Source organism: Lissotriton helveticus, chromosome 1_1 (assembly GCF_964261635.1).
Source record: "Lissotriton helveticus chromosome 1_1, aLisHel1.1, whole genome shotgun sequence".
Classification (NCBI taxonomy): domain Eukaryota; kingdom Metazoa; phylum Chordata; class Amphibia; order Caudata; family Salamandridae; genus Lissotriton; species Lissotriton helveticus.
The window spans coordinates 290,628,983-290,917,340 of NC_136057.1; the positions used below are offsets into that span (position 1 = coordinate 290,628,983).

A 288,358-nucleotide genomic window follows, 5' to 3' on the forward strand; every position below is an offset into this window, starting at 1 on the left:
AACTCACGCAACCTACCGGCTGCGGACAGTATGTAATTTCATCTGCGTCCCAAGTTCCAGAAATCTGCATGCACATCGCTTTCTTCCCAAGCTCCATGTTACAAAGTTACCTAAAGAGCTGCCCTTTAAACAAGCATTGGCATAGCCAATAGGTCTCGCCTTTGGGACCTTATAAGTGTTTAACCATTCAACAGTTAATGTCGTTGCACCAAGGGTATTGTGCTGCATAACTAAGTACTTATACAGTCCCAAAAGCGAGACCTATTGGCTATGCCAATGCTTGTTCCCTTTTTTCCAGCTACTCTCCGTTGGTCCTCTTGACACTTACTACTAAGTAACAACTCGCTAGGAAAGCCCTCTGCACGACTCTTATCCGGAGGGCTTTCCTAGTGAATTGCACTCCGCGAGTCCGAGGGTTTAGGGCTGGGGGCAGGGAAGGCGGACGGTTTTAACGGTTTAGGACCATGGTTTAGGGCTGGGGACTAGGAACTCCCATTGAACTCTATGGGAGCCTGTATACTGAACGCATATAGAGGATCCTATAGCAACAAGGTTCTTGAAATGAAGTGATGTCATTGAAGATGGAGTAGGTGGGAGAGAAGTGTCATGGCGAGGTGCAAAGAGAGATGAAAGAGATGCGGGATTGGTAAGGGCAGAGGGGGCTGGAGAGTGTGCAAGACAATAAGGAATTAATGAAGGGAGAATAATGGGAGCAGGGGAAGGTAATGTAAAAAAGGAAAAATATGGCAGGATATGAAAGACGGGCAGGATAAAGAAATGTCGGGTAAGCAGCGTACACCAGAATTGGAGGTCCGCGGCTTGCAAACAAATGCCAGGGCACAACCGGGCACCTCTGGAATAGCACTGGAGAGGCCCTGGCATCGCTCACCCTGTAAAATTAATGTGCATGGGGGATGCCCCGGGAATCTGACGCAGTAACGAGTGGTGTGTGGTCTATGCCACTGGGATTCACTGCACCACAAAAGGGCACCATCTGCCGAAGGAGGTGCACGTTATTATAAAATAGTTATGCCAGCACTGTGAACACGCATTGGGACTCCTTTGTAGCGCTACCCACTCTCTTGGAAATATGCACTGTTAGGATCTTCAACATGAAGCCGTTTCCGTGTCCACAGCTGGTGCTCGAGATGCAGGCCGAGTGAGGCTTAAAACATCAAACAGCTCAGACTCAGTGAAGTGTCTTTGCAGAGATTGGAGTGGAGCACATTCCCAGGGGCGAGCAGTTATAAACACTAATGATAACGAATGGCAGGACATCAAAGGCCAGTGAGGATTTAAAGCAGTGATGGGGTGGGGGGTCATTTGTGGATAGAGCAAGCATAGACAGGAGGGAGGAGGTGGCGAATAAGCATTTAAACACACACACATGCTAGCTTGCCCTTTCCCCACGTAAATAAATATTTCAATATAAAGGAGAAGCACAATATCTTTTTAGGCTGAAAACATCAAACAGCTCAGACTCTGAACGTGTCTGCACAGAGACTCGGAACAGAACCCGGGTTTGGTAAGTTCGAAACACTGATGACAATAAATTGCAAGTAATCAAAGGTCAAAGGGGGTTTAAAGCAGTGATGGGGAGGGAATTATTTATGGATGGAGCAGGCGTTGTCGGGACGGAAAAGGTGGGGTAAAAGCTTTTAACTGTGCACATTTGCTAGCTTGCCCTTTTCTGACGCAAATAAATATTCAAATATAAAGGAGAAGCATAATGTTCTTAGCTGCCACAAAAACATAAGGGAAAACAAGCTGCCATTCAAATGCCAAAGCACGAAAAACAAAACAAGATGCCAACATCCTAAAAGATTCGGCTATAGTCACTGTTGCCGGAGGTTGGCTAACACAACTAAAACAAACACGCACGGTCTTATGTAGGAGCCCGACTTGCAGGCATTTGTGTTGGGCTGAAAACATCAAACAGCTCAGACTCTGAACGTGTCTGCACAGAGACTCGGAACAGAACCCGGGTTTGGTAAGTTCGAAACACTGATGACAATAAATTGCAAGTAATCAAAGGTCAAAGGGGGTTTAAAGCAGTGATGGGGAGGGAATTATTTATGGATGGAGCAGGCGTTGTCGGGACGGAAAAGGTGGGGTAAAAGCTTTTAACTGTGCACATTTGCTAGCTTGCCCTTTTCTGACGCAAATAAATATTCAAATATAAAGGAGAAGCATAATGTTCTTAGCTGCCACAAAAACATAAGGGAAAACAAGCTGCCGTTCAAATGCCAAAGCACGAGAAACAAAACAAGATGCCAACATCCTAAAAGATTCGGCTATAGTCACTGTTGCCGGAGGTTGGCTAACACAACTAAAACAAACACGCACGGTCTTATGTAGGAGCCCGACTTGCAGGCATTTGTGTTGGGCTGGGGGGGACGTTAAACAAAGCCTGAGGATTGCCGAGGGAGTTGCCGGAGGTTGGCTAACACAACTAAAACAAACACGCACGGTCTTATGTAGGAGCCCGACTTGCAGGCATTTGTGTTGGGTTGGGGGGGGAAGTTAAACAAAGCCTGAGGATTAGCGAGGGACGGCGAAAAGCTATACCAAAACAAGCATAAGCCGGAGGAAGGGGGTGGGGGGATACTTTGAAACACGCGCACACACACGCTACCTTGCCCTTTTCGGATGCCGGCCGTGAAAGTGAAAGTACGGCCGTGAATAATTAGGGGAGGAGCAGCCAGGAGAGAGCAGGAGCGGAGGCGCCAAGCTGGGGAACAGATGGCTGGCGATTTGCTGCTGTGCACGCGCATTTTAGGTCAATGCGCTTGCGCATTGACCTAAAAGCGCACGGGCACAGCAGCAAATCGCCAGTGTAGGTAAAGTCTGGTTAAAGCCCTATAGTCTCGCTTCCGCTCAATGCGCATGCGCATTGACAGGTCGCGAGACCTAAAAAGCATTCACGTGATCCCTTTGCGTCTGTCTGTAACCCACAAACAGCAGCAATGCCTAGAAGCAAACACCTACTTTGCGTCGCAAAATAAATGTAATTACAGGGAAGTAATGACGATTTCGGAGTCAGGCAAAGAAATTAGATTCTCAACTTTAAAATCAACAATCTCTATTTCCAATTGTTCAGCAGTCTTGCGATGATCATCAGCATGTAAACAGCTCGTCAGGCTGGGTCCAGCCAGGGAGCACAAGCACTGCAATTGAAGGTGGATGGAGGGGCGTGGCTTGGACGGTGATGCGGACGGGTGTCTGAGTCCGAGACCACCTCCGTCCTGAGATAAATAACGGCGAGCCACACACGGAAAAAGGCCACAAGCGAACAACAAAGTACCGATCCAGGTGTCTAAACACCCCGGGAAGATAGCGACACAACGGGGGCAAACTGAAAACCACCGCAGGGGTGGAGAAACCTGGAAAAGAGAGATGCGGCGGAGATGCGAAGCGGAGGCAGGATGGCGGCTCCCCGAGAGCGGAGCTAAAGAATCGATCAGCACGGCAGGCTCCTAGGTGTGGACTGAGCAACCGGAGGGTGAGGGCACATCTTACAACCCCCTCCTCCACCTATCAAGCCACTTTGGGGGAGCCAGATCGCCACGCAAGCGCGAACGGAAAGGCAAAGGCAAAACTCACTCGAAAGTGAAACCGCAGCACACGGAGGGCGCCATATTGGTCCTTAATCACGCCTGTAACGCCGAGAGGAAGCTGAGAGGTAAACGTCAATAAGGCAGGGTGGAAACAGCAAGGCGCAACACTCCACCACTGACAACGCTATACGCGAGAGATAGCGCAAGCACCCGTGCCCGCTTAGCAAAAGGGGGAGAGCACAGAGGAAGTCCGGCCTAAGCTAAATGGAACTGGAAGCGTGAATCGGGAGGCGGCCATCTTGCCTCGAAATCTCGTGTGAAGCGTTTGCAAAGAAACGGCCACAACAAGGGCGCAGCCTTAACAACAAAACCGAAGGCACCGGGAGGAAACGGGAGACGCCACAAAGGGAGTAAATGCGTATGTAACTGGAGAAGCTCCGGCCAGGAACACAGACGCCCAAAGAGGAGGAAAGCCAAGACTAGGGCAGAAACAACTAGTCAATCGCCAGGTTACCCCCCCTACGGCCCAAAGGTATTGAGGGGGGCTAAGGCCGGCCAAAATCTAACAACTTTCTCAGCTTGCGAGAAGTAGTACACTCCCATGGGACAGCACCGCTAGCCCTGACCCTCTGGCGCCCCAGTCTCATAGAACAGCGCACGTAGAGCACCAACCAGAGCTGCACGGTGTGAGGGTGAGCCTGCATTAGTGACCTAACGAGCCAAAACCCTTCCCCACACAAAAGAAGACGGGAGCAGCCAAAACAAGCTAGGCAGGCTGCCCCAACGGACAGGAGGACCATAGGCACTAAGGCACCTGTGAAGACATAGGAAGCCAGAACTTACATGGTGCGACATGAATAAGAGAAGACACCGAAGGAAGAACCGGTCTGGAATTTAGTCAGCGGCAAAGCCAGAGGCACAGCATCGGACGGGGAACTGGCGGGGGCTAAGACAAGAACAAAGACCATTTGTGAACCCTGTAGATACCGCCTAGACAAGCAAAATCCAGCCACACTAAGCGCCGCAATGAGAGGAGAAACTACGAAGCTACACAAAGAGGGAAGATTGCATTCTTATCTAGCGAGACGAGGCTTCAACGAAATGGCGGGTCAGGACGGGAAAACAACCAATGACAACAAAAAATACAGGAATGACCCCCCCGATTCACCCTCAAAGCTCAAGGCCGAGCTCAAGAACAAAATAACACTGGAGACACTCCTAAAAAAGATCAACGAAGGTAACGACCTGGCAAAAGCAACAAAGCAAACTATTGACAACATGCAGCTGGAGCTGGCAGCCATAAGAGCGGATCAAAGCAAGACAAATATTAGGCTGGAGGCAGCTGAGAAGAGAATCAGCGACATAGAGGACAACAACTCCCGAACCCACAAACACCTGGTAGCCGTATCCGATGCCTCAGCCAGCATTGAGAAACAACTAGCGGAGCAAGAGGACCGCCTCAGAAGGGGCAACATACGACTCCTGGGAATTCCTGAGGGGGAGGAAGACAAAGCTGGCTCCTGCGCCACTCTACTAGAAGAACTAATCCCACAACTAACAGGCATTAAGTTCGACAGGTAGTTTGAAGTCGACAAGGCATACAGAGTGCCGGCGGCCAGGCCACAACACGGCAGAGGTCCTCGCCCTATCATCCTCAAACCCCTAAGACCAAATCAGACCGAGGCAATCTTCGCAGTGGCAAGGAAGAATCAAAACCTAATGTGAAACGGGAACAGGATAATTATCACGCAGGATTACTCCAGGCATAGAGTGGAGATCAGAAAAGGCTTCCTTGCCCTAAGAGACAGACTGCGCAGTGAGAATATTACATTCACATTCACGGGCCCTGCGAAACTGAAGATAACAGACAAATGGCGCTCAATGATTTTTGAGGACCAAAACGAGCTAAAGAAACACCTACAAGGGCCACCTCCAGAAGACATGGAAGCCCAAACTACAGCGACAGGGAAAAGGAGAGCTACCGCAGATAGCAGTGAGGTGAATTGCCCGAAAGAATCACAACATGCTACCAACTTATGCGGTAGACACACGTCTTCTGACCCCGTGACACCACCTGGCTGCTCAGTCAACCACCACCGGACAGCAATCACTGCCACATAGGCTACCTCATTGTTCACTCGTAACTGAGACTAGAGCAAAATAGACCAACAGATTCTACAACCAACAGACCTACCTTAGCCTTCGGACAGTACGCGCAGAACAATCCTACACATAAAATACGGAAGGCCACGACCTTACCGTTGGACGTCACGCATTACCTCAACGACTACCTCAGCGATCGAAAATGCACTGAGCCCACTGAGTATGGAAGGGCAGAGCCGATTGAGCCACCACGAACTATAACCAACAGGCCTACCTCAGCCTTCGGGCATGAATAGACTATACGTGCACATAAAGTGCGGAGGGCCACTACACAGAACTATATCCTTTTAAGATACTGTGACCAATATTAATCTCGGGGGGAGGAGGGAGGGATCCTCGCTGTCACACGCCCAGTGGACAAAATGCAGGGGGGAGGGGGGAGGGAGGTTGGGGAGGGCGGGGGACTCACCAGGTACAGTTCTTTTTCTTTCCTCTTTTTCTTACTTTTCTACTCCCTACCTCATTCTTGTGGTCACCCCACCACACCCTGGGCAGAGGGACACTAGCACCAGGACAGGGGGATAGCCAAGGCCCTTACGCCAAATACCAGCCACTGAAAGGACCAAGGGAGAACCAAACAGATATGAACCGCAAAGTCGTAGACCCAAAGAACAGCGGCGAATCCAAAGATAAGGGATGACTCAAACAGCACACACACAGATACTCTCCGACATCAAAGTCGTCTCCCTTAATGTAAAAGGGCTAAACCACCCTGTGAAAAGGAGGAAGTTGATTGACTATTTAGCGCATCTCAAAAGCGATGTATGCATCCTCCACGAAACAAAACTCTCTGCCGAGGATGCACTAAGACTAAAGGCGAACTGGATAGGCGAGCTAGCATGCTCGCCAGCAGTCCGTAAAAAGAGGGGAGTCATCACCCTCATCAATAAGAAAGCGAGACTTACGATACATGAGGCCCAGGCAGAAGAGGAGGGGAGGTTCCTGATCACCAGCCTCAGAAAGGGGGAGGAGACGATCCACATAGCCAATATCTACGGGCCTAATACAGAGGATAAAGAGTTCTGGAAGGGTGTGGAAACCAAACTAGGAAACCTCCCCCAGGACCACCTCCTGGTAGTGGTGGGTGACCTCAACCTGGTATTAGACCAAGCCCTTGACAGACACCCAATTAGAGCAAAGACCGCCACACAGACACCAAGCACCCTTAAGAATCTATGCACCAAGCTCCAACCGTGCGACCCATGGAGACTGCAACACCCAGACGCCAGGGACTACACATTCTACTCACATCCCCACAATTCATATAGCAGGATAAATTACATCCTCATGTCAGCCTTCCACACACACCTGATTGACCAGACAGAAATAGCACCGATAACAATATCGGACCATGCACACATCAGCTTCTCACTTAGTGGTAGACACAACGACAGACCAAGTAGAAGATGGAGATTTAACAGCGACATCCTCAAAACTCCAGCCAATGTCAAGGAGATCGAGGAGACCATTACGGATTAGCTTGAGTTCAATGACAATACAGACACAGACAAAAGTATACTGTGGGATGCCCTGAAGGCTACATTAAGAGGGAAAATCTTGAACATCAAGGCCAGAATGAATAGAGCAAGGAATGAAAAAGTAACAGAGCTAGAAAACCAAATTAAGGAACTGGAAAGAGGACACCGCACCAACCTAAACGATGCCAACACACTCACTGAACTAACAAAGAGGAAATATGAGCTAAACAAAATCTTGAGTGAAAGAGCAGGGACATGGATTAGTAAATTCAAAGCAATCAACCTCTGTACAGCGAACAAGGCAGGGAAAGCACTAGCATCCTACCTAAAGAGCAAGCAGAGCCAACACTCCATTGCAGCTATAACAGACAAAAAAAACAAATCACAAACAGCAAACATAGAGATCCTCGAGGTATCTAGAGACTTCTACGAGGGACTCTACAAAACAGACAAGAACCTTAAACTAGATGGGAGTGAAAGCCTCCTCGAAAACCTAAAGCTTCCGGGTCTGTCAGAAGACCAGAAGTCATTACTTGAAGGGGACATATCGGGACCAGAAATCGAGAAAGCGGTTGCTTCCCTGAAGGACAACAAAGCCCCTGGACCAGATGGGTACACTGCAACCTTCTACAAACAATTCCTCCATCTCCTAAAGCCCACGATGGTCGAGGTCTTTGCACACTGTAGCCAAAGGGGAACCATGACACATTCCATGTCCGAAGCCAATATTATAGTAATTCCCAAGGAGGGCAAGGACCCACAGCACCCACAAAACTACCGCCCAATATCCCTAATAAACGTAGATTGTAAAATCTACGCTAAAGTCCTAGCTACAAGACTAAACACGCAGCTTCCTAACCTGATCCACAACTTGCAGGTCGGGTTCCTTAAGAACAGGATGGCTAATGACAACACGCGCCTGCTTTGCCACCTGATCAACCACAATACTAAGAAGAAGGCCCCGGCAGTTATGCTCGCGTTGGACGCCGAGAAGGCGTTTGACAGAGTTTCATGGCCGTTCCTTGATCGCTGTTTGGAAAAGTTCGGTCTGGGGGAAACTTCAGGGGGATGGTTATGGCACTTTACAAAGAGCCGCAAGCCCGTGTGGTAGTCAATGGTGGCACATCTGAACCACTGTCATTAGGTAGAGGAACCAGACAGGGCTGCCCACTGTCCCCGGCCCTCTTTTTACTGGCCCTCGAACCGCTGCTAACCATGATTAGAGACAACCCAGATATAAAAGGCATCCAGATACAAGAAACCACAATTAAACTGGCAGCATACGCGGACGACATTTTGATCACAACCGAAGACCCTGGCCCGTCGATAACAGCCCTAATGAACACCATCGAAGAATACGCACTAGTCGCAGGATACAAACTGAACAAGGATAAGTCTGAATGTAAACCCATGAACATCCATACACCCAAAACAGTCCTAGGGAACTCAGGTCTGGCGTGGCAGACGAATTTCCTGAAATATCTTGGCCTGTACTTTGCCACAGTTCTCAAAGCCACGCTGGACCACAACGAAAGTACCCTACTGAAGAAGATTAAAGGAAAATTAGACACATGGTCACCTAGGTTCATCAGCTGGTGGGGAAGGATAGAATCAATAAAAATGATGATAACACCCATGGTCAATTACATGCTAAGTATGCTCCCGCTCACGCCAGCAGACGACTCCCATAAACAATTAGATAAGATGATTAACAAATTCATATGGAGAGATAAAAAGGCCAGGATAAGCCTACAGAAGCTTAGACTTAACAAGAATCTAGGGGGCCTCAACATAACTAATTTCAAAACCTTCCACACTGCGTGTTTGCCTAAACAAGGGATCCACTGGGTCACCCCGGTACAAGAATACACGCCAGTGTGGCTAACACTAGAGAGAGCCTCCCTAGAAGGCCTTGACCCCATAGCGATCCTGACAGCAAACAGGTACCCAGAAGCCAACAACACCACCCTCAAGAACACAAGGGTAGCATTCCTTAAAGTACACAAGAAAATGGGCATAGCATCAAACATACAAAATGGGAGTCTATCTGGCATAACACTGGGATTAAATACAGAAACAGGATGCTAGACATGAACGCCTGGTATAGCAAGGGGATATTCACCCCCCAGCAGCTTGAGAAACAGGGCTCTCTACTCACCTTCAACACACTCAAGCAACTGTACGATCTCCCTGACATGGAATCTATGCATTCCTAAAAATTAAATCAGCAATAACCAAGGCAAATCTTAGCTCAAACCCCCCATCCATCCTCGAATACATGGCGAACCTAAACAAGACGGGGCATCAGACAGCCCACCTTTTCAAACTACTCAGCCCACTTACATGGAGACTGAACAACAAAGCCCTCGAACCCTGGGAAATAGAGCTGGGCAGAAAATTTAGCGATAGGGAAAAAACATCCTTATGGAACTCAGCAGCCAAAAATAAAGTAACACCACAATTGGCACAAAACAAATAGTGGCTACTACACAAAGCTTTCTGGACTCCGGCTCGCTTAGCCGCAGCCGGGATCCGGGATCTGGGAGAATGACACATGCTGGAACTGCCACAAAGAGAAGGGGGACCTCGAACACCTGATCCTCAAATGCTCCAAAGTCAGGGCTTTCTGGTCCAAAGTAAGATAATTTGTAAGTAGCACAGTAGGCCACCCCATTCAGGATAACTTCATAGGGTTGATCACAACATTCATGGCCCCAGAACCCCAATCAATGGAGGATAGAGACCTGATTGATCTCCTGCTCACCGCGGCAGTGAAAACAATCCTCACAAACTGGAAGGACACCGGGAAGGCCACCTTTAAAGGTTGGCTTAACTGGGTCACCTTCCTCAGGGGGGCAAACAACATAACTGCAAACTACTCACCGTACCACTCAGCAAGAGGAGACATGTGGAGCCCCCTTGACAAACACCTGATCTCCTTCAAACCCCCGTAGGCACCCTACCTAGTCACAACACAAAGACTGGGATGCCTGAAGGAAAAATATAAAGCTGCCAGCTCAGTGATCCCCCCACCCCCCAAGCTCCCCCCCCCCACACACACCCTCCTTCTTTCTTTCTATCTTTCTTCCTTTCCTACCTGGGGGTAGTACTGTAATTCGCCATAGCTCGCATGCCAGCTCACCTAGAAGGGGCACAAATCACAGCCCAGAACCATGCTCCTAAGATACGACCATTGTAACCACAACGGCGCTGTTTGCACAGCTGTACTACCCTCGCAGTATATACACTGTACTGTAAATATAATAATCTGTCAATAAAAATTGTTTGAAATTAAAAAAAAGAAAGTCGATGGAGCGCAGTGCCAGGCAGAGTGGGAGTGTTTGTGTGACTTGTGCAAGCTATTAACTCCCACTGCAATCTCCTTTTACTGCTAATCAGGCTGCACAATCTCTGGCATGAATAGCCTTAGTGTTATTGTAATATTTGCACAACAAAGAAACCCAATAAAACGGATTTGGCTGTGCTCAGAAGAAGCGAAAGACCGCTTTTGTTTCTGTTGCTGCAAAGAGGGTGAGGGAAAAGGATATGGCCTTACGGCCAAAGCTGCCGACTTCAGAGCTGGGGGACCAGGTTCGAGCCTCTGCATCGGCTCAACATAGGTGATCCTGAGCAACTCACTAAGGGCCCGATGTAGGTAAAACGCATTTACCGATTTTAAAATACCGATCCGTACCGAATCGGTATTTCAAAATCAGAAAATGATATGTAGGAAATAATCATCGGAAAAATACCGAATCGGTAGCATTCGGTATCGAGAGTCGATACGTACCGATTCGCCAACTACCGATTCGGTATAGGCCGGGTCGGACAAGTCCGAATCGGAAAAAAAAAAATGCGGAACCAACCGAATCGGTAAACGCCGAATCGGAATTATAAATATGCCCCATGGGCCGAAAGGCCAATAGGAAGGCATTATACATTCCGAATCGGTATTTACCGAACACATTCGGAAAATACCGATTCGGAAAATACCGATTCGGAGAATGCCGTTTTGCCGAGCAGGTTGAGTGACACTGAAGACATCAGCCAATGAGCTGTAAGCACCCTCCCCCACAGGGTGTGGCAACCCAGGCAGGTGCAACTCATCAGAACTTTCTGGAAAGCTGCCTGAGCTGAGCAAACACAGAGAGAGCAGCATTGTGAGCAGGATCCCTGTGAGACATGGACACCAGCACAGAGAGCCAGAAGGCAGCACGTAAGCGCAATCCAAAATTCAGCACCATGGAGCTGCAAACTTTGGTGGAGGAGGTGGTGAGGGTGCACACCCAGCTATATGGCAGGCAGTCCCTCACTGTTCCGGAGAGCACCAAGAGGAGGCTGTGGATCGACATCGGGGAGAAAGTGAATGCAGTTGGTGTCACCCACAGGAGCCTAGACGACCTCAAGAAGAGGTTTTATGACATCCGTGGCGTGACCAAGCGCAAACTGGCCAACCTGCACAAGCAGGCTGGACTCACTGGAGGAGGAACAAACCGTGCGCCACCCTTCACTCAGCTGGAGGAACTAGTGGCGACCACCATCGAGAGGGCCAGTGTCGTGGGAATTGGGGACCTGGATAGCTCATCCCGAGCTACAGCTACAGGTAAGAAGCATGCGCAACTTGACACACCATACCAGACACCTCCCCTACAGACCCAATGCACAGCCAAACCCCAGGCCAGTACTGCTAGCAACAGACATGAGCAATGCATCTTGCTAAATGTACTCTGCAAAAGTTACCAAAAATGCCACAGCAGAAGCATGAGAAAAATAACTGTAATACAGCATCAACGTGTTTGTAATGAGATGTGCAATGCTTTAATAGTTGTGACTGGAACACATTAGCACCCACTTGACAAATACTTCTTTGTACCTAGGGGCACCATCAGGCGGGGGAGCAGCATCAGCTCCAGCACCAGCTCCAGCACCAACAGCCAGTGCGGCGGTGGCAAGCACCAGTGCAGCAGCACAGGAGGAGGAGGACAACAGCTGTGCCCTGGCACATGAGGAGGACACTGGACATTCCCTCACAACTCCACACTCCCCCCGACTGTCTCAGTCTCAGTCGCCCTCATTGGTATTCTCCCCGGAGAACACACCACCACAGAGCCACCCTGCACCTGCCACTTCCCCGGCCCGGAGGAGAATAGTAGCTCCATTAGTCATCATGGAGGGGGCAGCGGGTCAGGCTCCTGCACAAGACCCCGTGACACCAGCGTCACCAGAGCACACACAGCAGGGCAGCAGAATTCCACGTAGGCCACGTGCTACCAGCAGCCCAATACCAGCACCGGGAGGCAGCGTCTTCGCAGGGCTGGAGACCAGCATGGTCACGATACAGAGGATGCAGGCGAAATCCATCCTGGCCTGCCATCGCCAGTTGCGCCTGCACAACCTGCAGATGGGTGAGATGACACAGGGCTTCAAGACCTTCGTTGACAGCAACAAGGAAATAGCGACATCAATTGGCCGAATGACCACTGCCATCACCCAGCTCTGCAACAGGTTGGATGACCATGAGCTGAGTCGTCGCAGGGATGCACGAGTCACGAACAGGTCACTCAACCGCCTTGCGGCTGCGACTGCCCAGCTTTGCCAACGTGGGGCAAACATGGAGGCCAGCCTCACACAGAACATGTCCGAGGTCACTAGGGGCATGGGCCGTATTACAACCGCCATGGAGACACTACTCATCTCCAACACCGTAGTGAATCCCGTCCTGGGCGAGGCTGGGGACAGCAGCAGCCGCAGCAGCCCGGCCAGCGCTGCGTCAGAGCCGCGCCGGAGCAGCAGGCGCTCAGCTGAGGCTGCAGGGCATTCAGAAGGGGGTGAGGCGCATCCCAGTGGGCCTGCTAAGCGCAGCAAAAAATAGGACTGCCACTGCGGGTGAGGCAACCCGGACATTGGACATTCCTACCCCTTGTTGTTTAACTTTTCTTTTGTTGCACATCAGTGCAGTAACGTTGATGCAACATTATTAAATTTAATTTCTGAAAACATACATTGACCTGTTTGTGCATCTGTACTCACTCAGAAATAGTTGTCTGTTATCTCCTGACACCTGTATCTGCCGTCAGATGGTGCAGAGACTCCAGCAGGTAGTGGTAGTGGCACAGCATTGTCATCGTCAGGGTCCTCGTAGTCGGATAACTCTACCTCAGTGCCTTTCCTGACTGCAAGGTTGTGCAACATTGCACAGACAGCAATAATCTTGCAGCAGGTGATGGGGGTATATTGCCTTGCACCTCCGCTCTTGTGCAGACATCTGAACCTGCTCTTCCAGATGCCAAAGGTCCTTTCCACTACGTTCCTCGTGCTTTTGTGGGCACGGTTGTACCTCCTTTGGCTGGGTGTTGAGGGGTTGAGGTAAGGTGTGAGAATGAACGAGCGTAGGGCATATGCACTGTCGCCTAGAAGGAGAAGGGGTAACATTACTCACATGCATACATGTATTTCACACTGCAATTTTGGTTATGGGGGTCTGACACTGTGTCTTACCTAGGAGGTATCCTTCGCCAAATTCCCCTGCCATCAGCCGTGCATAAATTCCGCTACTCTGGAAGATATAGGAGTCATGGGTACTCCCCGGAAACTTTGCAACCAGGTCAGTGATCACACACTTGGCATTGCATATCACTTGCACATTTATGGTGTGCCGTGACTTCCGATTGCGGTATACGTATTCGGTGTCAGCAGGGGGGCAAATCGGTATGTGTGTGCCATCTATGCAGCCAATGATGTGGGGGAATCTTGCCATCTGATAGAATTCAGCTTTTGTCTGTGCCAGTTCTGCATGGGTGGAAGGGAAGGAAATGTAGTGGTCCATCCTCTGGATCATGGCATCAAGGAACTTGTGGAAGAACCTTGACAGGCTGCTCTGGGTCACCCCTCCTGCCACAGCAACTACACTTTGATAGCTGCCAGACGCCAGCAGGTGTAGGCAGCATAGCACCTGCACCTGCACAGGGATTGCGTGTGCCCTTGGGGTGGGGTGCTGCAACAGGGGTTGGAGGTCCCTGATGAGGTCTCTGATGGTGTCTGCCTCCAGCCTGTACCTCTGTAGGATCTCTGGATCTGTCAGCATGCACAGGGTCACCCTCTGCCTGTACACCTGCTCCTCTCTCTGCCATTCCCTCTCTCCTTCCTGCTGTAGCCGTAGCCGTCTTGCTATGACATAGAAAGCTGCCATGTTGCAAGTAGAACTGCATTTTGGGTCATTTTTTATAGGTTGCACCTGGTTACCACCTGATTCCAATCCATGGTAATTTCCGACTCTGAAATACCGAATTTGGAGCAAAATCGGTATTTCAGTGCTTACCTACATCTCAATCTTAGGGTTTTCGCATGGAATCGGATTTTCACCGAATCGGAATATTTACCAAATCGGCGATTTTACCGATTCGGAAAGTCACCGAGTCGGTCGGATTCCGATTCGGAAAAAAGTAGGAATCGGAAAAATCTCCGATTAGGTAATCTACCGAATCGGAGAATTTTTCCGATTCCTACTTTTTTCCGATTCGGAATCCGACCGACTCGGTGACTTTCCGAATCGGTAAAATCGCCCATTTCGCAGGATTTCGGCCTCCTACATCCCGTTGTCTCTATTCCGATCGGTAACGGCCGAAAATACCGATTTTCGGCCGTTACCGACCGACCTACATCGGGCCCTAAATCTCCCCGTGCCAACCAAAAAATGAATGTGTCCTTGTGTAACATAACTGGTGCTCATGTAAAGCGCTCCAGTACCTTTGGATCAAGTTCACGCTATACATAACTAGCAAAAACAAAAAAACAACCCCTGGCCTGTAATAGCCAGATGGTAGGAGGGAAGAGAGGCCATCACACACTCTGCACTGTGTGATGCCCAACTAAAATGTTCTCAGAGTGAAATTGCGGAAAGAGAACTAAACACAAAGGAGAGACTTTTACAGAAATACACCAATAAGAAGCCAGCATTTCTGAATGCCACAGATAGTAACCAATGGCAATCGGTGGGTTTGCCAAACCCCACAGAAGAAATATAACAGGTCAATCGAAGCTCAACCTAACAAAGGCCAAGAAAAAAGTGGCCTTTCCCATAAAGGAAATATTTTATGTATACAATCTAATATGCATTCTATTTTTTGTGCTGTAATTTTGTTTATTAGGATTTTGCAGAGTATAGTACATTCTAAAAAACAGTTCCAAATATCATGTATTTATAATGGATAAATAGATAAATGAATTAGTTCATTAAAACATACATAGTACTATGTCTTTTAAATATTGAAGAATAACAGACAAATTAATATTGATATAAATTAAGGGAAGAGGCAAAGGAGAGATATGTGCGAAATACATAAGCCAAAGTTTAATAAAAGTCTGAAATACTATATTAGATAAACTTTAAATATTGGATACACATCTACTCATGTAAATATGAGTGAGAAATTGATGACAATAATAGATGATCGTAAAAGCATATAAAATCCCCAATCACATTCTTGTCAGTATAATCAAATAGATAATGGATTATATGATTACCTTAAGGGTATTGAAATATTCATTGTGGGTTGATCAGTGTGATTTAGTATAATAGGACCATTCTCTACCTCTAAGAAAGGAGCCCAAAGCTTCATAAATAAATCCGTCTGATCTTGAATATTGTAAATGACTCTCACATGTGAGGCTGTGTGTGTCACAGACCAGGACTTTTGAGATGGTGGAGTTGGTGATTTCAATTGCAGAAATATACATATTTGGGCTGTGGCTAACGCTGTGGCAATAAGATGGCATTGTGGCTTTGAAAGACTCGGAGAATCTCGTAAATCCTGTAAGAGAATGGAAGCAGGTGTGAGTCGACGATGTAAAGGTATTGTACTATGTAAAACTTGACCTATGTAAGACCAATAGGATTGAACTATAGGCCAATTACATATAATGTGAGTTATGTCACATCCACGAGCTGCACATCTCCGGCAATTGGTATGTGGAAGTAGCCCTGCACTATGCAGTTTTACTGGTGACCAATGGCAATTGTGAAGAATTTTAAATAATCAGAATTTCAGTCTAGAATCAAAAGCGCTCCTATCTAAATTGTCCAATATCTCCATCCCTTCATCATCTTCTAAATAGACTGATAAAGAGGTTTGCCCTCTGAAACGAAGATCATGCGACAGAGGCTTTGAAAATAAGTGTGATGATAGTGCCTTGTATAAACCAGATGTAACTCCCTTGTATTTCCCCCAGGTATGCAGATATGATACAACTGGTGATGTTTGCAGTAACTAGGGGCGTGGCCCTAAAATCTTATTGAGGCAATTACTACGTTGCATGTAGTTATCAGCTTACAGATTCGGAAGATCAAATCTCCTGTTAATTGCGCAAAAGATTTAAGATCACCATCATGAAGAAGCTGATCTAAAGTAAGGATGCCTGCAGATTTCCATTGGGGCCAGGATAATGTTTTCCCTTTAATGTGTATTCCTGTGTTATTCCACACTGGGACTTTCTCACGTATATGTGGATTAAAACCCACAAGAAGATGTGCCCGTTGCCAAGTTTTGTGCATTGCAGACAACTGCGGACAAGTAGAGTCAAGGCCACTTGTTCCTGTCCCATACAAAGCTGAGACCCATTTATGCAGAAAACAGGTGCCTTTCTATATGTAGCCATTGTGGTCTATCAGAAGTTTCTATTAGCATATATGTCACTTGAGATAGTTGTTATACAAAAGTAAAATGCTGTATCGAAGGAAGATTCAGACCTCCATTAGAGGGATGTGCTTCAGTTTTGTTACAGCTAGACGAGGTCTTGCTGATCTCCATACAAAACTTAATCTTAGAATCTATGAGGCATAATGTGGACAAAGGAGTCTGAAGAGGAAGCATTCCAAGGGTATAAATGAAACGTGGAAGGGTAACCATTCTCACAGCTTGCACCCTTCCCCACATGGATAATCCCAGTACTTTCCATTTTTCAAAGTTGTGTTGCATCTGGGTGAGTATAAGACTTAAATTATCTGCAACCATCCCCTCTGTTACTTTGTTCACTAGAATACCCAAGTATTTAAGACGTGAAGGTTGACAGTGGAAGGGATATCCCAGTATAGCTGATTTTGTGGTTCCATCTGATATGGGAATTGCTTCACTTTGTCCCAATTAATTTTGTTCCCAGAAAAGGAGGAGAAATTATCTATGATTTGGAGCAGTGATGGCAGAGTGTGGGGTAAATCGGCAATAGTGAGCAGAATGTCATCAGCATAGCGATAAAGTTTAGATTCTCTCACCGGAAGATGAATGCTCACAACGTTAGCCGACTGACGGATTGTGGCTGCTAAGGGTTCAATGGCCAAGAGAAATAAAATAGGAGAAAGGGGACAACCCTGACGAGTTTCTCTGCGGATTGGAAATGGATTTGAGACAAAACCTCCACAATTAACTTGTGCAGTGGGATTTTCATACAGCAGTCACACCTTAGCTATAAACTGGTACCCTAAGCTGAATTGCTTCAAAACTTTAAAAAGATATTCCCACTCAACGCGATCAAACACCTTTTCCGCGGCGAGTGACATAGCCAGAACATCATCCCAGAGGGACCTGGCAGACCAAAGTGTATGTACATAATGATTTCTAGATGAGCGTCTGGGTACAAACCCCACCTGTGTATGATGAATTAGGGAGGGTAGGACTTTACGAAGTCGTGAGGCTAGAATACTAGCCAGAATTTCGATATCACAATTGAGGAGCGAGACGGGATGGTAACTACCACAAAGCAATGGATCCTTTCCGGGATTAGGTAAAACTGCTATTACTGTTTTATTATAAAGGTATCCTAAAGAGGCTTCGCGATCTGCTACCTGATAAGCGGCGTGTAGGGTATCAACTATCCCCTCAGCTGACTAGTGATAAAAGTCAGCTGGAAAGCCGTCATCTCCCGGGGCTTTCTGATAAGTGAGTTTGGCTATTGCCTGGGAAATCTTTTCTTTACTGATCTCTCCCTCAAGGAGTACTCTGCCCTCCTCTGAGAGGTGAGGCAGTTCCACTCCTGCAAGAAAATAAACTATCTTGTCTCGGTCCATCTGGGTTCCTGGGGTATACATAAATTTGTTGTAAGAAGCAAATTCATTAACAATATCTTGAAGACCAGTCAGCATGATTTCTCCAGTTGATCTTATGGCTGCTATGGACATAGCCACCTCTCTCTGGCGCAATTGTGCCAATCAAAAGCCGTCCTGCCTTTTCTCCTTGCTCATAATGTCTTCCCTTCATTTTTTGTAAGGCATATTCTGCTTTGGATGTAAACAGACTATTTTATGCCATACGGGCTTGCTCCAAGGACTTGCGATGTTGCAAGGTAGGCTTTCAAGAGTATAACCGGGAAAATGACGCAATGTCCTATTCCAGCTCTTTTTGCTACACAGCATTTTGCCTATTGGCTTGAACTGCATCTCTCATAAGCTGGTCCCAGGTTGTAGCTTTGGCTGAGGCCCAGAAAGTCCTAACCAAGTGCACAGACACTTGATTGGTGGAAAGGTAGATCCGGAAGTGATTTCTTAACCAGGATTTACCCTTAGGAGTTTTGTGATGTTGAGTATTCATGCGCCATGGTTTACTTCCCGGTTTGGCAGATCCTGTTTGCAAATATAAAAGAACCGTTGAATGATCAGAGATTGACGCATCCAGGATATAGGATTCTTTTTTTTTTGGTCCTCATGTATCCATTATGCTTTAAGTTCAAAGAAGAAAGGGCATAGAGCAAACCAAGGTAAGATAACTTACTACCCGGTCACTCAACAAGGGAGGAAGGACATAGTTTTATCTCCGGGTCATACCAGTAATTATCCTCTTGGGTGGTGAATAGCACCTAGACTTCTATAGGTGCTATAGCTGGGGTGACCCCACCACCAGAGCAACCTATAAGGTATAGTTTTAATCATCAGACGAAAAAGCCCAAGTATTCAAAGTGAACCCTCAGAAAAAAAGAAAATAAAAAGTAGAAAAAATCATGAAAGATGGGGTAAATAGGTAACGAGGTATCATAAATAGATGAAACACCCAACCAAGTAACAGTGAAACAGTGAACCGGCAAAAAACTGAGAATAACACTTATTATAGTGCAGTTAAAATCTGTGTCTTAACCCAGTCATCTCATATTTCCCAGTATTTCGTGTTCTTGGTCTGCTTACTTGCACGGTCAAGTCTGGAAATCCTCTGAATGGAATAAATCCATTCTTCCTCCGTAAGGGGGAAAGGGAGGATCCATTTTCTATATATTTCCCTCCATGCAGGAAGGATCAGAACAAAAAAAAAGAGCTTGATGGTTTTTAGTTAAACTTCGATTATCTATCCTCCCCGGAAACACTCCAAAGGTTACAGAGGATGTAGTCAGCTCACTCCTTTGCCCAAAAATGCCAGAGATCGTCTTACCCACTTTCTGCCAAAAGGGTTGGATGATTGGGCACGACCAGATCATTTAGACCTCATTGGCGTTAATCTTTCCGCATTTAAAACCAGAAAAGAACCCACGAGTCTGTGAGTCTTACAGGCCTATCTCCTTGTTAAATAGCGATCATTAACGTTATACCCAGATTCTAAGTAAACGCTTGGACAAGGTGATGGGTCCGCTGATACACCATGACCAGAAGGGTTTTATGAAAAGAAGGCAGCTTTCTCAATTAACTCATGAATTAATAGGGGCAATTGATATGGCACAGACTTATGAGATTCCTCTAGCAATAATGACCTTTGACGCTGGTTAGGCGTTTGATAGGGTTAGCTGGCCATTTTTATATAAAATGATTCCGCGATTTAACTTGGGAGGAACCTTCCTAGATGCAGTCAAGGCCATGTATAGAAGTCCATCTGCCAGGGTCCTGGTCAATGGAAATCTCACTAGGTCACTGAAAATAGGTAAGGGAACAAGACAGGGCTGCCCACTTTCCCCTCTCCTTTTCAATATAAATATAGAACCATTAGCTTGAAAATTAAGATCTTGTCAGAGTATTTGCCCTTTTAGGTGTAACAGTTGGGAAAATAAATCGGGCTATATGCAGATGATCTCATGATCTTGACAGGCGACCTAGAGCATTCACTCGCAGTCACTCCGTGCGATCTGGGAGCACTTGGAGAATTTCGGAAGGGCGTCCAGATATTTTATCAATCAGCAAAAAAAGGACTTGATGAAATGGAATACTCATTATAGGGCAAAAGCTCAAAACAAGAAATTAGATATTTAGGAGTACAAATAGTTCATAACCTTGATAAGTTAGCACAAATCAATTTTGAAAACGTCACCACTATAGTAAAAAAACAGCGAAAGGCATGAGGGTCTCTCCCACTTTCCCATCTGGGTGAGTCAAACCTTTTAAAATGTCTGTCCTCCCCAAATACACTTTCTTATTTAACACTATTCCGTTAGATTTCCAAAAGAGTTGGTTTAACAAAATCCAGGGGATGTTTTCTACTTTTATATGGGGAAATAAAAAACCAAGAATACCCCTTCAGAAACTTAGGATATGGGATTCTTGAACTAATTGAACCATACTTTGGGACATTAGAAAGTAATCCAGACGAGAAAGAGTTCCATGAGTAGGGGATGAGAATGTGTATTCAGTGTCAGCCGGATGAGAGAGAAGCCAATGGTCTATCAGACCATCATCCTCAATTATGTCACTTATCAGTGCTTTATCCGCTGCATTATTCTTGTCAAATGGTCCTGTTCTGTCCAGGACTGCATCCCTCACCAAGTTCCAGTCCGCGCCCATAAGATATTGTGAGGCACCTATTTCTGTTAATAAGCGGTTCAGTTGAAGAATACATGATTTTTTGCGTCTGTCGGTGCATAAACTGATCCCACACGTAGATAAATATCACTGATTCATACCTTGGCAAATACATTTCACCCATCTGTATCTCCCCATGTTTTCAATACCAGAACTGGAAGAGATTTACAGATAAGGATCGCTACACCACATTTACGGGTAGGGCCGTGTCTTACCTACCCAGTCTCTACGCAGCTTTTTGGATTCCAGTGCATCAAGATGTGTATCTTGAAGCAAAGCCACATCTACCCTTTTTGATTGTAAGTAAGAGAGTACTTTTTTCCTTTTAATATAATGTGTAAGTCTGTGAACATTCCATGTTATTGCACGTAGGGGGTGAATGTTATTCATGTCTATAGGGACACCAGAGACTTTTTTATCCAAAATTATCTAAAGATGTTCTAGGGGCTTTTAGCGAAATGGGGGGAACTCGTAATGTTTTGGAAGGAAGTTGAAGAGTATAGGACGATGAGTGTGATAATGAGGTGTAATGTGCGCAGTATCCAATTTAGATGTTACCTTCTTATTAGGCAATGACGTAAATAGTGAGAGGGGAGAATGGACAAAAGAGCCCAGTTAATATGACATGAAGGATAGTAAGGCTTGTTAGGAGAGATATCCCAAAAGGAAAGGATATCAGTGATAAGAGAAATAGATAGGAAAGAAAACACTACTGTAATACTGCAACACGCTGAGTTCTTCTACTTTTGACTGCAAGTCTGGGCTCACTAGAGCACCACCACGGTAAGGAACGCTGCCAGGAGGGCATACCAATAGCCAGGAGGGAATTTAAGGTCTGGAGACCCGTTGTTGTGCATTATTAATTGTTGGGAAGGGAGAGGTGTAATGTAATAGAGTATATAAGTATATACTAAAACATTTGTGACTTCTAAAATTAAACAGAATTATCTGCATGGCATACTTAAAATTGAATACGTCATTATCTTCAACAAGCCTTTAAAGAGTTCATTTTCCAGTGAAACTCAGGCCAGTCATACTGAAAGCGTTGGACGTTTCACAAATATCAATGCCACAGCCCTGGTCGCGCTGGGGGAAATGCCACATCCATTCATGGCCTGTCCTGCAGCGGAGATCTATCTTCAGGTGGCAAGGTTCCTTTGTGGCCGGACCACACCCCCTAATCTGCATTCTTGCAGTGGAACATCCAAAAATGTTACAAAATATCACATTGCCGGTAATATGCCTGGAAACCTGCAACTGACACTACTTTCCAAACCTACTACTGCCAATGTTTGTCAATTCCAGGAAGTAGTATATCTGCACCCGTTCACAGAAGACCATCAGGGGGTTGAAGGTTTACTACTATCTTTAAAAATCAGGCACCATGGACCATTTTTACAAGCCCATATCGCCACAGCAACGCCACTTTTTGCGACATTCCCAAGGCAATAGGAGCTTCGCCTTCTTTAGAAGGCAGAGTTAGGCAACTGTATGTGGCTTAATGCTGCCTTGTAAATAAGGGCCCCTTTCATGCTAGGCTTAGTGTGAAAAGGATGGGCAGTGGGTGTTGCTCTGGCTTTACACTGCAACACCCATTGAATTTGACACTGCCCCCTATTTACAGGGAGGGGTAAATAGGAGGCAGCGCCAAAATTAAGACCAGGGAACACCTGGGGCCAGATGTAGGAGCCTAAATACCGTTCGGTAACGGCCGATTTCGGCTGTTACCGACCGGTATTTAAGAATTGGCATGTAGGGGGCCAATTTTACCGATTCGGTAAATTTACCGAATCGGTAAAATACCGAATCGGTATTTTTACCGATTCGGTAACTTGCAGATGTAAGTGGGACTCTTCAGTGTCCCAAAGGCCTTACAGATTCGGTATTTTACCACCCAATCCAATTGGGTGGTAAAATACCGAATCCAGGTGTGCATGCACACCTATGCCATGTGACAGACAGACATGCCCTTAGGGCATGTCTGTGTGCCACATGGCACACATGCCTGTATTCGGGGTGCTAGAGGGTGTCAAAGTGACACCCCCTACACCCTTGCTGAAATCGGTATTTACCGAATCAGTAAATACCGATTTGGTATTGCCCATTGATTCCTATGGGCTTCAAGGCCCATAGGAATCAATGGGCAATACCGAATCGGTATTTACCGATTCGGTAAATACCGATTTTTACAGATTCGGTAATTCAATTACCGATTCTACCTAAATCTCCCTCCTTCATATTTACCGATTCATAAATACCGAATCGGTAAAATTCGGTATTTATGAATCGGTAAATACGATTTTCCTACATCTGGCCCCTGGTCTTAAGTTGGAGAAACAAGGAGAAATGCTTTATTTCTCCTTGTTTTTGCTTTTTCCATGTGTACTGCCTTGTGCAACACACATGGAAAAAAAACCTTTCATTGTTTATGTACAGGAAGGTCCCCCTACCTACACACAGTGTTAGAAGTGGGCGGGGACGGAAGGGCACGGCGTGCCCCTACTTCTTAAAATTATGTTAGTCCGTTCCCCTACTTCTTACTTTTGAAAGAGCGTACCGGGGACTGTAACATTGCCATAATTTAAAAGTACACCTTTTTTTTTCCGCATGAGTGGTGACACTCTGCACTCTGCAGTGCGCCCGACCTCATCCCCTTCCCCGCTGTGTTTAATGGGCCTGCAAAGTGAGACTGAAAGGGCCATCAGTGTAGCATGGTGCGAAAACGGCTGCTCTGATGGCCCTGTGAGCCCGTGATTCACACCTAACAACGCTGCCAGCCCCCACTGTCACCTGTGACAATGATTCTTTGGTGTCAAGCAGACTGACGGACGCCACCTGGGGGGCTTCTTGACTTGCTATATATCTGCTCGCCAGCCAGACACTGAAAAGCTGACCCAGCCCCACCAGCCTCTCCTGTAAATTAGTCTCCGTGCCTGCTCAGGGAAACCCGACCCCTCCTTCACAGCTCTGCCCTTTCGCTGAACCGGGGCCTGCACGAGGAGCCTGGACTGTGTCTGAAGCCGTGAACTCCTTAAACATCAAGTAAGTGGGGGGAATAAAACGCCTGGTGCATAATTCTCCTTATCCCTCTTCTTTGCTGCTTCTCTCTTCTTTCTCTCTGCCTTTCCTCGTATTTTATCTCTAAACCATTCTCTTTTCTTCACTCCATCACCTGCTTCTTACTAGCTTGTATTTTTCTGCCATCCTCCGTGCCTGTTCCTTCCTTTTTCTTTCCCACTTCTTTTCACGTAAACATTTGGTGTCCCAATACTTGTTTCTGTCCACCTTTCCTTTCCCCTATGGTTTTCCATTAATGTTTTCATTATGATAATGATAATTTATCTCACTTCATTCTCTGCTTTTCCCAGCAAGTCTCTTTCTCGTTTCACTTCTCTGCTTAGCTTGCTCTCTGTGTCACTAGCAGGCTCATCGACTCATATCGCCCTATATGTTCACCACTTCACATTCGGTAGAGATTACAGGAGTTAAGAATTAGTGAAAACTTACTCAAGTGCACCACTTCAGAGACCACCACAATTAAAGCATATTCAATTTAAAGGTTTTACTGTTAATAGATGACACTTTTCTTTTGGGAGGGGGAGACAATTTAGTTTTGCAGACTGATACATTTGAGTGATTCTCAGTATTAATGCATACTGCAAAGTGTACTGTACACGGCTACAAATAAAACAGTATACAGTGTCAGTGTGAAATATGCTAGGCTCTTCGTATAGGATATTATTGCTGACTCGCTTCAGTGTGTGCAAGATGCAAGTAAATGCTGCAATGAAGTCTCACACTCTATATGTCCGAGCAACAATATTCGACGTTCGGGCAGGCTTAGGACATCAGCCCCCCCCAACCCCCCACACCTTGAGCAGTGCATTCTCCCTTCCCACTTTGTACGGTAGGCCAGTAGCTCTTGAAGGTCTATCTGTGCGCAATGCAGCAGTAATATTTCAATTGCCTATCTGAGCTCCCTGGAAGGTAAGGGCTTTTTCTCTGGTTTCCACCTTCACTCACCCTCACACACACCTCTGTCACAGAATCTTGTCGTCTTTCAACTCCTCTCACACGGTGGCACTCCTCCTATGCCCTTCTCTAAACCTACCCCTAAGACCAAAAGGTTTGATGGGAGGCCTTTCCTGCTCCCCGAGGACAGGCTTGGAGATGGGAAGTAGGAGACACCCATGTATATAAATAACTGCATGCGAAGTGAATATTAGCAAGCTGGGATAAGGGAAGGCTTGTGTAGTTGCTGATCTATATTATGTACTTCATGGCTTCTCGTTCATTTTCTTCTCTTGTTACCATGTCCCAGTCCAAGCACCAGCAACTGCAGTTCTATATGGAGAGGGCGGAGTATAGAAATAACATCCATCTCAAGGCCGGCTTTTATTTACTCCTTGCACCGGCTCACACTGTCATAACCATTGGCATTGGTAAAACCTCAGGCATTGGCCGACCCTGCTCTCATTGTTTGCTGCATAAGAAGCAATCACATCACTCTAATTCTGTTATTATCCCTATCTACAGGCTCCTGTAGCACTATACGTTCTTTTATTTAGTAACGTCACTTCCATCCCGTATGAGACCTAGAGAGCTCACTCCAACTCTCCCGATGCATGCACATTCATATTTCTCATTCTTATTTTACTTCAATACAGGGATCTTGACTCCATAATAGTGCCGCTAACAGCCATAACCAAAAACATCACTTAGTCATGATTTAATTAGCACTATCTCCAAGTAATGTCCAGCTTAGCTCTAGCCACAAATTATCAATAAGTGGATGCTTTACTTGCATAACTGCTGATTGTAGTTATATGGAGGGCTGCTTACTTTTGAAAATAAAACAAAGCAGGAGGCAAAGTCAAGCCCCATACTGTCATCAGGCCTCCCATTTCCGGTGCTTAATTTGACAAGGTGGTTGCAGGTGGTGGCCACCAGCACTCGTTTTTGGGGACTAAAACAGTACAAGAGAGAAAGGAAGAATATGTGTAAAGAAAGAGGACTGGAAAATAGAGACAAGAGCAGAAAGCAGGGATGAAAAAGAACCTGCAAAAGTAAAATAAAGGCACAGGGAGTGTTTGGTGGTAGCGGACACAACTGTCACCCCTGCATTCGGCAGCACTGTTAACGAGCTTTTGAGAAAAACTTTGAGCCCCGGCACATATTATTTGACAAATTAAGCACTGATTTCAGCTGCCTGCGGCCTTTGCTTTCAACAGAAGTCAATGGGGGAAATTCATTCTTCCGGTTATTTTAAACAAATCTCCCTCTTTACTCTTCTAAAATGTTGGCATTTTGCTCCCCCGAAGGGCATCTATCCCGATCTGCCACTGCTCTCTGTGCTGCTGGTAGGGGCTGATGCCCCTCAAGCCTTTTTTATGCCCGCTCGCCCTATGTGCCCCCTGGGCAGTTTGCAGTCTGCTCTGCCTGCCCGTGTGATCTGCGGCAAGTCTCCAGAAGTGTAGAGATGGCGGGCCGGGTATACCAGAAGAAGCAAGGTGGGCGAGGGGAGGGCTGGATGCAGGAGTAATGCTTGATAGGAGTAAGTAAAGGTGGCGAGGGAGGGATGGGTCCGTGTTTACTAGAAGCAGGGTAATGAATGATATGCCAGGAAGTGAGGGTGGTGAGGGAGGGATGGATCTGGGTATACTAGAAGCAGGGTAATGAGAAATACCAGGTAGTGAGGGGGAGCTAGGGGAGACCAGGATGTGGGTATGCTAGAAGCAGGGTAATGAGTGTTGCCAGGAAGTGAGGGGGAGCGAGGGGAGGCCAGGATGTGGGTATGCTAGAAACAGGGTAATGAGCATTGCCAGGAAGTGAGGGTGGCGAGGGCGGGCTGGGTCCGGGTATGCTAGAGGCGGGGTAATGATATGCTAGGAATTGAGGGAGAGCAAGGGGAGTGCTGGGTGTAGGTATGCTTGCAATGTGGTACATGCACAATGCAAAACTCCAAGTCATGTTTTAAAAGCCACGGATAAATAACGTGCATTCTTGCCCTTTCCCTGTGATACAGGGCAGTGCAGCAAAGTAACATGCTGTGCTGCCCTGCACCACCATTCCCATAAATATGCCTCTTAGCTCACAAACTTCATGGTATCTCTGCTTCATACACAATCACTTTTAGCATGTGCTACCTGCATTGGACCCACTGCAATTATGCAGCAAAGGAGGACAACATAATGTTGGAGGTATGACTAAATTATGAAGCAAAAAAAGACTGCAGGGTTATATAGTGCATTTTCTGATACTTTATTAATTTGACATTTTTACACATACTAACAGTCTCTGGAAAGCTTTCACCTCATTAATCCCAGTGTAACATGCCAATGCAGCGGTGAGAAAGGTGACCAGTCAACCTTTGCACACGGCCTTCCACTCCACAGCAACACAATTCACGTTGTTTAGTAACTTTTGATCCGTTGGAGCTACAAACAATTTTTTTGATAAAACCATCAGATTATGCGGCAGATGTATCGTGTGGAAAAATACGGCAGAGCTATAATTATGTGGAAAACATCTGCAAACTAGGATATTTTACCATTCATGTTTGAACATCTAATGCTGGACTTGTGCATAGGACTACAACTCTGCTTTGCTTGAGTGTCACAGAATGACCTAGTCAACAGTGCTCCCAGCACAGAAAACACTGACAATGAGGTAAAAGTGTTAATTAAATGTAACTAGTAGGCACACACTGCCTAGGCTAACTAAAATGATTTATGCCAGAACTTATCAACTTATTATGTTCCATGTCTGGTTTCCCAGCTGCTATAAGATGTGTACTGCAGTATGACATCTAGGGGGTTTACTTGGCCATTCAAGTAGTCCCTGCTTTATTAGAGGGTGCAGAGCTCAATAGTTAGAATAGTGGTCTTTAAACCAGGATTTACTGGTGTCTTGCAGTTTTTTTTTGTGCCTGAACTTAGTTATGGAACAATTTAAAATTGAGCAGTTCCCATTCTGTAGATACCAGTGCAAAATGATCAGTATTTTCTAGTAAATTCATGTTAACTCTTATTGACCATTCCCTTCTTTATTTGAAAGATTTCTCAGATCGTGCTGTTACAGACACTCACCAGAATTGTTTCTGTTCTCAAACCAGAAAGACGGGTCATCATCAAACTACGGCACTGCAAGGCCAGAGAGGGATCAGGTTTACTGCTAGATCGAAGGCAAATCAGTGTCACTGCATAGGCCGCAAAGCACAGTTGTCACAGAATCTCGGAAGAAGGGGTGCTTCCTAAATCTCTTCCGCCTGCCACATAAATTGCTGCTTACCCAGAAGCTTCGCAGTATTCGACTATCTTCAATTCAACATCAAGTTTTAAAGAGGTAAAGACCCTCAGCCAGGTTCTGAGACAATCCAATGTACTCCCTCACATTTATTGGGACCTGCTCATTGATACAATCAAAGTAGCATTTAATTCCCCCATTATTCCATTGCATAAATGCATGTAAAAATATTTTTCAAGTAAATGCCTTAAGTGTGGGCTGACACATTTTAATTTACACCTTGGTTTTCATTGTCAAACGGCTAATATTCAATATAGTTCTTACAGTGGAATTAAGAAATGAAAAGGACTATTTCTTAAATTTGTCTTGTGGGAAATCCCAATTCGTACCGACAGCCAGCATTTAAAATAAATCATGAGTTTTGGTACAGTGCTTCTTTTAAAATGTATGCATTTACACAATTATTTATGCAGATGCTTCAGTGGCTGCAGAAGAAAAATGCTCCAGCCACATCTCGCGAAACACAGAAGTTCCCAGGCTCCAGATCGGAAGAACCAATGGCAAATGCAAATCAGGGTTTTGAAAGGCAAACAAGTGAAAGTGTCAGGATGCCCGAGAAGAGGAGAAGAGTCGATTCTGAAAACGAAGTATTGATAGATGGCTGTGGCACTAACGACAGTCACATACTCCTCCAACGAAATGTGGTGGAGAGTATGGATCAAATTGATCACCCAGCCTGCTGGTCTACTGAACAACTTGAAATGAAACGTACAGAGTATCCATGGCTCTTATTTTCCAAAGGCAAGCTTGGATGTAAAGTGTGCAAGAAGGTAAATCTTAAAACAGAAACAAGTCAAGGTGTGCATTTTCCCATGGAATGGGTAGATTGCTTGGTCATTCCATATGGCCCTTCTAAAGACAAGCAGCAAATTTCTCTGCGGAAAAAAATATTTCGTCATAAGAATAGCTCCTGTCATCTTAAGGCATTAGCTATTTTAGAGCAGAGGGCCCGTGAAAGTATTCCACAGTACAATTTGAAAATGCAAATGAAAGTACAGGAAGAGACATGCCGTGTATTCAGAACTGCATACAAAATAGGCAAACATGAACGCCCTTTTTCTGATATGCCGTTGGATATTGATGTTCAAAAGATGAATGGTGCAGACTTGGGCAGAGTCTTGCATTCAGATCACAGCTGTGCTGACATAATAGACCATATTGCTGCTACAATGAGGTCAAGGCTGATTGATTGTATCTTGCAGAATGAATCAAAAATAAGCCTCATGATAGATGAATCTACCACAGTTAGTAAATTGACCACACTAATTATCTGTGTAAGAGCATGTATTGATAAACACGATGAGCCACTGACCTTTTTCTTAGACCTTGTTGAGCTGCCAAGCACAGCAGCAGATATAATCTTAGATACCTTACTTGCATGATTACAGAGACATGGTTTTACTGATGAGTATTTAAAAATGCATTTGGTTCAGCTTGTAACAGATGGGGCTTCCAACATGATAGGTAGGAAATCCGGTGTGGCAACTCTTCTGAAACTGAAATATCCACAGTTGAGTGTATGGCACTGTGCTAACCACAAGCTGGAGCTTGCCGTGGGTGATGTTTGTAAAGAAGTCACAGGCATTAATCAGCTCAAAGTTTTTTTTGATAAACTTTATACCACCTACCATGCCTCTCCGAAAAATCAGAGAGAGCTTGGGGAATGTGCTCTGGAGGTAGAAGTAAGACTTCTGGCAATTGGAAAGGTGCTAGATGTACGTTGGGTGTCCTCAAGTGAAAGATCTGTGAGAGCTGTTTGGAATAACTACAGAGCACTTAGTAAACATTTCATGGAATCTTCCAAAGACTCAACGAGGAGAGACATTGAGCAGAGGAAATATGCTGGTTTAAACCGTTTATTAACCTCCATGGTGTTTGTTGAAAATATGGGCATATTATATGATGCTCTCACAGAATTGGGTGACCTATCCAGAAGGCTGCAGCGGCGTGATATGACCATATATGAGGCCGATCACTCAATACAGATGCAGATTTTGGTGTTTGAATCAATGGCTGATGCACCTGGGCCCTTTGCTACAACTGCATTAAATGCTGCTGAACGGATGCAGTTTGATGGTGTAGGACTGCAACAGAACAAAGGCTGTGTTAGCATCAATAGGGCACAGTTCTTTCGGAGCTTAGCAAATAACCTGCGAAAAAGGATGACAATGTCTAATGCATCAAATGTTTCGAGATGCACAACAACAAACAATGACCAAATCGAATACAAAGAGTTAGTACACAGAATGAAACTCCTACAACCAGTTTATTGGCAAGATCCAGTAGACATCTTATACGGTGAGGGAGAATTACAAAACCTATGTAGCAGGTTGCATGTATTTGATACCAGGCAGTACATCCTTGGTTTCAGAGAGTACAAACAAAATAAAAATTGCATCCCTGAAAGCCTGAAACCATTAGTGCACATTATAAACACCTTTTGTACCTCAACTGCTGAATGTGAACGGGGCTTTAGTGTAATGAATGATGTGCTCACACCACTGCGGAACAGAATATCAATAAATCGTCTGTCTTCTATAATGTTCATAAACATCGTGGGGCCTCCTGTCATAGAATTTAAACCTGAATTTTATGTTCAGAAATGGTTAGAAAAAGGGAGAAGTGCCAATGAAAGAAACTGCATGGCTCGGAGACAAATGGCTTATGATTCCACTTATAAGCGTATTTGGAATATTCTGTGATTGGAAACATGTCCCACATTGTAAATGAATTAAATATAAACAACTTATATATTAAACCTCAAATAAACATGTGTATCGATTGTTTGAATTAAATAACGTTATAAGCTGTAACTGGTCAGTGAAATGTCAAATGCACAAAAAATTGGTATGTTTTGCTATTTTTAGCCACACCTCCGACTCCGCCCACTAATCCAATCCTCTGCTTATTCCCGCCCCCTGAGTCTCCGCCCACAGTTCCCCTACTTTTTTGTCCCCACTTCGACCACTGCCTACACATAAACAATCTTTAAATTATAAGACATTTTGTGACTTCCATGTGTGCAGCACACATAGAAGTGCATTTTTTATGTACAGGAAGGAGTAACTTCCTATACATAAACAATCTTTCCCTGCACGCAGACACCCTTGCACTATGGTGCCTGCGTTGGTGCTACACTGCTATGTGTATCGCCAGCGCAGGGGGAAACGTAAGGCAGCACCATATTTTCATAAACAGAGGTGCAACTAGAGTCAATTTTTTGGGGGGAGTGTTTGCAGAACTGGTTGAAAAATCGTGCCGTGTTCTGGCTTGCTCGGTCCAGCGGCCTGGCCAATCAAAAGCCTCGAAGTCTCAGGGCTTCTAAGTACTCAGAGCTTTCAGGCGTGTCCCCTCGCGCGCTAGTACAAGAGCTTGCAGAGCTCGCGCTTCCTGAATCTCACGCGCACCCATTGACCGAAGTTCGTCTCCAGAAGAGCTGTCTCGCGACCGCCAGCAGTCATGGCCACCTGCGTGAAGCTGAACACCGGGGCTCTCATGCCGGCGCTGGGGCTGGGCACGTGGCAGGTGAAAGGGCGAGATTTTGATCGATACCTTATATCTATTGATCTAAACCTCGATCTGGTCGACTGAACCTTTGTTGCCTGTCTTGGAGGAAAACAGTACACCCATCTGCAAGTTAGTTCACCCAATAAAGGACTCTACTCCCAAAGATCACAGACAACTTCTAGCTTTCAAAAGTTTATTGTAAGGAAATGATAAGCTGCAAATACAGACATCTCAGAATGAGATTCACGAGATACACAGGTCCAATTACATACATGTGCTCTCGAAAAGCCCTCAGACGAGCAACAGAAATCACTAACACAAGTTCTAAGAATAATAAAGCTATCAGCATAGACGCATATCTCTCCTTCATTTAGGTTGGAGGAAAACACACAGGTTAGGCGTCCCTACCCTGTTCTAGATGGTATCCCTACTTAACCAAATCCCAACCTAACAAAGGTGTCAGCAGTGAATGACCCCCAAGGGAAGTCACCCACTCTAAGTCTCTTGGTGAAAACCTATAGTTCTCCAGTCATGACCCCTCTCTGCCTACCCATCCGCTCTCTAAAGGGTCCTCAGGTATCTGCTCTAACTCCACCCAGGGGTGCTGTCCCTAATACAAAACAGTCAACAACATTTGAGACGCCCCTTGCGAAACGCCTCTCACGTGGTGTAGCTTCAGGCTTTTTCCATGATGCTTTGTATTGGGCCTCAGACGTTAGAGTTGACCTTGCTTCTCAGGCTCTTCTCCGGCCCGCTGATACCCCTTAAACATTCCAAAACCCTCCTCCATGTCTGGGCCGTCTACTGAACAGACCTCTATTCATTCATTTATAATTGGATCCCCCCTTTCCTGTTGCAGACAGATATCTGCCGCCAAGAACCCAACTCTCATAGACTTCTAAAAAGGCTTGCAACATTTCTCAGCCCAGACATGTACGTGTAAATCAACGTTAAAACATTTCAGGCCTACAATATTTCTCATTATGATTATGGCATTCAACTTCTTCATTTAATTAAAGCATGTTAATACTCTTATTCTATTATTCAACAAACATATTATAATTCATGGCCCATTTAATGCGATGACCAAACGTTAATACAATCTGTGTCGTGAAAAGAACCACCTTCCCTTTTAGCTCCAGCTCTGGCCCTGAGGCCTACCACATTCTGCGTTTAACCACAGACCATCTTATTTTTTTAACAGCTACACGACATAGATTCAAAAATAATCACATCTAATAAAATCATATAATGTCACACATTTCTGTATTAGTTCCACTTCTACTTAAATCTCTATATTAGCTATACTTTTAGAATATAATTGCAGATACTATTAGCACTCATGGCATTTCTCCTCATGATTTGTGCTTACTACAGGTAAGTGTGGTGCACTCATACATTTAAGTCAGTTTGCGCTCTCTCAGTTCCCCCCTTTGATGACCTCTCGGGGTCATCACTAACATTTAAACTGACGTTATTGCTGGCATTCTCTGCGCTTCCAGAGCCCTCAGACTCCTGTACTGATTATCTTGTATGGCTGCCAATCTCTGCAGCTGTTCTCTTTGGGCCCTTTCTGACCTTCTTGCTCTGTACCATTTGAATACCCTCACCAATCCCCACAATATGATCCCACAGATCAATATTATGATGATAGGCTTTAGAATATACCAAACAAAGCTTTTGCCTAAGGTGGAAAACCACCCACCAACTGCACTCATTCCGTGGCCCACCTTTTCCCAGACATTTTCTCTACTCAAGTCTTCTATCTCCTTGTGAATATTAGTTATGTTCTTAATAACTTTCTCAAGGGGCTTCGAATTGTCTGGAATGTAAGTGCAACATTCCTGGACCTTCAAAGCCTTACAGACTCCGCCCTCTTTTGCTAATAGGACATCTAATGCAAGACGGTTCTGAAGAACCATAGCCCTTATCGATTGCATCTCTCCTTCTACCAGCATTAAGGACTGAGCAGTGCTGGCAGACAACCTGTCGACAACTGTTGCCAGTCGTCTAATTTTAACATCATTAAGGATTATTCCCAAAAGAGGGAACATAGCTCCAAAGACATCTCCAACCATTTCGGCATCACCTACATCTCTCCTTCCCCTCGATGATGTCTGACCCTCAATGATCACTAAGTCTTGTGCATGATATATTTTGGGGAAGACAATTGCCAAGTAACATGATCCATACCAGTTGTCAGGTAGTCTCACATAAGCATTTCTTCCACATACAAAATACACATTTGGAATCACTTGCATTCCCTTCAGGAAATCCTTAGTATAGTACTCTAAATTAAAAGCATGTTCACAGTCAACTTCTCCAACGTATACATTTTCATAATACGTTTTGGCTCTGTGAAGACATAACTTTCCTCTCTGCGCTTTATCTAAAGCTATTGGACCACTACTACCCTTTCTCTGGTGTGACTTCTCTTCCTCGGTCCAATCTGTTTTCCCTTGTCCTGATTTTTTCAAAATCTTTTGTCTCCTGTATCGATCATCCACCTGCCCTATGAACTTCTTCTCGACTTCTGACACCTTGCATGTCAGATTATTTCTACGGGCATGTGAAGTATCTAAGGTAATCCAAGGAATGAAGAACTTGGCCAATCTGTCTTCACTCTTCCAGTAATCCCATTTGTTCATCTGCTTATAATTTGGGACTTCTGGCAACACTGAATCATAATTGGAGAAATAGTATTCAAAACTATCTCTCTCATAAAATATACTAAGCAATAAGCTACATGTAATGCCATATGTCAGCGGGAGGTGATGATATCGAATTCCTTCATCTACAGACGCCGGCAACTGCATGCAGACGTAGCAATCCTTAACCTCCATGGCATCCACGTATTCATATAAAAGTTTAGCATAAGCATTTGACCTAAAGTCTCCTTGGGACTCGTCTACGTGTAACCTGCGGGCTTCTGCAGCCAATAACGCTTTCTCTTGAGTGTTTTCCCTTTTCTCACCTGCAACAGTAGGTGTAAGCGTTTCTACAAATTTCACATCAGTTACCTTTGCCTCTTCCTCATGTCCCTTTACATAAGAAATTGTTACCACTAAAGCTATTAATATTATCACTCCTACTATTAGTGTACCTATTATACATTTAGCTCTGCGGTTCGGGGTGCCGGCCTCCATTTCGTCAGACAATATAGCTCTCTCTTTATCCTTGCAAAAAGTTCTTTTCCTCTCGTTCCTTTACAGTCTCTTTTCAATCCTTTTGTCTTTAGAGTCCACACAGCTGGAGGCTGACAACCTTCTTCGCAAAAGTCCTTTAACAGTTCAAAAAAAAAAAGACAACCCTAGCCCTTCTCCATCAACTCAAGGGAAGTTCCCTAAAATTCTCTGCTTCCTGGGCGCTAGGTAATCTTCTTTTTCTGCTTGCTTTATTTACAAAGTCCTTTAACAGTCTACTATCAGATTTGTGGTTGCAGCTTCAATAGCATAGTTCAGTATTTCCAAACGAAGATTGTGCTCTTCATGTGCTGTTATCGTTGTACCAAAGTCGGGGAACTGCAATTCTGTAAGAAACATGTGTTTTAACTTGCTGAGGCGGGGAGGTCTGGGGAGCATGAATGTTAGTGACCCTTCTTGTTCGACACCGGGTACCAACAGTCGTATTTCCACGGTGATAATGGGCTCAGAACTGGACACCACCACCGCTCGGATCCTCCCTGTCTCCGGTTTCACAGACATTTGTCGCCAGATATGTCCACTCAGGTGTGGAGTATCTTCTGTTAGGCACACGCACTCTTCTTGACCTTCTTTGGTCTGGTGCTTCAGCGCCCTGAGCACCTTCTTCGGGGTCCGAGTCTTCTGATATCGGAGGAAGGGTTGCTTCTGGAGTTGACCTCAGGCTAGAGCTCCTTCTTTGCGGCCAATTTGCTTCTCCACGTGCCCTTCTACTCCTTCTTCTTCTTGTCTGTTCCCGCTCTCTCTCAGACCTGTCAGGGTCTGACTCGTACTCCCAGCTACTTTCTCCTTCTGTAGCGTCTTCAGTTTCACTGTTGTACTGACCGTCCTCAGCTTGGTCAGACTCGTTCCCTGCTTCCGCTGGCACCTCTACAGCTTGGCTAGCCCCCTCTATGGCTTCTCGGTCCTCAACTGGACGTCTATCCGAGAGAGGAGCTGTTTCCAGAGGTGCTGGAACCCTTCGCGTATGTGACGCGTGGATCCAATTGGGCAGGCCTCCCACCTTTACAGCTGTGTTCGTGATCAGGATGACCTGGAAGGGCCCACGCCAACGAATATCCAAGCAGCTTCTTCTCACATGTTTCTTCACCAGGACCCAGTCCCCAGGGTACAGGTCATGGCACGGGCCCTGGCACGCTGGAACCTCGGCAGCCTGCACCTGAAGGGACACAGAACGCATGGCGTCAGACAGCCCCTTACAATAGTCCAGGATCATATCATCTGTGATATTTAACAGTGCAGTAGCTGGAATAGATGGCAGCCTCATTGCTCTCCCCATTAACACCTCATGTGGTGACAACCCTGTTCTTCTGTCTGGGGTACTACGAAGGCTCATGAGGACCAATGGCAGGGCATCAGGCCAACTCAGGGTCGTTGAGGAACAAACTTTGGCTATTCTGGCCTTGATAGTGCCATTGATCTGCTCCACAATTCCTGAGGCTTCTGGTCGGTAACTGCAATGCAGCTTTTGGTCAATATTTAGTGCTACACAGATCATCTTCACAAGCTCGCTGTTAAAATGTGTTCCCCTATCTGATTCCAAAAAGGCCGGCACCCCGAAGCGAGGAATGAGTTCTCTAAGCAGTAACTTGGCCACTGTGAGGGTGTCGCACCTACGTGTAGGGTATGCCTCAACCCATCTGGAGAACACACAAACAACCACCAGGACATAGCGGAGGCGGTTGCACCTTGGCATTTCAATGAAATCTATCTGCATTCGATTGAATGGACCTCCAGACCTTCCTATGTGACTTAGTGCAACTGGTGTTCTTTTTCCTACGTTCAGCTGCTGACAGGTCACACAACGCTGGCACACTGCTTCTGCTGCTATTCTAAACTTAGGATTGTACCAAGTCTGTCTAAACACTCTCAGCATAGCATCTCTCCCTAAGTGTACGGGACCATGTATGAGTCTAGCCATTGGACTCACCATCTCATTGGGCAACACTGCTCTGCCGTCTGCTGAGACCCAAAAATGGGTCTCACCCATTACACATCCTGCCTTTTCCCATGTTTCTTTTTCAGAATCAGGAGCATTTTCTTGCATGGTTGACAGTTCATCCCAAGTATCAACAGTTTCCAGTATCATGGCTAATTCAGTTCTTACATTTATTCCACCCACATCCACCTCTGTGAAAGAGTACCCTTGTTCCGCGCAATACCGCGCAACTTCATCAGCATATCTATTGCCTTTCGAAACAAAGTCCTCATTTCTGGTATGTGCGGTGCACTTTACAACTGCGATACTTACTGGGCATTGCAATGCTTCTAACAACAGGCGCACAAACTCTCCATTGCGAATGGGAGAGCCTGAAGAGGTCATGAACCCTCTTTGAGACCATAACTGCCCGTAATCATGAACTACCCCATACCCATACTGGCTGTCGGTGTATATGGTAACTCGAATTTGATTGCCTGCTAAGCAAGCACGTGTCAGGGCAATAATCTCGGCTACCTGAGCGGAGTGTACTCCTTCCAGGCACCCAGCTTCCACAACTCCTTCAATTGTACAAACAGCATAAGCTGCTCTCAACTGCCCAACTTCGTCTCTTACACATGAGCCATCGACAAAGAAAACTTCGTCTGGGTCAGTCAGTGGCTCATCTACGATGTCGGGTCTGGGTTTGGTGCATAGTTCAGTCACATCGAGGCAGTCATGGTCTGTACATTCATCATCATCATCGATATCATTTGGAAGTGGCATTAAGGTGGCAGGGTTCAAAACAGAGCATCTCTTGAGGGTCACATTCTCTGCAGCAAGAATAACTTGCTCATAGCGCGTGAGCCTGCTGTTGGTCAGATGCTGTGTTTTGGTCCTGGTCATCAACAGTTCAACAGAATGGGGCACGCACACCTCTAACGGGTGCCCCATGACGATATTTTCACATCTTTCAATGCTGACACCCGTTGCAGCAACAGATTTGAGACATCCGGGCAACGCTGCGGCTACTGGGTCTAAAGTAGCCGAAAAATAAGCAACTGGTCTACGGGCATTCCCATGGATTTGGACCAACACAGACAACGCGCAACCTTCTCTCTCACAACAGTAAAGAAAAAATTGTTTATTGTAATCAGGCATTCCCAGTGCCGGAGCACGACACAGGTCCTCTCGCAACTGTAGGAATGCCATCAAACAGTCTTTGTCCCATGGTACCGGATCACTCACCTCCTTGTGCGTCAGTTTTTGCAAGGGCTTTGCTTTCAGTGAAAAGTTCGCGATCCACTGTCGGCAATAACCCACCATCCCTAGAAACATCCTGACCTCTCTCTGTGTCTTAGGCGCATTCATTTTCATGATCGCCTCTATCCTGTCTGGTGACACTTTTCGTTTGCCTTTCTCTATTCTGTGTCCCAAGTACTGCACTTCTGTCAGGCAGTACTGCAATTTTCCCGGGGACACCTTGTGCCCATTGGCAGCTAGGTGATTTAACAAAGCAATGGAGTCCTCCCTGCAAGCTTCTTCTGTTTCTGACGCCACGAGGAGGTCGTCTATGTACTGGACCAGAACTGACTTCTGGGGCAGCACTAGACTTTCAAGATTTTTCTTCAACAGCTGGTTAAAGATCGATGGACTCTCTGTATACCCCTGAGGGATACGACACCATGTTAGGACGCGATTTTCCAGCTTAAATGCGAAAAGAAAATGGCTTTCCTCGTCCAGAGGGATCGAAAAGAAAGCCTGACAAAGATCGATCACAGTAAACCACTCAGCTTGGAATGGAATTTGAAACAGTATCACTGATGGATTCGGTACCACTGGACAACACGAAACGACTATGTTATTAATCTTTCGAAGGTCCTGTACTATCCGAAATTTCCCATTTGGTTTCTGCAGACCCATAATCGGGGAGTTGCATGGACTACCCACGATTTCTTTCAGTATTCCCTGTTTAATCATGGACTCGATCACGGGTTTTATGCCTGCAATCGTTTCTGGAGTCAATTTATATTGGGGTGTTCTTGGGAACTCAGCATGCGGTTTCACTACAATTTTCACTGGGTCCACCCCTTTGACCAATCCAATCTCTTCCCCAGTGAAATCCCATACTTCTGATGCCACTGTCTCTCTCAAGTCCCAGGGGAGCTCATCTACTGTCAAAGTAGGGTACAGTTCCACGCATATTCTTGAGTTTGCAACTTTGAAATCTGCGTCATCATCATTGGTCAATACCTCCACTCCCTGAGGTGTACAATATATAGTACAATTCAATTTACACAACAGGTCTCTTCCTAGCAGACACACAGGGCTTGAATCGCAAACCACAAACTGGTGCTCATCGCTGTACTTCCCTATTTTCACCTGTACCGGTTCTGTCAATTGGCTGGTTATTCTCCTGTTTGCGACCCCTACCACCTGTATGGTCTCTCCAGACATGGGCAGGTCTGGAACTGCAGCTGATCTGATCGTGGACCTAGTGGCTCCTGTGTCCACCAGAAATGTCGTAGGGCACCCTGCTACTTCGGCTTCGACATAGGGTCCCCTCTGATCCACCTCTAAGGCTGCCCCAAGGGTGCAGTCTTCTCTTTCCACTCTCTGTCCGGTTAATGGGTCCACATAATAGCACTCTTCCCCTTCCACAAACAGGGGCATTTGTCTATAGGTCTTACCCATACTCCCTACTCGAGGAGGTTGCGGGAACTGGGCTCGGGGAGGAGCCCCCCCCCCTTTGAGCACCTTTCCTTGGTATGGCGTTACCCCTCTTGTAGGTGCGCTCTGAACCTCTTCCTCCTCTATCTCTTGCTCTCCTATCTCTACATTGTAGGGGCACTCGCGTTTCCAATGCCCCAGCTCGTTACACTGGTGGCACCTAGTCGTTTTCTTCAAGGTAGCTATGTCTATCCTGGGTCTAAAGGTGGAACTCTCCTCATTGCCCTTGTTCTGACTGTACTGCTTCTTTCCTCCTGTACCTGTTCCCTGCTGCTGTTGCTGTTGTCCCCCTTTCCCTGCTGCCTGCATCTGTACCACCATCAACTTTTCTTTTAGTTTCTTAGCCTTAGAGTCTATCTCATCACAGCAGTACCTGGCATATCTCAGTATTTCATCTAGAGGTTTAGTTTGCCAACAAATCGAGTGTTGCTGAATCATTAAACTAATATCCGGTCTCAGTCCCAGGACGAACTTGGACACAAATTGCCCTATGTCTTTTGGATCCATTACATCCAAGCCGCTATACTGTTTAAACGCCTTCAGCAATCTCTCGTAATATTCATGAACTGTCTCTTTGGGTTCCTGTCTTGTTCGGTCTATTCTGACCCAATCTATGTCTTGCATTGGCACTTTCTCTTTCAGCCAAGTCATCACTCTCTCGAATTTTGCCATCACAATCTCGGACGGCCCATTAGTCTTGGCATCTCTCTCTGGCTCCGTTGTGGGCCACTCAGCGCTAACCTTGCATGCTGTCCACAGATCTCCTGGTACTACAATGTCAAACAGCGTGTTCAGATCTATCCAAAGGACCTTTGAGATTTTTACAAACCTCTCGACTTGCTTGTACCACTCCACAGGGTTCTCTCGTAACTTGGGGAAAGAGGTGGTAAAAGCAGCTAAATCTCCCCTACTCCAAGGGACATGTACATAGTTCCCATTTGCAACTTCACGCAAAGGGTAAGCTTCTATTCCCTGCTGTCCTGGTGTCATACCAATCATGCTTCTCCTGCCGGTCCCTTTCTTGGACCACCTCTCTTCCCACTTATCTAGTGCTCTCCATGTCCTTATTCCAGTAATCAGTTCCCTTATGTGCGTTTTCAGCCCAATCGTTCTCCTCTCATCTAGGTCTCGATCTGTATAATGTAGCCTGTGGTTACCCTGTAATGCTTTGGTTCTTGACAAGTCCACCATATATTTGCCTGCTAGTTCGACTAACTTCTCATGGACTGCTCTCGCTTTTCGAGTAATGTCCTTTGCCATATACAGTATTTCATCCTGTTCATACATTTCCATTCTTTCTAAAGGCAGGGTACCATCTACCATGTCATCCAGGTCTGACCTTAAGCTGGAGACATCAAGTCTCTTGGCTTTTATCTCAGCTCGCAATATGTCTTTCGAAGGGGGCTCACTGGTCTCCCTACCATCCCAACTTCGAGCTCTGCGTTTGGGTTCGGGAGAGTTAATGGGTGCCCTCCCTTGCTCCCATCTCTCCAGGTCCCATGCTCGGCCATCCGATCTTGGAAGGTGATGGAACACGGGCCTGTTACCCCCACTCTCTTCTTCTTCTCTCCTCTCTCCACACACCTCTCTGTTATTTTCCCTCTGCTCGCTACTCTCCCTTTGCCTCGTATCGCTCAGTATCCGATACGATCCTTCCTGGTTCCCCATATTCCCTGGGCTGCGCTCATTTCTGTCATCACAGGGACTATGGTGCGACCTCTCACAACTCCCATTCTGTTCTCTGGCGCCGGGTACACAGTGTGGACACTTAAAGCTGTTTCTGTACTCTTGCGCTCTCCTCTCCCCTTCACTGAGTATTGGGCGCGCCACCCCTCCACTCCCGGGGCCCCCGTTTTCCAGGTCTGTTCTACCTCCACTCCGGGCCCAATGGGTGACTCCCCTACTCCCTCTACAGTCCCACTCCGGGCTACTCTCCCCAGCCCCGCAGTGAGTCCGTGCTCTGCTGTCCTGACTTTCTCTTTCAGCTTCCGCAGCATTGATGCTCTTTTGAGCCTTCACTGCCTCATCCCACTGCTTCATGTACTCATTTAGCTCTTGAAAGGATTTTCGTCCAGATCCCCTCAGATCCATTGGCCATCTAGGGCCCCCGGGATCTCCTCCTGGGTCCCCTGCTGTGTGCATCGGGGTGCTCCACTCTCTGGGTATCGGCATCTGACTTGGGGAATTAGTGGTATCGTTCCTCCTTGCCTCCTCTGCTCTTTCTCTGTCTTTCCGTTTCCGTTCTTCCCCTCTTGCTCTTTCTTGGTCATATATCGATATTATAGGACCTATGGTAACAGGTACCTGTAGTGCATCTGGTAATGGGTAGGATGTGGCGCTTTCCGTTTCCGGCGCTCTTTGTACCACAAACCTCCCGACTACCTGTTGCACCTGACTAGGCTGGGACAGCTCTTTCTTTGGCTCAGGATCCCACTCTGAACTGGGAAGCGGTCTGTGCTCTCCTGCATTGCCCCCCTTTTCTCCTTCTTTATTCTCGACCTCCCCCCCTGCTCTATTATACGGGGGTGGCCTGTCTGTCAATAATCTGTTTATCAGGCTGTCCTCTGTTTCGCTCTCTTCATCTTCTTCTAGGGGACTTTTATTTACTGGCGCCTCTAACACTGGGTACAGTTTATTTACTTCCATGTTATGCACTCTCCATCTTTTAGCATCCGCATCCCACCTGGCATCCTGCACTGCCCTTACCGATCGTTTCACCCTTTCTTGTCGTCTGTTCATATTCTTTTCATGCGCTGCCCTAATCCATGCATCAAGAGCTTCAAACTGGGTTGGTCTAGGCAAGGGTCTCTTTGAGGTCATGACTGATTTCAATCGATGTAACACCTCTAATCTGAACGTCCCGTACTTCGGGAACGTCAGTTCCTCATTTCCTTCAGTAATCTTACTCCACTCTGATATCCAAAGGATCGTATGCAACCCAACATTCACTGCCATATAACGAGCTGGCGTACCCTCCGGCGGGGCTTCTTCCCCTTCATACGATCCCCGCTTCTCTTTTTTAAACACCGCTTTCAGCCATTTAAAACACTTCATAATTATGCGCACAAAATCCAGCCTCGCTACTCTGTTTACTTCCTGATGACAATCCACCAATCCTGTCGCGGCTTTGCTAGCTTGGCCTATCGCAGCGCGGTCTTTCTCCAGTCGGCCAATCACGTCGCGACACTACCTGACGTCACTTTTCTCCGCTTCGCAGCAGCACCCCTCCTTTCTCAACTCGTCTCCCGGTTATGCATGCGTCCCATTCATACACCGAAAAATGACTACTTCCGACCAAGCGGTCACTTCTCTCGACTGTACGTCCACAGTCTATCTGTAATTGTCAACACAACTGACGAGATGTCTATCGTCCCTCTGATAGGTTGCTTACACACACAGTAACTTCCGACCAGCGTCCGTTACTCACGCACTCACTCTTACGTTCCCCCTATCTCGGTCTTTCGGGTGATCAATGGTACCTCATGACCCCCTTCACACTAGTTGACAATTACTCTGGGTGTCCGATACACCCGAACCACTTAAGCTCTCCTTGAACTTAAGATTTCCACCGGTTGCGCGCGCTCACAACCTGTTCCACAGTCACTCTACAGACATTCAACTCCGCCAAACATTACAACATAGGTACAATACAAAAACACCGCAATCTAACACGCATAACCCTTTATACTCACTCTCGACCGATACTGCTGCTTTTTCTGTCTCACGTCATCCGGATCTTCTTCAGCGGGCTGTTTTTCCAATCATCGAATTCTAGGGGCCTTGGGGTAAGCTAACCTGGCCTAGGTTACCGTCCTCAAGAAGGCAACCATCCTCTATAGCTACCAACTGAAAGGGCGAGATTTTGATCGATACCTTATATCTATTGATCTAAACCTCGATCTGGTCGACTGAACCTTTGTTGCCTGTCTTGGAGGAAAACAGTACACCCATCTGCAAGTTAGTTCACCCAATAAAGGACTCTACTCCCAAAGATCACAGACAACTTCTAGCTTTCAAAAGTTTATTGTAAGGAAATGATAAGCTGCAAATACAGACATCTCAGAATGAGATTCACGAGATACACAGGTCCAATTACATACATGTGCTCTCGAAAAGCCCTCAGACGAGCAACAGAAATCACTAACACAAGTTCTAAGAATAATAAAGCTATCAGCATAGACGCATATCTCTCCTTCATTTAGGTTGGAGGAAAACACACAGGTTAGGCGTCCCTACCCTGTTCTAGATGGTATCCCTACTTAACCAAATCCCAACCTAACAAAGGTGTCAGCAGTGAATGACCCCCAAGGGAAGTCACCCACTCTAAGTCTCTTGGTGAAAACCTATAGTTCTCCAGTCATGACCCCTCTCTGCCTACCCATCCGCTCTCTAAAGGGTCCTCAGGTATCTGCTCTAACTCCACCCAGGGGTGCTGTCCCTAATACAAAACAGTCAACAACATTTGAGACGCCCCTTGCGAAACGCCTCTCACGTGGTGTAGCTTCAGGCTTTTTCCATGATGCTTTGTATTGGGCCTCAGACGTTAGAGTTGACCTTGCTTCTCAGGCTCTTCTCCGGCCCGCTGATACCCCTTAAACATTCCAAAACCCTCCTCCATGTCTGGGCCGTCTACTGAACAGACCTCTATTCATTCATTTATAATTGGATCCCCCCTTTCCTGTTGCAGACAGATATCTGCCGCCAAGAACCCAACTCTCATAGACTTCTAAAAAGGCTTGCAACATTTCTCAGCCCAGACATGTACGTGTAAATCAACGTTAAAACATTTCAGGCCTACAATATTTCTCATTATGATTATGGCATTCAACTTCTTCATTTAATTAAAGCATGTTAATACTCTTATTCTATTATTCAACAAACATATTATAATTCATGGCCCATTTAATGCGATGACCAAACGTTAATACAATCTGTGTCGTGAAAAGAACCACCTTCCCTTTTAGCTCCAGCTCTGGCCCTGAGGCCTACCACATTCTGCGTTTAACCACAGACCATCTTATTTTTTTAACAGCTACACGACATAGATTCAAAAATAATCACATCTAATAAAATCATATAATGTCACACATTTCTGTATTAGTTCCACTTCTACTTAAATCTCTATATTAGCTATACTTTTAGAATATAATTGCAGATACTATTAGCACTCATGGCATTTCTCCTCATGATTTGTGCTTACTACAGGTAAGTGTGGTGCACTCATACATTTAAGTCAGTTTGCGCTCTCTCACAGGTAAGGTGGAGTGCGAACATGTTCTTTAGCAGTGATTAGGCAGATCATCGCACAATGCTGCGAAAGGGGCTTCCAGCGCATTTGTGACCTCTACACAGCTGGGCCCCACTTATATATTCCGCCCAGGCCTGGAAAAAGCTTCTGACTGCCCCGGAGTGAGACTCGGTTAGTGAGTACCGAAGGTGCAAATGCTTTGGTGACCCGGTGCAGATGTTTTCAATGTGAAAAACTGCTCTGGATAGAAAAGTAGGACCTGGCATTTATCTTTAATATTTTAGATCACCAAATAATGACTTACTTATATAAATGGCACAGAAGCTGACCTTCTACAGCAAGGCATGCGGGTGAACTGCTATATGTTACCCTTGCTAGTGTGAGTCCTTCCTTCCCAGTGTGAGGGTGTCTATTCTCTGTATTTGGTGACAGAGTTTATTTACGTAAAAAACTACAACAGCTACACAGCAGCACTGCATTTGTGTTCGGTATAAAGGGCAGAGAAAGTCCCCGTTGCTTCTCTGATTGCAGTTGTGATGCCCATGACACGTTAACAGACTCGCTCATTTGTATTGTTTTGCCTTTGTTGGTAGCAGGTCTGTGCAGTTTGCAGTACACTCCTACGGTGCACTGCACTGGGCTGACTTCACCCAAACCCCTCCCCCCACCACCAGCACGTCACAGACAAGTATTTCCTCACCACATCATATTTTCCAGTCTCTAAATGTAGCATAGGTAGACGATTGATGCTTCATCCATCGCTGTGCAGCTCCGTGAACTATGGTGCATGCAGCAGGTGCAGTGGCACCGGGGTCCAGAGCCTTGAGGAGCCCATTGACTCCTGATAACTGCTGTATGTTTCTACGCCAAAAGCACCAGAGTCCGTGGCATTCTTGCACCCTACTGACGTGTACAGCACCCGGCCCCAAATCCTGGAGGAAAAGCACACTGAATAGAGCACCCTCAGTGACAAGGACTCTGTCTCCTTGTAGCTTCTGTCGTCACCACTTTTGGCCATCGGTTTGTTGATGTGACCTTCACCCCACGCGATGCTTCGGGCTTTTTTAAAATGTGTAATTCTGCCCAATCTTTCAAACATCTTCCAGGGCCAGCTGGACATAGTTCGATTCCACAACTGGGGACAAACTTGCAGTTAAAAGTCGAGCAGGCTTGGAGTGAATTTGCTGTTTAATCCGGCCCTGTTGGGTTTTGGGCCCAGGCCCTGGGGTGGGACCAGCAATTGCTACAAACACAGCTGACCTCAGACACAGTCACATGTGAGGCGTGGATGTTACATTGTGGGTGGTGTGGTCTCGCATGATGCTACAACTCAGTCAAGTCTGGTGGTGCCCAGGAGTCAATAAAATTAGTACATTTTAGTTGGGTAACAACAGACATCTTATCCAGGCCCAAGCGGTAACTGTACTCTTTACAGGTATGTTATGTTAACAGAGTTCTACGTCCTGTAGTTTTAGTGTCATGCATGTGCATCGAGAATTCCATTGCATAACCCCCATTAGTGCTTCCAAGCAGGACCGGCTTTCGGGTGGTGCGATCGGTGCAGCCGCACCTGGCTGTAAGCTCGTGGGTGAGGGAGAGTGGGCTGTGTTTAGAAATAACTTATGGGCTAAAAAGCACCTGCTGCAGAGTTCTTTGTGTGTCCAGCGGTTTTTAGGCAACAACAAACAATGTCAAGATAACTGGTGATTGTTTGTGCTGGATCTTTGTCTAGTGGCAGTTTTGATTCATTATAAAGTAATGCAGAGGATTAATGTGTCTGCTTCAAAGAACGTGCACCCTGCTCTTTGAATCAGCACTTGCTGGTTGACTGAAGAGGTGCCCCAGCCAAGCAGAACCGACCGCTCCCAATAAGGGCCGGTAATTACACACACTGTACAACCCACGCTCACCCTCGGGTAGCTTGGCACTAAGCAGTCAGGCTTATTACTGAGGCAATGTGTAAAGCAAATGCACAGAACTCCACCACGGTAAATACACGGCACGTCACAAATATTGTTTATAACCAACAAACGCATATAAATCTAGGCAACATGAATATCATCCATTTCTCGGCACGCTTGGTAATACTATTAGCAGGACTGGGCCCAATTATGTTGATAAATAGTCGATAAAGTGCACACATGAGAAATGTCTTATTCTAAACCCCCCCAGCACCCTTATGTGGTGCAACATGTTGTCAGCCCCAGGCCCACCCCCACAATCCTAATCATGCAATATGACATAGTTATATGGTGCACTCTGGCCTACAACGTCAGTAATATGTGCATACACAGAATCATATAACTTTTTAGCAGGACCGCGACTGGGGCCACATGCGTAAAACTAATGTTAAATGCAAAGTACTTTTGGCAGGATATCAACGTATAAACCAACACCATCGACTAGTGTCGCGAATCACAAGTTATACAGTCTGTTACTCTCACACGCACACACACTCACTCTGCACCTCTACATGGTGAAACATGTACCAGCCCAGTCTATACAGGGCACTCTTCTACACATACGCACACAACACCCTAATGCAGTGTCACTGACGCCCAGTAGGCACATGAATCACATGCTGCACAGCCTGTGGCCCTAAGTCTCCCGCCACCCTTCAATTCACCCCCACTGTCTCAGGCACCACGGATAGAAGATCACTACCCACTTTCTCCAGATACTAGGCTGCACGCAGCCAAGGTCAAACTTAGTCTGGGTCCCCATAAAGAAGGTGGGAATAGGTAGTAAGAATAAACAAGAGGCAGACGTAAACAAGGGGGACCTGGCACCACTCAGGAAGCTCACAAGCAGGTTGCAAAACAGAAGCAGGCTGAGGGCAGCAATTGGTTACAAACATTGGTCTGTCAGGGCCTTCCAGCATCAGCCCAGTTCTGAGAAGCACAGGGGGGGGGGGGGCACTCAGTCTCTTGACATGCTCCCAAACTTTCTAGGAAGTGGTCCTCAGATTAGTCACTCACTCTCCCTTCTACCTGGCACCAAGAAATTCAGCAGGCAATGTGGGCATTTCAAGGGCACCGCTCTCCAGATGTCACCTGTAGATGGTGTAGGTCCCTCGTAGGAGATCTTTGATGTCCTTGAGATCTCTGAGAGAACAGAAGACCAGGCAACTGGTCCTTTGGGGAGCCCACTTCAGGGCCACCCGTCAGCAGGTAGTCGGGCCAAGCCAGCAACTGTTCAGCAAGCCCACGTGGTCCTTTCCCTTGGCAGTAATTCTTTTTGTGCACAACAGATTTCCCCTGACAGTGTGCACCATGCAGGCCAGGTTCTCCGGTCTTGTGAACCCACAAGCGGATTGCACCCCTTGTGGGAGGGTGGCACCATCAGTTATTACTGCAGTGGGCCTTTGTAATTGGGGGAGGGTTCCAAGGGTATCTCTTTGAACCACAGATGTACCCCCCTATGGCCACAGAATACAGATCTATGTCTTTATGAGGGCCATGACCCGACTCCAGAAGCAGTGTGTCTCAACCCCTTCCACCCATCTATTCCACTAGGCCCCCAAATGGCAGAGGTTGGCCATCCAAACTGCATAGAAATTCTATAATTCTATAGGTGCCAATTCTAAGCGAGATTGCCAAGTCCCGATTTTACCAGTGGAAAGGGGTTGGCATTGCAAATCAATCGATCGGAAAAATCAAGAGGCGAGTCACTGCAATCCACAATTGCAGCGGGAAGTACTTTCTACTACTTCCCCATCTTAACCTATGGAAAGAGCAACCTCGTAGGTAGGGAAAGACGCAAGGGTATTCCTGTCTACCTGGGCAGGGCACACCTATTTGTACCTGCCCGGACCTTCATCCTCAGAATGGCCAGGGGTTGCTCAAGGCCAGCTTGAGTATGTGTGCAATGGCGTCATCACAGACCTGCAGTGGCAGGTTAGACACATTTATAAGCATGATCTGTGCAAGTGCGCACACCTGCCTGAAACGGTTACTAGAAACATGGTTAAACAACACCATAACTGCAGGACTGCCCATGTTTAGCACCATCCTTGGTGCCTGTGTGTGGTCCAGCCTGCAAGGGAAGGTCGGACGCTGGCAGAACCTATCGTTGGGGCCAGAGCGCACACTGGCCTGCAGTAGCAGCCCGGTGATAGGGGTCTAGATTCATCATTGGTGGGAGTGCGCCGGCCGGCTTGCAATAGTAGGCCGAACACATACTCAGCACACCCTTAGTGCCAGCGCGCAACCGCATGCAATGGGAAGCGGATAATCTGCTTCCCTCCTTCATGTAAGTACCACTTCCTACCATGGATAAGAAAGGTGTGCACACTTCCACACTGCCTTAAGAGTGGGAAAGTGCCCCATACCTTTCGGCCACAACAGGGACCTCAGCCACCACGGAAGGTGTCCCATTGGAGGGAGCAGTCCTCCGAGGTAGGGAGAACTCCCCCGGGGACTTCTTCCCTACTCAAAGAGCAGACATGCTTATGTCACTGCCTCACCTACCCCGAACTCTTCCTTTGGAACATACCCCAGGGCCTCTCTGGTGGTAGGAGAGGCCGCCCCCAGTGTTTGGCTCACAATTATGAGAAGCCAATCGGAGCAGGTTACATGATTGGCAGGCGAGTCCAGTGGGAGCACAGTGAGGGCCACGCCCCACTACTAGCCAGTGCCCTACCCGCCCTGGGTATGTGGTGCACCTTTTTACAGGAACAACAACTAACCCAATCGAATAGACACCCCCCTCTTAACCTGGATAAGAGGGGGGCTCTTACGTTCCTACTGCAATAGAGTAGAAATGTGAACCAGAGGGACACAAACAGAAAGTAGGCAGAGACTAGGAGGGCAAAAAGCAAAATGTGTTGGGAAACTCTCCCTAAGAAGGCTATGTCCAACACCTATCAATCACAGAACTGTATATTTTGATGTAGCTCAGTGGTATACTGCTTTTGTTGCAGAGATCTTTTTGTTACTTGCAGTTCATAAGCTAAAATCCTAATATAGCACAGTGGCGTATGAACTGTCATCAAAGAGCTGCATGCAAACTGCATGGTATAGGCAAGGCCACTGAAATGATGTGATTGTGTGGCTACGTCGGTTTTTGCATACTACTGGATCTGTCATATTAGCTACATAATCCATTGTCTGCTGCATAATCGTTGCAGGTTGCAAAGGTTAACTGGTCATCTTTCTGTTGGTAATTGCTATGTTTTGGTGCTAAACTGGTACTAAAGAGATGCAGCCTATGCCCAGACAGTGTTAACAAGTGTAACAAGCATTGTCAAAGCCAATAGGTCTCAGCAATACCAGAGCTATTGGTCTTGTTAATGTGAATGTCTTTTAGCCATGTTGTCTTGCAGCACATTTGCTGTTCAGCATGAGTAAAAGTAAGAAAAAAAGCGCTATGATGTGGTCATCCCAGGCCACGTCATAGCACGTTTTGGTATAAGGAAGTCCTCAAACATGAGCATCAATATGTTACACATCTGTAGTCAGCCTTTCGTGCAGAAGGAATAAACATCCTAATAATAAGCAGTAAGGAAATCAAGACAAAAAAGTATGACAACAATATGAAAACCCTTAATGTTGTGAGTGATACATATATACATCATGGTAGGACCTTCAATTTCGGTACACAATGATGGCAATTTATTGCCTTTTTGAAACCAGACCTTTATAATGAGAGTGTGGATGCTCCGCACGTTACTTCCAGAAGTAAGCGTTCACCTCCCACTGTCACACTCACCCTCATCTGAGAGTGGAAGCCACGAGGCAACACAGTCCTTCACTTGTGGAAGTCAGAGCACAGGTTTCCTGAGTGTGCACCAAATGCCAGGGCAGGCCTTGTGCAGTAAAAGCAGCAAGAGATGAAAGTGCCCTATGAAGTGTGGCAGTCTAACTTGGATACTGGCAAACAGCCTAGGGGGCACCTTGTGCTAGTGCTACTGGAAGAGAGAATGGCATTATTAGTCCTGGCATTATGAGCGTTACTTCTGGATACAAACAATTAGCCCCTAAAGCGTAATCAAATATAATGCGTACATCATTTCAATTTGTGGTAGTATCTAAACAAAACTAAGCCACGCAGGGTGAGTTAATGAAACTTGAAGTCTGAGATATTAAATACACTTATTACCAGGAAAAGCATAACATTTGAGATGATCATTAGCATTAATAACAAGCCACAACAGGACATTCATTTGAAAAAATCCTCTCACTTTGAAGTCTGAGAAAGAAAAGTAAACAGGTGCCCTCGGACCTCAGCGTCTGACATTTGACCTCGGTCTCTGAATGCACAGCAAATGTGACGAGATAAGAACAAGATTTACAGGCCTGTTTGCAGAAACACCTCGGAGCGAGTGAAAACATGAGTGCTCATATGAAGAGCTCCTAAAGAAAAAACTAATTCCTAAAACAGTTTCTATAATGGGACCAGTTGATGGATAGGAGTAATTGGTCCATACTCGTGGGGAGGGCTAAACATAAGAGGAGGCATGATGTATACATGCCATGGACAAATGCGAAGAAAGAATATGAGAGCAACAATGGTGCCAGCAAATGGGAAGCCTATGGGCGGGCTGAAGTCCACATTTTGAATACAAAAGTCTCTTTGAGACAGCATATGCATTGTTTAGCCAAGACCTAAACGTGCCAAAATAATGAAGTAATACTATCAAAAAATGTGCCACATTACGCTGCACAATTTGCCTTATCTTGCAGTATAATTGTCTAGTGTGGCCGTCTCCTGCAGCATTATGCCAGTGGACCTGACTATAGGTTAGAATATTATGTTTTTACCCCACGTATTTCATTATCCTAATGTTACTAAAGGTTTGTTTGGGTTGAAATGATTCCTTGTCTCTGTATAATGCGTGTGAGATGTAAAGTGTTCTTACACCGATATGAGTAGCGCTAGCACTATAAAACAAATTAAATGCATGAGAGAGACGGGCTATGGAGAGATGAGGGGCACTTCTGAGGGTGGGTAATTGTGATTATCTACTAGGTTGAAGTGCCTAAATAAAGTATAGGAACTGTGATCCTGAGTCCAGTGGGGGCAGGGGCAGTGCCTGTGGGGCGGCATCAGAGATGTGGCTAAAAATAACAAAAGATTCTGAAACTATTTTGTCTGCCTTTCACCGTTAGAATGTGTATATAAAATAAAACACAGGCCTTAAATGTAAAGTAAATGCAAGTTAATGTAATATTTGCCTAGTAAAAGCTCAGTTGGTTAATACGATCACAGCAGATATTCTGTTTAACCAGTCAGTTACAGAATTGAATCCTGCTTGCTGTAGTGGGGAATAGTGATTTGTATTTATTGTGCTACAAGGTCACAGCCTTGGAGTGAAAACACTATGAATATCCATCCTTCTTATTTAAAATTGAAGTACACACAGTATAAAGGCACAGCCCAAAACTCAACTGGTAACACCCTTACATTACCACTCAAAAAGAATACATGTTTGTCCGTATGAATCTTCAAATGACTCCAACATTTAAAGTAATATAATGTACAGAGGCAGCCTTTAGATGCACTGATTAATCAGTGACAACCAAAGGGGATGATGGACGGAGTGTTGAACATTGCAAGCACTCACCCCCAGTCAACTGATCTGGGTTTAATCCATCATCATTCTTTAGCTCACTCCGTCATCCCAGTTCAGACATGTCCATATGCAAATCAGTCTGACCCTGTGCCTCATGGGAACAGTCCAGCCCGAACTGCCAAGCCATGTTTTCCTTGGACCGGAAACAAGCATCCTGGGACCGGTTTCTGGCTAATCAGCCATCATCAGCCAGGCTAGCTTGAATCCAGTGGCAAAGTGAGCAAGGGACCCACGTCTGAGCATACCCTGCCAACTGGGGAGAAAGTTTGCATTGTCAGCATTCCGTCCATCATTTGTTTGCTGTAACACTTTTTGCCCTAAGTGGGACCGGTATGCCCAGACATGGGTCCCTTGCTCACTGTGCCACTGGATTCAAGCTAGCCTGGCTGAAGAAGGGTGACATACCCTAAAACCGGTCCCAGTATGCTTGTTTCTGGTCCAGGGAGAACCTGGCCCGGCAGTTCGGTCAGGACTGTTCCCATGGGGCACAGGGTCAAGACTGATTTGCATATGGCTGGGTCCAAACTGGGGTAGCGTCGTGGGCAAAAGAGCGATGGATTTAACCCAGATCTTGTGACTGGGGAGAATGTTTGCATTGTCAGCATTCCGTCCATCATTTGTTTGCTGTAACACTGATTAATCAGTTGCACAGATTTATGTCTTTCAGTTAGCAGGCACCCTGGAGAGAAGCCTTGTTGTTCTTTAGCTGACTGCCTCTCGCTTGTTTTCACACTACAGGAGATCCCCTCTCTGCCCTTTCAAAAAGAGGCACCTCAATGCAGAGACTGGCGAGCCACTTGCTGCGCTCTAGCTTAGCGCAAGGTCATCTTGGATGAAGCCTAAAACATGGCAAGCTTTCATGTGGCTTCTGCTTGCCACCCTAGCTCTACCCTTGTGAACAAAGTTAAAAACAAAGCATTAACATTTGTGGTAAAAAGAGAGACAATTAGATACCCATTTAGTGGCTAGAAAGTGAAACCGGAAAACCTGGCATTAATATCGGCTTCCCCAATTAACCTGACTGTGATTTTAGGAAAATATTTTATTTCACCAATCCGCCTTTCTCTTAATTACCTCTCAATGGCAATGAACCTATAATGTGACTTAATGTCAAAACTACCTCATGTAAAAGAAAAGCACTTTTTTATTTTTTAAGACACTTTATCATATTTTTATGATTGTTATATGATTTAGATGGCAAGCATTTCCAGGGCTCGGCTTGTCCAAGAGCTCTTAGGGCTAAGCCAGAACCTTGACTCGGCTCTTCCTGTTAATTTGTTGCATCTCCCACCTCTATCTCAAGGTCAGCATTAATGGGTCAGGAATGACGGCTAACTCACTGAAGCCCAGGTATGCTTCTTGAAATATAGACCTGGCTCTGTAAAGGCAATGTGGAAAAGTTAGCAGGTCGCTCAATACTTTGAGTTAGGTGGGAGATATCACAGCAGCCCCTCCTGATTGAGATGATCCTGCCCAAGGTCCTGATCCCAGCCATGGTAACAGTGATTACATAAATACCACACTCAGAGGAATACACTGAAAGACATTCCTCAACACTGCCTGGGACACGAGGACATCTCTCCGTGCAGGCAGCAGTAGAAAGTACAATTTGACCAATACTCCACACATGCACACATGCCCCTCCTTTCCGACGAAATGGTTTCCTAATGTACAAACACCCAGCTTGACTCCCAATGTTGCAAACCAGTGGAAAATGAAAAACTCACAAGCAGAACACCACACTACTGCCTGCTAAATGCCAGAAAAGCCACCAAGCACCTCCATTGTATACACACCCTCATTACAACTTAATCATCCCTCTAACCATCACAACATCACTTCCTACGTCCTTAACTACCCCCTCTGAACACAGGGGCACAGACAGCTACCACCATGCACACACACAAGGGCAGGCAATATGAAAGAGGTGGTGGTACAGCCTTATAAAAACACCCACTGCCTGCATCCACCACCACACAGTGAATTATCAGCATACACTACATCTCCTACTCTCACCCACACGGTCCTGAGCTCCTTGTAGGTTCTGTGTCCTTTACCCAATAGGCCTTCTGCACTGGAAGTCTCTAAGACACATTATTGAATCCCTAGCATCTAAGACTTTGAAAAAACATTGAACTGTCATCTCGTGCAAATAGGACACAGCCGATTATTCACCCACTCGTACGGATGTATGTCATTACGACGCGGTGTTTACACCGCGCAACCATTACAATGCAGTTATCACAACGCAAGTCGTCACAACGACTTGCGTTGGAGGGCGCTGGATTGTGGATTATTTTAATTTTCTATTCCAACTCCAGCCCACCTAACAGTAGGGAAGGTGTTGGAATAGAAAATTAAACTATTCCTTGAGCAAGAGCGCCATCCAGCGCAAGTCGTAGACATGACTTGCGTTGTGATGGCTGCGTCGTAAAGGCCCCGCGGTGTAAACACCGCGTTGTAAAGGATGTTTCCCCACTCGTACTATGCCTCAAAATATATACTTTCTGTCTTCTTCATGTCTTGTGAGATAATGTGATATTCATAGACTTTTTTCTTTCCTGTCCAGTGATACTTATGCAACTGCTTCTGTCAGAAGCAGACTCAGCCTAAAAATGTAAAATAAAAAAATTGTGCTTCTGAACACGCTTCGATACCTCCCCAATCTCTACGCGTTTTTGGAAATTAGGTATCAATTTTATCAGGAGACCAAGGGGAATGGTGGGTGGTAGGAAATTTGTGCCCAAGCGGTGATGGCAGACAGCAATGTGAGGAAAATATGATTATTTTTAGGAAAGTTTGAGGTTTGCAGGGGATTCTGGGTAAGAAAACGTTGGAGGATCCACACAAGCCACACCTCCCGGACTCCCCCTGGTGTCTAGTTTTCAGAATTATCTGGGTTTGGTAGGTTTACCTAGATGGCCGTTGAGCTTGGAAGCAAAAACGCAGATGATCCCATTGCAAAACCAGGTCTTTTTGTGATCGATAATTTTGATGCCGTCACAATACGTTTTGGGCCCTTCCCTGTCGCGTGTACTTAGCCCACCCACACAAGTGAGGTTGCATGTTTATCGAGAGACCTGGGAAATGCCAGGTGGTAGGAAATTTGTGCTAACCCCGGTGATCCTACATTACCACACAGAAATGTGAGGAAAGTGTGATTTTATATTTTTAGCTAAATTTGAGGTTTTCAGGGGAATCTGGGTATGAAACAGTGGGTGATCCATACAAGCTACACTTATCTGGACTGCCAGGTGTCTAGTTTTCAGAAATATATGGGTTATGTAGGTTTCCCTAGATGGTACCCGAGCCTTGTACCAAAAACGTAGGTGTTTTCCTTGCCAAACCAGGTCATTTTGTGAACGATAATTTTAATGCCTACACAATATGGTTTGGGCCCTTCTCTGTCACTGACACTTGGTCCATCCACACAAGTGAGGTAGCATGTTTATTGTGAGACCTGAGGAAACACTCGGTGATAGGAAATTTGTGCCGTCCTGGTACCCTTCATCTTTGATCTGTTTTAGCTAAATGTGAGATTTGCTGTGGACTCTGGGTAAGAAAAAGTTGGGGGATCCATACAAGCAACACCTCCCATAACTCCCCCAGGTGTCTAGTTTTTAGAAATGTCTGGATTCGGTAGGTTTCCTTAGATGGCAGCCAAGCTTGGGACCAAAAACTCAAGTGACTCCCTTGCAAAACCAGATTATTTTGTGATCAATCATTTTGATGCCACTACAATAATCTTTGGTCCCTTCCCTTTTGCGGGCACTTAGCCCACCCACACAAGTGAGGTAGCATTTTTATCGGGAGACCAAGGGGAACGCTGGGTGCTAAAAAAGTTGTGCCAGCTCGGTGATCTCACAACTTTCCCACACAGAAATGTAATGAAAATGTGATTTCTTTAGCTAAGTTTGAGGTTTGCATGGGGATTCTGGGTATTGAAACGTTGGGGGATCCATCCAGGCTACACCTCCCTGGACTCCCCCAGGTGTCTAGTTTTGTGATTGATAATTTTAATATTTCCACAATACATTTTGCGCTCTTCCCTGTCATGCATACTTGGCCCACCCACACGTGAAGTAGCATTTCTGTCAGGAGACATGGAGTAACGCTGAGTGGTAGATAATTTGAGCCGGTCCAGTGATCCCACAACTTTCCCACAAAGAAATGTGAGGAAACAATTTGTTTTTACTAAGGAATCAAATTTACAAGGGCTTCTGGGCAAGTAAACCTTGTGGGACACACACAAAACTCACCACATACTATTCCCTCAGTGACCAGTTTCCAAAAAAGATGTGAGGCAAAAGGTGTTCACTACTGAGAGAGTATGCAATGATGTTAAAAAGCAAAAAAACACCAAAACATTATTGCACTAACATCTATCCACTTGTTAATCACAGGCATACTGGTTGGATTTGGCACAAGGATTAGTAAATCGTTCTTAAAAAGAAACGTTATTCAACAATGACTTTAGGAAATAAAATCTGCAAAAGTCGTTGTTAATCTTAGTTCTTAGAACCACTGACTTACAGCTTATGAGTTGTAAAGCCTTGTCAAGACCCAAACCGCTTTACAGTAAGCATGAGCGGATTTTGCGTATTGGCAATCCGCGGATCTGCGGATTTGCGTATTTGCGGATTGCGACAATACGCAAAATCCGCGGATCCTAGCGTATTTTTTTTTGCGTGTTCGCACGGGTTTCTGCAAGTTCGCGAAGGTTTTATTGTACAAAACGCTCGCGAACGTGCAGAAACCCGTGCGAACACAATGTGCCTACTCATGGCCAAACGGACGGGGCTTCCATGCGAGTGCACGCACATGCCTCTTGTGTGTATAAAACGTCAGAGGCCGATCAGAGCAGCAGATGAAGATACAGAGACTCCTGGTCACAGGAACAGCACAGGGATTGTGCTGCACATGCCTCTTGTGTGTATAAAAGGTCAGAGGCCGATCAGAGCAGCAGATGAAGATACAGAGACTCCAGGTCACAGGAACAGCACAGGGATTGTGCTCGTGAAAGTCAAGGATGCAAAGGCCTCTATCCAGCATCACAGCTGACTTTCGACGGTAGATGTGGTAAAGAAGGCACATTGCCCAGCCTCGACAACGCTCTCGATTGTTTCTGGGCTGATGAATGAGTCACTGCATTTGAGCTTCAACTATTTCCAGCGACCATGTGTGTGTTTACAATGGCGCCAGCAAGCTGCCAGCGCCCTTGTAAAATAGTTACAAAGTTAGCTTGCACAGGAAGCACTTAGATAAAATAAAGCAGCACCTGCTTCGTTTTATCTAGTGGTTCCTGTGCAAGCTAACTTTGTAACTATTTTACAACGGCGCTGGCAGCTTGCTGGCGCTATTACATGAGTGGGTGGGGGTTCAACTTTTGAACCCGTTACATCCGCGGATTTTTTCGGATTTTGTGGAAAATACGTAAAATACACGAATTGCGTATTCACCAAAAATCCGAAAAATCCGCGGACGTAATGGATTTGCCGCCCATGCTTACTTTACAGTCCATTAACATGCCTTTCATGCGCCAGACACAGAAAACCATTAACCCTGTCAGCTACGGAGCCAACATAATACAACACTTACTTTTACAAACATTGGCATTTAAGAGTCTATCACTCTCATACACCAACAGGACTAACACACCAATTACACCACCAAGCACCCAGACAACTGACCAACACACTTTAAGCAAGTCAATATGCATACCATCCACCAACACACCACCAGTCCACGCCCACCGCCAGTCAAATGTCAGTCTACACACACCGCCAGCCAAGCACCAGTCCATGTACACTGCCAGTCTACACACACCGCCAACCAACCATCATTTTAGACACACCGCCATCCAAATGCCAGTCCACATGCACCGCCAGCCAAACGCCAATCCATGCACACTGCCAGCCAAATGCCAGTCCTCATGCACTACTAGCCAAGCGCCTATCAGTTACACACTGTTAGCTAAGCTCCACTCCACACACACCACTAGCTAAATGTCAGTATACACAGACCATCTGCTCAACTCCAGTTCACACACTCAGAAACTTTCCTTGGTGTCTAGGAGTTTTCTGTCTCTCTTGGGAGCAAATGAGCAGAAAAAATATACCCAGTCTGCCCTGGGGGGCAGAAAATGGCCAAAATGCTAACCCAATAAACGGGAATGACCCTTGCCCCAGGGGCCACTCCCCGACATATAAATATAAAACTCCCTGCTGTCTAGGGGTAAGAATATGGCGGATCTGCCCCAAGGGGTAAAGAAACGGCCAAAGTATGTGGCCAAATAAAAGGGGAGCAGCCCTCCTCTTATTGTGCAAACACTTATCCGTGGTGTCTAGTAGGTTTCTGCTCCCCCGCAAAGGGGCAGAAATGGCCAGAACAATTTTCCAAAAAGAGGGTGAGAAACACTTGCCTAAGTAGTTCCTTCCCCACCTGTCAATATATTTACCCCTAGTGTCAAGTGGGTTTCTGCTCCCCCCCTTGGAAGCAATTGGCCTAAAATATGGCCGATTTTCGACAAAGGGGGACAGAAACAGCCAGAATAATTTCCCCTAAAAAAAGGGTAGTGATCCTTGCCTAAGGGGCTGCTCCCCAACAAGTCAATTTACTTTTCCTTGGTGTTTAGTTTGTTTCGGGCCCCCTTGAGAGACGATTGGCATAACGTATGGCCGATCTGCCTCCAAGGGGGGCAGAAATGACCAACATTAACCCAAAAATAAAGGGGAGGCCACTCTCCAAAGCCAAAGAAAAAACTTGGTTGCCTGGTGGGTGCATTCCTGCTGCGTGATCGTGGTCCCACTTGCGATTGCGCAGCAGGAATGCTCTGCAAAGAGACACCCGGGGAAAAGAAAAACTGAATCCTTCCCCAAGTGCCACTCTGCCCTCCCTGGACACTCCCCCGGGGAAGCAAAGCACTTAGGGTCCGATGTACAAAGCTTTTTCAGGTCACAAACAACCCGATTCCCAGAATCGGGCCATTTGGGACTTCATAAAAGAATTTTTATATGTACAAAACCCACTTTACATTCGGAAAGCTCTGACAGAATAGCAAGTTGGGTTTGCGAGTCGCTATTAAGAAGTGGCATGCCAGGGGCACCCCTTCCTAATAGTGAGTCGCACTGGTATGTATGAACGTTTGCAACCAGGAATGCGGTCGCAAAACATTAGCAGCTACCACCAACTTCAAGTTGGTGGTAACCCATTTGCAAACATGAAGGGATCCCCAAGGGACCTCTTCCCTTTGTGAATATGGATGGCAACATTATTTAAGAGGAGTCTGTGGTCCCACGGACTCCTCTTAAAAAATAAAACTTTTCCTTTTTCTTCTTTTAAATGCAGCCCGTTTTCCATTTAGGAAAACTTGCTGCATTAAAAAAAGCTTTTATTTAAAAAACAGTCACAGACATGGTGGTCTACTAACCCCAGCAGGCCACAATCCTTGTGAGTGCTAGCTATTCCCAATGGGTCACAAATTGCGACCTAACTCATGAATATTCATGAGGTAGGTAATTCACAACCCACTGGGAATCGGAGATAGTGTTCAGCACACTTTTGTGCATGCCACTTTGTGATTTCCTGATTGTAAATCGCAAGGATTCGCAATTAGGGAGGTTCAAAACAGTTCTTAGTACATCTGGCCCTTAGTTCTCTGACACGCAGGAAGCAAACAGCTTCCAACTCATCCTGGCATGTGTTGACGGTGTTGGCGTGCGTCTACATCATCAAATCTCTGGGGGGAGGTCGCTGGCAGCCTGGTGGGGACCTGTGGATGGGCGGCCCACTGGGGGAGCGCCAGTGCTTCTTCCAAGGGTGGGCGCTAGGACAGAACGGTTCTGTCCTCAGCAGCACACATGCACCGTGGTTGAGGACGGAAATGTTCCATCCATGGCACCCAAGGGGATATACAGTACATCGATTGTTTGTATCAACATTGTTTTACTAAAACTATGGGGCATATTACCGACAAGTAGCGATATTTATCGCTAAATAGGCTTAGCGACGATTTTTTTTATCGCTGAGCATCGCCGGAATTTATCGCTGAGATAACGTGCTATTAGCAACGTTAATCTCCAAAGCGATACATTTTCCGGCGATAGCGGCGAAATGCGTGACTATCGCTGAGAATACAGCGATATTCACGCATTAGCGACGAAATGCTCTTAGCCATGTTATCCACCTCCCATTGGATAACTTGGCTAAGAACTGGTCTGGGCAGGTGTTAGTATTTGGAGATATTCGCTCTTAGCGTGAATATTTCCATCGCTACGCCTGCCTTGCTAATAGGCGATAGCGATGTTAGCGACTGTTTTCAGTCGCTAACAGTTTGGGTACGCCCACTTTGCATGTCATTAGCGATAAATATCGCTAACATGCAAAGCGTGTCCCAAACCGCTCGCTATCGCCTAAAAGCTGTCGCTAACTGCTGTTAGCGACAGCTTGCTAATAGCAAGGGATTTTATTCTGTTATTATTTACCAGCGTAAAAGGACTCTGTTGTAAGAAATCAGAATACCTAAAACTGTTGTTAATCAGTAGCTGTAATGAGTTAATAAATTCAGACAATTAGTCACATAGGATCTAGTAAATACAATGTTACCACACTAACACAGTAAATAATACGAAGAAACCAGGGTTTTATGTTGTCTGAAGATTATTATTTTTTCAAGACAAAAACTTTTTAAATACAAAATCAAACTTTTACTAGGTAGGGTACATAAAATAGTTGTAATTAGATATCCAAGGTACACGTTATTTCCACCTTTGATATATCTAAAGAGAAAGTCCAGACTGCTAAACACAAAATAACACTATGATTTCAACTAAAAACAGAAGAAAATCAAGAAATGATACGATGGATCACATGCAGACTTGGACTGAATAGTCGACGTTTCGGTCTTGTAAGGATTTGATCATAAGACCATCATCAGGACAAGAAATTTCTACATACAGTAGATGACCCTTTTTACGTGAATAGAGATAATTCCTTTCCTTGCAAGCCGGAACCTTTTCTATGTTGTGGTCCGACGAGCTCAAGAGCGAGATTGCTGCCGTTCTTTTCACCTGTTGGAAAAACTGAACGGGTATTCCCTCATCAATCAACAATTATAAAGCAACTTATTGAAAATCAGAAATACCTACAGTGTATAACACGAGTATTTTGGATACAAAAGAATTAATTTCTGTGTCTCACACCGCCAAAACATTTGGAATTGCGGTCAGCTGTGTTTTTATAGAGAAAGGAATTATCTCTATTCACGTAAAAAGGGTCATCTACTGTATGTAGAAATTTCTTGTCCTGATGATGGTCTTATGATCAAATCCTTACAAGACCGAAACGTCGACTATTCAGTCCAAGTCTGCATGTGATCCATCGTATCATTTCTTGATTTTCTTCTGTTTTTAGTTGAAATCATAGTGTTATTTTGTGTTTAGCAGTCTGGACTTTCTCTTTAGATATATCAAAGGTGGAAATAACGTGTACCTTGGATATCTAATTACAACTATTTTATGTACCCTACCTAGTAAAAGTTTGATTTTGTATTTAAAAAGTTTTTGTCTTGAAAAAATAATAATCTTCAGACAACATAAAACCCTGGTTTCTTCGTATTATTTACTGTGTTAGTGTGGTAACATTGTATTTACTAGATCCTATGTGACTAATTGTCTGAATTTATTAACTCATTACAGCTACTGATTAACAACAGTTTTAGGTATTCTGATTTCTTACAACAGAGTCCTTTTACGCTGGTAAATAATAACAGAATAAAATCCCTTGCTGGTCCTCTATCTTGTATAACAAGTATTGCCCGAGCCCGCAAGGGTATATTGGGTCGCTCACCATAATATTTTGTCTAGCTTGCTAATAGGGCAATAGAATTATCGCCGCTTAGCGGCCAAAAACGGCCGCTAAGCGGTGAAAATTCCCTATCGCAACCCTTGACAATATGCCCTTATGTTTGTTATTGGCTAAGCCCAAGAATTGTGTATCATCTGTTAGCTCTTCCTAATTTGCATCATATATGCTTTTGAGATGTTTTCTCTGGCTCTATTGAATTCTGTGAATATGTAAGACTTATATATTACACTTATATAATGAAGGTCAGTTACATCGGGAAAAGGTCATGGGTATGACTCCAGGTTTAAGCTGGGTAGACTATAGGAGTATTATCTTAACTGTGGCAAACAGCAAAGACATTTGGGAAAAACTAGAACCCGCAGATAGACATACTGTTGGGAGGCCCAAACACAGAACATAGCATAACCCATCATATATAATATCTCTGCTTTTCAGTCAACAGACACTGAAATGTCGATGGAAAGTAAAAGATTGTCCTTTCTACCTACCACATTCAGACATCCAATAAACACTAAAATGGAGATCCAACAATTTATCAGAAAGATCAGATTTAACATACTTCAAAGAAAAGCAGGTGGTGGATTCAAGTGATGCAAAAGGACAAGGTAATAAATCTGCATATTGCCCTTTGACACATTTGACAAAAGAAAAAATATATTAGGACACTTTTCCAAAGAGGAATTCAAGACAACTGATTCATTGAATAAGATTATTTCAATAATTTGGTTGTCGCCAACTCTCATGTTAGTAACACAAAAATAACACAAAAAGACTATGCTGGAAAGGGTTTGGGGTCAGCCCACCTGAACCACTGGCTGGTTTGAGTCAGCCTCCTTCCACCACTGGCTTGATTATTGTGTTATGTTTTGGGACAGTCTATGCTTTTCAAGGTTCTTTACAATTTTGGCATTTAGACTTTGGACTGGTGAAAGTCAGACAAGGTATTCCATGGTAGCTTTTCCTTTTTACAGTAACTTCTCTGCCATTGGGTGCTGGTTGGCAGTTTAAATGTCCCCTACTGGGTGGTGTGGTTCTCATTCATTAAAAGCAAACATGTAGGGAGCCCCATAACCCTAAAATAACATGGGGAGGGCAAAATTAGCTAAGTGTAATTTCATACTTCTTGGGATCAATCTATTGTTGAGTTGAAGAGATCACATGATTAGTCTGGCATTCTCTGAGATTACAAAGTGTCTCATATATTCTTTGTAGACTTTATTCTCTATCCTGATATATAAATTGACACAATCCCCGAAATAATATTCCCATTTTCAATATGTGATACTTTTGTATTTTTGTTTAACCTCTTTAACATGTTTCTTTAAAAGTAAAGTACATTATATTCATATATAAATTCCACTAGTGATTTAGTGTGCTTTAAATATAATAAGTGGATCTTTTGCACGTCACTTACTGTACTCAATTTGTTTATCACATAAATTTATACATTTATAGATTTGCTCTAAATGTGAAGATTCAGTTCAGCCTACATTCAATTACAAAGCCTCATCAGATCAATAGTAAAGAGATCTACAATTCATAATAACAATAATTAAACAGTTTTAAATACAGATTGTACACACATACAGTACATAATTTTTTTGTATAAGTGTTTTATCAACACTATGTTTATTATGGGAAACTCCGAAAATCAATAATCATTTGTGTTAATACTTTGTCATGTGCATCATATATGTTTTTGAGGTAATTTGTTTGGATGGCAAAAGAAGGTGCTAGAGAATTGTGTAGATATCTGTGAATTATATTGAATTTATATCATTAAGACCAATGGCTCGTGTGAGCATATGCATAAGTATGGCAAATAGAGATACAACTTGGGTGCAATCAGAGCCCACGGAGAGACCGTGGAGAAAGGGTATTCTAAAGTTAGAACAAGGCTTAACCCACTATATTTAACATCTCCACTAAATAACCACAGACACTGTCAGTATTACATCATCAAGTTGGCTAATTATTCAATGTAACATATGCACATACTTTTCATGTTATACCAATATATAGTATACAAATTGATGTATATAGACTGAACCTTCACATGACCTCTTTAAATTATACAAAAAAAACCTATGGCTTGATTACGATCTTGTTGGATGAGATACAAATGTGACGGATATCCCATCTGCCTCATTACACTTCCATTATATCCTATTGAACTTGTGAAACGGTGGATAGGATATCCGTCATGTTTGTGATCATAATCAGGCGCTTAATATTTTTTCATTGATATTTTGTAAGTACATTGAGATTCGGTAGAGTGGTGCATTGGAAATGAGCTATGTATGTTTATTTTATAAACATATTTATACCCTGTTCATAAATGAGTCTTTCATATATCTGGATACACATACTACATCTGGGGCCAGATGTAGGAGCCCTAATACCGGTCGGAAATGGCCGATTTCGGCCGTTTCCGACCGGTATTAGAGTTTTCAGATGTAGGGGCATGTTATTTTAAGAATCGGTAATTTTACCGATTCGGTAAATATACCGATTCAGTAAAATACCGAATTGGTATATTTACCGAATCGGTAAATCCATATGTAGCTGACACTCCTAAGAGTGCCACAGGCCCTTAAGAGTCGGTATTTTACCACACAATTCTATTGTGTAGTAAAATACCGAATTCAGGTGTGCATGCACATCTGTGCATGCACACCTGTGCCATGTGGCACACAGACATGCCCTTAGGGCATGTCTGTGTGCCACATGTCACACAAGCCTGTACTTGGGGTGCTAGAGGGTGTCAAAGTGACACCCCCTGCACCCTTGCAGGATTCGGTATTTAGCGATTCGGTAAATACTGAATCGGTATTGCCCATTGATTCCTATGGGCTTCAAGGCCCATAGGAATCAATGGGCAATACCGATTCGGTATTTACCGAATCGGTAAATACCGAATCTTACAGATTCGGTATTCCTGAATTCGGAATTACCTAAATCTGCCCCCTTCCCATTTACAGACTCTTAAATACCGAATCGGTAAAATTCAGTATTTAACAGTCTGTAAATGGGAATTACCTACATCTAGGCCCTGATAGACTAATGTATACCAGATAATACTAAGGAGCTCCATTATACGAAGATACATGTTCATATATGTTTCTTTACACCAACTGGGAAGAACTAATGTGTACATATATGAAAAAGGAGGCCTTTTGTGGATACACTTAGATCTCTCATGGTGGCTTATCATAAAATTAGCAGGAGATAATATGGAAAGGTATATAACAAAGAGAACAGATTTACTGCCACTTTTCTCCTTTGAGCAACGGTGGGGAACATGGCATCCACGAGTTAAACGGCCGCGGGCTGCCGATGCGGAGAACGCTAGTCGGCGAGTGACTCCCCATCGATACATACCACTGAAAGATTGTATTGTGCCGTGCTTAATGCAGTCTCAGCGGGGGTTGGTTGGTGCAACTGCGGCCGGTTCCTGCTCTGAGGTAAAGACAGCCTGACATGGAGGAGAGCTGAGGTGCAGCTACTACGTAGCCGGGCAGCGCAAGCTCACACCTACGGTGGCAGAGCCAGCACAAGCACAAGCTTCCCAGAGGGAAGAGACAGCTGCATACACACTGCTTCCGTAGGAGTCAAGCCTGTTGCTGGATCCCAGAGAGTGAGAGAGAACTGGGGAGTCGGCAGAGGAGACCAGTGGGTGCAACGGCCCACACCTATGGAGAGGAATTCATTGGCCCCAATGCTGACATTCAGATACTTTGGGCCTCATTTATGAGGCTGTGCGTCACTTTTACGCCGCTGGTGCGTCACTTTTTGTGACGCACCAGTGGCGTAAAAAATGCACCTTGTTGCGCCATATTTACAAAGTGACGCATCTAGGTAGATGCGTCACTTTGTAAACCCCTGCGCGACATTATACCTGCGCCAGGTATAATGTATGCAAGGGGGGCGTATTGACGCAAGAAAGGTCGTAGAAGTGACGCAGTGAAATCTATGAGATTTCACTGCGTCACTTCCAGGACGCCGTTGCGTCAAAATCTTGTGCCTGCCTCACAGCAGGCGTAAGACTGACGCAGGCCCTTTCACATGGGGCTTGCCCCATGTGAAAGGACGCATTGCTGGATCTGCGTCACTTTTGTGACACACTCCAGCAATGCGTCACTTTTGCGCTTACAAATACGTCAGAAATACTGACGTATCTGTAAGTCCTTGCGCAATGATGCGTCATATTGTAAAAATGACGCATCATTGGGGTCGCAAGGAGGGCACAATGAAAAGTGACGCATCGCTGTTTTCTCGCAGCGATGCGTCACTTTTCATAAATGAGGCACCATGAATCTATTCATACACTCTGTGGTGGGGGAAGATAGAGCGTGTAAACAAAGGAGAGTGGATATGGCCATTCAGAGCTGCAGACTGGAGAACCAAGTTGGACTCTCAGCGTTGGCCCAACACATAGTGATTGTTGGTCCCAAAAACTTATCTTTCCCCTGCATGCCAGCCTGCTGCTCCGTACCGGAACAGTCCACGTGGGCCTGCCACGCTGCCTAGCGCGTCTGGGACTCCACTTCCCAGAGTCCCCAGGGGCGCCTAATTGCTGCATCATCTCTCAGCACCAGGAGGCGCTTTAAATTTCCTGCAAAAAACGGTGATGGATCAAGCCCTGATCTTTGGACTGGGTAAGAGTGGTCTGCTTAATTCAGACACTCTGTTCATCATCACCCCCTTTTCTGAATCATTTTGTCCACCATAAGCGTGGAAGGGTATACTCAGATGTGAGTCCCTTGCTCATTGCACCATCAGGATTCAAGCAAGCCGGGCCGACGACGGCTGAAATGCCAGAAACCGGTCCCCGGAAGCTTGTTTCCTTCCCAGTATAAGAATTGGCTTGGTAGTTTGGTTTGCCCTGTTCCCATCATGCACTGGGACAGGAACAGACTAATTTGCATATAGCCAGGTTCTGAGCTGGGATGGTGCAGTGAGCTAAAAAACGGTGATGGATCAAGCCCTGATCTTTGGACTGGGTAAGAGTGGTCTGCTTAATTCAGACACTCTGTTCATCACCACCCCCTTTTCTGAATCATTTTGTCAACCATAAGCGTGGAAGGGTATACTCAGATGTGAGTCCCTTGCTCATTGCACCATCAGGATTCAAGCAAGCCGGGCCGACGACGGCTGAAATGCCAGAAACCGGTCCCCGGAAGCTTGTTTCCTTCCCAGTATAAGAATTGGCTTGGTAGTTTGGTTTGCCCTGTTCCCATCATGCACTGGGACAGGAACAGACTAATTTGCATATAGCCAGGTTCTGAGCTGGGATGATGCAGTGAGCTAAAAAACGGTGATGGATCAAGCCCTGATCTTTGGACTGGGTAAGAGTGGTCTGCTTAATTCAGACACTCTGTTCATCACCACCCCCGTTTCTGAATCATTTTGTCCACCATAAGCGTGGAAGGGTATACTCAGATGTGAGTCCCTTGCTCATTGCACCATCAGGATTCAAGCAAGCCGGGCCGACGACGGCTGAAATGCCAGAAACCGGTCCCCGGAAGCTTGTTTCCTTCCCAGTATAAGAATTGGCTTGGTAGTTTGGTTTGCCCTGTTCCCATCATGCACTGGGACAGGAACAGACTAATTTGCATATAGCCAGGTTCTGAGCTGGGATGGTGCAGTGAGCTAAAAAACGGTGATGGATCAAGCCCTGATCTTTGGACTGGGTAAGAGTGGTCTGCTTAATTCAGACACTCTGTTCATCACCACCCCCTTTTCTGAATCATTTTGTCCACCATAAGCGTGGAAGGGTATACTCAGATGTGAGTCCCTTGCTCATTGCACCATCAGGATTCAAGCAATCCGGGCCGACGATGGCTGAAATGCCAGAAACCGGTCCCCGGAAGCTTGTTTCCTTCCCATTATAAGAATTGGCTTGGTAGTTTGATTTGCCCTGTTCCCATCATGCACTGGGACAGGAACAGACTAATTTGCATATAGCCAGGTTCTGAGCTGGGATGGTGCAGTGAGCTAAAAAACGGTGATGGATCAAGCCCTGATCTTTGGACTGGGTAAGAGTGGTCTGCTTAATTCAGACACTCTGTTCATCACCACCCCCTTTTCTGAATCATTTTGTCCACCATAAGCGTGGAAGGGTATACTCAGATGTGAGTCCCTTGCTCATTGCACCATCAGGATTCAAGCAAGCCGGGCCGACGACGGCTGAAATGCCAGAAACCGGTCCCCGGAAGGTTGTTTCCTACCCAGTATAAGAATTGGCTTGGTTGTTTGGTTTGCCCTGTTCCCATCATGCGCTGGGACAGGAACAGACTAATTTGCATATAGCCAGGTTCTGAGCTGGGATGGTGCAGTGAGCTAAAAAACGGTGATGGATCAAGCCCTGATCTTTGGACTGGGTAAGAGTGGTCTGCTTAATTCAGACACTCTGTTCATCACCACCCCCTTTTCTGAATCATTTTGTCCACCATAAGCGTGTAAGGGTATACTCAGATGTGAGTCCCTTGCTCATTGCACCATCAGGATTCAAGCAAGCCGGATGACGACGGCTGAAATGCCAGAAACCGGTCCCCGGAAGCTTGTTTCCTTCCCAGTATAAGAATTGGCTTGGTAGTTTGGTTTGCCCTGTTCCCATCATGCACTGGGACAGGAACAGACTAATTTGCATTTAGCCAGGTTCTGAGCTGGGATGGCGCAGTGAGCTGAAAAACGTGATGGATCAAGCCCTGATCTTTGGACTGGGTAAGAGTGGTCTGCTTAATTCAGACACTCTGTTCATCACCACCCCCTTTTCTGAATCATTTTGTCCACCATAAGCGTGGAAGGGTATACTCAGATGTGAGTCCCTTGCTCATTGCACCATCAGGATTCAAGCAAGCCGGGCCGACGACGGCTGAAATGCCAGAAACCGGTCCCCGGAAGCTTGTTTCCTTCCCAGTATAAGAATTGGCTTGGTAGTTTAGTTTGCCCTGTTCCCATCATGCACTGGGACAGGAACAGACTAATTTGCATATAGCCAGGTTCTGAGCTGGGATGGTGCAGTGAGCTAAAAAACGGTGATGGATCAAGCCCTGATCTTTGGACTGGGTAAGAGTGGTCTGCTTAATTCAGACACTCTGTTCATCACCACCCCCTTTTCTGAATTAAATTTCCTGCAGGGCTGCCGCAGCGCCCCGCCCCGTGCCAGGAAGAGGCGGGGCCACACCATTTGGCTCTGGGTTCATACCTGTTGCACGAGTCATTAGCAAATGGCAGCAAAACAGAGATCAGGAGTCGCTAAGCTTACAACCCCAAAGACATTGGGGACATCAACACTAGATGGATATCTACTTCGAGCAACGAAGGCGATAGAAAAGGAGATACAAACAGCAGAAAGAAGGCTGTCAATAGAAGGTGGTTGTCTAACTGATAACATCCTAGCGGAAACAGGTACTATTAATACAAATGAGGTTATCACTGTTGGTGACTTACTTAATAAATCTTCATCACTCCCTATATTGGACCTGGAGTCAATGCACAGCCAGGGGACTCCAGAACAGGCACCTGCCCAATTAGAAAACATTATGGTCATGAAAAAAAGGAGAAAGACTAAACATCTTAAACCCTCCTGTTCTACCCACAACAGGTCAAAGAAAAACAGTAAAGGCCTAACTGTGGCTACCGGGGATGGGCCCCAGACCCAGAGCAAGTTTATCGACAAAACTAAGAATGCAGCGCTTCCCCCCTCCAACTCTCATGAGATGCTAATATGCCTCTTGGAAGAAACTTTGGCAAGAACTCTCTCTCCATTAATTTCGAGACTGGAAAAATTAGAGGCTGATATTGATCTGTTGTTAAATGCTGTAACAGGGATCAGGGTGGGAATGGAATGGGAGCGAAAAGCCGGGTACAATAGGAGGGTGGGTGCAGAAGACGCTCTACTAACACATCATGACCATCGCAAAAGGGGGACGGAAGCTAGGGATCAAACCACCAGTCACTTGGAGCTGTCCACTGGTGCTATGGCTAGAACGGAAACAGAACCGTATTAAAGAAAGCCCTAGAAACAGGCAGCGGGTCAAACCACCCAGCAAGCGAAAGGGAAAAAAACGTACCACCTGTTGGCCTGGGAGTGAGGGAGGAAAGCATTGCACCTGTAGGAAAACCTCCGTTAGCCAATCTGAAATCTGGTCTAGTTGGAGGCGATGATAAAATTACACTGCACCTCCCATCCGAATGTTACCTGTATGTAGTAGTGCTAACTAATGTTTCACCACTCTCAGAAAACTACAAGGAATACCATGCGGGGCTTAAGAATAAGGTGTGCCACTGGTTGGCTCAAAATGTGGATCTATCATCGTTTACTTTGGAGACATTTTGCTTGTAAGAAGGATTGGGTGGGTTGGCCCAATGTCTAAGAAATCCAAGGGGGATTGCATTGTAATTAGTTGTAGATCCCGGTCGCTAACAAAATGGTATGGCACTAGCAAATCAAAGCTTAGGACAAGGCCTCAAACTATTGCCATTGGCCTACTTTTATAGGAATCTAGCACCAAATGAGGGGGCATTGATGATGAGTAGGCACGGCACCTTGCATGAAGCCATTAACCGAGGGACCAGGGGTCTTGAACTCAGAAACAGATACCAGCCACTCTCAAATCTAGATGATCTAGATTGACTCAATGGAGCTCCTAGACAGATGTTAGGTGAAGGCAAGCGACTTATTGCAATAAATGGGGCACAACCAAATGAACGGGTAAAGGATAATTTAAGCCATTCTAGTATAATTGCCCAGCCTAATATTTATCCCGAGGATGAGGGAAATCAACTAAATAACAGTGATCCCCAGATAAATATTGCAAATTTTAGTGATTTAATAATTCTGTCTTGGAATGTGGTGGGTATCAATTCAAAGCTTAATGATCCTGACTGGTGCAGTTTTATTGATAAATTCCATATATGCTTATTACAGGAGACCTGGGCAGTAGAGAAAGTGTATAAAATGGATTTTAGCACCTTTAGTATTGAGGCAAAGAAGGGACCAATGGGCCGCCCTGTAGGGGGCCTACTGATATGGGTGAAAAATTTGCTTATAGGGAAAATTAAAAGCCTCAGTCTGGGATGCGAAGACATACTTGGGTTGAAAATATCTCTCCCCTCGGGGATTGCCCCCTTAAAAATCCTGAATGTATACAACCGGCCGAGTAGTCCACATAGGCCCTCTGAAACACTTATATCCAGGAACTTGTCGGAGAGGGGGATGAAGCAAGAGGAATCCTGAAATTGGAAATTCCACCAATAAAAAAGTGTACTAGGGCAGTTCAACAAGTAAATTCTCTGACCATTGACCATGAGTTACGTGCCTGCAATGGTAGGACTGTCTCTGATAGGAGAGCCGGGTTTACCTTTAAGAGAGGGGCATGTAAAACCAGAATCGACAATTTTTTTGTCGATATTGAACTTTGGGGAAACATAAAAGATATGGTGGTTGTAGATAGGAACGACAGTGACCATAACGCTGTATTTTTAACAATGTTTATATATGTTGGATTGTCACGGTCCTACATCACAAAATAATGCTCCAATGATCACAAGTAATAACGAGAGAAGTGTTAAATGGCCGATGATCCTTTTAGACCAAACGGACCTCCCAAAAATCTATAAAAGGGTAGAGCTAGCCCTAATGGAACTAGCCCCAGCAAATGAGATTAGGGCCGATCCTCTGCTCGTATTTAGGGAACTAAATGATGCCATAAAATCAATTTTTTGTAAAATAAACAACAATATTCTCCCCTGTAAGTACACTAAGCCATGGTATAATCATTCATGTAGACAGGCTAAGGAAACCCTAATGAAGGCGGTAAAGACCAAATCCTTAGACAGCATAAGAGCTTCCTGGAAAAACTATCTTTGCAGTCAGCAAAATGCTAGAAAAGATTGGGAGGCTGAGAAATGGAGAGTCCTTGTGGAAGCCTCAAAGATGAGGAACAGTCAAACATTTTGCCACTTAATGGCGAAAGGCTCTGGCAGCTTGAAAACAGAAAATAGTTTCCACTTGCAGCCCTTAAACTGGGAGGAGTATTTTGGGAGACTGTATGTAAGCCCGAGGGGGGAGGAAAAAATTGATACCCTGGAAACACCGCTCCTTTTGCCGCCAAGGGAAGAAATATCCATGACAGTTGAGGAGACTATTTTGGCTATAAACTCAATCAAGAAAGGAAAGGCACCTGGCTTGGACAAACTGCCAGGAGATATGTATAGGGCAGAGCCTGAAAGATGGGGGGTATTACTAACAAGAGTTTTAAACGCCATCCTGGAAGGGAGTGAGATCCCATTGTCCTGGAGGGGCGCTGAAATTATCCCCATTTTCAAGAAGGGAGAAAAGGGCTCTCCTGAAAATTACAGACCCATCAGCCTCATTGATATCTCCCAAAAAATCTTTGGGAAGGTTATATTAGCCAGAATCCAACAGTGGATGGAGAATAATCATGTACTCTCCAATCTCCAGGCGGCCTTCAGGGAGTCCACGAGCACAATGGATCAGGTCCTCAGATTCCTTATGTTAATCTGGAAGGAAGTGGTTATTAATAGAGGTCACCTGTATGTTGTGTTTGTGGACCTAAAAACAGCTTTTGATTCTATTGATAGAACTCAACTGTGGTCCGTCCTGAGAGATACAGGTCTACCACCATACCTGCTTAATATCCTGGTGCGCCTGCATGTAAATCATTTCACAACGGTTAGGTGGAATTCGAATGGTCTCACGGGCAACATAAATATCCAAAAAGGTGTCCGCCAGGGATGTGTCCTGGCCCCTACTTTATTTACACTTTTCGTAAATAGAGTTATAGATGAGCTTTTCAATTGTGATGGAGATCCTCCAAAAATGGCGGGCAGAATTGTTCCCTGCTTGCTATTTGCGGATGACACCGTATTGATTGCAAGAACACCAAGGGGAATCCAAAACCTCCTCAATAGATTTGAGGGGGCCTGCAACTCTAGGGGGCTTGAAATCAACTGTAGTAAGACCAAATATATGGTGTTCAACCCCTACAAGCACCAAAAGGGAAAGTGGCTTCTTAATTCCCAAAGTTTGGAACGGGTAAAATCTTTTGATTATCTCGGGGTCCGAATTAGTGAAAATCTTGCTTGGTCTGACCAAATAGAAAAGAGCACCTTAACACTCCAACACGTAGATAGTGCAATAAACAAGAGGGTCAGAGCTTCTCCATATAGGCCAATATCCCCACTGATAGAATTGCACAGAGTAAAAGGGCTAGGTGCAGCGCTCTACAGAGCGGAACTTTGGAGGTTGGAAAACCTAAAAGGCCTAGTTTGAGTGGAAAATAGGTTCATTAGGATAATTTTAAATCTTCCTATGAATAACCCTCTTTTAACCTTGAGATTGGATCTTGGCCTTAGATCCATTGCCCATTTTGCGATCTTGAGGGTACTAATTTTCTGGATTAGGATTTGGGTTAACAACTCTCAAGTCCCTCAGAGAAGCTGCTTGACTGAGCTAATTAACCTACACAAAATGAATGGGCGTGTTAAATGGCTTGAAGGGATTAGAGATTGGTTTTTTAAACCAAATATGGGTTTTGTTTGGGATTCTCCAGAAGGTATCAAGAAAGAGATGGTTTCCACATTAAAAAAGAGGTTCTGGGATTTCCAAGACCAGTGTAATATAAATCGGAGTGCTCATGGCACATTGACCTCTGCCTTTCCTGAAATAAAACCCAGTTATAGTTTCAAACTGTTCCTTGATGAGGTTGAACCATCCCAGGCGAGAATGCTGTTTTTACAATTTAGGTATGGCACTCTGCCTTTAAATTCAGTTAAGAGTAAATGGGGACATGATTTACTTTCCTCGACATGCCCTATGTGTGATTCTGCCATAGAGACTAGTAACTATTTTATTCTTTACTGTATAGCTTATGCAGACTACCATAGGAATTGGATTGCACCAATTTGTCGCTTGCTATCATGTCGAAGCCCAGTAGATGCAATGAGAATTTTTAAATCAGAGACGACTAGATGGTTGGTTTTTGCGCTCTCGAGATTTCTGCTATATGCTTGGTGGAGGAGAGCCAAGACTATCAAAAACTGCCTAGCTGATAAATTGTTATTATGAACTGAAGGAAAAAAAAGCATGTGATGAAAGGAAAACGAATCATGATTAACACTATATTAAGTAATGCATTTTTGCTTGTGAATATGTTACAAGGATCATGTTTTGATAGCTCTTTTAAATTCTTACGGAGGTATCACTCCTTCTTAATTCCTAATTCTTTTTATGAACTAAATGGTTTTTTATTATGATCTGTGATGTTTGTTCTATTTACTTGTTATGGTCATAAAAATGATCGAATACATTTACTTACTATAACAAAAAGATGAGCCTCAAATGCATATCACGCCACTTGATACACCATTAGCATTAAATAATATTTTCTTTGTTCAACATGTCACCTGCTGTAACATGATTTTGCTCCATCAAGGTGTGGAGTAAACTATTTCCCTTGTTGAGCTTTTATTATATAATGTCTGCTACTAGTAATATGCCTGACAATCTTTTTTTTTCTTTTCCTTTCTTCTACACACAAATATTATCCTTTACATAATAAATGTTTCATTTAGTTTTAATATAGGTATAAATGAACCAACTTTTTGCTGTTACTTGTGGTTGAGCCACTAAATGTTGGTACTATTTTTGCTTTCAGCATTGTGCCATGTTTTGATTTAAACACTGTTCCAACGCAAACTAGTCAAAATCATGCTGTCCACCCACAGAATATTATACACTTTGGATTAAAGGTATAGGTTGCAATGGTGGAAACAGCAAGGCACCAAGCTCCTCCTGTCATAAGTCAGGAGAAAAGAGCCAAAGGTTGTAACTTATCCAAGGTGAAAGGATTCGCTAATGAGATATCCAAACTGCTTGAGGAAACAAACAATAAGCACATAGCAGAAATTAACAGATCACAATGGAATAGTTCACAAGGAACTCTATTGTGAAAAATCAAGGTGAAAAGTGAATAACAAATGGGTGATGAGCTAGATGAACAATCAGGGAATAAAATGCTTTGCTCTACATCATGCCTTAGAGTGCTGAGTTTTATATACTTAAAACAGGAAATGTGTCATAAGAGGAAACTCTACTACACTGTGAATAGAATATTCCATTAACTCCCAGTGGACTGTGTGATCATCATCTTGGATATGGCATCCTATAAGGTCAATCCCTATCCTTAATTGAAAATTAATGACATGCGTACTTCCATGAAGAAGACCAAGTTTGACATTCTCCATGCCATGCGGTATTTAGGAATCCTGCAGTCATCACCTGCACTCTATACGCCTCCCAATCTGCAAAGGAAAACTCCAGGTCCCTGCAGGCAAAGAGCACTGAAGTGCCTCATGCATTCTGAAGGCCTCACACTTCACATGATACGGTGTACAGGACTGTGGTTCACTGTAGCACCCGGAGATTTCCTATCCTGCATGGTTTTAGGTAAGCTCCTGTTCCTTATACTATTGTGTGCACAGAGGTAATAGTAAGCTCTTTGTTGTCTTCAGGATGGCTCGAGTCTAATCTGGGCATGGAGTGAAGAAGCTTCTTACCAGGACCACTCATTTAGAGGATAACCCTTCAACTGGATCAAGAATTGAAGGCTTCTTTGAATGATTGAGAATCACAAATCTCTTGAACTTAATATACACGTTATGCTTGTACAAATATTGGTGGAGGATCAGGGACAAGACTGGACTGGTCGTACCATGCAATGAACAAATCCTCGAGAGGCTGGAAGGGTGGTGGGCGGTTTATGCAGCAGTGGGGGCTGCTATGTGACTTAGGGCTGATTTTGCAGCGGTGCTGCAATATCGGCCCCCAGTTAACAAAAGCAGCAATTAAATATTTGAAACCTCCCGGACCTAGGAAGTGCTTCCCCACGGGCTGTTCTGGAAAACTGCCAGGGCTGCTGTGGGTTCCCAATCGGGCCCTGATCAGGAAGATTGAAGTCAATATTTGGATCAGGTATGTATGGATTCAGTTGAGAGGAATGAAGAAAACATTGAAATTCCAAACATGGGGTAACTTCAACTGGGAAGCTGCAGGATCAACTTGGTGACTTATCACAAATTGCACTAAAATTGCTCTTAAAATACAATTGCTAAGTTAAGAACTGGGAGAAAATGAGCTGACAGGCAAACCTTCTTCCTACAAAAAAAACACATCTTCATATACCAGGATACTGTATTATTATGATCTTAGAATGATGTAAAGTTTCTTAAACAAGTTGCCTGTGTGTTTTCAACTGACTAAACTATTTAGTAGCAGCAAGCATGAAAGGAACAATTTGAGAAGATGGAATAATTGACTGCTAGGACCCTTGTATGAAAAATAATTGTGATACTCTAGTACAGGCTTATCCAACAAGTAGCTTGTGAACACTGTGCCTTTTATTTAACTGTAAATATCTTCGGCGATGGTAAAAAATTGGTATTTTTTCCAAATGTGTCTACAATCACCATTATCACACTTGAAACTTCAGAAAGTGGAAGTGCTGTGTTAAAATCTTGCAAGATCATATGCCACGGTTCAGAGACCACTGGTAAGGGCTACAATTATCCAAAAGGCTTTCAAAGCAAGGATTTACATTGAGCACACACAGAGCAAGTACGAACGCTTGAACATCAGCAGGGCCGTTTCTAGGTGTTTTGCCGCCCTAGGCGAGAATTGAAAAATGCCACCCCCTCCCTTTTTCTACCATCACTCTCTCCCCCGTCATCCAGGCTAGAAGAATAAATCCATTAGATATAAAAGAACTTGTATTAAACATTAAACAATAAAACACATCAAACATGAAGTAAGTAAATAAGCACTGTTCATGATATTTGAAGGGGTGTGGAATGTAATAAAATATCTACTTGTCCATGGGACAGGTTGCTTCATAAATCGACTTGTCCTGTAACAAAATCCACTTGTCCCTTTGGTGCCATAGTGCAGCGACAAATTTTGGCTGCAATCTCATGATATAAGAGCTGTGATAGCCGCCTGGCCTCCAAAATGAAAGTGGTCCCCATTAGTTAATTACATACCTTAAAAAGTGTCCCAAGTTTGGATATTGGAGCAGTGTTAAACTTGTAAAGACATACCGCACAAGTGTTTTGCACGGTATCAAAGACTGCTTAGATCTGAGCTTACTGCAATCTACTGAAAAATCATGCACAGCAGGCCATAAAACAGGTCCATAAACTGACCAGTCAGGCCAGACCACCAGACACCGCCTGATTGCCCTATATGGCCAGTCTGACCCCGATCAATGTTCTCTTTTAAAAACATACTTTTCATGTTTCTTTAATATTTGACCTCCGAGCATTGCATCAAGAAAAAATCTGTGGAGTGTTGCAAATATTTCCTCTATAAAACTGTCGCGATTGTTACAGTTCCTACCCAATGTTTGTTCAGAATTGGTCATGTAGGTTTACACATTAAAAATGGGAGTTTTGAAACAAAAAAGATTGCCACAATCTGTGCAGTTTCGTGATCTGTTATCAAAAGTGTGTTAAAGCTAACTTGCAAGAAAAGGGAACATACACTTTCAGAACCAAAGGGTAAATACTGGAGGAATAACTATGCAATCGCATTGATGTAGCAAAAGGGGGACGCTGCGAATTTAGTAGGCTAATAATTTGGGAATGAACCGAGACTAAACTTGCGTAATAAAAATGTTGCACGCCTCCAAAGAAGTTTTCCAGACGTCATGCCACCATCAGACATATAGGATACTATTAGAATTATTTTTTTCCCCCAGAAAATTCTTTCTACTCAGTTAAGATACCTTTACCAAGTTTCCCTTGAAAGGAACCGTTTATTTAATCTGCAGAAGCCCCGTCGTGTATCTATGGGAAGCCTGCGAGCTCACTCTGAGAAGTGCAGGCTATCCTGGCCACCTCCGAATCACGCTCGCGAAGACTTTTATGGCAGTGCGTTTCCTGAAATGATGTACAATAACGGGCTTGGTAATGTTAAGCATTTCTAAAAGAATTCCTGGCTTGGGATTTGTCGAAATATGTCTCAGCCAGACATGTTCTGCAAACCCCATCTACTCTTCGTGTACTTATTACAGAGCCATTAGTTTGACAAAAGATGCATACACAGCTTCAATAAGAGAGACATTTTGGCACATTTAATAATTATATTTGAAATATATATACCAGGAAATGGTGCTTTTATGAGTGAACAACATTATTACTACATGTAGTGCATGCAATGCATCCGATCCATTCCATTATATCCGACCGAAATATATATTTATATATTTATTTTCACAGCCAGCGGCCTTCGCTGACTGTGTGACTCACCGGGCGGCTGGTGCACTGCTCAGTGCAAGACTCAAGTCACGTCCCCACGACCCACCACGGCAGGGCTGTGGCTGATTGCAGGCTCGTGGTGCCAGGGTCGGAGTGGAGACAGTAAAAAAAGAGGGCCGGAGACGGAGTCGGGACCGGTCCGGACGGGACAAAAAGACTGTGTGGCACTGTGGTATTTAATTCACGGCCATCACAGGGCACTAGAGCAGTGCCGCCAGGCCAGCCGACACAGTCCGTCGCCCGCGCGCGCGGCGCGCCGAGAGATGGTAGCACGGTGGCACTGCACGTGTGCGCCGTGCACGTCACCGTCACTGGGCTGCCTCCCTGGCTGAAGCACTGCTCACGGATAGGCCACAATTGTTTCCCAGGGCCGTCATTGGTAGCGCTATCCAGCGCTACAAGATTGACGGCCCTGGGGACCCACTCTAGTGTGTCCCGACCCGCTCCAGTCCACGCGCCACCACTAATTTAGGGTGCACGCCGCCCTGCCCCTGCCGCCACTATTCTAGGGTGTGCCACGCTCGGCTCTAAAGTGCGCATTTGCGCAACATGATCAGATTGATGTCACAGCAATAATTAGCAAGCAAACAGCAGGTGCGCATGTTAGATGTGAACACATCTAACATGGGCTTCGATTGGAATTCATAGAGCATATTATCAAGGCCATTATTGCCGCTTTATCGGCAGTTTCCTGCCGATAAAAGCGGCGATAATGTATCGCCTGTCCTTGATAATATGCCCCTTAGTTTTGTTACCTATGTAGATTACCTCTAAACATATATGATGCACATAAAGAAGTGTTAGCACAGGATGATTTTAGGAGTAGACAATAACAAACAGTGTTGGTAGGACACTAATATAAACAAAATACATTTTAAACATGTATGTAAAATGTGTAATGAACTACATTGTAATTAAATTAAGGACACAGTTGGATGCAATCTACAAATAAATATGATCAAATAATAGAGTACAGCAAGCGAATAAATGGGAATATATTTTCTCATTGTGATACAGATTATCCTATTACAATTAAGCCACACTAAAACAATAGTGTCTTAGTTAAGCAAAGATATAACAGGACTTTTTAAATAAATAGGATGTACTTTTTTTTATAAATGCATTATCGAGGTGAAAATACACTAAAAGTTATATAATGTACATACTAGTATTATTGCTTTCCTTGACTATGTCATAAAGTATACAGAGAATAATTGATACACCTTATCAACCTCAAAGATCATAAGTCGAATCCTGTGACTGCTCCATATCATTGATAAATCGATCCCTTGAATGATAGAATGGCATTTAGCTAATATTGTGGTTTTCATTTATGTTTCATTATCATCTTACCACAATGACCCTTTGCATAGAGCTGAACACCATAACACTTCACCATCATATCCTGGCTCAGATCAGAGTCTGAAGTGGCAGGTTCACCTTGTCTCCAGCCTGCTTCCAGTGGCCTGCAGGGAACTGATGTTCATTTCCCAGGCCTTATTTCGTTCGCCTCCCGCCTGGGTCAGCGAGGTGCTTCAGCCCCTTCACCTCACTCTTCTGACTGCTATTTGTGACCCGAAACAGAACAGAAATATCTCAGATGCATCAAAATCTGCCTAGTAAGGAATGGTTTATGCTCTATTTAGGTCCAGAGTGGTCACACATTAGCACAAATAGTTTCCTCAAGCCAGAGAAGCTGTCATAGCTGAACCCACAGAATTCTGGGCCTTGCCCCACTGTGACGGGCTACAATTGCTTGAGCCTCATGGAGCCAATGAAAGAATAAATGAGTGGATCTTTAAAGCTCACACCATTTGGGACTCGCTGCTGGTGGTGCACCAGGACGTCAGACAGCCCTATCCTCAACAATACATTGCTCACCTGCTGCACTACAGAGCCAGCACCAGAAGAGATGAGAGGAGCTTTCAAATAGGGGATCAATATTATGTATGAGCCATCAAAATGTGAAAACCCCGACTATCACTAGGGCCATCACCTGTTTGATGAACTCCTCTGTTTACAAGCAAAGGTGCATTCATTAGCCACGAGCTATGGCCAAGCAGCTGCTGAGTTGAGAGTGGTTCTAGCAACTACTCTTGGGATATGCAGCAGCCACAGTTTTGAGCCTTGGGGAGAGCTGGTGTTTCACTGCACATTATGAATGTACATGTTTTTTACTTTGGTGGGATTCCTCATGGGAGGTGCTAAGCAATTCCATTCCAAGATGGCAACCATAATCAATTTGCCCCTGGAAAATGTGAGTACAAGCACAGAGGAACAGTGGACCTGAAACAGTTTTCAGGTGGGGGTGCTACCATCAATCTTATATCACTAAAGTCATAAAGGTTGTGAAAAATCCAAATGTCACACAAAGAACAAGTGTAGCAAATGAGCCACACTCATTCAGCATGAGACCGGTATTGGTGTAATACGTAGCTTGTATTGCTTTTTTGAAAAAATATATTATAAAAGCAGGGTGTGGCACCTTAATGTCTTTTACAGATATCACATTTCCCATTGAAATGGTCAATACATTTGTACAGCCATGCAGTCAATAATATGCGGAAATAGAGTTTCAGTAGATATTTATTGCCTGTGCATCACCAAGAAAAGTGTTTTGATTTATTTTAATCCTACTTAAAACTTTCTTTCCATCACAGTTCAGAATTACAAAAAAAAAATCTTTGTGTAGTTTGCTAATGGCTGATGCATTTTGAAATATTTCTACAGTTCGCTTACAGGTATTTAAATGTTGTTTTGTGTTAGAATACAATTGAATTTCAACAGCCTTTCTTTTCACACTCCCTTTACAATAGCAAGATTGTCATGTTCTTCACTTTATAAACTTCTCTCGCTTTGCAGTCAGTGAAAGAAATGGAAAGTAAAACGCCAATCTCCATGGTAGCAGAATGGGCAGCAAGACATAGCCAGACATTTAACCTGTGTCTTGGAAAGCACAACAAATCTGCTAAGATCAAACAGAAATGTAAAGGTCTCTTTAATGCTCATTCACCTCCTGAACTCCAGCATGGCTATTTTGGATGTGCTGCAGCACTGCGCGCCCCTACCTCCTGTGCCTATGCAGAGGAATAGAAATGCTATTGGCTAAAGTCTGCCGATTAGAATGACGATTTGAAATAAAATAGAGCTATTAACATTACTGGTCAATTTCAGAAGGAAGTCAGCGCAATGATATGCTATGCTATTGACATTTGTATAGGGCACATTCTGCCATTAATGAGGCTGGCCTCCTAGGGCTGTTGCGAGTGCCATGCTTGCTATTCAAAAGTTTTCATCTAGTAAGTCTTGCTAAGAACTGGAAGGACCACTTCACTGAAAGAGAGAGAGAGAGAGAGAGAGAGAGAGAGAGAGATAGAGAGAGACAGTGTGTGTGTCCTGTACAAAGATGCATAGGTGGTGAGTGATTACATTTATAGATAAATGGATAATTAAACACATTGAAGAGGCGGGCCAGACCTCCTGTCTTGCCAGTGCTTGTATTTGGCATTATTGCTTATGCTATGGTTGAGGCACAACTAAATTCAATTGATAATGTTCGTCTCGTTCTTCTCATTTTTTTTGTTAATCCAGTCTCCTCCTGGAAAAGTGAAGGATGCTGTGATGGTGGCCATTGATGCAGGATATCGCCACTTCGATGGTGCCTTTGTCTATCAGAATGAGCAAGAAGTTGGGGAAGGAATTTGTCAGAAAATCCAGGAGGGTGTTGTTAAACGAGAAGATTTGTTTGTCGTCAGCAAGGTACTGTTTTGAAGGAGACTTCAAACTCTTGAGGGCAAGTTACACATTTCTCCATAAAGCTGATTATAAATGTTTGTAGTTTGGGAGTTATCATGAGGGATGGGAATCCATATTTCATATCGTTTTTGACAAAGTTAAGACCTGACTAAATGTGAATAATATTTTTGATAAGCTAGTACATACTCTAAATGGATCCCCTACAGAATACCGGGAAAAGTCTCAGAAGCATTTAGGAGTTTTGGAAGTAGTCTGTTTTATGCCCTGTTACATGCCTTTGTGAATTTGTCCTGAAATGTCAAATTTCCTAATACAAAAAAATGTAAAGCTTCTATAGTCCTTTTATATCTACCACACATAAATTAATACAGTCCAAATATTTGGATTTTATTTACACTTTAGTTGTCACAAAGATACGTTTGAGTCCCTAAAAGAGTACTACAGGAGTAATACTTTCCCTACTCCAGAATTTCTTTGTAAATAGTCCCTAAAATACTGCCACCTCTACATGTGCCAGAATGCTGTTCAGTGCAGTTGGCCTGAGAAGGAACCTGCCTTTCTTGCACCTCGGTCGAAAACTGCCTGTATAGATGTTTCTTCAACAAAGATTAACTGAATTTATGGCTTAAACTAGTTGGATTATTCCCATTAACCCAGATATTTCAAACCCCAAGCATTTTAAACATAACATGCTCAATTTAGAGTTCTGTGGACAGGAAATATTTATGTCAATATTTACAGGAATTTTATGTCTATGCGTATGTGAGTGTGTCATAGCTACTTGCTGTCACCAGGACTTTATATTGATGACCATCAATGAAATTTTGTAGATTATTCTAGTCCTGAGCACACACATCTGTATTCACCCTGTTTGTAGTCATGGATGGAGTACTGTTTTATTGGAATCTCATACTTGCCAACCCTACTGATTTAGGCGGTAGCCTTCTGCTTTTACTGCATCATTTCACACCTACTCATTTGTGTGTGACATCAGACTGCTTTTTATGACACAAGGCCAGGCCTTGGCAATTGGCAATTCTGGTCCCTTGTAACAAAAAACACCCAAGGCAGTTCACACACCTTCGAAAGTCCTTATAGTGACTTGTTGGCTATTCTGAACAGATCATGAAATTCCAACTTTACAGTGAAAGTGGTAGGGCACAGAGGACCGCACCTGTCTGACTACAGACCTTCTTTTTTCTCTTCAGACCACAGCCATGGATGCATAGCTTTCTCTTGGCGTATGCCTGGCATTTCCATGATTATAGAATTTTGCGTGACATTTCTGTCATGTATGACACTTTGAGTGACATTTGACCACACACCAAACAGCTAAACAGATATTGCAAGGTCATTTTAAGAAAACCTCTTTAGTGTATTAAAGAGCTTAGAAATGACCTAAAATCAATCAGAATTCATCAAACGTGACTTGGCAAGGTCACTAACATCCTTCGTTTTACCTGCATGACCACTTTGGAAACCTTACAGATGCCTTAAATAAATATGATTTAGAGTTTGGTGGACAGGTTATTCCATCGCAAATGCAGAAAGTCTGCCACCAAACCTTTGGTCTGCCTGCCTCCTTTAGAGAAGAGTGGACCTTAAGAATTCTATGGACAGAGCCCTCCTTAGCTCCGTCAATGGAATACTTCCTTCAATGGCCTAATGGAGCAAGCACCGTTGAAGAAAGGACATTACATTGTTCACCTATTTATGGTTAACAGGGTAGTTCCTTTTTTCTGTTCCATCACTGCCAGGAAAAATCTGTTAAAACAACAAAGGGTTTAATTGTGGAGGTTAAAAGATCATTTATACATTTGACACTAAAAATGTGTCCAGCTTGTTCTAAACAACCAATAATCGCAAGCTTATGACCAGGGAATCAGTTTACTGATAGGTTTAGCTTTGTTCCTGCTGCGCTCATAAAGCGGACAAGGCTGCAGGCTAGCTGAATGTCTCCTCTTTCAAAGCAAGCTTTTACTGCCTGTCTGCATGATCAAATCTGTCTTTCCTTCAGGGCAGGTTTTAATAATGATCTTTGTTCCTTATCTAAGCCCTTACAGATGCACAGTAAATGTAGTACATCCTCTTTGGCATCATGCAATAGTCTACACAGTGTTGTTGCATCTGTTCATTTCCATGGTGGGAGGTGCCGCATTGCTGGTAGGATTCCCAGTCTCAGATGCAGGAATTTTTCCTTCACTGCTCTCGAAACACCTATACCAAGGTATGTTTGTGGCAGGCACCTGGAATAGCTCTGAATAACAAACCAGCCATGGGCCCTCCCATTTAGTGCAGCTTTGTCTTCTCCAAGGGACAGTATCTTTACTGATTTGTTTACTAGTTTCTTGAAACTTTTATGAGACCCAATTGTTTCCCAAAGGTCCTGTAGGGCAAGTGTGCTTATGGCTGATTGAAGGTAGGCCATGGCCAGGAAAAATCTGGATGAGATGCACAGGAAAACCAATGACCGGCCAGGATTTGGGGGGGTCTAATCAGACTATCAGAGTTTGTTATAAAAAAACATAAAATTTTTACTAGTTTGGTGAAAGGCCATCAATTCCAGTGGCTGACGTTCACCTACATTTTCTTACATTGAAGGAAACAGTCTGTTGGCGGTTCCTTTCAACTGTACAGAGATGATGCCCGAACCAGCTGTCATTTGTTATTTTGGTTAGCAGAGTACCCTCTGGATAGTCGCAGTAATGTCCTCTGCTATCCCAATGAACACTACTCCATCTGCTTGACTTTAAAATCAGGCCCTACGTTTGTTAAAGTCTCATGTCCTACTTTCTGTTTCATATCATTAACTTCATAACACAAGACCAGGGATAGAAATGCCAAAACCAGGGATCCCAACAAGCAGCACTTAGGTTGCAGTTAGATCACATTATTGACGTCCATGACCACATTTACACCTTGGATTCAGGCACTGGACCTATAATATATCATCTCTTCTGTTTGGTCAGCGGCCGATAAAATAGACATTTCTTGACACAAAGTGGAATATTCTTTTCTGTCCGCTTTTGTGCTGAGAGGACTCATTATAATTCAGCATTTCAGTAACATTTCATATACACTCTTTATATGTCCAATTGTATTTATTTATACATTTCACATACATCTTCATGATGTTGCCAAGCAGTAATAGGCAAATCAGTCATTTCGACATCAACGTTCCACCCAAATTCACACTATAATCACGTTCAGCTGGTTCACCCCATGAAAACAATAATTGTAATAACTGCTCAGTTTCACTTGCTCTACACATGTGCATATCTTTGTGACTTGTAGACGGTCTAGTTGTTTTCATAGAATGTTAGAAAGTTTGGGAAGGTAAACAGTCCTGTGGGTGGTTTCATTCTAGACATTCTGTTTTATTCTCTAAGAAACGCCTCTCTGGCCTTTAAATTTATTTTTATAGGAGCTTGTAGCAGCAGGGTTGTTTCAGTGGTGTATTGCCTCCAGGTGCGTTATTTTTTATTATTATTATTATTTAAGAGTTTTATATAGCGTGGCTAGACCCGGAGGTATCAGAGCGCATTACATGAGGTTCCACAAAATTACAAGATTACATCAGTTCCAATTTACATTAGGTGCTAGACAAACAATTACAAGAGCATAGAAAATGAGATAAGTGAAGTGTAGAGGGGAAGGGGGTAAGGGTAAAGGGGTGGGAGGGAGATACGGCAGAAAGACGAAGGAAAGTCAGTCCAAAGTCCGGCTGGGTAGGTAACGGTCGAGGGGGAAGTCCCAAAACCCATCTCCTCTATAGCTATCAGGTAGCTCCACCGGGCTTTGGCCAAATAGCAAGGTCTCAATGGGAAACATTTAAAGAACATGGAGGGCAAAAGAAATGGAGCGTAGAGGGGAGGGGACAGGGAAGGTGAGAAAGGGAGGATAGGGGAAGAGACAACAAGGAGAGACGAAATGAGGTCTGTCTCAAGGCCGACTGGGTAGGTGACGACCAAGGAGGGAGTCCACGACCCATCTCCCCTATAGCTAAACCAGGTAGCTCCATCAGGCATTTTCTGGATTGTTATTACTATATGGCCCTGAACACTTCATGTTTTAAGGTGACAGTAAGTAAAATCAATATGTCTATTCCAATTGGAAAACATTTGAATGGGTAGAAAGGGTGCTTCGAAACATTACTTTTTAACCCTTTGGATGCCCACACACTGACACACCCGGTTACTCAGTAACTAGGTGAACGTTTTTCACAGAGAGTTAAAATACATACACAGCCACAGAACAGGAAGAAGGCTAGGTTGTATTCAAGGTACCTATGTACCACAAGCCAAGGGTTCAATATAATTTAATTATATTTTGTATATAGAAATTACACATTCATATACAATTACTTATGCATGCGAATTTGCATTTAGAAATTCATTTCTTAGGACGTTATAATATGTTTATGTTTTACCCAGGCCATGACTTCTAAGTCACCACTTTATGTATGGTTTCTATAGTGCCTGTTTAGCACGGCAAGACCTGTTTCCACCATCGCCTATAGCCACACTTTTTTATGCGCGAGAATGACTTGCTCATGCAAAATGACAGAAATCCCCCACCCATGACTCAGAGGTGAGATACATTGGCAGAAAATTCACATTGCTGCCTGCAGAAGTGACACTGAAGTGGTCAGAGCATAAAAATGTATACTTTAGTTCTGCGTTGGTAATTGGTAAGTGTGTCGCAGTGACTCTTCCTCAGGGATTGTCATAGGAATGATCAGGGAAATGCACTGGAATTGCAAATAACACCAACAAAGTCTAAAACGTGTGGCTGTTCACAATTGTTTGTAATACATTGTCCACACTGCCATGCTCACCTAATGTCAGTGATCCACCATCAATATGTTGTCTCCTTTTACTACCAGAAAATCAAGCACTCATGCATTTTGTTTGTCCATCCCACCAGTCTAAAGTCATTCTCAGGACTGTTCACTAGTAATTTAGCATCTAGATACAGTGGTGTGTCTTAGAAGTTCCTAATCCCCTGCTTCTAGTGGAGAAGACTCTGATTTGTTCACCACCGGAAGGCGCTTAAACAGAATATGTCTAAAGTGAATCACTTCTTGCGGTGCACTCTGTGCATCTTTACAGCACTGATGCACCTTTTGTTGCTTGTGAAAGATGCCCTGTAGAGTGCACTGTTACCTGAAGTCTTCTAAGGCAGTTGCTGCTTCCTTTCGGGGCTTCTGACATCAAACCTGTTAAGGAGGGGTGGAAACGGGTAGTTTCTTCAAGCTTCTTCAGTCCTTGGCCTCAGTCCTTAAAGTTGTCTCCCCTTACTGCACTTGGAGCCCAGATGAAGCCTCCAGCAGGCCCATTGAAGACATAATATATAGTTCAATTCAATTCAAAATCTTTATTCGAATTTTTGCAAATTCATAAAAGCAATACAAATACAATCCCAAGATAAATGACCATAATTACAAATATGTTTAAAAGCAGTACAATATTAATTACAGATAAAATAGCAATAGGGTACAAACATTTGTTAAGGGTGTTCCATTGTTTTCCGAACATGAGTAATAACTCTTAGAAAGGAACTAGTACGAAATATCAGTTCTTCATTATTCAAAGTTAACAACATCAAATTTGATTCCACCAGGGAAAGTGGTCTGTATTTTTTAAAATACGGTGCTAAAAACCATTTAAAATATGTTTGATAAAATTTGCAAAAGAAAAGGAAATGCAAGTCAGTTTGCAGGCTCGCATTGTCACATGGGCACAAATTATTTCCAGATTTTAAGAAAAAGTAGCCTAATGGGAAACATAATAAAAATCTAACAGTGCCAGTCCTTAGGCGAAAAAGTAAAGATCTCTCCCAAATTGTCATTGACAACGTAAGGTACAGTGGGATTGGTTGTGTATACAGATCTTTTTCCACATAAGCCTGGATAGTTGGTTTAGTTACTTCCCTTGCCAAACTTTCTTCGCTATAAAGTGCATACAGTGCAGATTTTAAAATATTTTTATCTTTGGGCCCAATTTTGCTAGGGTCAAAGAAAAGATGTCCTTTGCCTACGCTGCTCAGTTTTTTAAAAACTCCGGAGAGCCAGGGGATCATAATCCCTTTTTCACAATTGAGGCAGTCTCTTATAATATCATGGGTTAGGCTGGCCGAATTATTCTTCCAGACAGCAAGCCAAAACATTGCCGGTCTAGAGGCAATAAAATCTGATATGTAATGCAAGTTCAGTTCACAATGGCAAATATATTCTGAGGAGGAAATTGGTGCTCCAAGGATTTTTCTACAGAAGCGATTTTCCTCAGTCTGGATACTCGATGTTTTGCCCAGACCCTAAATCTCTGCCCCATAAGTGGCTACTGGCACACATTGTGATTTAAAAAAAAATTAAATTTCTTTTGTGGCATCTACTTTCTTAGGCCGTGGGAGGCTAAGGATAGAATTAATGGATTTTGAGAACTTGCTCGTGGCGTGGACCAAATGTCCACTCCACGAGCCGCTCGCAGCAAAAACCATTCCTAGGTAGGGGAAAGTGTTAGTGGAGTAAAGTTTGTCAGATCCCACCGAAATAACACTTAGTTGTCTCTTCCCCGGGCCACAGGACATAATAAAAGATTTTTTTAAATTTACTATAAGATCAAGTTTTCCCATGTATTGAGCAAAATCTTTTACCAGGCTACGTAAGGCATTCGGAGTAAGACCCATGAGCACCGCATCATCTGCGTAAAGCAAGGTCGGTAGCAGTCCCCCCCTTAATTTTTGGGACGTCACTAGTTGCCAGTTTTAGAGATTTGTTTAGTCCGTTTATATAGATAATAAATAACAGGGGTGCTAAAACGCACCCCTGCCTGACTCCTCTTTCTACTTTGATGGGCTCTGACACTTCCCCCCCATCCCAATCCTTACTTGTGCCCTTGTGTCAGTGTGCAAATATGCAAGAAAGTGTACAAGCGATTCCTCTAGCCCATATTCTTGGAGAATTAGCCACAGTTTAGACCTATTTACTAGGTCGAATGCGGATGATAAATCCATAAATGCTAGGTAGATTGGTGCTGACCGAGCAATGGTATATTTACCAATCAATAAATTTAAATTTAGACACTGCTCGGTTGTTCCAACCCCACTTCTGAACCCCATTTGGCAGGATTCTAAGATCCCCATATCATCTGCCCACTCATTTATTCTGTTATATAGTACTCGCCCCAAGATTTTAAGAGTATTGTCCAGGAGCGAGATGGGTCTGTAGTTAGTTGGATCTGTCCTTTCTCCTTTTTAGGTTTCGCCTGGGGCACGGAGCTTTAGCTCCGCCCCCAAGAGAAATCTGTAGTCTTCAGTAAGGGACACTTGAATCCGCCCTCTGTTCCATTGGCTAGCTCCATAAATGGAGGCTAGCCATTGGAACAGAGATCTGTCCGTCAAGGCCGGACCAGATTCGTGGGCATTCCCGAGATTTTTTCCCTCTCCGCCTCTGCGATGTCGTCATCGCGGCCGTGGGCGGGGTTTATTTTTTTTGTGTGTCCATGTTTGTGTTCTTCATTCCGCGGCCGATCGCCGCCCGAGGAAGTCCAGGTGAGTGCCTTCCTTGCCCCCCCCCTCCTCCCGCTGTCCGTTCCTTTCCCGCCCCCCCCTCCCACTGTCCGTGTGACTCTGCCGGCCATTTCCCCCCCTCCCGCTGCCCGCCCCCCTCCCGCTGTCCGTGTGACTCTGCCGGCCGTTTCCCCCCCTCCCGCTGCCCGCCCCCCTCCCGCTGTCCGTGTGACTCTGCCGGCCATTTCCCCCCCCTCCTGCTGCCCGCCCCCTCCCGCTGTCCGTGTGACTCTGCCGGCCGTTTCCCCCCCTCCCGCTGCCCGCCCCCCTCCCGCTGTCCGTGTGACTCTGCCGGCCGTTTCCCCCCCCTCCCGCTGCCCGCCCGACTCTGCCGGGGGTTCAGTTTTCACTTCAGCACCCAATGTATGGTAACACTTGCACGCACCCACTCAGTTTCACTGAGATGAACTGGGACTACAACTCCCAGAAGCCATTGCTATTTTAAATGACTCTAAGCGACATTGAGTCGCACTGGGCGCACACATCCTCCAGTGGCAGGCGGGACAAAGGCAGGGGGCCCTGAGCCGGGGCTCCTCTCCAGACGTAAGTACTCCCCGCCCCGAGTATCTTACCTGGGACTCCTGCGGCCTGGGTACGGCCTCGGTTGTAAACGGCTCCGGCGATCTGGTTCAGCGGGAACGTGGTGCTTCCTGAGGCTGGCCTCTTGTGTTCCAGGCTTGACGTTTCCTCCCTCATGAACTCGTCATCGGGGCTTTATTTTCACGCGGGTCTGTAACGGGACAGAATGAACTTCAAGTGCTGCGTTGCTCTTCTCAGTCCTACTAAATGTGATGAACGCTGGGTCCAGCTCGGGAGAGAACCAGCCCAAAGGCCGGCCTAGGTATGGGGTTTGTAATGGGAAGGGACCCTGATAGTGACCTGTCCTATGTTCGAGTTCAGCAGGTGCTCCCAGGGAAGCAGAGCCCGGTCAGACCCGCTTCTAGGCGCAGCGAACAGGGGGAGGAGATTTGAGGGTGGATAAGGGGGAAACATTAACCCTTTCTATCACCCCCCTCATTTGCTCATTACGGCCCTGTTAAAGTCATCAGCGCAACCCCGCCCACAACCCCCTGCGGCTGATTGAGCGGTAATTGGAGGCTTAAAAAGCTTTTCAAAGGGGACCATGATCCCTCTCCCCAGGCACAGATTAAACCAGAGCAACGGTTTCCGTTCAGAGGCTTCCCAGAGATGCGATCAAGTGTCTTGCCCAGTGGGGCGCCCAAAAGCTTCTGCACCCAGTCAGGAGGGGGACATTATATATCTGTTCTTACTTCAGTTACTTGGGCGCCCCCCTCACCCAGGATTGTACAGTACGCATTTAGTGTCAATCATTTAAGAGTGTTGTTTGGATTCGCCTCCCGATGCTGCGGGCATTATTGGCGGAGTTAAAGGTACTTCAGTTTTATTACAAACATAGACACATCAGCTCTGCCCAATGTGTAATGTGAAGGGTGACTGTTCCATTCATTTTAACGAGAACCGTCAGTGGTGCTGTTAAATGGCAAGGTCTCCTTTACCGAGCCGCGAGTCTAGGATTTTAGGGCCAGTTTACTAAACCATATTGTTGCTGGAGATCCGGCACACCAAGGTAAGAGGTTGTGGGGTCGGGGGTGGGAGGGGTCTGTGCAGGGGGACACTAGCTGCGCTGCCAGACGTCCGTCCACGCGTGGGCAGCTCCGTGGCCCTCACCAGCTCCCAGGCTGCGGTAGTTCTACAGACGTCTTCACCAGATCCGAGGTTGCTTCCCACGCAGCACAAGCTCCAGCACACTGGCCCTCACGAGCTTAGTCTGTAGTTGCACCGCGGCCTGCACTATCCCCACCCCACAACTGGCTTGCACGATAGGCAAGCCAGTAGTTCTCTCTATCCCCCCCCCTCCCCAAGTCTAGTGACTCCCTCCATCATACACACTGGTCTGTAGAAACGTCTTACCCCGTAGTTACCCCAGCCTGCACTCACCCCTCAGACACGCGCTTCATACCTGGTCTGTTGGTCGTCACGAACTCCCCGCCCAACCTGCCGCTAGTTTCATGGGCTGTACTGAGTCCTTACCTTGCACCAGATCCCAGCCTGCCCTGGCTCCCCACCCTTCACTGGCTCCTTACCCTGCACCAGATCCCAGCCTGCCCTGGCTCCCCACCCTTCACTGGCTCCTTACCCTGCACCAGATCCCAGCCTGCCCTGGCTCCTCACCCTTCATTGGCTCCTTAGCTTGCACCAGATCCCAGCCTGCCCTGGCTCCCCACCCTTCACTGGCTCCTTACCCTGCACCAGATCCCAGCCTGCCCTGGCTCCTCACCCTTCATTGGCTCCTTAGCTTGCACCAGATCCCAGCCTGCCCTGGCTCCTCACCCTTCATTGGCTCCTTAGCTTGCACCAGATCCCAGCCTGCCCTGGCTCCTCACCCTTCATTGGCCCCTTAGCTTGCACCAGATCCCAGCCTGCCCAGGCTCCACACCCTTCATTGGCTCCCTACCCTGCACCAGATCCCAGCCTGCCCTGGCTCCTCACCCTTCATTGGCTCCTTAGCTTGCACCAGATCCCAGCCTGCCCTGGCTCCTCACCCTTCATTGGCTCCTTAGCTTGCACCAGATCCCAGCCTGCCCAGGCTCCCCACCCTTCATTGGCTCCCTACCCTGCACCAGATCCCAGCCTGCCCTGGCTCCCCACCCTTCATTGGCTCCTTACCCTGCACCACATCCCAGCCTGCCCAGGCTCCCCACCCTTCATTGGCTCCCTACCCTGCACCAGATCCCAGCCTGCCCTGGCTCCCCACCCTTCTCTGCACTAGTTCCACGCTCTCTGAAACCCGCTCACCTGGCAGTAGTTCCTCAGCCTGTAATTGTTGCCCCCAGCGTGCTTTGCAAGCGCCGCATGCAATGCATCTGATGACAGCCGGCACTTGATCCCACACGGCACCAGATCCCCGGTGCATTGTATGCCTAGTCAGTTCTTCATAACGAGTCATCCCCGGATCACCTGGTGCATCGCTTGTACTGCATCTACTGCTGCTCCAGACACTCGGGATCTACATGCGTGTAGTGGGCCGGCCAGGCTGCAAGAGATCTCGAGATCCATTCGATCCGTTGCCTCTTCTGGCCCCCTCTAGGCTGTCAACATGCGCTGTATTCTCTCAGCTGCATATTATTTCCAGTCTGCACGGGATTCTCACATTCACTTGATCCCCAGCCAGCAGTGGATCCCCCCATTCGCACCAGTTCCTTACAGCATGCATCGAATAGCCAGACTGGACTAGATTCTGACTCCCCAGACTGCACTAGATCCAAATCCAGTCTGCCTCAGAACTAAGGCCTCTGCTCCTTCCCCTATCTGCAATCTCTCCAAATCCTGCTCTAGAATAGATTACAATCCTGCCACAAGATCCTGGCTTGCAGCAGATCCATAACCTCTACTGGATCCCAGCCTGTACAGAATCCCAGAAAGCAATGCTGATATAGGGGAACGGGCACGTCGCGAGGCAGCATGGAGCAGGCGGTGATCCTACGGAGCTTTATCCAGCGGGTGAGAGCCATGGAGAGGAAGGAGCCCTGCGGTGACGACAGCTTCTGTAGCGACTTCATGGTGAGTCCTGGGCACTGGGATGTTTCAGTGGTACCGTGGGAGCTGGAAGTATATGTAATTAAACTAATTCGTGACCGAAGGGTAAACGCACGAGCGCCGGTGGTCTGTGCGGGAGGGGCACTGATAAGCTGTGGAGGAGAGGCTGGTGGGCAGTGTATGTTATGGTCCTAGCTGGAGAGGCACCGATGAGCTGTGGAGGGTAAACGCGGGTAGGCTGCGGAGAAGCATTGGGGCGGTATAACGGATTATGACAGTTCCATACAGCGGTGGCTCTGCCGGTGGTGTGTTCAGGACAGGCGCTGTTGGGTATGAGCTGTTTTGTTCTGTAGGAGAGATGCAATGTGTAAGAGGCAATGGAAGCTGCAGTAGATGCTATGAGTGCTGGTATTAACAGTGGTAGCTTAGAGCTCTGCAAAAGAGCCATTGGTTAGCTGTGCACGAGGGCCATTCGGAAGGCTGTAGGGCAGTGGCGCTACATGATGGGCCATGTGTGTCTGCAGAAAGGATAAGGGCGGTAAAGTTCTTCCAAACGAGCAAAAGCACACATGTCCCATCTGAGACTCTGATGAATTGGTGAAGGATGAGTAGGGGCAAAAGGATGGGCATCTGTTATTCCCAACATTGGATTTTCACATCTGATATATTGCCTACTCCTCAAATAATGAGTGGGCCATGTTTCTTACTAGTTTCTGCGAGTAATACTTGGCTGGGTGTATTAGCTGTCAAACCATTCATTAAGTTTGCCGTAGCATTTAAAGTAGTAGGTACTGCTAGGTCATGTTTACTGAGCCGCGAGTGTACGTTGACGGGTTCATCTTTGATTAATACTCCCAGAACACGAGTGAAGGGGGCTGGCAAACTATGCCCACCTCTTGAAGATTTAGCCTGTGCTTTTCCACGATTGCACCTACTGTAAGGTGGGCCTGTGTTGCACAAACAAGGAGAATTGGTCTGTTGGCTTAATTGCGCCCCAATCCATGCCCAGTCTTTCACTTGAATCCCCTTGTTCTCTGTGGTGATCATGATACACGGATGCCCTCGGACCCCAAGAGGCCGTTGCTGACCGTGTGTCATGCAGGGATGGTGAAGCCCTCGGATGTTGCGCAAGGCTGACGGGATGTTGGGAGGGTCTGGGAGTGAGAGGAAGTGCTTCCCTGCCCCCTCGCTGTGCTTGCTTCCCTGCCCCCTCGCTGTGCTTGCTTCCCTGCCCCTTCGCTGTGCTTGCTTCCCTGCCCACTCGCTGTACTTGCTCTCCTGAGTGTGTGTGTGGCTCTGGGGGTGTGTGTGTGTGTGTGTGGCTCTGGGTGTGGCTCTGGGGGTCTGTGTGTGTGGGGGTCTGTGTGTGTGGGGGTCTGGGTGTGTGGGGGTCTGGGTGTGTGGCTCTGTGTGTGTGTGTGGCTCTGTGCGTGTGTGGGGGGCTCAGTTGGTGTGTGTGGGTCTGTGTGTTTTTGTGTGGCATTTGCCAGAGTTAAAACTATTGGCATTGTAAATGACAATGCCATTTATTTTTGTTGATTAGTATTCATGCTGATATATACTATTGACCTATCCATTTAACTGCACACACCACCGGCAGAGGGCCACTTGAAACCGGATTTCTCCTGGTGCTTTAAGAAGAGTTTTGCTTTGAGTGCTCCTGTTAAGCGTGGGCTGTGTGGGCTGTGAGAGCTGTTGGCAATGTAAATAACAATGCCATTTATTTATAAGTAAAAAAAAAAAGAAATGTCATGAGCAATGCCAATAGCTCTAACTTTTCCAAAGGCAAAACCATTGCATTGTAAATGCTTGTTTATATATGTTATGTTATGTTATGTTATGTTATAGTGGCTTTTGTAGAGCGCACGGCTACTCAAAAAGAGTGTCCCGGCGCTTTTAATTAACGAGGCTGCAGTGAAACTAACATAACACATTAAAAGAGAGAATTACAGATACAAAATAACAAAATAAAACACAGGGGGCCTACTGGGAGAATAACCACGTTTTAAGGTCCTTTCTGAAGGCTAATAAACTAGATGCTCCCCGAAGAGACAGGGGCAAAGAGTTCCACAGTTGGGGCGCCAGTAAACCAAATGAGCGGCCTCCCAGGCGTGCTCGCTTCACTCGTGGAACGGTCGCCAGAAGTAAGGATTCTGACCTCAGGGAGCGCGCCGGTTGGTAAAAGGTGAGTCTCCTCTGGAGATACTTAGCCCCCGTCGCATGAAGCGCTTTGTACGTCAGAGTCAAGGTCTTAAAGGCGATCCGCTTACGGATTGGCAGCCAGTGCAAGGTCTGAAGCAGAGCCGTAGCACTGGCACGTCTGTTCAATCCATAGATTGCACGCGCCGCAGCGTTCTGCACAACTTGCAGCCGCTGTAACAGGTACTCTGGCAGGCCCAGGTATAGAACGTTAGAATAATCCAACCTGGAACCTATCAGGGCCTGCACAGTCAGCCTCCTGTGCTCCTCCGATAGTAGGGGAAGAAACCTCCGTAGCATCTTCAGGAGGCCGAAACACATACCCGACACTCCGAGGATCTGGGCCTTCATTGTTAACCCCGTGTCCATCTTCACACCCAAGTTCTTAGCCCATTGGGATGAACACGAAGGGGGGGCCATGTTAATGGGCCACCAGGCCTGCCACTCTGGTTCCACATCACACCCGAAGAAGAGTACCTCAGACTTATCGGGATTGCACTTGAGGCTGTGTAGATGGAACCATTGAAACACAGCCTCAAGGCAATCCCGGATACTCTCCCCCTCAAAGTCCTCTCCTCTCTTACACGAGAAGAGGAGCTGGGTATCGTCGGCGTACGATACGATCCGGGCCCCAAAAGACTCCGCTAAAGCCGCCAAAGGGGTCATGAAGATATTAAAGAGGGTCGGGCTCAAAATAGAGCCCTGAGGGACCCCGACTCCCAAAGGCGGCATCACGGCGGAATCTGGAGCGGCCCAGACCGTTTGCCGGCGGCCAGCTAGAAAAGAAGAAAACCAGCTGATTATGGGCACGATTATGCTTGTAGACAATGTATCTGGTATTTGCACTAAAGGTAGGCTGTTAAAAACATTTTTCAGAATGGGTGCCCAAAGTTCAGGGTATCTATTGGGAGGCCGTCAGGCCCGGGTGCTTTGTTACCGAGACTTTGTTTGATGCCCGCGATAACCTCTCCCAGGCTAATCTCTAAGGGGCGCAGATCGCCTGGTATGAAGTTATTGCTGATATTTGGAGGTGATGCATACACTTTAGAAAAGTGATCCTCCCATTGGCGACTTGAAATGGAACAACTTATTACTGACGTCTGTGAGCCCATGTTGCGCATATTTTTTACTGCAGCCCAAAAGGTTATTCCTTTTTTCCCTGAAGCAGAAAAAGAGAGGTCTTCCCAGCGTTCTGACAAAATAATTGCTTTACGTTTCCCAATCTCAAGTTTGTACCTCTTTCTTGCCTCCCTAACCTCGATTTGGCATCTAGGCTTACCATTCAGTGCCTTACGTAGAGCTCTGTTTGCAGCTGAACAGTTATTGTCAAACCACTTAGGGTCCGTGTTAATATTACGACTAGAAACGGTTAAAAGTGTTTTTACGACTGTGCACAAATTAGAAAAATCTGAGATCACCCTTTGGTGATTTCCATCAGATAACGTGCATGAGTCTATTAAATTTTGATGTTTAGTTGTGAGCTGATTAGTTATACTACCACAGTCCACCTTCCTCCATTTCAATCTTAAGTTATTTGTAACAGGAGTTATGTCTCTGGCCCCTACAGTGCTTTTATACGCTGGCGTGGGCCCTAGACCAATGTTAGCAACCAAGGCATTGTGATCTCCGAATGCGGTCTCAATAACCTTGGCCATCGTTAGGTTATCAGTGAGCTCAGGTGACATAAAAATGTAATCTACAGTTGAGGAGTGGTCTCTGCCTCTAAATGTAGGAACATAATTATTATTGGGGGTAGGGCTTACGTCCATGATATTAATTAGCATGTGTTCACGGGTAAGCAAGTCCAATTCTTCTCCCCTTTTTACTGCACGATCACATCAGGTATTTAACCCGGGTTGATCCAACAGGATTTTGGCGATAAAGTCCCCAGCTAGGATAATCCTTTTACCTATACTATTTTCTGAAAGTTCAGTTATATCAGACAAGATTTTAGAAAGTTCGGTCAAATTTTTATTTGGGATCGAATAAAAATCATTGTTATAAAAGTTAATTACGTAAAAGGGAATCTTTCTTTTATATTCGATAATCTGTATATTTGCGCTTTTAGTGGGTATTGCCTTAATGCTACCTCCTGCAATAATCCTAATACCCGTTAGTAGGCCACCCATCGGTCTACCATGATCAGGTTTCACTGCAGTTATACTATTGCAGTGAAAGCCCTCTATGTGCAGGTTGGTGATAGCCTATGTTTCTTGGAACATACTTATATCTTTATCGGAAAGGATCTTTAACCAGTCTGGGTCAGATAGTCTTGGCTCCAATCCTGCCACGTTCCAACTAAGGATCGCGAGGTCAGATTTAGCTGATATATTAGGACAGACAATTCCAACACTTTCAATGGGCATATTCCCTTCAGTGGTGGATCTTCTTATGTGTATCGTACTCGTACTATCCATGCCCTTGCCACTACTTATAGTTGGTGCTATCATCTCCTGTTTGTTTAACTGTATGGGTGAGTGAAGTCCATCAATGGGGGATACTATTTCATTTACTATCTTAGCATTCGGGTTAAGAGACTGACAGTCCTTAAACAACTGGTTATCTTTACTATCAAGCTTTCCAGGACCTTCCTGGACTCTATAGGGATTGATTGTTGGTGTCAGTCAATCGACCATCTCTAGACAGCTATATCTGTTTGAGATAGGAACCCCTAAAAAGTTGTCCATAGGGCCTACGTCTCTTCCCATGTTTCCTCCCCAACTTCCCACATTCCCTCCCCAACTTCCCCATTCTTCACCCCAGGTCCTGGTAGCCCGATCTATTCCAGTTCCTGTCATGACCAGGCCAGGCACGACTTCTAGGGGTATAGAAGAAGGACAGTCGTTTGGTTTCTATATGTTTATAGGAGCCCTGTGTGTTCCAGGAGCATATGTGGTCTACGGTACGCGGGTCTTCAAAATTGATTATGACACAGTCGCCCTGGATAGTTTTACGCTCTTTTCCTATCCAGGGTACTCTGCGCACTGTTAGGATCCTACTTGTATAGTGTGAGGGTAATGGGTGGTTGACATTAAGCCAGTATTGTACTTTATTTTTTAGGGACCAATTAGTTTCAACAATATGGTCTGCCACCTCCGGGACCCCAATCATAACTACAACCAAAGGACTTGCTTCTGGGGGGAGGTTGACTGTGCGTCTGTGCTCTTTATCACCCCTCTTCTGGTCCTTCTCATGGGGCATTAAAATTGCCTTAGATTGGTTATCTATTTGTTTGTTAGGTTGGGGAGGTACGGAATTGTTTGTTTGTTTAACTGGGTTTTTACTTGCTTGGGGTGCTGGTGTCTTTAGTGTTGCAATTGTATTCAGCACTTGTGCAGTCGTCTTCTTAGTCCCTGGATCTGTAGTGTTATTACTTCTAGATTTTGTCCCGCCAGGAAAAGTAGCCCCGAGATTAGATGTATTCAGGGCATTCTTGGAAATAATTTTGGACGGAGCGTTTAAGCCAGCCAGTTGTTTCTCTATATTTAAAAGTCTAGTCTCTATTGGAGAGAGACAGAATTTAAATAACTCCTCGATTTTTGCTAACAAATTGCCAGTTGATTTACAACAGTTGCGTGTGTCGCCCCCTATTGCCTGGATCTCTGTACTTCCTAAGACCAAGTCCTCATTTGTTTCATCAGGGATTGGGTTATTATTCCCATTTTTTAGGTTGGGATCTTTTGCTTTACTCTGCTTTTTCTTGGGTGCACACTTCTCTTTAGGTATTTCCAACCTCACTTGTTTCTTTTGCTTCTGTATGGCACCCTCTCTCCTACCCCTTGACTGCCTGTTCCGTTCTTCATCGTCTGGTGTATGATTGATGACTAGTTCAGGGGACTTTTCTAGCGCCAAGCTTAGTTGGGAGTCTGTTAAGAGTTGAGATGCAGACAGGTCGATTGTATTTGGCATGTTAAATGTTTCTATCCTGTCATCAATTGAGGGGCCAGAATCCTGGGTTTGTGCTGGAGTTCTGGCCGAGGCAAGAAGACCCAAGGATGAGCGTCTAGCTAGTTGTAGGTCTTGGGATACTCTGCGTTCAAGGAGAATGATGCCCTGATCTATGGCTTCGTTCGCCCTTATTATAAAGTTATCCAGTGGGCCAATTATCTGCCCTCCTCCCGCCGCGGTTTTACTCCTGCTCCCCCTCGTAGACATATTGGTCTTCAGAGTATGACCCTCAGTTAACAGCTAAATCCACGCAAGTAGAGAGAAACATATAGAAAAGCAGGGTAACTTTATGGCACATACGAAAAACCAAGAGGGGGGGCCCGGTCCGGTCACAAACGGTCTCTAACGGGCTCAAACGGGGCCCGCCCTTGGCCCGGGCTTCGCCCGGCGCTCCCGAGCAGCATGAGGGTAGTCTTGTAATATAGATGTAATAGTGGCGTCTAGGGGGCGGGGCAGTCAGGGGGCGCAGACCAGATGGCAGAGGTCAAGCAGGGACTCCTGGGAATGCGAGTCCCTGCAGCGCTCCACCCCTGATTCGCTCTCACCTCCTCCCCAGGCAAACAGCAGGGCGATGACACAAGGCGGTGTAACTCACACCGCGCAGCGGCACCCGCAAAGCGGGTGCGGCAAGGAGCTGAAGAAGAATTGGCAAACAATCCAGATGGCAGCGTCCCAACGTCCCAGGTACAGCAATGTGCGCGTTTTCAAAAGTTCCCGCCAAGCCTCAGGGTCCGATTGTCTTTAAGGAGTTTGCCGTCTAGGGGGCGGGGCAGTCAGGGGGCGCAGACCAGATGGCAGAGGTCAAGCAGGGACTCCTGGGAATGCGAGTCCCTGAAGCGCTCCACCCCTGATTCACGCTCACCTCTTCCCCAGGCAAACTGCAGGGCGATGACACAAGGCGGTGTAACTCACACCGCGCAGCAGCACCCGCGCAGCGGCACCCGCAAAGCGGGTGCGGCAAGGAGCTGAAGGAGAATTGGCAAACAATCCAGATGGCAGCGTCCCAGTGTCCCAGGTACAGCAATGTGCGCGTTTTCAAAAGTTCCCGCCAAGCCTCAGGGTCCGATTGTCTTTAAGGAGTTTGCCGTCTAGGGGGCGGGGCAGTCAGGGGGCGCAGACCAGAGGGCAGAGGTCAAGCAGGGACTCCTGGGAATGCGAGTCCCTGCAGCGCTCCACCCCTGATTCGCTCTCACCTCCTCCCCAGGCAAACAGCAGGGCGATGACACAAGGTGGTGTAACTCACACCGCGCAGCGGCACCCGCGAAGCGGGTGCGGCAAGGAGCTGAAGGAGAATTGGCAAACAATCCAGATGGCAGCGTCCCAGCGTACCAGGTACAGCAATGTGTGCGTTTTCAAAAGTTCCCCAATAGATAGTGATGCATTTCAATTACTGTTCACTTGGGTTAGAATTGAACATAATTAATGTGTTTTTTCTAACCTTGCAGAAGCCTGTAGTGAACACTCATTCTTCCAGTAACTCAACTATGTTCTCTTGTAGCTATGGTGCACGTTTCATGAGAAGTCGATGGTGAAGGTTGGATGTCAGAAAACTCTGGATGCTCTGAAGCTGGAATATGTTGATATGTACCTGATCCACTGGCCGATTGGGTTCAAGGTGCTTTTTTATGTCAATGTTACACTATACTTCTTATTGTGCAAAGTATGAACATAACAACACTGCCCTAAATACCCCACATTGCTGTTATGCTTTGCATGTGGTCACTATTCAAGCTTTTGCCTTTAGAAAGAGTGAAAAGTTGTTCACCTAGTGCCCATTAAGCATCTTGTGTGAGATGTTTTTCTTTTTCTTTGGCAGGCTGGCGACAAGCTGATGCCACTTGATGAAAATGGGCATTTAATCAGGAGCAACACTAACATTCTGGAGACTTGGGAGGTACGATTGGGGAGGCTGTGCTGCTCCGGGAGTCCTACTATCAGTGAATGAATTGTGGATGTCTTTAGTGACCCATTATGAGAATGATTTGTTTGCTGTTTCATGATAGCTGTTCCGCGTGTTCACTCTTGGATATTTTTACATTTTGCCATTTACCTCTGTTTGGTGTTACAAAAGAAAGCACACTTTGGTCATACTGTCAATAGTCAGAGACCTCTGGGAATGTATGGAAAATCATCTAAAAAAGTTATGTGTTTGGTTTTATTTCGAATGAAAAATTACTTTTGCACATGTTAGAATCAACAGATAGCATTCATTGGTGAGCATTAATCGTTGGCAGTTTGGTTCTCCACCAGCCATGGTTGTCACCTCCTAACTGTACACTTTGATCTTAAGGAATTTCATTTTATATTTTGGGTAAAATTGCATGTTCAAAAGAGTGCTCCAAGTAGTTTTGCACTTGTACAGTATGCAATCGCTATGCAATCGCATTGTTTCTCTTGTATGGAATTCAATTGTGATGTTTCTCTGTGCGGTGTGGATTGCGAGGTAATAGGTCTCCGATTCTGTGGCTTTTGGGCTCCAGCAGATATATGGGAGTGGGGATAATTAGAGGTATGTTTGCCCTGGTTATTTGTTTATTCTTTGTACTTTATGTAGTTGTGTATCTTTGTTGCTTGATGGTATCATGGACTATCTGTTGCCTGTGGATCTTTGTCTTTGTTACTCGGTTCTTTTTCCAGACTATGTGGGTAAATAAATGTATTGTACTGAGGAGTTTTTTGTACTGATTGTGTTACTGTATTACGGTTGGGGAGCATTTCTTGAATCAGAGGCTCTGGCTATTTTGCTCTGGGCAGGTCGTCATCTGTGCTCGATGAGATTGCTGCTTCTCTGTAGTTTGTTGGGGTTTGTGGACACTCACATTTCATCTGACCTCTTGAAGGGCATGGAAGAGTTGATGGATGCCGGTATGGTGAAGGCCATTGGAGTTTCCAACTTCAACCACGCTCAGATTGAAGCCATCTTGAACAAACCAGGACTTAAATATAAGCCAGCAACCAATCAGGTACAACTTTCTTCAAAGCTGTATGTGGTGGAGTTGAGTCGAGATTGCAATTAGTAGATGATTATTAGCAACTCAACCACATAAATAAAGGTTACCAAAATAATGTTTAGCAACACTATAGCCAGCTATTTTTAATTACAATACTACCATTCCAAATCACGCTAGATGGACGGTGTACTTCAATGATCGATAATAACAGTGCCTCCCTTTCCTAACACTGATAGGGCGCATGATGTTGTGGTGCACTCTTTGATGGTCAATCAGAATCAGCGGTCTATAGTCACAAAGATCAGTAATCCAGGCACAGGGGGAAAGCCATGACTAAGACCACAGTTAGTGACTATTGAACCAGCAAGAAGCAGGAAACCTGGAGCTGATGAGGGGCCAGACGACCCAGAATGTTTGCCAGTGTGCTGATATTGCTGACTCTGCCTATCGGTGAGAGAAACAAATTGTAACTAATATCATACGGGTAGACTAGATAAACGTGGTAGTGTTTTTTCACCCAGTTTTCTGTGAATATATGCCAATTTGGCCGCATATCAAAGTCAACAGTGTGGCAGGCACAATATACCGAGATGCACTACCAGCCATAATGCTCCCTACATTTATGTAATCCTCTTTTTTTAATTTCTATATGCTTACAGTCACAAAGCAGCCATAATAAAGACAACTGGCAGGATGTATACTATTTAAATGAGAATATGTTTATCAGATTCCCTGCTCTCGATTCGTACTTTTCCAGCATTAGATTATCATTAATGTTCCTACACTCTAGCTCCCAGATTTAGAAAAAGAAAAATCACAGAAGGCTGCTACTTTAGGCTGCTATGCGCCAGCACACTCACCATTGCCATACTGCAGGGGTGAGTATGGTCAGTAAGGCATTGTTTTTGTACTGGAAACAGACTTTTGCAGTACAAAAGCTACCATTTAACACTTTCCCCGCCTTGTATATGTGCTGTTCAATGCATCACACATGCAAAGTAGATGCAAAGAAGGAAAAATGAGGAGAAAGTAAAGTATTTGTTCTTGTTACATCTGCCTCAGGAAGGCATGACATTTGGGTGCAAGTCGCTGTCTACAACCGTTTGTAGATAGGGGTTTGCCACAAAACCCATGGGTATTTGCATGGGAATGCCCATGTACCACCTATGGAACACCCTCTTGACACAAAGTAATGCAAAGCAACGCCTAGTGCAACTTTGTATTTTGATAAACAATGCAACACAAATCCTGATTTGCTTGCATTGCATAGTAAATCCCAGCATAATAGTTTGTATGGGGTTTGCACTACAAACGTAGTGCAAAGGATAATTCTGGGCCAGAATGTTTATCATGTGTGCGGATCTCAAACTGTTATCTCATTGAGAAATGTTTTAAAAATATACATGATAGTAATCAATATCAGGATACCTATCTAAGGACAACTTATCCTGTTTATTCTATGTCCATAATGAACAGGAAATAGAGCAATGCACTGAGTTCAACTTTCCTTTTTAAAAAAAGGTGGAAGTGTAATTTTGTAAAAGAAAGTCAAGTATGTAGTGCACACCTTTTAATTCAGCTATGAACATGTGATCATGCAAAATCATGAAACATGACTTCACTTACAGTGAAATAGAGGCAATGAATGAAGTGCCTCATGCTAAATGCTGTGGTGGGAGAAAGCAAAATGCAAATGACACTTGAATAGATTAAAAGGATGAAGAGGGTTTACTGGAAGCCCCTGCATTTATTTGTATTATGATATAAAATATGTACTAGCCAACAGCTAAAGCTGTCACTAGGCCAGACCTAAATTTAATTGGGGGAGATCGGCCACTGTCTCATTATAGTCTAACTTTAATGAAGCAGAAATCACATCACATGCCCTTGGATCCCAATGACATCGCAACAGGTTACACCATATGATCTTTGATCTGCTGTCACCCTCCTCTAAACTGTCTGTTTCCCAGCTTTTATTACCACTTGTGTCTATCACCTGTTACTGTCTCAGTCGTTCATCTTATACTCACATGTATTTACCTCCCTCATGTGACTTTCTTACCTGTTCTCTTTCTCACCTCATTTTCACCTGTTTCCCACCTCTAACTCTCTTGTCTATCTCTTTCATGCCTGTCTCTGTCCAATATCACATGTATAGCTCTCACCTTTCCACATCTCCTCCTCTTCCTAGCTGTTCTTCTAACCTGTCTCTTTATGAAGCCCCTCTTTCACACCTGTCGACAACTTGCTCTGAGCTGTCTCTCTCTGCATTGTCTCTGATACCTCGCTCAACTGTCTGCTCACCGTCTGTTTCTCTTTCTCTCTCAACACTCTTTCCCCCTAGCATCTCACCTGCCTCCCGCTAACTCTCAGCTGCCTCTTTATTACTTGCCTTGCCTGTCCATCTCTAAACTATATCTTTCTTACAAGTTTCATCTACCGCTACCTACCTCTCAGTTGTTTTTCACCAGCTGTCCTTTTATTAGTTTCCTCACAACGGTCTCTCTCCTCTTTCTGTCTCTCTTACCTATCACTTTTGCATCTGTCTCTATCTATATAAAATCTCTAATACTGTTGTTAGATCTGGGGCTCTCTAGTTGGCAATGGTATTCACCTTTGTCTAAATAGGGACCCTTGCTTCAAAGTCAGGATAAGGAGATTACACTCCGCTGCCTAGTCCAAACCAGTTCCTGAGCACTCTGTTTACAGGATTCCTTCTTTCCTTTCACAGTGCAGGGCAGAAATATCAGACGCCCCACAGGAGGTGGAGCCAGCATTGTGGGGGGAATGCCTAGCCCTATTCAGGTCGCAGGTACAACTCCTCCCTCCCATCTAGATGCAGATCTCCCTATTCACCACTGGGCTGACTCATTCTGTCTCTTGGAATCCCCCAGCCCTGTCACTCAAACTCCAGAAAAGGAATATACAACCTCGCAGAGGCAGGCTTTGGATAGTTAGACAAGAAAATACATACTTTCTAAAAGTGGTATTTTCAAACACAGAATGTTAAAACCAACTTTACTAAAATATGTATTTTATCATTCTGAGTTCAGGCATATTAACCCCTACGTTGCTGCCGTCAGCCAACGGCCGTCGCAAGCACTACCTTGGTAGTGCTGCGCATGTCCGTTGGCCGACGCGGCCCCGCCCACACAGTAGAACCCCTGCACTGCGCCGAAATTATCGTACATCAATTTAACATAAGCACTTGCACTGTGGCACTGAATAGCAGTGGCACAGTGCTCAAAGCATATAACCAGCAAAAACATATCAAAAACAGAGGAGGCAATCCAATAAAATGGAAGGGAGACTCACGCCAATGATGCCAGGTCTACCAACTGTCATCCCCTTTCACCAGTGTTTCTCCTCTCTCTGACTCTTAGCTGTATCTTTGTAGATATATGTCTATCACCTTTCATTATCACCTGGCTCAATCTCCTTCACACCTGTATGTATCTTCCTCACACCTGTCACCTCTCTCTGATGTCTCTTTAGTCCTTCTGTCTCTCTCTCACACATACACCCCAGCTTTTGTCTCTTAAAGTCTCACATATCTCTTTGTAGTGTCCCCTTCCTGCTGTTACTTTTGTTCATCCCGAATTTCCCCGAAGTCTCCTCTACCCCTCTCTCTGTCTCCTACTCACTCTTATCTTCCTTGCCATCCCACATGCCTATAGGTGACAGGAAACACAGCTACATCTTCTTACTGCCATCTGTTGCAAAAATAAATCATTGTTTTCCTCTGAGGGCAGGGGTCACGAGCTCACTGCTTGGGTTCACAGGTCACAGGCACAGGCGGCAAACCAGACATCTCAACTGCGACCACTGGCACCCCCTAAATGACATCCATGAGGGAGGTGGGGTGCTCAGTGGTCCACGTAACTAACTGAGAGCCATACAGGAGAGGGCAAGACTGGGAGACCTTGAAGGAGGTACTCTAGCCCTAACATGGTGTGCATAAAGCTAGCTACAGAGTCTTCCGAACTTGTGCTCTAGGGCAGTGATTCTTAACCTTCTCACTTCTGTGGACCGCCAATTAATCATTACTGGAACCCGTGGACCCCTAATGAAATATTATTGGAATCTGGGGACCCCCAACGGAATCATTACAGGAAGCCAAGTACCACGGGCTAAGCATTTCTGTGATTCATCAAACAAATACTCAAATGATGAAATAGTTTATTTAACCTCTTGTGTGCTCATGACGGCGTGGAGCCGCCACACCTCCCACGCAGCACTAATTCCCCGCCTGTGAGGGCGAACTAATAGGCGGGCGTGGTCATGACGGAACAACACCGTCATGGGTACACGCTGCCCATGACTCATGAGGGGTTGGTGGTGCCGTATGAGCACCGAAGCCCCGCTCTCACCCCCTAGCCCTGAGCGGCGTGGTGGAATTCGCGGCGCAGGGTAGGGGTTAATTCACGAACAAACGTAAACAAATCTACATTTTTATTTGAAGGTTTAACCTTTTCTAATTTCAATTGAGGCCACATTGTCTATACTAAATTCTGTATGGTATACTTGCACTGCTCCCACAATCAATCTGAGGATTCTACCATTTTATCCTCCAATATCAAATGGGTTCACGTTTACAAAATGTTTTCAGTTGTACATTTCTTCATTTATATACACTTTCTTATTCTGCTAATATCATTAAATTTTTCTAATCAGTCGCGAACTCCCTGAGTAGACTTTGCAGATCTCCCGGAGTCCGTGGACCACAGGCTAAGAACCACTGCTCTAGGGGTAGGATAGATTGACCATTGGCACCTGCTGGGGAGCGTGGCCGGGGTAGGTGTGCTGCTTCCCGCCCGCCCCGATAGCCTGAATTTAGAAACAAGTGGTTTTGTAGTGGCAGCAACTGTTGAAAACGAAATATAAGACAGATTTGCGGGGAGAAAATGCTTTTATTCAGTGAACTTCAGGGGCTAGCTCCGACATGATAAAGCCCGCACTAGTAGTACATGAGAGAGAGAAGACATAGGCAGGTGAAATTGACACCGCTAAGCAAAACAGACGAGTATACGATGGCTAGAAGAGTTGCGATGACAGTGGCAAATCATTTGGTTGAGAGGCACACTGATGATGTACAGAGCCATCTTAAACCCAATTGTAGTAGGCCATTGAGATTTCTAGTTTGTCACTGTTGCACAGAAAGTATGCCATCACAATAGAGGTCATGCTGCTCAGGACTTGTTTGAAGAAAGCCAATGAAAGGTCACAAAAGATGTTAGAAACAGTGGAACAAAAGCAAAAACAAATAAATTAGCTAAAAACAACAGCATTAGCAAATAGAGGTGACAGGTGTGAGAGAGATAAAAAGACGGATTTAAGAGAGTGAATACACAATGAAACAAATGTACCGTTTACAAAGCATATGCCTACATTTCACGGTCACCCACCAAATTTTTGAGGAGTTCCTCAAATGTGGATGGATCCCATCTTCCTTCCGAAATACCGCTGTATCTGAAGGGCATTCATAAAAAGTAACTGGATGGCCTCACACAACCCCCTGGTGTCATGCTTCATCATCGGCCATACCGCCTAAGCATACTCTAATGTGGGCGAGCCCCTCGTCAAAGGTTGAGGGGAATCTTTTAGTACAATAACTGAGGGAAGGGTAATATCCTATAAAAAATACCTACCACCTACCAAAAATGACTATTCTGAGTATATTATATGGTGGAAGAGGGATGGTTAAACACAGTAACAGAACAGATAAGACCCGACTATGTAGCTTCTGTTCTGATTAAGTCAACATGTTTCAGCCCTTAGGTGGTCCCAACTGGGTCCCGGGCCTTCTTCAGGATGACTATTAGACCCTAATTGACCCTATTATATTACCCTATTTGCATACCTGCACACTTTGTGCAAATGCATACAATACCAGATCTCTAATTTCTGACCCTTCAGTCAGGAAACTTTCCTTTTTAACATGGGTCCTATAGAGAAACATAGAAAAGCCATATAACATGTTTTTGACATCAAAAGGACAAAACATAGTTTAAATACATCATAGTTTAAACGATACAATATATGTGTAATCTCCAGTATATATATATATATATACACTTAATTATCAAATAGAAATATGGTCGAAATCACCATATTTGTGTGACCACATTGTGTCTACCCAGTGTGTACACTGCAGCCAAGGGTTTGGGTAGGCCCAAGAACAAAATCATGCTTGAACGTGCATCATGTGAACCCTGGATTTTGTCATGTACACACTTAACATTTCTCACCCTAGCTGCTGGAGAATCCTACTCCTGTAAATAAAAAGACAGCAAATAAAAAGACAAGACTAAGTTGTGGCCCATATCCGGTTAAGAATGCACCAACTCTGTTTGTTCAAGGTAAAGGTCTAACCCCATTATGGCATCCATTACTCGGTCTGATCTTCTTCTGGCGCTGCCATAACGATGGCGGTTGTGGGAATATAATGGGTCGCTAGGTAAAGACATCAGAGAAATAGCATGACTGGAATATCGGCGATAGTAGTCCATAATTATTTTGTCCGCATTAATAATTAATACAAGCCTATCCATTGTATATTTCCAGGCCTCGTACGACCGTTCTTTGCAGTAAATGATGTCATCAAGAAAGATACGCGGCTCATTAGTAACAATTAGTCCCTGAGGGGCTACCTTTGCCCACAAATACTCCCTCATCATGGCACTGTGTAGTGCTGTTTTAATCTGGTTCCGGTGCTTGTGGTACATTTATGTCTCCCAAAAGTGAGGGGAACCCTGACACAACAATACCCACCAACAGGACCAAATGGGATCTCCTCGCGGTGGTGGAACATTTCTCTTGTGGCCACAGCTCGGTCTGTCCATTTACAAAACAGTTTAAGGAAGTAAACATTGGCACTGACTGACCATGGATCTTCAAACAACACACTAATTGTAACACTGAAAATGTGGGGTACAAGATAACATGCCCTTGTAGCAAACATTACATTAGAATGACAACTCAAAAAATCCGGCTTCAGATTAGCGAATACCATAACATTATTCGGTGTCAGAAGCCACCCACCCGCATCACCAGACACTATTTAAATGAAAATCATACAGACAAGGATTTACTGTGGCTGTGTCTAGAGGTCATAGCTCACTGCACTGGGAGTAACATGAGTCAAATATTGCTTGAATGAGAGTGGGTCTAACATCTGAAAACTCACATAATCAGCCTCAACGATGTCACCCCCTGACTACAAATATAGATGAAACCCCATGTTGGATGGCCGGTGTGTATGGAATGAGCACAGGGTTTTATACCACCTTGATAAACCATCTAGAAACAGGAATTGTTTCACATTTAATGTATACATGCACATACATAACAACTATACACATTGCTCCCATATTTGACAATTTAAACAGATTATGCCATATGTTTAAATCTTTAGAAGTGAAAGCCACTGTGGGTCTGCTCTCGAAATTATGAGTAGTTTTTATCCATTTCCCCAACATACAAGTGTGCCATTGCTGTAACTTTTGCCACATTTTATAATTTTCGACATGGTGGACAAACACATTAATTTGTATTTCCTAAAAACGTCTATATAAGCGCATGGGCTGGGACTACATTTCCCAGAATTCCCAGTCCAGCACTCCGTATTATGTTATGAGTGGCAGCCTGTGTCTCACTCTCAAACTGGCCACTTGCCATATCAGCCGTGAGAGGAGATCGGACCACATGGCCTTCTTCTCAATTTGCTGGGACTACAATCCCCGACATTCAAGTGAAGGCGCTCCGCCTGACACCGTCACTCTGACGCCTTTACCCGCAAACCTGTTATATTCCCACACCCACCATCATTATGGCAGCATTGGGAGTAGATTGTACAGTGCAATAGGTGCTGTAATGGGGGTAGACCTTTGAAGAAGTAAGGTGGATTGCCTTGAGCAATCAGTAACGTGGCATTCACAACCAGATATGGGCCATATGTTATCTTTGTGTTTTTATTTACCATCTTTTTATTTACAGTGTGTGACTATAAGGCTCCCCCTCTCCTCTCCTCCATGTAGTGGGATTCTCCTGCAGCTAATGTGTGAATTGTTAAGTGTTTACATGACAAATTCCAGTGTTCAGATGATGCACATTCAAGCAGCTTTGTTGTAGGGCTTACACAAGCATGGGTTGGCTGCAGTGTGCAGTGTGCAGTGTGCAGTGTGCAGTGTACACACTAAGAAGACACAATGTGGTCATCCAAATATGGTGATTTTGACCATATTTGTATTTGATAATTAATTGTATATATGTCCTAGCGATTACACATGTTTTGTCTTGTTTAAACTATGATGTATGGAAACTGTGTTTTGTCCTTTTCATGTTAGCAACATTTTAAATGGCTTTTCTATGTTTCTCCATAGGATCCGCATTAAAAAGGAAAATATCCTGACTATAAGGACAAGAAATTAGAGTTCTGGTTTTGTACACATGTACACAGAGTATGGGGGTATTAAGCTAGGGAAATATAATAGGGTCACTTGGGGTATATGTTTGGTCTTAAAGAAAGCCGCAGACCCCTTTCGGGGCCAGCTAAGGGCTGAAACATGTTGACTTAATAAGAGCAGAAGCTCCATTGTTGAGTCGCATCTGTTGTCTTACTGTTTTAAAAACAATAATCTTCCGCCATATAAAAAACTCAGAAGTCTTTTTGGTAGGTGGTAGGGATCTTTTTAGGATATTACCCTTCCCTTTAATTCCCCTAAAAAAGATTCTCCCGAGCCTTTGATGATGGGCCCGCCTGTCATTGGAGTATGCTTTGGCGAGCACAGGATGGCCAATGATGAAACATTGCACCCGGGGTGTGTGTGAGACCATTCGTTACTTTTTATAAATACCCTTGCGATATAGTGGTATTTCGCCAGGAAGACGGAATCCATCCACACTTGTGGAATTCCTCAGGAATTGCGTGGGTGCGCCTGAAATGTAGACTTATGCGTTGTAGAGGGTACGTTTGTTTTGTTGTGTATTCATCTCTAGTTGGGAGAGCACAAAAGTTTCACCCTTCCAAATCTCTCTCTTTCCCAAGCCCTACACCGTGAATGGGCTATAGTGGTAAACACGCGAAAGATAGTGAAACAGGTGTGACAAATAGTTGACAATCAGACATCTATAGGGAACACAGTATGAGAGATTTGATAAAGATAGAGACAGACCACTGAGAGTCAGGTGGAGATAGTTGAGGCTTAGAAGAAAGACCCATTTCAAAGATGGACAGGTAAGGCAAGTAATAAAGCGGCAGCTGAGAGTAAGTGGGGAGGCAGATGAGAGCGGTGAGAGACTTCTGGGCACTAACTGCGAAAGATCAGGACTTAGAAATAGGGGAAGGCCTTGTATGTTTTGCCTTAACTTTTTCTTGGCTTGTTTCTACAACAATGGAGTTAAAAGAAACTGTTACTGAAAGGATTGCCAATCTTTTTGTGCATGGAAAGTGCCCATCAGGCACTCGACTGGTTGTGCCCCCTGGAGCATCTCCAACAGCAATTATTGGTCGGATTTTCAACTTCAGAGCCAGAGATGTAATACTGCAGGATATGTGAAACCTGGTGACCCTTGATTCAAATAACAAGTGATAAGAATTGTCCCACATTACACCTGAAGCATACAGAAGTTAAGGAAGACCTCTCAAGGAGTGAAACACTAATTCGAAGCCCAGGGCATGAAGTACTATCTGCCGTACCCACCAAGTTTGTGTAATCCTCAAAGTCACACATCTTCTACATCCCATTTGAAGAGTGGGATTGGCTGGACATGGGTGATTAAAGAAAACAAACAGGAGCATCACACAAACAGTAGAAGCCCAGGGAGGGATGACAGACAATCACAAGGACATCCTCAGCAATGAAAGAGAGGTCATAGTTGGGGAGTCCTGTATTTCCTACCAGAATTGTGTGAATATCTTTGATAGACAACCAAAAAGAGCTGATGGATATCCATATGAACACTGATCCTGAGTAGAATCTGAAGAGCGGAGACTTGGCATGCACCATTAGACTTAGTTGGTGGAACAGGAACTCAGGTTTGAACTTCCTAGTTTAAAGCATTAGAAACAAATTGGGTAAGATACTGTGTGTGCGCACTGTTAGAATTTGAGTGCCTGGGGCCAATTTGTAGTGGAGTTATCATCTCAGAGATTTGTCACACATTCAGAAGATTATGGGTAAGTCCGAGCTGAAAAAGAGAAGGGGATGTGCCCTGTCACAACTTCAACATATCAAGGAAACCAAGGTGCTGGATGATAGATCAAAGGCCTCAGGAAATGTCACTCACACAACACCATTGCATCCATGTTAAATTCCTTCCCTGGAATGTCAGAGTCTTCAACGATGTGGGCATGGTATAGCCTGTCTACAGGAAACACACTTTATGGAAGCTGTGGTAAAGAAAGCATGTACAAAATGTAGTTGACAAATGTACTCTACCACCTATTTAACTAGAAGCGACATACCTCTTAATGTATTAAACCTAACAAGTATTACAAATATCTATTTACCTCATGTGGGCAACAAATCATCTTTCTGGCAGTCAGTCATAGGAGTTACATACTTGGGAACCAAAGTTATGTGGGAAGGCAAAGTTAATTTTGTTTTATAAAGAATGTTGAATAAGCACCCCCCAACTTGAGAAGTAAACAGGATATGATGGGTGCATAGAGGGGGGTTATGGGAAAAGTGAATTGCTTTATATTTGAAGAGAGTTTAGTCCCTCCAAGAAACAATACTGCTGCTACTCAAGCATACATATCACTTATATTAGATCAGACGTTATGTTGATTTTACAAGTGATACAGCACAGATTGGAGGCATCTCAGTATACGTAAAGGTTCTTTTATTGATCACTCACCACTGGTCATTGTATTAAAGGAAGGCTATGAATGCATCGGGTGGCAAAGGAGCAAGTGTTGGTGTACATAGTGGATACCTCATACTCTGATTTGCAGAAGAATAAAGGTACTAGCTGCAGGGTATGTACAATACATACAGTTTACTTGACCCCTCTAAGGTTAAATAAAATTTACTGTATAAGAATAAGAAACTGCCCTAGATGTGGAGATGCGGGCACATCTTTTATATGCATGGAGTGTTCCTGTACATATTTTTGAATGTATTGTTTTGTATGAATACTGAAAGGGGACTATGACCAAGCTGCATCCCATCACATAAACACCAACTAAGGGTAAAGCAATGCCATACAGGAATAATTCATACACCAAAATGCATTAAAATGAGACTTAGAGTCCCAGTCTGGGAACCCTCCTGACTGTCCAGTGCCATACACTAGCTTCATCCAATAGGCCTGAAAGGGGAGGCTTGGAAAAGGATCTTATGCAATGGGTTCATGAAGAAGAAACCCATATCAGGGCCACAAGAATTTAGGAAAAAGCTGATGGGGGTTTAATGAAGTGAATGGCAGTAGCTAAAAAACTGATATAGTCTTAATATCTCAGACTACCTTGAATCCAGTTCAAATGATTATGGCAAATCATACCTGATGGTGAGGAAATGGCAATGATAACAAAGGGGAGGTAGGGAACTTGAAGAGGGGAATTGATGAAAGACTAAAATGAAAAATAGGAGCATCAATGAATAGAGAGTGGAGCTGCTATATATATATAGGACGGTTATACATGGTAGATACCAAAGTAATGTGGTGCAAATAAGCGGGGGAGCTTGGGGGAACATGTCTGTACCCCAGGTAGACGGGCATGCAAGCTTAATATACATATATATTTTATTGCTGAAAGACAGTTGAAGATTGAGAATATTTTGGTAGAGTTGATTGGTAATGTATTGGCATGTACTTGATAAAATGATAAACATAAATAAAGAGGTCTTTACAGGGTCTAACAAGGGAGTTTGCTTTAAAACCAAATGACCTTTAAATTTAGCGTTGTGCTTTCTGTTTCTCATTTATATACAATACAATTATTTCTCTGTAACTACTATGAAAACCCCCAAAAATGCTGGATTTAGATTATCTTCAAGAGTTTCTCCATGTTGCTTGCCATAACCGCCAGGTCATTTACAGCGTAATACACATACAACAGCGCTCCTGTTTAATGGGTGTTTTTTCCTATCATATATATTTACATAGCACATAGCAAACCTACAAACATCAAATTGGGAGATACACTGATCAGTTACATACTGTGGAAATATAATAGTAGTATCTTTATAATAGCAGTATCTTTAATTATTCACTGATAAAACAAGTAATATGTAGTAGTGCATAATTAAATATGGATAAATACAGATTTAAATGTGAAAAAAATACAATCAAACCATTTGTGTATGTGCGTACATGTGCAAAGGCACATGTTGTACACGTGCTTCCCAAGCTCCTCTTCTGATAACAGAAAGGCTGACTTGATTTATCTTTACTTTCAGGTTGAGTGCCACCCATACCTAACTCAGGTCAAGCTTGTGGAGTACTGCCAGTCTAAAGGTATTGCGGTGACCGCCTATGCTCCCTTAGGCTCCCCTGACAGGCCAATGTGAGTGTCCATCTTTTTTCATTATTACCTTTATTACATTTTATAGTTTTAAAACTGATACTACAATGTAGGCGTTTCAAATGATACATTTTCTCAGTAATCAACTTTTTAGAAACTAATAAATGAGCCACGTGGAAGAAAAATATCTCTCCAAGCCAACCTGAAGTCTACAACATGATTAGTAAGCAAGAAGCAAGAAAAAGCAAAACATTCTTATGCCTCACAAAGCAACTGAGCATCTAATGCCAACCCCTTCCCTATTGTCCCCAACTTGTATACATTTTCTTCATGTCCGTGTTTAAAGTAGGCCTGGACGGTACTCGCAGAATTTACTCTGTGGAATTTACATGAAGTTACCTAAATACTCCGCAAGATTACCGCTGAGTTCCATGAATTTGCGCGTGGCGCATGCTGATTTGTAGTGTTAGGAGCTTGTTCCCCATTGTAAATTCAGAGTGAGCAGCACCAAGCAGCAAACCGGAGGGTTCAGCTACTTTTTGCTGCTCGAGTAGCTGTTCAACTTGAGCGGCAGCTTCCTCAATGTGAATGGTAGTGTCGTGCCATAACCTCTGGCGTTGAGAAATCTTGCTGGGAGGCATTCTAGCACTCGAAAATTGAGCTAGGAGGCACAGATTCTAGCTCACCAGATTGACATTGGCAAGTCACACACGAGAAAAAACTGCGCCACGAGGCGGTTGGTAAAGATTTGCTGGAACTTTCTGCTACAAGTGGAGCGCAAAGTGGGCAAAACTCTACGATCTCCACTGGCGAAGCAGAATTATTTGCCCCCCTAGTTTAAAGCAGCATACATGTGACAGAGACTGAAACTTTAGATAACAGAACTAACAGCTTCCAGAGTTTCTTGAAAGAAGAAAGAAAAAGAACATTCAAAATAGATACAGCAAAGGAGATCTCGGATGCTGAGCCAGCTGAATTGAGTATCCTCACTTCGTAGTGCCAGGCATGGAAACAAGGCCAAGGCCAGGGGCGAGAAAACTCAAGTATGGTAATATAACCTAGGCATACAAAATTGGTGATGCTTATGTAATATGCAAAAAGAGCTATTGATGGACAGAATGCAGAACAATGTCATGCTTTCACCCCAGTACAGAGATCTGGACCTAAATCCATCGTTTTTTTGCTCACCATGCCATTCCAGTTTGAGCCCAGCCATATGTAAATCAATCTTGACTCTGTGCCTCATGGGAACAGTCCAGCCCAAACCGCCCTGAGTTGGCAGGGTATGCCCAGACGTGGGTCCCTTGCTCACTCTGCCACTGGATTCAAGATAGCCAGGCTGATGAGAGTTATGAACTTGAAACCGGTCCCAGGATGCTTCGTTCCGATCCAGGGAAGACATGGCTTGGCAGTTTGGGCTGGACTGTTCCCGTGAGGCACAGGGTCAGACTAATTTGTATATGGCCATGTCTGAAATGGGATGGTGGAGTGAGCTAAAGAATGATGATGGATTAAACCCAGATCAGTTGACTGGGGGGTGAGTGTTTGATTTGCTCAAACGCTCCGTCCATCATCCACTTTGGTATCGCTTCTGTAACATGGCTGTTTAGAAAGTGCATTATTAAAAAAATTCAAAGCAGGAAAACAAGTTCACATGCTATGCAAGGTGCATCTACAACTGAACACTCTTTCCTGACATTTACAGTAAACTGAACGCCACATGTTGGAATCCTGTTAGGGTACACCAAGACTTCCATCCTTTCAATGCTGTTATGTAGCATGAATAAACTCAGAATATTCCCCTTCCTCGATCCAAGGGATTGCTTGTTTACTTTTGTCGTATAGGAGGCATGTATTTATCTCCTGGTGAGAAGTCCTTTTTGATTCATGTATCGGTACTCACTTATGCAGCCCATAATTTAGTCTATCCCGGAGATGTAAACAAGCAGCCATCATGCAGACAGCCACAGTAAATGGTCTTAAGAGTTCAAAGAGTAGAGGCAGATATTCAACAGATATGAAATGGCGTTATACAATTATCCATATTATTTTGTCTGAGTGACCCTCCCAAGGGCCGTACAGAAGAAACCCTTAGGAAATATATATGTAGGAAGAGCACCCCTGTGATGGCAGGGATAGAGCAATAGGAAGGAACATTATACAACCAACCATGCTATTTGATCCGAGGAGTTTACCCAGGAATTGCAGAGGAGGATCCCAAGGAACGATCAGACACCAAAGATACATAGGTGACTAGCAGCACCTAAGAGTGGTGATACCCATGGATTAAGGAACCAAAAGAGAGGATATTAATAATGAAGTCGGCAGGAAGAATTGTATTTTTAGTTAAAAACAAGACAAGGAGGAGCATATGACTGGGAAAAGAGGGGTATGAATAGGACAGAGGTTCTACTCTTAACATTAAGCTGTCTACCAAAAACCTGTACGCCATAGAAGGTGTCAGTCACAGATCACATTTGAGGAGACCATTGAGTGCACAACAGAAGCAAAGGAATAAAAAACACCAGAACACTTTTTTTGCACCAGTACCGGCAAAACATTTTAAAACACAATGAGCAATCAGTGCAAAATCAAACCTGCACACTTTACCCTCAGTTTGAAATTTTTCTCTTTGTTTCAGGCCTACTTGGGAAGACAGCAGTGGGACAATTAGGCAGGAGTCAGGCAAGGTAGTCTTCCCATTCTCCTCTACTCAACAGTCAAATGAATGTTCAACACAAGAGGGAAAATTGATGGTTGACCAGTCTGGGGAGGAATAGAACGGAAACATAATTGGTCATGTGACCCAAGAGAAGTCTGTAGACCATGGGCTACGTAACATAATCAACTAAAAATCACCAGTAAATGAAATAGTGTAAAAACCAAGTTCGACACAATCTTTCCCGTGATTCAGTCATTCTGCAAAAAGGGGTATGAGATTCAGTGAGGCCCAAAGGCAGAAGAAGATATTCAGGGGTACATGTCCCTCAGCTGTGTCCAAATAAAAAAGCTCTGCTATATAGGTTCATTATTTCCCAAATACTGGTTGTACTACTAAACAACATCGACCCTCAGAATACCGTGGTACAAGAATATCAAGAAACGACTATCAAGGTAAGTGTGCACAGGATGGTATAGATTTACTATTCTTAACTCCACATCTACATACCTTTTAAAATATATATACCTCATATGTCCATAAAGGTGGAATACGGTATGGAAAATCTATACTTTTTGGGATTTTGGATTCAATATTCTGTTCAGGATATTCTGTGCCATCGAAATTCTGCCTTAGATATTCAGGGTGCACACCATGTGATTCTATGTGAAGGAGTATGTGGATTTTTTAAGGTACATATTAACCACAATCCAACTTTAAATCCTATCAATTAAATGGGATTTGAAGTAGAGAAGTGTAAAGTTGTAAAGTAGGCTGACTTGCAACTCTGTGTATTTTATAAACTGTTCAAGGTGTGTAAAAATGCAAAGCTTCTGAAGTTCAGATTCATTTTTTTAAAGCTGGCCCTAGCGTGGAGTCTTTCCTCTCATATATTTCACCTCAGGTGGTATATGTCCAGCCTCCACACCTCCACACTCAATATTGTGAGCTGAAAAATGTCCTACCTGGGGCATTCTGCTTTAGGAAAACAGCACACCCTCAAGGACAGAAGGGCTAAACCTTACCCTACGTAAAGTTAGTATACTTTATCTGGTTCGTAAAGTGTGGAGTTTCCTAATTTTCCCCAACTTTATGAGTTGTAATTTAAGTTGTCTCAAATATAAAATACCTTTACAGAGAGCTTAGAGCATATCCATCATGAACCTTTGCTGAATTTAGTGGTGAACAGTGTATTTTAAACAATGGTGAAAACTAAATAGAATTTAGATGTCATTTTACAGGGGAGGCTGGGAACATCCTTAATGGATTTGACTATAAGTTTGTGACAAAAGATTGATAATTCAGTTATATTTGATCAAAAACATCAGTCAAAACCGCATGGACCCATATTAGCATACTCCCATCATAGTTAGATCAAGGTTGTATGCAGTACATTGTACCAAAGGAGACCTTCATTAGAAATCGATCAGCAAGATGGATAGGCATGGCAAAGGATAGGTGATTGTGGGAGCTCAGAATGGGTCCATTTGAGGCCTCTGGCCTGGCTGAGGACACTAGTTCCATCTCCAGTTAGAGGCGCCACAGATGGGCCGACAGCAGCACTGCTTCTGAGGGTCTAAGTCATGGTTTCACAAATTGCATCTAGAATGCTGCTCTTTAATAATCTCGCTTGTTGATGCTGCCTGCATGGTACCTCCCAGTTGGGTGCCACAGATTCCTCCTCTTCCGGGATTATGGAAATTCTCCACTCTTTCACATAGCATTCTAAAGGTGGCACTATCTGTGTGGTTGCTTGGATGAGCATGCACTTTTAGTGAATGCAGAAAGCATGGAAGCCTGCCATGTAAACTAGAAATGGAAAATGTGTACTTGCTGAGTGATTGGCATTACTAGTGTCTCAGATAAAAGTCAAGCTTCACATTATGAAACAGTTAAGAGACTGACATATTTAAATATTTACTAGAAAGACAAATCACCTGTGTAATAGTACTTTGCCTTCTCAGCATGTATGATGTACTTTCCAGCTAGTCTACGGTAAATGTGCACATGGCTGATACGCATTAAAAGGGAAGGCATCTTCTAACCACGAGCATAGAGTAACAAATAAAAAGAGGGTGCCTTTGTTAAGCAATTTTCACTCATTAATGTGTATTAAATAGGAATGGTTAGATCTTATTAGGACTTTGAAGACCGCTATGGAAGGTGATTTATGGATCTTACACTAAGATCCCGTTTAGAAAATAAAGCACAATATTGTGCATTGAAATCACTTTGGGCCAGATGTATTGGTCAAGCTATAAATTCCACCTAAAATCTCCAATCACCTTTTCTCCATATGTATCTAGCACTGAATTTTCTCCTTTAGGCTGTCTCTTACTTTTTCTATTCTCTCCTCACCCAATGATCTTCCCACATCCTCTCTAAACCTTTTTCCTGTAGAACGATGGCTCTGTATATACTACACCAAAGTAAGGTATAGTGTGCACAGAGTCCAGGGAGTCCCCAGAGGTATAGCAGAGGCTAAAGGTAAGTACTAACAGCTCTCTTTGTGGTACTGTGGGCGGGGAGTTAGGCTTATCCAGAGAGTGTGTTAAGCATTTATTGTATTCACTCACTCAAGGACTGATTAGATGTACTCAGAGACAGAATCCAGAGCAATTGGGTAAGTATAAAAAAGGTGTACTTGTATTTTATTTCTAGAACCATGCAGGACTTGGTACAGGTAGGCAAAATGTACTTTCAATGGAAAACCTTTACATAGACATGCAATTGGGAATGGATTTGTAATTGTTACAGGTTGGCATGGTTTCAAAAAGCAGGTTATATTACACAGTAATTACCTTTAGAATACTTTTTGATTACTTTCAGATTACATTGATTACTGGAGGTGGTATGCCTAGATACCACATCTAAGTATCTTACAATACAAGGTGAGTACTACTTTTCTTGGCTTGAGTTATCATGACTGTTTCCCCCAAACAAAACAACAGTTCAACATTTAGAACATTTTCTCGGAGTGCATTTTACATTAAACCCCACACTACTATTAGTGTGGGTTTAATGTGCTAAAAGATTTGCTTCCAAACGTACCGGGTTTTAGTAAAGCCATTATGGAGCTGTGGGGTTCATAATGATCAATCCCCAGACCATATACTCTTTATCACTTCACTACACCTACAATGTCTAAGAATGGGCTTAAAAACTGTAGGGGTACAGGGCTCATGCCACTGTACCCTTGCCTGAGGGCTACTGCACCTTATTAGAGGGTGGCTTCCCTAGGCCTCCGGCACAAGGTTGCAGGCATAGCACACAGGGATGTGTGCCATGTCGACTCTTCACTTTTCTCTGCACCAAAACACACAGCCTGCAATGGCAGTGTGTGGGTGTTAAAGTACAGGGCCTCTAAGGGTGGCACAATAGGTGCTGCAGCCCTTAGAGTCCTTCCCTGGTCACAGTGCCCTTGGTACCCATGGTACCTTTTCACTATGAACCTACCTGGCGCCGCGGCCAGGGCGACTGACGCTGGAATCTGGGGACCACGGTTCGATCCCCGGCTCCGGCGGCAGGTTAGCCCAGCACCATGTGACTCTGGGCAATAGCTCGCTTAATCTTCCCGACGGCCCCCAGCGCCTAGAGACCCTTACGGGTGATTGTGCGCTTTACAAATGTGGACTTTACTTTACTTTACCTGTGGCCCAACATATGCCAATTGTGGGTAGTAAAGTACAGTTTTTGGAAAGAACACAGGCCCTGGGAACCTGATTGGCAGGAACCCAGGGAGCATCAGGTCAGGTTGCATCAGAAGTCAGGCAAAAATTGGGGGGTGACCACGCAAAAAGTGGCATTTTCCTTCATTCCCCACTGCTTGTTTCTGTTTGCAGAAGCATCTATCTCCCTATCTGTGTCTATCCTGCTCTCTCTTGCTTTTTCTATTTACTCTTCTTTCTTTCTCTCAACCATCTCTCATTTCCTAGAATTTCTTCTCTCTGTCTTCTCCCTACCTCCAACATTACTCAGCAAAACAAAAGTGAAAGCAAACCTTGCAAAAAAATATTGCAGGGATCAATGGAAAGCCCTATCATACACCATTCCAGGAGTGGCCCGTGCAGGTAAATGCAGTGGGACGGTGGAGCAGGGCGGGGGGGGGGGGGGAAGAGGAGGGGGATCCGACAGACAATGACTAGAGAAAATTAAATATTTCTTACATTTTCCATTGTTGTTGTCTGTCGAGTCCCCCACCCTGCCCCAACGCCCCACTGCTCTTACCTACACGGGTGAATGGAAAGGCTCGGAAATATCGAGATGATGCCTTGCAAATTCACCCATTCTGTCGGTAACTGCAGTACAGTTCTCATTCTGCAGCAATGGAAAGCCAGGCCCTGACATTTCTGAAAACAGGGTACCTATGGAAATCTGGGGTGATGTGGTATGCGTGGATAAAAATATATCTTCTTATCCAGAATGCCCTGCAAACACACAAAAATGCCTAAATCACAGAATTTCCCCATTCAGGTGCTTGAGCTACTGTCTTTCAATGTATTTCCCATAGAGTTATTTAAAGAGCCAGGTTTTCAGCTTCTTGCAGAACTCAAGAAGTAAAGAGGAGACCTTAATGTGTTGTGGGTGTTTGTTCCATGTTTAGGGTGTGATGTATGAAAATAAGCACACTCCTGCTCTGCTTTTCTGAATGCAGGGTGGTATGTGTGAGTAAGAGTGTGGCTGAAGGTAAAGTGTACGGCCGGTTGGTGAAGGTGTATGTGTTTGTTTAGGTATGCTGGTGCAGTGTTGTGTAGGGCATTCTAGGTCTGTGTAAAGAGTTTACATTGGCTGTATTTGCATATGGGGAGCAAGTGGAGCGTTCTGAGGTGAGGTTAGAAGTAGGTGTGATGTAGAAGATTGAGTATGAATCTTGCAGCGGAGTTTTGAATGGTGTCAAGCCTGTGCAGTAGATGCAAGGATATTCTGGCATAGAGTGCATTGCTGTAGTTGAGTATTCTTGTGATGAGGGCTTGCGGGACAGTTCAATTCCTCAGAGTGTTGACCCTTTCAGGGTTATCTAGATAATAAACCATTTCTAAAAGGTAGATAGATATTCCTATATTGTAGCACTTTGTGATGTGGCAGTCTATATTGGGTCATTTCAGACTCACACTACTGCTAGTTTGGGAATTAGCAGCCCTCTGCAGCAGGAACATGATTCCAACAAACTGACTGGTTCATGCAAACAAAATAAAGATTTCTCGAGCAGATACATCTCACCAGGCTTCAAAATCACAACAGGCCATTGTAGGCTGGATCAATGTCAGTCAAGTGTAAGTCGTACCTGAAGTGATGACTCTGCCCCAGTACACTAGACTAATCAAAACATTATGCCATATTGGAATCTGGAGTTTCCTGATTGAACATTGCTTTTGAATATCTGGGAGGTTTAGGTAGTGGCAACCACTTAAGTATCAGGAACCGAAAAAGGTCATCTAAGTTGCTGGCTTAAGGACGAGATGACTCAATGTCCTATACAATTGTGCAATCTTTTCACACAGCATATTCTTGTCCAACATACAATATATGAAACTTGAAATGGTAGATCAGCTAACTCCCAATACATTTTTGGCCTCTTAGCTGTAACTGTAAACTGATGTTGGTTCCACCTTTGCCATCAGCTCCTCATACACAATATTGTGGCATCCCTCAGCGGTCCATCATATCTCCTCTATTATTAAACATCTACCTAAGCCACTCACCAAACCTGATTAAATCATTCAACCTTCCCTGTTACAACTATGGAGATGACACTCAAATCACTTTCAAAATCTATGGTCTGGAAGACCACTATAATTTAAATCTTGATGTTTTCCTTTGGGCTTTAAACACATGGATGATGAATGACCATCTAACGTTAAATACCATAAACACAGCTATTATGAGCTGTGGAGAATAGCAAAAATACCAGCCTACCACGATATGACTTAAGGAAGATTCCCCTGCTACAAATCCATAAGAGTCAGAAACCTTGGGCAACCCTTGATTTAGACCTATATTTGATACCACATTTTAACATTAAGCACATGCATGATATTTGTTTTCTAGCGCTGCACCAGCACCTGGCTGATAGCAAATAGACTGACGCCAGGAAACCTGCTGAGGAGGTGGACATCTGGGTCAGCACCAGAGTGTCCTTGTAGGTATCTGGGGAGAACTCCCAAAAGGGTGGTCAGGGTTTCCACCAGCAGAGCGAGAGAGGAGATAAAATGAAAGAGTTCTCTAAAGGTCCCTCAAAACCATCTCAAAGCTTCCCTGTAGATATCTGTAGATAGCAGCTATGAAAACCGAGTAATAATAACTTTGCTACGGTGGAATGAGGATGAATTAATTATGAAGTCTGAACTTGTGACACTTTGAATGATTTTGAAATTTAGAAACTTAATGACCCATGTACTGAAGAGGCATGAATAAGAGGGCATGTTGAGCAGTAGATTGAAGTACAATAGCACATTGATTTGTGAAGGAGAGGTCTTGGACTCGAGCACTGTGTCCACTGTGACGTGAAGTTACCTGGTCAACTTGTAAGTATGCATCCCATGATTAGTAAACCTCAAACACCTTAATAAACATGAACTTTAGGGTGAAAATGTTGATTTTTCTCTCTCTCCACATTTGCCTCTACTTTTGTGATCCTTTGCAGCTGCCTTTAGATATTTCCCTAATGGCGGTACTTTGGCACCGGCATCTCTCATTTCAAGATGTGCCTTTTACTAAATCAGTTTTACCCATTTCCCCAGCACCATGAACCCCAACGGTATGCTTGAAAAACATAAGAGTTGAGCATATACTGTGAAGAAATGCAGCATGGACATAATCAAAGAGTTGTGCAGCAAAATGTGTTGTACACCTTGAGATTGAAGACTCCTGAACAGTGCCCATTGCTCCTGCTTACACATCTACCTTCAACCAGTTTAAGGTCCAGCTTTGGCTGCTGCACTGCCCAGTGCTATTCTATGCACTGTTGTCATATATGAAATACTGGGCAGCTTAGAATGATGTGCAGTACTGCAGGTTATTAGTCAGCAGTGTATCAAAAGGACAGCACTTTAAAATATTGAACACCATTCTTTCAATCAATCTAGATTTGTGGAGGGCAAATAATCACCCGTGGGGGTATCTAGGTGCTCGTGTTCTGCTGGGATCAGTCAAAGAGCCAGGCCTTGAGGCCCTTTCTGAATTCTGTGAGAGAGGATGTTGTTCGGAGATGGAGGGGAAGGAGTGGAAAGTTGTTCGAGGACTTGGCAGCGAGGTAGGAGAAGGATCTTCCTCCGCTGTGGCTTTGACTGATGCAGTGAGTGTGAGCAAGGGGTAAAGAGGTAGAGCTCAGCTGTCTGGACGGTTGTTGGTAGTTGATGCATTGGTTGATGCATGCTGATCCTTGGTCGTGGAGGGTCTTGTAGGCATGTATCAGCATCTTGAAATTATATCTTTTCTGGATGGGAGCCAGTGGAGGTTCGTTAGGTGGGGTTGGGGGGGGTGTGATGAAGGTCCATTTAGGGAGGTTGCTGATGAGTCTGTGTATAGGTTGTTACTGTGGTGTATTGTTTCAGCAGCGCTGTGTATAATCTTTATTAATGAATACTTGAGGCCAGTTCCAAAACAAGTACAAGTCTTTTTAGTTCTTTAGTGCTAAATTGCTGTCAACTTTCATGAAATGTCCTCAAAATCCCATTTCTGCAACTGTGCCTTCAACAATCCATGTTTTGTCCTCCCCTTCTCCATTCCATTCCTCCTCTATCTCACGTTATACCTTCTTTATTTATAAATCCATAAAATGGAGAACTATGGAAAATATAAACGTAACTGCAGTGTGAACCCATAAGATCTACGTAGTCTGCCTTTTCTAAATGTCACTACTTCTTCTCCTACTATCTTTACTAGGGCCAAACCTGAAGATCCAGCACTCCTGGAGGACCCTAGGATCAAGAAGATTGCCGCAAAGTACAAGAAAACATCTGCTCAGGTACCTGGTGATAGTGAAGTTTATTCAGACTAATGGCTCTAAAAAAGTGTAATCTACTGATATTTTTACCCCTCTACTTTTCTCAAACTATTCCTTATTCCTCTTTGTAACCTTTCCCGTAATACTTTCTTCCTTCATGCTAGTTTTTGTTCTGCCTATTGCTTCTAAGTGTGTGTTAACCTTATTAAAGAGCATATGAAATTCTGCCATTGACTTTAGACATATATTTGGAATAATATATAGACCTTAAGTAGGAGGCTAAGGGTTGACTCAGCTAGAAATTGTGCACCAGTCTACTAAACCCCTGAGCACTGTAAGCCATCTGAATTCCGGATTCACAGGAGCGTTCTGCGCACTAAACCAATCCATGACCATTGTACACACTTTAAAGTGCACTTTGTAGATTTCCAAACTCTTATTCATCTTTATTTAACTAATCAGAATCATAAGTAGTGTTTACTCTTCACCTCCAACCATCCCTTGAACACTATGTGCCTTTCGGTCTGGACCCCACAAGTCTGTGAGGCTTAAATGTGTCATCAGATCCCTAGAGCCAAATACCCCATCATCGACTGACCTGTCTTTAATTGTAGCAGCTGAGTGTGATTCCCCGTATAGTACCATTAGCAGTACATCAGTATTGTAGTAATGGGATCTTTGGCTTTTGTATAACAGTATCAAAGTCCAGGTCCTACCCTTGATCTGTTTAAGATGCCTTCACAGTTAAGGAACAGTTCTTCTTCATCTCAAACGGTTCCCAGGCTGCTTTGAGAGATTCATCTTTCTCTGCCAAGAAACACAGAAGGCATAAGAAAAGAAAGGAAATATAGGATTGATGACGATTGTTGTTCTATGGTACTGTACTGCATGTTTTTGTATGCAAATGTATTGTTATCCTTGCACATGCCATTTAAGCACTGCTGTATATCATTTGAGTCACTGAGCAAAGTTAATAAAAAGATTTTTTTTTTAAAGAAAAGAAAGGAAATGAAACAGGGTTGGCGTGAATCGGTATTGAGTTTATTGCCTCACCCAGACTTTATGAAATTCAGTACTGAACAGCCGGCAACTACATCTGTGTGTCTCCTGGCACCATGGGATGTTTCCCAATTTTTGCTTCGTCCGCTATTGATTCCCCAAATATTTTCCGATTCAGAGAGGGAGTTTACTGCATCATATTTTTTGATGGAACAGCATTTTAGGTCTCCAGTGAGAGATATTGTCATTTTACTTGAGGTAGTATGTGCTCATCTGCAAATTTAGAACAAGGACGATTCCCAATCCTTTTACTACTTTGGACATGCTGTTTGAGTCATCTAGTAAAACAAAATAATATTTATGCCTGTAGTGTTTAAAGCAATACCACAGTGCACTTAAAGAAAACGTCCTGCCTTCCCTTCTTGTTCTCCAGAATCTCCAAATCTTAAGAGTTGCAACTTCAATTCTCTAGTTTCTTTTTCCATAGAGGCTCTTATCTTGCCAGGAGCAAGAAATATGTAGTGATGGTATCTTCAACTTTAACATATTAGGGATGCCTTAAGAGAGTGTGTTCCTGCAACCTAACCTGTCCTCAGACAAATGAGGAGGAATCATCTCGTCTAACACCCGGAATGCAAGGAAAGCTATGAGTGAGACTTTTGACGATTTCCCGAAATGTGATGGTGATGATGAACCTTTACATACATCTACAAATGTCCATCTTTGATCCTGTATACCTCTTCACTGACTTTTGGCAGGGTCGTCCTATAGCAACACAAGATACTTGCATACAAATGCCTAAATAGAGTAATTGGTTGTTGGCCAGTGTTATAAGTAGTTCCAAAATCTCCCATTTCAGTTTCTTTCTAGGTTTACAACTAAGATATAAACAAGGGCCTCTGCTAAGCCTGGAGTTCTGGCTAATCAAATAGTCCCCACGGAGGTGGAATAGACCTTGTTCTGAGCCATCCGAATGCCAATACAAAATATCCAAGGGTGAGACCTTAACTGTGATGGGCAGTTTGCCGTGGTAAAAGCTTCTCTTGGAAAAGACAAAAGTCCAGCATCTTAGCCTTCTCTGTCTGTACAAAGGCATGGGCATTTCAGGACAAAAAGTGCCTTTAGAAATTGACATAATGCTATTGGGCTAATTGCAACTCGTTCAGGATTTTAAAAACCGAAACCCACCAGCTTCGCAAAGCAGAAGTACCAGCCCAGTGCAGCCAACGGGATGTTAGAATGTTATGTAAATGTGATCCATTTGCCTATACTATGAAACACTTGACATAATGTGGCCAAATGTTGACTCACAGAGTGCTGCCTGTGGAAAGGTTTAGAAACGTATGCGTTATAAGGGAATTAGGCAGTGCTGCTATGAACCTCCTAGTCTCTTAATGCAAAATCATAAAAAATGCACCTGCAAGTTACCATCAAGTAAATGAAAGAGCCACATCATCAACAGGAGATTGTGAATGAGAGAGTGGAGAGACAGCTTGAGAGAGGAATAATTGACAAGGAAAGGAGGAGAGAATTAGAAAGTGAAAGAGAGGCTGAATGTGTGTATGAAGTTTATATAACATGAGAACCAACTGGGAAGTATTGAGCTTGAAACTGATCTTCTACATGCACCGACAGTCGAGATCTGCATAAAGATTCTAGCAATACTGGTAAGGAATACTTATGTATTTATTATGTTTATTTGTCCAGTAAAGAGACACATTGAGATTAAGGATCTATGCATTGTCTTTAAGGCCACACAAGACACAGGACCCGGCTTTCTATAACGGAATCTGATACCATATGTTCCAGTCTATCTTCTCCGTTCATCCTTTGCCGATGATCTGATTGTCCCCAGGGTCAAGAAATGCTCCTGGGGGGAAGAAGTTTCCTGGTTGGCGCGACCAAGTTATGGAATTCTCTTCCAAGAAGGCTGAAACAAGAAAAGCATCTATTGGCTTTTAGGAAAGAACTGAAGACATGGCTGTTCATTCTTTAAGGTGCTTACGAACCACCTAGCTTAAATTAAACCCTGTTTTTTGATGAGCAAGCGCCTTGACACCCTCGGGTTAATGTTTCGCGCTCTACAAAGCTCCGTTTCATTTAATTTCCTTTCATTGCATTCTACAACAGTATTCAGTGCATCTGTAACGAGTAAATAAGTATATGAATAAAGGTGAAAAGCTCAGATGCACATTCAAATTGAGTGCCTTGGAGCTCTGGAAATCATAAGTAGTATTAAGGATGTATGAGGTGAGCACCATGACGAGTTGTATTCCCTGGATCTGTGTTGCGCATCACATGCGCAAGAAGTATTTCTATAGTTATTTTCCAAAACTTACCCTTTCTTTCTCTAAATGGACCTTTCCAATGTAGATCATATTGGGACCATTATGCAAGATGTTCTTCAGTTCTATGCAAGTGTGCCCCAGATCACAATTGTTGTTTCTTGTCTTGGAGGCTATAATACACACAGGTGAAAGGGGGAGAAGGACTCAACCTTACCTCATCCTCCTCAAACATCATAAGTATACACAAAATAGAGGTAAAGTGAACATTAGTCGCAAATAATTTTTATGAATACATGCAGTTGCACAGGGAGCACAAACAACGTGTTAAAACAGCCCTCAACCACAAGTTGTGGCATGCTTCATCATAGGGCTGCTACTGAATGCCTCTGCGCGTACCAAAACTAAAGGCGGGGCAATAGAGAGGGGTAGACAACTCAAACAATCAGAAACAGGAAAAGTAAATGATCCTACATTGGTGCAGACACAAAATAGTTAAAACTGACTAAGAGATATTGTCATAATAGTTGCATTCCTAGATTCCCTAGGGAGATCTAACATGGGTATTAGAAAAACCCTCGAATGGTGGTGGTGTGAGTAAATTATGTATTCACCATCCTTCCGTTCTGTATAGAGGTCAACATGTTTCTGCCGGGTTCCGATTCTTTAACCGGCATTAGTCAGGACAAACAGGATCCCTTTGCTACTTCTCCAAATATTAAAAAAAACTGAAATATATTCACTGTACTAGGTATTACTCCATCTGTAAGTCTGGAGCATTTGAGTACACTGTTCATCAGATGGTTACTGTAAATGGAAAGAATAAAGACAGTGAAAGCAATCTGTACAGTGATAAGACAGTATGTGCACAAACTAAAGTGAAAAAAGTGTGCTCACAGCGCTGAACTGCTTAAAAACAATCCTTTAGGTGCAACTAGGGTGTCTTGTAATTTACAAATAACACACCCTCAATAACGGGCCGACAATCACCCTTACTATTAAATATAAAAAAGATCACTAGTTGTGAGTGACATATGTTCAAAACATAGTGTGCATACAATGTCCCTTCTGGAGAAGAACACAACCGTAATCAACAAAATGCGGAAGCACCATGCCCCACATCGTACTCATAGCATCAGCTGTAACATTAAATGTGGTCTCCCTAGGTCATCCATGCCCCTTCACTCAGCACGCCTTACCGAGTTCATTAAGATGAGTGTTAGAACTTTGATATCAAAGTAGTTTTTTTTTAGAAAAGTTTTCCCCAACTTGTTATTTAGATATAGCACCTTCCTTTTGATTACGACGGGTTTCTTTAACCATAACAGCTGCGCAAATTCCGCCGCGGTGCGGGAGCTCTAATGAGTGGGCGGGGCTGCGTCGGCCAACGGAAGGGGTGATGGTAGGCCAATCGTCGTCTTTGGCCGTTACTCGCTCAAAAAATGGCCTCCACTCAGCCTCAATGGGCCCATTCTGTGTAAACAAATGGCAAAGAGTGTCCGGGTCACAAATCGTATTTCTTATTTTCTTAAGTTATTTGTGCCCATTTCTAGCTAAACTAGCCCCCTATTCTGAGATTGTCTACACCAACTCCTCTTACCTCGGTTTGTGTATCGCGTGAAGCGTCTGCACGTCTTGCCCTGCTGTTTGTATTTTCCATATGGACTTGATTCTTGGTATTTATATGTCTGTCCCTTCCACTCACGTTAACGCGGATATCTTCTTTTTGGTGTCGCATGTGATCTTTGGCAGAAGTCGCCTTGCCCATTGTGATTTGGTGCCACTGTATTTTAGTAGATTCTTCCCTACTTCGAAACTAGCAAAAATTCTCAGTTTTATTAATTTATTTGGCTGGCATATGTTTACATTTTCTCCCTTAACTAAGGTTGTAAAAGTCTCTCTAATGCAAGCACCAATTTCCCATGTTTGGTCAGATTCAAAGGTTGCCTTTTAACATTATTTACCTCCAGCCCCAATACACATGAGCTAAGCATGCATCAATGTGAATATTTGTTTGCTGGCAACATTATAATGTTCCCAGAAATGCTCAAATGTGGGTCGGAATTGTAGAGCGTAATAAGGTACCATTTGGTTCCCTACCAACCTATGGTCTCGTTATTATTCTTTATAAGTAATCTTGATGTGGGTTAACCATACTGTGCACCCTAGCCTTATAGTTCTGTTGGTGCGCTAATAAACTTATTCAAATATATCCCCACCTCACATTTTCGACTTTCACTGATTGATTAGTGGTCTGTTGCACGTATTCTTCTTGAACTGTGTTACCCTACAGATAACGGGGTTTCATCCATTCCTCCCTTGAATTAAGACCTTGTCTCACAGTGTTGAGCCTCGAGATGTACCACTGTTCCCTGAATTTCCTTTTTTCCTCTAGACACCCAATACGCCTGTTTCCTATACTTTTTCTAAAATAAACCAACAGAAATCTAAATGTCCGTGTCTGGCTTCCGTATAGTGCTCTAACAATGGGGCATTCAATTTACCATTTTTCAATGGCGAGTTATGTTCATTAAGGCGTAGTCTTAATTCCCGGCAGTCTCACACACATAGCCCAACCCACGGGGGCACTTTGTTGTTATTCATTGTTTTGTAGTTTTGCAGGAAACATAGGCACCAACTCTCATCTCATGCCCTACGTTTACCTGTTCCTCCTGCCCAGCAACTCCCTTTTCCCTAGGCAGGACCATTAGTGGACTCTCTATTTGAGTTCAAGTGAACCTCAAAGTGGAAATCATGGTGCTTAATACCAAGAGCTCTGCTTTTAAAGCTTTGCTCAGCCCGGATGTGTTTAGTCCTTATAATTTGTATCTGGTTAATTTCCACAATAATGTCTTCGTATATTCTGACTGCGTCCATTATTCACAGTTGTTCACTTTTCTTTTAGCTTTGAGGCCTATCGGGGAGGGGGTTTGCGCTCAGCCATTTTATCTTGAATGTGGGGATATTAATGGTGAGTTAACTCTCTTGTGTGAGGACTTGGGTGGGACAATCAAGCTGTCCCTTTAGGACAAATTGACGACAGAGGGAAGGAATTTGGGTATTTTTGTTTTGGACTTTGACCTTGTTGACTTGATTAATATGTTCAGTGGAGATGGTCCTCAAACAGTCTCTTTCAGGGGGTGGGGCCGAGCCTCGATCTTTGACTATATTCTTCCACTAGGGCTTTTTCTTTTTGGTTTTCCTGGGGCTATATAAAGGCGATAGAGTGGAGAGGGACCATTATGCCCTGATTGTTGAAGGTAATTTTCCTGTGAGAAAGGCCAAAGCGCCGGCTGTCTCTGTGACGATCACCCAGCATTCCACCAATGGCCTTAGATTAGACTGGCACTTGAATAATCCTTCATTTACCCTTGACCAACTTCTAAAAAATATCAGAAGTTATTTTAAGGCTGTTTGGGAGACTAATGCAACAGTGTCTTATTGGTCCATCATGAAGCACTTAGCTCTTGTATTAGAAATCGTCTTCTGGATCCTAGCCATAGTAAACAAGAGTGCCCATGCTGGTTTGACAGTCAATACTCTGCGTCCAATCGCTGTTTGAGGATTGTGCTTTTGGCTCACCTTAAAGAACAAGAGCAGATTAGGGCAGCAAGGTACATTTATTTTTGTTTAAATTGTTTTTATTAACCTTTTTGGTTTGTTTTTGCACGTTTATCAATAAAACATACAGTCAGAGCAGCACTCATAACAGATGGAAAAAGGTGTCTGTGTCCGCCCCCGAAAGTTAGGAGACCATCGCCTCACATTGAGGTGTCAGGGGGAACATACGAATGCCAAGCAGGTCCTCTCTGCGTAGCACCGCACCCTCCGCCCTCGCCCAGTTGGATAGGGATCGGCTCCAAGCAACAGGGTGGGGCGGTAGGGGGGATTTCCACCGCTTGGTGATCAAGCACCTGGCTGTTATTAGGCCTAGGTCCAGAAACTGTGTGCAGCTCTATGTTTCTTGTTTCTGCTGAAGAGGTGCAATGGATGGGCTTCCCAGGTTGGGTGCAGCTTATGAGGGTAGTTGTCACTGTGTACCAGTAGTCAGTCAGGACTGAGCAACCCCAAAGCATATGTACCAAGTCAGCATCTAATTGCCGCAAGGTACATTCATAAAACACCCTAGATAACCGGACAGTACTTATGTTTATCAGGGACTGGGAAAAATGGAACATGTAGCCACGCATTACACTAGTAAAGTATTCTGGGATCTGGTGAATAGGATTAGACACAGAAGAAGCCCCAGCAAACCCCCTTTTATCTTGTAATGTGTCTAGTTCAGACTGGATCCAGCATTTTGGCGCCATATACTATTGCAAAGGAGAAGTAATTGGAGGACTGTCTAAAGGACAAAATGAGAACTGCTCCCCTTTGAATTTCACTTTGCAGGAAGTGGTAGCTGCTATAAAGCAAAACCCTGGTAGAAAGGCTCCCGGGCCAGGGGAACAGTGCCCAAGGACCTCACAAAATGTATCATCGACCTCTGATAACCCTTTGCTGTCCAATGTTTTTACCAACTCTTTCTGTCACAAGATCCCAAGTTCTTGGAGGGTATCCAGCATTGTTCCCATCTTCAAAAAAGGTGATCGGAATTCTCCAAGGTGATACAGTCTGAATTCCACACTTGAAAGCATTGTTAAGATTGTGGGTAGGGTGGTCTTCAACTGAGTAAGAGCTTGAGCCACTCAGAACAAGATGTTGTGCCCATTCCAATTTGGTTTCCTTTCAGGACTAGGTACTGTGGAACAGTGCTTGATGTACATGTGATCTTTGGCAAATACACCGTTGCTAGGCACTGTCCACTGTACCTGGCCTTTATGGACCTATCCACAGCATTTGACTGTGTGAATAGAGCCAAACTGTGGTCAATGCTGTTAGAATTGGGGCTGGAAATTGCTTTGATAAATTTCTCATCCTCTATGCGCGAGGATCTTACTGCTAAGGTAAGATTTGGCCCTGTGGGTGACTTTTTTCTGCTGGCCAGAGGGGTGCCCCAAGGCTTCACCCGGGCTCCTTTGTGGTTTAGCCTCTATATAAACAAATTGATCTCACATTTGTAGAATGTAACCAGGAATGTACAGAGAATACAGAATCTGTTGGTACCTGCACTGCTAAATGCAAATGACGTGTTCCTTGTAGCCCAGACTCCCAGAGCTTTAAGTATTCTGGTTTAGGTATTTGTGGCTTTCATGAGCAATCTCGACCTAACTACCAACAATCGGGAGTCACATAATATGGCATATGATCCCGTAAAGAAAGTTTTTTTTTATCTTGGCGTTGTTTTTGATTTATTGGACTCCAGGCTTTCATAGGCTACTTCAGCATGACTGAAATCAAGTAGCTCGGCAGGGGCCCTCTTTGATCTCCCCATAGCGACATGGAAGGACTCCACCGCACCATTTTTAACAATTTATAATGCACAATGCATCACTGCAGCTTTGTTTGGGGCAGGAGTCTGGGACTATTTAAACCCTATGGCCGTGCAATTAGAGGAGAGCAGTTTTTGAAGGCTTTTGGTTCATCTTCCCCCTACTAGCTCCCATTTTATTGTTCATTTGGATCTTAAACTTAATTTTATTACAGATAAAATCAAATTGGCCCAATTAATGCTATGAACTAACGTGGAGGCCAGTTTATGTAGGAACATTATACAGAATTGTCTCAACCTTGACAGAGGTCGCTCTATTCCTTGGTTGAGCTGTCTCCAGAATGTTTAATGAGCTAGGACTGTCATACATGTCACACGCACCACACGCTTTATTAAAATCTGATAAGATGGAGGTTAATTTAGATTTAACAAGTTCAAGCTTTCATGAAGAATACGTCCTGAGGCCACCAAAAGTTCAGGGACTATTTAGCACTTAGCTTGTCAGAAATATCAGTAATTTATCCATCTCTACCTCATTCTGAGTGGGAGAGGTCGATCTTGCTTCGCTACCGGCGGGATTCGTTTTGGGCATTCTCTGTTTTTGGGAAAGCCACTGTAGATTGGAATCTGGCGTTCAGGCCTTTCCGTGCAACAGGTCCAGAATTCAAACTCTTCATGATGTACTTCATGTTCTTCTGCAAATTTTACAGTGCTCCTTTTGTTATCTACCCAAAGCCAGTTTTAAAGTCTCTCAGTTTTAGAAAGTGTTGTGATGCATTATTTTATCTACAGCTTTTAGGGAGCCCAGATGTATTTTTTAGGACTTCCTCTTTTCTTAACGAGGCTGTTAGGTGCATGGAATCCATGGAAGGTTGAGCTAGGATTTTATCATCAGTCTGTTTATCTTGGACACATTCAGCAGACACATTTAAGTCCTACCCATTTTACTGTGATTGTGTTTGCATTTGTGTATCTTGTATGGTTATTCTGAAATATTAATAAACTGAATTTGTAGGGCGCACAGCTACCCCAAGAGGTTTCCCGGCACCAACCCGGAAGGAGAGTCTTCAAACTTCAAACTTCTGCCAAATCTACCATACATGGTTTCCTCACGTAAAGAGAGAGGTAGAGAATTCCATAGGGTGGGTCCCAGGTAGGAAAAAGAAGTTTGATTTTAGTATTAAATGTTTTTATTCAAAGCAACAAAAGGACTTCCGACCCATGCAAGCCATGGTACCGGTAACACATTCACAGCTGTAAAGAGAGACGTGGCTGGCATCAATATTGTTCGGTAGGAAGTAACACAGCAAGCCGCCTACAACCCTGCCGGGCCGGCCGCGTTAAACTACTGGAGCATGAGTCGGATGCTGTATCAATCTGTGCAGAACGGCATTAACCCCAACAACCCCTAACAGCCCCCCCCCGTCCCGACTCCCACCCCCCTTCTTGTCCGTTAAAGAGTGCTGGCCTGATCCCTTCCATTACAGCTCATCTAGTGAGGTGGTACCCGCGCCCTCCCGCCCCGAAGTGCCCGCCCCGAAGTGCCCGCCCCTGAGGCTTGACCCGAGGTTCCGGGATAGGAGTATCTGCCAAATGCAAGAGCCGTAGGTAGCGAGGACAGCTCAATTCCCTAAATTCCCCAGTGAGCAGCGTCAAAAATGGTCGCCAGATGTCTGCGAATTCCTCGCCCCTCCCCGCTGCGGTCAGGGACAGCTTCTCCATCCCCAACACCATCCAGAGTCGATGAAGCCAGCCCAGGTGTATGGGGGGTAGCGGGTCCCTCCAGCGCGCCACTATATTTTGTATCGCGGCACCCAGCGCTATAGCAATCAACCTCCCTCTCGTGGACTTCAGGGGGTACATCAGTGTATTCGGCAGGCCCAACAGCACATAGGCAGGGAATCGGGGGAGTTGCGTGTCTAAATGTGCGTCTACGAGATCTAGGATGGTGGACCAGTATTGGTGCAGCTTCTCACAGCTCCAGAGTAGGTGTTCAAGTGTGCCTCGTTCCCCACAGCCCCTCCAGCAGCGATCGCTTGTCTTGGGGTCCCATCTATGTATGCGTGCCGGGGTGTGGTACCAATACATGGCTACTTTTTTCAGGGTCTCTGTGAGTCCAGTATGGTAAGCCGAGTGTCTGGCTCTATGATTAATTCCCTCCCATTCCTTCCGTGTGAGCTGCCTCCCCAGGTCCTCCTCCCATCTTGCCTTCCCTGGGTGGTAAGTGTGGATGTGTGTAAGGAGTAGGTGTTGGTACAAGTCGGAAAGCAGTTTCTTCTCTGACGTGCGGGTGAGAAGCCATTTTTCATAAGGCGTGAGGAATCGCTGCGCGCCCGGACGAACGGACGGGTGCAAGACCCAATGCCGGACCTGCAAGTAGGGGAGCCGGTCCGCCTCCTGTATCCCATAGTCGTCTCTCACTTTCTGAAAGGAGAGGACTCCCTCCAGGTTAAACATATGCCCCACCTCTCTGCAGGGGGTGGCTCGCCAAGCTCTGAATGCCTGTGGATCTAGGCCTGGTGTAAAATCGGGGTTCCCAAAAATGGGCGTCAGCGGGGAAGGGATTGAGGTGAGTTCATTCCGCACCGCCACCCGATCCCAGATTTTCATCACGGTACTTGTGATGTATGACGCGTAGAGGTTCGGGGGTCTGTGACACCTCGGCAGGAAGGGTATACCTTGGAGGGGGCGGCCAGCCACCGCCTGGTCTTGAAAGAGCCAATGTTTGCTGGATTCAGGTTGGTGCCACTCAACCAGAGTGCGTAGCTGTGCCGCCTGGATATACAAGATGAGGTCCGGGAGACCCACGCCCCCGTGCGCTGGTGGGAGAGACGCTATCCGCTGCTTGAAGCGGGGACGGCGCCCGTTCCAGACATAGCGTGTCAGGTCTGCCTGGGTCTTCTGAAGCCAACCCGTCGGTGGGCGCAGTGGGAGGGTTTGAAAGATGTAAAGAATCTGCGGCAGCAGCGTCATTTTAACTGCCGCCACGCGCCCGAGCCAGGATAGAGTGAGGCGATTCCACTTTCGCAGCGTCTCGCTGATTTGCTCGCCCAGTTTGGCGTAGTTAGCGTCTGCCGTGCCCCGCACCGTAGGCGCCAAGAGGACCCCCAGGTATGAGACCGTAGACGCCGACCATTGCAGGTCGAATTCGGATCTGGCGTCCGCCAGAATGTCAGCGGGTAGGGACACATTCAGAGCCACCGACTTGTCCACGTTGATTTTAAAGCCTGACGCCAGCGCGAAGGAGTGCAGCTCTACCATTAGAGCCTGTAACGATTGCATAGGGTCCATCAGGGAGAGTAAAACATCATCAGCATACAGGCTGATCTTGTGCGTGTCCCCCTCAAAGGGGATGCCCCGGATACGCGGATGGTGCCTGACCCTTTATGCCATCGGCTCCATATAGAGCGCAAACAGGAGAGGGGAGAGCGGGCAGCCCTGTCTGGTCCCCCTGCTGATCGGGAGGCGCGGCGAGGTGTGTCCATTGACCCTCACTGTCGCCGTGGGCTGGCGGTAGCAGTTAAAGATTCGAGTACGGGTGGTATCCCCAAAGCCGAACCTCTGAAGAGTCTGCTCAAGGTAGGGCCAGTGCACCCTGTCGAACGCCTTCTCGGCGTCGATGGTGAGCAGCATACATCCCTGTCGTGTGCGAGAACCGGCCTCTATGAGGTGGAGAACGCGCCTGGTGTTGTCGCTCGTTTGCCGCTGGGGGATGAAGCTGGCCTGGTCTGGGTGAATCAGCTGTTGCATATACGGTGCCAGTCTGCCAGCAATAATACCCGTATACAACTTCAGATCCACGTTCAACAGAGAGATGGGTCTGTATGAGCTGCAACGAGAGGGGTCTCTCCCGTCCTTGGGGATCACAGATATTGCCGCCTCCAGCATTTCGGGGGGGATAGTCCCAGTCTTATCAAAGGTGTTGAACAGGTCCCGTAGCAGGGGGGCCACCTGCTGGCAGAACTTTTTGTAGAAAGCCGCCGAGTAGCCATCGGGCCCCGGGGACTTCCCTAGTTTAAGTCGGGAAATCGCGGAAATGACCTCCTCCAGTCCGATGGGTCTGTCATGGAATTGAGACTGAGCCGCAGTCAAAGTCGGGAGAGTTGCCCCGTCTAGGTAGTCGCTGCCGTGCTGCCAGTCCAAGTCATCGGCATTGTATAGGTCGGCGTAGAAGGCCCCAAAGGCTGCCGCTATGGCCGCGTTGTCCGTGAGTAGATCCCCCTGATTGGGCTGGAGGGCCTGGACATGTCGGTGATGCCTTTGTTCCCGCAGTTTACACGCCAGTAGCTTCCCACAGCGGTCCCCCCCTGTACAGTAGGCATGTTTCAGACGTATCGCGGCAAATTCCGCGACGTCCTGGTCTAACGCCGCTAGCATCTTCCGTTCCGTGCACAGTTGGCGCCACGCCCTGGCTGCTCCGGTGCGCTGATGTAACTGCTCCAGCTTCCGGACACGCTGCGAGAGGTCAGCCCTCTTCTGCTCGCGCTCCCTATTGTTGGCCGCTGCCAGCGAGATAAATTCGCCACGAAGGACGGCTTTGAGCACGACCCATTGGGTGGCCTTGGAAGTGTCCTCGTTAGCATTGTGCAGGAGAAAGTGCTCGATGGTCGTCTTAATCTTACCCACGAGGGAAGAGCTCTGCAGCAGGCCGTCTCGCAAGCGCCAGTGTCGTTGCGGGCGCGGTGCATCGGGCACCAAGAAAGTCGCTGATATTGGGGAGTGGTCAGAAAGCGAGGCCGGTAGTATTCCCACCCCCTGGGCGTGCGCAGCAAGAAGAGTCGAGCAAAGCAGGTAATCGAGCCGCGCGTAAGTCTTGTGGGCTGCAGAATAGTGCGTGTAGGTCGTGTCCCGCGGGTGAAAGTGTCTCCACAAGTCGAGCAGTCCCAGATCAGTGAGATGAGCGTGCCCCTCCGCCGACAAGGCTCCCACCTGGCCCACCCTCTGGCTGGAACGATCAGTGACATTATGAAAGACTAGGTTGAGGTCTCCCCCCAGGAGCAAGTGTTGGTGCGTGTTGGCCATGGCCTCATCCAGTGCCGTGCGTAGGAACCTCTCCTGTCCCTCGTTGGGAGCATATATTGAGCCAATTAAAAGTGTCTGACCCGCCACCTGGAAGCGGTGGAGCAATAGCCTCCCCTTGATCTCCGCCTCTTTTTGCAGCACTTTCCCCTTAAAGGACCTCGCTACCAATATGGCCACTCCCGCCACCTTCTTAGAGGCGGACGAGAACATCTGGTCGGGAAAGGCCCGGGACCTAAGCCTATGGTGATCCCTAGATAGCAGGTGCGTCTCCTGTAGGAGACAGATGTCAGCTTGTGAGCGTTCTAGGAAGGAGAGGATCGCCTTGCGCTTGTTTGGGCTATTGAGTCCCCTAACATTTAGGGAAAGAACGGTCAAATGATACATCAACCTGGGTGGAGGGTGTGGGCTCGCTCATGGTCAGTGCGGGTCGGCGGCCTAACAGATAAACATTCAGGGCCATCCCGTGACGCCAGCGGACAAGAAGGTCCCCACCCATCCCCCCCGCCCCCCCCTCCCAAAAAACAACCCCCAATTCGGAACCAACAAAATCCGGGGGCCCCCCCACCCCCACCCCCTTCCCTCCCCGTCTCCCTCCCTCTGGGGAACCCCAACTTGGAACCAAGTGAACTGAACCATAGTCCCGGTCCTGTTACTTCTCACAGGTCCGTAGAAGAGTGTCTATGGGAAACGTGACAGTGGCGGCCCTCTCCCGGCCCCCCGACCCCCCTTTCCAATCGAGGTGTGAGCAGTGGCCCTCTCATGCTGCTCACGGGGCTACAGTGGTATCTCGCTCCACTTCCTGTACTGCTGCCGCCCGTTCCTGAGCAATCGTTGCAGGATCCGGCTTCAAGCGGGCCCCCCGCCTGCGTCTCCGTCTGACTTTCCGCCAAGCGCCCTGGCCTCGCTGCTCCGACCCTTCCTGAGAGCCATGTTGTGTGTCATCTTCCGAGTCCGAGGGATCCGGCAAGTCAATGCTCAGGAGAGAGCAGGTGTCCTTAAGGGAGCGAAGTTGGTGCAGCTTCCCCTGCCACTTAAAGATGATCCGGAACGGGTGGCCCCAGGAGTATGGTATTTCCTTCTCACGTAAAAAGGCAGTCACGGGTTTGAACTCGCGCCGCTTCTGCAGCGTGATGGCAGACAGGTCGTGGTACAGCGCCACAGTCACTCCCCGGAATTGCAAAAGAAGTTTGATTTTAGGGACCACAAATATAATTTGCAGGGCAGAGCGCAAAGGGCGTGAGGGTTGGTAGAGTTGAACTAGAGATTGCATATATTTCGTGGCCACTCCAGTTTGAATTTTGAACATGTAGCACAAGGCTTTGAATTTGACTAGATTCTCCACCTTTAGCCAATGAAGGTTCGAAGAAAGCCAGAGACTGAGGCCGTCTTAGGTATATGAGACAGCAGTCTGGCCGACGCAAACTGTACCACATGAAGTCTTTAGATCGTAGCTTTGTTGGAACTCAGATAAAGAACATTACCGTAGTTTAGGCGAGAAGTTACCAGGGCATGAACTACCATTCTCTGCGCAGAGAGAGGTATCATCAATCAAATTTGCCTCAGCCACTTTAGAACACTACAACAGGTGGAAGCCACTTTGGTGACTTGTTGTTTCATTGAAGGATGATTGTCAATGACGAGGCCCAAACTGCAAACCTGAAGTACTGCCAGGGGCAAGGCACCTACTTCAGAAGGCCAGTGTTTAGGTCCTCAGAGTTCATATTTTTCTCCTAAGATCATGACATCAGTCTTGTCTCCATTAAGTTTGAGTAAGTTGTTTTGCATCCAAGAAGTGATTTTACTCAGTCCTGACTGACGAGCAGAGGGTTCAGATCTCTAAGATAAAGAGAGGGAAAAGATGCTCTGAGTGTCATCAGCATAGGACAAAAGGGACAGCCAAGCTTCCTCGGCAACATCTGCCAGAGGACGGACATAGACATTAAACAGCAAAGGGCTCAGAACAGAGCCCTGGGGGACTCCATAGGGCGACAAGTAAGAATTGGAGCTGGCCGCTGCAGAAAAGACCTGAAAAGTACGGGCGGTTATGAAAGAGCCGAGCCACTGCAAGTCTGAGCCCTCTAGGCCCAAGTACTGCAGGGCTCTCAATCGAACAGCATGAGACACCGTATCAAACGCGGTGCTGAGGTCCAGTAACATAAGAGCCGCCATTTCGCCCTGATCCAACCGGTGCCTCAGCGTTTCATTGACTCCAAGTAGAGTTGATTCAGTAGAGAAACCAGCTCTAAATCCAGATTGAGAGGTATGAAGAAAATGCTGGGATTCAACAAAGGAGGTCAGCTGAGTGTTAACATGCTTTTCAAGAATTTTAGAAAAAGCCGGGAGCAGCGATAATGGACGGAATTTAGATGGCTTAGTCGGATCAGCATTGGCTTTCTACAAGAGAGGGAGCACCATAGCATGTTTCCATTATGAGGGAACGAGGCCCTCATGCAAGGAGGCATTGAGGAGGTCCATTATTTTGGAAAGTATAGGGGAATCAAGCTGTTTCATCACAGAAGTAGGAAGTAGATCATGGGGAGAACCAGATGTAATGTTTGCCAAAAGACGGTTAAAACGAGCTGAATTCCAAAAGAGATCAAGCTTTCAATTTGTCGGTTGGTGTTATGTTATTGTAGGTCTCAGTCACCCAGTCAATGGTAGCATTTGGGGAGGTCTCGGTATCAGATGGAGTATTTTGTGTGTTTTTACTGGACAGTGTTGAGTGTTGTTTTCAACTTTATCCACAAAGTAGGGGCGAGTTCCTCACAATGAGTACCAGTAAGAACAAGGGGAGTGGTCTGGGTTTCAGAACCGAAGACTTTTTTTACCATCTTGAAAAGAGTTTTGGAGCAATATTGTGATAGAGAAATTTTATGCGAGGAAAATTGGGCTCAAGATACTTTACAGAGAATGTGGTATTCACTTAGGGCTTTTTTGTATGCCACTTTGGCATCTATATGGTAGTTTTTCCTCCAGTTTCTTTATAAGGTTTTACATCTGGACTTTTTAATCCTAAACCTGTCAGTGAACCAAGGGGCTTGTGGTCGATGATTGTTAGTGCGTTTGTTGGACAGAGGGAGGCAGGTATCAACTGCTTGTAAAATTCAGTTTTGGATAGAACCGAGATCCGTGGTTGAAATCTGTTCGACAGTGGGTTTACTGTCAGTTAGAAATTTGTTTAAAGCCAAGACATCGAGTTTTCCCCAACTTCTAACCTTTTGTTTAGGCCCCATAGAGATTGCTGGAGGACAAGGCGAGACTTTCAACAAGAAAGTAACAGCAAAATGATCGGACCAGCACAAGGGAAAAGCAGGGGGGCAGCTAAGGTCAGACAAATTAGAGAAAATAGGATCAAGCAGATGGACTGCGACATGGATAGGACCTGAATTACAAAGTTGAACGTTCATTGCTTCTAAATCAGCAAATGAATGACACACTTTTATTACATTTAGGGTCATCTAAGTGTAAATTCAGACCACCCAAAATGGTAAAGTCGGCAGCCTTCAAAATATGAGCGGTTACTAGGCTGGGGAAGGACATTGCCCATGGCCCAGCTGGTCCCGGAGGACAGTAAAGCAATATACTGTAAAAAGTGAACTTCGGTGTAAGCATGATTTTAAATAGTAAAGCTTCACAATCAGTGGCAGAGAAATCATCAGCTTTGCATTCAAGAGTGCTTTTATAGATAATCTCAATGCCACCCCTCAACTTTAGCTACCTATCCTTTCTGATGATGGAATAGTTAGATGGAAGTGCTGTTGCCACTTCAGGACCTGAGCTATCTTGTTTTCAGGTCTCTGTTAAAAATACAGCAACGGGTTGATTATTTATCAGGAGATCAAAAATATTAGTTTTTTGTTCAGGGAGTGATCGGCAATTAATATTATGAAATTTAAAATCTTTAGGAGCTGAGAGTGTACCGTTAGGCGTAATCTTCCCTGGTAGCTCAGCAATGTTAGATTTTCCTACTTCACAGCAATTATGTCGGACCCTTCCGCTTTACTCATTACTTTGCCTAGAGCAAGTGAGAAAAAACCTACAATTCTCGCAGTCGGAGACGGCTTCATCTAAATGAAGAATTTTGTAGTTGGAGGAAGAGGTCTGACGGAGCTTGGACAATTGTTTAGTAGAATAGATCAATCGCATTATTTGGACATTGGGTTGTGGTTTCTGGTCCCAGTCGGACGCGGATGGGTGCAGACTGGCTTGCCTTTGGCGAACCCGCTGCGCGCGTCTGCTGCATGTCTCCTCCCAGGCCATTTAATAGTGAGCTGAGGCAAAACGCAGCGTGAAAGCTAGAATGCTGACTAGGGATGGCATGAGGCACAACAAAATGGCCTCTCAGGGCAGCAGAGCCTCTTATTACTAAAGTGCAAAGTGCTGATTCGAACTAAATTAAAAAACAATCAGATTCAAGTGCAAAACGTACACTTCATGATTTTATGTGTTATTCAATTATGTATTAATTGTTTTCTTTTATTGTGTTGTGTTTTTTGTTTTTACTGCATTATCTTTTATGGTTTTATGCAAAACTGAATAATGACTATTTTGACTTTGACACACTTATTGGTTTCATCAACTCTTTTCAAGTGGCGACCCTACTTGTCAGTAGAATGGGCAGACACAAGAGCTAGAATGCATGTATCCTCGGAGTTTTGGAGGCTGTTTTCAGAGGACCGTTCATTTGAAAGAATTATTTTGTTTTATTGTAGGTGTTACTGCGGTTCCAAATCCAGAGAGATTTGATTGTAATTCCCAAATCAGTCACTCCGGAGCGCATCAAGCAAAACTTTCAGGTGAGGTGCAACACTTGGGCTGTACCACTGTGCTAGGTTTCAGCGGTGAAATGTGTTGTGTGTGTCAGATTAATAGAGCTTGTGTTTTAAGTGAAAGCATAGTCAGGTGACCTAAATCAGATCTATTGCATTTTGTCATGTTCACCCCAAGACCACTGGAGTCCCCTTGTAGATCCTCTTAGCCCCAAAAGGATAAATGCCTTTTTCGAAGCAAATGAAGACTGGCAGGAGTCTCTCACTCCTGCCTCTAGCGATTTAAGCTACATTAGAGCGTGAGTGTTGGAAGTCAGGCAAACCTGTCGGAGAACCTCTTATCTGCAGGTGATCATAACTGGAGCTATGCCCTTGTACCCCGAAATTAGCAAACACACACAATAATTGGTATTTTACTATGTGGAATTATTTATTATGTATAACTCAACTGCAAATCATAATCATCAGAATGAAGGTGGCTATTATGAACAACTCTACAGTCACTATGCAAGTTGGGGCAAATGTTAGAAAAGCTATAATCATATTTTCATCACACATCCATAGCCTATTATTTTATTCCCTGCCCACAATGTCCAAATTGTGATTAGCCCTTTCACTATATGGCTTATTGTTTTGCTAAGTATTATTATTCCAAGTCATGAATAGTTTATGCACATATCTCATACTATCATCGAGTCAGCATTTGGAACTCAGAGACATCTTTACACAGGAATTGCGCCACTGGAGCGTCACTTTTTCCGACGTTCCAGTAGTGCAATTCCCTGCTCCATATCTGGAGTTGTCCGTTCATGCACAAACACAATCTTTACTGCAACGCAGGCACCCTTGCACCACGGTCAAGGTAGCCTGCGCTGGCCCTAGGCAGCTTTTTTGTGCTGGTGCAAGGAAAAACACCCTGGGGGGGAGGGAGGGGGGAGGTGCCATATTCTGTTAATACTGCGCATCATAGCTGAATTGCTTGTAGTGCCGCGCTGCACCATTTCTTTGTAAAGATGCCCCACAGTCTCCCTCAGTCACTGGCCCTTAACCATTGGTTTCATATGGAGTGTGGCAGAACTGTTTCTGCTAATCTATTATCTTGCAAGAATAATGTGTTAACCATATGCCCTTTTGCATAAATAATGAAAACTAATGCTAATGTCTTGGATCTTTTTAAGGTCACTCTTCTGTGCAGCTGCGATTGCAAAGCACGTGAGAGAAATGGAGAGGTTTCTGTCTTTTTTAGTTAGTTTGAGCAGCGATAGAAAGATTTTGAGTTTCTCAAATAAAAACTTGGCAGTGCAGCACACATTTTGTTAGCATAACCATTCAAATAATTAGTCTGCTTTCCAGGCACTAAACCTCTTGCACACATTCTCTAGTCTGTTAGCATGCTCATGTTGTAATATAATCAGGCCTGCCATGTATTTAACATGCATTTTATTTTATAAAAGCCTTGTCACACATCACTAAATGTTTTTTCAAATTTAACATTTTTATTGCAAGCATTTTGCAGTCATATGTAGGCAGTAGCATATTTTCAGTTTTTTGTGGCATATTTCCAATTAGAAAATTCAAGAAAAAATCATTGCACCCGTCTACTATGGCTAGACCTATTGACTTTGTCAATGCTTGTTTTGTTCTGGAGAAGTTGCAGCATTCCGACAAGTTGGTTTAGTAATTTGTGGCCTTTCATCCTGGGTGGAAGCGGCGAAGGTACTTCTGAAAAACGCTCTTTGGGACGGTTGGAAACTCTTTTCGAAACAAATAGAAACTGTACGGGACCAGAAAAATGTATGCTGAAATATTGTGTGACAAAACTTTTTTCTCCTTAAATATTGTATTGAAAAATATCATCCCAATTGAGTTAATAATACAAAATAGTCTCTCAATGGAATTATATTTTTAAGCACAGTTTAGGCAACGTTTATTCAGATAATATTTTTTATCGATATTTTGATTTGCGACCAGTCAAACTATTGGCACTGGGACAAAAAATTATGAAGACAACTGCACTTCACTGTCTAGCATCCTCAAAGATCATGCTGCTGGCTTCCACCAAGAGTTGCTCCGTCTCTAGTAATCCAGAAGAAAAGCTTCAGGAAGATAGGAGGTTCTCCAAAGCCAACAGGGTGGCCCTGACTTAATTCAAAGCATGACGGGATCTTTATTCATAAATCAGAAAGACATATCTTTGTTTGTGCTTTTTGTGATGTCTGTGCAAGTTGCCACCATTTTTATTATTCTACGATGTTTGGTGGACAATTTGCCCAATGTTTAATATGCAGCTTGCCCCATCCGCTAGTTAACTAGTTCTAAATTGATAATGTAAAGGATACCAAATTCCATGATGGATGCCTGTTAAACCTGCAGTGATATATTGTTTTACAAGACTGTGCCTCGATCCTTCTGTGATTGGCAGTTAATTGATCATTTCTTCAGTGTTGCACGACTGACACAATTTATGTTTCTCCTGGCATTCCCAGGTATTTGATTTTAAACTGGCTCAAGATGAGATGGACACCATTATGAGCTTTAACAGAAACTGGAGATTCTGTGACATGGAACAGTAAGTATCCTGGCGGGTAAAAGGTGGAGCTCAAGTTTTTTATATTTAAGATAAGATGTGGATATTGGCACACACTTGCATCTTAGAAGTAAAATAAATGACAGATATTGTGGTTGGCACGCAATTACCATTTGGCAGATCTTTATGGTGGACTGAGTAGCAAAGAAGTTAGCATTCAATAAAATAATTGAAATCTGTGTAGCCCATTTGACCACACAAGAAGGACCAGGAATCACTAACTAAAGTCAAGGTGGTTTATTGCAAATTAGTAATCAAATCAATGCAAATTAAGCATTGCTCAGGTACAGAATTCAAAAGTTACTGTTATTCGACAAAGTAAGTTCAGTATACAACAAGCGCAGCCACATAGGTACAAATGACAAAAATTGTAAGTCACCTAAGCAGGCCTCTAGGTGGATTAGGGATGGTTCAGAATGGAAATCTCAAATAATATTCAGGAAATAGCAAAGCAAAACAGGAAGGTGTCACCATAGTAAGGATTTCAGTAGAAATGCTCTAAAAGATGTTTAGCATTTAGCTTTACACACAAAAATACAGCAAGCATAGCTCTGTACCTCTCTAAGCCAAGCAGGATCCGCTCTATACTCTGACAGTGTATACATACATTAATAAAAACACACAGATACATTCGATCCTCACCCCACCCTTCCAGGAACCAATGTAATTGCACTTCACATGCACAGTGGCAACATCTCCAGATTTTCCCATTCCATGAAACATGGACATTCTCACAGTCTTGGATGATACACCATTACTCATACACAAAACATAGATACCTTCTTCAGCTTATTAGCTCTTCACGTCACTGCCAAGATTTTCTTCCCAGGCCTCACTATCACTACTACATAGCACTCCTTTCTTTAGCTAATAAATCCTTGAAACTGCTCCTACAGAGGGGCGAAAATGCAAGGCAAACAGAAAATACATTGTGAAATTCAGGCATAGTTAAGCTAGTTTAGATGAACCCTAAAATGTCAACTGCGACTGCATGATTATACGTGCACATTAAATTTTATTATAAATGTAACTTAGGTAAATGTGTTCATGCTTACATCGTGTAATGTACTTTCAAATTATTGTAACACAACCTGTGACATAAGAGTAAATATGTATGAGAACTACATTTCTTCATGATTACGCTAAACATTAAAGTGCACACGCCATGATTATCTAGTTTCTACAGTGAAAGCATTTCAGTAATAAAGTTGAATACTTCGCTTCTCATTAATAAAGTTAGGCACACAGAGTACATGGTGCTAAATGCACATATGTATTGCATTTCCATGACGTGTTAGGGTGGAGCCAAAATTATGTGGTTCCAATCCCGCCTCTGATGGCAAATCTAGCTATGTGATGGACCAATCAAAACCTCATGGGTTTCATACATTTTTGTTTGGATTCCCCCAGATGTTTCATTTATCGTAGTATCTACTCTGACTTTCCACTAATTCTATATCTGCTCTCTTTGTCTCCACTCCCTTCTTTGCTTGTATACTCATATCCTTTAAAGATCAAAACCAGGAATATTGCACAAATAGAAATGATCACAAGGTGCTTCAAGGCGAATACCACTAATCCACTTTTCAGATATCCAAACCATCTACCCACTGAAGCAAATCCATTTCCAGTTGATTTCCAAGTACATGTTGCTTCCAACTCTTTCAAATTTCACTACAGATCAGTAATGTTCCTAATATAAATGTTCACTCTTGTAAGGGATGTAACTAGTACAACATTGTTGGACCTTTAACATCTGCCAGACTCCACCCTCTTTCGCTCGGAGGATGTTTAAAGCAAGGCGATTCTTCAAACCCATGGACTTTATAGCAACTGTTTCAGTATCCACAAATAATAAAGCTCCTGCTGTACTGGTGGACAGTTTATCCACAATGGTGGATAACTTTCTAATCTTGATGTCATTCAAAATCACACCTACAGATGAGATTATTGCACCCAAAATATCTTCTACTACTTCTCCAGCACTATCTGTTCTTTTGAGTATTGTCTTCTCTTCCCATACAGGATCATCAAAATGTTCCGCAAGATACATTTTTAGAAAACTATACCTAAATAACATGTACCATACCATCCTTTGGGCAAACTAAAATATGCATGTGCTCCACAAACATAATACAATCCAGAAATAACAGGATCTTTACCTACCAATAATGACTCCAAGTGCCCTCTAGCTTTAAAGGTGTTTTTTGCATTCACTCTTTCCCACACGGTTTGTATCAGCTGTAGACTTTTATCTAAATATGCATCATTTTCCCTTGGGTCTCCAATCTAAACCCAATGGTGCTTTGTTCTCTGCCAGGTGATGCATCTTTCTTCTCTAGCCCACTGATATCCAATTTTAACTTTCCTTGATTTAGATTCCATTCCTCTCCTCCTGTCTTCAATGGAATTTATAAAGTTCTTGTCTACATCTGTTAAAATACAAGTCAAATAGTTTGTATATGCAAAGACAGTGTCTAGTGTCTAGTGTCATGGTGTGGTTAAAGAATCCTTTAATTCTCTCTATATTTTTAGCTTCAGGGTGACTATTTAAATGCTTAAGTATGGGGACTTCTGAAAAAAATAAAATCAGAATTCCAAGAATAATACTGAAAATGACCCTGTTCATACAACAGATTCATTAACATGCCACAAGTAACACCATAAGTCAAAGAAATATGATGGTACTTGATGTACTTGATGTACTCTCTTCCGCTGATGCAGGTAATTGCGTACAGACGTAGCAATCCCTAGAATTCATAGTGTAAATGTACTCTAAAAGCAACTTATAACACACATTTGAAGAAAGATGTCCTCTAGATAAATCTACTTTTAAAAAGCCCTCATTTAGTAGACGAAAAGCTATTGTCAGTAGAACTTGGTGTACAAGGGTTGACTCTAGATCTAATTTCAGTAGAATTCAAATACATGGGTGAGTATAACCCTATAGGCAACATGATCAATACTAATATCACAGCTACTAACACAACTGCTAATATGTACCTACTTCTACTATCATTATTATTAGGTTCCATAACTTTTCTTAAATCTGACCACTGGGTGAAAAGTTTCAGCAGCAGTATCTTCTCTGTCGATTTCCCACTTGTGCAAATGGTAAAACAAAGTTTGAATGATATGAACAAATTAGGTACAATGCCTTCATGTGTCTTACCTAGAACTACTACAAGTTCTTCTAAATGACATCTTGCGCTCCATCAGCAGCCTTGGGCCTCAGTACCCTTCTTCGTTCTTTAAAGAAAGTCTATTTATAGTGTCTCAATTTCAAAAGTGCATTTCAAAATTCAGTCTAGAAATCATGCTAGTGATAATTCATGTCAATCTATTCAGTGTCAAGTTCAAGTTCAAGTTCAGAGATTTATATAGCGCACTGCTCACCCAGAGGGTCTCAAAGCGCTGGGGGGGGGGGTGCTATTATTTATCGAATATCCAAGTTTTTAGTTGCTTTCTGAAGGAGAGGTGGTTCTGATTAAGGCGGAGGTTGGAGGGGAGGGAGTTCCAGGTTTTGGCCGCTAGGTAGGAGAAGGATCTGCCTCCCATGGTGGAACTATGGATGCGCGGAATTGCTGCGAGGGCTTGGTTGGATGATCGTAGTTGGCGGGTGGGGGTGTAGAAGGACAGTCGTGTGTTGAGGCATTCGGGTCCTAGGTCGTATAGGGCTTTGTGTGCGTGGGTGAAGGTCTTTCAGGTGAGTGGAAATGTGAGCTGGACGAGGGATGTCCAGTATTAGTCTGGCTGAGGCGTTTTGGATACGTTGGAGTTTTTTCTGTAGTTTGGCTGTGGTTCCGGCGTAGAGGGTGTTGCCGTAGTCCAGTCGGCTTGTGACCAGTGCGTGGGTGACCGTTTTTCTTGTTTCGGTAGGTATCCAACGGAAGACTTTTTTGAGCATGCGTAGGATGTTGAAGCATGATGATGAGACGGCGTTGACTTGTCTGGTCATCGAGAGGGAGGAGTCCAGGATGAAGCCCAGGTTACGCGCATGATCCGTAGGAATGGGTGCGGTTCCCAAGGCCGGTGGCCACCAAGAGTCGTCCCAGGCGGAGGGGGATGAGCCTAAGATGAGGACTTCCGTTTTGTCCGAGTTCAGTTTTAGACGGCTGTTCTTCATCCATTCGGCTACTTCTTTCATTCCTTCGTGTAAGTTGGTTTTGGCGGTGTTTGGGTCTTTGGTGAGAGAGAGGATCAGCTGGGTGTCGTCTGCGTAGGAAATGATGTTGAGGTTGTGTTGTCGCGCGATGGATGCGAGGGGGCTCATGTATACGTTGAAGAGGGTGGGACTGAGTGAAGATCCTTGTGGTACGCCGCATATGACTTCGGTGGCCTCTGATCTGAAAGGGGGGAGGCGGACTCCCTGGGTTCTTCCAGCGAGGAACGAGATGATCCATTCTAGTGCTTTTCCTTGAATTCCGATGTTGCTGAGGCGTTGTGTGAGGGTGCTATGACAGACTGTGTCGAAGGCTGCGGAGAGGTCAAGAAGGATGAGGGCAGCTGTTTCTCCGTTGTCCAGTAGAGTGCGGATGTCGTCTGTTGCTGCGATGAGGGCAGTTTCGGTGCTGTGTTTGGCTCGGAAGCCGCATTGTGAGGGGTCGAGGGATTTGTTGGATTCAAGGAAGGCGGCGAGCTGACTGTTGGCGGCTTTCTCAATGACTTTGGCAGGGAATGGGAGGAGCGAGATGGGGCGGTAGTTCTTAAGTTCAGTGGGGTCAGCTGTGGTTTTTTTTAGAAGGGCGCTGAGTTTGGCATGTTTCCAGCTTTCCGGGAAGGTAGCGGAGTTGAAGGAGGAGTTGATGACGTCACGGAGATGGGGTGCGATGATCGAGTCTGCTTTGTTGAAGATGTGGTGGGGGCATGGGTCGGTTGGCGATCCTGAGTGGATGGAGTTCATCAGGCGGATGGTGTCTTCGGTGGTGATTGCGTTCCAGGCGTGAAGGTTGTTGGAGTTCTGTTTTAGTTCGGGGGTGGGTGAGGAGGGCAGGTCTTTGGACTGGTTTTTGAAGCTGTTATGTATGTCGGCGATTTTGTTGTGGAAGAATGAGGATAGAGAGTCGCAAAGGTGTTGGGAGGGAGTGATGTCGTTGCTGCCGGCGGTGGGGTTGGTGAATTCTTTGACGATGTTGAATAGTTCCTTGCTGTTTTGGGCGTTGTTGTCAAGTCGATCCTTGAATGCTGATTTCTTGGTGGATCTGATGAGTTGGTGGTGTTTGCGGGTGGCGTTCTTGAAGGAGGCCATGTTGTCAGTGGTTGGCTTTTTTCTCCAGGCTTTCTCGAGGGTACGACAGAGCTTCTTGGATTTCTTAAGGTCGTCGTTGAACCAGGGAGCTTTTTTGCTGCCTTGCTTGATATGGTGGTTTTTCAAGGGGGCTAGTTCATCGGCGCAGTGGGTGATCCATAGTGCGATGTTGGTGGCTGCTTGGTTTGGGTCCGAGGAGTTGGAGGGAATGTTTTGGTGCAGCGATGTGAGAAGTTGGTCGGTGGTAATTTTGTTCCAATTTCTTTGTGGAATATGTTGTGGGGCATTGTGGGTCGTGGTCTTATTGTAGTTGAAGTGAACGCAGCTGTGGTCCATCCAATGGAGAGCTGTGGTGTGATCGAAGGAGATGTGCTTGCTGGAAGTGAAGATAGGGTCGAGCGTGTGTCCGGCAAGGTGGGTGGGGGTGTCGACAAGTTGTTTGAGTCCGAGATTGGCCATGTTGTCCAGGAGGTTGGAGGTATTGCTGTCGTTTTTCTTTTCCAGGTGAAAGTTGAGGTCTCCCAGTAAGATGTAGTTCTCGGAGTGGAGGGCATGTGGGCTGATGAAGTCAGTGATGTCTTCGCTGAATTGTGTACGGGGTCCTGGAGGTCTGTAGATGAGGGTGCCTCTGAGTGTGGTCTTGGGGTCGGTGTGGATCTGGAAGTGAAGGTGTTCGGCGGTAGCGAGGGTGTCGTCGGAATTGGTTGTGATGCGGATGTGGTTTTTATGGACGATGGCGATGCCTCCTCCTGTCTGGTTGATGCGGTCCTTTCGGATGATCTTGTAGCCGTCCGGAATGGCTATGGCGATGTCGGGCGCTGATGAGGCGTTCATCCAAGTTTCTGTGAGAAAGGCGGCGTCCGGTGATGTGGTGTCGAGTAGGTTCCAGAGTTCAATGGCATGTTGGTGTATCGAGCGGGTGTTGAGCAGGATGCACTTCAGGTGGTTAGTGTTGGAATTCAGTGTGGAGTCTGTGGATTTGGTGTGGATCCTGGTGCAGTCGAATTGGCAGGAGAGGCAGGTGAAGGGTCCATGTGTTTGACCCGGGGCCGCTTGGGTGCAGTTTGGGACTCGGCCGGGATTGAGTGCTGAGAGGAATGCGGCGTCGTACGTTATGCGGGTGGATTTGTTTTTGCGGGGGCCAGGGGTTCTGGGGCTGGGCGCGGTCCAGGCACGGACGGGCAAAGACGGGCTTACCTTTGGCGCACCTTCGGCGCGCATGGGGCGCGATCGCTGCGCGTAAAAGCATCTGTCATAAGTGGATGGTGGAGGGGGGTGGGGCGAGGGAGGAGCAGCTGGGAGGTGGGAGCGGGGGGAGATCCGGGCTGGGAGGCAAACAAACAAACAACAAGATGGCTGCAAGCTGCAAGCCACAAGTGAAAACAGGACGAGATGGGGCACGACCTTCCTTAATCAATATCAACTGGGCAGCACAATCAATCGGGCAACTATATGCAAAGCGAGTGGCACAGCAATTGAAAATGGCACAGTTACAGATAAATCACGGTCAGCTCAAAAAGCGCTACTATGATTCTATTCACGGGTTGCTCATAAGCGCTACGGTGATTCTATATTTAGCAGGGCGCTCGAGTCTGGCAATACGCGCTACTATGACAGTGCAAGATGATAGCAGTGAGAGGCAATTGCAGCATTACGATACCACGTGGGAGAGCAGGGAGCAGCGAGGGGAGCGACCGCTTATGTGAGGCTCAGGACGGTCACAGCGCTGAAGCTGCGAAGGTAGAGCCTACACTCTCTGTGGGAGGGAGGAGCAGCTGGGAGGTGGGAGCGGGGGGAGATCCGGGCTGGGAGGCAAACAAACAAACAACAAGATGGCTGCAAGCTGCAAGCCACAAGTGAAAACAGGACGAGATGGGGCACGACCTTCCTTAATCAATATCAACTGGGCAGCACAATCAATCAGGCAACTATATGCAAAGCGAGTGGCACAGCAATTGAAAATGCACAGTTACAGATAAATCACGGTCAGCTCAAAAAGCGCTACTATGATTCTAATCACGGGTTGCTCATAAGCGCTACGGTGATTCTATATTTAGCAGAGCGCTCGAGTCTGGCAATAAGCGCTACTATGACAGTGCAAGATGATAGCAGTGAGAGGCAATTGCAACGTTACGATACCACGAGGGAGAGCAGGGAGCAGCGAGGGGAGCGACCACTTCTGTGAGGCTCAGGACGGTCACAGCGCTGAAGCTGCGAAGGTAGAGCCTACACTCTCTGTGGGAGGGAGGAGCAGCTGGGAGGTGGGAGCGGGGGGGGAGATCCGGGCTGGGAGGCAAACAAACAAACAACAAGATGGCTGCAAGCTGCAAGCCACAAGTGAAAACAGGACGAGATGGGGCACAACCTTCCTTAATCAATATCAACTGGGCAGCACAATCAATCAAGATCAAGGTACGAGCGATCTTTCAGCTCCCCAAATATGTCTCTCCAGCCCAAATGAGGTTGGAATTTAGGCTTCAAAACCAGGTGACAGAGGGAAGGGGAGCCTTAGTAAAATGCTGGCACAAGATCAGAGCTGCCAAAGAAGGGACTTTGAATAACCACCTTTGGCTAGAGTTGTCTTGCAGCAGAAATCGCCAGCCAACAAGTATCTCTTTGAATCCATCAAGATTCTAGGCCTGACAGACCTTTGGACTTGCCCAGCGACTTATTCAGCATTTAAACCATTGTTACAAAGACAACAAGATTAATATCAGTCATAGAGGACAATAAAGCACTGTCAAAGAGACCCCATGGCTGGGCTGTGCTCAACAATTTTGATGTCCTTACACCTCAAACCTACCTCAAGGCAGGAACTAAGTTGGTGACTAAAAAAAAATCCTAAAACTTCGATTGGGAGTTGGTTCAATTGTCCCGTTTTTGCCGCCCTGGGAAAGAAGAGGAGGAGACCAGCCATGCCGTCTGTGTGCCTGTGGCATGGACAATCCTATTCATATTATCTGCATTTGCAACAAACTAAAGGGTATAAGGAGCACCCTATTAAAACCATCCTTTAACCAGCATGGAGTCAGGTCCTGCAAGCAGGTGGTAATGATGTGCTTTAATCCAACTTTAGTACAGCGAAACTGCTGCCGTACAATTTTTTTATAACTCACTACACTGAGTTTGAAAAACTTAATGTCACCGGCCATGAACTTTGCTCTATAAGATGGGCATGGGTACCTTTTGATCTTGATCCATTAAGTTAACTTGAGAATCCTTACAATAGCATTAAGACGCCACAAACAGGCGCAATCTGTAATTGCTACCTGAAGCCTGGGATCATTTTGAATGACTAGTGCACCACTAAAATAAGTTAAATAATGTTAGAGTGAAAGTATGCGAAAGAACTTGGTGCAGTGAAAACTTACATAGATAATTCTTACTAAATTGACTTTTAATTAGACTTAATCAGATTGAGCATTAACTGTTGAGAAAACTATTTTCCATGAGATCATCTTAATCGTTTTATGTATAAAAACAAAGAGGAACGTTTTTAACATTGTTTAACTTTTGTATTAACATAATATGTTTTGATGTAATGTCTATGTATGCAATGATTTTAATTAATCAGGCATCATAATGAACTTACCATTACCATTACCAGCGGCAAGGTACAGTCAAAACCCAGTTCAGCCATAAGTCTTTCAGCTGGAGTTGCACTTTGATCCTCCAGATCCCAAAACACTTTCCCAAAAAACTCTTTCTCTCTGTCATTTGTTGCAAAATATGTCCACTCAGGTGAAGAGTACCTTCGACAGGGTGCTCTAGCTCTCTTTGATCTCATGAGTGCAAGCCCTTCGTTTTTTACTGTCACTCAGGTCAAAGTCCTCAGTATCCTCTGGAATGGATGTATGTCATTACATCGCATACCAATACCATGTGTGCCATTACAATGCGTGTATTATTACGCATTGTCAATGACAACGACATGCCATTACATCAAAAAATATTACCACAACTATGCTTTTACCACGCATGCCAATACAAGGCAAAGGCATGTGTGGTAAAGCTATACTCGTGGTAAAAGTTTGCAGGGTAAGTGACTCTACCTTACCCTAACCTAAACAATAATACAGTACCACTGCACAACCCTCACCCGACCCCCAGTCCTCTCCCTACAATAACACTACACTAGTCTGCACGACCCCCTGACACTACCCTAAAACACTACACTACACTACACAAACACAACACTGCCCCAAACCCTAAAATACCACACTACAAAAACACCACAACACTACCCTAAACCCCAAACCAATACACTACACAAAAAGTACAACACTACCCCAAACCCTAAAACACTACACTACACATACACTACAACACTACCCTAAACCCTAAAACACTATCCCCAGCACGACCCTGTCCTTATCCCCAGTTCGGTCCCTACACTGAAACACTACCCTGCACAACCCCCCAACACTACCCTAAACCCTGAAACACTACACTACATAACACTACACAAACTTTACAACACTACAACAAAAGTAACCCCCGCCCCAAGTGCAATCCCCCTTACCTCATTCTCCTTGTGGTTCCTCTCTCCTGCTTCCAGCGTCGTATGAGGGGCGGTGCATGTCGTTGTGAGGAAACATCCTCAGTTTCCTCACAATGACATGGATAGCCATTACGTTGCATGCATTGTAAAAGCGCATGCGATGTAATGGTATGCATAGTAATGGCTACGCATTGTTACATCGCATGCTTTGTAACGCATGCTATGTAATGGTATTGCGTGGTAAAATCCACATTGTGATTGCTGTTTCCCCTCTGGAATAGTGTGCAGCACATGTTCCTCAGACAAATTCGCCCTCACTCTCTTGCCTTCTTGGCCAACATTCTCCAGTTCTCACTCGCTTCACCATAGCACTAAGTCCTTCATCAGGATGTGAATCTGGCCTAGTCAACACCACAGGAAGAGACACTCTTGTCTCATTTTCAAATGTTGACTCATATGGACCCAACCCCCCCAGACCAAATGGGTGTTGTTTCAAACTCTTGTTGTTACCCCAGAACTTGTCTAACCTGCTGCTGATTTCTCTCGGTCACAACTGCTACTTCTGGGAGAGGTGCTGTTACATCATCTAGGACGCACTCAACTCTGCGAGTGTGGATGGCATGTACCCAGTTGGGGAGACCTCTGCACTTGGCCGCAGTCGTCACTAAAATGACCTGGTAAGGACCACACCAACGATGCTCCAAGCACATTATCCTAACATGCTGCTTCTGATGTGACACGGCTGTGGCAGTTTCAACCCGAAGAGACACAGAATGCACCACGTCAGACCGTCCTATGTTGTAATCAAGAATCATCTCATCTGTAATGTTCACAAGTGCATTTCCATATACATCTGCAATCTCATTGCTCTGTCCATGCTTATCTCATAAGGAGACAATCCTGTCCTCCGATCAGCAATACTGTGAAGACTCATTAACACGAGGCAAAGCATCAGACCATTTCAAAGACACTGAAGCACACACTTTGGCTAGTCTGGATTTCAGTTTGCCATTCATTTGTTCTACAATTTCTGAATCCTCATGATGTTGACTACAATGTAGTCTCTGCTTCACTTCGAATGATGCACACAACATTCTCCAGACCTCATTATTAAAATGAGTTCCTCAGTCTGGCTCCAGAGAAGACGGGAACCTGAACCTAGGTGTTAACTTCCTCAACAACAACTTTGCTACTGTGATACTGTCATTTCTTCTGGTCGGGTAAGCTTCACCCCAACGTCAAAAGATGCACAGACATCTCAATAATGTCCAATTGCGTTTTGTTGAATGGACCTCCTGATCTCCCTTTGTAACTCAGTGTTGCTGCACTTCTCTTCCCAACATTCATTTGTTGATAAACACCACATCAGCGATACAATCCGTCACTCATCAACCTGAATTTGGGATTAAACCATGTCTGATGGAACAAGCGTAGAATTGCATCCCTCCCTATGTGAGCAGGGCCATGGCAATGTCAAGTCATTACACAGGTCTTAAACCATCCGAACCCAAATATAATCTCTTTTAACACACCCTGCTCTGAACAAACTTTGCTGTTCCGCATCATTCACTACTTCCTATGACCTCTTAGCCTCCTCCCATGTATCAGCTGTGATTTTTAAAAGGTTGTAATTGGTGTCATCTGCTGATTTGGTGCAGTCCTAGCCGTTAAATGTAAAAGCACTAAGAGCACAGTAACATGCAACTTTGTCAGCGTATCTGCTACAGACTGTTACATAGCCATCTCAACTGCGGTGTGCAGAGCATTTCACAACCGCAATCTTGGCAGATAGCTGTAGAGCTTCGAGCAGCCTATTAACATCTACCACATTTCTGATGGGGAAACCTGAAAGTCATGAAACACCTCTGTGACCATAACTGTTCAGAATTGTGAACAACACTAAAACCGTACTGATTATCAGTGAAAATCGTAACTTTCAACTGTGCAGAAACACAGCATGCCCTAGTAAGGGCAATCAAGTCAGCCACTTGTGGGGATGTTATTCCTTTTAGCCAAGAGATTTCAATTACATCCGATAATGTACAAACTACATATGCAGCTCTCAAGTTTCCTGCTTTGTTTCATAGACAAGATCAATCAATGAACAGCATAAAATCAGACTCAGGCAGTTGCTCATCTTGGATATCTGGTCTTGGCTTGGTTCACAGTTAAGTAACATTGAGACAGTCCTACTGTACTTCGTTATCATCACCTATTCTCAGGGAAGGGCAGCAAAGTTGCAGGATTTAGAGAGGCACAACACTTTAATGTCACGTTATCCGCTGCCAGAATGATAAACTCATATCTGGTCAAGCGGTTATTTGTAAGTTTTGTGTGCAGGTACGGGGCAACAATATTTCTACAGAGTGGGGCACAAAGACAGTCAAGGGATGACTCAACACAATACTTTCACACCTATCAATGCTGACACTAGTAGCAGCTACGACCTTAAAGTATCCAGGCAGTGCTGCAGCTATGGGATCAAGGGTAGCAGAAAAGTAGGCAGCAGTTCTTCAGCTAGTATCATGTAACCATAAAAGCTCTGAGAGAGTGCAGCCCTCTCTCTCACTGAAAAAGAGCAAAAACGGTTTATAGTAATTAGGCATTTCCAGAGCCAGGTCACGACCCAGATTATCTCACAGCCATCAGAAAACAACCAAACAGTTGCCGAACCAGACGACAATAGCCTTCCTTTCCCAAAAACATCCTGTTTTCTTTCTGAGTAGCCAGTGGGTTCATTTTCAGAATTACTTAGATTCTTTCTTGTGACACCCTCCTCATTCCTTTCTCAATGTGATGTCCTAGAACAGGACTTCCTTTTGACAAACAATTGTTTAGGGACACTATGTCTATTTTCAGCCAGAAGGTTGAACAATGGAATAGTGTCTTGTTTACAAGCCTCCTGTGTGTTCGACTCAAATAACAGATCGTTGATGCACTGGACTAGCACTAAATTACAGGGCATGATTAAGGACTCAAGGTTCTTTTTGAGGATCTGGTTAAAGATAGATGGGTTCTCTGTTTATCCTAAAATATGGTTCTGGAACCGGAATGCAAAAAGGAACTGGCGTCCCACATGCAACAGTATAGAAAAGAAGGTATGACCCAAATCTATAACAGTGAACCACTCAGCTTCACGTGGAATTTGAAATAATATCACAGCTGGATTCAGTTCCATGGGACAACATGAAACAACAATAGTAATAATCTCTCTCAAATCTTGGGCAATGCGGTACTTACCGCTAGGCTTCTGCAAGCCCAAAATGGGTGGGTTACATGGACTTCCCATTGTCCCCCTCAAAATGCCTTGTTGTATCATTAAATCGATCACGGAAGTAATCCCAGCAATTGTTTTGGGGTTAAATTATGTTTTGTGGAGCTCTTCGATACTCTTTTGATGAGACCTACATCCTTTCCTGAAAAGTCCCAGACCTCTAGCTCCACAGTGTCTTTGAACTCTGATGGCAAATTGTCATTTGTCATTAAGGGGGACAATCCAATGTCTGGACCCTGCTTTTCCAGTTTAAAGCAAACATCCTGATCATAGGTTACGAACTCTACACCTTTTGGGGTACAATGAATTGTGCAATTCAGTTTGCAAAACAAGTTGATATCAGTGTTCCGGGGAAGCTGCGAGCACGTGCGCGCGCACATCTTTCACTCCAAGCGCGTAATGTCCTATTTGAAGTGCGCACAGCAGATCCCTCTAAGGGTTCGCATCGCCAGGAGTGGCGGAGGTAAGTTTGCTTTTTTTATGGCAGCCTGGGCTCGCATTCAGTAGTAAGAAGCTTGTGCACTTGCTGCATTTCATTTCCTAACGGGTAGCGGCTGGGGGCTGATTGTGGACCATTGTGAAAATATTTCTGTTAATTACAGCGCATGACGGTGCTGGCATTAACAGGAATACTTTCACTAAGGTCCACAATCAGCCGGCAGCCGCACTCTATTAAGAAATTAAATGTAGTAAGTCCAAAACCACGACGTGTGCTTTACGCTTTATGCTTTTGGACTTGATGCATGTTTTTAGGTTTCGCCTGGCGATCCGCTGCGCAGCAGCGTTCGCGCAGGGCGAAAACTTTTGTTTACAGTATGGGGGACTTGAACATGCCCCTTCTTCCATTGGCTAGCTCCATAAATGGAGGCTAGCCATTGGAAGACATCGTTGTCAATCACTCTTTCCCCGTCAGAACGCGATTCGGGGGCGTTTCTGGGTCTTTTTTTAAGTCCCGCCCTCTCCTCTTCCCATTGGCTGGAGTACACCCTTTCACGTTCATCACGTTTCTTTCAGTGTTATGAGCACTTTTCAATGCTTGTTAATATCGGTGTTCGTTTTATTATTTGTTTTAATTCTTAATCTTCGTTGGTGTGTATTCTTTTATCGCCGTTACGGTACGCTTATTTAATTTTTTTAGCAGTCGCTGCCGTTATCTATTTATATACAACTACCTACACCGACGGATTTGAAGAGATAAATTGCGGTCATAAGAAATTGAGGTGAGTCAGACGTTTAGCATGTGGTTGTTTTGAATCCTATTTTTATATGTTTATACGTACGAATGATATATGTGGTTAGCTGGATCCTGGAATGTGGAATTTTCTATTCATCGGGTGCAGTAAAAAGTCGAGGAGACCCTTTACCCACTGCTTCAGTGGGCTGCCCATTAGGCGGGCATCTGTGTCGCGCCCTTGTGTCTGGTCCCTCTGTCCCTATGTCTGGCCGTTACTCAGTCACCTGTGCATAACGTTGCCCTGTGGCGGCACTCTGTATCCTTCTGCGTGGACCAGCCTCGCGCAGCGCCCTCGGGTCTATCCCCCACCCCGTGCCCTTTGGCCCGCTTGGCGAGCTAACTTGAGCCGGCAGAGGTGCGGGAGGAGGAGGCGCGGGGGAGATGCCTCAATGCGCAGCAGAATTGTTACACACTGTTTGCTACCTCTTACTTTTGTTTGCTTTCGATACTTGCACAAGTGCCACCATTGCCTTCGTGACGTTTGTTCTTGTGTTTGAGTGTCCTCCATTTATTGCAGTATTTTACCTCTTCTTGTACTTTGTACGCTTTTGTAACCTGCACACGTCACTTTTCTCCTCCTGTAATGCACCGTTTGCTACCTCTTGTACTTTGCTCACTCACGATTGTCACTTTTACCTCATGTATTGTAACTTTTACTTTTGTAATTTGCTCACTTGTAATGTTCTCTTATATCAGTTCTGTTCCTTTTATGAAGCGCTCTGCCACCTTCGGGTAAAGTCCGCGCTATATAAAATCGCATTAAATAAATAAATTGCATCAGACGCTTCCTCAGAAACTGCCTGAAGCGGCGGACGAGGGAGTGGCCCGCATACCGGCAGCCAGCCGTTGGCTCCTTGCAGCCCGGTCAAGTGCCCAGATATCAGACAGGGTACTGATGCCCGCATATTAATAAAAGCCAAAACTTAGAACATGGCGCGGGCCTCATGTTGCTGTGCTTAGATGTAAATGAACAGTACTGCGAGTCTACAAGGGCCTGCCTCCCTTGTAAGCTGTGAATATTTCATTTTGGGTACTGCATATCTATTTACATTTAAGGTGTGATTTCCAAATGTTGTCATCGTTTTCCTGCCCCTTTGTTTTCAATTATTTTAGTATAGAGAGGCCTTCAGCTTTTTTCCCTCCACAGAGTTTTATTGTTCGAGAAAAGGCTTAATATACTGCGCATTGAAAGAAACTAGATACAAAGAAACAGAGATACAAAGGTTCATAGAATGCTCTCCATTTTTTTATTCTCTCTTTAAATGCAATATTTGGAAGGCGGTGTCTGTAGGTAAAAAAATTAATTTAAAAAATCACGCTAGAGGTCTCCTGTACAGCGCTGACACATTTCCAGTTATTGTTGGGCGCACCGATGGGACAGACAGATTATGTGTGCGTGAGAGAGATCATTTGTGTGTGTGGAAATAATTGCAAGTGTTTGCGTAAGAAAGATTGTGTGTGAGAGTGTGTATGTGAGAAAGTGATAATTATTGTGTGTGTGTGGTCGAGAGATTATGTGTGAGCGTTTGTGTGAGATTGTAAGTGTGTGTGCATGATAGAGACAGACAGATTGTGTGGGAGAGAGAGAGACTGTGTGTGAGAGAGAAATTGTGTGTGGTAGTAAGATTGTATGTGTGCGTGTGACCCACTTTGTAATGTAATTACAAATTGTATGGCTATTGACATTGTAAATGACAATGCCATTTATTTATCTGTTTTCAAAACCAACACATAAATAAAAATGTTGTCATTTACAATGCTAATAACTCTAACGTTGGCAAAGGCGAGACCGTTGCATTGTAAATGCTTGTTTTGTTAGTGTAAAGCGGCTGCAGGCCGATTGCGAGCTTTTGTGAAAATATTCCTGTTAATTGCAGTGTATGACGGTGCTGCAGTTAACAAGAATACTTTCCCAAAGGCCCATATTGAGCCCTTAGTCGCGCCCCATTAAAAAAACAAGCCTTTGCAATGCAATAGGTCTCGCATTTATGCAAGTTTAAGCTATTGGCATTGTAAATGACAATGCCTTTTATTTATGTTTAAAAATAAATAAAAGGCATCGGGCCCGATTCACAGAACTAACTTAAGACAAAATCCTAAACTTACTACTTTTGGTATTCACAGAAGTTAGGATTTTGTCTTAAGACAGACTTAAGACAGACTTAAGACAGACTTAAGACAAAATCCTAACTTAAGTCTGTCTTAAGTCTGTCTTAAGACAAACTTAAGACAAAATCCTAACTTCTGTGAATAACAAAAGTAGTAAGTTTAGGATTTTGTCTTAAGTTAGTTCTGTGAATCGGGCCCATCGTTATTTGCGATGTCAAAAGCTCAAACTCGCGTAAATGCAAGACCTATTGCATTGCAAATGTGATAATGCGCTGCCCCCAGGTTAGCTGCTTACTCTTGCTGCCTGTTAGTGAAAGATGGACCACCAAACTGAAGCAGCCTTTCAAAGTGTGCGTTAAACCAGCCTCCACTTTCAGGGGGACAAAGACTCCCATGCAGGTGAGCGCAGTGAGTGACTTCACTAACCGTCATGGAGAAGCATAAAGGTGTCCAAGGGACCCCCATTCAAATGGCGCTGTGACTGCAGGCCATCTAGGACCAGGGCCCTTTCTCCGGTGTCTTGGTCAGCTCCAAATAATTTGGAAAGGATCTCGTATGAAGTCACCACTTGCAGTCTTTAAATGACTAGAGTCTGATATAACCAGTCACTACTTAATAAACTAGCAGTCTTATTAAATATGTTTTTCGCTCGAGTTCACAACCCAGATCTGAGCTTTGCCAGTAGGTCTGACGATTCACGATGGCCTTTTTAAAAAATAAAAAAAGGATTTCTAGCTAGGCATGTGCAAACTAGTTCAATTATTCATATACCATTTTGTGCATGCAAATGTGCCTGATGTGTCTTTTCAATTAATGATTTGTGGTTTTATGTGTTATTTTTTGTGGGATTTGTATACTTTGTGAATATTAGCAAGGCTATTTTTCATGTTACAAGGCACTGTTGTATTTTCTCAATGAAAAGAACATGAACATTCGATATCTGCGATGACAGGCTACATTGTGTTCTGCCACTTTCATTGCAGAACATACCACATACATGTGCAAATAAAATGGCTTTGACATAATGTAATTTGTCTTACGTTACATGGAATACACTTTTCAATGCATTTCTGCTTATTAGTCTGTGATTTCATGGGACTGAAGTGCATTTTTCAAGCGCAGTGACTGAAAACGGACCGTCTCATGTCTGCATGTGATTGAAAATGAATGCTTTTGTTACTGTGTGACTGGACCGATTCTCCACTCCCCCATATACACATGGAATGAATGAGCAGCAATATCTGTAAAAAAAAAAGGTTCTTTTTTTCTGTTGTCATGTTTGAGTTTGCGTCAATCTTGAATGGTCTATGAGACATCTTTTACACGTGTTATATGAACCACTTTTTGCACCAGCAGCATGCTCACTAACCATGTTTGATTTACGTGAAAGAAAAAAGGGCCTGATCGAAAGTTTGCTGACAGGTGTTTGAGCGCATGCGTGAAGGATACCCATTTCGTTATTTAAAGTGCATTAGCATTTAAAGCACAAATAAGGTGGAACAAAAACATAAGGAGGAACAGAAACAAAAAAAGGTGCAGCTTTAGCATCCATTTGTGGAGAACACCCTACGGACCGAGCTTTTGGGCTGAGGTATGTTTTACATCCGAATGCGGGTGGCGTGCTTAAGGAAAGCGTAGCACCCAGGATAAACACAAGAAGAGGACACCAGCCTGGCAGAGGCCTCACTCCCACCAGGGCCACCAGAGGCAGCCGAGGGAAGCGCCCTAGAGCCATGCAGCCTCCTGCGATGTGAGACCTACACGGATGAGAGCTGCAGGCAGGTATACCTGAGTAGGGCAGGCGAGTGGGCAGGAGCCCACCGGGCAGGACATGGCATCCTCATCAGGGCCAGGTGAGCTGGGGGGGCTTGCACTGCAGCACTGGAGGGGCTGGGTGAGTGCAGGAGGCACTACAATCTGTTGCAGAGCAGGGAGGGCTGTGACCAGCGATCACCAAAAGCACATCCATGGCCCACGAGCTATGAGACAATAGACAGCGGGAGGGGGCGGGAACAAAAGGGACAGGAACAATGGGAGGGGAGCGGGAACAGGACACTAAACAGAGCAGCGCTGGCTCAGGCGCGACCTAAATAAGCTGCGGCCATTGGCGAATACAAAAAAGTGCTTACAGACTAAATGAAGGAGACAGTATAACATTGCAAGTAAACTATCCAGTCCTGATGGGCGGTCCCAAAAGGAGACGGGGCAGTAACAAGGAGGGACTAAGAATCCTCATTATCAATTGGAAGCCAGCAGTTACCATGGACAATGACACCAGCCAATGGAAAATATGGGCTGGGCTACCACACCACTTCTAAAAAATAGTCTAATACAGCATGCCTCGTAAAGCTAGCAGCGCTTTGCGCTGCAATGCTAGGCAGGAACTAAAAACAAGCATCAAGTCCAAAAGCACGACTTGCACAGCTGCCATGGTTTAAAACTGCACTGTGTGACTTTTAATAATTTCAGTGGTTACTAGAGACACTGTAGTTTGACGTGGTGTTTGTAAAGTGGCTGAAATGGTCTAGGCAGTTCCTTTCCACCTTTCAAAAAGTCCCCTATGGTGCGCTGTTGGTTGCTTAAATTGGGATGCCTGGCTTTTATGAATGTCTGCCATGTACAGTCTGATAAAAACATTTTCAGCCTCTGCTGAAAATCGGAACATGATAGATGAACGGCGGCATCGTGTTGGATTTATGGTTCAGAATTGAAGATATACTTGATATTCCTAAAGGATCTACCTTTCTGTCAGATGCTCAGAAGGTTACTGATGTTAAAAAAATAAGATGGCCGCGCCCCTTTCTTTAGACACTGCACCCACATGCATGGTCTGGTTACTGGCCCACATAACCTTGGCTGCAGCACACAGAGGAAAAAAATTAGAGGGAACATTGGTTGCAATCTGACAAATTTACAGGACCCGAATCACACACCACATACTGGTGATTCTCCTCAAAGACCCTATTTTAACAGGCACTTCCTTTGTCACTGGGCGTGTCATTTGCTGATTTTCAACTCCTACATCTTGGATTCTTTTTCCAGGGAGGGCTAGGTTTGGAACTTCCACTGTTCTTACAGTGCAGCGGGTAGCACTAGTATCAATCAGGAATGATACGGGATGGCCATTCACCTCACCTTCCACAAACGGACTACCCTGGTCTACCTAAAGGACTGCGCCAAGAACACAATCCCCCTCCTTCCTCAGGCACCATCATTGTGACAAGTCAGAACCATAATCTTCAGACACATCAAATATAGGAAGTTTTTGAAGCGCACCCCGATTCTGGAAGGAATTTGATTAACATTTAGGACTGTATTTGAGGTAAATCTGTGATCATTCACATTTTGCTGCAGCATCAGGGCTTGTAGAACCTGCACTATGAAGCTTGTGGCACATTATATTTTTGCATTCGCTGTCTCTGCACATTTTGTGACTGTACCAGGTTATTATTCTAGGGCTAGGTAAACACTGAATCCTGAACCTAATTTCCCATTCTCCATGTTGCAAAGATTAAGACGACATTCCAGCTTCCACTGCCCAAACTTATTGCAATAATGAAAAGGATTTGATCTCTTCAAAGTGGCCACATCAACTCCAGTGCTCGGGTCAATTGGAGCACCACGACCTCTACCTTGTTGTCAGAACCTATTTCCACCGTGCATCATAGGAGCACCCTGCTGATACACTCCTTGCATTGAACCAACATTTCTCACAAAAGATTGACTTGGGTTTCCTCTCTGTGCGGCTGTCATCTGCACCACCATCAATTACACCTGCAACCATTTCTGCTTCATGTCTATTTCATCACTGCAGTATTTCATGTACCTCAAAATCTCATCAACTTATTTATTCTGCCAACAAATCAAATGCTGTTGAATCATTGAACCAACCTCACGTTTCAATCCTGTTACAAACCGAAGCACAAACCTTTCCATATCTTCCGGCTCGAGAGTTTCCATTCCACTATACTGTATAAACACCTGCAACAATCTCTCATAATAAGCATGCACTGACTCTTTTTGCTCTTAGGTCGTCCTGTCAAACTTGACACAATCAGTATCTTTAGCTGCTATTTTTTGCTTTCATAAAAGTCACTAGGTGATACTTTTCATCAACAATGGCAATGGAACACCTGTCACTGCATTTCTAAGAAGGCTATTTCTCATGCCATTCTGTTGCCACTTTAAAATCACTGGATACCAACATGTAAAAAAAGCTTTTCAAATCCACCCAAAAAAACCTTTAACATCTTCACAAATCAATCAACCTATGCATACCATTCCACTGATTTCTCTCTCAACTTGGGAAAGTCATTTGTGAATGAAGCAAGATCACTTCTACTCCAAGGTACATAGTCATAACTCCCACCAGGCACTTCTCTTAAAAGAAATGCATCCTCTCCTTCCGCTGCAGCGGCACTCTGTCCCTTAGGTCGTTGGGGCATTGCCCCACTCATATTTTGCCTCTCTGGCCTACCAATTATATAAATGTGAGCAAAACGGCTATCATAAGGGTTTTGCATTATTTAATCTGCCCGCTTCAGTCAGCCTTCAGCCGAGCCACTAAGGGTATGAGGTGGTGGTGTTTAAGTGGCTTGACAGACGCATACTCAAGAGAGTTAGTACCTGGGTCCAAGTGCGCATGTGAGGTTTGATGGCTGCCTTTCTCCGGCCATCCCGACATGCGCACTAGAGACGCCTCCACCTATGCATTAGCGAGCCAGATGTGACTCAAAGTCACATCCTCTGGACTCAGAAACGAGAGGTGAGGCCGACCTGTCCGAGCCAATCCTGACTCTGCTGTAACAGCAGTTGCAGTGGCAGGATTGGCTTAGAGAATGAGGTCATAGGGGTATATTATCAAGGGGGTTTATCTCCGCTTTTTTGGCTTTAAAAGCCAAGAAAGCGGAGATAAAATTATCTCCCTATTACCTAGCTGTCGCTAACACGAGTTAGCGACAGCTAGTAGGAGATAGCGACCATCTTGGGCCCCACTTTGCATGTCAGTGATATTTATCACTAATGACATGCAAAGTGGGCGTGCCAAGATGTTAGCGTCTGGAAACAGTCGCTAACATCGCTATCTCCTATTACCAACTTTTGGAGATATTCGCGCTAAGCGCGAATATCTCCAAAAGCTAACACCTGCCCTGAGCAGTTCTTAGCCATGTTATCCAATGGGAGGTGGATAACATGGCTAAGAGCATTAGCTCGGTAATGCATGAATATTGCTGACTTTTCAGCGATATTCATGCATTGCGGCCGTTTTTTATCGCATTTGCGATAAACCTTGGTAATACCAAGGTTTATCTGCGATAAAAATCGCCGCAGCTCAGCGGTAAATTTTGGTCTCTAACCAAGCAATAGCGATAATTATCACTATTGCTTGGTAATATGCCCCATAGATATTAGGGGCCTCTGTTCATTTGTGGCAGCACAGGGTGGCTGAGGGCTGTCTCTTTCTCTCCACTTTTTTGAGCGTAACAAAGACAGGCATTGCTGCTTGCTATGGCACAGCAGACATGCATTTGAAAAGAGCTTCCACAACAGGTAAGTAAGTTTAATAATAAGCGAGTTCAGCAATCGGTAGATGGTGTTTTATCTTGGAGGGGCTCTGTCATGTGTGAAATGAAGGTAAATGAGGGCCACGGTCAGATTTCTACATTTGGTGTTAAAAGTAATATACAGGCATGAAACACTAAATATTGCAGTCACGTGCAAGTATTGTCATAAATCCAAAGCTGGCATCCTCGTTAGGCTGATTAATCCATGTAAATCATGTGGGTGCTCTGAAGACTGAGGCTTTGTTGTTATCCCTGCATGGGGCTGCCTATAAATATTGCCATTTGTTAAGACAATTACATGTTACCGAAATACTTGTGGTTATTCAGTTGATTCAGGGCCTACCATTTTACTGTGAACGTTTGTTTTTTCTGGTGGAAAAGTGAAAGTCTGCTAACGTTTCTCTCTGCAAAGACTGAGATTCATTAGAAAGACAGGGGCGCAGGTCATGCGTTTGGGTCTGAATGGCCCTGAAATGCTTCAGTGGAACTTAAGGGCATCGAGTGACAGACTTCGCATTGCTTAATTACTTTTTGAAAAGATGTGCTGCAGAGGAGCGCGCAAGAGGCCTTCTTTCAGAAAGTGTGTGGGGATGAGGTACAAAGGTGTGTGTGTGTGGGGGCTTTGTGTAATGGGGTGCTCTGCAGCAGTGAGTATTTATATATCCATATATCTTTGCTAGTGTTTGTGTATGTAGAGGTGCACATGCAAAGAAGGGTCTGTGTAAGGGGTAGTGGTCTTTGCAGAGGTACAATAGGTTTGTGGGTAGAGGTCTGTTGCAGATGTCCATCCCTGTCTATGCGGGTTGTGTTTAGTGGTGTGCATTCAAGAGGTGTTGCAGACTTGCAAGCAATTTAGTTAATAAGTGAGTAATTCATTTCAGTTAATCAAAACCATTTCGCATAACACAATATAGAAAAAGGTCACGTGGATTAAAATTAGTTGTCAATCGGATAAAAGAAGGTTACTTGCACAAGTAGAGTTTAGAAAGGGGGTGACAGTGTAGCAGGTTGAAAAGCACCTCTACTCTTTTTCTTGTGAGCAGAACACAAACAGCTGCAGTTAAACTAGTCGTTATAAGGTGTCCCTCATGAGTCAAAATCAAAAGTAATGAAACCCTTTCATGAAGCAGCAGTTCCACTAGTCGTTACTAGGTGTCCCTCATGAGGAGGGACACCTGGCAACGACTAGTTGAACTGCGGCTTGATGTAATAATTTCAATGCTTTTGCATTTGACTCGTGTGAGACAACTAGTAACGACTAGTTGAACTGCAGCTCTTTGTAGAATTATTTTGATATTGGATACTATAATATTCACTGTCCACTGCTAATCTCGTCCCATAATGCTTTGCAGGGCCTTTGGTTGGGAATGTATTTTTACCCATAACAGTGCTTGGGGTGGTTCGAAGAGGATGGGACCAACACTGAATCGTTCAGCATGATATGCTCATTGGGGCAGATTTATGTCGGACTTGCGCCACGTTTACGCCGCCGTTGCGTGATGCAACGGCGCGGAAACGTGTCGCATCCCTGTGACCTATTTACAACATGACGCATCTAGGCAGATGCGTCACGTTGTAAAGCCCTGCGCCACATGGAACCTGCGTCAGGTTTCATGTGGGCATTCTGTCGCAGGGTGGGCGTTCCCTCGTAGGAAAGCCCCATAAAACTGATGCAGTGAAATCTACAAGATTTCACTGAGTCAGTTTTACGATGCTGCTGCGTCAAATCCTTATGCCTGCTTGAAGCAGGCGTAAGGAGTGACGCACCACGTTATGTATGAGTGGCCTCTGTACATTGCAGGAGTTGCGTCTCACTTGCGATGCTACTCCAGCAATGCGCCGCCCGTACACCACAAGATGCGTCACGCATCTGCCCTTCCTTGCACCATGGTGCGCCGCATTGTAAATGCGGCGCATCTGTGGTGCCGCAAGGAGGGAATTGCGTGACACATCGGTTCTGGCACATCCCTGCTGATTTGCAGAGATGCGCCAGAACTCATAAATCTGCCCCTTTGTGTTCAAGGCATCTGCTTAGTCTTCCCCCTAGTTTAGGGGAGACACTAAAATCATCACCTCTCTCATTGCCTGATAGTTTTCATTTTCAAAGTTCACATTTGTGAATTGGTTATATGTTTTTTAGCATGTAAAGTTGCTTTATCAAAGCATATGTGGGTGCAGTTTAGTAGCTGTCTCAATGCGTAGTTAACAAATCTCGGCAGACTCCGGTAGCAGAGCGGAGTTCATTGCCCAGGGTTAGTAGTGCATACAGAACTCTTTACTAGAGCGCCCTATCAAAGGAGAAATAGATGGGGTCTTTAGAATCAGAAATAAGCTAAACTATAACAAAACATTTTACACTTCATAGTGAGTATCCAGAATAATTTTTAGATGTACTGTGATCATTCAAAAAGACTCTGGAGAGATTTCAAATATGTTTCAGATGTACAAATAGTTAGATCTTCTACTCCACACCACCAAGCATACTTATGTATTTTTGATTGTGTGATTCTGTTTAGAATCTCTCACTTTCTCATTTTAAAGTAGAACGGTGATCATGCACTGTTTTTCCCTCTTTCTTTGGGTCCCAGGAGGGTAGGTGGTACACTGTTCAATTTAATTAGTAACTTCTCTGCAGTCTGAATCATTTCTAAGGGTAAAAAAGGTCTCCAAAAGTCCCATTAAGCCCCCAGTTTCCCACGGAACAGGCCATCAAATCAATCTTCGATTTTGAGCTCTGAACATTTTCCAACCTTTTGAGTCTGACCTAAAGGTATACTTTTGGTTTTGTTGCACATTTAACAGGATGTGTTAATCACTGCACTCTGCTAGGTAATAAAAATATACAAATTATCTATTTTTAGCCTCCACTCTATGTAAACCGATCTCAATTGCTGTAACTCTTGGAAACATGGACTTTCGGTTTGACTGAACTGATGTCAGGTTGGATTTGAGCCAAGCAATCTTATTGAAAAGCTGGTCAGCGGATGTCATTGCTACTCTTCAAGCTCCCCTCTCTACCTTTTAACAGAATCTTTGTGGTCATCACTGCCACCTCCCATTGCACTGTCCTGGAACCATGGCCTGTAATAGAAATATCTACAAAAGGCCTTCTTTGCTGGTTTCCATCGTGAGGATCTCCATAGAGGCAGGCTTTTGCTCTTTGACTGGTTTCCCCATATCCACCAAGTGATCAGGTTATTACTCTCTCTATGCATGGACACGTGAGAGACTCCACTATATACCCCTGTTTTATACTTTCTTTTTCAGGGTAGCAGGCTGTTCAAGGACTGGGTAGATGGTTCACATCCCTTGTAGTAAAGTGTCTATTTGCCCTGCCCCTGTATACTTTGGTATTTTACATCCTGCTTTTCCATGGGCAGTCAGTATGCTACAGCATTTCTCTCTCGCTCTCCACCTTGCTTAGCCATCTACTTATGGATACGTGGCGAACCATGGATCCTCCACAAGGTATCATATCACCAACCTTTCTTAACCACACATTGATCCACACTTGAAGACATCTCACCACCAACCGTGAGTTGGTTGTGTGGAGTCCAAAAGACAGCTCATCTGCGCACCTGATGTAAGGCTGATTTGAATACCCCAGGGAATGGTTGGGAATGCAGCCACTCTTTTTCGTCTCTCATTGCTGCTCGCCCAGGTGGTCCTTACTGCTTTCTGAATAAATGACTTGTGCACCTAACTATTCACTCAAATGTTTGAGTCTGCTTCTTGATTCTGCACAAAGCTTTCACTCAAGGCATGCCTGAGTTGATGATGTTATAAGCCACTAACAGTATATGGTCCACATTAGTTCATTGGAAAAAATAATATCAGATTGCATAGACTTTATATGATTATTATGAAATATTATGACAAAAGCAATAGGCTTGACTTATTTATTGTAAAAAGGTAATTTTGAAGTCAACAGCCCTTTATGGGTGAATGCTATTACCCTGGGTTAAAGCCACCTGGCAGGGGTTTGTTAAAGTAAGGACAGTATTAGAAAAGGATTTTATTACTCCCTATAACAAACCCTGGGATAGAGCATGTGTTCAGTGACAAATCTTGTTACGTCCCCTTGGGAGGGACGGTATACTATTTTGACTACTGTAATTTTTCACATATTTGCAATCTGACTGTATGTCTTATGATTGCCTTTTAGTGAAGATTAAATAGACAAGGTAATTGTTGACTAAAATGGCAAGCCAATCCCAAATGATGTAGGCCTTATTGGTTCATTGGGAAACGTTATATCATGTCATTGCTGGTATAGGTCTGATCTATTCATTATGAAACGTTGTAACAAAGGCAGTGGAGCTGACCTGTTTTGTGAAAAGAGTGTCTGTTAAAGTCAATGGGCCTGATGGTAGATTTGCATCCTGGAAATCTCTGATAGGCCATTTAGGAGGGGGTATATACTCGTTTAACAACTGCAGACTTGTACATGTTTGTAATGTTAGTGCTGTATCCTGATGGTTGCCTAGTTAAAAAAGCTTATGCTCAATACAGTATGCCTGAAGTGGTGATATACCAACGTTAAAGGCCATAGGCCTAATTTCTACATTGGGAAAAGTTACATCAGATGCTGTAGGTTTGACCTGTTTATGATTAAAATGTAAACCAAGGCAGTATTGAAATCATATGTTAAGGGCAGGCAGGTACCTTCAATGATGACTTTTTATTACAATGTGTCCGTCAGGGTCTTGTAAAAAATACATACATACATACATACTTAGAGTGAGTTTGTTGGTGGATCGTTGAATGCATGAGTATGTGGATAAGTGACAGGTCCAGGCAAGAGAGGTTAATGAGAGCCTAAACTCACCAGTGACTGCAGAAACACTTTCAGTTATAGACAGGACCTATCTGCATTGCCAGTGCTTGTTTTTAAGGTACCTACATACCTTCTGCTGTTTGCTTTTTTTTGCATCTGCTTCCATACCTTCCCTGACAATTACATACCTCTCCTCTTCTACCTATCTTCCCTGCCAGTTTCTAAATTGACCCCAGGCTTCCTGTGCACAGCTATATTTAACCTCCTCCCTGCGTCCTCTGACAGTGAACTACCTTTAGTTCTGAGTCTCTTTCCCACAAACTTTTTTGCACCACTTCACTATGGCCTAGCATGGCATGGCAGTTCATTGTGTCGCCTTTGACCGTCTCGTCTGCCTAATGATTGACACTGGGGAGATCCCAAGGTCGAGAACCCATTGAACAGCCATCTGCTGCTAATGTATGTGAACCCCACTCTTTAGTAGCTGCTGCTGAATTTATGCTCATGGAATAGTTGGAGTGCTCTTATAAACGATGTTTCATAACTGTCTTAAAAGTTATTTCTGACTTTTTTGTTTTTCAGGTGCAGAAAAATGAAGGATTACCCTTTTGCAGCAGAGTTTTAAAGTTCAAAATGACTGCCTCGCCAGGATTCTGAGTTTTCCGCTGCAAGAAAATGTAAAGCCTTTCATGAAAACTGAAATGCCAAACAAAAAGTTGACTGGTGAAACCAAACATTCTTTTCTAGCTGCTCCATCAATTGGGCTGTAAATGAATAGTACTGACGCAAAACTCTTTGAAGGAGAATTGATATTTGAGTGAGTCAAATAGATGAAGGGATCATGAGAATGAGTTAAACCTTCAAAAAGTACCTTTCAAGAAGTGAACAATCATTGGGTGGGGAGCACTAATAAAGGGAAACAAATAATGACAGGAATGTAATTGTCAGTGAGATCTTTCTAGAACATTCATTGAAAACCAGGTTGTATATTTTGAGACTTTAGATTGTGCTCCAATTAAGGCTAATAAAAGTAATGAATGTAGTAGTAAGGATATTTGTGTTCATGTTGTGAGGCTACTGTATTTTCAAGAACACTACGGGTATTTAAAAAAGAAATAAGTTCCATATTACGCTGTACGCTTCCTATCCTAGGGGCACTGACTCCATGCTGCAGAGTCCTCCATTTGAAAGAACTGTATAATTATGCCACTGTGCATGTTCATTCTTGGTAAAGGTGCCTCACTTAGGTCAGACACCTCTATGTTCATGTATGACGTTTTTTGAAGTTCCTATTAAAGTTAATTCTGGTGTATGGCAGACTCTTGTGAATATTGCCTCGTATTTGTTGTGTCTTGATCCGAAACGTTAAAAAATAACTTGGTTAGATTTCCTTTTTGACATGTATTGTAACATAATTCCTGACAGTAGATCACCCATACTTAATCCTTTTATTATTTACTCTGGTGGCCTGTTCACCCTCCTTCTCAACATATTGGCAAGACTGCATTAAACTTCACAAAAACCAAGCCTGACACAAATAATTTTGAAATCATCTGCGTTTCAGCACTGGAATGACTGTCCGTGTCTTGGAGTTAGCGTCCAGACAAGCCCTTCCCAAAAAACTGACAACTATTTAACAGATAAAGAAAAAAGCCAGGTTTTCAGCTGCTTCCTGAACTTTGACAGATCTAGCTGGGCTCTGAGAGGGCCAGGCAGTGATTTCCAGAATTTACAAGCGGAATAGAAGAAGCTTCTACCAACCCATCGAGCTTTTTTAATTCTGGGGATCCCTACCATTTTTTCTGAACTAGATCGAAGACTGTGAGTAGGTAAGTGCCATTAAACAAGTTTTTGAAAGTAGACAGGGTCAACTATGTGAAGAGTTTTATGGGCCCAGCGTGCTTGCCCACTGGCAGCGAATGAACACTGACAAGGGTTTATGAAACAGCTGAATTGTGGAATTTCATGAGTCGGTGAGCAGCCACATTTAGAAGGATTTAGGGGCATATAACCAAGCAATAGCGATAATTATCGCTATGCATGGTTAGCGGCAAAAATTATATCGCCGCGCTCCGACGATTTTTACCGCTGAGATACCTTGATATTATCAAGGTTTATCTCAAAAGCGGTAAAAATCCTGCGAAATGCATGAATATCGCTGAAAAATCATCGATATTCATGCATTATTGTGACAATGCTCTTAGCCATGTTATCCACTTTACATTAGATAACATGGCTAAGAACTGCTCTGGGGGGGGGGGAGCTTCGCGCGCATCCGAGATGGCCGCGTGAGCACAGGGCTCCCGAGGACCCTCGCTGCCTCCCGCATTTATCCTGTACAATATCCTGATTTGATGGAAGATCATTGAAGACACAACCCGGCTGATGTACTAGCAGGTTTTTGGGTCGAAATCGGACGCAGGGTCCCCGAGCTTTGCCGTCTTGAACTTTGCGGCCTTCTCCATGGAGCAGCCTGGACCTTGAGTGGTGGCAGTGCCCGGGTCGTAATTTAACAACAACGGCTTGCGGGGATCGGACCACAGCCTCACTTCACTTTCGGTTTCGTTTCTCCGGCGCACTGCCTCATATATGCGGTGTGTCAGTTGATCGGACGAGCCCCGATGCCAGCTCATTGAGTTTCGAGCGGGCAACTGTTTGGCTGTGGTCTCCACTTGGCTCAACTTTGCCTCCTGTGTTCCCGTGTGTGAATTTAAAGGAGCCATTTGGACCAGATCCCAAGCCTCCCTTCGGGGCACCCGACTCGCCATGACGGGCAAGCCTGAGGGTGAGAAACGGAAGGTCAAGACCACCATCCGTGGAGGTTCTACCCAGACGAACGTCATGGATCGCTATACACTTTCTAAAGGATCCCCTGGTGGCGCACCTAAGACCCGGGAGGAGGTTGCCGACGATGCTGCTGTGTTGGCGGACTTAACACTACAAGACGTGATGGGCGCCATTGCTGGCATTCAGTCTTCTATTGGCCAACAGTATGAAGCCTTGGCCCTGAAGATGGACACGGTGGCTATCGATGTCAACCTTTATTCGCACTGACTTGGCCAAGACGAATGAGAAAGTGAAGTCATTAGACCTGAAGACATCCAGCCTTACCACGGACGTGTCCGACTTGCAAACAGAAGTGCGCAATCTTCGATCTGCTAATGACTTTTTTGCTCGTCGCTTGGAGGATTTTGAAGGCCGTGCACGGCGCAATAACGTGCGTATTATTGGGGTCCCGGAAGAATCTAGTCCACTCGCCACTGATCTTCGAGTGGAGGACCTCATTCTTAATCATCTGGCACTAAAGGGCCTGAGCAAATTCTTTGCCATCGAACGTGCGCACAGAGTGCCAGGGGGACAGGCGAAGCCCGGTTTTCCCCCCGTCCGATTATTGCACGGATCTTCAACTTTAGAGATCGCGACGCCATTTTGCAGGCGGCACGGACAAGCGGCCTTACGCAGTTCGAGAACGCCGCTGTGAATTTTTATCCAGATTTTTCTCAATCGGTCCAGAAACAACGTATGGGATTTCAAGGTGTGAAACGGCGACTAAGAGACATGGAACTAAAATATGCTATGTTATTCCTGGCCCGACTGCGTGTTGAATATGACAATCGAACATTTTTCTTTATCAGGCCTGAGGAAGTGAGTGATTGGTTGGAAACTTTGCCGACTCGCCGCGCTGGCCAGGAACATGCTGGTGGTGCGGAAGGGGGACTGATGGACCAAGAATGATTTCGGTGCCTGTGTCCGGAACAATTTTCAGCGTGATCAGCCGGAGTTCACTGACTTTTATTGATCATTCCGCTTGTATCCTCGGAGATAGCGGGGATGGCGGGACCCTTTCCTCCTCTGGGGTTTTCTTTGTGTAGATTAGTTCATGTTTGTAATTGCTAGGGCGACAGGCGCACTGCAAATTGGGGTGGCTTTTGAGTCGGTGCAGGGGTGCAGGGTGGGGGGGAGTTGTGTTGGGAACCTTGGGGGGAGGGGGAGACGAGTTCTGGGATTGTTTGTTTTTTCTTTTTCAAGGCAAGGTACTTTCATTATCTTTGACACTGGTGTGATGCTCGTTTTACGATGGGAGTTCATTTTGGACTTGGATGGGGGTAGAGGGTTGAAGGTATTATGCTGGAATGTGAATGGGTTGGGTGATCGCATAAAGAGAGGGGTGGTCATGCAGCTGTTGCGGCGCCTTTCGCCTGATGTCGTTCTGTTACAAGAGACACACTTGATAGGAAACACTTGTCACGCTCTTAATAGAAGGGGTTATCGTCTTGCTGCCCATTCTGGTTTTACATCTAGTCCTAGAGGAGTGGGTATTCTGCTTAGGGTTTCCCTCCCCCTCGAAGTTGATGATGTGATCCTCGATGCCAGGGGTCGATATGTTGCACTTGTCGGGCGGTGGGAGGGAAAGCCAATCTCGTTGGTGTCAGTTTTTGTCCCTCCGGGCTTGCAATCCACGACATTCATGGACCTGGGGCGGATGGTGCTGGGTCTCCCTGAGGGTGTTTTGATACTGGGTGGTGATTTTAACTCCGTCATTTCTGGCAGGAGAGACCGCTATCCCCCCCCGAGATCTTCCTGCTGCGCAGTCCTGGCTGGGCGACTTCCTGGAAACATTGGGCCTCATAGACTGCTGGAGACTAATGCACCCAGAGCAAACACAGTTTACTTTTCACTCGGGAGCTCATGGCAGTCTTTCTAGATTAGATTATATCCTGATACCGGCGGCACTGTCCCCCTCGATTGGAGAGATTAGACACCTGGCCCGGGGCATATCGGATCATTCCCCTATTTGGTTTCATGTTAATCTTAGCATCGGGGCCGAAGGCAGGGTGGCTACGATTAACCCATGGTATCTCCTCAACCCCAAGACACGCGCTGAATTGATTAAATCATTTGATCTGTACTTTACTGAAAATGTTGGTTCTGTATCCTCACCTGTCTCGTTGTGGGAAGCTTTTAAGGCTGTGATCAGGGGACAGGCATTGTCTTTGGTGGGGTGTGCCAAGAAATGTAAGAACGAGGCAATTGTTCAGCTCGAAACTGAAATCACAGACCTGGAGACTTCATTGGAGCGGGGGGTGTCTCGAGAAGCATTACATGTCCTCCACCTTAAACAATTAGAATATAAAACTTTGGTTACTGATGCAGCAAAGACGATGAGTAGGGAACAGCAGGGACGGCTCTATGATGTGGGTGATAAAGCGGGAAAATTGATTGCCTGGCTGGCTGGTGACTCGCTCTTCGCTTCCAAGCTGAGTGGTCGCTCCCCTGCTGCTGCGGTATCGTTGCAGAACGCATATTACATTATTTGGAGTGCCATTTAAAACTTTAGCCTGCTTTATGTGCTGACTGCCGCTGCGTGCTCTGTCTAACGCTTTTGCCCTATTGCATACTGAATTAGCTGATTTGCCTTCCGCATTGTGACACTGCCAGCGTGACTTGATTAGCAGATTTGGTGCTTATGTTTCGAAATCGCCGCTTTGCTTATTAGCATTCTGATTTTATAGCGCTTTTCAGCATTTGTGTGTTTTCCCCCTAGCGCTCTCTCCGTCCTGACCCCTCCGCCTCCATTTTGTTGATTGTTATTGACCTCCTCCTTAACCCGACCCGCCTCCCAGCTGAACCGCCCTCGCCCCTCCCCCTCCTCTGTCCATTTATGTCTGATGGTCCCACGCGCAGCGTCCACGCGCTACGTACACGCCGAAGGTGCGCCAAAGGTAAGCCCGTCTTCGCCCGTCCGCGCCTGGACCGCGCCCAGCGCCAGACCCCCTGCCCCTCGCTTTGCCCAGCCCTCCCGGATTACCTACGATGCCGCCACCCTCCTAGCCCTTAACCCCGGTCGCGCCCCCAACTGCGTCCAAGCCGCCCCTGGAAACACCCATGGACCTTTCTCCTGCTTCTCATGCAAATTCATCGGCACCGACAACATCTCCGCTACGACCACACCACAGATTCCCGACCCCAACCACCTACAATGCATCCTTCTCAACACCCGCTCGGTCCACAGACACGCCACTGACCTATGGAATCTACTAGACACCACTTCTCCGGACATCGCCTTCCTAACGGAAACATGGATGAATGCTTCCTCCGCACCAGACATCACCATTGCCATCCCTGAAGACTATAAGATCACTCGCAAAGACCGTACCAGCCACACAGGAGGAGGAATCGCTATCGTCCATAAGAAATCAATCCGCATCTCAACCAGTTCTGACGCCAACCTCGCTAACTCCGAACACCTTCACTTCCAGATCCACATCGACCCCAAAACCACTCTCAGAGGCACCCTCCTCTACAGACCACCAGGTCCCCGCGCAAAATTCAGTGAAGACATCACGGACTTCATCACCCCACACGCGCTCCCCTCCAAAGACTACATCCTTCTGGGAGACCTCAACTTTCACCTTGAAAAGATCAACGACCGCAACACCGCCACCCTCTTGGACAACCTCGCCAACCTCGGACTTAAACAACTAGTCACTTCCCCCACCCACATCGCAGGTCACACACTCGACCCCATCTTCACATCCAGCAATCATGTCTCCTTCAGCCACACTACGGACCTCCTTTGGACTGACCACAGCTGCGTTCACTTCACCTACAACAAACCAAAACCCAGCATCCACCTCCAACCCACCCTGCAAAGAAACTGGAACAAAATCACCACGGACCAAATCTCCGCATCGCTCCTTCAAAACACCCCAGCCCTCTCTTCTAACGCTAACGAAGCCGCCGCCAACCTCACCCTATGGTTATCCAACACCGCCGACACCTTAGCACCACTGAAAAAACGTCAAAGCAAACCTGGCAGCAAGAAGGCCTCATGGTTCAACGATGATCTCAAGAAGTCCAAGAAAGTCTGCCGCTCCCTTGAAAAGGCCTGGAAAAAAGACCCAACCACTAGCACCAAGGACACCTTCAAAAATGCCACCCGCACTCACCACCAACTAATCCGAAAAGCCAAGAAAACAGCATTCAAGGATCGACTTGACAACAACGCCCACAACAGCAAGGAACTTTTCAACATCGTCAAGGAATTCACCAATCCCTCGGCCAACTCCAACGACATCACCCCCTCTCAAACCCTCTGCGACTCCCTAGCCTCATTTTTCCACAACAAGATTGCAGACATCCACAACAGCTTTGACAACCAACCCAGAAACCAACCCACCCTACCATTTGCCGATCATCTTCCCCCCGTGAACACCCTCAACGACTGGAACCCAATCTCCACTGAGGACACCATCCGCCTGATGAACTCCATCCACTCAGGATCACCCACAGACCCATGTCCTCACCACATCTTCAACAAAGCAGACTCCGTCATAGCACCGCACCTCCGAGACGTCATCAACTGTTCCTTCAAATCCGCCACCTTCCCGGAAGACTGGAAACACGCTGAACTCACCGCCCTTCTGAAAAAACCCACAGCGGACCCCACCGAACTCAAAAATTACCGCCCCATCTCGCTTCTTCCATTCCCGGCCAAAGTCATCGAGAAAGCTGTCAACAACCAGCTCGCCGCCTTCCTCAAAGCCAACAAATCCCTCGACCCCTCACAATCTGGCTTCCGAGCAAAACACAGCACTGAGACCGCCCTCATCGCAGCAACAGACGACATTCGAACTTTACTGGACAATGGAGACACAGTCGCCCTCATCCTCCTTGACCTCTCTGCAGCATTCGACACAGTCTGCCACAGCACCCTTTTACAACGCCTCAATAACATCGGAATCCAAGGAAATGCACTCGAATGGATCACCTCGTTCCTCACCGGAAGAACCCAGAGAGTCCGCCTTCCACCATTCAAGTCCGAGGCCTCTGAAGTCATCTGCGGCGTACCACAAGGATCCTCACTCAGTCCCACCCTCTTCAACGTATACATGAGCCCCCTCGCAGCCATCGCACGCCAACACAACCTCAACATCATCTCTTACGCGGATGACACTCAACTGATCCTTTCTCTCACCAACGACCCCAGCACCGCCAAAACTAACCTACACGAAGGAATGAAAGAAGTTGCCGAATGGATGAAACAAAGCCGTCTGAAACTGAACTCAGACAAAACAGAAGTCCTCATCTTAGGTACATCCCCCTCTGCATGGGACGACTCCTGGTGGCCGGAAGCCCTCGGAAAAGCACCCATCCCGACAGACCACGCACGGAACCTAGGCGTCATCCTGGACTCTTCACTCTCAATGAACAGACAAGTCAGCGCCGTATCCTCTTCCTGCTTCAACATTCTTCGCATGCTCAGAAAAACATTTCACTGGATCCCCTCCGAAACAAGGAAAACAGTCACCCACGCTCTAGTCACGAGCCGACTGGACTACGGAAACACTCTCTACGCAGGTACTACCGCAAAACTCCAGAAGAAACTCCAACAAATCCAAAACGCCTCAGCCAGGCTCATATTAGACATCCCACGCAACGAACACATCTCTGGTCACCTTAAAGACCTCCACTGGCTACCCGTCAATAAGAGGATCACTTTCCGACTGCTTACCCACGCACACAAATCACTCTACGACATCGGACCAGAATGCCTCAACTCACGACTGTCCTTCTACACCCCCTCCCGCCAACTACGTTCTTCCAGCCAAGCCCTCGCCACCGTACCTCGCATCAACAAGACCACCATGGGGGGCAGATCCTTTTTATACCTGGCTGCTAAAACATGGAATTCTCTCCCCGCTTACCTTCGCCTTACCCAGAACCACCTAGCATTCAGAAAGCAACTTAAAACGTGGATATTTGACAAGTAATCCTCCTCCCCTTCCTAAGCGCCTTGAAACCCTCTGGGTATGTAGTGCGCTATATAAATTATATGACTTGACTTGACTTGACAGAAGAGAGAGAGCGAATCGAGTGGTTCCGGTGATTGTGACATGTGATGGTGTGGGTGTAACTGATCCTGTTGGCATTGTTGAATGCTTTGCTGATTATTTTCGAGAGGTCTATACCTCGGTGTACGACAGGCCTGAAGAGGATTCGCAATTGTTGCTTCGGGACATAGCGCTACCCTGTTTGTCGGAATCGGAGCGTGATTGCTTGGATGCCACGCCCTCGGTGGATGAGGTGGCTCTCGCACTGTGCTGCCTTCGCTCCGGCAAGGCTCTGGGTCCCAATGGCCTTCCTGTGGAACTGTATAAGTTACGCCCTGATACTTTGGCTCCCCATCTACGTGCTATGTTTCTGGCTGCGCAAGATAATGGTTCCCTCCCCAGAGATCAGCGTCTTGCAACCATTGTGGTGATCCATAAGGAGGGTAAACCACGTGATCGCTGCTCGTCTTATAGACCCATTTCGCTTTTAAATGCGGAACCCAAGATCCTCGCCAAATTGCTTGCTAATCGTCTGATTACGGTTATTGGCGACCTGATTCATCCGGATCAATCGGGGTTTATCCCGCACCGTAACACTGCATTAAATTTGCGACGTCTGCATGGTGTTCTCGCGAGGGCCCCGACGCTGCGTGAACCGGCTATCTTGGCGTCCTTGGACGCCACGATGGCCTTTGATACAATCGAGTGGTCTTATCTCTGGGCGGTACTCGCCAAGTTTGGATTCGGCGCGGGTTTTATCGGTTGGGTCAAACTCCTGTATGAAACACCGCTAGCCCAGGTGGTGGTTAATGGCCGCGTCTCTGTGCCTTTTACTCTCGGTAGGGGCACACGACAGGGTTGTCCATTGTCCCCACTCCTTTTTGCTTTGGCGTTGGAGCCTCTTGCCGCCTGGCTACGGTGGGAACCCTCGATGAAGGGTATACGCTGGACGCCGGAATTTGAGGATCACATTTCCTTATACGCGGATGATATTTTATTGTACCTTACCTCCCCCCAAAAATCGCTCAATGTGTTGTTTGACGTACTTACCTCCTTCGGGAAGAACTCGGGCCTCATCATTAATTGGTCGAAATCCTACATTTATGTACTGGCGGGTGATGTCCCTCGTTTGCCACGGGCTGTCCCATCCAGTTGTCGCAGTCTGGCTTTAAGTACCTGGGTGTGTTTATCTCCATGGAACCGGCGGTTCGCTACGAACGTAATTTGCTCCCCCCACTTCAACGGTTACGCTCCGACGTAGCGCGTTGGCGTAAATTACCGTTGTCTCCCCTAGGGCGTGCGGTCCTTTTTAAGATGATGTCCTTACCTCGGTTCCTATATGCCCTCCAGAATAGTTTTGATGTTATCCCGTCGACATATTTTCGGGAAGTAGAATCGTTGCAGAGGCAACTAATATGGGACGGACGTTCGCGCATAGCTCTTCCGAAATTGGCACTCCCCTGGTATGATGGCGGTATAGCGCTCCCGGATATTCGTAGGTATTACTGGGCTTCCCACCTTGCTGCTATCAACCACGGGATGTATGGCCCGGCGTTGAATCCAGCACTTGAAATGGACAAGTGGCTGCTCCCGGGTGGTGATTATTATAGGGCACTTTACTCGGGACCCTCCCGTTCACAACTCACGGGACCTACCGCTATAGCTGTGCGGGTATGGCATAGCGCGACGGCGGCTATGGGCTGGAGTGATAAATTAACGGGTGCGACACCGCTCTATGCCTCTGCGAAGTTGGGTGGCCTATGGAGGACGAAGTGGGACATGATCGGTATTGGTAAAGTGCGTGATCACTGGGTTAAAGGAAAGGTTAAGGCCTTCTCTGAACTGCAAATAGAGTATAAGCTGAGTGACAGGGAAAGATTTCGTTACATCCAGGTACGTCATGCTCTGAATTCTGTGTTGCCAGTGGGTAGTGCTGTTCCGGATTCCTCCCCCCTCGAAGATCGTATACTAGATGGCTATGTGCCGGATAGTACTATCTCACTGTTCTATAAGAAAATGATTAATGACCGATCGGGTCTGCTTGATCGCCTCCGTGAGGCCTGGATTGCTGATGGTATTGAACTGGATGATGAGGATTGGCAGTCCGCGATCTCCTCTCCCAAGGAGGTGGCGATTCCGGCCCACCTCCGTCAGGTCCAACTCAAGATCCTCCACAGAATCTATGTCACTGGTCCCCGTCTAATTCATATGGGCTTCTCTACAGATGGTATGTGTCGGCGTGGGTGTGGTCTCCTTGGCATCTATCTCCACATCATATGGGAATGCCCTGAGGTGGTGTGATTCTGGAAACGTATACATGAGATTATGGATGATGTCACGGGTGTTGTTATGATGCCGGAAGCCCGACAATGTTTATTGAATGTATGGGGTCCGAATGACTATGACGTGTCGCAGCTTCGGTGGGTGACTTTGGCCAATATGGTTGCGAAGAGAGATATTGCCCAGTTGTGGGGATCCCCAAGGCCGCCTACAGTGACTGCTTGGAAAGAGAGTCTGGACTGGTGCATGTTTCGAGAGAAAACAGTATATATTGCAAGAGGCAGGCCCAAAAAATGGGGGAAGATTTGGAATCCGTGGAACTCGTATCGTGGAGATATTTGTACACCCCCGCTCACCGCTATCCAGAGTCCTTCCCCGTCGCCCTGACCTATATCCCTTCTGGCCGTGGTATATCGTACTGCTCATATGCAATTCTGCCTCCGCCTCCCTCCCCTCATCTATATTCAAAGACTTTTTTCTCCTGCTATCATGTATCTCCCGTCCTCCTTGAGCACAGACCTAATGATTGTATTATTACTGTACTGCCTTGCTTGTTTGTTTGATGTATTGTTTTTTTGTGTTTCAAATAATAAAAAGTTACAACAAAAAAAAGAACTGCTCTGGGCAGGCGTTATCTTTTGGAGAGCACGAATATTTCCAAAAGTAAGGCTTTGTTGATAATTGGAGATAGCGACATTAGCGACTGTTTCCAGTCGCTAACATCTTGGCACGCCCACTTTGCATGTCATTAGCGATAAATATCGCTGACATGCAAAGTGGGCCCAAAGATGATCGCTATTTCCTACTAGCTGTCGCTAACTGGTGTTAGCGACAGCTAGGTAATAGGGTGATAAAATTATTGCCGCTTTAGCGGGAAAAAGTCCCGCTAAGGCGGCGAAAATGGCCCTTGGTAATATGCCCCTTAGATTTTTCTCAGTAGGTGGTGCTGGGCACCGACATACAGAGCATTACAATAGTCTAGCCTTAATATGACTAGTGCCATAATAACTGTTTGCCGGAGCTCTGTGGGGATAAAAGGGAAGAATTTTTTCAAGATTCTTAATACGAAAAAGCAGGAGGAAATAACCTGATTAATATGGTCAGCAAAGCACAGCTTTCTGCTGAAGAGGACACCTAAATGTTTGGCTTTTTGCACTGGTGGAGGATGAGCACCAAGATTGGGAGGCCACCAGGCAGTGTTCCAAAGGTGTCCCAACCCAATAGGAGTGCCTTCGTCTTCTTAGACTTTAGATTAAGACAATTGTTCTGCATCTAACTGACAATATTAATCATGCAGTTGGTAAACTGTTTGGCCACCTCATCTACATTAGATAAAACTGATACAACTATCTAAGTATCATCGGCATATGATATGTTTGAGAACCCACAAGTGTGGATCAAATTAACTAAAGGTGTGACATAAATATTAAAGAGAGTGGGACTTAATGAAGACCTTTGAGGGACACCACAAGGAAGAGGGAAAGGTTCTGAGGTAAAGTCTTGAAGTGCGACTACTTGTTCTCTATCTGACAGAAATGAGCCAAGCAGGGAGAGAGTAAAGCCCTTAATGCTGATGCTTTGGAGCTGGTTGATGAGTAATGAATAGTTAACTGCATCAAATGTGGATGAAAGGTCAAGTAAAATCAGAGCCACCCTCCCACTGTTGTCAACAATGGCTCTAATTTCCTCTGTGGCCACCACAAAGGCTGACTCGGTACAGTGATTAGTTCTGAACCCATGTTGAGAGGGATCTAAGAGAAGGCTTTCATTAAGTAAAGCTGTTATCTTGATTCATTGTCTTTCTAATATTTGTGCTGGCAGAGGATGATCAGAGTTGGGCCTGTAGTTCCTCATGTCAAGGGGACCTAGGGTGAGTTTTTTATCAGTTTTTATATCAGTGTGAGTATCAAGGCCTTTTTCCACCCTATTAGAAAATGTCTGGAAATCAGAAATGTGTTACAAAGTGCCATAAGATGGACAGATACCGTGTCTGAGACTCTGTGAAGAACGCAGTGAGAGGGGCCGGAGGGGGCACCGGATTTGGTGGATTCGATGAGCTTGGCAACCTTCTGAGTGAGGGTGTGAATGCTATGAGAGCGTTTGAAATGGCATCAGGCTTAGCATGACTGGCCTTTCCAAGCGTCTCCATATATATGGGGTCATCCAGAGGTATATTGTTTGTATTGGTGTTGACTAGGGATTTATAATATTTAATAAGTCATTTATGTTTATTCATTTCCTCTGGATAATAATCAATCCTCCATATTTGCTCCTGATGCCTGCAATTTTGCTTAGATTTCCTAAATTCAGGAGAATACTAAGGAGCGGAGGGTTTGGTCCTATGGTTTTTCCTTGTTTTACAGAGGCCACCTGGGTGACTGCGGTGTCGATCCAATTGAAGGAAGTAGATCCATTAGGGTTGGGGAAGTTGTTGGTCTAGCTTTAGAAATACCACTTTGTGATCAGTCCACATAAAAGGCAAGATCTTGTCCAGTTTGAAATCCGTGTTGCTAGTAAAGATGCCATAGAGAGTATGATTTGCCTGATGAGCAGATGCATTCACCAGCTGCGTGAGGTCAAAGCTATACAAGCCATCAACTAGGCGCTTCATCTCTCTGTCTTCAGGAAAAAACAAGTGAAAATTAAAATCACATAGGACAGTGAAATGAGGGGATTCTACACAGGATTCCATGAACTCAATTAGCGGTTGGATGAAGTTCTCTCTGGGCCCAGGTGGGCAACAAACTAAAAGGCCCTTCAAGGCATTAGCATTGTTCAATTGTAGGTTAAACATAATGCTTTGCAATCCAGGTGAGTTTTGAGCTTGAACGTGGCCCTTAGATGGTTGTGATAAATAACCACAATCCCTTCGCCGCGTTTATCTTCACGGTCTAATCTGAAAACATTGTACCTTCAGGGATAGCTATTCTAAAATCAGGGTCTGATGCATCATCAGCCCAGGTAATTTGATAGGAAAGATATTTCAGGGCCCTCAAGATTCATAAATTTAGCGAATTTATATTTGTTTTTTATTAATGAAATGGTATTAAGAAGTATGCAGGTCAGTGCATTACATGAGTCCATCGATTTAAAGGCGTGGAGAGAAGGAAGCTGAAAGGCATTGTTCTTTTATAAAGGTAGGGGGCTAAAACAGATCTAAAGACAAAGCTACAGTTTGAACAGGAAAATTGACCTCAGGAGTACTTGAAGTTGTGCAGCGTTTGGGTCTACCCGAGTTCCCATTTCTCATATGTTCTTCTCTTGAATAGGCTTGGATGGCGGGACGAACAGGGGTCAAGGCGCAGGGCGCAGTCAGGCCATAGATGGGTAGAGACAGGCTTTCTTTTGGCGCGCCGGATGTGCATGGACGCACTTCATAGTCCCTTTAGAGGTCTGCCATCAAGGGGCATGGCTGGAGGCATGGTGGCCAAGCTTCAGAAGAGCACTGAGATGCTTTAAATTTAAAGCTCATGTGCAAAGTAAAATCACTAAACTGGGGTCCAGCAAGACCTTCGTACTGCACAGGCTCCCCTATGCAGTAGGAAATAATGGTAGCTAATACCAAACTAAAATAAAGGTGAAAACAACAGAAACACATTAAATGACTATTATAGGCAAAACAGCCTTTCCAAGTCAGCAGGCTAAAATTAGGAGCCAGGCATCTCCAAAAATGGCTTTAAGAGCCTAAAAGGAAAACAAACTGCTTTCTGTGTTTGTGACTGCTAACTGGGGCACTGAGAACCCAATGTACCTGCTTCGTTCTTAAACCAGGATGTGAATGTTGCACACCTACAGGAATGGGCATTCAATTTGCAATTCAACCTGTTCAATAATAGATTGAATTGCAAATTGGAACAATCTGCCTCATAAGTAACCCTGGGCTAGAGTGGTAGCACTACACATACACTGTGCAATTATTTTGTAATTTTTTCACAGTGCAGATAAGTACAAACAGCTTCTTGTACAGTGTCAGTTATGATAAAATAAGTACCTCTATCTTAATATGCTACAGAGTTTATAGTACTTTCACAAAAGTGAAACAACAAAATTAGCAAGCAGTGAGAGAGGTGATGATTTTGGGATCCTCCCTAACCTAGGGGGAGTACCAAACAGATGCCTTGAAAACAAAAAAGCACATCTTATTGAACGATTTGGTGGTGATCCCATCCTCTGAGGACCACCCCAAGCACAGTTTTTGGCAAAAAAACATTCCCAACCAAAGGCCCTGCAAAGCATTATGGGATGAGATTAGCAGTGGGCAGTGAATATTATATAGTATCCAATATCAAAATAATTCTACAAAGAACTGCAGTTCAACTGGTGATTACTAAATGTCCCTCACAAGTCAAATGCTTGATGAAAGGGTTTAAATGGTTTTGCATTTGATTCGTGAGGGACATCTAGTAACGACGAGTGGAACTGCAGCTTGATGTGAGAATAATTTCAATGCTTTGCATTTGACTCGTGAGGGACATCTAGTAAGGACTAGGTGAACTGCAGCTCTTTGTAGAATTATTTTGGTATTGGATACTATAATATTTACTGCCCACTGCTAATCTCGTCTCATAATGCTTTTCAGGGCCTTTGGTTGGGATTGTTTTTTTGCAAATAACTGTGCTTTGGGTGGTCCTAAGAGGATGGGACCACAACTGAAGTTCAACAAAATGTGCTTTTTGTTTATGCTCTTTGGGGCAGATTTATGAGGCACTTGCGCCACGTTTACGCCGCTGTTGCGTCACGCAAAGCGGCGTAAACGTGGCGCATCCCTACGAACTATTTACAACGTGACGCATCTAGGCAGATGCGTCACGTTGTAAAGCCCTGCGCTGCTTGTGGGCGTTCCGGCGCAGGGTGGGCGTTCCGGGGTAGGTGCGCCTCGCAAAAGTGGCTGAGTGAAATCTATGAGATTTCACTCAGTCACTTTCTATGTCAATTCCTTACGCCTGCCTGAAGCAGGCGTAAGGGTGACGCAGCATGCATTGGATAGGTGGCTCCTGTGCATTGCAGGAGTCATGTCGCACTTGCGACATGACTCCTGCAATGCGCCGCCCGTGCGCCGAGAGATGCGTCACGCATCCTCAGTGCCTTGCACCATGGTGCGCCGCATCATAAATGCGGCGCACCATGGGTGGTGGAGCAGTGGCGCACTGTGGCGCATGTTAACTGGCGCATCCCTGGGGATGCGCCACTTAACATAAATCTGCCCCTATGTGTTCAAGGCATCTAGCCATGGCTGAAATGTCCACCTCTGGCCCGCAAGCTGGGCCTCTGGGCTGCAAGCTCTGCCCCCAAGCCGGAAGCTCCGCCTCCGGGCCGGAATTTCCGGCCCGAGTGTGGACGTAAAGTTAGTAGTCTTAAATCTATTCTGTGAATACCGAAAGTAGTAAATTCATTCTGTGGATCCCAAAAGTAGTAAGTTCACTCGGTGAATCCCGAAAGTAGTAAGTGCATTCTGTGAATACCAAATAGTAGTAAGTTTAGGATTTAGTCTTAAGTTCATTCTGTGAATCGGGCCCGAAGAGATTAGACTACCTCAACAAGTTTTTACTCATTAAGGTTCTTAATACAGTCCAGAGTGAGAAGGAATTCAGGTTCTTCACACACATACAAACACACACACACACAGTACAAATACATGTCTGAGTAAAAATATATATATGGAGCAATCAAAATGAAAATACATTTTTATATATATATATATTTTAGCAGCATTCTTCTCTGCTCCCCACACCAGCACCCTGTGTGCACATGGCAGGTGCATTCTGGGGGTTGGAGTCAGCTACATTGGGGGAGGACTCTAACAGGTGAATGGACTACTACCTGGGGGAGGAGTGCCAGTGACATCACCGCTACAAAGGTGGAGCACAGCAGCTGGTAATCATTTGGACGCTGGTGGGTGCAGGGCGCTGATGAAGGCGGAAGGAGCCGAAATACATTCGCCTCCACCTACCTGAATTGCTTTGCTTTGCAATAAAGTTTTCTTCAAAGGACCCCCCTCTGGCCTCCGCGCTTTCCTTTGTGGGTGAGGTGGTTTGGTGATTTTATCTGCGCGATGCCAGAAGCGCAGTACGGATGGCCCTGTGACATTTGAGACCCGGACAGAAGCTGGCAGCACACTGCTTGCGGTGTACGTTTTGCGCTTGAGGAATCAAGGAATCCGGTGTCCGCCGTGAGCAGAGTGGAACATATGCGGCAGGAGGTATTATACCTTCGTGAGGGTGCTGTGAGCCTCATGGCTACCCCCGCATAAATGCAACACGCTGCTTTTCGGTCGTCGCAGCCCGAGGGGACCCAAGGAGGAACTTTGGAGCTTAGCAGTGCAAACGAGGGTCCAACCGGCAGTGTTCAAAGTCTCTGGATTAAGCAGCATTCTTCTCTGCTCCCCACACCACCACCCTGTGTGCACATGGCAGGTGCATTCTGGGGGTTGGAGTCAGCTACAGACTACTACCTGGGGGAGGAGTGCCAGTGACATCACCGCTACAAAGGTGGAGCACCGCAGCTGGTAATCATTTGGATGCTGGTGGGTGCAGGGCGCTGATGAAGGCGGTAGGAGCCGAAATGCATTCGCCGCCACCTACCTGAATTGCTTTGCTTTGCAATAAAGTTTTCTTCAAAGGACCCCCCTCTGGCCTCCGCGCTTTCCTTTGTGGGTGAAGTGGTTTGGTGATATATATATATATATATATATATATATATATATATATATATATATATATATATATATATATATATATATATATATATATATTGTTTGAAAAATGAAAGTAAAATTACATATATTACACAGTTCTGGTTGCTAAAGTGTAGTTATAGTTCGGTCAGACTTTCTATAGGAAATTTTTTCTTTGTTTTGCTAATAATGTTTGTGCCGTTTCATGAATCTTCACGAAAGTTTCCCAAAAAAAGTTCATCCACCTGAGCTCTGTCATGGAAAGTGTTGGGGTGGACAGTCAGAGGCAGACCAAGAAAAAAAGGGGATGCCAAAACGCCTTTTCTCTATACAATTTCCGTAGGGAAAAATCAGACGACAATTCGGAAATTACACCAAATTTGGCAGAAACCTAAATCTTTGCCGGAAAGGGTGATTTTTTGATATTGTGTAATTCTGTCCAGCCGTTTTGGGGAAATTAAGGTTAAAAATACAGAGATATCTAGTGCCGCCAGACTTCCAAGAGAATCCAGAGGAAGTCTAGTGAGACAAAACCGCAAATGAAGCATGCTGACTGGTTTGACCTGCAGGACTGAGACTCGTCCTGCGGGACTGAGTGCTGTCATAGGCTGGCTGCAACATCAAGTGAAGTGTTGTGGCTGCCATTACGGGACTCAAGGACTCAGTCCCAGTGTCCTGAGTTTAAGGCAAAAGGAAGGTATAAGGAGACAAGGTAGAGATACCTTCATCGCTAGTCCTTGTGGGTTGGTCCTAGAGGGGCCCTCCCTGGGAACAATTTTTTACATTTTTGTGCCATCATGGCCTTGCCGGAGAGAGGAAGTAATGTGGAAGTCCTGCATGGCTGAAAAAAAAAATAGCATTGGGTAGTGTTGTCTGCCTAAGGGGCTAGGTCGCCGAAGGGGTAGGAGGCGGGGGTTGATTGCCCACAAAGGTTTGGGTGCAGGCCCTTCAGCCAACCCCACACTATGCACATCTTCCACCCTCACCATGCACTGCTGATGACCTCATATTTTACATCACTCATGACATGTTCTATGATATCATTGATAACATCACAGTTGACACCTGAAATTACATAACTATACATTGAGAGGGTGCATGTAATAGTTACTTCAGTAAACTATAAATGGTGAATTCCAATGTTTTTTGAGTGTTCTTCTAACTATAATGTCAAAAGACACTAATCATAAGGGTTGTAATATGTGTTACCACAATCAAAGTCATTCCAGGTTACGGATGCCAAACTCTCTGAGTTAACTGTGCCAAAACCCTTCATATTGGAAGCAATTTACACAAAGAAGAGAGAGGTAGACCATACAATTATTCCACATCTTAGATGGGCTTAGAACTCAAGAATCAAGAAAAGTTATTCCACATTTGTCGAGGAGTACATTACTGAGTCCAAATATACAAAGACAATTCAAAGAAGGGATGATAGTCGTTATTTCGTTCTAAGCATGTCCCTGATCATCTAGGGGCACACAACCAAGTTAGCATATGTCCCCAAACATGAAAAAAAGGCACGCCCATACACAAAATCACAAGCATTTAAATATTTATAATGTACATCACAACATGACCAAAGTCTCAATTTCTTCTACTAATACAATGTCAATATAAATGTTTATATTGTCATTATTATTTCACCAATTCTATTTTATATTTTGAAAGGCCTGTCTAGTATGACAGCCCATACCATTATAAACCAATATGACAAATATCAATTAGATTAAAATCCTGTATTATCAAGAGCACATACCCAAATTTCGAACCGGATCCTAAAATAACGGTAGTCACTCACCATTAAATACCATTCAGCTTATTTTTTTCTCTCCTAAATAGTATAGTATACATCCATTCACTGTTGCAAAAATGATTTATGTAAAACAACTATTCTTTTAATAATAATACAATATTTTAATACCCCGATCTATGTTAAAAGTTGTGGGCTCCTTCTATGCCGGGCTTACCTCCTCAGTATTTAAGGATGCATATAAGTATGCCCTATTTTCTGTCTGTCCAGGGAATATTTGTAGTCCCTCATCAGGCCAGTAGTCCCCTATAAATAAACAATGAGAACATAAAATAAATCTCCATCCACTTGGACCTATACATAACTCCAATATAACATGTATTTTCACTTTCATTAAACCCCACATGGAAAAATATGTAATCACATGAGCTCCAAAAAGGAGTTTCTCAAATTGATAAAGTGAAAACATCATAAATCTGATTTTGCCGAGTATAATGGTCATTTATCAGGTCTTTTTTAATGGTTGGCCAACAATTTCAATATCTTGATACATTATAGAGACAATGGGTATGACTTCAAGGATTATTTTTGCTTCAACTACTCAATCAATCAATCAATCAGTACATTTGTAGAGCACGCTACTCACCCATGAGGGTCTCAAGGCGCTGAGGGAGGGGGGGGCTATTGCTCGAATAGCCAGGTCTTGAGGTGTTTCCTGAAGGTCAGATGGTCCTGGGTCAGTCATAGGTGTGCGGGGAGGGAGTTCCATGTCTTGGCTGCCAGCTAGGAGAACAATCTTCCGCCGGTGGTGGTTCTGCGAATCCGTGGGACGGTGGCGAGGGCAGGGCTGGTGGAGCGGAGCTGGCGGGTGGGGGTGTAGAACGAGAGGCGGTTGTTGAGGTATTCGGCGCCCATGTTGTGGAGTGCTTTGTGTGCGTGGGTGAGCAGCCTGAACGTGATCCTCTTGTTGACGGGGAGCCAGTGCAGGTTTCGCAGGTGGGCGGATATGTGGCTGTGGCGCGGGATGTCGCGGATGAGTCGTGCGGAGGCGTTCTGTATGCGTTGAAGGCGTTTCTGGAGTTTGGCCATGGTTCCTGCATATAGGGCGTTCCCGTAGTCCAGTCAGCTGGTGACGATGGCCTGGGTGACCGTCTTTCTAGTTTCGGTGGGGATCCACCGGAAGATCTTTCGGAGCATGCGCAGGGTGTTGAAACATGAGGACGAGACTGCGTTGACTTGTTTGGTCATCGTGAGGGAGGAGTCCAGGATGAATCCCAGGTTGCGTGCGTGGTCCGTGGGTGTCGGTGCGGTGCCCAGCGTCGTGGGCCACCAGGAGTCGTCTCAGGCGGAAGGGGATTGTCCGAGGATGAGACCTCCGTCTTGTCCGAGTTGAGCTTCAGACGGCTGTGCTTCATCCATTCTGCGACATCTTTCATTCCGTCTTGGAAGTTGGCTTTGGCAGTGAGAGGGTCATTGGTGAGGGAGAGTATCAGTTGGGTGTCGTCGGCGTAGGAGATGATGTTGATGTGTTTGCGTGCGATGGTGGTGAGGGGGCTCAGGTAGATATTGAAGAGGGTTGGGCTGAGCGAGGAGCCCTGGGGTACGCTGCAGATGATATTGGTGGCTTCGGAGCGGAAGGGACTCTCTGGGTTCTGTCGGAGAGGAACGATGTGATCCAGTCCAGGGCCTTTCCTTGGATCCCAGTGTTGTAGAGGCGGGTTATTAGGGTACGGTGGCAGACGGTATCAAAGGCTGCCGAGAGGACCAGGAGGATGAGGGCGGCTGTCTCTCCGTTGTCCATCAGGGTCCTGATGTCATCGGTGGCTGCGATGAGGGCGGTCTCGGTGGTGTGGTTGGCTCGAAACCTGGACTGGGAAGGGTTGAGCGAGTTGTTTTCTTCGAGGAATGCAGTCAGCTGTTTATTGACGATCTTCTCGATGACTTTAGCCGGGAAGAGGAGAAGAGAGATGGGGCGGAAGTTCATGAGGTCTTTGGGGTCCGCTGTTGGTTTCTTCAGAAGGGCGTTGATTTCTGCGTGTTTCCAGCTTCCAGGGAAGGTGGCTGACGTGAAGGAGCTGTTGATGATGTTCCGGAGATGGGGTGCGATGATGGTGTCGGCTTTGTTGAAGATATGATGAGGGCATGGGTCGGATGGGGAGCCGGAGTGGATGGTGTTCATGACGCGGGTGGTGTCTTCAGTGCTGATGGGGGTCCATGTGCTGAGGCTGGTGGTGGGGGTCGTTGGTATGGTGGCTGGAGGCGGAGTCTGGGGTCCGAAGCTGTCGTGTATGTCTGCGATCTTGCGGTGGAAGAATGTGGCGAGGGAGTTGCAGAGGTCTTGCGACGGTGTGATGTGGTTGTTGCTGGCGCTGGGGTTGGAGAGCTCTTTGACCATGCTGAAGAGTTCCTTGCTGTTGTGGGCATTGTTGTCTAGTCGCTCTTTGAACAATGTCCTTTTGGTGGTGCGGATCATATGGTGGTATTCGCGGGTGTCACTCTTGAGGGCTGTCATGTTTTCTGTTGTCCGTTCGTGGCGCCATGCTTTCCCGAGGGTTCAGCATGATTTCTTTGCGACTCTGAGGGCGTCTGTGAACCATGCAGTTTTTCTGTAGCTCGTCTTGCCTCATACTTGTAAGTAATACTGTCATAAAAATGTCCCACCAGTTTTCGTAAATACTAGGGGGTCCATTAGGATGGCGGACGGATCGCCAACACCATGCAGGCGGTGGCGATCCGTCCACCATCCTTGCCCGTCCACCACCTTTCTTCTCCCCGCATACGGTTCCTGCTTTGGGGGCCCGTTGTGGGCCCCCAGGGTGAAGGGGGTGTGGGGGGTGCACATGGGGGGTACCTATGGTACCCCCCTGCGTTTCACAGCATGACATGGCAGGCACTGCGCGGTGCCTGTCATGTTGTGCTGTGAAATGCACAACAAGCATTTTTCACATTGTGGCGGGCGGTGCTTTTAGCACCGTCCGCCGTAATGTTAAAAATATGGGATGCACCCGCCACTGTGGCGGGTGCATCCTAATTGGGGGCACGGTTCCTCCGCCCTTGTGGCGGACGGTACCTGCCCCCGACAGGATGGCGGACAGACTTTGTCCGTCCGCCGTCCTAATGGATCCCTAGGTTCCAAAAACCAGACACAAAACGGCTCAACTTTGAGCATTTAGTCAAATACTTCAAAACGCCGATTATATTTAAATTTGCAAAGAGAACAAAACACTTGTTTCTAAAAATGTGTACGGTAACAATGTATTTATGACCATCTGGAAAAACAAAGGAGGTCCCCTTTCTATCCAATACGGGACAGGGGGAGAGTACAATAAAGCTACAATGTCCCTACAACAGAGTAAATCAATCAATCAATCAATCAATCATACCACTTGTATAGCGCGCTACTCACCCGGGAGGGTCTCAAGGCGCTTGGGGGAGGGGGTCCGCTACTGCTCAAACAGCCAGGTCTTGAGTTGTCTCCTGAAGGCGAGATGGTCCTGGGTCAGCCGAAGGTGGATGGGGAGGGAGTTCCATGTCTTGGCCGCCCGGTAGGAGAAGGATCTGCCTCCGGCGGTTGCTCTTCGGATGCGTGGTATGGCGGCGAGGGCGAGGCTAGTAGACCGTAGCTGGCGGGTGGGCGTGTAGAAGGTCAGGCAGTCGTTGAGGTACTTCGGGCCCAGGTCGTGGAGAGACTTGTGTGCGTGGGTGAGGAGCCTGAACGTGATCCTCTTGTTGACGGAGAGCCAGTGCAAGTCCTTCAGGTGGCCGGAGATGTGGCTGCGTCGGGGGATGTCCAGGATGAGTTGGGCGGAGGCGTTCTGGATGCGCTGGAGTCTTTTCTGTAGTTTGGCTGTGGTTCCGGCGTAGAGGGTGTTTCCGTAGTCCAATCGGCTGGTGACGAGGGCCTGGGTGACCGTCTTCCTGGTTTCGGTCGGGATCCATCGGAAGATCTTGCGAAGCATGTGTAGGGTGTGAAAGCATGATGAGGAGACGGCGTTGACTTGTCTGGTCATCGAGAGGGAGGAGTCCAGGATGAAGCCCAGGTTGCGTGCGTGGTCTGTTGGCTTGGGAGCGGTGCCCAGGGCTGGGGGCCACCAGGAGTCGTCCCAGGCAGAGGGTGATGGTCCCAGGATGAGGACTTCCGTCTTGTCTGAGTTCAGTTTCAGGCGGCTGTCTTCATCCAATCGGCGACGTCTTTCATCCCTTCGTGTAGGCTGGTTCTGGCGGTGTCGGGTCGCTAGTGAGAGAGAGGATCAGCTGGGTGTCATCGGCGTAGGAGATGATGTTGAGGTTGTGTTGGTGTGCGCTGGCGGCAAGAGGTCTCATGTAGACGTTGAAGAGGGTGGGGCTGAGTGATGATCCTTGCGGAACGCCGCAGATGACTTCGGTGGCCTCGGATCGAAACGGGGGGAGGCGGACTCTCTGTGTTTTTCCGGCGAGGAACGAGACGATCCACTCCAGTGCCTTCTCTTGGATGCCGATGTTGCTGAGGCGCTGTATTAGGGTGCGGTGGCAGACAGTGTTGAACGCTGCGGAGAGGTCCAGGAGGATGAGTGCCGCTGTTTCCCCGTTGTCGAGCAGGGATCGGATGTCGTCGGTTGCTGCGATGAGGGCGGTCTCGGTGCTGTGGTTGGCTCTGAAACCGGACTGCGAGGGGTCGAGGTATCTGTTCGTCTCGAGGAAGGCGGCAAGCTGTCTGTTGACGATCTTCTCGATGACTTTGGCAGGAAAAGGAAGGAGCGAGATGGGGCGGACGTTTTTGAGGTCGGTGGGGTCCGCTGTTGGTTTCTTCAGTAGGGCGCTGAGCTCGGCATGCTTCCAGCTCTCCGGGAAGGTGGCGGTGTTGAAGGAGGTGTTGATGACGTCTCGGAGTTGGGGTGCGATGGTGGAGTTGGCCTTGTTGAAGACGTGGTGGGGGCAGGGGTCAGTCGGAGATCCCGAGTGGATGGTGTTCATCGTGTGGGCTGTGTCTTCGGTGGTCACCGTGGTCCAGGTGCGGAGGGTGGCGGTGGGGGGCGTTGGTTTGGCGGTTGGGTACGATAAGGTAATGTTAAGGTTGTCAGAGCTCAAATATGAAGAAAAAAAACAACAATGCCAGAGTGTCAAAAGTATAATGAAATTTAAAAAACCAGAATCAGTTATACAAATATATCATTTATAACATACATTACACAATTCTCTGCACAAATCAATATCATAAAAACACATCCTTATTAAAATAAATTTCAGAAAAAAATAGTTCCAAGTGAACAGTTGTCTCAATATCATAAAAACACATCCATATTAAAATAATTTCCAGAGAAAAAATGATTCAAAGAGAACAGGATTATGGAATTAACTAGCTTCACATCAGGATAACCACCTTAAAATAGAAAGTGTCACCATCACTTCTCATAATCACCTTAAAGGTGCTTTTGTATTGTTAAGCTATATCTGCTTGATAATATATTATCTTTCGACAATATGGATCCCCACGAGGAATAATGTATACTGGAGCCACCACTATCTTCATGTTAAAAAACGGATTCTGAAAGAGAATATGATACATAATAAATAGAACTTGTTATCGTGGTACTTCCCTATTATCATTCGTGCTTATGCCCAAAATTTGCAGTGTATTTCTTACCGATTAAAAATAAAATTTGGATAGGTGGCAAAACGCGGTATATTGATCCAGTCTTTGCAGGCTTTTCAAAATGCGCTGTCTTCAGGGGATGTCCTCCTGAAGGGGTCTTTTATTATGACCATCTATACGTAATGTTGTAATATTAGGAATTAGTGTTTTCGCTACTTATATTAGAAGATACACATCCTTCACTATAAATATGTTATTCTCAGTTGTTTTTAAGTTGCACATGGCATCTCTTATTTGGTTATTATCGAGTTTCACTGGGGATTTTGATAAAAAGACCATAGTGCGGCTAGAACTCATCATTGTAATAACCTACAACCTGATAAAAGTCAAACTATTTAAAAAATACCCCCTCATATTTACGGTTATCCCAACGTCGGGCTGTTCAATATCTCTACCCAGGGCTGCATGTTGTTTACTCCTTACATTAGGCTAAAAGTTTTTATTTACGAGATAGTTTTGCTTGTACTGATCTACTCAATAGGGTGGTTTAATAGGGCATTTCAAAAATGGAATCATTCTTAAAAAAGGAGTCATTTATAGAAATAAATACAAAACAAAACAAAACGGAGACTCTGTTGGGAATATGCCCCATTAGGATCAATATCTACGATTTGAGTACACTTGTCAAATTTTTACTAGTGTGCTCTATTTAATGAAAGCGTTATACTTTGTATGCCTTTAGCATCTCCAATAGTCATTAAAAATCCTAAAAGAGATTTTGAAATAGAAACTATATTTAGATCTTAGAGGCTGCTTGAATCCTCATCATATGCTCTATTAGGTTTCTTGGTTATCGAGGGAAGCCACGTAATAGTTACATAGTTGCATGTGTTTGTCTATGGATGGAAAAGAAACATGTGTGCGAGATAGTGCGTCTAAAAGCAACTAGAAATGTTACAGTGTGACTCTAGCTTTCAGGTTAGTAAAGCCATGTCAGAAATTAAATCAGGTTCGCCATGGGATGTTTGTCCACACTATATTTTTTCCCAATTAACACCCATAATTTGTCCAGCAGTTACAAAAGTTCTGAATCTGTCCCTGGAGCAAGCTGTATTCCCAGAAGTTTGGAAAAATTCAGCTGTAATTCCATTACTGAAAAAAGCTGGCGCGGATATAAACGATCCAGCCAATTTCACAGCTTCCATACCTATCTAAGGTTTTAGAAAGATTGGTAACTAAACAGTTGTCAAGTTTTCTGGAAATCAATAACCTGCTGGACGTCTCCCAAACTGGCTTTAGATCAAATAACAGTACTGAGACAACGCTCTTGGCTGTGATGGACGATATTCGAATGCAGGTTGATAAAGGCAAAACGGTCGCCCTGATACTACTTGATTTATCAGCGGCGTTTGATACCGTTTCTCACAAACTGCTAATACATATGCTAGCTGCTAAAGGAATACAAGGTAAAGCCCTGAATTGGCTGGAGTCTTTTCTATCGAATAGATCCCAGTCCATTTGTTTAGGAAACTTTACCTCTACTCCTCGGAAGATCAAATATGGGGTGCCTCAAGGAGCAACATTGAGCCCAACATTGTTCAATGTCTATGTTTCCTCATTGGCGTCTATAGGAAAAAAATGGGGTATCAATATCTGCTCTTACGCTGACGATACTCAGCTGATGGTAACCCTAAACGGTGTAAAAGACGCCAAAAATAGACTGCATAACTGCTTGTCAGAGCTATCCAACTGGATGCATGGTCACTACTTGAAACTAAATGCTGAGAAGTCAGAAATCCTCCTTTTCGGCGGAGCTAAATAGCTTTGGGACAATTCTTGGTGGCCAAATACCTTAGGCACTCCACCAAATCCAACCTTTTCCGCTAGAAATTTGGGAATCCAGATGGACACTACTCTATCTATGAAACATCATGTTACTACAATATGTGGCAAAGGATTTGCCATATTAAAAATGTTGAAACGTGTCTTTCCCTGGATTCCACTGGAATGCAGACAGATCCTAGTCCAGTCTCTACTAGTTAGTAGGCTGGACTATGGTAATTCACTATTTGTTGGTATGGCGGACTACTTATTTTCAAAACTACAATTGGTCCAGAATGCGGCAGCTAAAGCTGTCTGCAATAAAAGAAAGTATGATTCGGCCACCAACTGCCTGAGAGCGTTACACTGGCTGCCTATGAGACAAAGAGCATCTTTCAAATTGTTATGCATTGCTCACAGAACTTTACATAATACTGGTCCTTGTATTCTGCGGAATAGAATTAAGCTCTATGCTCCAGCTCGGAACTTACGTTCACAAGCCTCAGCCAAAGCAGTCACCACACGAATCAAACTATCCAGGATGGGTGGACGCGCCTTTTCGCACATTGCTGCCAAATGTTGGAATGATCTGCCCATCGACCTCCGACTTATGGACTGTTACCCCACCTTTAAGAAAAAATTAAAAACTGCATTATTTCCTATATCAGAATAAACAGTGGTCTCTGGTAATTGCCCATGGTTTACTGCTCAATTTCAGTGCCGTGATATCCTGGTTGGTTGAATGTTGCGCTTTAGAAGTATATATAACAATAACAATAACAATATCCTAAGTGCGCGAAGCTATAAACAAACCAACACTATTCGTGCACACGACTTACCGGTAAAATTCAATGCGGCCTCCCTGCTCCGGCTATACTGGTTTCTGCTCCAAACCATGCGATCGCGGGAAAGGCATTTCCGTCGAGTTTAAATTTGTGCTCCTATCCTATCACTATCCGGTATGTTGGTCACGTGGTAGCAATACGTCACTCATATTTGTTTTTTTACTTCAGGCTTTATTTATATTGTGTGTATCTCGGGCGGTAACTTTATTAATACACTTTGGTTTTTTAACAATGCCCTAAATTGCGGCTAGAAAGTGGTCATAACCTCCTTCTGATATAAAATGAACGCTATGTTCATTATTTATGTATCAAATATACAAACCGATGGGTCGGTTCACCGAGCATTACTAAATTTGGATATACGGGCAGGAAAAAACTATTGTCTTAGGCGTATCAAATAGTTTATTATGTTTCTATTATAGGGGTGAACAATTATTACTGATTTTGACCAGACTTTTTAACTCGTAAGGTAACTATTGCGCACTAATGTAGCCCAAACGGACATCTTGTCTGGTGTCAATTTATTTGATAAAAATAGCTAAAAAAAGGAGCTCAGAAGCTACACTACGGGGCATCCGAATGTCTCTTCAGTAGCTGGTAGGTCGATTTTATATTCCCAATCTTCCTTGCTATTCAAACCATTTCTGACTGTGTTGAGGCGGGACATGTAGAATTGTTTGCGCTTTTTCCTTTTACTATTCATGTCACCTCCCCTCGCATTCAGGTGCAATAACTCAAGTCCACACCACTTCAGGTCATTAGTCGTGTGATGTGCTTTTGCCCAATGTTCCGTTAAAGGTGCACCATTTTTTCGAGTTCTGATTGCCGATCTGTGCTCATTTAATCTAACACGGGCTTCTCTTGATGTTTCCCCTATATATATTAAATTACAGGGGCATTTTATAAATAAATCAAATTTTTAGTACGACAGTTGATAAAGCTCCCAATTTTGACAGACACACTATTGTGCGTTATACATGCGCCTTTCAGAATAAAGTCACAGTTGGAGCATTCCTGACAGGGAAATGTTCCAGTGCGTAGGGGAGCATTGTTGATACATTGTTGTGTGGGCTCTGTGATATCTCGATATGTGTGGACCAAACTGTTTCTTATTGTCCGATTTCTTCTGAAAAAGAACATGGGTTTAGGGATCTTTTCTTTCTTACTATTAGTAATAAGGTGCCAGTTCCTATTAATTATATTTTTGATGTTGTTACTAGCTGTATTAAAATTAGTCACGAAAATCAATGGTTGGGGCTTATCGTGCTCTTTTTCTTTTTTAGTGAAGAGATTCTCTCTGTTGAAGAATTTGGCTCTTTTATAAGCATGCCGCACTATACTTTTGGGGTCGCCTCTGTCTAGAAATTTTTGTTTTAATATATTTGCGTGTTTGTCAAAATCACTAAGCGTAGTACAGTTTCTTTTTAGTCTTAAAAATTGACCAAAAGGAATGTTATCCTTCTGGCACGGCGGATGGTTACTTTTATAGTGTAGCATCGTGTTTCTGTCAGTCGGTTTTGTATAAAGTTCTACATTCAAGCTGCTATTGGTATGTTTGATAATGACATCAAGGAATTCACACATCCCTATCACTGTGAGATGTGAATTTCAAATTACTGTCTCCTAAATTAAGCCATTGGATAAATTCGGTAAGGGTCTCTGATGTACCTGTCCAGATGAAAAAGACATCGTCAATATATCTTGACCATTGTGATATATTTTCATAAAAAGGAGCCATGTCGTTAAGGGCTAGGGGCACAGGTGGCTGCCATGCTGGTCCCCTTTGTTTGTCTATAAAATTCATTATTAAAAAGGAATACATTGTTTTTTAATACAAATGTGGCACAGTCTACAATGAGCGTTTCGTGTTGGTTTAGCTCTGCCTCATCTGTCACAAAAAGGGATTCTATCATCTTAATGGTGTTATTTTGAGGGATATTTGTATACAAAGCCTCGATATCAAAGGTAACCAATAATTGGGTTTTGGGATTGAAATCGAGGCATTCTATTTTCTGGATGATGGCCGTAGTGTCCTTAATATATGCTCGTTGTTTAGTTACTATGTGTTGTAGAAATATATCGGCATATTTTCTTAAGGGTTCAGTCAGAGAGCCTATGCTGGACACGATGGGTCGCACTGGGGGATCTAACAAGTTTTTGTGTACCTATGGGAATCCATACAGCGCTGGCACAGTAGGAATAGTGTTGGATAAAAAATTAAACTCTTCCTCGCAAATAACTTCGTCATCTTTTGCCTGGTTTAAAAGTCTTTTGATGGACTCCATAAGTACAGTCCATTCTTTTTTTACTAGACTTCTGATAATGTTCTCTATTCTAAAGGAGAGAATACATTATTCTGTTGTAGTCATTGGTATTCATTATTACTATGCTTCCTCCTTTATCAGCAGGTTTTGATCGGTAAGAAATACACGGCAAATTTTGGGCATAAGCACGAATGACAATAGTGAAGTACCAATGATAACAGGTTCCATTTATTATGTATCATATACTCTTTCAGAATCCGTTTTTTAACTTGAAGATAGTGGTGGCTCCAGTATACATTATTGCTCGTGGGGATCCATATTGTCGAAAGGTAATATATTATCAAGCAGATATAGCTTAACTTAATACAAAAGCACCTTTAAGGTGATTATGAGAAGTGATGGTGACACTTTCTATTTTAAGGTGGTTATCCCGATGTGAAGCATGATAATCCCATACTCCTGTACTGATTGGATGAGCCTAGAAGTAATAATGAAAAACAAAATACTTCTGTTGCATACTCTAATTGTGATACTGAGGTATGTAAGTAGGTAGGAAATAGTAGAGATACTAGTCATATATACTTGAACTAAATATTTTGTGTGCGGGGGTAATAGTTGGGTTGTCATTTAAACTTTGTTGAGAGCTCAAAATGAAAAGAAAAAATGTTTTTGTCTAAAAAATGGATCACTGCTAGCATGCCACGTTAAATTGTATAGTGACACTGTCGAAGTGATTTTTTTTAAAAGAGATTGCATATGGAAATGTTTAAGAATATATCATCCAAAATGGTAAATTAACTGTATGTTCCTTGTCATCTAGAAAAACTGTCCTGATGAAGGTGTTTTAAAGCAAAAAAATGAAACGCTGAGTCGACAACTGTTCTCTTTGAATCATTGTTTCTGTGGAAATAATTTTAATATGGATGTGTTTTTATGATATTGAGACAACTGTTCTCTTGGAACTATTTTTTCTCTGGAATATATTTTAATAAGGATGTGTTTTTATGATATTGATTTGTGCAGAGAATTGTGTAATGTATGTTATAAATTATATATTTGTATAACTGATTCTGTTTTTTTAAATTTCATTATACTTTTGACACTGTGGCATTGTTGTTTTGTGTTTGTTTTTTCAGGTTTTCTTTTTTTAGGTTGTTTTTTTTTCATATTTGAGCTCTGACAACCTTAACATTACCTTATCGTAAGGTTCTGTGTGTTTACTCTGTTGTAGGGACATTGTGGTTTTATGACCTTCTGTCCAGGTTTTTTTGAACTTGTGAGCCAAATGCACCAAAGTGCATTAAAGTCATAACTTTTGTGCATAAAAGACCGAATGTACTCATTAAGAATACTGGATGACATAGCCATTTTAGAATAGTCAGCCAAACACTTCATAGCCTCGCCAATGATCGAGTCAGAGAGGTCAATAAGTATGTGTTGAAAGGGTTGTTTAACAGATATTTAATGATAAGCCTCTGTCCCAGCTTGTTAAAACTATTCAGACAAGTACATACATAGTATACCCCTAGGATTGTAAATGAAAAAAGAAATGTTATTATATCATTACCTGTGTGGAGTGCAATGAATGAGTGTCATGGCGTTATGATGGGGAAACAGCCTTTACAATGTGGCAATCACCACGCATATGCCTTTACCACACAAGATAAAGTATTTAAGGTAATTATAAATGTTGTGTGTGTGTGTGTCTATCTATATCTGTCTATCTATCTATCTCTCTCTCTATATATATATATATCTATATCTATCTAAAATCCACACGATCCCTCGTACGCTCGCAGCACAAATTGCCCACTGCTTCAGCGCTGAAAAGAACCACGAACCACTGGAACTAAAGGCAAATTCTAGTGTTTATTATTGCTTCCTAGTTACGCGTTTCGGACACCAACTTGCCCTTGGTCATACCTATATCTATCTATCTATCTATCTATCTATCTATCTATCTATCTATCTATCTATCTATCTATCTATCTATCTATCTATCTATCTATCTATCTATCTATCTATATATATATATATATATATATATATATATATATATATATATAGATAGAGCGATAGATAGATAGATAGACAGACAGATGCCAGACAGACAGACAGATAGACAGATAGATAGATAGATGGATGGATGGAATGATGGATGGATGGATGGATGGATGGATGGCTAACCTACTGGCGGTCACCTATAGGTATAATTAGGACCATGTTTCCATAGGAAAATCTTTTATTTACTTGTTTATATCTTTGGCGCTATTTGAAGGGTGCCAGTGATTCTAGTTGTGTAAGGAACATTTCAGGGTAATCTGTCAAGCTGGGGTCGAGAAAATGGGGGGGGGGTAAAAAAGGGCCTTTCCTCTGTTAATTCCCATAGGCATTTTGAACACAACAACAGTGAACCGGTGGATGGAATGACGGAATTACACCACATTTGACAGACAGCTAGCGCTTGGTCCAGAAAGAGTGCATTTTGTTATTTGGTGTAAATCCATCCAATAGTTTTAGATATATTTAAAGAAATCAAAATCTGTATATCTAGGGACATGAAGACTCAGCGAACCCGCCCAATCTTGTGCTGAGATCTGATTGTGTGGCAGCACAGGAAGTGTTGGTAGCCATCTTGGGAAAACAAATTTTTAAATAAGGTTAAGGGGGCAGGGTAGGAATACTGCTACCTAAAGTGGAGTGCAGCTTCCCCCCTAATGTTATTTAGTTCTACATTGTAAATTTTCTTCCAGGGCCGGAACTTGAAGGACGTGAGGCATGAGGGTTGAGGAAGTTGTTAGTCAGTACTTCCATAAAACATAAGTAAATAAGGCCAGAATAATCACTGTAAAGCAGCATGAGGGTGTTGGAGGTGTGGGGGGGGGGGCGCAGAGAAGACCAACATCAATATTGGTAAATGCACTTTTTGACCAAGTTTCTTTCCTGCTGTAAAAAGCATAATTTTGCATTATTTTTGCAAACTTTTATTAGGGGAACAATTTTCACAGACTTCAAAATGAAAGACCAGGATAGCTCTCTTTGTTTCTTTATTTAGTGCCATATAAAGTGTGGGTATTTTATTTTTCTGGCTACTCCCTTGCAATGGGCCCTTGTGTAGTTACAGTGCATGGCGTGCCGTCCGCTGCATAGGCCTCGGGCACTGCATGCTGCTTTTGTGGAAGAGCCGTGCTGGAGAACTAAGCTACATTTTGAAATATCCGACAGGATGAAAGGCAAAGACTTCTGAGTGCTTTGCACTACTGCAATTTTTGGGCCATAACAAAAATGTCTCTTTAACTCTGGTGATTAATGTATCTCTTTCGGAGATCTGAGGTTTCACTAATCCCGGTTTTGACTCATCATAAAGAAGCATAGAGGCATAATACGCCTCTTGTAAGACACAAAGTGTAACATGGAGAGTAAAGTATTTATTTGTATTATAATTGTAAAGACAACCCCCACCACTATGGGCCCGATTCACAGAATGAACTTAAGACTCAATCCTAAACTTACTACTATTTTGGTATTCACAGAATGCACTTACTACTTTTGGCATTCACAGAATGAATTTACTACTTTTGGTATTCACAGAAGTTAGGATTTTGTCTTAAGTCTGTCTTAAGTCTGTCTTAAGTCTGTCTTAAGTCTGTCTTAAGACAAACTTAAGACAAAATCCTAACTTCTGTGAATACCAAAAGTAGTAAGTTCATTCTGTGAATACCAAAAGTAGTAAGTGCATTCTGTGAATACCAAAATAGTAGTAAATTTAGGATTGAGTCTTAAGTTCATTCTGTGAATCAGGCCCGGTGTTATGTGTTATATCCTCAGTTTGTATTTCGGGGTCACTGGAATTGTGCAATTGTGCGGCTTCAACAGTTTTCGCATGATGGATGGATTTGTCACAGGTGCCACATAATTCTTAAGAGAGGTGTTTGACTGGATGACCAGGTCATCGCTCAAATTGAATGGCTCAAAAACTGAGCTGATGATCTTGGGCCACTCAAGCTTTGCCCTCTCGCCGAGCAGCTGGCCCAACTGTATGGGCACTCCGCCTGACCCAAAGAAGGAGATTAAGAGCCTGGGGGTCTGGCTGGAGCCTGATCTGTCCTTTAGGACACACGCCAAGAAGATCGCTGGCGTGTGTTATGGACTGCTCCGTTCGGCCCGTAAGGTTCTCCCCCTCTTACCTGAACTCTCCCGGAAGCTGTTAGTCCAAGGTCTAATCATCTCACGCCTGGACTACAGTAATGCACTCTTTCTCGGAGCACCGGAATCAACGTTCAAAATCCTGCAACAAGTGCAGAACGCGGCAGCCAGGCTGCTGCGGAACGTTCCGGCCAGGCAATCAGCCAGGCCCGCTCTAAAGGCACTCCATTGGCTCCCGGTCAAAGAGAGAGTGACCTTCAAAGCCCTCTGTATTGCTCACAAGAGCATGCAGGGGAAAGGACCTGCTATTCTGAAGGACATGATTCAGCCATATAAGCCCACCAGAGCCTTACGCTCCAATAATAAACACCTCCTTCAGATAAAGAGAATTAGGAGAGCACGTTCAGGTGGCAGGAGCTTCTCTATTCATACTGCACACGCCTGGAACTCCCTCCCACTCTCACTACGCTCTGAACCAAACCTGCTCAGGTTCAGGAAACATTTGAAAACTTATCTATTTCCAGAATAATTCTAAATCTGTTCTGTTTCACATAGGCAACTTGCTCTGATTCTCTATAAGCGCTGGGATGCCTCTGGGTAACCGTGCGCGGTACAAAATTCGTTAATAATAATAATAATAATAATAATAATAATAATAATCCATCATTAGCTGAATATATCTGAAGATTCTAATTTAAAAACAGTTGCTACCTCAAATGGTTAAAAAATGACGAAAAGAGCAGTGATGTACTGCAAAGGCCCTTTGTAAAGTTTTGACTGGTCACCTTCCTTTGTATATTACTATATTTGGGTGTTATACGGGTACTAATGAGGAGCAACCTATGACCAGAAAGTGTTAAAATGAGAACATAATATGGTAATACTATGACAAAATGTGCAGCATTACGCTGCATAAATTACCTTTTCTTGAAAAAATTATTTAATCAACCCTGCAGAATAATTCAGCCCTCCCTGTTGCATGATTCCAGTGGCCCTGCATATAGTACCTAACAGTATGGATGCCTGTGACTCCTACACCTTGTAGCCCTCCAAGCCTTAAGTAACATTTCCTATACATTGATTTACATACTTATATGAGTCATTGTCTCTGAACAATAAGTGTGAGCTGAAGCGCTCAACACCCTACATTGGGCGGAGCAGCACTGTAAAATAAATGACATACACATGAGCGAGGGTCTATATAGCGATGAGGGGCACCATAGGAGGTGGATAGTGAGGGAATCTGTGCAGAGGGAGGTCTTTGGTGAAGGGGCATAATGAAGGATGAAGGTCTCTGCATCCCCTGCAGTGCGGGTGGGACAACATTTCAAAGAAACCCCAAACTGTAAACAAAATATCATATGAAATACCAAAAAAAGCTGCACAGTTGCTTAAAGCTGTGCACATACCAAAACGGTGAGGTGCACGATTGTTTCAACCTAATATAAACTTATTTTGACATGTATGTTGGTTATCTATTTACTTACTTATACACTATTGTACGACCTTCTCTGATGTGTCTGAAAACGTACAATTTGTCCCAAATTTCTGACCTGCTGTCCTGAATTTTTGTCCTTTGTCCTAAATTTTTACACTCACTGTCCTGAATTTGCACCTATGCCAGTGGTCACCCTACTGTGCACTGACGTCAGTTCCCTTCTGTCTGTGCCACTAGACAGGGATTCATATCACTCTCTCATCTCTAAGAACCACTTACCTCAGAAAGTTTGTCTCAATTTAGCAATGTAAAGTATCTGTTTGCCACAATCAATGAGTACGTTGTAGCATCCTTCATGCTATATCAAGGATCCGTACCTTTATCGTCCTCTTTTCTCAATAGCTCAGAGCCAACATGTGTTTCATCTGGCACCAAAGCCACAACTTTCTCAGGGCTAGGAAACATACTTAACATACACACATTAAGTACAATCTCTCCAATAACAAAAATAGCCCATCACCCAATTTACAAAACATGGTTCACCATACAAATACCATGGTGACTCCAAAATTGTGAATTTTTTGTACCAAATAACTGTGAGCACCACATGTGAACTGCTGAAAAGCCATGCACAAGTGTATATATGAATAATCCCCTGGTTAAGTAGTAATTCAGCTATTCATTAAAAATCGTGGGCAGGCAGTATCGACTTACTTATTGACACTGTTAAAATTAAACTGCAGGATTCATAAAAAAACGATACCACGGCAAACTTAGTGATGAAATACCACCCACGTGCAGTCAAGAAAGTGAACCCCTACGTCCCAAAAGCGAAAGGCACAAAGGAGTATAATGAAAATTAACACATTCCCGCCTTCATAATCAAAGTTCTACTGATAGATTTCAAACACTAAACACAATCTTCATAACTGCTAAAGGGTTATCAAAAAGGAATTTTAGTCCAAGTTAACATTAGAAATTACATTAGTATCCAAAAAAGTGGTACTCTGCTTGTACCCGAGTCTTCTCAAACTATATTGAGTGACCCTAATATTTGCAGCTGCAACACCAGCAAACAAGTGCTTCATGGCCAAATTAACCCTTAAAAATCGCCATCTAATGTAGTTCTTATCTACCCCATTTACAAAACACTTCACACCACCGTGACCAAGAGGAGAAAAATAAATTAAATTACTATCAAGAGTAGCAGTGGGTGGTAAACTGCGCTCCGAGGGCAGAGTTCGGAGTTTTGAGACTGCGCGCTCCATTCGGAGCCTGGAGTTCATCAAAACTCAATCACCGCCATGGAGCGGAGTTTACCGCCCACCATTTATTAAATATAGAACAGCAATGGGTTTCCTACACCCAGCATGGCTTCCGCTGGGTTATGTTCTAGCCTTTGCAGCTGCCTGTGGTAGGCTAGCTACTAATGGCCATGTGAATCAGCACCATCCCACTATAGGCTGTTAGGGCCCGATTCACAGAATTTAGTGTTTGTCCGAGATGCTCTCACTAAATGGTGTGTCACTGCTTCCTCAACCAGGCAGGAAGGAACATGCTGAAGACTGTCAGCTGTTGCACATATGTTTAGGGCGGTCTGCATTGGAGGGGTCAGGCATGGCCCCGGGGGGAGAAGATCAAGACAACATAGACATTGTGCCGTCTCTAGTCCGCAAGGAATACAGCAGGTACATAGCACAGGCACTGGTGTGAATACAGAGCCAGGGACAACTTCATATGTGCTACAGAACTCAGCCTCTCTTCAGGTCCTGATGCCCTGCTTACACCCGTAGCCCAGTGACATTTGATTTTGATTTTTAGTTGGGGTTAGTGGCATAGATAAAAAACACACTTTGCAAATTAAAATATCATTCCCTGTAAGCAGCCAAAAATAATTATGCTTCTGTTGTTCTATTGATGTCACTGGAAACACAAATTAGAGCAGTGCACAGATGCTTTATTTTCATCTTATAAATTCGGGCACATTCACCAAGTTGCTGCTGTTGGTAGTGTGATCAGAGAGCTGGGCGATTTTGTAATTAGTTTGTACTAAATCATGGCTTGCACGCTCTTCCCCCTCCCAGTCCATGCACGGTGTGAGATATAATGTTTTTTTTCGGTTTGCCAAAATGTGTTGCCTTATTTTATAATTACCAGACAAGCTCTTGCTGCTGATTTGTCAAGTGCATTAATAACGTTGATGTTATTGCCGATTGGCCCATAAATCGCCTTCCGATACAGAAACTCATTAGGAGTCTCAAATATTGTCAAAGCCGAAAAAATATTCTCAATAAACTTGTCATTTTGCAATTGTACAGCATAACTTCGGTCTATACATTTAAATAAATATGGTAAATCATTCACGGATGCGAGCACTGCCTGGTACCGTAGTAAAAGCATGTATTTGTTTGCATTCTTGTACTTAAAGAAATGAAATGGAAAAAGTATGTCAGAGAGCACATGAACGCCTTTGACATGTGCACCAGCCACCGGAGAGCACTTTGAAGCCGCGTGAATACCAATTAGTAGTAGGCCAAACTCCGTGGAATCTCACAGAATTTTTATGCAACGCCACATAATTCCACAAGTTCTGCCCACCCCTATTCAAGAGTTAATTCACAATGAATCCCCCAAGTGTGGATCTCTTTATCTTTTGTGTTCCCAATAGTATGCTCAAGCCATAGTGCGGGCCATATTTTCAAGTGTCACTGGGAGAAAAGTACTAAACTAACAATCAATACACAGGCTGAGCTAAAAAAACACATCAGAAATCCTTCTCAATTGCTCTTACCGTATCCTTCACACTATCGATGCTGCTTCTCAGATAGACACTGGCATTTGCCTTGAGAACCATCTTTATCAAATCACAAGATAACAAATCACAACTCCCCCAGCGGTCGTATAGGAGCCATCTTTAAGTGAAGGCTGGATGGTGGGATTGGACCGGCAGGACTGATTTCTGGCTATCAGTCGTCTTCAGCCAGGAAAGCTTGACTCCAGTGGCTTACTGAGCACGGGACCCAGGTCTGGGCATACCCTTCCCACATAGGGTGAACAGCAAAACACACAAGATGATGGACGGAATGCTGCACCATGGCAAAACATTCACCCCCAGTCACATATCTGGGTTTAATCCATTAAGAATCTGAAACCGATCCCAGGATGCTTGTTTCCGGTCCAGGGAAGACATGGCTTGGCAGTTCGGGCTGGACTGTTCCCATGAGGCACAGGGTCAGACTGATTTGCATATGGCCATGTCTGAACTGGGGTGGCAGAGTGAGCTAAAGAATGGTAATGGATTAAACCCAGATCAGTTGAATGGGGGTGAGTGTTTGATTTGCTCAAACGCTCCGTCCATCATCCCCTTTTGTATCGCTTTGTTTGCCCTAATTTGTCAGGGTATGCTCAGACGTGAGTCCCTTGCTCACTTTGCCACAGGATTCATGATAGCCTGGTTAATGAGGATTATGAAGCAGAAACCGGTCCCTGGATGCTTGTTTCTGGTCCAGGGAAGACATGGCTTGGCAGTTTGGGCTGGACTGTTCCCATGAGGCACAGGGTCAGACTGATTTGCATATGGCCATGTCTGAACTGGGGTGGCAGAGTGAGCTAAAGAATGGTGATGGATTAAACCCAGATCAGTTGACTGGGGGTGAGTGTTTGATAGTTCAAATGCTCTATCCATCATCACCTTTTGTATTGCTTTGTTCGCCCTAAGTTGGCAGGGTATGCTCAGACGTGAGTCCCTTGCTCACTTTGCCACTGGAATTAAGATAGCCTGGCTGATGAGGATTATGAATCCAAAACCTGTCCCAGGATGCTTGTTTCCGGTCCAGGATAGACATGGCTTGGCAGTTCGGGCTGGACTGTGCCCATGAGGCACAGGGTCAGATTGATTTGCATATGGCCATGTCTGAACTGGTGTGGCAGAGTGAGCTAAAGAATTGTGATGGATTAAACCCAGATCAGTTGACTGGGGGTGAGTGTTTGATTTGCTCAAACGCTCCGTCCATCATCCCCTTTTGTATCGCTTTGTTCGCCTACAATACCCAGGGCCATTCCTGGGCACTGTAAGTGCAGTGATGCCATTAAGAGTATATGGTGCTGGGAGGTTGTCATTACGAACTCTACAGCACCATAATGGCTACACTGAAGACTGACAAGTTTGATATCAAACTTCTCAGCTCATTAAAGCCACACTGATGCCAGTGTGTGATTTAATGTAAAATGCACTACAGAAGGCATCTTAGACATGCCCCCTGAAACCTAACCCACAATCCACTTCCTGACTGTGTGGCTGCCGAGGCTGCCACCACCAGATATGTTTCTGGACCCCTAGGTTGAGAGCCTGCTGCCCTTGGGGGCCTGAAACAATGCACATCCTGGGACGAGTTGCCAGGCCTCCTCCCCCAGGAGGGGCAGGGGAAGCTTCAAAGGCATACCACTCTTAGGAGCTTCTCCATTGGTCCCTGCCCTTGCCCTACCTGTAACGCCCCTAAATTTAGTATTTAGGGGCACCCCAAACCTTCCTTCCTCAGATCCCGATTTGAAACAACCGCCGTGCAGCTTCTAAGAAAAGGACGACGCCCACTGACTTGGCCCCAGAACCCTACAGGCCCGTTGACCCTTGAACCTGCTCCTGCGAAACTCCGGTGTCTCCAGCGGACAGCAACCTCAACAACCCCGGAGGACCTGCCTGCTTTGAACCTTCCAAAAGACTGGGACTCCCATGAGCAGTGGTTCTGCTCCAACAGCAATACCCCAGGTGCCAGCCAGAAACCGCGAATCCAGCCCACTCTGCACCCGCCAAGCCTGGCCTGTGCCCGAGTGAACCAAGACCACGAGGACGTCCCCCCGGCAACTGGGACCCAAAGTCCAGTGCCCAAAGACCCTCTATGACCCAGACGACGCCTGCAGCCTCAGAACCAGGGACCCCTCCAACCGCGACCAGCCGAGGGCAAGAATTTCCGACACCAAAAGACATCCCTGCACCCGGCGCCCCACGGCCCCCTATGACCTCCTTTGGGGTACCTACCTCTTCTCCAAGATCCCAACTTGCCTCTGGAAGTGGTGGTCGCACCTGAAGTATCTCTGTCCCCGAGCCTGCAGCCTTTGTTCACTTTTTAACTTTCCAATTGGATAACATTGAGCGCCCGACTGCTCAAAAGCACCCTGGACCCAGCCGCCCGAGTGCCGCTGGAAGTGCAACTACTACCCTACTCTACTTCCCCACTTGCCTTGAGTAAGTGACCAGGAGCTCAGCTCCCACAGCCGCGTGGCCTGCCTGCTTGAAGCCACCAACCAAAGGTCCCCTACCCTCCATTGGATTGCATTGGGCCTACTCTCTCTGCACCCGGCTGCCCCGGTGCCGCTGAGGGTGTAACAACTGTACCTTTACGACCCTGGGAGACCCATGAGTCTATACCCAGAACCTTAGCTTCACCAGTCGAGTACTCACCTGAAAGTCGATAACTCACTTTCCTTCCATAGGCTAACATTGACTGGTTTTATCTGAAATTTCTTCTACGTGTGGAGTTTTGAAACTTTAAAATATTCATCTAAAATCAGCCGACTTATGAATTCTGAAATACTCACCTGTGATCAGGAGAGAAGCCAGTGCTGTACTTTCTAGCCCAATACTGAACCGCAAAAGAGATCCCAACTGTACTTACCAGTAACATGAATTTTCTTCCATAGGAAACCATTGACTGTTTTTCTCTGAAATTTCTTCTAAATGTCGTTTTTTGCAAACTAGAAATATTCCTTAAAAATCGTACTAAATACTAAAACATAGGGGCATATTACCAAGCTATAGCGATAATTATCGCTAAGCTTGGTTAGCGGGTATTAAAATATCGCCGCGCTCCGACGATTTTTACTGCTGAAATACCTTGATATTATCAAGGTTAATCTCAAAAGCGGTAAAAATCGTGGGAAATGCATGAATATCGCTGTAAAATCAGCGATATTCATGCATTAGCGTGACAATGCTCTTAGCCATGTTATCCACCTTCCATTGGATAACATGGCTAAGAACTGCTCTGGGCAGGCGTTAGCTTTTGGAGATAATCGCGCTTACCGCGATTATTTCCAAAAGTTGGTAATAGGTGTAGCGATGTTAGCGACTGTTTCCAGTCGCTAACATCTTGGCACGCCCACTTTGCATGTCATTAGCGATAATTATCGCTGACATGCATAGTGGGCCCCTAAATGCCCGCTATCGCCTATTAACTGTCGCTAACTGGTGTTAGCGACAGCTAGGTAATAGGGCGATAAAATTATCACCGCTTTAGCGGGAAAAATTCCCGCTAAAGCGGCGATAAGGCCCTTGGTAATATGCCCCATAATTACTTACCTCTTTTAGATAGAGGTCTCAGTGCAGAACGTAGGAGTCCAGTATTGGATTACAAAAGTAACGAGAACCTACTTTACCTGTGACTTGAATTTCCTTCCATAGGATAACATTGCTAGTTTTTCACTGAAAAGTTTCTGTCAACTTTGACAATATATTTATATTCTTTAAAAATCGCAACTGTAACCAAAACACTTTTACTTAACTGTGTACAGCTTAGGTCCCGGGACTGTGGTAAGAAAAGTAATCCTTAAAGTAATCAACTGCATTTATGTAGAAAAACCCATTGAGCTCAATGTTAAATTGTGTTTAGAATTGTGTTGCTTATTGCAACCACTGTAGCTATTGTACTTACAAAGTCTATTGCCTTTCTGCAAAGTAATTATCTAAAGTCACTCAGATTGAGAAAAGTATATTTTGATACCTGTTGGTTCTAAAATAAAACAACTATATCTTTTGATATTAAAACAATTGGCCTAGAGTTCAGTCCTTGAGTGTGTGGAACCTTTTGCTGACTGAGTGTGTGCAACAAATGCTTTCTACTGTCCTCTGATACTGCTTTACTGCTCGACCAAGCTACCACTTTAGAGAGTAAGGCCAGATCTGACTTTAACCTCTGTTATACCTCTGGAGATTGGGGACTCTATACACTCTGTACCTTACTTTGGTCCAGTATATATGACCTCTTTTTGACACCCGGGCATAGTGTGCCGCAGGGCAAGATTTTAGACAGCAGTTAAGTCTGCTAAGGGTACACAATTTAAACATTCGCTACATGTATACCCTTCTATTAACAGATTCATCACGCATTTTCTCTCACCTTCATAGGACCCCAACCCTTCACACCCGCATGAACCATCCGGCAGTCCAAGAAAAGATTTCCGATAAAGAGACCCTTCGGGGGACCTGTAGGGAATTGCAGCGCCGGCCCTATGAGGAGCAAACGCCCAATGATGAAGCATGACACTCCTCTGGGGTGTGTGAGGGCAACAAAGGACAAAATGTGTGTTTTCACTTCACTAGATGTCCTGCACATCTAACCTGGGCTTCTTATGGAATTCTATAACGCATAATAGCAATCCCATTACTGCCGTTTTAGCTGCACTTTCCTCCCGCTAAAACTGCGATAATTTTAATGAGGTTCTTGCTAATATGCCCCCCTGTTATATATTTCTCTATGGGGGCATACAACCTGCCCGATCCTCTCCGCTAAGTCCTTCAATTTGACACTGTGGGTGGCATGGTGGTATATTTTTATGCTTTTCCTATATACTTTTTTACTTTCTCATCATTCTGACACCTCCCTTTTCTTTTTGTCTTTTACATTCTTTCTTTAACTCTATTAGTTCAGACGAAACGCAGCCTATGTTAACTCTGTATCGTGAGAGGCAACTGGTCCTTATGGGTGCCATGCTTCCTTGTTCAGAGGCTAGATAGGAGGCACAAACATAACAGTCCAACCTAGGGATGGCTTTGCTCAGAGCTGCTTGCCATCCTGTAATGTTCAGTTTTGATCATTAGATAATCAAGGAGGTAGGGAGGAGGAATGAATGTCCATTTATTTCCCCAGGGTAAGTATGTAGGTTATCAGGTGCGGAAATGGACACTTGTTACAATTCTAAACCTTTGGATAGAAAAACTCTATAGCACCCTCAAAAACTCAATGTATCTCGGTATGCGGTATATGTCTTTCATCCGCCCCACATTGTAGTTGTGGCATTTATCATAGGGTGCTATAGTACGTGCTTGATGCCCGCCTCATCCAGAGGCTCCTCTGGTCTAGATTGCAGTGTCCAGAGATTTGTAGGGTGCCCCCACTAGGTAAGGGTGAGTGAAAGTATAAGTTAAAAAATAGAATAACACCTGAAAATATTTAATAAATGGTGTGAGTCTATTGAAGTAAAACATAAGCGGTACTTGTAATAGATCAAGTTACTAGATCTATAAGTGTATTGTTAAAGGTTTTGTCGACATGTTTCAGCCCCCCTTGGCTCGGCTGAGTCTATGGGGCTTTCGTCAGGACTAACAGACAAACAAACATCAAAGTGTGTCTTTACTTACACAACTTGTGTAGTATCTTTAGGTTGCCTATTTTTAGGCATTCACTGATCAATCGCACTCTTTTAGCCTGAAAAAAGAGGGAAAGACAAACAGACATAGAATACACATTTATAAAGTATTTTTAAGGTATTATGTACTGTTTTAAGTGGGAGGGGCGGCGAAAGATAGCTATTGTCTCATCTTTCTATTATCTATTCTAAGATTTTGCCCGGCATTGGGTGGAGGAAGGGCTACTTTAGGTAGAGGACTGAGAGAGGACAGGAAGCGACAGTTATCATGGTTAAACACTGGTTTTATGGTCCCCAACGTTGTTATAGGGGGTCTAGTCTTACAATATTCCATTGCGATAATGTTGTGGCATGGAAGTGGTCAAATGGAATCGTTATACTCAGAAGTAGAGCTTTAAAGACGCCTCTTATTAGCGTGCAGTGACAGGATATCATAAGTTATCATAAGCTATGGGAACTCATCGTAATAGGATATTCGTAAGACATAACGCTTATTATACGTGCATCTGATAAGGTAGTTATGTGCACGTGTGTTGCGCTTCATTCAAGTCACTAGAATTGGAAATGTGTCGGCTTTGTAATGGGAGTGGGCTGTTTGCCGGTGTTTTACTTTAAATGTCTCTAGTAATATTGTACGCACTACGGTGCCGGCATTGCTCTCATGGGGCTTATCACTTCGTATTAAGTGCAGCTACATGTGGGAATTTGACAATTTGCGCCACTCGCAAACAGTAGCGCGTTTAAAGCTACTTACTGTAAAAAGCCCTCTTACCTAATGGCAATTAGTTTTTGGCCTCATCAGGGGGTTCCCGCTTCATTGTAGCTCAGAGCTAGAGGAAAGCGGAACGCCGTTAGTAAGTGCACGCATTCAACCTTACCGTAGTTGGAAGAGAAGGAGAAGAACACCAAACGCCAAGCCGCCATTACCCGCATGGCCAAGGATTCCGCCGCTTGTGCTCACTCTGCCCCTGGTCGGGGAAAGGACGTCAGAAACGCGTATTTAAAGGGGTCATGTGTTGTTTTTTGGGAGTTGATTAACTTTATTGGTTCCGGTTTCAATGCACACTCTTGGGTGATATTCTCACTATGGCATAATGTTATTCATATGTAATCGCACTTCATTGTCTGTATCCAAGTACGTTCGTGTGGACTCCTGTACCATTATATAGCGTCTGATTAATTTTGATGGTTTCAAAGGTTGTGCACACTTGAATCTTTCAAATACCTCATATTTAGAGCACACTTTTCAGGAAATTCCACGACACCAGGATATGTTTATAAGGGAAAAGTACTATTTCTATTCTCCTTTTGGGTTCATACTGAACCGATGTGATTGTTGATCGGGTTTTCTTTCTCTTGTTGTGGCCACATGTGGATTTCTGAGTTTTTTTCTTTTCATTAGCGCACTCTATGGATAAATAGGGTTGTTATGTAGCAAATTGGTGCCAAGGGATATTATCGTTGAGTCCCCAGATATGGGTTTTAAGACGATTCACCCATCTTTGGGCCCGATTCACAGAATGAACTTAAGACTCAATCCTAAACTTACTACTATTTTGCTATTCACAGAATGCACTTACTACTTTTGGCATTCACAGAATGAATTTACTACTTTTGGTATTCACAGAAGTTAGGATTTTGTCTTAAGTCTGTCTTAAGTCTGTCTTAAGTCTGTCTTAAGTTTGTCTTAAGACAGACTTAAGACAAAATCCTAACTTCTGTGAATACCAAAAGTAGTAAATTCATTCAACCTTTGAAACCATCAAAATTAATCAGACGCTATATAATGGTACAGGAGTCCACACGAACGTACTTGGATACAGACAATGAAGTGCGATTACATATGAATAACATTATGCCATAGTGAGAATATCACCCAAGAGTGTGCATTGAAACCCGAACCAATAAAGTTAATCAACTCCCAAAAAACAACACATGACCTCTTTAAATACGCGCTTCTGACGTCCTTTCCCCAACCAGGGGCAGAGTCAGCACAAGCGGCGGAATCCTTGGCCATGCGGGTAATGGCGGCTTGGCGTTTGGTGTTCTTCTCCTTCTCTTTCAACTACGGTAAGGTTGAATGCGTGCACTTACTAACGGCGTTCCGCTTTCCTCTAGCTCTGAGCTACAAGGAAGCGGGAACCACCTGATGAGGCCAAAAACGAATTGCCATTAGGTAAGAGGGCTTTTTACAGTAAGTAGCTTTAAACGCGCTACTGTTTGCGAGCGGCGCAAATTGTCAAATTCCCACATGTAGCTGCACTTAATACGAAGCGATAAGCCCCATGAGAGCAATGCCGGCACCGTAGTGCGTACAATATTACTAGAGACATTTAAAGTAAAACACCGGCAAACAGCCCACTCCCATTACAAAGCCGACACATTTCCAATTCTAGTGACTTGAATGAAGCGCAACACACGTGCACATAACTACCTTATCAGATGCACGTATAATAAGCGTTATGTCTTACGAATATCCTATTACGATGAGTTCCCATAGCTTATGATAACTTATGATATCCTGTCACTGCACGCTAATAAGAGGCGTCTTTAAAGCTCTACTTCTGAGTATAACGATTCCATTTGACCACTTCCATGCCACAACATTATCGCAATGGAATATTGTAAGACTAGATCCCCTATAACAATATTGGGGACCATAAAACCAGTGTTTAACCATGATAACTGTCGCTTCCTGTCCTCTCTCAGTCCTCTACCTAAAGTAGCCCTTCCTCCACCCAATGCCGGGCAAAATCTTAGAATAGATAATAGAAAGATGAGACAATAGCTATCTTTGGCCCCCCCCCACTTAAAACAGTACATAATACCTTATAAATACTTTATAAATGTGTATTCTATGTCTGTTTGTCTTTCCCTCTTTTTTCAGGCTAAAAGAGTGCGATTGGTCAGTGAATGCCTAAAAATAGGCAACCTAAAGATACTACACAAGTTGTGTAAGTAAAGACACACTGATGTTTGTTTGTCTGTTAGTCCTGACGAAAGCCCCATAGACTCAGCCGAGCCAAGGGGGGCTGAAACATGTTGACAAAACCTTTAACAATACACTTATAGATCTAGTAACTCGATCTATTACAAGTACCGCTTATGTTTTACTTCAATAGACTCACACCATTTATTAAATATTTTCAGGTGTTATTCTATTTTTAACTTATACTTTCACTCACCCTTACCTAGTGGGGGCACCCTACAAATCTCTGGACACTGCAATCTAGACCAGAGGAGCCTCTGGATGAGGCGGGCATCAAGCACGTACTATAGCACTCTATGATAAATGCCACAACTACAATGTGGGGCGGATGAAAGACATATACCGCATACCGAGATACATTGAGTTTTTGAGGGTGCTATAGAGTTTTTCTATCCAAAGGTTTAGAATTGTAACAAGTGTCCATTTCCGCACCTGATAACCTACACAGTTTTGATCATTGCCTAGTTGAACTAGTGGGGATCCTGATAGATTTAGGCCTTTCGATTATAGGGATCGCAAAGTAATAGACGGTCAGACCCTTGAATTCGGCACAGTGCATATACTTTCATGGATGAAGCTTTGAGAAAATTGGGTCCAAAATATGGCCTTTTAAATTGATGAGAGGTTCTACTAGTTGTGTGAGCTGCATTGCTGCTAAATTCTGATTAAAATCAAGAGCCTGTGTACACAAGTTAGAATCAAAGTGGATATTTAAATCACCGATAACCGTAAAATTAGCCACTGATATACTGTGTCCGGCTATTATTTCTGGTAAGGTATGTACAAATGTTTGGCCGATCCATGTGGGCGATATAAAAGCAGACCTGAGAAGGTACAGATATGCATTAATTTGAGAGAGAATACTAGGTTTTCACATCCTTCGATGTTCAATATGTTTTATAAAGATTATGGCAACTCCACCCCTCTTCTTTATTAGTCGACCATTTCTTGCAGTAGCATAGTCGAAGAGGAAGAGCAATGGCATTATTTGGGCTACTATCCTCATACAAGCAAGTTTCGGTAAGAAATAAAATCTCTGGTCTTTGGTCTTCCAATAAAGTAAATATCTCCATTTCAGAATAATGGGCAAATTAAATAATTCCCAAGTCAGGACAAAATCAATAGAGAAATGGGCAGTCTTCCTAGTAGAATTGAGAAAAGCTCTGGCTCACTTCTGAATCAGGTGTTTATATATTGACTTAGCACCCAAACCCTATCCCACTACATGAATACAATGGTATTCATCCATGATTGGATGAATAATAATCATCTGAAGTTGAATTCAGACAAGACTGAAATTGTTATCTTTGGTAAGCAGCGAGGTCTGTGGAATTCTGCTTTTTTGCCCCTTCTATGGGCTCTCCTCCCCAGCCCAAGAAGTCAGTTAAAAGTCTTGGGGTCGTGATTGTTTCTAAGCTGTCAATGAAATCTCATGTGGAGGGACATTCTCAGCTTGCTGCTTTCAACTCCGCAAAATGAGAAAGATTAAGAGATTGCATTCCTTTGAGGCTATCAAACAAGCTGTCATTGCACTGGTTATTTCTAGAGTTGACAATGCTCTCTTTATCTGGGGCTTCCTAAGGGTCTAGCTAGTAGACTGCAATTGATATAGAATCAAGCTGCCTGGCTCTTGTATCAACTACCCCGAAAGTGTCATATCTCACCCGTGCTGCGGAAATTGCATTGGCTACCAGTTGAGAAACACTCAGTATTTTAGGTCTGTGGCATTGTTTTTAAATTCTTAGAGAATAGCAGCCTGCCTTTATCGTGCCCCTCATCCACAAATATACAGCTGTCCGTACGTTAAGATCTTCAAATGTTACCTTTTTTCCATCCTCTCCTTTAATAAAAAGATGTTAGGTGGTTCCAGTTTCTTTACACTGCCCCCTCGTGTCTGGAACACCCTACCATCTGATATTGCATTTGCCTCCTGGTACTTCAAGTTTCGGAAACTCTTGAAGACATGGTTGTTCAGGGTGGCTTATGATTAACCAGTATGATTAACTGTAGGTTTGTTTCTGTAGATTTAGTGCCATGAGACCTCTCAGTGAATGTGCACTTTATAAATCTAGATAACATAACATAACATGAATTCTGATTCAGTCCGCACTTTGCTAGTTACATGAACAACAACAAAATATTATGAATGAAAGGGGTAGAGTGAGCTAGCAGAAGGTCCTTGGGAAAAGAAAGATTATTGTGACCATGCTGGAAAGTTTTCATCAAGAACAGAAAGAACAACGTCAATTGAAATAAACAAACATGACTCTGCTTGACTGCGTTATGCAGAAATAACGAACGTTGTATATGCAGAAGGGGACATCCATTTAGAAGATGACATCTAGGCTAAATTGAGGCCTCGTTAAGAAATTGCAAAAAAAAACACTCACTTTGACAAGACATAGAAATTTATTTCAAGTGCAATAGCATAATGTCGGTGTGCACATATAAATTCAAAAGTAAATCCAGGGCCTCCACTTTGTTAATAATGCACAAAAATATAAAATGCACAAAACAACCTTGTTCTCTCTCTAGTCAGATTTCTGTACCTTGTAATGTAAAAGTGAACGGATTGCCTGATCTGGGTAAGGTAGACTAAGGTTGGCCATATCTTCAGTCACACTGTTATGAAGGGCACCACCAGACCTTATAACTTACAAGGTGCCACCATATCTCACATATCAGCTCAATTCACATTGTCACACCTGGTGGGGACCCAGTATAACACACGGTGTACACACAATTAACTGGAACCCCCTGCAAATATCAGGTGTTCAATTGTTCGGAGGCTTTGCACAGCCTTTCCAGAATGTGAAACTTCTCCAGGACTTCGGAGCCAATCGACAAAAAGTGCCCTAGACTGTACTAGGAACAAAGCCCCACCCCCACCTCGTGACATGGTGAAAAACTTTCAAAAGTAGGCAGGTTTGGGCACCACCTCTCTTACCTCAAAACTCTCGTATTTCCTAAGTTCATGCGTGAGTAACTCACCCAGTCCAAGTTTGTACATTGCATTCTGGGAGTTGAGACATATCCCACTGTAAAATAAGGACTGCGAATCCCAGAATGCAAAGCAAACAAACCTGTACTGGATAATATACTCATGCATGGCGCTGGGATCGTGATAGCCCTGCAAAGTTAATATTTGTAAAGGTTTATTTAAACATATCCTATTTGTTTTGTTAGATATTTTTCTCTTAATACATTGAAGTACCTAAAAGAGAATGTGCAGCTGTTAACGAAACTTCTAAATAAATAAATACCCTATAGATAATGGGGCAGATTTATGAGGCCCTTGCGCCACATTTACGCCGCTGTTGCGTCACGCAAGGTGGCGTAAACGTGGCAAATCCCTACGAACGATTTACAACGTGACGCATCTAGGCAGATGCGTCACGTTGTAAAGCCCTGCGCCGCTTGTGGGCGTTCCGGCACAGGATGGGCGTTCCGGGGCAGGTGCGCCTCGCAAAAGTGGCTGAGTGAAATCTATAAGATATATCCCACTGTAAAATAAGGACTGCGAATCCCAGAATGCAAAGCAAACAAACCTGTACTGGATAATATACTCATGCATGGCGCTGGGATCGTGATAGCCCTGCAAAGTTAATATTTGTAAAGGTTTATTTAAACATATCCTATTTGTTTTGTTAGATATTTTTCTCTTAATACATTGAAGTACCTAAAAGAGAATGTGCAGCTGTTAACAAAACTTCTAAATAAATAAATACCCTATAGATAATGGGGCAGATTTATGAGGCCCTTGCGCCACATTTACGCCGCTGTTGCGTCACGCAAGGTGGCGTAAACGTGGCAAATCTGAAATCTATAAGATTTCACTCAGTCACTTTCAGGCCAATGCTGCGTCAAAAGCCTGCGCCTCCTTGAAGCAGGCGTAGGTCTTGATGCAGCATTGGTCAGATAGGGCACCCCCCAAGCCTTGCTGGAGCTGCGTCGCGCTTGCGACGCAACTCCAGCAATGCGTCGCCTTTACGGCACAGATGCGTCACGCATCTGTGCCGTTTTTGCCCCATGGTGCGCCGCATTGTAAATGCGGCGCACCATGGGTGGCGGAGCTGTGGCGCACTGAGGCGCACATTAACTGGCGCATCCCTGGGGATGCGCCAGTTAACATAAATCTGCCCCACAGTATATATGTGTGAGGCATGTCAGTATTTATATTAAACTTTCTTTTTATCAGACAAAAATAGTTTTTATTTATGTATTGCTTCAAATAAACATTAAACTAGTGAAAATCCCCAAACACACCTTGAAGAAGCTAACGTTGTATATACTCGGGGCCTCATTTATGAGAAATGACGCATCGCTGCGTGAAAGCAGCGATGCGTCACTTCTCAGTGCTCACTCCTTGCGTCATGATTGATGCGTCATATTTATAATATGATGCATCATGGCGCAAGGAGTTACAGATACGTCAGTATTTCTGACGTATCAGTAGGCGCAAAAGTGACGCATCGCTGTAGTGTGTCACAAAAGTGACGCAACTCCAGCAATGTGTCCTTTTACATGGGCAAGTCCCAGGGGCCTCATTTATGAGGCCTTGCGTCAGTTTTGCGCTTCCGATGCGTCACTTTTTGTGACGCATCGGCGGCGTAAAACATGCCTCCTGTTGCGCACTATTTACAAAGTGACGCATCTAAGCAGATGCGTCACTTTGTAAACCCCTGCGCTACATTATACCTGCCACTTCCACTTCCCAACTGTTGGCTACTATGGAGGTGTCTTCATTGTACACACAGATACCTCAGCGATGGGCTGCCCTTTCGCGCCCGAAATGGCCATCCTCTACATGGGCCAATATGAAGAGAAATATGTGTTTAACAACAACCCATACAGAGACTATATTGAGCAATGGCTCAGATATATAGACGACGTGTGGTGTGTCTGGAATGGGCCACCACTCTTGCTAGAGGAATTCTATGTATGGCTCAATAACAGAAGCCCTGACATTAAATTCAGCTTGAGCTACGATTCGAAGTCCTTACCATTCTTGGATGTGGAGGTATCTGCAACAACTGATGGATTGTCCTGCTCCTTATATCAGAAGAAGACTGACAAAAATAATGCATTGCATTATAGGAGCTATCACCCCAGGAGTCTCAGGGACAACCTCCCCTACGGACAGTTCCTCCGTGTCAGGCAGAACTGCTCGTCAGTGCAGCAGTTTGACCTACATGGGCAGGCGTTGACTGCCAAATTACAGGAAAGAGGATATCCCCGAAAGCTGTTGAAGCACTCTTTGAAAAGAGCCAGATGGACTCCAAGGGAGCATCTTCTAGAAAAAAGATCAAGACCTGCGACCCAAAGGATTGTATGTGTATCAACTTTTGGTCCTCACACCAATCAGCTCCAAAAAACCATCAGGAAGTGTTGGCATTTGGTTGAGGAAATCCTACCAGATATGGGTGTACCTCTCTTTGCCCTGAAAAACGAAGTATTGGCCAGATGATAACATCTACACGGCTCTCTGCAAAAAGAGACACTCAAAGTACTATTTTCGGTGCCAGTCCTGTGAAGGGACACCGCAAGTGCGGGACCTGCACCGTTTGTGACCTTACAATGGAGGGTTCCCTCTTCACAGACGGTATTACATTTTGGCGTCATGATGAACACACAAACTGTAAAACGAAATATACTGTCTACGCCATTCAATGTCCCTGCAAGAAGGTGTACATCGGGAAGACCAAGCAGGAGGTCCAACAAAGAATCATCCAACACCGTTCAAGGATCAACAACAAGAACCTAACAGCACCGCTGGTGTCCCACTTCCTACAACACAAGCACTCTGCGAATGACATCAGATGGACTGTGCTTGGTGTTATCAGGGGCGGCAGTGGGGACCCAGATACACCCCTTTCACAGAAAGAGGCTTATCTCATCCTGAAGTTCGACACATCCAACTCTGGTCTGAATGAACTGTCTGAACTTGGGAATCTGTAATATATTCCCGGTCCTGTTTTCCACCCTTTCTATCTGCACCACATGCGCCCACTTCTCCGTTGAGCTGATTTGAGCCGTGCTGTTTAATTGCCTGTCAACCCTTTTGTCTAATTACAATTTCACACAAAAAACTCTTTTCAAAAGATCCACTTAATTTTTTGTAAATAATGGTGGCGTCAGGCGAGTTTTCAATAACAACCTCATTCTTCGTCTTCAGTGACAACCTCGTACCCTGGGCAATTTTTTGAAAAAATACACTCTTGACATAGCGGGTGAGTTCCAATCATTATTATTTTCAGCTTGGACACCCTTGGTAGTTTTCACACTATGGAACTACAAGTACCAGCAATTGCTGGGTCCGCTGTTTGTCCGCCCTTGATTTTCATGGCCTGAGCAGTTCTTAACACACCGCAGCCGGCCCGCGCAATCATACGCCAGAAGATGCTGGCAGCGGAGTGGATTCAATGCAGCTCCCGTTCGAGTAAGTGAAAAAGCCTTGACTTTGGCACACACCAGCTATGGGCCGTGTCTGTTTGTTGACACTCTCCGCTTTTTATCCAGCGGTCTAGCGTAGGAGAGTCTCGATCCCTGCGACCTCCGGACTTCTCCCCGGTCGTCTCCGTCTACCCGCAGTCACATTCAAGCGCAGGTAGGACATGACACTATTATTATTTTTTGTTCCAACTTCTGTCCATGATTGTGTGCAGCCGCTGGGGTATTGTGCACTCTAGCCCTGACCGCTCCTTTCTATTTAGTATTTTAGAAAAGGCGAGCAGCTCCACCCACCGACTCCGGACTAATTCCCGGGCGTCCTGACCTACGTGTCTTTTTCTCCCTGCTTCTACATCTAAATGCAAGTAGGACACGGGTTCGTTATGTTAACATCCGTGTTTGTGTACCCATGGGGACCTTTTGAATTGAGTAGTCCTGACCGCCACCAACCCTTGTCTTTCAGAAAATTCACATGATGTGAAGCCAATCTCCACCTTCGCAGCCCCTGCGCGCTCTTTGCAGGTAAATCGCAATAATTTTTCCTCTTACAGTCAGGGAGGGCATTTATGTATTGGCACCATTAGTTTGATACCACTCCTTAATTCTTTTACAGTGAAGAACTCACCCAGTCCCCGTCCTGAGGAGAACCATTTAATTATCTACAGTTCGAAACGCGTTGACCCCCAGCCTGTGACAAGAAAGAAGGGTGCAGCTAGGGAATAACTAATACCACTGTCGTGGGCCCCAGCTGTCAATCCTGTAAACACTTTATCACAGGTCTCGTGAGACAGGCAGGCAGTTTCATTGTATTCTTAGTTCCGCCTGTCCATTGGTAAATAAGTTCAAGGACTGGTTCTTTCTGTGTAACGCTTTTTTTGTTTACGGTTTCCTATATTTCAATTTGTTTTATATGTAACAACTATGTAATAAGTTGTATGTTGGTGTCGTGAATTTTGAGTATCCATTGTGAACATTTTTTACACATGTATATATTGCGCACATAATTGTCTGTTTTTGATTCGACTGTTTTGACAAAATGTTTCCTTTGAAGACATATGGATAAATCTATGAAACTTAATCAAAAATGAAAATAAATTTTTTGTAATACAAAACTTGTGGTTCACGCAGCACAAACTGGCTAAGTGTGTCCTAAATCATTACAAAACAAACCTGACTAGCCACTTTGCTCTGTTTTGACATTATACCTGCGTCAGGTATAATGTATGCAGAGGGGGCGTTCCCCCGCAAAAAGCCTCGTAATAGTGACGCAGTGAAATCTATGAGCTGTTGCGTCAAAATCTTGCGCCTGCCTCACAGCAGGCGTAAGACTGACACAAGCCCTTTCACATGGGGCTTTCCCCATGTGAAAGGACGCATTGCTGGAGTTGCGTCACTTTTGTGACACACCCCAGCAATGCGTGACTTTTGCGCTTACAGATACGTCAGAAATACTGACATATCTGTAACTCCTTGCGACATGATGCGTCATACTGTAAATATGACGCATCAATCATGTAGCAAGGAGTGCGCACTGAGAAGTGACGCATCCCTGCTTTCACGCAGCGATGCGTCATTTCTCATAAATGAGGCCCCAGGTTGTTAGTGCCTGCGTCAGTCTTACGCCTGCCATGAAGCAGGCGTAAGATTTTGACGCATTAGCGGGCAAGAAATGGCGCAGTGAAATCTCATAGATTTCACTGCGTCACTTGCATCACCCTTTCTTGCGTCAAAACGCCCCCCCCTGCATACATTATACCTGGCGCAGGTATAATGTAGCGCAGGGGTTTACAATGTGACGCATCTACCTAGATGCGTCACTTTGTAAATATGGTGCAACAAGGCACATTTTTTATGCTGCTGGTGCGTCACAAAAAGTGACGCACCGGCATCGTAAAAGTGACGCACAGCCTCATAAAAGTGACGCACGGCCTCATAAATGAGGCCCATTATACCTGGCGCAGGTATAATGTAGCGCAGGGGGTTACAAAGTGACGCATCTACCTAGATGGGTCACTTTGTAAATATGGTGCAACAAAGCACATTTTTTACGCTGCTGGTGCGTCACAAAAAGTGACGCACCGGCATCGTAAAAGTGACGCACGGCCTCATAAATGAGGCCCTCGGTGTGTGGCATGGCAAGCAAGAGAATCCTTAAATTGCCTGATTAAAGTACGGTAACCTTTACTTCTAAGAAAATACCTGCTGGGGCTTATTTACAAGTCCTCTGCTCCGCGGGTGCGTCACTTTTTATAGGGAAAAAAGTAACTCACCCGCGGCGCAAGAGGCTTGTAAATAAACCCTCATATGTTTTAGATGCTGTCTCTCCTGTACCCTTTGCATTTATACATTTCCTGTCAGTGTCTGTCTAACATGTGTCTGCTTTTTGTTTTCATGAATGTTGGTTAAGAAAGAAAGGTGGTGATATCGTGATGCTGCACTTTTTCACCACTACTATTGTATATTGGCAGTGGGCTGCAAAGACTTTTTTCTCTTTTAGGAAAAAGGTTTGGTGACAATGTAATGTTTGAATTTATAACAGTTTTAAAGTTGTGTAATTGGAATTGCTTGCGATCGGCGTAACATACTCATAGTTAAAGATGGCGCTGAAACAGTGTCAGTTTACATTAAACGTTCAAGTGTTCATTTATATTCACAATATATCCCATAAACGCAGCTTCATCCCCGGCAACCCACATTTTGTTATTCAAAAATGTTGCCATTTCATGATGTCTGCCGAGGATACAATGTAGTCCGTCCTTTATGTTGTAACTAAATAGAACCTTTGTGGGCGGTCATTTTAAGGGAGAAACTACAAAGCGGGAAACGGATTGGCTACACTGCTGCATACAAATTAGCATATTAAAACGTTCGTGTTAACATTATAACTTTTTCTGTAGTGGACTCTTTTTTCTTAAAGAACGTCGGAGATAACTCGTGATAAGCTATGACTGAGACCCCGGCAGATGTGTACAGACACCAGCGTCCCAACATCCTCACCCTCACATTCATGAGAGAATCGCATTCTCCGGTGTTTTTCCGTAGGCAGATATCTTCGATCCTTCTGGTTCTTGCAAGTGATGAGTGGGAGATCATGCTCTTGCGTGACGTGTGCCGTCCCTCTTTGTTACGACTGGGCACATTACCCTTCTGAGCTTGAACTGGAGGATCGTTGACATTCAGGAACATTGCTGGACCATCGCTTGCGCTCATAGAAACAAATAAATCTATTATAATGTGTGGCGTTAAATATAATCTAGATTAGTAGTGGTGTTACTCTTGTGACAGTGGTGCAGTATTTACATCCCCCAGATACACCACAGTTGACAGGAACGTCTCCCAAAAGTGGCTGGATTTCACTCAGTCGCCTGCGCCTGCTTGCAGCAGGCGTAAGGATTGACGCAGCATTTTGAAGATAGGGCCCCCCTCAGAGCATTGTTGGAGCTGCGTCGCACTTGCGACGCAACTCCAGCAATGCGCTGCCTTTACGGCACAGATGCGTCACGCATCTGTGCCGTTTTTGCCCCATGGTGCGCCGCATTAAATGCGGCGCACAATAACTGGCGCATCCTTGTTGATATGCAGGGATGCGCCAGTTATTGTAAATCTGCCCCTTACTCTCAGTTTAGGAGACTAGATTAGTAGTTTAGGTGGTTGTGAGAATACTGTTTGAGCAGCTGCGGTGGGTAACACACTTTTGCTCAGGTTAGAATACTGGTTTAGTAGCTAATGTGGTTAATAAGTCTATTGCGGTAGTGTAATGTCTTGAGAACTGATTGTAAAAATCCTGCTATTGATTAGGTTATTGCATGTTTTTTAGACACAAGCTCCAAACACAGTAAAATAGATAGGTTGGTTACGCACCTGCTGCAAACATCACCATTTCAATTGCAAGGGATATGCCTGGATCCTAGCAAGTTTTAACTCATTCTTTTGATCTTGTAGGTTAATTAACACCAATTATCGAGTCCCAAAAACCGTTTGGTGTGGACTGTGTTCAATAGAAAATAATCTTAATTCTGTGTTTATTTTGTATATATATATCTATCTAACTAAATGCAGCTCTTTAAATGTACATTTTATTTCAATTGCACATTTTTGGCAACTTTGTGCCGTTGTGTGAATGAGTGGGTGAGAGAAGAATTGGTAAAAGCTTGGATGGATGAGCGAGTGTGTGGAGGGTTAGAAAAGAATTACTGAACACATGGATGATTAATGGGTGACTGATTCATGTAAAATAGAGTATTTCTTATGTGGTGTGAACATTTCCTAAAAGAGCTGAAAAAATATTGCCCTCAGTTTTTTAAAATGTCTTAATTGCGAACGTTTGCGATTCGCAATTAGGAGATCGCAAACACCCATGTACGAATGTGTCTTACATACATTTTGTGATTCCCAGTCGGTCGCAAATAGACCTACCTCATTAATATTCATGAGGTAGGTCTCGCTTTGCAACCCATTGTGGATGGCTTGCACTCACAGGGATTGTGGCCTGCTGGGGTCAGCAGACCACCATGTCTGTAACTGCTTTTTAAATAAAGCTTTTTTTTTTGTAAAGCAGCCCATTTTGCTTAGAGGAAAACTGGATACTTTTCAAAAATAAAAATAAAAAGCTACCTTTTCATTTCTTAAGAGTAGGCAGTGGTCAGTGGAACCACTGCCTGTTCTTAAAAAATGTTGGCGCCCACATTCACAAAGGGGAAGGGGTCCCTAACGAACCCCTTCCCATTTGCGAATGGGTTACCCCCAACTTAAAATTGCTGGTAACTACAAATGTTTTGCGACTGCATTCCTAGTGTTACTCACTATTAGGAAGGAACACCCTGAACACGTCCCTTCCTAGTAGCAACTTGCAAACCCTATTTTGAGAGTCAGTATTAGTTTGCCTGTAGTGTAGTTCCTATATTCCCAATTGACTCTGCGCATTGGAATAATAAATCCTGTAGTTTAGACGTAGGACTGAGATCGAATAGGGCTCTACCGAATCTATTAGAATTAATTGTGAGTGCCAGCTAGCTCAGAGGTCACTAGAAACTTTCTCAAATTCACAAGAAGGGATTAGTTTCTGACAACCACATAAACATGACAACTTTGTTTCCCAAGAATAAGAAATCAATCTCTAGAGTCGGTGAAACAATAGATAACTATTTTACTCAGTCAATCGTGCATGCTTCGTTTCACCAGAGGTGCTGAGAAAATAGAGAGACGGGCGTTTTCAGTAAAAAGCATTTATTGAACAGTCTTCTTTCTCGAGCATAGGAAATGTACTTCTACAATCGTAATACTGGTTATAAAGTACAAGGCATATAATACGAAAAGTATTATGAAGTAGTACTGTAAAAGCATGATATGGTTCTAAGCCATATATTGGCTAAAACATATAAAATACATACAGTGATAAAATAATGACTAAAAGTACTCAACTGGTGCTTCTAAAATACGCCTACCCCGGTGTACCTAACCTAAGTCTAGTACAAGGGAAGAAGTAAGTAAGGAGTACTTTAAGTTTAGTATTTCTCTGCCTAGAATCTATCCAAGAATTCTCTAAGGGTCTAATCAGCTCCGTACCTCGGTTTAGAATGAAGGAGGTCCTGTATCTCAATCTCAGGACTCGATTTCCCAGCAACCCGCAAGGGTAGCCTGGAAACACTGGAGCTGGATTTCTCGGCAGGAGAAAAGACAGCGTCTCTCAGTGCGTCAGCTGGAGGGTCGGCTTCCGTCGGCACTTGCTGCTGCAGGGCGTCGGGCAAGTAGTAAGTCGATCTGCTCCTAACCACCGTGTGTTTGTCTGGGCAAATCTAGGCATATTTATACTTTGAAGGTGCCGAGTTTGACGTGTGATTGGACTTAATAACGTCATAAAAGACTCAGTTCTTCGAAAAGTCCATGATTTCCTAGATACATTAGTATTCAGGCAAGGGGAAGTCCCTAGGTGCTGAAGGCGGGTTTCTCCCAAAAAAATCGTTGTTGATTCTTGGAATTTAGTGGAAGTAGCCATGCCGTATTTGGGCTGCATAGGCTCAGTCTAAATATGGTAAGGATTTCTATGCCTATATAAGGATAGGACAATCTATACCTATATAAGGGCATGAATCGGGAAAAATGACACCAGAGTCCTACACTCATTTACAATACCCACTCCACGATTTTAAGTTCAATACAACTAAGCGTAGAAGCACTGACATATCTAAAGCTAGTGTTTACAATCCCACCCAAAATACAAAATACAATTTGCATTGGAAAAGGCTTGTTTACATGAAACCAGTATAATTTGTATGAAAAACAGTTCTCAACAGATATGAAGCATAGGAGGAGAGCATACATTCTAGCATGAATCATAAATTTACATTTATGAAATGTCTCAGGTTTTACAGAAAAGAAATCGAGACTATCCCATAGTTTTATTTTTAAACCGTTTAGTTATGATGATTTAGGCCACATATTGTCATTGGGAAGTTTGTTCAAAAGAAATCTTGCTCTCTAAGAATAGTTCTACTTTAAGCAGATTACTCTGTGCCAAAAGTTCTATTTTGGAAAAAGTTCAAATTGGTAGATGGTTTGTTTTGAAAAATGAAGGCCGAATTTCAGAGTTTAGGGAACGATGAGTGAATTAGTCGGAGCAGAAGGAATAAAAATAGAATTCCTGCTACGAGTCCCAAAATGAGAGGCAGGCCGCCGAACACAGAGTGCACGAAATTTGGGAAAATGCCGAGGACTGCTTCATATGGTGTTAACAGTCCTGAAAAAATCATCTTAAACACATGTGCGATGCCTCTGGTATCAGACATATTTAAGATTTGACTTAACATTTCTGCGAAATGTACTGGGCAGTTTGTTGATAATAATGCATGTATCTCTGCAGAGGTCCTTGCAACTTGCAGATCATACGTTTCTCTAGACGAGGTCAGTGGCACAGTTTTTTGTAAAAGAATGACTTTCATTCTGCTTAAAGTATCAATTTGTATAGAAGAGATATTCAGTGAAGGCCATATTGCCGTCCCCCTGTCTGTTTTGTGCGTTGGATACAATACTTGCGTACAACAAGTGACCATGGACGAGACACTGACTAGATACGCTTTTCCTGGCAACATGCCACAACAGCTGTGGTCGTTGAGCATCACGTAACTGCCATTAGATAGCTGCCTGAAAATTGGTTCTATCACTGCGGAGGGTGTACCGTGCAGGTGGCAAGAGAGGTTATTTGCAGTACCTTCGCAGGCTCCATGTAAATTAATACCTTTGCACAAAAGCGTACCAGTTAGTGAGTTCTTACAATTTTTACCACTAAGGAAGACCTCCTTTCCATTATTCCAACATTTGTGTGTGTATGGTAAAGTCCAGGTCGACTTATTGTATTCTTTACCCAACCTTTCATACAGGCCCGCTGGGATATGCTGTAGACAATACTGAAATTGGAAAATCGTCACTGGTATCGTGATGGTGCCATGTATTATCCATTCAATGACAGGTTTCTCAGAAACTGTCAATGGTAATCTTTCCAGTTTTTCAATGCTCAGCACCGTATAGTCTGCTCCTTTTTGTGCCAAATAGATTTGTTTATCTGTAAGGTTAAATACAGAAAACAATGACGTGGTGTTGATTAGACGCCAGGGCACGTAGCCTGAATGGAGATTTTGCAATGTCCAGCCTAGCAGCATTATAGAACGTAATTGAGACTGACCATGTTGTAACATTAGCAAGTCCTGCTCTATTGTGTCAATTGCAGATGATACGATGCTGTCCAAAGAATAAATTCTGGAGGACAGAGTCGTAAACCCATTGTCCACTACAGAGAGAGCTTTCTCCATATTAACACGCTCAATTTCTCGTATTCTTTCTGCAGTTTCCATTTGCGTTATTTCCCAAGCTTCGTTGTGCGCAGCGTATATACCGGCGTATATGAAACGTTTTTGACGTGGTTTGCGAGGCCCCATTAAGAAATCTTGCAAATCATTGCCTTCTTAAAGTAAAGATAAGTGTTGTTTGATTTCTGGAAGTATAGATTTCTGTAGCCACTCAAGGCATAGCTTTCCTACACTATAAGTAGTAACTATCCCTGGATGTTGTCTCTGGGAGTATCTTGGATCTGGCCTATTCACTGTGAACCCTTGTGTTTTGTTCAGGAATCTATCTTGACAGTTATTCGTGTCTGTGGGCCAGATTAACCATTTTTTCCAATCAGGATTAGTTCTGTTTTGTTTTAAAATATAGGGTACGTCTACCTCCTCTTCTGTAGTATCATCACTGTCGGATGTTGGCTTAGGTATAGACGGTTTGTTTAAATCTTTTATCTTAACCAGGCCAAGACGTTTGTTGAACAGTGTCATTTAAAAACATTATTTGTTCTGGTATAATGCAAGCTCTGAACAGGGCTTCTAAACCTTGCACCTGCCAATCTTTTGTGCCCCAGACAGTTTTTGTCTAAATGTTGTCTTTCCAAAAGTCAAAACCTAATGAGGACAGCTGAGCATAAAAGTTTGCACGTGTAGATTTATGGAGCGGTACGCGATATCCCTATCTGGCGTCCTATATGACGCCAGATAGGGATATCGCGTACCGTCGTACTACACACAGTACGAGAGGTGACGAACTCGGACACCTGGTATTTTGAGAGCAGGGCAGACTTCAGAAACTACGTGAAGTCTCCTGGATATTGGCACCGCATAGGATATATTAGGAACAGATACTCCATAAATCTACACGTGAAGAAATTAGCCCTGAGGAAGTCATTAGGTCATACATTGACCAGACGAAACACGTGTTGGCTGCAAGATTGCGTGGCTACATGTAGTATGAAGATTGTACTTTTCTGAAGGATGTAAAGGATGTATCCAATGAAGACAAAAATTGGAATGATTCGAGAATAAAACCTTCTGTCTTTGCAAGATAATATAAGACTGATTATTTGATTGGACATTGAGTGCTCGATAAACTCTTTTGGTTTTCTAAGTATTCATGTTCTGTAAATTTAGCTGACATTTCTAAGTCTGTCATCATGTTATTAACAGTTTCAAAGTCCCAATCATCAGAAAATGTGCTGGGTGAGACAAAGTCACTTAAAGAAACCTTGAACTGGTGTAGAATCTTTTGCAGCTCCACCGGGCCATTGATGTCATAATCAGTTCTGTCCCATGCTATACCACCAGGTATAGGAACGGCTGTGATGTTCACTGATGACAGGTCTCTTTTTTCACGATGAGATGATTTATGGGGTTTCAGGACCAAGTTGATTTTCTTACTTGCTGTGTCCTTTGTACTGAATTTTCCATCTATCATTTTTCCCAAGCTTAAAACTAGTATGAGCCAGAGCAGGAGGAACAGTACACTTAGCGCAATCCAAAATTCAATCCATGGTGAAACCAGATATGTTTTTTCAAGTTGATGAAAGAGTTCTGTTATTTTTTCTTTGAAAGTTTTATTTGCTGGCTTGTCTTCAGGTTCACTGGATCCTCAGAAAATGTTTCAAAGTTGATGAAATAGCCAGAGGCAGTTCTGTCAATTGTTGGAATTGCATCAGGATTGTTATTAATCTTTGGAGTTGCTTTTTCCTTTGTCATATTTGTATAGTCAGAGGCTACATCATTGTAGACAGGTGTTTCCTGACAAACTGTTATTTGGGCATCCAGAGGCACAAGTTCCATGGCTTTGTTGCATAGTCCTTCTTTTCTTACTGCAGGTTTATCAAAGGTGATAAGTCTTTCAGTTTGAACCTCTTGGATTGTAGCAAGATTTGGTCGTCTGCTACATCTTGGGAGTCCACTGGGCCTACTACTTATTATTGGCCACATGATTGTGGTTTGACCAGGTCGATGGACACAATTCTGTTCTTCCTTTTACCAGCAAGGGGCGGTAGTACTACTGATCTTGTTCCTTGGATTGCCAAGATAGGTACTGCTTTTCTGTACAAAGGCCCAAATTCCTTCTTTACCACGATCTTTTCCCTGACTAGATCCCCAATCTCTGGAATCCAGACAGGCCTTGCTGGGACAGGTGGTTTTTCTTCTGTGGCTGTTGGCTTCTGTATCGTGTTACTCAGACTTCTTCTTGTTTCATTTAAGTCCTGTAAGACAGCCAAAGACCTTTGACATCAAAGGCTTTTTGTTCCACCACTGAAGTTTAACAATCGATGTCTTCGATTAACATTCTAGTACAAAACAGTAATTCATACAGAGTGCTTCCACCCAGAGAATTTCTTGGCAGATTGTTAAGACTACGTTGGACACTTATTAGATGTTTGACCCACCCATCACCCGAACCTAATACCTTAGCTGTTATGGATTGCTTTATGTCACGGTTTTTTCTTTCCACTACCGCATTACCCTCAGGATGGAAGGGACTTGAATACTGCAATGCAACGCCCAAGCTAGCCATGGTATCCTTGTAAGCTCGACAGCTAAACGCAGGACCCTAGTCAGAATGTAGCGTGCCAATTGTGTATGTGCCGATAAAGGCTCTCAAATCCTTTATAACAGTTCTGCCGTCAGCCGAGCGCTGGGGCCACATCCAAATAAATCTTGTGCAGGAATCCACTGCCACCATGATATATTTATAGTTACCGTACCTTTGTAAGGGACCACAGTGGTCCAGTTAAACACATGCTAGTGATTTATCTGAAACCAGAAGGGGCGTCTGTGCAGGTCGCTTTACTGTAGAAACTTTAATTTTTTGGCAGATTTAACATTCCAGAACATAGTTTCAAATTTGTTTCCTCATGCGCGGCCACCAATATCTCTGTTTTAATAATGATACTGTGGCGGAAACTCTTGGGTGTGCAGAGGCCAGTCCTTCCTGTGCTGCTAAGATTAGTCCTAACCTATGTTCCATGTTTGGAATTGCCCTATCCCCCACTCCAGGGATTCGAGCAAAAGGAACATTATTTGCATCAGTTATATATGAGTACTTTATAGGAAAGCCTTTCGGGAGTGTCTTACCACTGTCTTTGACTGAAGCAGTGACAGCTTGCATTATTTCGCTGTCTATTTTTGTTTTTGACCGAGTGATCACAGCTACGGAAGCCGTTTTCACAGCTGCCTTCGCGGCTTCATCAGCCAATGAATTCCCTACAACGTGAATGCCATCACGCTGATGACTCAGTGTATGAACCACGTGAGTCTTTTGTAGTTCTTTTTGTAAAAGAACTACTTGTTCCCAAAGCGTTTTATGCTTAATTGTGCCACCTTTTGCATCTTTGAAACCGTTTTGAACCCAGTTCTGCAGATATTCATTGAAAGACTGGATGCAGTAATACGAATCGCACACTATTAGTGTGGGGAATTCGCGATCGGTATTTTCAAGCGCCATCTTGAAAGCCTGTAGTTCAGCTCGCTGAGCTGTACAGTCTCCGAGTGATTGAGTTTTAGTGACCATAGGTCTAAATTTACCTTCGCCAATACGAAAAGGGGCCCCCTGAAGTTAAAGATATGGGGCAGACAGGCAGGGAAAAATTCGGGTACTTCAAAAACACAAAAAAATGCCTGCCCCCTCTGTTTAATATGTATGCTCAATTAGAGTCCTGATTTTACAAAGTGCAAAAATGAGCTCACTGATACCAGAAACAAGACCACGTATTTAAAAAAAATATAAACATTCTTTTATTTCTTTTACATTCAATTTTTAGTATGCAATTTCATGTCAGACAGATCAAATCAAAAAGTAATTCAGTACAGAAAATAAATCAATATACACCCCAACACACATTACCAGCGAATTAGGAGATGTCCCGAGGAGTCCTTAAAACATCGTATTCTGACTCTGGTCAACTCGGCGGTGGAGGAAGGTTATATCTACACTAAAGAAGCAGAATACCTGACCTCCACATTCACCAGAATGCTGATTATTTATAGTCAAGTCAAGTCAGAGAATTTATATAGCGCACTACATACCCAGAGGGTCTCAAGGCGCTTAGGGGGGGGAGGAGGATTACTTGTCAAATATCCACGTTTTAAGTTGCTTTCTGAATGCTAGGTGGTTCTGGGTAAGGCGAAGGTAAGTGGGGAGTGAGTTCCATGTTTTAGCAGCCAGGTAAGAGAAGGATCTGCCTCCCATGGTGGTCTTGTTGATGCGAGGTACAGTGGCGAGGGCTTGGCTGGAAGAACGTAGTTGGCGGGGGGGGGTGTAGAAGGACAGTCGTGAGTTGAGGCATTCTGGTCCGATGTCGTAGAGTGATTTGTGTGCGTGGGTTAGCAGTCGGAAAGTGATCCTCTTATTGACGGGTAGCCAGTGGAGGTCTTTCAGGTGACCAGAGATGTGTTCGTTGCGCGGGATGTCTAATATGATCCTGGCTGAGGCGTTTTGGATTCGTTGGAGTTTCTTCTGGAGTTTAGCGGTAGTACCTGCGTAGAGGGTGTTTCCGTAGTCCAGTCGGCTCGTGACCAGAGCATGGGTGACTGTTTTTCTGGTTTCGGTGGGGATCCAGCGAAATGTTTTTTTGAGCATGCGAAGAATGTTGAAGCAGGATGAGGATACGGCGCTGACTTGTCTGTTCATTGAAAGTGAAGAATCCAGGATAACGCCTAGGTTCCGTGCGTGGTCTGTCGGGATGGGTGCTTTTCCAAGGGCTTCCGGCCACCAAGAGTCGTCCCATGCAGAGGGGGATGTACCTAAGATGAGGACTTCTGTTTTATCTGAGTTCAGTTTCAGACGGCTGTGTTTCATCCATTCGGCAACTTCTTTCATTCCTTCGTGTAGGTTAGTTTTGGCGGTGCTGGGGTCATTGGTGAGAGAAAGGATCAGTTGAGTGTCATCCGCGTAAGAGATGATGTTGAGGTTGTGTTGGCGGGCGATGGCCGCGAGGGGGCTCATGTATACGTTGAAGAGGGTGGGACTGAGTGAGGATCCTTGTGGTACGCCACAAATGACTTCAGTGGCCTCGGACTTGAATGGTGGAAGGCGGACTCTCTGGGTTCTTCCGGTGAGGAACGAGGTGATCCATTCAAGTGCTTTTCCTTGTATTCCGATGTTTCTGAGGCGTTGTAAAAGGGTGCTGTGGCAGACTGTGTCGAAGGCTGCAGAGAGGTCGAGGAGGATGAGGGCGACTGTGTCTCCATTGTCCAGTAGAGTTCGAATGTCGTCTGTTGCTGCGATGAGGGCGGTCTCAGTGCTGTGTTTTGCTCGGAAGCCAGATTGTGAGGAGTCGAGGGATTTGTTGGCTTCGAGGAAAGCGGCGAGCTGGTTGTTGACAGCTTTCTCGATTACTTTGGCCGGGAATGGAAGGAGCGAAATGGGGCGGTAATTTTTGAGTTCGGTGGGGTCCGCTGTGGGTTTTTTCAGAAGGGCGGTGAGTTCAGCGTGTTTCCAGCTTTCCGGGAAGGTGGCAGAGTTGAAGGAGCAGTTGATGACGTCTCGGAGGTGCGGTGCTATGACGGAGTCTGCTTTGTTGAAGATGTGGTGAGGACATGGGTCTGTGGGGGATCCTGAGTGGATGGAGTTCATCAGGCGGATGGTGTCCTCAGTGGAGATAGGGTTCCAGTCGTTAAGGGTGTTCAAGGGGGGAGAATGTTCAGCATATGGTTGGGTGGGTTGGTCTCCGGGTTGGTTGTCGAAGCTGTTGTGGATGTCTGCGATTTTGTTGTGGAAGAATGAGGCTAGGGAGTCGCAGAGGGCTTGAGAGGGGGTGATGTCGTTGGAGTTGGCCGAGGGATTGGTAAATTCCTTGACGATGTTGAAAAGTTCCTTGCTGTTGTGGGCGTTGTTGTCAAGTCGATCCTTGAATGCTGTTTTCTTGGCCTTTCGGATTAGTTGGTGGTGTGTGCGGGTGGCGTTTTTGAAGGCGTCCTTGGTGCTAGTGGTTGGGTCTTTTTTCCAGGCCTTTTCAAGGGAGCGGCAGAGTTTCTTGGACTTCTTAAGATAATCTTGCTGCCAGGTTTGCTTTGGCGTTTTTTCAGTGGTGCTAAGGTGATGGCGGTGTTGGATAACCATAGGGTGAAGTTGGCGGCGGCTTGGTCTGGGTTAGAAGAGTGGGCTGGGGTGTTTACAAGGAGCGATGAGGAGATCTGGTCGATGGTGATTTTGTTCCAGTTTCTTTGCAGAGTTGGATGGAGGTGGTTGATGGGTTTTGGCTTGTTGTAGGTGAAGTGAACGCAGCTGTGGTCAGTCCAGAGGAGATCCGTAGTGTGGCTGAAGGAGATATGATTGCTGGAGGTGAAGATGGGGTCGAGTGTATGGCCTGCGATGTGGGTGGGGGAAGTGACCAGTTGTTTAAGTCCGAGGTTGGCGAGGTTGTCCAAGAGGGTGGTGGTGTTGCGGTCGTTGGTCTTTTCAAGGTGAAAGTTGAGGTCTCCCAGAAGGATGTAGTCTTTGGAGGGGAGCGCGTGTGGAGTGATGAAGTCCGTGATGTCTTCACTGAATTTTGCGCGGGGTCCTGGTGGTCTGTAGAGGAGGGTGCCTCTGAGTGTGGTCTTGGGGTCGATGTGGATCTGGAAGTGAAGGTGTTCGGAGTTGGCGAGGTTGGCGTCGGAGCTGGTTGAGATGCGGATTGATTTTTTATGGACGATAGCGATTCCTCCTCCTGTGTGGCCGGTGCGGTCCTTGCGTGCGATCTTATAATCTTCAGGGATGGCAATGGTGATGTCTGGGGCGGAGGAGGCGTTCATCCATGTTTCTGTTAGGAAGGCGACGTCTGGAGAGATGGTGTCTAGTAGATTCCATAGGTCAATGGCGTGCCTGTGGACCGATCGGGTGTTGAGCAGGATGCATTGTAGGTGGTTGGGGTCGGGAATCAGAGGTGTGAGCGTAGCGGAGTTGGTGACGGTACCGATGAATTTGCAGGAAATGCAGGAGAAGGGTCCATGGGTGTGTCCAGGAGCGGCTTGGACGCAGTTGGGGGAGCGACCGGGGTTAAGGGCTAGGAGGGTGGCGGCATCGTAGGTAATGCGGGAGGGATGGGCAGCGCGAGGGGCAGGGGGTCTGGCGCTGGGCGCGGTACAGGCGCGGACGGGCGTAGACGGGCTTACCTTTGGCGCACCATCGGCGTGGCCGTAGCGCATGGACGCTGCGCGTTGGTACATCGGACATAAATGGAGAGTGGAGGGGGCGGAGCGTGGGAGGGGCAGCAGGGAGGCGGTAGTGTGGGTGAGGGGCGGGTCAGGGGATACCAATAACAAAATGGAGGGTCAAAGGGAAAGCCAGACAGGGACAACAAATGTAGAAATGCGTCGAGTGAGCAGTTCTCTGAAATTATTAAATAAGTACTGGATAAGCGAGCGCAGCAGCCTGAGCGAAGTCGCGCTAAAGAAATCAATCAAAGCAGCGGCGCTACGATGGAATGCTAAACAGCGCTACAATTCTGTGCACAACAGCGCTATAATTGAATGCACAACAGCGCTACAATCCTATGCACAACAGCGCTACAATTGAATGCACAACAGCGCTACAAGTCTATGCACAACAGCGCTATAATTCTATGCACAACAGCGCTATAATTGGATGCTTCACAGCGCTACAATTCTAAGCCTAACAGCGCTACAATTGAATGCTAGACAGAACACGAAATTGACGGTACCAGAAGCACGAGCGTGGAGTAATGCAGCTGTAAGTGAGGAGGAGCGAGGGTGAGCGACCGTTCTGGAGAGAGTCCAGGTGGTCACAGTTTGGCCGGGGCAATGGAAGGCTCGGTAAACGTGGGTGGGAGGGGCAGCAGGGAGGCGGTAGTGTGGGTGAGGGGCGGGTCAGGGGATACCAATAACAAAATGGAGGGTCAAAGGGAAAGCCAGACAGGGACAACAAATGTAGAAATGCGTCGAGTGAGCAGTTCTCTGAAATTATTAAATAAGTACTGGATAAGCGAGCGCAGCAGCCTGAGCGAAGTCGCGCTAAAGAAATCAATCAAAGCAGCGGCGCTACGATGGAATGCTAAACAGCGCTACAATTCTGTGCACAACAGCGCTATAATTGAATGCACAACAGCGCTACAATCCTATGCACAACAGCGCTACAATTGAATGCACAACAGCGCTACAAGTCTATGCACAACAGCGCTATAATTCTATGCACAACAGCGCTATAATTGGATGCTTCACAGCGCTACAATTCTAAGCCCAACAGCGCTACAATTGAATGCTAGACAGAACACGAAATTGACGGTACCAGAAGCACGAGCGTGGAGTAATGCAGCTGTAAGTGAGGAGGAGCGAGGGTGAGCGACCGTTCTGGAGAGAGTCCAGGTGGTCACAGTTTGGCCGGGGCAATGGAAGGCTCGGTAAACGTGGGTGGGAGGGGCAGCAGGGAGGCGGTAGTGTGGGTGAGGGGCGGGTCAGGGGATACCAATAACAAAATGGAGGGTCAAAGGGAAAGCCAGACAGGGACAACAAATGTAGAAATGCGTCGAGTGAGCAGTTCTCTGAAATTATTAAATAAGTACTGGATAAGCGAGCGCAGCAGCCTGAGCGAAGTCGCGCTAAAGAAATCAATCAAAGCAGCGGCGCTACGATGGAATGCTAAACAGCGCTACAATTCTGTGCACAACAGCGCTATAATTGAATGCACAACAGCGCTACAATCCTATGCACAACAGCGCTACAATTGAATGCACAACAGCGCTACAAGTCTATGCACAACAGCGCTATAATTCTATGCACAACAGCGCTATAATTGGATGCTTCACAGCGCTACAATTCTAAGCCCAACAGCGCTACAATTGAATGCTAGACAGAACACGAAATTGACGGTACCAGAAGCACGAGCGTGGAGTAATGCAGCTGTAAGTGAGGAGGAGCGAGGGTGAGCGACCGTTCTGGAGAGAGTCCAGGTGGTCACAGTTTGGCCGGGGCAATGGAAGGCTCGGTAAACGTGGGTGGGAGGGGCAGCAGGGAGGCGGTAGTGTGGGTGAGGGGCGGGTCAGGGGATACCAATAACAAAATGGAGGGTCAAAGGGAAAGCCAGACAGGGACAACAAATGTAGAAATGCGTCGAGTGAGCAGTTCTCTGAAATTATTAAATAAGTACTGGATAAGCGAGCGCAGCAGCCTGAGCGAAGTCGCGCTAAAGAAATCAATCAAAGCAGCGGCGCTACGATGGAATGCTAAACAGCGCTACAATTCTGTGCACAACAGCGCTATAATTGAATGCACAACAGCGCTACAATCCTATGCACAACAGCGCTACAATTGAATGCACAACAGCGCTACAAGTCTATGCACAACAGCGCTATAATTCTATGCACAACAGCGCTATAGTTGGATGCTTCACAGCGCTACAATTCTAAGCCCAACAGCGCTACAATTGAATGCTAGACAGAACACGAAATTGACGGTACCAGAAGCACGAGCGTGGAGTAATGCAGCTGTAAGTGAGGAGGAGCGAGGGTGAGCGACCGTTCTGGAGAGAGTCCAGGTGGTCACCTGGCCTACCGAAAGTCCATAGGGACATCATGGACCCTCCGATGCGACCTATTGTATCGACCATTGGAGCGTCCACCGAGCCATTTTCTAAATATGCCGACCGGTTTTTGAAGCCGCTGGTGAGTCAACTTAAATCATTTGTGAAGGACACAGGTCACTTTATTTCAAAAGTGGAGAAAATGCCCTTTGATTGTGAAACCGAGCTGCTGGTCACGATGGACCTGGAATCTTTTTATTCGAACATCCCCCAGGATGGGGCGATCCAGGTCCTTGAGGAGATCCTGATAAATCAGAACAACCTCCCCAATGCCCCATTTATTCTGAATTGTCTCAGGATAGTATTGGGGGAGAATTATTTTGAATTCAATAAGGAATACTACCACCAGGTACAAGGCGTAAGTATGGGGGCCTCTTGTGCCCCCAGTGTCGCCTGCCTGTACATGGGCAAGTTTGAGGACATAAATATTTACAACAAAATGGCCCCGTTATTTGAGAATGTGCGTGCCTGGGCTCGCTTCATCGATTCCATTTTTTTCGTATGGAGCGGCGACCAAGAGTCTCTGAACGAATTTGTCGCATGGGTTAACCTAGCCGACCCAAATCTGAATATCACAGACAACTCCAGTGATACAAAAATAGAATTCCTGGATGTGTGGGTCAAACATGAGGAGGGTGAACTCTTGGTATCCCTCTATACCAAACCTACGGCCAAAAACACCTTACTGGAATACGGGAGCTTTCACCCGCGATGCCAAAGGGACTCCTTTCCCTTTAGTCAGTTCCTCCGTCTCCGGAGGAACTGCTCAGAAACCCAAGAGTTTCTGCATCAATCCGATATTCTAAAAATTAAATTGGCCAAACCTGGATACCCCCACTCAATTGATTCAAGATTCCTTTAAACGGGCCAGGTATTTCAACAGGGAAACTATGTTCCAAGAGCGAAATACTGATGCCCAGGACTGTTTGGTCTGCATAACCAAACATTCTACCATTAATCACAAACTAAGACAAACGTGAACTCCCTCTGGTATCTTCTTAACTTTGGAGAACATGAACAGATGATACCCAAGCCCTTGTTTGCGTTTCACAGGAATAAAAACATACGCAATCATCTTGTATGGGGCGTCCTGCAGATACTTGGGAACGTGAGACAGACCGGAATTTCCCACCCCTGCGCCTTGAGACCCTCACGGGTATGTAGTGCGCTTAACAAATGAATGATTGATTGATTGATTGAAAGACGCAAGGAAGTTCACTACCAAAGAGACATCTGCTGTAGAGGGATCCACTTCCCGTTGAGAGCACCAATCACACCATCATTTTCATGCCGTAGCATAACGTTTGTGTGTGTTGGGCGACCAAGCTTTGTTGATAAATCTGGAAGCTTCTCGTGAAAGGCCTGGGACTTGCCAACGATCCCTGAAATTCGCCAGGCAACTAGCATGAGTTAACCCGATGTCATCGATGGATGCGGTGATTTGAGAGGGTCGAGCAACAGATTCCATCTCTAGGGAAGAAGGACTGGAATCGCACATAACATTTCCAGAAGGACCGGGAACCACGCTTGAGCCCTCCAAAGAGGAGTGATTAGAATCAATTCCGATTGATAACACCTGGCTCGGGCCAGGACTCTCGGAATCATCACAAAAGGAGGGAACGCATAACAAAGCGCTGGAGGCCACACCTGCAGAAAAGCATCCGTGGCTAGAGCTTCTGGATTCGGACGCCAGCTGAAGAACACTGGAATCCGTTTGTTGAGTCTGGAGGCAAACAGATCTATCTGACAAGGGCCCCACATCTTGTTCAACACACGGAACACTAGAGGGTGAAGCCTCCAATCGCTGAAGTCCCGTAGATGTCGGGAATTCCAATCAGCAACTTGGTTGCTGCACCCTGGAAGATATTGCGCCACTACAAACAGTTTGTTCTGCTGGCAAAAATGGCAAAAGTCATTGGCGATGTCCGCCAGGAGACGGGACTGGGTCCCACCCAACTTATTCACATAGCGAACCGCCGACACGATGTCCATGCGGAGAAGGATGCAACAATTCGTCTGAAGGGGCGACAGGCAACGAATCGCAAAGGAGCCCGCTAGAAGCTCCAGGCAGTTGATGTGGAGATCCAATTCCTCCGGAGACCAACGACTGCCTGTGGACAGTGGACCGCACCGGGCTCCCCAGCCCCACCGACTGGCATCGGACAGGGCTCTACCGTTCCACGACCCCATATGTTCCAGCCACCACAACATCTCTCACCTCGCCTCCTCCGAGAGAGGAATCTGGTCGGAATACTTGAGGCCTTTCTGGAGATGTCGTATTTTGAGCCGTTGGAGTGCCCGATAATGAAGGGACCCCAGGAAGATGGCTTGGATAGATGAAGCTAACAATCCGATGACCCGGGCTACAGACCTCAAGGACACAGTCTGCTTGTTCAAAATGAACCTCAGCTCTCTCCTGATCGATTTGATCTTCTGAGTGGGCAAGAGGAGTTGACAAGTGATGGAGTTGATTAGGAAACCCAGGAACTCGATAGGCTGAGAGGCAATCAGCATTGACTTCTGAAGATTGATCAAGAAACCCAGATTCTGCAACAGATCTACAGTCCAGGAAAGATGTTGCAATAGAAGACGAGGACACTGACCCATGATGAGGATTGGGTCCAGATAAATTATGAGGCTAGCGCCTCGGGCTCGAAGAAGTTTGACTACAGGCCTCAGAAGCTTTGTGAAGCACCAAGGTGCTGACTCGAGGCCAAAAGGGAGGACTCTGTACTCGTACCATATCCCCAGCCATTGGAATTGAAGAAAACGCTGATGTGGTCTGTAAATGGGCACTGACAGATAGGCATCTTTCAGATCTAATGGGACCATCCAGTTCCCTTCTTGAAGAAGATCGTGAATAAGATGGATCCCCTCCATCTTGAAGTGACGATATACAAACCATCCATTGAACCAAAACCGGCCCCAGCAAGGTGCTTGGCCGGCCCCTTGGGCGGAGGTCTGAGCTCTTTGTTGGGGCCGGTTTTCGGCTGATTTTGTTGCAGGGCCGATTTTGCAGCTATGCTGCATGAACAGCCCTGTCACAAAAATGGCCTACCAGGGGCCCAAAACCGACCCCACCCTTGCGGCGCACCGGGGGATTGCCCGGTGCCCGCAACGTCCAGTCCGGGCCTGGCAGAGATTCAATCTCGCTGGAAATGAACAGTTGATCTTGAAGGGAAAAAAGCATGGGACGAGGAGGACGAGTCTTAGAGGGGGAGTGGAGGAACTCTATCTTGTAACCCTGCATGTATCCAGGATCCATGCATCTTGCGAGATCCCTTGCCAACTGTGGAGAAAAAACTGGATGCGACCCCCCCAATTGAACTTCTGAAAATGGAATCAGGCTCACCTAAAGCTGTGGCATCACGCTGTCCACATTGGTTACCTCCATATCGACCTTTTTTGTTGTTGTTTCTAGATCCACGCGTGGGGTAGAAGGAGGCGGAGGAGTTGGATTCTTGCTATCTTCCACGCTGGGAATTATAGCCTCTTTGGGTGCCTTGTTGGTAACCGCGGCCGAACGACCGCCCCCTATGTCGTTCACACAGAAACAAAAGCGGAAAACAGACACTCCGTTTGCTGTCTATCCTCTGAGGGTTGTGACAAGCAAAGGACATATGGTAATGGCGCATCAACCCGTAAAGTCCATCACATGGGACTCGTAAATTTTAAGCACCTAGCTCGACGTTAGTCAGCTCCTGCAATCATGAATGAGGCGATCCCGCCTAACAGTCCTGACACGCACCAGAACCTAGGCCATGGGCAGGGCCGGACTGGGAACCAAAACCAGCTCTGGCAAAGTTCTCGGCTGCCCCCCCCCCACCCTCTCCCGGGGGAGAGGTTGGGGGTGCGACCGAGCTCTTTACCGTGGCCGGTTTTCGGACGATTTTGTTACAGGGCCGATTTTGCAGCTATGCTGCAAAAACAGCCCTGAAACAAAAACGGACCCCAGAGGCCCATAACGACCCCCAACCTTGCGGCGCACCAGGGGATTGCCCGGTGCCCACTACGGCCAGTCCGGCCCTGGCCATGGGTGCACAATCATAGTGTAACTCAACCATTCCATAACACTCGATCTGGCCGACTAATGAGATCACTTTGAAAACGTATTGAAGAAATATGATGTAACTGTTATTTGTACTTTTTATTTAACAAAGGGGGAGATGTAGTGTTGGGAAACTGTGCACTATGGCACTTGCAGTTTTGGGTGGACTCAACAGAGAAATTACGTAACTTGCTGGGAAGTGTTGTGGTGTGGTTATTAAAAATGGTGGCGTATTCAGTGTGCAGTGTGTGATCATATGCTGAGGAATAAAGATGTCTGTCACAGAGTTCTGTGTGTGGCGTATTCATTTGCATGCTCCTGCGCTGGGGAGGATGCTACAGTAGATAACATTTCTGAATATTGGTTTTGAATCCTGCTAAAAGTAGTAGCCCCTCTGGTGAATCATAATAATGATACATTGCAAGGTGTGCTAGACACAGAAAAGCTGCTCTGAGGGGCATCTTGCCTTTGTACGGGTTCATTTGGCACATTCCCATCTCTACTGGTATCTGAATTGGGCCCACTGGGTACACATGCAAAGCCTGTGATTTGTGCAGTTCTACTCTAAGACCATGTTATGTTATGTTATAGTTATTTTAGTTGGTTTTGTAAAGCGCAGCAGATACCCATGTACTGGCTTTCCATCACTGACAAGAAGTGGTAACAGACTATGTAGAATAAGCTGAAACATCTTAAAAGATGAGTTTTTAGACGTTTCCTGAAGCTTAGTAGATTGTTGTTGGACCTATGCTGGAGGTGGATTTGGTGTCTGGGTACATGAAGACAATGTTAGTGTTCTCAGCATAGGCTACCGTGGTGAAACCAGAGGCGCAGATGATTCTTGCAAGAGGCTTAACATAAATGTAAAACGCCATTGGGAATTAACGCAGAGCCCTGAGGCACCACACACTCCCACTTGCAGGCATCTGATAGAAAAGGATCTTCAGTGATTTGGAATCTTCTGTTGGATAGAAAGGTAGTTCACCATTTTAGTACCGTCCCTGTAACTCCTATTGCCTTCAGCCTGTCTCTCAGAATTGCATGGGAGTCTGTGTCAAATGCTGTGCTCAAGTCAGGAAGAATTAGCGCAGCCAATCATCCTTCGTCTAACATTATTCTAATATCTTAGGTAGCCAGCAAGGGTCCTGTGTCCGTGCTATAACCTGGTCTAAAATCGGTCAGCATTTGTTTTAGCAAATTGTTGGCATCTAGAAAGTTGGCGAGAAAGTCATGCAGTAAATTTTCAAGAATTTTGCTTCTCCCCGGCAGCAGTGAGATGGGCCTATAGGTCTCAAAGTCCAACAAAGGCTTTTTTTAACAGTGGCCTAATAATGCCAAGTTTCCATGCCTCTGGGATACATCCTTCCTCTAAAGAGGTGTTATACATGGTCATCAGAGCAGCTAATATAGTTTCCCCTCCATTCAATAGAATGTCCACCAGGGCTGGATCTAATGGTGATCCTCAGTTCATAGTACTTGGTGCTCCTACGATTTCCTTTAAACTCAATCTAGGAAAGGCTGAGAATTCCACCAAAGGTGGACTGTCAGTGATTCTGGCTTTTGAAGGCTGTGAAGGCTGGCAGCACTACCAGGGAGTCATACATTGAAAAGAATTTAGCAAACTGCTCTCATCTTGCTTTTGAAGAAGGGGGCTCTACTCCTACCACATCAGAGTTTAGGAAAGAGTGAACTATGTTATATATTTCTCTATAAGGGCATACAGCCTGCCCGATCTTCTCCGCTAAGTCCTTCAATTTGAAACTGTGGATGGCATGGCGGTATGGTTTTATGCGTTTCCTATATACTTTTTTTACTTTCTCACCATACTGACAACTCCATTTTCATTTTGTCTTTTACATTCTTTCTTTAACTCTATTAGTTCAGATGAAAACCAGCCTATGTTAACTCTATATCGTGAGAGGCAACTGGTTCTTATGGGTGCCATGCTTCCTTGTGCAGAGGCTAGATAGGAGGCAGAAACATAACAGCCCAACGTAGGGATGGCTTTGCTCAGAGCTGCTTGTCATCCTGTAATGTTCCGTTTTGACCATTGCCTAGTTGAATTAGTAAAGTAATACACGGTCAGACCCTTGAATTCGGCACGGAGCATAAACTTTCATGGATGAAGCTTTGAGAAAATGGGGTCCACAATATGACCTTTTAAATTGATGAGATGTTCTACTAGTTGTGTGAGCTTTGCTGCTAAATTTTGATTAAAATCAAGAGCCTGTGTACACAAGTTAGAATCAAAGTGGATATTTAAATCACCTATAACCGTAAAATTAGCCACTGATAAACTGTGTCCAGCTATTATTTCTGGTAAGGTATGTACAAATGTTTGGCCGATCCATGTGGGCGATATAAAAGCAGATCTGAGATGGTACAGATATGCATTCATTTGAGAGAGAATACTAGGTTTTCACATCCTTCGATGTTGTTGGTAAAGGTCTTAAAATCAATATGTTTTATAAAGGTTATGGCAACTCCACCCCTCTTCTTTACTAGTCGATCTTTTCTTGCAATTGCATAGTCGCGGAGGAAGAGCTATGGCATTATTTGGGCTACTATCCTCATGCAACCAAGTTTCGGTAAGAAATAAAATCTCTGATCTTTTGTCTTCCAATAAAGTAAATATTTCCATTTCAGAATAATGGGCAAAATAAATAATTCCCAAGTGAGGAACAAAATCAATAGAGAAACGGGCAGCCTTCCCAGTAGAATTGAGAAAAGCTCTGACTCATATTTGAATCAGGCGTTTATATAATGACTTAGCAGCCAGACCCTATCCCACTACATTAATACGATGGTATTCATCCATGATTGGATGAATAACAATCATCTGAAGTTGAATTCAGACAAGACTGAAATGGTTATCTTTGGTAAGGAGCGAGGTCTGTGGAATTCTGCTTTTTGGCCCCATTCTATGGGCTCACCTTCCCAGCCCAAGAAGTCAGTTAAAAGTCTTGGGGTCGTGATCGTTCCTAAGCTGTCAATGTAATCTCATGTGGAGGGACATTCTCAGCTTGCTGCTTTCAACTCCGCAAAATTAGAAAAATTAGGAGATTGCATTCCTTTGAGGCTATCAAACAAGCTGTCATTGCACTTGCACTATTTCTAGAGTTGACAATGCTCTCTTTATCTGTGGCTTCCTAAGGGTCTAGCTAGTAGACTGCAATTGATATAGAATCAAGCTGCCAGGCTCCTGTATCAACTACCCCGGAAATGTCATATCTCACCCGTGCTGCGGAAATTACATTGGCTACCAGTTGAGCAACACTCAGTATTTTAGGTCTGTGGCATTGTTTTTAAATCCTTAGAGAATAGCAGCCTGGCCTTTATCTTGCCCCTCATCCACACATCTACAGCTGACCATAAGTTGAGATCTTAAGATTTTAACTTTTTTGCCCATCCTCTCCTTTAATAAAAAGATGTTAGGTGGTTCCAGTTTCTTTACACTGACCCCCCCGTATCTGGAACTCCTTACCATCTGATATTGCATTTGCCTCCAGGTACTCCAAGTTGAGGAACCTCTTGAAGACCTGGTTGTTCTGGGTGGCTTATGATTAACCAGTATGATTAACTGTAGGTTTGTTTCTGTAGATTTAGTGCCATGAGACCTCTCAGTGAATGTGCACTTTATAAATCTAGATAACATAACATAACATGAATTTTGATTCTGCTGCACTTTGCTAGTTACATGAACAACAGCAAAATATTATGAATGAAAGGGGTAGAGTGAGCTAGCAGAAGGTACTTGGGAAAAGAAAGATTATTGTGACCATGCTGGAAAGTTTTCATCAAGAACAGAAAGAACAACGTCAATTGAAATAAACAAACATGACTCTACTTGACTGCGTTCTGCACAAATAAAGAACGTTGTATATGCAGAAGGAGACATCCATTTAGAAGAAGATGACATCTAGGCTAAATTGAGGCCTCGTTAACAATTGCAAACAAGCATTTGCATAGCCAATAGGTCTCGCCTTTGGGACCTTATAAGTGTTTAGTTATCAAGCACAATATCCTTGGTGCAACAACATCAAGTATTGCATGGCTAAACACTTATAAGGTTCGAAAGGGGAGACTTATTGGGTATGCCAATGCTTGTTTGACTTGGGGGTCGAAAATTCAGAAATGTCTGCATGCAACCATGTTGTATCACAGATGGGGTTTAACCTTCGACGTTTAAGTCATCCCTCTTCAGCTTAATTTCAAGATGTCCTTGTGGGCTGGGAGACACGTTTACCCAAGCAAACAGAGAAAGGTAATCTCTAGGGTCTAAAACCTGGTTCCCTGGACCACCTGGTTATTCCCCTCCCCTCTCCCCACTGGATCGCATAGTTAGACGATCTAAGAAACGTTGTTTATGCTGTTTTGCTTTGCAGAGGATATTGGGATGTGCATGACTTGTGGCTACACATGCTCGGAATCGTCCGGAAGTGCCCCCACATCAGTCCTGTATTTCAGAAGGCAGCACTTCAAACGGTTGAACGCGTAATGGGAAAAGTAAAGTTCACACATGCAAAATGTGGTTAAAAGTGCTTTGTCTGTGCGTGGGCAGATTTTAATATGCATCACGTTTGCAAAATAATGATAACTGCGTGGAAAGGTCTTTAAATAGAACGCCTCTCTCAGGAAGACACACTCAATGGCCAATAGGGTGGTTTCGAACGGAACGAATAATGTTTTCCACCCCTCTGCCCGACTCAGAATGCCTTGCACCCAGCGGTCTGTCCGGCTATAGGGGGCTGCATTCCTCTCTCGCTGGCCTCGGATACAGTTTAAAATTCAACTTTGGTTCAGTGGGCATCGAAGGGCAAAGCCTGGCGCATTACTGCAGCATAAGGTGACATGGCTGAAGCTAGTAGGGAGGCCCGCGTATGTAAATGCTGATTGTCGCTGGATCGCATGTATTTGTGGATTGAATAGAAATAACAGAGACTTACTGAACTATAATATTTTGCCTCCGACTCCTCGGTTCGTGGACCGGACTACAGATGTAACAGGAAGCATAAGTTAACAACTATCCTCCCAAAAATACCAGATTTTTAGACCTTGGAAATGCTACAGAACGTATGAAAAATTATTTTAATACAAAGCCTTTCTTCGTAAATTTAACATTAAAAAAGCTGCTCGCCCGTGAAAGGCACGTGGCAGCGAAAGTGAAAGTGATTGATATCAAGGGCTTAGCAACAGAGCGCGCTTGTGCGGCAAAAGTGAGAACACCCGAGGCAGCTGTGCACGTCACGTGCGTGCTTGTGCACATGATAGTGAGCTGATCACCAGGAAAGAAGCATTTCCCAGAGCACCTACTTAAGTCTCGGCCAGTCAGCACATGCGCTAGATCAGGCCGAGACCAAAAAACCACTCACTTTAACAAGACATAGAACATTTGTTTCAAGTGCAATAGCATAATGTCGGTGTGCACATATAAATTCAAAAGTAAATCTAGGGCCTCCACTTTGTTAATAACGCACAAAAATATAAAATGCACAAAACAACCTTGTTCTCTCTCTAATCAGATTTCTGTACCTTGTAATGTAAAAGTGAACGAATTGCCTGATCTGCGTACGGTAGACTAAGGCTGGCCATATCTTCAGTCACACTGTTATGAAGGGCACCGCCAGACCTTATAACTCACAAGGTGCCACCGTATGTCACATATCAGTCCCCTTCACATGGTCACCCCTAGTGAGGACCCAGAATAACACGGTGTACACACAATTAACTGGAACCGTTGCAAATATCAAGTTTTCAATTGTTTGGAGGTTCTGCACAGCCTTTTCAGAATGTGAAACGTCTCCAGGACTTCGGAGCCAATTCACAGAAAGTGCCCCAGACTGTACTCGGCACAAAGCCCCACCCCCACCTCGTGACATGGGAAAAACTTTCAAAAGTAGGCAGGTCTGGGCACCACCTCTCTTACCTCAAAGCTCTCGTATTTCCCAAGGACATGCGTGAGTAATTCATCCAGTTCAAGTTTTTGCATTGCATTCTGGGAGTTGAGACATATCCCACTGTAAAACAAGGACTGCGAATCCCAGAATGCAAAGCAAACAAACCTGTACTTGGTAAGATACTCATGCATGGCGCTGGGATCGTGATAGCCCTTGCAAAGTTAATATTTGTAAAGGTTTCTTTAAGCATATCCAATTTGTTTTGTTAGATATTTTTTTCTTAATACATTGAAGTACCTAAAAGAGAATGTGCAGCTGTTAATGAAACTTCTAAATAAATAAATACCCTATAGATAATGTATATATGTGTGAGGCATGTCAGTATTTATGTTAACCTTTCTTTTTATCTGACAAAAATAGTTTTTATTTTTGTATTGTTTCAAATAAACATTAAACTAGTGAAAAACTCCAAACACACCTTGAAGAAGCTATCGTTGTATATACTGGGGCCTCATTTATGAGAAATGACTCATCGCTGCGTGAAAGCAGCGATGCGTCACTTCTCAGTGCTCACTCCTTGCGTCTTGATTGATGCATCATATTTATAATATGATGCATCATGGCGCAAGGAGTTACAGATACGTCAGTATTTCTGACGTATATGTAGGCGCAAAAGTGACGCATCGCTGGAGTGTGTCACAAAAGTGACGCAACTCCAGCAATGTGTCCTTTCACATGGGCAAGTCCCATGTTGTTAGTGCCTGCGTCAGTCTTACGCCAGCCATGAAGCAGGCGTAAGATTTTGACGCATTAGCGGCCAAGAAATGGCGCAGTGAAATCTCATAGATTTCACTGCGTTACTTCCATGACCCTTTCTTGCGTCAAAACGCCCCCCCCCCCCTGCATACATTATACCTGGCGCAGGTATAATGTAGCGCAGGGGTTTACAAAGGGACACATCTACCTAGATGCGTCACTTTGTAAATATGGTGCAACAAGGCACATTTTTTACGCTGCTGGTGCGTCACAAAAAGTGACGCACCGGCATCGTAAAAGTGACGCACGGCCTCATAAATGAGGCCCTCGGTGTGTGGCATGGCAAGCAAGAGTATCCTTAAATTGCCTGATTAAAGTACGGTAACCTTTACTTCTAAGAAAATACCTGCTGGGCTTATTTACAAGTTCTCTGCTCCGCGGGTGCGTCACTTTTTATAGGGAAAAAAGTAACTCACCCGCGGAGCAAGAGGCTTGTAAATAAACCCCCATATGTTTTAGATGCTGTCCCTCCTGCACCCTTTGCATTTATACATTTCCTTCCTGTCAGTGTCTGTCTAACATGTGTCTGCTTTTTGTTTTCATGAATGTTGGTTAAGAAACAAAGGTGGTGATATCGTGATGCTGCACTTTTTCACCACATCTATTGTATATTGGCAGTGGGCTGCAAAGACTTTTTTCTCTTTTAGGAAAACGGTTTAGTGACAATGTAATGTTTGAATTTATAACAGTTTTAAAGTTGTGTAATTGGAATTGCTTGCGATCGGCGTAACATACCGTACTCATTGTTAAAGATGGCGCTGAAACAGTGTCAGTTTACATTAAACGTTCAAGTGTTCATTTATATTCACAATATATCCCATAAACGCAGCTTCAACCCCGGCAACCCACATTTTGGGGCATATTATCAAGGGGGGTTATCTCAGCTTTTTTGGCTTTAAAAGCCAAGAAAGCGGAGATAAAATTATCTCCCTATTACCAAGCTGTCGCTAACACCAGTTAGTGACAGCTAATAGGAGATAGCGACCATCTTGGGCCCCGCTTTGCATGTCAGTGATATTTATCACTAATGACATGCAAAGTGGGCGTGCCAAGATGTTAGCGACTGGAAACAGTCGCTAACATCGCTATCTCCTATTACCAACTTTTGGAGATATTCGCGCTAAGCGCGAATATCTCCAAAAGCTAACACCTGCCCTGAGCAGTTCTTAGCCATGTTATCCAATGGGAGGTGGATAACATGGCTAAGAGCATTTGCTCGATAATGCATGAATATCACTGACTTTTCAGCGATATTCATGCATTGCGGCCGTTTTTTATCGCATTTGCGATAAACCTTGCTAATAGCAAGGTTTATCTGCGATAAAAATCGCCGATTTGCGGCGATAATTTTTGTCTCTAAACAAGTTAGAGACAAAAATTATCTCTATTGGTTGGTAATATGCCCCTTTGTTATTCGAAAATGTTGCCATTTCATGATGTCTGCCGAGGATACAATGTAGTCCGTTCTTTATGTTGTAACTAAATAGAACCTATTGTGGGCGGTCATTAAGGGAGAAACTACAAAGCGGGAAACGGATTGGCTACACTGATGCATACAAATTAGCATATTAATACGGTCGTGTTAACATTATAACTTTTTCTGTAGTGGACTCTTTTTTTCTTAAAGAACGTCGCAGATAACTCGTGATAAGCTTTGACTGAGACCCCGGCAGATGTGTACATACACCATCGCCCCAACATCCTCACCCTCACATTCATGAGAGAATCGCATTCTCCGGTGTTTTTCGGTAGACTGAACTCAACGATCCTTCTGGTTCTTGCAAGTGATGAGTGGGTGTTCATGCTCGTGCGTGACGTGTGCCGTCCCATCCTTGTTACGACTGGGCACATTACCCTTCTGAGCTTGAACTGGAGGATCTTTGACATTTAGAAGCATTGTTGGAGCAGTGCTTGCCTCAAATAAACCTATTATAATGTGTAGCGTTAATAATAAAATAGATTAGCAGTGGTGTCTCTCTTGGAGTATTTACAGTGAGACCCATCTCCCAGATGCGTTCACTCAGTCGCTTTTGGGCCCATGCTGCTTCAAAACCCTGCGCCTGCTTGAAGCAGGCATAAGGATTGAAGCAGCATTTTGGAGATAGGGCCCCCCCCAGAGCATTGCTGGAGCTGCGTCGCGCTTGCGACGCAACTCCAGCAATGCGCCGCCTTTACAGCACAGATGCGTCACGCATCAGTGCCGTTTTGGCACCATGGTGCGCCGCATTAAATGCGGCGCATCCAGGGTGGCGGAGCTTCGGCGCACAACAACTGGCGCATCCCTGTTGATATGCAGGGATGCGCCAGTTATTGTAAATCTGCCCCTTACTCTCAGTTTAGGAGACTAGGGGGCATATTACCAACGTTAAGCGATATTTATCGCTAACGATGCTTAGCAACACATTTTTTAACGCTAAGCATCGTCAGAAATTATCGCAGATAAACCTTGCTATTATCAAGGTTTATCGCAAATGCGATAAAAAACGGCCGCAATGCATGAATATCGCTGAAAAGTCAGCAATATTCATGCATTACGGAGCTAATGCTCTTAGCCATGTTATCCACCTCCCATTGGATAACATGGCTAAGAACTGCTCAGGGCAGGTGTTAGTTTTTGGAGATATTCGCGCTTAGCGCGAATATCTCCAAAAGTTGGTAATAGGAGATAGCGATGTTAGCGACTGTTTCCAGTCGCTAACATCTTGGCACGCCCACTTTGCATGTCATTAGTGATAAATATCACTGACATGCAAAGTGGGGCCCAAGATGGTCGCTATCTCCTACTAGCTGTCGCTAACTGGTGTTATCGACAGCTAGGTAATAGGGAGATAATTTTATCTCCGCTTTCTTGGCTTTTAAAGCCAAAAAAGCAGAGATAAACCCCCTTGATAATATGCCCCTAGATTAGTAGTTTAGGTGGTTGTGAGAATACTGTTTGAGCAGCTGCGGTGGGCAATACACTTTTGCTCAGGTTAGAATACTGGTTTAGTAGCTGATGTGGTTAATAAGCCTATTGCGTTAGTGTAATGTTCTGAGAACTGATTGTAAAATCATGCTATTGATTGGGTTATTGCATGTTTTTTAGACAGAAGCTCCAACCACAGTAAAATAGATGAGATGGTTACGCACCTGCTGCAAACATCACCATATCAATTGCAAGGGATATGCCTGGATCCTAGCAAGTTTTTTTTTTCAGAACAAAGATCCTAGCAAGTTTTAACTCATTCTTTTGATCTTGTAGGTTAATTAACACCAATTATCGAGTCCCAACAACCGTTTGGTGTGGACTGTGTTCAATAAAAAATAATCATAATTCTGTGTTTATATTGTATATATATCAATCTAAGAAAATGCAGCTCTTTAAATGTACATTTTATTTAAATTGCACATTTTTGGCAACCTTGTGCGGTTGTGTGAATGAGTGGGTGAAGAGAAGAATGGGTAAAAGCTTGGATGGATGGGCGAGTGTGTGGAGGGATAGAAAAGAATTACTGAACACATGGATGATTAATGGGTGACTGATTCATGTAAAATAGATGGCCCTGAGTCATCAAAATGAGTATTTCTTATGTGGTGTGAACATTTCCTAAAAGAGCTCGAAAAATATTGCCCTCAGATTAAATCCAGCTCGAAAAAACATGCCATCTAGGTAAGTAAGTAAAGTAAAGTTTTTATTTGCACAATTAATTAAAATCATTGCAAAGTGCACTCACAGAAATGACCATTACATAGTAAAAAAGGGGAGGATCTACACAAAACAATTACAAACACAGAAGAATTAAATTAAAAGGACAGATGATAATGTCACTAGGGAAGAAACGGGCTCAGACTGGTTCAAAAGACAAAGTTAGGAGAATTAATTTCTGAGATAAACTTAACAAAACGCGCCGCCAGCTGCGGGGAATCACCCCTCATGCAAGCGTCTAATGCTTCTTGGCAAGTCCTGATGTTAAGAAGCAGCCACATTGGACGCAGCCAAAAGTTTCTTTGAGCTCGGAGTTTTTGACATATACACAGGATATGAATAAGGTTTTCGTCGTCCAGCTTGCAGAAGCGACATTGCGATGATACTTCTTTCTTGTATCCTTGGCCAAACCTGTAGGCGGAATTAGGACGAAACGAAGTCGCATTAGTTGGAGTTTAGTGTGGACTTTCGTAGAAGATGCGAGATAGGACGTAAGAGTTTTCGGGGCATATAATTTGGAGACCCAAGGACCATTAAAGAGCTGGGCGACACGTTGCTCATCGAGTTCACTTGATAGGATTTTTGCTTGTTTGGTTAGGAGTTTTGTTTTCATGTCATTGGGGAGGGAGGATGACCATATGTCCTTTGCGGGATTCAAGGCATGATGTCAGATGTTTACTCCAGGAAGTTTTGTGGTTACTAAAGACTAACCATAAACAGCTCTTTAGGGTGTAAGGGCTAGCATGCTTAGTTTTTAAACAATAACTGATGTAGCGTGCGCTCATTATCCATCTCTGGGAAGACAATGAAAATTCTTTCCGGATTTGGGCATGGGCGGTTGAGGTTGGCAGTCGAAAAACCCTGCGGTAGCACGACGATTGAGCTCTGTCCAACCAATTGTTCATTTTGTCCTTAAATATTATTGCACCGAAGGAGATTGTGGGGAGAAGTTTTGCTGAAATCAGTTTTATTAATGGTACTAGATCCTGGGAGTGCAGAGCGCTTTTCGTTCTTATAAAGGCCCCTTCCAGGGAGCGAGCAACAGTCTGCATTTCAGTTGTATGCACAGAGGTTCTCCCTTTGGTGTCGATCCACACCCCCACATACTTATAGGTAGTAACGGTTTCCAATCTCTTCCCTTCGACGAGCCACGTGATTTTTTTTGTTTTTCCGGAAGATATTGTCATTGCTTTGGTTTTCGACACATTTATCTCGAGCATGTTCGTGCTGCAATACTGAGCAAGGGAATCGAACAGTCTTTGAAGACCCACCTGGGTTTGGTCTAGCAGAATGGTGTCATCAGCATATTGGAGAGTTTGGATCTTTCTTGACTCTATTCCTGGAGGGAAAGCACGAATGTGTGACAACCATTCAGGGAGATCCGCGAGGTACAGATTGAAGAGCATTGGTGCAAGGGTACACCCCTGTTTTAAACCTCTGGTGGTGTAGATTTTATTAGAGGTCGACCAGCTTGATGTAACTCGCACTTTTACCCATGTGTCAGTGTGTAGGGCGATTAATGCTTTCAATAATGACTGTGAATGCCCCATCTTGCAAGTTTTTCCCATAATTTTGGCCGACTTACGCTGTCAAAAGCTTTACGAAAGTCGATAAACCCAAGGTGTAGAGCTTTACCTTTTGAGGCTAGGGTGGATTCCATCAGATGGGCAATACATATCAGGTTGTCCTCAATGTGGCACCCTCTTTGGAAACCGGTTTGGGTGAAGGGGACCAAGTTGTTATTTTCCGCCCATTCGGAGAGTGCAGTTAATAGGATGCTAGCATATGCCTTCCCGTCCACGTCTAGGAGGGCTATCATCCGATAATTATCGGGGTTGGAACGCGAGCCTTTTTTGTGGAAGGGAACGAGGAGCGATCCTTGCCAAAACTCTGGGATGGGGCCACCCAAAATTGCGGCCTCGTAAAGGGGTGTCAAAATCTGGGCCCATTTTCCGGCGGAGGCTTTGAAAACTTGGGTCGGGATTCCATTGGGACCGGGGGCGCCGCCCGAGCGCATTTTCTTTATTGTTCTAGTTATATCGTCCGTTAGTGTATTGATGAGGGCTGTTGTTCCGTCCTGATTAACTAGTTGATCAAAGAGGGCTGGGCTATTAGCACTCTGACCATCTGGTGTAGAATAGAGCGCTTTGACTGATTAACTCAGATACTCTGTCCATCACCACCCCCTTTTTGTAATTATTTTGGCCACCATGAGTGTGGAAGGGTATGCTCAGACATGAGTCCCTTGCTCATTGCACCATCAGGATTCAAGCAAGCCGGGCCGAAGACGGCTGTAATGCCAGAAACCGGTCCCCGGAAGCTTGTTTCCTATCCAGTGAAGAATTGGCTTGGTAGTTTGGTCTGCCCTGTTCCCATGATGCACTGGGCCAGGGACAGACTAATTTGCATATAGCCAGGTTCTGAACTGGGATGGTGCGGTGAGCTAAAAAACGGTGATGGATCAAGCCCTGATCTGTTGACTGGGTAGGAGTGTTCTGATTAACTCAGATACTCTGTCCATCACCACCCCCTTTTTGTAACTATTAGCACTCTGACCATCTGGTGTAGAATAGAGCGCTTTGACATAGGACTCCCACTCCGCGGGGGAGATGTTAGTTGCGGTAGGAGGTTTGGTTGTTTGACTAGCCTTGTTAACCCAATTCCAGAATTTCCTTCGATCTTTAGACTTTATAATCTCAAAGGCTATTGCGCAATGCTGTTCTTCTTCCAATTTCTTTTGAGTAAAGCAAGCCTTCCTGCAGGCTTTTCGTGCAGCGATAAGGTCCTCCTTCAGAAGTTTATGATCACTTTCATTGTAAACAATTATTCGTTGAAGATTATTTATTTTACTGGCAGTGATTGTGTGCTGTTGTTGCACAGACAGAGTTGTCGGGGTCGGGATATCCTTTAAGCAGATGTTTAATGGTTTTGAGGTGAAGTGGTCTCTAAAGTTGGTCAGTATAGTTTCCCAAGTGGGGGCCGTCACATGGCTAATGTCAGCCAGGATCCCTCTATTCATAAGCCTGTCCACCTCCGTTTCGATTGCGTCCTGGTTGCTTTCTGACCACTCTGTAGGCTAGAAGCCGCCCCTATCGGATTTGTGGTCGGGCGTTGAAGAGGGCCCATGTTCGAATGGCGTGCTCACTATCGGGAGAAGGCGTTACCAGGAATTGGCGTACCAGATGGAAGGCCGTTAACGATATCCATATATAGTCTAGGGTGGCCATTCGAAAAAAGGATGTATGTGAGTATGCCGCCGGTCGATCAGTAGCGATCCTACCATTGAGAATGTGCAGACCAAGATGGTTCAGTTGTGTTGCCAATTGTATTCCATTCACATCCTTTCGTTGGTACTGGGATTTTGTCTCCGGAATTGCCCACATTGCATTAAAAGATGTTATTTGGGAGGATCGGGCTGGGTCGGTTTCCATTAGGTTTGCATTAAAGTCGCCTGTTATCAGCCACAGGTCAGTAGGGTATATAATTTCAAGATTATGCATTATTGGGAGTATAGTACTCAGAGTGAGCTCTCGCCTTGCTTTTGTTGGATGTAAATAGACACATCCAAGGGTCATTTTTTGTTTTGATTTCCCCTTTGCATGGCTCTTAATCTCAATACTAATGAAGACGTGGTCGCCACCTCCCCTGTGGAGGGTTTCTATCTTCGTAGTCAGTGAGTTCTTCACGACAATCAGCACTCCCCCAGACGCGTGGCCGCCTACCTTGGACGGGGTGGCAATAGATTCTATTATCGTAAAGTCTTCCCAGACGGTATTTTCCAGGGCCCAGGTCTCTTGTAGGGCAAAGATTTCATGAGTTTCCAGCAGGCCTAAGGTTAATCGCTCCGCTTTTTCCTTTGTTAGGCCCCGAATGTTCCAAGAGCAGATGTTTAAATGATGGGCCGTCTCGTGGTTTGGTTTGTGACTATGCGCAGGTACCGGCGCATTACCCTAACACCTGGGAGAGCCAGGACCAGTCTTCGATTTATGCGGTTTTAGTATGCATTTACGTGGGCCGCCTGCTGTGGAAGCAAATACTTGCAGTGGGTGCTCGATCCATAAAGCTGTTTTTATTGGCTCTTGTTGGGATCCCCGAAGCATTGACGATGGCTTGGTTAAGGGTTTATCCTGTTTTTGATCTGGTCTGGTATTAGCAGTCATTGCTACAACAGAGGAGTTTTTGAGGAAAGTCGGGTAATTGATGGGAGTGTAAGTGCTAGCATGGATGCCCCATTCAGACAGTTGTTTTTTGCTCTTCATCAGCGTTTCCCCCCGTTCTGGATTTGAAAAGGTTACTAATGTGGGCTCATTTCTTTGTCCAGACGCGGGGTCTATGAAGGCCACCATCTCAATATCCTTTGAGTTCACACTTTCTAAGCCCGGCAGATTCTGGCATAGCCTTAAGATGTTACCTCTATTTAAAATGTCCCATTGACCCTGAGACTCGTACTCGGGGTAGAGCAGTATTTTTCTGTACTGTTGTTGTCCAGGGCAGGGGTCTTGATCCAATAGAGCCGGGTTGGTGCTAGGTCCAGCGAGGTCATTACCCAAGGACTCAGAGTTGGCGTGAGTACTTGGTTTAATCATTAGTGGGCAGACTGTTTTTGAGGGGTCGCCACGCGTTGGAATTTTTTGGTGGAAGGGCGCCTTACTGACAGTACTATCTGTGTTTGTGTTTGCTTTGGACTGTTTTTCTTCCTCTTCTATTCGTGTCGATTGAATACCTCCCTCCGCTATTCTTGCTTTTGGGCTCTGATCCTTGGAGATCGGTTTGTGTGTTTTGACAGCTGGAAACAAGGGGCTGTTATCAGAAGGATTAGCGAGATTGTAGTTTTGCTTTGGACAGTTACCGGAAATCTTGCGGTCCACTGATGGCTGCACGTAATTCGGTATAATTTCCAGGGATTCAGGGGCATATTATCAAGGGGGTTTATCTCCGCTTTTTTGGCTTTAAAAGCCAAGAAAGCGGAGATAAAATTATCTCCCTATTACCTAGCTGTCGCTAACACCAGTTAGCGACAGCTAGTAGAAGATAGCGACCATCTTGGGCCCCACTTTGCATGTCAGTGATATTTATCACTAATGACATGCAAAGTGGGCGTGCCAAGATGTTAGCGACTGGAAACAGTCGCTAACATCGCTATCTCCTATTACCAACTTATGGAGATATTCGCGCTAAGCGCAAATATCTCCAAAAGCTAACACCTGCCCTGAGCAGTTCTAAACCATGTTATCCAATGGGAGGTGGATAACATGGCTAAGAGCATTAGCTCGGTAATGCATGAATATCTCGGACTTTTCAGCGATATTCATGCATTGCGGCCGATTTTTATCGCATTTGCGATAAACCTTGGTAATACCAAGGTTTATTTGCGATACAAATCGCTGCAGCTCAGCGGTAAATTTTTGTCTCTAACCAAGCAATAGCGATAATTATCGCTATTGCTTGGTAATATGCCCCTCAGTGTTTTCTTTTTTGGAGGCTGCTAGTTTTTCGACCTTATTGGTCAGATCAGTGGGCTGCTTGCTTACATTTTTGCCCAGTTATTGTGTTAGTACATTCCCCTTTCTATTTGCTTTATTTAATTTCCTCAGCTTCTTCTTGTTCTTTCTGGACAGGTAGGTGCCTGCTTTTGAATCGTTATCGGTCTTAGTGGCAGGCATATAAGGGCTTAGTGAGGTAAGGGGAGACACTATGGTATTGGGTTGCATGGTTGCTTTTGGAGCATTCGGTGTTTGTAAAGAGGAGTTGCCGACTGAGTCCGGGGACTCGGGTAAAAGCTGTTCAGGAGAGATATTGGGTGTCGGTTTGAGCGAAGAGTGATCCAATTTTGAACTGGTGTGGGACGTGTTGAGACGTGATAAGCTATTAGATCGTGGTTCTAATGGTCTGTGAGTTTCCGAAGCTCGGAGGTGGATAGGCGGCATACCAGGGTTATTTATTCTGGCTTCGGCCTTCAGCCTCAGGTCTTCTATTAATGCTGACATTATATCAGGAAGTGCTTCAAGTTTGTTCAATAGAGGCTCACAAATACATCCACTTTGGGCATGGTTTAGGTACGCAGTTGCGTTTACAGTTGGTTCCAAATTTAGATTCGCCTCGGGGGCGAGATTTTGGGCCACATTATTTTGAACTCTTCGTATTAGCGAATTTAGTTGGTCAAGTTTTAAGTCAATTCCCATTATGGAGTCGGCAACCAGTTGTAGGATGGATATCTGGGTGTTGAGTTTATCGGCGTGCATGTGGGCAGCACAGGTCATAGAGCTCAGGGCTCTGTTAGTGACGGCCAAAAGAGCTTCAATTTTAAGCATTCCAGGGTCGGGGTGAGTGGCTCCTTGCTCGGGATCCTTTACGAGTGAGTTTTTTACAGTGGAATAATTATGAGCCAAAGATAAGTTGGTCGATGCATTGGTATGTTCTTTTGGGAAGTGATTGCTTGGGCTTAAGATAAGACTAAGATCTTTGGTGCCGGCATTGTGACTGCTGCTAGTTACTGACATCCCTTTTAGTGGGCTTGCTTTGAACCCCTCCTCGGGCGAACCATTGATTCTGGAGCAGATGGAGTCTGGTGCCCCTCTGAGAAAATTATTGGATGTTTGTGACGGAGGGTCGAGACTGTATATGTGGGGGGAACGTGGAGCGAGCCCCGTGATGAATTTATTGCCTCTTCGTGCACTAGGTCAGATTTCAGTGGTGAGGGTTTTAATGCTTTGAGTCGATGCGTCATCGAGACCCAGATTATAGAGTCATCATTGCCACCTGCCGTGTTTTTGACCTTATGTTTGCAATTTCCATTTTCCAACTCGAGAGTTAAGCGTTCTTTCTCTGATGGGAAGACAGAGATTTGGCTTTCAGAGGGTGGCAGGGTGAGCGGGGCTGGCAATACCAAGGAACATTGATTTTCAAGCTGTTTATTGGTGCTTAGCCGAGGTGATTGGTGCTCTGGAGGTAGCGGAGACATTTCCTAAAAGAGCTTGGAAAATATTGCCCTCAGATTAAATCCAGCTCGAATAAACATGCCATCTAATCGACATATGAAACGCTCAAGTTCCATTTACACATTTTGGGAGATGGGTTTCAAATAATCGATTGCCAAAACTATTAGCAAGTCCAAGGGCCAGATGTACAAAAAAGTCATTTTTTAAAATTTCTTAATTGTGAAAGTTTGCGATACGCAATTAGGAGATCGCAAACACCCATGTACGAATGTGTCACATACATTTTGTGAGTCCCAGTCGGTCGCAAATAGACCTACCTCATTAATATTCATGAGGTAGTTCTCGCTTTGTAACCCATTGGGGATGGCCAGCACTCACAGGGATTGTGGCCTGCTGGGGTCAACAGACCACCATGTCTGTAACTGCTTTTTAAGTAAAGCTTTTCTTTTTGTAAAGCAGCCCATTTTGCTTAGAGGAAAACGGGATACTTTTCAAAAATAAAAATAAAAAGCTACCTTTTAATTTTTTAAGAGTAGGCAGTGGTCAGTGGAACCACTGCCTGCTCTTGAAAAATGTTGGCGCCCACATTCACAAAGGGGAAGGGGTCCCTAAGGAACCCCTTCCCATTTGCGAATGGGTTACCCCCAACTTGAAATTGCTGGTAACTGAAAATGTTTTGCGACTGCATTCCTGGTTTTACTCACTATTAGGAAGGAACGCCCTGAACACGTCCCTTCCTAGTAGCAACTTGCAAACCCTATTTTGAGAGTCAGTATTAGTTTACCTGTAGTGTAGTTCCTATATTCCCAATAGGCTCTGCGCATTGGAATAATAAATCCTGTAGTTTAGACGTGGACTGAGGTCGACTAGGTCTCTACCGAATCAATTAGAGGTCACTAGAAACTTTCTCGAATTCACAAGAAGGGATTAGTTTCTGACAACCGCATAAACATGACAACTTTGTTTCCCAAGAATAAGAAATTAATCTCTAGAGTCGGTGAAACAATAGATAACTATTTTACTCAGTCAATCATGCATGCTTCGTTTCACCAGAGGTGCTGAGAAAATAGAGAGACGGGCGTTTTCAGTATAAAGTATTTATTGAACAGTCTTCTTTCTCGAGCATTAGAAATGTACTGCTACAATCGTAATACTGGTTATAAAGTACAAGGCATATAATACGAAAAGAATTATAAAGTAGTACTGTAAAAGCATGATATGGTTTTTAAGCCATATATTTCCTAAAACATGAAAAAAACATACAGTGATAAAATAATGACTAAAAGTACTCACCTGGTGCTTCTAAAATACGCCTACCCCGGTGTATCTAACCTAAGTCTAGTACAAGGGAAGAAGTAAGTAAGGAGTAATTTAAGTTTAGTATTTCTTTGCCAAGAATCTATCCAAGAACTCTCTAAGGGTCTAATCAGCTCCGTACCTTTGTTTAGAATGAAGGAGGACCTGTAACTCAATCTCAGGACTCGATTTCCCAGCAACCCGCAAGGGTAGCCTGGAAACACTGGAGCTGTATTTCTCGGCAGGAGAAAAGACAGCGTCTCTCAGTGCGTCAGCTGGAGGGTCGGCTTCTGTGGGCACTTGCTGCTGCAGGGCGTCGGGCAATTCGTAAGTCGATCTGCTCCTAACCACCGTGTGTTTGTCTGGGCAAATCTAGGCATATTTATACTTTGAAGGTGCCGAGTTTGACGTGTGATTGGACTTAATAACGTCATAAAAGACTCAGGGGCATATTATCAAGGACAGGCGATACATCATCGACGCTTTTATCGGCAGGAAACTGTCGATAAAGCGGCGATAATGGCCTTGATAATATGCTCTATGAATTCCAATCGAAGCCCATGTTAGATGTGAACACATCTAACATGGGCTTCGATTGGAATTCATAGACCATATTATCAAGGCCATTATCGCCGCTTTATCGGCAGTTTCCTGCCGATACAAGCGTCGATAATGTATCGCCTGTACTTGATAATATGCCCCTCAGTTCTTCGAAAAGTCCATGATATCCTAGATACATTAGTATTCAGGCAAGGGGGAAGTCCCTAGCTGCTGAAGGCGGGTTTCTCTAAGAAATCGTTGTTGATTCTTGGAATTTAGTGGAAGTAGCCTTGCCGTATTTGGGGTGCATAGGCTCAGTTTAAATATGGTAATGATTTCTATGCCTATATAAGGATAGGACAATCTATACCTATATAAGGGCATGAATCGGGAAAAATTACACTAGAGTCCTACATTCATTTACAATACCTACTCCACGATTTTAAGTTCAATACAACTAAGCTTAGAAGCACTGACATATCTAAAGCTAGTGTTTACAAACAGACCCAAAATACAAAATACAATTTGCATTGGAAAAGGCTTGTTCACATGAAACCAGTATAATTCTCAACAGATATGAAGCATGGTATGAGAGCATACATTCTAGCATGAAACATAAATTTACATTTATGAAATGTTTCTTAGGTTTTACAGAAAAGAAATCGAGACTATCCCAAGTTTTATTTTTAAACCGTTTTGTTATGATGATTTAGGCCAAATATTGTCATTGGGAAGTTTTTTCAAAAGAAATCTTGGGGCATATTACCAACGTTAAGCGATATTTATCGCTAACGATGCTTAGCAACGAATTTTTTAACGCTAAGCATCGTCAGAAATTATCGCAGATAAACCTTGCTATTATCAAGGTTTATCGCAAATGCGATAAAAAACGGCCGCAATGCATGAATATCGCTGAAAAGTCAGCGATATTCATGCATTACCGAGCTAATGCTCTTAGCCATGTTATCCACCTCCCATTGGATAACATGGCTAAGAACTGCTCAGGGCAGGTGTTACTTTTTGGAGATATTCGCGCTTAGCGCGAATATCTCCAAAAGTTGGTAATAGGAGATAGCGATGTTAGCGACTGTTTCCAGTCCCTACCATCTTGGCACGCCCACTTTGCATGTCATTAGTGATAAATATCACTGACATGCAAAGTGGGGCCCAAGATGGTCGCTATCTCCTACTAGCTGTCGCTAACTGCTGTTAGCGACAGCTAGGTAATAGGGAGATAATTTCATCTATGCTTTCTTGGCTTTTAAAGCCAAAAAAGCGGAGATAAACCCCCTTGATAATATGCCCCCTTGTTCTCTAGTTTTACTTTAAGCAGATTACTCTGTGCCAGAAGTTCTATTTTGGAAAAAGTTCAAATTGGTAGATGGTTTGTTTTGAAAAATGAAGGCCGAATTTCAGAGTTTAGGGAACGATGAGTGAATTAGTCGGAGCAGAAGGAATAAAAATAGAATTCCTGCTAAGAGTCCCAAAATGATAGGCAGGCCGCCGAAGACAGAGTGCACAAAATTTGGAAAAATCCCGAGGACTGCTTCATATGGTGTTAACAGTCCTGAAAAAGTCGTCTTAAATACATGTGCGATGCCACTGGTATCAGACATATTTAAGATTTGACTTAACATTTCTGCGAAATGTACTGAGCAGTTTGTTGATAATAATGCATGTATCTCTGCAGAAGTCCTTGCAACTTGCAGATCATACGTTTCTCTAGACGAGGTCAGCGGCACCGTTTTTTGTAAAAGAATGACTTTCATTCTGCTTAAAGTATCAATTTGTATAGAAGAGATATTCAGTGAAGGCCATATTGCCGTCCCCCTGTCTGTTTTGTGCGTTGCATACAATACTTGCGTACAACAAGTGACCATGGACGAGACACTCACTAGATACGCTTTTCCTGGCAACATGCCACAAGAGCTGTGGTCGTTGAGCATCACGTAACTGCCATTAGATAGCTGCCTGAAAAGTGGTTCTATCACAGTGGAGGGTGAACCGTGCAGGTGGCAAGAGAGGTTATTTGCAGACCCATTCGCAGGCTCTGTTTAAATGAATACCTTTGCACAAAAGTGTACCACTTAGTGAGTTCTTACAATTTTTACCACTAAGGAATACCTCCTTTCCATTATTCCAACATTTGTGTGTGTATGGTAAAGTCCAGGTCGACTTAATGTATTCTTTACCCAACCTTTCATACAAGCCCGCTGGTATATGCTATAGACAATACTGAAACTGGAAAATCGTCACTGGTATCGTGATGGTGCCATGCATTATCCATTCAATGACAGGTTTCTCAGAAACTGTCAATGGTAATCTTTCCAGTTTTTCAATGCTCAGCACAGTATAGTCTGCTCCTTTTTGTGCCAAAGAGATTTGTTTATCTGTCAGGTTAAATACAGAAAACAATGACGTGGTGTTGATTAGACGCCAGGGCACGTAGCCTGGACGGAGATTTTGCAACGTCCAGCCTAGCAGCATTATAGAACGTAATTGAGACTGGCCATGTTGTAACATTAGCAAGTCCTGCTCTATTGTGTCAATTGCAGATGATACGATGCTGTCCAAAGAATAAATTCTGGAGGACAGAGTCGTTAACCCATTGTCAACAACACAGAGAGAGCTTTCTCCAAATTAACACGATCAATTTCTCGTATTCTTTCTGCAGTTTCCATTTGCGTTATTTTCCAAACTTCGTTGTATGCAGCGTATATACCGGCGTATATGAAACGTTTTTGACATGGTTTGTGAGGCCCCATTAAGAAATCTCGCAAATCATTGCCTTCTTAAAGTAAAGATAAGTGTTGTTTGATTTCTGGAAGTGTAGATTTCTGTAGCCACTCAAGGCATAGCTTTCCTACACTATAAGTAGTAACTATCCCTGGATGTTGTCTCTGGGAGTATCTTGGATCTGGCCTATTCACTGTGAACCCTTGTGTTTTGTTCAGGAATCTATCTTGACAGTTATTCGTGTCTGTGGGCCAGATTAACCATTTTTTCGAATCAGGATTAGTTCTGTTTTGTTTTAAAATATAGGGTACGTCTACCTCCTCTTCTGTAGTATCATCACTGTCGGATGTTGGCTTAGGTATAGACGGTTTGTTTAAATCTTTTATCTTAGCCAGGCCAAGACAAGAAGTTTGTTGAACAGTGTCATTTAAAAACATTATTTTGTTCTGGTATAATGCAAGCTCTGAATAAGGGCTTCTAAACCTTGCACCTGCCAATCTTTTGTGCCCCAGACAGTTTTTGTCTCAATGTTGTATTTCCAAAAGTCAAAACCTAATGAGGACAGCTGAGCATAAAAGTTTTCAGAATAAATTTGTTTAGTATTGGTCAGCATTGTTTTCATTCCTGTCTTATTTAAATGTTTAAAATAAAATGTTTCTGGAAGTGTAACATTAAACCCTGAGAAGTACGAAAACTTTTCTTAAAATGTTTTTGAGCTGCCCTTTTGTGGCGTTGGACAATGTTCCCATTGATTGTAAGTAAAAACATTTCTCGGACTTGCAGATTTATGCAAATAATGGTGACCATAATGATTAAAAACAATACATTTGTTCATAATCCGATGAACCTTCTAAGTATTCATGTTCCGTAAATTTAGCTGACATTTCTAATTCTGTCCTCATGTTATTAACAGTTGCAAAGTCCCAATCATCAGAAAATGTGCTGGGTGAAACAAAGTCACTTAAAGAAACCTTGAACTGGTGTAGAATCTGTAGCAGCTCCACTGGGCCATAGATGTCATAATCAGTTCTGTCCCATGCTATACCACCAGGTATAGGAACGGCTGTGATGTTCACTGATGACAGGTCTCTTTCTTCACGATGAGATGATTTATGGGCTTTCAGGACCAAGTTGATTTTCTTACTTGCTGTGTCTTTTGTACTGAATTTTCCATCTATCATTTTTCCCAAGCTTAAAACTAGTATAAGCCAGAGCAGGAGGAACAGTACACCTAGCGCAATCCAAAATTCAATCCATGGTGAAACCAGATATGTTTTTTCAAGTTGATGAAAGAGTTCTGTTATTTTTTCTTTGAACGTTTTATTTGCTGGCTTGTCTTCAGGTTCACTGGATCCTCAGAAAATGTATCAAGTTGATGAAATAGCCAGAGGCAGTTCTGTCAATTTTTGGAATTGCATCAGGATTGTTATTAATCTTTGGAGTTGCTTTTTCCTTTGTCATATTTGTATACTCAGAGGCTTCATCATTGTAGACAGGTGTTTCTTGACGAACTGTTATTTGGGTATTCAGAGGCACAAGTTCCATGGCTTTGTTGCATAGTCCTTCTTTTCTTACTGCTGGTTTATCAAAGGTGATAAGTCTTTCAGTTTGAACCTCTTGGATTGTAGCAAGATTTGGTCGTCTGCTACATCTTGGGAGTCCACTGGGCCTACTACTTATTATCGGCCACATGATTGTGGTTTGACCAGGTCGATGGACAAAACTCTGTTCTCCCTTTTACCAGCAGGGGGCGGTAGTACCACTGATATTGTTCCTTGGATTGCCAAGATAGGTACTGCTTTTCTGTACAAAGGCCCAAATTCCTTCTTTACCGCGATCTTTTCCCTGACTAGATCCCCAATCTCTGGAATCCAGATAGGTCTTGCTGGGACAGGTGGTTTTTCTTCTGTGGCTGTTGGCTTCTGTATCGTGTTACTCAGACTTCTTCTTGTTTCATTTAAGTACTGTAAGACAGCCAAAGATCTTTGACATCAAAGGCTTTTTGTTCCACCACTGAAGTTTGACAATCAAGGTCTTCGATTAACATTCTAGTGCCAAACAGTAATTCATACAGAGTGCTTCCACAAAGGGAATTTCTTGGCAGATTGTTAAGACTACGTTGGACACTTATTAGATGTTTGACCCACCCATCACCCAAACCTTAGCTGTTATGGATTGCTTTAGGTCACGTTTTTTTCTTTCCACTACTGCATTACCCTCAGGATGGAAGGGACTAGAATACCGCAATGCAACGCCCAAGCTAGCCATGGCCTCCTTGTAAGCTCGAGAGCTAAACGCAGGACCCTGGTCAGAATATAGCGTGCCGATTGCGTATGTGCCGATAAAGACTCGCAAATCCTTATAACAGTTCTGCCGTCAGCCGAGCGCTGGGGCCACCTCCAAATAAATCTTGTGCAGGAATCCACTGCCACCATGATATATTTATAGTTACCGTCCCTTTGTAAGGGACCACAGTGGTCCAAGTAAACACATGCTAGTGGTTTATCTGAAATCAGAAGGGGCGTCTGTGCAGGTCGCTTTACTGTAGAAACTTTCATTTTTTGGCAGATTTCACATTCCAGAACATAGTTTCAAATTTGTTTCCTCATGCGCAGCCACCAATATCTCTGTTTTAATAATGATACTGTGGCGGAAACTCCTGCGTGTGCAGAGGCCAGTCCTTCATGTGCTGCTAAGATTAGTCCTAACCTATGTTCCATGTTTGGAATTGCCCTATCCCCCACTCCAGGGATTCGAGCAAAAGGAACATTATTTACATCAGTTATATATGAGTACTTTATAGGAAAGCCTTTCGGGAGTGTCTTACCACTGTCTTTGACTGAAGCAGTGACAGCTTGCATTATTTCGCTGTCTATTTTTGTTTTTGACCGAGTGATCGCAGCTACGGAAGCCGTTTGCACAGCTGCCTTCGCGGCTTCATCAGCCAATGAATTCCCTGCAACGTGAACGCCATCACGCTGATGACTCAGTGTATGAACCACATGAGTCTTTTGTAGTTCTTTTTTCAAAAGAACTACTTGTTCCCAACGCGTTTTATGCTTAATTGTGCCACCTTTTGCATCTTTGAAACCGGTTTGAACCCAGTTCTGCAAATATTAATTGAAAGACTGGATGCAGTAATACGAATCGCACACTATTACTGTGGGGAATTCGCGATCGGTATTTTCAAGCGCCATCTTCAAAGCCTGTAGTTCAGCTCGCTGACCTGTACAGTCTCCGAGTGATTGAGTTTTAGTGACCATAGGTCTAAATTTACCTTCGCCAATACGAAAAGGGGCCCCCTGAAGTTAAAGATATGGGGCAGACAGGCAGGGGAAAATTCGGGTACTTCAAAAACACAGAAAAATGCCTGCCCCCTCTGTTTAATGTGTTGGCTCAATTAGAATCCTGATTTTACAAAGTGCAAAGATGAGCTCACTGATACCAGAAACAAGACCACGTATTAAAAAAAATATAAACATTCTTTTATTTCTTTTACATTCAATTTATAGTATGCAATTTCATGTCAGACGGATCAAATCAAAAAGTAATTCAGTACAAAAAATAAATCAGTATACACCCCAACACACACCCACATGTCTTCAATCAAACAGTGCAACAAACACACTCATTTAGAAAACACCCATACTTTTCAAGCATACCTACACATCCTTCATTTGTTTCACATTCATCATCCTTCCAGAGTCAGATGTAGTGCTAGGTTGCTGTCCAAATCAGACTCTCTACATCACACGATGAGAGACCAGGTGACAAAGACAATGGCAGGACAGACTATATAACGCCAACGCGTGTTTCGGTGCCGGGCCAGTTCTACGGCCACACCTTCATCAGGGCAGTCAGAGTTGGGGAGGAGGGGAAAAGGGTGAAGAAACAGCATACAATCTGAAATAGGTAAAGAACAGTTTCAATTTTACACCCATAGTTATTAGTATAACCAAAAATAACAATTTATCGAAACGATAAGTATGAGTTGATTTACAATTTATACAACATATCTGGTAAGGGACAGTGAGCTCAAAACAATGCATTAGGAGGGGTTTCAACAAGTAACTTTATAAAAAAGAGAGCAAACAACTCTCATGGCTGGAATCCCATGGGACCACTACTCAACACAGTACATAGCCATTCATAACATATACTCACAAATATAGCCCTAGTAGGTGACAGTGGAGAAAAAGAGTCAATCGTGGCCACGAGACTCACGTCGTAGTTTCCCCCTGAGGGGTGCGTTTGCCCCCAAGATTTCAGGTTCTAGGATAGGGAAATTCTTTTCAAGTCACCCTGGGTATATCAACGATACCCACAGAACCCGTTAACAACCAAACTGCGGAGTTTTTCAATAAGTGATCAGCCCAACTCGCCCATACTTACAAGTAAGAACGGGTTGGTTCCTTAGATATCATAAACGAAATCGATTTTCAAAAGTTCCTTTTTCTTTCAAACAGTGGATGAGAAAGAACAGCAGCGAAGCCACTGTAAAGATTCTGCAAGCACAGAAACCCAATTAATTGGGGTTCAGCTTTTACTCTTTCAATAATTGCAAAAAATAAAACAAGAAACAAACTGGCAATTGAAATTAGCGGTTTCTAAATGGAGGCCCACTTACCAAGAAAACGTCTCAAGTGCCGCCGCCGGAGGATAGCGGATTCACAGGGGCATCTACAAGATCGGGCCCTTCTTTTTCAGCAACAGGAACAAGGTATCCAAGTGATACCGCGGATACATCCAGGGGCCCCAATCGAGAATCTAAAGGGTAAATGACAAAGGCATACAGTTGATGACCCATCCTGAAGTTGGGAGCCTAAACTCCCAGGTGACCGGAGCTACGGTGAATTCACTTGCTAGCTAAAGGACCTTCCGATATCAAAAAATCGGGGAACATCCTTTAGGACGCGGATGTTACCCCGCGCTACCGTTACAACGCGTCTCTTACAACGCAAGTCATAACCACGACTTGCGCTGGAGGGCGCTCAAGGACAAGGAATAGTTAATTTACTATTCTAACACCTTCCCTACTATCCACGGGGACTGGTGTTGGAATAGTAAATTAAACAATTCCTAAGTCCGCACCCTACAGCGCGAGTCATGGTAACGACTTGCGTTGTAAAACACGCGTTGTAACAGTACGCATGGTAATAGCCCGGTCGTACCGTCATACATCCCAAAAAATACCTACAGCAGACATTACTTAAAAACCGACATGGATTTACCTGTATGGATTCGTCGAGTCAATCTCAGTTTTATATGTGGTTCAGATTAGAAAGATTTGATCATTTGCTTCCGCTCCTGAAACGCATAAACGGAAAAACTGAAAAACTCAAAACGAGGGTGTAACGGGGTCGGGATTAATAGGCAAAACGTGAATTCTTGTCTTCTTAGGTTTTATTTTGCCAAACAAGAGATCTGAGCTTTTCTTTCCTCTAGTGACAGTTCCTCTTGGCGATCTACTTCTCGCGCTTCTCCTGATGCAGGCTTCCACTATTTCTGGTCGACGGCCTCTCTTGGGTGTCCGTCGGGGTGGTGTCTCGTCCGGCTCCGTCTTCGTCTCGCAGTCGGGACAAAAGGAGAAATACAAAGTGTGAGGAGAATGTCCACACGTCTTGCGATACTAAAGGGTAGGGAGTGAGGGGAATAACCAGTTGTGCTCCACGTCTAGTGCCGGCTGTGAAGGGTTTGTGCTCGGGGAGGGGGACACCAGACCAAAGGGGAGGAAAACACGGCAGTTATTCCAAAAACCCTCCCTTACGGCTGACCCAGCCCTTAATAGTATCGCGTACCTGGTTGAGCCATACACCTCCCGCGGGTGTATGGCTGGGCGATCCGCGGTGTCGGTGGCCTCCTGGCTTCTCTCTCTCTCCTTCCTCTTCTCCGCGCCGGGTCTCCGTCGTCTCGAACTCCGCTCTCTCGAACTCCGTCAACTTCCTCCTTTCTCCACGCTCTCTCTGCTCTCCGCTCCGCTCCCTCCGGGTGAACAAGCACACCTCTGATTCGTCGTTCCTGGTATAAGACGTCTCGTCGTCTTGTCGTGACTCCTCCCACTCTTGGCTCCAGTCTCCCTTAAAGGGCCAGTGATCTGTTTCTTCTTCTTGTATTTCAAAGTCCCTGTTGACGTTCTGTGGGGGGTATAATGAACGAGATGTGTCATTGTAACTTTGTTTCATTGCACTCTGTGTCCACCCCTTCTGTTGTTGTTGTCCCAGGTCGCTACAGAGGGACAGGCAGGTAACTGAATAACGCGCACCAAGTTTCACAACCCCACATTCCTGATTATCCTAGGTAGGGGGGAGGATAGATCGCTAGAAATAAAAAAGTAGCGCGCACAGACAGAAGGAAACATCATTTCACCCTAGGGGAAGAAACGTTTGGAATCCCAAGACACCACATTTACCTGTAGGGATTCAAGAGGTTGAACTTAGAGTTCAAATATGGCTTTGGATCACAGGAGAATGTAAGCTTGGGCTTCTACTTCTGAAAAGATACAAAAGAGAAGACTCCGCATGAGGACCCAAACAATAATTAAAAGCCCTCAACTAACTCAGCCTCGTCAAGGCACCACTCAAAGAGCCTAAAACTCAGAAATGGTACTACTGGCGGTAAAACGTACCTCTCCGGCTAAGTGGTGGGGCCTGTCGCCAGCATTATCAATCACACGCACAAACGGCCGAGACAGGATCCCGGAGTTGACCAGCACGATTTCCCACGGGGTTTAAATATCGGCTGATAATACTTCTCCTCCAATGGGAGTGCCAGAAGGGGGAGTGGCTCAAACTTAGACCAGGGACAGAATAAAAACCCGTAAACGGCGCCCCAGAACCGGCGCAGAAACTTTAGGTGGCTGAAAAACAACAAGGTACCTGTAAAAGGTGGCAAAGGCAACGACAATAGCGCCATCAAGAGAGACCACCGGGGCATAGAGAAATTAACAACCTTTCCTCTCAGAAAACGGGGCCCTGGAAGATTAAGCCTCAGAAAACGGGGCCCTGGAAGATTAAGCCACAAGAATAAATAGCTTAACAAAGCAAACAGTATAGAGGGAAAAACATTATAGGGCATCTCAGTAGAAAGATATAGGCCAAAACCCTGCCTCATTCACTTACCTGGCTTTCACAATTCCAGCCCAGACTAGAGGCACGTATCATTGCGGACCACCTAGTCCGCTTAAAGCTAGCAGTCAGCTGGATAATAGAAGTAAACACGCAGGACAAAAATGCAATTAGGGCCATGCCCGAATATCAGTGGTGTATATTTCATGTGATCGCATTTTCCCAGGGACAATGTTCATTTAACCCCTTATTCACAGAATTAAGAAGGAAGATCCAAAAGACCTCCCTTTTCTTCCTTAGGGCGGTGCTGTCCTTACCTGCTACAGACCGTACCTCCTCAAGAATGGACCATTTGAGGTCTAGTTCGGTATTTTTAGCATCAGTCCAATGTTGACCAAGTGGAGCCCCACTTTTCAAATTCCTGATTTTCGATTTATGTTTGCCAATCATGTGCCGGCATTCACGCCCTGTCTCACCCACATAGGGCAGTCCACATGGGCACAGGATGACATACACTACATTAGTAGAGCGGCAATTACTCATAGAACTCAATTTGATGCTGCGGTTGTCGATAGCCAGGGTACTCCCTACCAAGACATGAGGACATGCTTGGCATGTTCCGCAATGATGGTGACCCTCAACCGGCGGAAGACCTGAAATTCTGGTCTGTCTCATGTTCCCAAGTATCTGCAGGACGGCCCGTACAAGATGATTGCGTAAGTTTTTATTCCTGCGAACCGCAAACAAGGGCTTGGGTATCATCTGTTCATGCTCTCCAAAGTTAAGAAGATACCAGAGGGAGTTCACCGTTTGTCTTAGTTTGTGATTAATGGTAGAATGTTTGGTTATGCAGACCAAACGGTCCTACGCATCAGTATTTTGCTCTAGGAACATAGTTTCCTTGTTGAAATACCTGGCCCATTTAAAGGAATCTCGAATCAATCGAGGGGGGTATCCACGTTTGGCCAATTTAATTTTTAGAATATTGGATTGATGCAGAAACTCTTGGGTTTCTGTGAAGTTCCTCCGGAGACAGAGGAACTGACTAAAGGGAATGCAGTCCCTTTGGCATCGCGGGTAAAAGCTCCCGTATTCCAGAAAGGTGTTTTTGGCGTAGGTTTGGTATAGAGGGATACCAAGAGTTCACCCTCCGCATGTTTGACCCACACATCCAGGAATTTGATTTTTGAATCACTGGAGTTGGCTGTGATTTTCAGATTTGGGTCGGCTAGGTTAACCTATGCGACAAATTTGTTCAGAGACTTCTAGTCGCCGCTCCATACGAAAAAAATGTCATCGATTAAGCTAGCCCAGACGCGCACATTCTCAAAGAACGGGGCCATTTTGTTGTAAATATTTATGTCCTCAAACTTGCCCATGTACAGGCAGGCGACACTGGGGGCACAAGAGGCCCCCATACGTACGCCTTGTACCTGGTGGTAGTATTTCTTATTGATTTCAAAATAATTCTCCCCCAATTCTATCCTGAGACAATTCAGAATAAATAGGGCATTGGGGAGGTTGTTCTGATTCATCAGGATCTCCTCAAGGACCTGGATCGCCCCATCCTGGGGGATGTTCGAATAAAGAGATTCCAGGTCCATCGTGACCAGCAGCTCGGTTTCACAATCAAAGGGGATTTTCTCCACTTTTGAAATAAAGTGACCTGTGTCTTTCACAAATGATTTAAGTTGACTCACCAGCGGTTTCAAAAACCGGTCGGCATATTTAGACAATGGCTCGGTGGCCGCTCCAATGGTCGATACAATAGGTCGCATCGGAGGGTCCATGATGTCCTTATGGACTTTCGGTAGGCCATAAATAATCGGCATTCTGGTGAATGTGGGGGTCAGGTATTCTGCTTCTTTAGTGTAGATATAACCTTCCTCCACCGCCGAGTTGACCAGAGTCAGAATACGATGTTTTAAGGACTCCTCTGGACATCTCCTAATTCGCTGGTAATGTGTGTTGGGATGTATATTGATTTATTTTCTGTACTGAATTACTTTTTGATTTGATCTGTCTGACATGAAATTGCATACTTAAAATTGAATGTAAAAGAAATAAAAGAATGTTTATATATTTTTTTTAAATACGTGGTCTTGTTTCTGGTATCAGTGAGCTCATCTTTGCACTTTGTAAAATCAGGACTCTAATTGAGCCTACATATTAAACAGAGGGGGCAGGCATTTTTCTGTGTTTTTGACGTACCCTAAATTTACCTTCGCGCCAGCGACCTTTAACAATCGCGCACGCAGCACTATAGGCTTGTTTACCCCCAATTGTGGGCTATGCTGATCCGTCTGTATCTATACTACTATAATAAAGCAGAAACTTTCAGGCATTGAGGCGGGTAAACTCGGGAATTACTGCGCCAATCTACACACCCGATACACTGTTGAAATCGGCAGGGTGTGTAGATGGTTATAGGCTACTTAAATTAAAGAAAAAAAATTATTTAAAATTTTAGATTAAAAAAAAAAGTAGTCCCTCAAAAGTAGCGCCGGCCGCGACGTGCGTGGTCACATTAGGAGCACTGGGAGGAGCGGCGGACATGGCGCGGGGGAGGAGCGGTGACGTCAGGAGCAGAGGACCGGCGGCAGAGGAGGAGCGGCGGACATGGCGCAGGGGAGGAGCGGTGGTGCGAGCGGACAGGCGGGAGCAGCGCCGGTGAAGGTAAGGGCACTCATGTAGGGGCAGGCGGGGGTCGGGGCAGGCGGGGGACGGGACGGGCGGGCAGCGGTCGGGGAAGCCTGAGGACAAGAAAGAGGAGGCAAACGGTGCACTACAAATGTCAGACAAACGGTGCATTACAGAAGGAAAAGGAGGAAAAAGTGACATCTAGCCAGAGGGGTTTTAGATGCTGTAAACGTTTGAGCCACCTCGGCTTCCGTAGGATAATCCCATGCTCTTCTCAATGGGACTCTGTGCTCCGCCGTTAACAAAGTGCGCAACGAAGGCCTACACACGGTCAGGAGAAAAACGGTAGCCCCTCGAACGAGGCCACCTTCTGTCAAAAAGGGGAGAGTTTGCTCACATAACTGTCAGCGGTGAATATGTTATTGTTTAGATGCGTTTGCTTCACTATAGGAGATTATATTTATATAGGAATATTTCCTTCACGAATACCTGCATCCCTTGGGTGGAGTGGAGGGAATGGGGTGGATGACGTGTGCACGAGGAAAAAGTGACGTTTGCAGGTTACAAAAGTGGGGCGGGCGGGGGCCCTGAAGCAAAGTAAATTACAGGAGGAAAAAGTGACGTCTGCAGGTTACAAAAGCGGGGCGGGAGGGGGCCCTGAAGCCTAATTGCTTCCGGGCAACGTCGGGACAGGCTGCTAGTAGATTATACATCCGTAATGCTCTAGAGGCAGAATCTCGGTCGGCAGAGGACATTCATATTCGTATTGTAGGAATTCTTATGTCTTTAAGCAGGGGTCAAAAACGTATTCAACATCTGCTGCAGCAAGAGAATTAACCCATTGTATCCATCTCGGATGTAAAGCCTTAGCATTGGGAATGGTTGCTTTTGTCACTGCCTCTAAGGCAGGTACAGGTGTAGCGATCATTATGCGTTTACCCTGAGCGAGGGATATCTCTTTTGCTACTGCAGTTTGAGCCGCTGTCAGAATTTTTTCTGTAGAAGTGAATTTTATTTCAGCTTGTGTGTACAAGTGGGATTTGTATGCTATTAGTACCTTTTTACCTTCATTAAAGGTCAGGTATGTGAATCCGCATTTCCCTGGGATGATTCGCATCACAATATTGCACGTTTCTAATTGAGTTTTTGCTAACATGTCTGTTTGTACTGAACGCAAAATTTCTGTGTGTGTTTGAGTCCAATTTGTTGGTTTGAAATCAGGTTTGATTAGTTCGTAGAGAGGTTTAACCCTTTCTGCGTAATTTAGAACATAAGTTCTTCCAAAATTCAGGAAACCTAGAATTGACTGTAAGTTCTTCAGGGTCTTTGGAGGTTGGAGCAGCGCACATTTCTCTAGGAGGTTGGCTGCCAGGCTTTTGCCTTCACTTGATAACTCGTATCCTAAGAATAGGACGTTGAGGTGGGCAATTCGTGATTTCTTAAAATTGAATTTGTACCCTTCAGATGCGAACCCGAGTATTATGGTGTTCACTCTTTTCAAGTGCACGTCCAAATCATCATCTGTAAGATAGATGTCATCGACATAAGATAATGCCTCATCATCGAACATTTGTAGTAACTCTGTTAGTCTGGCTGAAAATAACCCTGGACTATTCTTGAATCCTTGGGGGAGATGGCAAAATTGTCGCTGTGTCCCAATTATTGAGAAAGCTGTCAAATGCCTGCTTTCAGGTGCAATATTTTGACAGAAAAACCCATTTAAAATATCTAATGTGGTTTTATATTTTTTGCGCACAATGTTATTCATTAGTGCTGCACTATGTGCATTTTGTACTGCAAATGTTTTGCAACAGGAGTTTAGGTGTCTGTAGTCCAAAACGATATGAATTGTCTGGCTTGTGGACAGGAAACAAAGGGTTGTTCATTGACGAGGTGCATGTTTCAATCACCCCTTGGTATTCAAGTTCATTTAAAATCTCTCTGACCTGTTTTTTAGCTTCTTGCTTAACTGGATACTGCCTCTGTGCAGTAGGTTGATTTTTTAACTGGATTTTATGGTGAGGAGAATCTTCATCCCATCCCACATGATTTTTATATAATGCTGGAGCCTGAGCTACAGCCCATTTTCTGGCATATGTGTATTTTTTATGAATAGGAATCTGATTTGAGAAGGCTGGCATAATTATCTCTTCGCCATGTGGGCACTCCCTGACAAATTCAGGTGGCCAGTCTCGTTCAGCTAGAAGAATGTCATAACCCTCGGAAAGCTTATCCCAGTAGAGAGCTTTTATTTTTCTAGGTATGTCACCCTCCATCCGGAGTGTTATTTCATATAACTTGTGGGGTACTCTAACCCTGGTGTCGGCATTTTCAACTTGAATGCATTCATTCAAGTCCACTGTCTACATATGATCCATCAGGATCTTGCGAGCTATGGTCACTTCTGCTGCGCTGTCTAGCATTGTTTGGGCCCACTCCCCGTTCTTGAGTTGTGTCCTCAAGACCCTCGGCATGTCTGATCTTTATGCTTGCTACCTTCTTCTTGGTGAATTGAGTTTTCTTATTTTTTGGAACGTGCTGTTCTTCTTTGGACTTCATGCGTTCCTCTTTTTGTTATGATCGTCCTCTCCTCTCGGATTTCTGCAAGGAAGTCTGAAAGGTACGAGAGGAACGTGTATCAGTATCTTGATATCTATCAGGTTTTCTTAAGTTATCCCTATTTCTAAGGTTATATCTTTTTTCACAGAGCTCCCGTTGGGGAGACCTACCTCCCCGTTGGGATATCTTCCTGTGGACTGCGAATGCTTCTCTTTAGGAAGTGTTTGCTTAGTGTTTTCCCACTTCTTCTTAGGAGTAGTGAGATTATTTTTAATAAAAGCTTTTTCAGGATTTTCAGTTAGCTGTGGTTTTAATGGTTTCCCACCCAAACTATCTCTACCTAGTTCTTCATATGATTTTTCAATAATTCTTGAAAGCTCACATGGTTTGTCTGTTATATCTGTTTCTTTTAATTTCTGGCGGATTGCCACGGATGCTGCTTCACCATTGATATTGGCTAATAGTATAGCCGAGACCTATTTGAAATCTTTCAGTAATTTCAGTGGTTCTGGACCGTATTCATTTTGAATTTGTCTCAGAACGTCTGGTATTACCACCATAGACGGGATACCATGTGTTTTTGTGTAGATTGAAGCAAAGACTGTACCCCAAGTGTCACAGTCCTCCACATGTGGTGCTATCCCCATTGGTAAACAGATTGTCAGAATTCTGTGTTTCTCATGAGGTGTACTATCAGGCAATACTGCCTCAATTTGTGTAATTTTTTGTGCTAACCAAAACGGAATGTGTTCCCTTTTAGCAGGCAGTTTACCAATGACTGATTGTATAGTCTGTGGTGTGATTTTATTTTTGTGTTCCCCTGGTGAGGGGTGTGCTGTGGAATCCTTGCAGTAGGTTGGACTGTTAATGTCCGCATGGCATATTGTACCAATTGTCTGTGTATTTTTATTAACTGTTTTATCTGTACTAACAGTTCTGGACCTGTCATTCTTTCAATGTCAGGATGTGGTGTATAGCTGGCTAATACCCGCCATGTCGCTCCTGGTCTACCTAGTGGACCGAGCCTGGTAATGTGATTTTGATGTTATAGGGCGCCTTTAAACCAGAGCTGATGCTCTTGGTAAGTTAATAGAATTTCAACGTCCTCGTAAGGAACGTATTCCGTTGGAGGTTCCTCTACTTTGTAGTAGTGAAACTAATGTGTGTCTCCATCTGCTGGAGGAAAGTGAATCCATGAATAAAATACCTCTGTCTGTCGATACTCATGTGCCTCTATAACAAAGATTACTTTACCACCTCTCAATGATACTCCATTATTTATCAGTTTGTAAGTTATAGTTGTCCTTACATTTACCGGGATGATTATAGCATCCGGGTCATTCTCTAGGAGATTTCTGTCATCTAAGGCTGCTTCTTCATCAGTAACCATTATTTTTATTGATTGAAGAGTTTGCAGAACAAGTTTCAAGGAAACAAAGATTAGGTGCACAAAAGTTTGGAACACTGTATCCTTCAACGTTGAACAAACCAAAAACTAATACATAGGGTTTTTCGTCCTACTCAGTTTTGGCGGATATTATCCTTTCACCCACTCCAGACATCTATTGGAGTATTTTACAGGAGAAAAGGGTTCTGTGTGAAAAGCACTACTGAGTTACTCTAGTATCTAGCGTTAAATTATCACCTTACCAAACGTTGGGCGCCATGTAGTGTAGTTCCCATGTTCCCAATAGGCTCTGCGCATTGGAATAATAAATCCTGTAATTTAGACGTAGGACTGAGGTCGACTAGGTCTCTACTGAATCTATTAGACTTAATTGTGAGTGCCAGCTAGCTCAGAGGTCACTAGAAACTTTCTCGAATTCACAAGAAGGGATTAGTTTTTGACAACTGCATAAACATGTCAACTTTGTTTCCCAAGAATAAGAAATCAATCTCTAGAGTCGCGGAAACAATAGATAACTATTTTATTCAGTCTATTGTGCATGCTTCGTTTCACCAGAGGTGCTGAGAAAATAGAGAGACGGGCGTTTTCAATAAAAAGTATTTATTGAACAGTCTTCTTTCTCGAGCATAAGAAATGTACTGCTACAATCGTAATACTGGTTATAAAGTACAAGGCATATAATACGAAAAGTATTATAAAGTAGTACTGTAAAAGCATGATATGGTTTCTAAGCCATAAATTGCCTAAAACATATAAAATACATACAGTGATAAAATAATGACTAAAAGTACTCAACTGGTGCTTCTAAAATACGCCTACCCCGGTGTACCTAACCTAAGTCTAGTACAAGGGAAGAAGTAAGTAAGGAGTAGTTTAAGTTTAGTATTTCTCTGCCAAGAATCTATCCAAGAACTCTCTAAGGGTCTAATCAGCTCCGTACCTTGGTTTAGAATGAAGGAGGTCTTGTATCTCAATCTCAGGACTGGTTTTCCCAGCAACCCGTAAGGGTAGCCTGGAAACACTGGAGCTGTATTTCTCGGCAGGAGAAAAGACAGCGTCTCTCAGTGAGTCAGCTGGAGGGTCGGCTTCCGTCGGCACTTGCTGCTGCAGGGTGTCGGGCAAGTGGTAAGTTGATCTGCTCCAAACCACCATGTGTTTGTCTGGGCAAATCTAGGCATATTTATACTTTGAAGGTGCCGAGGTTGTCGTGTGATTGGACTTAATAACGTCATAAAAGACTCAGTTCTTCGAAAAGTCCATGATTTCCTAGATAAATTAGTATTCAGGCAAGGGGAAGTCCCTAGCTGCTGAAGGCAGGTTTCTCTAAGAAATCGTTGTTGATTCTTGGAATTTAGTGGAAGTAGCCATGCCGTATTTGGGCTGCATAGGCTCAGTCTAAATATGGTAAAGATTTCTATGCCTATATAAGGATAGGATAATCTATACCTATATAAGGGCATGAATCGGGAAAAATTACACTAGAGTCCTAGATTCATTTACAACATACCGACTCGTAAAATGAGGTTGGTACATGCCAAAAAGCATTTTACTGCTTGCAGTCGGCCCAATGGGTTGTTTGCGAGCTGGAAAATGCTTCGTACATCTGGCCCCAAGCTCTTACAGCACTGTCTTGGTGAATACTCTCAGCCACAGAGTGTGCTGCGTCGTCCGCTGTATGGCGATGATTCACTAGGATGTATTAGAAGAAATATTCAGCCGTAGCACTTTGCTGGCGACATTTAACCGTGTATAAATGTGAAAACAAAGGCATTCTTTCATGATTCAGGCTCCTGACCTGTAGAGCAATCCCAGAGCTAAACAACAAATTCACAATCCATACCAGTAATCTGCATTTCTTTTGGTTTTAGATGAAGAGAGTGTCAAAATGAAAATCGGGTAAAACTAGACCTTAGTGCTCTGGATTGGTACACTGAAGGCCAGGTGCCGACATGCATATTCTTGGAAGATTTTATGTCAAGCCATGGTCCTAGCTTTATGCTTTGGTAAGTAGAAGGGGCCATCGCTCCATGTATGGATTAGGGGGCATATTTACAAGGAGCTTGCGGCGCCTCTGTGTCACTTATTTTGTCGCAATGACAGCACACTCCTTGCTCCATATTTACAAAATGAGGAATTGGGCCCTATAATCATTTTTCAGGGCCCTGCATCATTTTTTTTCCTGCACCACAACTGGCTGTGTCAGGTTACGTTAATTACATGCAAGGTGGGCATTTTCCCGTAAGATCAAGACAGATTTGACGCTTCCATATTTACAAGAATTTTGCAAAGTGACGCATCTTTGGCAAAAGCCCTGCAGAGTTAAAAATTCAACTAAATCCTTGAGCACCGGCAAATCAGGCGTAAAAATGATGCATTGGGTTTGGTACATAAACAGAACATACCCAGAGCACTCTGGGAAGCTTAATTATACCATGGAGCTACTATACTGCAGCTCGGAGCAGGAAGAAGATGACGACGACCCTCCCACCCCCTTCACCACCACCACCTCCACTATCACCACAGAGGTAACGCAGGAGAAAGGAGTGGCTATACTGGCAGGGGATTAACCTCAGGCGTTTTCCATCAGGGAGGATGAGGTCATCACCCATTACAGGCTTATGAGGGCGTCCATTGTTCTACTACTGCAGATTGCACCAAGGCTTCAGACAACATCCCAGAGGTGCACTAACATCCTTCTGCAGGCCAAGCCGATGGCAGTACTACAAATGATGGTGTCTGGATCATTCCTACCCACCACATCCAGATGGCTGGAATGTCACAGCCATACTTTTCAGCATTCCTACCCTCTGTCCAGGATGCCATCATAAACCTCACACCCCAGTACCTCATGTTCGCCAACACACAACAGAAACAACTGGAAAACAAACAAGGCTTCTATGCCATTGCTGGATTTCCACATGTGTTTGGGGGCAATGGACTGCACACATTTGCAACTTGCAGCTATATGAACGATGAAGATGGCCGCCGAGTAGGAGCTCTAGGCAAGAGCTCCGGGGTTAGGGATCACCAAATTGGTATGAATCCCGAGTTAAACCCCTATCTGCAACCCACCGGCAAAAGGAATGAGAGCATAGACAAAACTGAAAAGAAGAGAAGGTGAAGAAAAAGAGATGAAACATACCAAGTGCCTCGACTGCATCGACTGACCGGTCTGCAGAGTGGGAACGGCACTGGACATAAGGGTGGACAAGGAGGATCAATCGGCAGCGCCTGCAGGAGCGATCACAGAGGATCCAGAGGTAGTGAAGACACTACTTGCAGCTGGAAGACCCGGAGGATCCTTCGGCAACGCCCGCAGTGGAGGACGAGGTGGGTCCCTGGGCTGCGCCGTCAGAGGAGGACATGGAGACCCCCGTGTGCAGACCCCACAGAGGAGGAGAGAGGGTCCCTCAATAGCGCCCGCAATGCACTAAGGCCACTCGGAGCATTACGGGAGGCTCGCATCGGAAAAATCAGAAGCAGGGTCCGTAGCGGCGCAAGGACTGCAAGAGGGGACAGGACACTGCTGGCGTTTACAGGAGGAGGAAAGAGCCGAGTCTTAAGCGCGGAGATTTGGCGGGACGAGGTAATTTCATCCTCACTTTTCCATCGATACCCCCTCCCTCTCCCTCTCTCTGCCGGTAGGAAATAAGACGCAGAAAAGAAGTGGGACAACCCGGGAAGTGGCAAAAGAAAGTTCCGCCCCGCCTGACCCTAAAATGGCGGCCAGAGCGGACAAAAAGTAATAAGTGGCAGCAAGACTACTGACACTGTTTACCCATCAATGGCCTGGACGGAATATGTCAATTTCCCCCTACCATTGATAGACCTATACTGTAATGATTCAAAATATCAGAGGATCGTTTGGAAGCTATATAAAATAGCCAAAAACATGAACAGCCCTTCCTGATTCAAAATGGCGACCGATTCTAACATCGTAGCCAGAACCTAGCTGATAAACAGGCAAAACCAAGGAGAATAACAAGACCCTGGTCCGAGTGCCATAAAATGGCGGACTGAGTACAAAAACTACAAAAATGAGTAGGAGTAAGTTCGAAATTCGATTCTCTAGTAGAGAAACATAGGTGTAGGAAAGGAACTTAACAGAGTATCTTGATAACCTAGAAACAACTACTGAATGAGCTATCACAGCTGGAAGACACATCAATGCATAGCACATAACTTTATCTAGCAAAAAATGGCAGACAACAATATAGGAAGGGCAGGCATAAACGCGCATGCCATAAAATATCCACCAGGCCTATCCAAAGCAGCAGCCAAAAAGTTTAAGCATGATATATTGAGGAAAAAAACGGACATATTGATCTCTGACCCCTCGTTCAACCCTAACAAAGGCACGATCGTCAATGACCTGATATTCTTCACCAGAAGAACGGCTAAATGGCGGACGGTCATCACAGAAAAACTCAACATA

The 288,358-nt window shown here is 44.7% G+C and overlaps 1 protein-coding gene and 2 non-coding genes across 3 annotated transcripts; all 3 read left to right on the forward strand.

The window, feature by feature from the left end:
• Window positions 1–31,672: 31,672 nt before the first annotated feature.
• LOC144797278 (aldo-keto reductase family 1 member B1-like) lies at window positions 31,673–174,752 on the forward strand. Its single transcript, XM_078668211.1, has 10 exons — window positions 31,673–31,790; window positions 82,238–82,405; window positions 101,175–101,291; window positions 101,493–101,570; window positions 102,517–102,639; window positions 115,032–115,138; window positions 125,640–125,721; window positions 144,090–144,173; window positions 146,633–146,715; window positions 174,023–174,752. The coding sequence occupies exons 1-10, from the start codon at window positions 31,725–31,727 to the stop codon at window positions 174,063–174,065; spliced, it is 951 nt and encodes a 316-aa protein (XP_078524337.1). The 5' UTR covers window positions 31,673–31,724; the 3' UTR covers window positions 174,066–174,752.
• Window positions 174,753–229,981: 55,229 nt separating this feature from the next.
• LOC144781183 (small nucleolar RNA U13) lies at window positions 229,982–230,079 on the forward strand. The gene has a single exon (XR_013600898.1). It is a non-coding gene; the product is annotated as a small nucleolar RNA U13 (small nucleolar RNA).
• Window positions 230,080–256,822: 26,743 nt separating this feature from the next.
• Window positions 256,823–256,921, forward strand: LOC144781166 (small nucleolar RNA U13). The gene has a single exon (XR_013600894.1). It is a non-coding gene; the product is annotated as a small nucleolar RNA U13 (small nucleolar RNA).
• The last annotated feature ends 31,437 nt before the right edge of the window (window positions 256,922–288,358 follow it).

Bases quoted from the DNA above. Each gene is read 5' to 3' on its own strand.
- LOC144797278 (XM_078668211.1), top strand. From the start codon at position 31,725: ATGGCCACCTGCGTGAAGCTGAACACCGGGGCTCTCATGCCGGCGCTG. The intron at 115,139-125,639 runs GTGAGTGTCCAT...TATCTTTACTAG, and splicing joins GGCTCCCCTGACAGGCCAAT to GGCCAAACCTGAAGATCCAG. The intron at 144,174-146,632 runs GTGAGGTGCAAC...TGGCATTCCCAG, and splicing joins GCATCAAGCAAAACTTTCAG to GTATTTGATTTTAAACTGGC.